The sequence below is a fragment of the Platichthys flesus genome, chromosome 2, assembly GCF_949316205.1.
Source record: "Platichthys flesus chromosome 2, fPlaFle2.1, whole genome shotgun sequence".
Lineage (NCBI taxonomy): Eukaryota > Metazoa > Chordata > Actinopteri > Pleuronectiformes > Pleuronectidae > Platichthys > Platichthys flesus.
Window position 1 is genome coordinate 11,622,160 of NC_084946.1, and position 288,358 is coordinate 11,910,517.

At 41.7% G+C, this 288,358-nt stretch overlaps 8 protein-coding genes across 14 annotated transcripts; 2 read left to right on the plus strand and 6 right to left on the minus strand.

The window, feature by feature from the left end:
* Positions 1-9,201: 9,201 nt before the first annotated feature.
* On the minus strand, positions 9,202-64,283 carry LOC133963064 (MICOS complex subunit mic25a-like). Of its 2 annotated transcripts, XM_062398224.1 has the most exons (8): positions 64,066-64,279; positions 61,771-61,867; positions 60,765-60,819; positions 59,514-59,670; positions 41,585-41,668; positions 33,323-33,393; positions 21,547-21,682; positions 9,202-9,515 (listed from the first exon to the last, which is right to left on the minus strand). In XM_062398224.1, exons 1-8 carry the CDS (start codon positions 64,141-64,143, stop codon positions 9,492-9,494), a joined length of 702 nt encoding a protein of 233 aa, XP_062254208.1. In that variant the 5' UTR covers positions 64,144-64,279; the 3' UTR covers positions 9,202-9,491. The 2 variants fall into 2 exon arrangements, with proteins under 2 accessions (XP_062254208.1, XP_062254209.1); XM_062398225.1 differs by lacking the exon at positions 21,547-21,682 and having other exon boundaries at positions 64,066-64,283.
* A 1,531-nt stretch (positions 64,284-65,814) lies between these two features.
* tpra1 (transmembrane protein, adipocyte asscociated 1) lies at positions 65,815-74,894 on the minus strand. Its single transcript, XM_062398226.1, has 11 exons — positions 74,724-74,894; positions 73,389-73,572; positions 73,148-73,280; positions 72,034-72,120; positions 71,152-71,224; positions 70,950-71,029; positions 70,720-70,830; positions 70,555-70,615; positions 69,150-69,252; positions 68,660-68,740; positions 65,815-67,890 (listed from the first exon to the last, which is right to left on the minus strand). Exons 1-11 carry the CDS (start codon positions 74,725-74,727, stop codon positions 67,620-67,622), a joined length of 1,188 nt encoding a protein of 395 aa, XP_062254210.1. The 5' UTR covers positions 74,728-74,894; the 3' UTR covers positions 65,815-67,619.
* Positions 74,895-76,012: 1,118 nt separating this feature from the next.
* trim107 (tripartite motif containing 107) lies at positions 76,013-78,892 on the minus strand. Of its 2 annotated transcripts, XM_062398229.1 has the most exons (3): positions 78,779-78,877; positions 78,484-78,538; positions 76,013-77,929 (listed from the first exon to the last, which is right to left on the minus strand). In XM_062398229.1, the coding sequence occupies exon 3, from the start codon at positions 77,915-77,917 to the stop codon at positions 76,355-76,357; it is 1,563 nt and encodes a 520-aa protein (XP_062254213.1). In that variant the 5' UTR covers positions 77,918-77,929; positions 78,484-78,538; positions 78,779-78,877; the 3' UTR covers positions 76,013-76,354. The 2 variants fall into 2 exon arrangements, with proteins under 2 accessions (XP_062254213.1, XP_062254212.1); XM_062398228.1 differs by lacking the exon at positions 78,484-78,538 and having other exon boundaries at positions 78,779-78,892.
* Positions 78,893-79,479: 587 nt separating this feature from the next.
* Positions 79,480-93,170, minus strand: LOC133963132 (phosphatidate phosphatase LPIN2-like). Of its 3 annotated transcripts, none has more exons than XM_062398232.1 (20): positions 93,055-93,170; positions 89,292-89,492; positions 89,100-89,195; positions 88,726-88,994; positions 87,612-87,719; positions 87,354-87,459; positions 86,449-87,211; positions 86,247-86,340; positions 85,525-85,712; positions 85,342-85,435; positions 85,170-85,239; positions 84,884-84,976; positions 84,530-84,588; positions 83,717-83,867; positions 83,464-83,612; positions 83,265-83,351; positions 82,639-82,791; positions 82,243-82,357; positions 81,251-81,354; positions 79,480-81,068 (listed from the first exon to the last, which is right to left on the minus strand). In XM_062398232.1, exons 2-20 carry the CDS (start codon positions 89,481-89,483, stop codon positions 80,918-80,920), a joined length of 3,042 nt encoding a protein of 1,013 aa, XP_062254216.1. In that variant the 5' UTR covers positions 89,484-89,492; positions 93,055-93,170; the 3' UTR covers positions 79,480-80,917. The 3 variants fall into 3 exon arrangements, with proteins under 3 accessions (XP_062254216.1, XP_062254214.1, XP_062254215.1); XM_062398230.1 differs by having other exon boundaries at positions 87,354-87,462; XM_062398231.1 differs by having other exon boundaries at positions 87,354-87,462; positions 93,042-93,170.
* Positions 93,171-95,052: 1,882 nt separating this feature from the next.
* Positions 95,053-99,813, plus strand: myl9b (myosin, light chain 9b, regulatory). Its single transcript, XM_062398233.1, has 4 exons — positions 95,053-95,186; positions 97,510-97,713; positions 98,649-98,810; positions 98,899-99,813. Exons 2-4 carry the CDS (start codon positions 97,530-97,532, stop codon positions 99,072-99,074), a joined length of 522 nt encoding a protein of 173 aa, XP_062254217.1. The 5' UTR covers positions 95,053-95,186; positions 97,510-97,529; the 3' UTR covers positions 99,075-99,813.
* A 774-nt stretch (positions 99,814-100,587) lies between these two features.
* On the minus strand, positions 100,588-107,907 carry LOC133963184 (mucin-2). Its single transcript, XM_062398234.1, has 3 exons — positions 107,651-107,907; positions 105,031-105,269; positions 100,588-104,303 (listed from the first exon to the last, which is right to left on the minus strand). Exons 1-3 carry the CDS (start codon positions 107,667-107,669, stop codon positions 102,753-102,755), a joined length of 1,809 nt encoding a protein of 602 aa, XP_062254218.1. The 5' UTR covers positions 107,670-107,907; the 3' UTR covers positions 100,588-102,752.
* A 9,375-nt stretch (positions 107,908-117,282) lies between these two features.
* Positions 117,283-141,627, minus strand: dlgap4b (discs, large (Drosophila) homolog-associated protein 4b). Of its 3 annotated transcripts, XM_062398238.1 has the most exons (12): positions 139,527-141,627; positions 139,150-139,361; positions 137,897-137,998; positions 137,038-137,188; positions 135,273-135,528; positions 134,763-134,915; positions 126,169-126,608; positions 125,649-125,737; positions 124,438-124,922; positions 121,980-122,071; positions 119,079-119,249; positions 117,283-117,648 (listed from the first exon to the last, which is right to left on the minus strand). In XM_062398238.1, exons 1-12 carry the CDS (start codon positions 140,739-140,741, stop codon positions 117,412-117,414), a joined length of 3,603 nt encoding a protein of 1,200 aa, XP_062254222.1. In that variant the 5' UTR covers positions 140,742-141,627; the 3' UTR covers positions 117,283-117,411. The 3 variants fall into 3 exon arrangements, with proteins under 3 accessions (XP_062254222.1, XP_062254219.1, XP_062254221.1); XM_062398235.1 differs by lacking the exon at positions 137,897-137,998 and having other exon boundaries at positions 139,527-141,626; XM_062398237.1 differs by lacking the exons at positions 134,763-134,915; positions 137,897-137,998 and having other exon boundaries at positions 139,527-141,626.
* A 118,381-nt stretch (positions 141,628-260,008) lies between these two features.
* LOC133963237 (uncharacterized protein KIAA1755-like) lies at positions 260,009-288,043 on the plus strand. The gene is made up of 24 exons (XM_062398239.1): positions 260,009-260,287; positions 270,341-270,538; positions 271,003-272,554; positions 274,489-274,692; positions 275,233-275,356; positions 276,075-276,168; positions 276,308-276,394; positions 276,519-276,635; positions 278,904-279,002; positions 279,088-279,236; positions 280,244-280,382; positions 280,544-280,666; positions 280,855-281,052; positions 281,192-282,150; positions 282,364-282,613; positions 283,392-283,481; positions 284,222-284,446; positions 284,951-285,121; positions 285,876-286,053; positions 286,175-286,291; positions 286,396-286,647; positions 286,790-287,067; positions 287,286-287,344; positions 287,460-288,043. Exons 1-23 carry the CDS (start codon positions 260,285-260,287, stop codon positions 287,322-287,324), a joined length of 5,646 nt encoding a protein of 1,881 aa, XP_062254223.1. The 5' UTR covers positions 260,009-260,284; the 3' UTR covers positions 287,325-287,344; positions 287,460-288,043.
* The last annotated feature ends 315 nt before the right edge of the window (positions 288,044-288,358 follow it).

The following is a 288,358-nucleotide window of genomic DNA, read 5'->3' on the forward strand; positions in this document are numbered from 1 at the left end:
ACATTCACTTATTAACGAGTTATAGAGTAATCTATACAAACTGAACTTTAAATCTCACATCATGATTTACGTGTGTGGCAAGAGATCTTTGCCAGGAACAGTGACTTTGGCTAATGATTAAAATCATGATACTAAGAAAAGATAACAAATTGATTGTTCTGGTAAAATGATGCTGTCCAGATGCTTTAATGAGCTGTTTCCTTGTTTTAGCTTAATCACACCTTATCCCCCTCCCAGCTCTGTCAGATTTTTTCTCCAGTATCTCCTGTTGTAGAAACTGTATATCGTATAACATTTGCTGGTCACACAGAATTCATAGAACTGTAGTTACATATGTAACTCTCTTGTTAACAGAATTATTTAAAATGTATATATGTAATGTGTATGTGTTGGGGCTAGGGGAGCATGTCGAGGGTGGTGTTGCATCAACATGGGAGCAGAACACTGTGTAAAATAGGTTTTGTTAAGAAAAAAATTTGATTTTTATATAAGTCTTATGAAGCATTTATTTCTTCTGTTTTTCATGAAACAGAAGAAATGCCTAAGTGCTCTTGAACCAAAGACTGAGACTCAAAGAGGAACCTACAGCTTGTGTTGATGTCCCAATGGAAATCTTTATCTAGGGATCAGGAGAAAATCTGCTGTGCTGCAATGAAACGCTTGTTAGAGGGTGTGACACAGGGACGCAGGAGTATAATGCTGCCATCTATAGGCAGAGGAAGGCTTCACTGACATTCCACAGCCAACACACGCACACAGACACACACACACACACACACGCACGCGCACACACTCCTCTTCCTCTCATACCTGAGCATGTGTCAAAACCTTCTACCGTCACCACAACCTTGTCCTCCTGCTCCCACATGACTCTAATATGCAGCTGCACACACACACATAAAGCTCATTAAAACATTAGAAGAGTTCACACAACAGTTTACCAGCACTCTCTCCAAACAACCGTTGAACACACATGACCTCCAGGCCGCTGCTGATTGGCACTCGGTTGCCCTGTTGGCACTGGTCACAGTGGCTAGAGCCTCACCTGGCAGACTCCCTCCCTGCCAGTCAGTGAAGAGGCAGAGGGCACCATTCAGAGGTCCCTCACCCTGTCACTTAAATGCTCTAACACACACACACACACACACACACTCAAACACACATACACACACACACTCAAACACACATACACACACACAGAGTCCGACACATCATTAAAGCACAAGAAAGCGGCTAAATATTAATTTCCCTCTGCTGTCATAACTAGTGGTGTTTGATGGATGCAGCCCACATGCCTATCAGCAGAGTTAAATTGATCACAGTGTGGCTGATGTGCATCATGTGGTGGGTAGAGGAAGCCTTTCTGCAGAGTGACTGATAGATAAAGTGAAGCCGGCTAATTGGAAGTTTAAGGTAGAATCACACTGTCAGTGGGGGAAGGAAATTGGCTGCGTTTAATTTATGCTCTCGTGAAGATTCCCGGCTGAAGTTACAAGATGAGAGTCAACGCATATGGAGTCTGTTTTAAAGATAATTAATCACAAACAAGGAGCGGAGAAACAAAGCAGCAGGGTTGAAGGGAATATTGGAAATGATTTGATGTACTAGAAATCAAACATTCTTTTAAGAGCGCTTATGCTGTGCCCGTCTGCATCACATAATGTCAAAGTGAAAATTGCTGTTTTAGGAGATATGAAGTCTACTGCCCATCCCTGGTTAATCAAAGCTTCTATTGACATCGGAAGTCTAACAGAGGACGCCATGATGGAACGGCTCAGGGTGTGGGTGTGTGTGTGTTTGTGTGTTTGTGTGTGTGTGTCGAGGGGACTGGGCGATCCACTCATACTCTCATCTCTTTGAGTGACAAACAAAGGTGATAGCAGCGTCTACATGTGGAGATAGGTTAAAGACACTTTATGTAAGTGTGTGAGTGACAGAAAAAGAGAGAGAGTATGGAAATTGAAAAAGTAAGTGTGTGTGTTATAAGCACGTCAGATTGGTGCCTGCAGGTCACACATTAGTTGACTGTTTGGTTCAAATTCAACACAACGAATAGCACATAGTGTGTGGCTTCAACCGTATGATTCCTCAGGTGTTGCAATGCTAAGATCAACTTCTGACTTTGGCTGTGGTCCGACCATTAATGTCAGGTTTAGGAGAATAAAATTACAGAGTGAGCAAAGGTTCATCCTACAAACATCCGCTGTGGTAAAGGGTTCTCATTCATTTAAATCAAATCATCAAGCGGTCAAGATGCTGGTCATTTTTTTGGAAATGCATCAAATTGGCTCTCTCTAGGTGTTTACCTGAAAATAGCCTGGTTTGTATTTTCACATCCTGGCCCTTCATACATAAAATTACATGAATTTGTACAGTCCGTTATTGTAGCAATGTCTCAAAGTGCAACACACTGGTTCTATTATAAATGCTATAAATAAACATAACATTCCCTCGACCCTGAACTCTCAGTTGATACGAGTAATTGTTCAAACAGAAAGAAAAAAAAGAGTTTCCCGAGGAAGTAATGGAGGAATCTTGAAGAGAAAAAATAGATGTACATTTGATGTACATTTAAAAAAAGATAAACTTGAGGCATCTTAGTGCTTTGTGCACTTTTCACTCGATATTTTGAACAAGAACCTGTTCCGGGCAAAGCCGAAAATAAATATGAAATAAGAGTGAATATAGGGTAGAACTCACAGACGGAAACAATAGCTACGGCAAGTGACAGTCAGAGGGAACAGATCAAATGATGAACATGTTTATCTCTAGTGTCTCAATCAGACATTTGATGATATTTGTGAAATTTTTGTTGCTTATCATAATGGCTTTGCTTTCATTACACCATGTTGCAGTCAAAAAAATATATAAATACATTTGGGGCAAATCACCAAAATAAATCTCTGATTGGACACTTACCAGTTGGTTTGATTTCAGAATAAGAGTTGTGCTGAAAAGTAACCTAAAGCAGCTCTAACTTCTTTGTATATCACGTGGGCATCACAGTGGCTGTAAACCAGTCTATGCTGTAAACAGAACAGTGTAATGCAGTATTTTAGGGCCGAAGCCAAAAATCATGCAGAATGTTCACATCAGGTGATGTCAGTAATTATCAGGATAATTACAAGACTTTAAAGTTTAAAGACTGATTTTTTGTTCCCGAGTGAAGGTTGTGTTTTAAACAGAAAAACATTTCACAAATCTGAGGTTGATCAATTATGTGTTACACCTCCTCGCTGTGCTTACACTATGCGTAGGTGTTATATCAATATATATTTAACCTTTGAGTTATTGCTATTGATGAAAATGATATTGCAATAGTTATTACTCTTGTTGAGGGTAAGGGACAGAGGAGGTCGCAACTTGTTAATCCCTCAGTCAAATTGTGATTTGTGAATTTGGGCTACACACATCAAAATTGATTGATTGATTATTGATATTGTTTTATCACCCAGCCCTAATTTATTTCCTCATAAAGCACGTAACATTGAAGTCATGTCAGTGAACACATGAGGAATTAAAGCCCCATTTCTCCCTCTGGCTGTTTTAATCATTACCTCCCGAGGGAAAGAGCGGGATACTCTGGTGCTAAATTCTAACTCTGCCTGATGTAAGGTGTTGAGCCGGTAGCGTTCAGTGGGTTTGTTGGTGGCTTTTTTGGTTTTGGGTTAAGATAGCTGAACGGCTCCTTAGGGCTGAGATCCTGGTGACAAAAGCAAAAGTTGGGTGAGTTGAAAGATGCAGAAACAGACGAAACATTTGTGACTTCCAGCCCATTTTCTTCTTCTCTTTGTTGTTAACTGTAAGACAGAAAACAGGCCATCTGTCTCTAACATGTAAATCAACCCACTCAAACAAAAGAACACCAAGGATTAGAATCACGAGACCTGTTGCTCCATTCTCAAAGGAAGCTGTAGTGACACTTCCTGTGCCTGATATCACGTCTTGGCAGGAGTCGGCAGCGTGATTTGCGGATGGCAGCAAAAAAAAAAAAATCCTTCTTCTCCCAGAAAGCTTCTCTCAAATCCTGTTCACGACCTGGCAATAAAGAACCAAAGAAATGAAGAAGCCATGTTTTCCCCCGTATACTGCTGGCTGGCGCAAGAGAAGATTCCCGGCTAAATACAGAATAATGAGGCATTAAGGTCTGGGGCAGAGGAGGGTAATAATAAGAATGAAGAGGGGGAGGGGGCTGTGGGGTGCGACGGGAGAGGGGACAATAGTTTCCTGAGGAGAGAAAGATTGAGGGAAGGAAGGGGGGGGGGGGGATAAGACTGGTGGCTTATCCTAGTTACTGGGGGAGGATTAAGTGATATGCCACTTTGGTTTGGCCAATGCGAGTGTGCATGCATGCCTACACACACACAAACAGGCCCGTGCAAACCCCTTTCTCCCATTCAGATGCACTGGGAGAGATGCACACACATGCAGGCGTGTGCTGAGAGGGGTTAAGGAGCCGCGTGGCCCTCTGAGCCAGTCTTACTGGGCTGTACTTTAGAGGGTGTCGGATTCTTTTATCCACCCGTCTAAGCAGGAAGGAGGGAGCTATCATCTTCAAGCTGCCTCTACAGGCCCCAGTGGACTCTCCCTTCGCTCACTCCTCTTTTTTCTACCTTCCCAACTTCACCCCCCCCCCCCCCCCCCCCCCTTGTCTTTGCCCTGTTCCTCCCAGATGAAAAACTTAGTCCTTGACAACCTTGACCTATTTCCTCGTTCCCTTTCTGTACCCTGTCTCTCTGTGGCGCTCTGGTTTGTTCAGGCTTCTGCTTTTCTTTTTGTTTCCTCTCCTCCTCCATGACAGTGCAGGGTTCTTGAACCGCTCCACCCTAAGTCTCAGTCAGCTTCACTCCAGACACATGGGTCAGGTCCCCTGCTGCTTCGGGCCCCTCTGGTTATCTTTCCAGCATCCTCTGTGTGCTCTCTCTCGCTGGATGAAACAGAGAGCGTTTCTCCCTGGAGGTCAAATAGAGTCAGAATACTCAGTGCAGCATCAAAGATGAACTGATGAAGGCTGATCTCTCTTCATATAATCAAAGGAAAAGACGCAAAAATGAGATAAAAACTAAGAATATGACCAAAAAACTACTGCAGATGAACCAAGTCAATTATGTGGTTTGGTGGTAGATTAGATAAATCAGTATACACACGGCATAGCCGTTAAATCTGTGTACTTATAATTATATGCGATCTTTCTTCATGTACTCTCTTTACCCAGGATATCTGTCTGTAGTGAAAGGTGTAAATTATATCTCTGTATTTTTAATATTGCATTTCTTTCATTTATATTTTGTTCATATCAGTAGCTCCCTTGTCTCACTCTTTATGACTCTCTGGTGCTGTAACAAGCGAATTTCCCAGGCAATGGATCAATAAAGTTAATATCGTATCACATGTTAGTATCTGCACTGCAGAATGAAAGGGCAGACGCCACTGCTGTATGAGTGCCTGTAAGCTTTGTGCTACATGGAGTCTCTCTCATGTCTTGATAATAAGCCTTGAATCAGTGAACGTTTATATAAAATCCAACTCGTTAGCTCGCTCCACCAGGCTGTCTGCGTCAATTGAAAAAAATGGATCAGCAGTTTTCTACCACGTGATTCTGACAAATCTGCCTCAGAGTTGGAAAACGAGTGATCCCCATGTGATCCGCTGCTGATGAAGTCCGCCTCACACACACACACACACACCTCTTTGTAGAGATGGACGACGTGTCTCCACTTCACCCAGTTATCTAGACATGAACCCTAAATATGTCTAATACCTATACGCGTTTTAAGCAAAGATGTTCCATTAACTCACAAGGAGGAGGCGGGGTTAATGACCTCTACTGCAGCCAGCCACCAGGTGGTGACCAAGAGGCTTTCGCTTTCCAATTTTGGCGATCATTTGCGTTCGAGGTCCCGTTTATGACACACACACGTTTGTTCTTATTTCTTAGTAAGGACACTCATTGACATAATACATCCCCTGCCTAGCCCCTTACCCTAACCATAGCCATCCAAACTAAATGCCTTACCTTAACCCTAAAACCAAGTCTTTACCCTTAAATGAGCCAATTGTCCTCACTCTGGAAGGTACACACACACCCACTTTCCCACTTAATAGTGGGATCTAACCAGTTTTGATCGAGGTCCTGAGATGCAGCATGTGAGAAATAAATTGAGGCTTGTTTTGACGTGCTGTGCAAAATGTGTCTTAGCACTTCACCAGCACCTGTAGATCAGTGACACAGTGTGAAACCGTTGGTAGGAATGCAACAGGCTTCACCCACTCGTGTGTGTGCGTCCTGATGTGTTTGAACAATATGAACGACTCAGGGATCTTCTCACAGAAAAGCTGCTCTGTGGTGCCACTGCTTTGACAAAACCTACATAGAGCAGCTTTACATTCTGAGACATATGTAACGACTCAAGTGCTGATATAAGTTTATAAGTACAGCGAACACTCACCTCTCACGTTCCTGCCCCCCCCCCCGTCCTCCTCCATCCACCCGACTGCTCAGCTGAGCTGCGTGTGTTGCTGTGTTGGCTTGGTGATTGTAGCGGGGGGTCTAACTCAATTCACTCGCAGCCAGTTCCAGTTCACATTAACACAGTTTAATAAAAGACTATTCAATTAGCTAGAGAGCTCCATGTGAGGGTGTGCTGCATGCAGAAACAGAGTGGTGACTGTCAATGATGCAGCCACACACTCCAATGAGGCTCACTGTCGACTTATCACATACAATGCCAAGTTGGCCGAGGAGAAAGAGAAGAAAAGAGGAGAGGGAACCGGCGAGGGACGGAGAAAAGTGCAGGGAAAACACTTCGGCAGCGGGTGAACGCCAATGAGATGCAGGTTGTGCATGTTTGAGAATGTGTGTTTGGATTTTATCAAAAAAGGATATGAATTCTTCAAGTGTGTAAATGGTCTCTAAATTGATCCCCATTAAGTCTTTACAAAGGGCAGCGGGGAGTCAAAGTCCGACACCACACCTCTCACTGGCTGACAGCCCTTTAGCTGCAGAGAGATCAGCTGACAAACAGGGTTTCACGAGCCGAACAAAGGAGACGACTCGTAGCCACAACAAAACACAACGTTAGGCTCCGTGGCCGACTGTCAAACTCGTCTCCAGCTCGAGCTACAGGACGTCTGACGTGTTAAAGCTGCGGCAACAACTCTGGGAATCGCTCTCCAGACAAACACCTGCACTTAAGCAGGTGGAAAAAAGAAAAACGATTACTGTGTGTTGGGCTAGAGAGTGAGAATTACACACACACTCACACACACACACACACACACACACACACACGCACACACACCCTCTGCTTTATGCACATTTTCTGCAAGCCATTGTAGTCAACTCGGCCCAGTAATTGTCAAGGACTGGCAATCAATAGTGGCGCATTGAATGGCGTGAGCAGCCATCTTCTAACCTCGCACCATGCAGCTGTCTCCCTCAGTCAAAGCTGGGCTAGTTACCATGGAAACCTCAATCCCATGTCTTTCACAGTAATAAGGCGGGAACAGAAAGGCATGGCACTGAAGGTGCGGGGCCGACATGGAACCGGAGGAGGAGGAGGGAGTGAAAAATAAATCAAGAGATTCTGTAAAAAAAATAGAAATACGGGCACAGAGAGTTTCAGCTGTGACTCCTGTGCTGTGATGAGACTCGTTCGATCGAACAAACCTCAGCTTCCTAAACAACAACATGAGCCGTCCATCAAGATTGTGTTTATCTCATTTCATCACCAAAGCACATTCAAAACATCTCATAAAGCCCAGTGTCCCTTTCTTCTCTTCTTCACCCATTGTGCTCTCTTAGCCAATATATTTGTGAAATATCCCCGATATTTCTGTAATTCAGCCAATTTAATTAAAGTAGGTGGGTTTCTAATAAAAGCAAAATGGCAGATAGCAGTGCCCAGGCTTTTCAGGAGCTCGTTTAATCAGAGAATTGCTGAATGTTAGGAAGCAATAACAGAGTGAATAGAGGCTGGTATTTGTAAAGAAATGTCACGGAGAGAGAGATGGGATATGAGAGTCACTGGCTGGAACCTCTAATATGGTGTCAGCTTTAATATACGTAATATGTGCCTCAGGTCTGCTGGGTGAGAGCCGGCCTAATCCCTGGTGAGGAAGTGGAGTCCGTGGTCCAAGGTGTTCATTGACTCACACAAGAAACAGGACAGACGGGCTGATGGACGAACGCTCTCCTAGATCCATTCCTTTATCCTTTCATTAGTCTCTGTCTCTGTACTAGAGTTCTACAATAGAGCGAATATTGTATGGATCTGTCAGTAGCACTGCGCAGGTTATGTCCTGATCAATGCCTCGGCAGCACGCGGGAGTCAAACTGTGATCAATAGATCACTCCGCACAGCCATCATTAACAAACACACTCTACTACATTCATATCGACTGCCACTTGTTTGAATGTGGATTTATATCCAGGCGCAAGTACGTGGGCATATTATAAGACCATCAATATTCTCTGTGGGTCTGCTGTGTGTAAGTATGCAGTGTGTGTGTGTGTGTATATCTGTGTGTGTGTGTGGTTGTCCGATAACAAGCCTCCGTCATTTCGAGGGTGGCCAACCATGTCCATATATAAGTGGAAATGCATCTTAACTGAGTCCCACTCTCGTTCAGGCACACACACACGGGGAGGGGGTTAGGAGTGTGTGTGCAGAGCGGTGCTGCGAGCTGGAGCTCTGTGTGCTGACCTTCAGGGTTATCTGGAAGGCTCCTCCACACCTTGCTGCGAGCATCAACCCCTGCTGTCACCATGGAAACACAGCTAGCGGGGACAATATGTGGCCCGTCCGGTGGTGTGTTGCTCACGTGCACGCATTTCGCGCTAGCACCCGTACGTGACGACACACACGTACGTGCATTGGGTTCACTATATAGACAGAGACACACACACACACACGTACGCGCACATATTAATGCATGCACACTTCACTCTTCATCTGTCCTCCACTTCATTTATCCCTCATTTCCGTCACTTTCCTCTGCCGTCGCTCTCACTTGATAAAACCATGAGCACGGCACACAATCAAGCCCCTGGGCCTGCACAGCATGGTGAGGAGGGTGCACACGACCCCATCTTCAGTAGTGGAAGCATTATGAGCGTGCTGTGAGAGACAGCCATACGCCACCGCACCACACAAACACACGCACACACACACACTGGAATAAAAGACACGCAACCTGCAGTCTCATCACCGCCGGATCACTGGGATTTATTTCAGCGGTGGCAGGGATGTGCCGGCGCAACTTGACAATAAATCAACTCATCATACACTCTGGAGTGACAAATCAAGATAATACACTCAGAAAAACAAGAAAGATGGTTGAGTGGGGGAGCGGAGGGGTTTATTCAGTGATGGAGACTAAAGAAATGGATGGATGGATAGGAGAGGAACAGAGGGAGGCGAGAAATGGACGGATTTGACACGCTCCCCCTTTCTTCACTTCTCTTCCTGCTCCTACTTTCTCCGGGTTCCTCAGCCGTGATTCGTCAGCGAGCTCTGGGAAGAGGTGGAGAGAGGCAAGGAGAGGGGGGAGGGGAGAGAAGAGAAGAAGGCATTCAATTATGAATTTACATCCAGAGAACCCAAGGGGAAACTCAGAAAAGTCAGGATGTATTATGGGAAATCTAGTCACGTGAAAACCCACCAGGCAAAGAAATCACACTGTTTATTAAAGAAAATGCAGAGAAAGTTCCACCTTTAAATATCTAAATGTCACTTAAAAAAAAACTCAGCACATATATTAGGATATAATTAAAGGGAGACAAAAATAGCTCCTATAGCACAGACTTGCAGATTTGACGTTTGTGCATCAAAGTAACTGGTCGATGTTGTACCAGCAGATTATAAAGGACGATGGCTCATGTGTGCTGAGGGTTTTTACAAAAGCCAGTCTCCAGAAGGTACAACTTAACATCCCCTGTGTCAATACACACACAAACACACAGGCACACTTAGAGAGAGACACGGGATGACCCAGGGTGAGTGAAGCATTAGCTTGTGGCTGATGGGTGGGCTAGCTGGCACGCTAACTAGCTCGGGCTGGCACGCCGACACACTGGCAGGTTAGCTGTTCACTTGCCAAGTGCATCCGAGGGCAACCAGCCCGTGCCGCTGAATCGGAGATGAGCGGCAAATGTGACAAGGGGATTTAGCTTTGCTGTTCCACTCACGTGTCTTTATACGAGCATGGAAACACACTATCTGTGTGAAAGTGCCTCTGTGAATGTAGCAGTTTGTGCAAGCTTTAATGTGTGTGTGTGTCTGTGTGAGTGCACAGCAGTATGACGGGATGTTTTGTATGCAAAGCGTATGAAGCAGTTATTGAATTCAAACTGACCCCTCGACCCTCCCACAGTACACACAGCTCAGTCCAGTGCCCCACATCCAAATTTGGACTCTCGCCACAACCGACACCTTTTTATGCACGTCACCTTGGGCCGAGAGGGAGGGCGAGTGTTCAAGCTCAAGGTCTGCACATAATTTAGGACGCATCCAGGTTAAAATCGTTGTCTTCTGGACATCCGACTGTTTGACAGATCTCGACACTACAATACGTCATCCAGACATTACGAGGCAATACGATTATTTCGAGGTACAAAAGTAACAACAATGTAACTTCGGGCTCTTTCATTCTTCTTTTGTTTTCTCAATCTATTGACATAGGTTGGAACGGTGCAAAGTTGAACTGCACTTCATTATTACTGACGTCCTGCGAGACGGAAAAGTGTCTGTGGAGAGTAGGTTCAATACACAAAAAAAACCTGGATCACACACACAAATACAGACACACAAACACATGTTTTCTTCCACCTGTCAGTTTTCTTCCAATTAGAGGGCAACACGGCGTACAGAGAGCAGGAGGCAACAGTGTTCACACCCTGGGTATACGCTCCCACAGCCATAGTCATAAGCTAATGGGCAACATACAGGCAGCAGTCCAACATGTGAACACACATCTGCCCCACATGTGATTAGACACTGACTCACTCAGTCTCACACACACACAGACACACACACTCACAGACACACAAACACACACACGCTCACACACACACACACACACACTTTAGACTGACTAAATCTCCTTTTCTATGTGAAAAACAAAAATAATAGAGCAGTAGGAAATCAATAACTGTCTTCTCTGCTCTGTGCTAACTGCACTCACTTCTCTCCCCCTCTCTCCCCCTCTCTCCCCCTCTCTCTCTCTCTCATACTCTCTCTCTCTCTCTGGAGGGACAGAGACAGTTGCCAGGCAGGACTGTCAATCACACGCTCACTCTAGAAGCTTTATAAACACACAAGCATTCACTGATTACACAGTCACTAAGACAGCAAGACAGTCAATTAGTCAGCACGGCTGAGGAAGACTGAGTCAGTCAGTGGTTATGTGCTCAGGACAGAACTAAACTGATCATTTGGTGAGTCTGCAGGTCCGTCGGTCAGTCGGGGGTTTAGTTTAGAAAAGTGGACTGACTGATTGGACCTTAAACGCATCACTCACTGATTCAGTCAGACAGTTGTTAAGTCAGTTAAGCTGCAGAATAGAAGCAATCACGGTGTCAGTCTGTAAATCATCAGCTAACCGGTTCCCTGTTATTTCATTTAAACTCTTAGTTGATGATTAAGTTGGATATAAATGAAGTTGTTCATGGGGGAGCAGATAAATAAAGAGAAGGATTTAATCAGTTGGACAACTTAAATGTACAGTGCTACTGATTTGATCATCCTCACCGACTTGCTGATCATGTTTAGCACCAGCAGCTCTCTGTCAGTTCACCACTTTCCAATGTTCAAACTATTGATAAAAAAAGTCAAATAAGGAGAAGACTCAGGTTTGATGGCTGAAGGAGAAAAGAGCCACCTATTACGTCTACAGGGAACAAGTGTCCTTCTGAACAGGTACATTTTGGGTGGAGTATCCGTTTAAAGTTGAATGGGAACCTTCAAGGACTGTTGTGTTGAGTGGTCTGAAGGACCTTAGCTACATCTCACCCACCCCCCCCCACTCTCTCCATACATTTCCTTTCTGTTTATACCATAGACTGTATATGGAAATGGACAAGATGACGGCGCCCTATACAGTGAGTGAAGCCAAGGGGATGATACTGTGACTCCATCCCCAGATCACTAATGTGCACACTCTAAATGATGTCATCGGTGTAAGATGGCAGTGCTCTTATCCAGGATCTTTTGGCTTCAGTTTTAGATAATGGCACAAGTACGTGGGCATATTATAAAACCATTAATATTCTCTGTGGGTCTGCTGTGTGTAAGTATGCAGTGTGTGTGTGTGTGTATGTGGAAGTGTGTGTTTGTCCGATCACAAGCCTAAAGGCGAAAGTTAAAGGCGAAAGGTTTTGTCACTTTGAGTTAAAGGCGAAAGGTTTTGTCACTTTGATCCCTGCAGTATAATCATTTGTGTTTTCCTCAGCATCTGTTTGTTTGCTTGTTGGTTAACAGGATTACGCAAAAGCTACTGAACCAATATCCATGATATTTTGTGGACGGATGGGGCATGATCCATGATCCATGATCCTTTTTTTAACATAGCAAGTGTTGGCCTTGGCGGAGGTATGCACTCTCAAAGCCCCATTGTAGTTATAATTTGTTTCTATCTTACACTTCTGTACACAGAAACAAAATTCTCTCACTCAGAGTAAACACATACAATAATAATCCTGGGTATTGAAAGAAAAGAAAACAAATCCTTTATCGCAAATCACATCTGTACACATGAAATGAAAAACAAATACACTAACGTCCTACAGACGAAACAGCAGCAGCAACATTATGAGGAAGAAGAAAAGGACATTTCCATCCTCAGAGTAAAAGAACACCTCGGTCTTCACCTAGCGAGACCCTTTGTCACAATTTACCCTGACGGCTTATCTGCAGCCAAATGAAGTAAAACACATGGCAGCTCGAACTGGACGGTGGGAGATACCGATCACATGTAACGAAGATGGTGGTCGGCCAAGTCGTGCTAGATGCTGCTGGGAGTGTTATATAGATTTGAAAGAGAGAGAGAAAAAAATGGCTGTTGGACGACGGGGTAGAGGGACGTGAGAGAGAACAGATCATCTTTATGTGTGCCTTCACAGGGTGGTTGCCTTGGAGATGATGGATGTGAGGTAGAGCTGGGATGGAAGGAGGGGAAGCGAGAGATGTAAATATGTGAGCTAGTATTTGTTTGCGTACCCTACGTAAGAGTACATCTTTTTCCGCATTACTGAAATGGAATGAAAAGTCATATAAATTACAAGAGTGTTTTATAGAATGAAAATAGCAATGAGGAGGAACGCTCCACCCAGTCAGCTCTCTGGGTAAACAGCCGGAAGCATCAATGAGTTAAAATGATAAAAAGAGATCTTGTTTTTCGAGTGAAAACACTGCATAGTGGTGATCACCTTTATATTCACCTCAGAGTAAAAGTACATACATCATGTTCATATTGGTATAATTTGACAGTGAGAAGCTATAATCAGTGCAGGAGTCGAAGTTAGTCTTCTATGAGAGAGATATTAATAACAGGGATATTACAACATGTATAACTGTCTGTCTGTGTGTGTGTGTGTGTGTGTGTGTGTGTGTGTGTGTGTGCGCGCTTCAGGACCAGATTGCTGCTGAGTAGCTCTGTTATCAGATTAGGGTTTGCAGGCAGGCCAAGGCTCACAGTGGGGCCCCCCACCTGCTACTACTGATAGGCGCACACACACATACACACACACACACACACACACACACACACACACACACACACACACACACACACACACACACACACACACACACACACACACACACACACACACACACACACACACACACACACACACACACACACATGCACGCACGTCTCTCTATAGTTGTGAGGACACTCCCTGACATAATGCATTGCCTCGCCCTTAGCCTAACCTTAACCATCACAACTAAATGCCTAACCCTAAACCGGATTCTAACCCTAATCCTAAATCCAGGTCTTAACCCTCAAACAGCCCATTGAGTTTGTGAAGACCAGCCAACTTGTCTTCACAAAGACGGTATTGATCCAAAATTGGCCCTCATAACTTTAGATAGACTCACACACGCACGCGCACACACACACACTCTCCACAAAATGAGTGACACTTCCTCCTCCTATCCTGAATGCTTCCTGAAATTCCTTCATCTCTCCTTTTGACAACCTCTCCACTTGTGTATTCATCCTCTACATTCCTTCCATCCTCCACCCATGCTTACTGTATCTCTCTTACAGTTTTCTATTAACCCTTCCTCACTGACAGGTACTCCTAAGCCTCTTTCCCCCCTGTTTTCTTCTCTTTCATCAGTCTCCATCCATTCCCACAGGCACCTTCTTTTCTCCTTTCATCCCCGCTACAAAGACTCTCACCTCAGCTTCTTCCCCTCTTTTACTTGGAAATGGCAGAATTCATTCTCATCCTATCAATCAACCTCTTCACCTGCTAAAGTTGAACAGGTTTTGAATGAGATGTCTTGAATTTCTGTTGCTGGGATTTTCTATGTCCAGAGAAAAAGCAGAGTGACTGAAGCCATTTCTTTTCATGGGCAGTGGAGGTCTAAACATTTTGTTACGGCTGAATGTTGTCCAGGAGGTGTCCAAGATGCTCCTGGCAATACAAATAGAAATGGATGGCTTTCTGAAAATAAGCCGGTGAATTACTTTGGGGTTTAAACGTTATGAAGAGGAGGGAAAATCTCTATACTGACTGCTGCTCTGATGATGACATATACTTATACTGAACATACACATGGCATGACATCTTAGCCCTAAAAGCAAGTCTTTACCTTTTTCAAAGGATCCTCACTCTGTCAGGTGACGTCCTAATTTATTTTCTGTCAATCAATAGATTAAAAGATTTATCTATCCAACCCAAACTATGACACAGTTCAATGAAAATCCACCAAATCTGCAAATTAGATGAAAACCCAACAACTCAAAGACACGTAGCCTTGTGTCACATCAGTGCACCAATCAACAGTAAGTGTACTTTCTGTGTTCTTATGTTGTTGACATCACATTGCAACTCCAATGTATTCTATATTATTGAGCCAATTCAACTTGCCTAGCTTTTAATGCAGTCGTGATTCCTCTATCCTGATTGTACCAAAATAGTCAAATGCCACACGCAGATAATAAAGCAGGTGTAATGCTATACTTAAAAAATGTGTCCCTACATGTAAATAGAATCAGTTTTGTTGCATTAGTAAAGTAACTAATCAACTCAGGTGGATTATTAGCTGCATTTCTTTCATGGTCCCTTCACTGTATCATTCACACTATACCAGTCATGTCTACACCATCACAAAGTGTGACAGTGACAACAGCTGTTTGACTTTTACTCTGTCCAGCATGGGGATGTGAAATGATACGATTCCCTCTGGATGGCAGAGAAGTGAAGAATCCCTTTGATGGAGTGAGGAGAGTCAGACTATTTTATGACAAACAGAATCATTAACATGCAAATCTTGTACTTCTGAAATCCACTTATCAATATCCACATCAGCCAGGGCTGCAGCTAGTGTTTCAGAGTGGTGTAGATTCGATCTGTGTTCATATTTTCTTACATTTACATTGCACACTATCAGACCGCTACCAGGGACCCAACCACTCTACAGAGTCTATGATTTACCTGTTGCAAATACTGATGCTAGTTCTGATTACTCTTAAAAAATCACTCAACAAATGCACCTGTTGTTATAGCAATGCTCCGTACGCCTGGGTAATCAAGGCAGAAACATAGTGCCACTTAACCAAGCATCTCAGAGGCCAGCTCACACAAACGCTGCCTTCAGAGGACCATCAGGTTCAAGTGGGTTAAGTATGTGGGATACAGTGGCAAGTGTTACACCCCCCCCCCCCCTCGATGGTATTAGATAGCAAAGCTCTAGAATTAGAATTCTGAAAATAGTTGGCGCCGTGGAGCATTGATGAGCAAGTGGTATAAGGTGGTCTCACAAACTCTCTCATAGGTTTACACAAACACAACCTCCCCTGACAGCGACCATATAGTTTGAGATAGTTCCTTTCATCACACCAAAGAGCCACAAAACCACAACACACATTCACCCCCCCCCCCCCACACACACATGTAGACTTAAAGCCCCATATGCATGACAATAGTGCATGACCATGACCAGAGACGGTGACAGGAGAGGTCCAGGACAGTGATAGTGAGGACACATTCTGAAGCAAGTATTTTTTAATTGAGTGGCTGGAGGAAGGATGTGTGAGAAATGTGTGCATGTGTGTGTGTGCATCCATGATACATTGTACATAAAATAACTTTTGAGTGACATATAAGGAAAGCTGTGCCACTGAAGATAGTGAGTTGAGGGGACTTCAAGCGGGAGATAGATACTCCAGTGATGTTCGGATCGGGATGTTGGCTGAAGAAAGACAGATAAGCAACGCGGTGGTTTCATTGGCAGATTGATTGACAAACACAAAAAAGCTGATGGAAAGTAACAGATATATTCGGTGGAGTTTACATGAATGAACTTTTGGAAAGCCATGAAAGCCAGTGGCAGCTGTGAGGAAGTGACAGAGCGGGACAGAAGCTGTTTCTAGAAACGAACTCCGGAAAAAACGCAGCAGGATATTGTGCCATTCAGATGCATTAAGAACAAAAATCAACATTTGCTGAACTTTAAGGCAAGGGAGCCTAAATAGAGCATGTAGGTGGGAGGACATGACGTACAAATTCTGCTGCATAAAGCACAACGTTTTTAATTCAAGTCAAAGTATGTGGGAGAAGAGACAACCCTATGCTTGAACAGAAATAGCTACTACAGGCAACGTAAGCATAATTGTGTGTGCCAACACACTCTCTACATGGTTGTGGTAGCAGGTATCGTGAGTCTACCATTGGCTACTTGCTACCTACAACTCGAGTTGACTCAGCAACAAAATGTCAAAAGCGAAACGGTCTAAAGTGTTGCTGTATTTCATGCAAAAGTATTCTGACACTGGGACGTGCTGCAAATACTTGAAAACAATTCAGTGTAAAGGGAGGAACATGCCAACTTATAAATCACCTGCGACGCACGGGGTACATTTGAAAGCAGAGGAATGCTCCATGCTTGAATGTTTGTGTGACTCTTTGTGAAACACATCAGCCAGTGGGTGAGGGTAAGGGTTAGGAGACAGTTTATGACGAGTTTGGATCTGGAGTATTTCAATGTAATAAGACACTGCTAACACTGCTATTTAGTGTTTAATTATTGTATGTGATTTGTTATGTCAATTTGTGAATATTTAAGGGACTGGTTCCATTTTAATAGTATAGATTTAGCACTGGTATCAGACAAAACCCAAATAACACCAGTCATGTGGGTAATGGTTCCAAACCCCTGGCTGGCATCCCCCAGAAAGAAGAAATACCTACCAAGTAACGTGAAGATGTCACAATACATGTTTGGCATTCCTAAACCTAACCCTGACCCATCCTGAGATACTCGGATTCTTCCAGTTTTACATCTGTTGCATGTTTGGAGAACATCATCAACATGCCCACTCGATTACTGTGAATGTTCTGGAAATGTTCCTGCTGGATTCCCACATGGGAATACTAACACAGGCAGGAACATTTCCTGAAAACATCTGGAGCAACTGATTCAGGCTTTTGCGTTCTCACATACAGCCCCTCCAGGTAATTTCAGGAAGCAGCTCGAGTATAGGCCTGCAAATGTGTAATTTCTCCTTTAACTTCGCTTGAATGGGTATCCTGTGTACATGGGTGTTCTCATGTTGAAACAATGGGCAGCACATGACAGGAGAAAACAGAAACTAGCAGAAAACTAAGGAAAAGAGTTGAGCTTCAAACAAATGGGATTTGATAGGTGTCAAGCTTCAAGTATAGTGAAAGAAAAAAAGAGAGAGATAACTTTATGTTCAAGAAAAGCGTGAACCAAAAGGTATTAACTTCAGACAAAGATGAATTTTTTGGGGGAAAATACGGCATTCTCCCTTTAATCAAAGAGAAGAATAAGGCTGCTTTAGAAAACCCTGACAAGCACATAGAGATAACAAAAGAACAGAGCTTTTAAGCTGTCTGGAGTTTTTCACCAGGCTAAAAGCTTTTTCATCTATTGAGTAGCTGTGTTATTGTTGCACAAAGCTGAGAAATGACTGCATCCAAACATTGTATGTTCTTTTCTTGCTCGCTCGCTAGTTTATCTGCCCATGAGCAGCCATTTACTCAGCTTGTTACTTCACTTTGCTAAACGCACCTCGGTGTGGCTGGGAAGTGCATCTTGAAACATTCTGGTGGATTATTGCTGTCCTTCAATGTGGAAGAAAGTGGTCTCTTCAAATTTACAAAGGTCATGCCCAAACTAAAGAAATGGAACTGAATGTTTTATTACTATATGAGATTTCTAACATTAACTAAATATGATGTTACTCTAAAAATGCCTTTAAATTACTCTCAAAACTCTTTTGGTTATTTGTAATTAAATTATTATCTCTAGAAACAAATTATAATTTTTTTCTAAATGAGTGGTGCTTTGCTATATTTTGCACCAATTTTATCCCCCAATCTATAGAACCCACAGACACATGTATCTGCATTCCTATTTGCTGGTATGCACTGATATGAACACTTCTATTTCACAGAATAAACAATGCAAACATTTTATATGAACTTTTTTTCATTTGTTCTTATATATTTTCTTTACATTCTTATATATTGGCCAGTATATCTGCATCGGTAATGTTTACTCCCTAAATCAATTGGACTCTAGAAATACATATGCTATCTTTCATATAGCATGGATGAGCTCATGTGAGGCGAATGATCAATCATAAATGTTAAAACCCTGTGTTCCACTTTGGAAACAAGCACACAAACACCCCTGTTTGGCGAAAGGTAAAACCTGCATTATTATACAGTCTCAACCGTAACAAGATATTTCCTCGGGGCTCTGCAGAAAATGATATTTCATAATGACATACGATCCACTGCTCTCTCTCTCATGACTAAATCTGTGGAGCATATTGCTCCCTGTTGACCCTTCACAACCTGCAGCAATACTCAAACTTTTCCTAGTTAAACTCTTGTCCAAGTGCTCTGCTCCGCCAAGCTGCTGGCTCTGTCAGATCCATTTATAGACGGGCAGACAGCTGCCTGCGTGTCCAGAGGGGTCCTGGGACTGCCCACTCATTTCTTTTCATTAAGGCTGACTGGGAGCCTCCGGTGGCAGTGCTACTCGTCTCGCCTCTCATTCTGACCCAGTCTCAGACATTTGGGTCGCGTTCCAAAGTGCTATTTGAATATTCACATTTTAGACAGTTTTTGAAAAAAATCAAGAAAGTCTTAAGTTCTACTGCTCATGGACAAAAGTTTTCTAAAGAAGATTTTTAATCTGTATGGTTTTATATGTTCTACATGTATGTCTCTGTCTGTTTATTTATGCCGTTATACCTTTACTGAACACATCTGCATACTCATGTTGCACTACACATGACCCTAAGCAAGTTCACTGTGAATGTGTGAGTTCAACATAGAACTCCAGGCTGTGTGATTGTGCAGATACAGATTGTGAAGGAACATGCGACGGGTAGCGCCTGACATGTCAGCACACCCGAGCCAAGACCTAACGGAGCTGCATGGCCAGCAGTGCAGATCAGAGCTAATGTACTGGTTAATACACTGGTGATCGTGGTTTTAATGTAGGAACAGAGCCCTGTGTAGAGTGAGAACTAGAGGAGGAAGAGATGGATCAACAGTGACAGCAACATGAAAGAACAAAGGATGAGCAGATAAAACACAAGATGGCAGGATAAGTCAGAAAGAAAGTGGTAAAGGAGGGCTAACACAGGGAGGCAGCTTAATACGACATTTAAATGTGAGGTCTTTCCCATTTACAGGGTTATATCTTAAATCTAGGAACATTTATGTGCCTCTTTAAGTCTGAGCCTGGTACAGAGCTCTTTAGAAGTCTTAAAGGTCAACCTGAAAATCCCACCCTCTTCAAAAGAGTCCCGCCGGTCACTCCTCTTTAAAGAAAGGTTAGATAGAAAAAGATTAAGGTGATAAAATGTGTCTGATCACGATTTTCCTTCTCCAACCATCTGAAACTAAAAAAGAGCCACAACTTTAAGAAATATAGGAATTTAAGGAGGAAAAAGAACATCATAGATCTGAATATAGTTCAGAGATATTCAACAGTTTGGTGTGCAGAGCAGTCAATGTCAGACATGAACTCTAGAAAATGTCAGGAAATTGGGTCTAGAATTTTCCTGGATATTGTCTCACAGAAGGAACATTTTCAGGAATATTCATGTGAGGTGTGGTGCTTGCATAGAGCAGACATGAGGCAGGACATGACTTATAACTGTGTTTTTGTTGGCAGCACAGTGACGCCGGCATCTGCCCTCATCACCAAAAGCTCTCATCTTGTTTCCAAATTGACATCTTGGTCAGCGTCATCTATGTGTATGGCTCCTCTCTTCTATCCTGAGATACTTATTCTCCCTCTTAATTCAACCAGAGCAGCAATAACACCACAGTGTGAAAGAGACTGGACCTAATTTTTCAACATCAGTCAAATTCAACTTCTTCCATCAGACTGAACTTGTCACCGGTTTATTTATTTCTAACTAATTTTCATGAATATGCCGCCTTGAATCAATATTAAAGTGCCTCACATTTTATAAGAAGAAATAACAGCCTGTCTCCACTCTGCGCCACTATCTATTCTTTGCACAAAAATAGACAAACTGAATTTATACAAAATGCTCACATAAAAGAGACTCCCTTTACAAAAGCATAGACACTGTTTTTTCCCCCATAGTGCACCATCCCACTGGCAAATGGATCTTTTGAACCAGTTAAAAAAGACTGACTGCTTTTTATTGTGAGCCTTTGCCTTGCTTTTATCAAGTGTTTAAACTGCCAAATTCACCAGTTGTTGTTCTGGGCCTTTTATCTCCTTTGGAGCTGTATCAGTGCATTTTGTCATGATAATAATGTGCAAATTGCTCCATTCATTATTGTTTTTTGATGGAGAAATTGGGTAAAATAAGCACTTTGTAGATAAGCGCAGGGTCTGAGCACTATTTGGAAAAGCATCAACAGAAAGCAGAATCCATTCCAAAACTATGGGATGCCAAAACTGATTTTAATACATTAATAACAGTGTAATCTTCCTATCAGAGACTTCCAAAACATAGTGTGTGCCTGCTGACTTATACATCTGCTCAATAAGCGTAACTCAATGACCCGTGAATCATATTTGAGAGTCGAAGTTTGCGATTACCACAGGTTAAAAGACTTGATGTAAGGAATGAGAGATTTATTTGTCCATTCACCTTTTTGACTCAAATGAAAACTGTATGTTCAAGGAAAGGGAGCTATACACAAAATTATTTCACCGAGTGTATCTCATACAAATATTCACACATTAACTCAGGCCCAAAAACTAGCATTCGCACGTTATCGTCTCAGCCAAAATAACCCTATTTACTCAGTTCTCCCACACATGAACAGTAAAAGCCCTTATGTACCTTCTTAGCTTGCTGGACGCAGGTCATGTACTGTCTGGCCAGGCTGGAGCAGTGCAGGGTCTGCTGTGGACTTTCTCTGTAGCACTGGAACACTTTGGCCTGCAGTTCAGTGCACACAGACACAACCTGCCGGGGCCTAGAAGCAGAGGGTGGAGAGGAGGGTCAGTGCGAGCACAACTCAGCTCTAGTAACTGAAAACACTAGATATACACTACAATCATCCTGTGGTCTTGCTCATTCTGCATTTCTTATATTCTTAACAGCAAGGTGTCCGTATAGTTTCACTTTTGGGAAGCGGTTATGTGGTCCATTATTACAGTGGTTTTGCCCTTCACCTTTAAAGTACCAATCTGCAATGCTGCAATCAGACGTTACAGCCTCTTTAAAGGGACTGTTACAGTAAAGTTATCAGCACTGTTAACATCAAACAGGTTGTGAAGGGCCATGAAACAATGGATTTAGAGTTAGATAAAGCACTGTGAAGATACGGTTATCTCATGTACAACTGTAGTTAAATCAATATAAACTCACAGTTTAATTCATGCCAAATGGCAGTCTTTGTTGTTTTGAGTCAGTAAATAAAGAACTATGGAGCTGACTACAAGACGGATTCTTGGCCAAATTGAAATTTGTAAACCTTAGCAGGCTTCAAAAGACAAATAAAAAAACAACCTAGATTAGAGCTGGCTGCCCTGAATCATGAGACAAGGTACAGGTTAGTAAACATTACTGACCCCTTGAAGTTCAGCTTAGTCAAACTGTAGGAACGGTTTCTGGTTTGTGTCATTAAAGCTTATTACGCGCGAGACAAGAACAAAAACACATGAGATTGTTTGAGGTGGTTTGTTTTTTAGTTGCAGCGGCTCAGATAGTTTCCGAGGCTTCAAGGTGCCGCCAGTGGAGAGCAATGAATTATGCAAAGACAAAGCAGCTTAAGAGTCAAAGTCAAACTTTCTCCTTTCTCCTTTCTTTTTTTCTCTTACTCACACAAACAGTACACACAAACGCGCGCACACACAGGTAGTGAATGCTAATCCTACTTGAGGGTAATCCTTGAGTGCTCTGTTGCTTGTGGTAATTTACCTGGTGCTGTGACAGAACTCGTAACTGGGAGAATTGGGATACGGATATGTACACATACAAATGCACAAGCATACACACAACATCAGACACACAAAACTCAGCAATCACAGTGTGTCAGTGTGTCAGTTGCTTAACAGGCGTCTGAAATAGCCAATGACATACTGAAATAAAATTACACCAGTTAAGTAAATCCTTCAAACTTAAAATGCTAAATCAAATCACATATGTGAACAGTGATAAAGCAAAGTTTTATTTCAGTTTCATTTTATGCAAAAACATTGGATGTCAAATCATTTCAGATAAACCAGGTAAGATAAACAGAAAGTTGAAAAACTTCACTGCACCATTTACATCATGTGTATAAAAAGCTCTAAACACAAACAAGAAACAGTGACAGTATATTGTAGTGTGAGGAGAACTCACTGATGAGAAGTAGTACTCTGAAGTAGGAGCATAAACACAGGAGAGCGTTATTACAGATGTTCAAATTCTACTTTTTCCAGAGCACTTAAATACATTCTAATTCAAGAGTGTTTTTTCAACAGCTGTTCCTAAGCTCATGAATTTAGTTTAAATCCAACATGGCTAACAAAATGTGTTTGTTTCAGAATAGAAAACTCCATCTGATGATGACCATGTGATGTGAATGAAAGCTCCAAAGCTTTTTCAACAAAAGGTAACACTTTATCCATCTGTAGGAAGAGATATTACTTTATGAACTTTAAACATCAACAAGATTAGAATATAATAGGGATCCTCTTTCCCTCTGTCTGCTCCTTCTGTAACAATATATATATTGTAGATATTTATTATCTTGATTTTTATCTTTCACATTTTTATTCGAGAAACAACTTCACTGAAATATACAATGTTTGCTTTTTAAAGGTGCTTTTCAGGACTGAACTGTAAAAGGAGACCCAGACAGAGTAGAAGAGAGAGAATTAGAGTTCAATTTTTTAAGTTGACACATGATTTCACTTGACATGATGGGACATGCCTTTTTATCTTGGGATGCTGACCACCTGAGGGTCACATACGCAACCATGCGCACACGCAGAGAGACAGAGAGACAGAGTGACAGAGTGACAGAGTGAGAGCTGCCCTCATGCCATACCTCCAAGTAATTACGTGTGTGCACATTAAGATAAACTGTACATAAGAAATTCCTCTGCACCGAGTATGTGTCCTTATGTGTGTGCTTGTGTGTGCAGTGGAGGGTAGGGATTAAAGAAATCACTGATGGAGAGAACATTCATGAAGAGAGGAGTTAACCGCAGAGAGAGAAAGAGAGAGAGAGAGAGAGATTGAGAGAGAGAGAGAGAGAGAAAGAGTGAGAGAGAGAGCGTAAGAGAGAGAGAGAGAGAGAGAGAGAGAGTGAGAGAGAGAGAGAGAGAGAGAGAGAGAGAGAATTGGGACACTGGATGATTTGGGACTGAACTGCTCTCATTCATTTATATACAGTTAAAACTCAAAATGGTTTTGTTGTGTTAGTCAATAGTTATGTTTTCACAGGACATGAAAAGAACCCATACTATTTTTATTGGGGAAAGATAGAGATTTGGAGAATTTTCCATCATTACTTTAGGAAACAGTTGGTTCAACTTTCATAACTGTCTTGGGAAATGTGGGAAAAAAAGCTGATTGCCAACTGACATCAAATAAGAAAAAAAGCAGAAGAACATGTTACAGCCAAGCATAAGTAAAACACGGTGCTGTGACATAGATACTATTATACAAACAGGACAAACAAGTAAAGCCAAAGACCACGACAGCAATCAAAGAGTTCAGTGTCCTTTAGAAAAAAAATAAACCATGAGGTGCATCATATATCTAGTAAATCATAACTCATCCCTAATTAAAATAATTTGTCTGGTTGATGTTTGACTTAGAGCTTTGAAAGCTGGCCAGCATTCTGAATTACTCCCAAAAACAAGGAGATAACAGCAACAATAGCCCCAAGGTATTAATCTAAGCTCAAGTAAAAGAAAAAACTAATTATTTTCTCTATTCAACAAGAGAAACTTTCTGATAGCAGGAGAGTTTTAACACTGGAATCTGAAGCAGAAAATTGCCTCTGCTAATCTGCACCAAATGCTTCGTTTGACTGAAATTAAAGGTGAGCTCTTATGAGAAAAAACATTAGCCCCCCCCCTGATAGTTTGACAGCTAAATTCGCAGGGAGAAGAAGGAATACAACCCTGCTTTCATTCTGTGACCAGCAGAGTTGGGAGGGGGTTGATTAGGCTCAGATTGTTAAAGTTTCTCATTTTTTTTGTCTCAACTTGGCATTGTTTTTTTGTTTTGTTTTGTTTTTTATGAAGAGAGCTCGAGTTGCATGACTGCAACGCATGACATTGGGGAATAAAGCAATAAGAAGAAAAAGAGAGATCGGCCATATTATAATTCTTCTTCTAAATTTGCATTATTTGTATTCTGTGCACGTATGTGCATGTGTGTGTGTCTGTATTGGAATCCTTATCAATGGCTTAAAAGCAGCAGCCACGGCATTGTACCTTCGTTTTTTAATATTACACCGAGTGGAGGGGAAGAGAAGCAAGGATCAAAGATGTCACGGCTGGGGTGAGATCAAAAGGAATGACAGAGCATGCATCTCTGTATTATTAGAGTCTTTGTAAAGCCTCAGTGATACTACCTTAAGGATGACATCCACAACAATATATTTCAGCTGACAGAAATCTTTACTTTCAGAGTCATAAAACCAGAGCTACCGATTTAGTTCCTAAAGCCTGTGAAGGACTGACAGAACTCAGTCGCTGTGATTATTCTGGTAGTCATAACCATCACTTGTCCCACCTTTGCTAAGTAGCGGAGCACACTTAGATCCTAAGCCCAAGTCACAATAAGAAAGCACCCAAAACCCTCCAATTTATCTCAACTCCAGGAAACACTTACAAAAGTCTGTGTCTCCAATGGGAATAGCAATCAAGAAAGAACAACAAGCTTTGGGCTGAAGACAGACAGAAATCCGACCGTATCTTCATACGCTGACAGCTGAAGTGCTGAGGGGAGATAGCGGGGTAGGAGAACAATTCACACTCTGTTCTCCTGGCAGATTTGATCCCCACCAAATTCACTTTGTGGGAATACAGAGAGAGATGGGAGGGGATAAGGAGAGTGTTTCATTAAATCAGGTGACGTGCGGGAACAAGATAAGGTGCACATGTGCACATGTGGTTGCGTGCGACATCTCTTCGCTGATAACTTTTCAATCAGGAAAGTGGTTGGACGACTCATTCTAGCCGTGGGGTGAAACATGCCCTTCAGAGCGTTTCGCGGCTATCGCATTCCGTTGCTTGTGTTTTTATCATCTTCAATTTCAATTCCAGTTTTGTGTGTAATTTCATTTAATAAGGTTCTTTTCTTTCGACAACTAAACTTTTCCTGTGGATGTTGTGAAGTGTGGCTTTCAAACTTTAAACACAGTGTAATGAATAGTGATCACATTATTTTAGAGTTAGGGTTCTATAATTTCCGCGGACTAAGATCTACTGTTACTACATTTATCTATAATTTACCAAGAGCAGAATGTATAACACACAGCCTGCTGCATGTTACACAACTGGCTGAAATCATACAGTGCATCAGGTGAGCTGTGTTTGAGGTCCTTTATCCTTCAAGCCTTTGTAAGTTCACATACACTATCCAGACAAAAACACATTTTTGGAATATAGCTGATAGGTTGCCTCAGCTGATCAATTTGAGAATCACACATGAAACATGGATCAATATCAGGGCAGATACTGATCCAGGTCCGATTATGGCAGTGGAAGGAGACCTGATAGAAAAGGCTCTGCAGCTATCAGATGTGTTTGATGGGGACAGACGTGAGCCCTGTAGTCTGAGAACAAATATAAGGTTTAAGGAGTTCAGGTATGAGAGGACAAGTTTATTTTGAATATCTTGTATGCCATTTAAAGCACCTTAAATCCTATCTGACATGGATAGAGAAGAAATAAATTAAGCTAGTATTTGGTATAATTTTTTCACACTTTCTTTCAAGCTGAATTAAAAAATATACAGTATTTTGAACCATTTGAAGATTTTTTGTACTTCTTGATGCAACAAAGTAGTATTTGCCGTAAAAGACCAAAATGATCTATGTCACGGAGGGGAAAAGGTTTGGATGTTTTTTATTTAGTGAAATTATGTGCTGTTTAGTAACCTGAACAACATGGGCACTGGTGTGGTCCTTAAGTGCTCCCAGGATATTAGGTTTAAGCACTGTGTCACAGAACAATCATGTCTGGACTTGATTCAGAATGCGAGTGTGCCGAGTGCACATTACACACCATTGTTGTCCTGTTAGGAGACACTGGTCTACTTCTTCACCTGTCTGTCCCACTGCACAGACCAGTAAGTCTGACCTGCCTGGGATTGTTATCTTTTGCTGGAGTGTGTGTGTTTCTTGATATACTGTAGTTTTAAGAAGCAGTCAGAGAGGCAGCATGTGCAAGTGACTGCAGTGGTCTGTCTTAATGGGAAATCTTTGTTGGACCACAGTGCAGACAGGCCCTGTCTCTGATAATGACTTACAGTCTGCTTCTTTGGGGGGCACAAAGAGCCCCACAGTAAGCTACCTGTCTGTTTCACTAATAGGACACGCTACCCCCATGCACACAAGAATAGAGCAGATATAACAAACCCACATGAAAGTAGGCTTTTAACCACAAACTGTCAGCAGTTACTTCAAGGTGAATCTTCACATAGACATCCACCTGAGGTTCACTGATTTTGTGTCTTTGCTAACACTTTGAGGGTAGCAAGGTTTTTAAGAGGATTAATGGATTTTTTTTATCTTAAAGTAAGCTCCGCTGCAATGTTGTGGGTCTCTTAAGTGAGGTATTTTATTTGGGGAAATCTGAGTAGTCCCATACCCCAAGGCAGGACTAATGGATGAACTGCTCTACAATGCCACATGTAGCTCTAGTGGAAGAAACTTGGACTATGGGCAGAGAAGGTCTCTGGTTCGTCTCTGGTTCAACAAAAGACGAACCTGGATTGAGGAAAATATTTTGGAGATCGTGACCTGTCCAGTCTATGGTTATCAACAACATGTCCTCCTCTGGGGTAAGGGTCAGTTATCAAACTCTAACTATTCAGGGGCTGGTCCTGGAACAGGTAACAACAGCCAAGTGCCAGTTCTGTAATTTTCACTAAACAACAGGAAAGGACTAATAGTTTCCCCTATACAGTTCAAAAATTAGTTTAACATAGTGTGATAAAAGTTATGTTTGCAAGGCTAATGAAATGCCACTGACTCTAAAGAGCTATAAAATTAAGTGGGTGGAGTCCTCAGTGACTCTCAAGCTACTTTAAGACATGCACTGAACTCTACAGATCCTCCGTATTCTCTCTGGACAAGGAGCATATGTGAACGCAAATGCCAGAGTGAGAGGCTCCTGATTTTCTGCGGACTTTTGGCGCTTGTCCCCCTAGTATCAAGTCCTTAGAGAGCCCGGAGAATTCAATGTGTGACCACATCAGGGGATCCTACGCTGGATTCATCCCAAGCAAGTGAAAGGGGAGATGATGCTTCTAACTCGCGACAGAAGCAAAATGGAAAAACAAAAGCAAATAAGCATGCTCAGGTGAAAAAAAGATGACTCACAGAAGACACCGACAAGGATGTCAAGAGAGTGAGTCGTGATAGGAGCTGAGGATTGTGTCGGGGTGCTGTGAACATGTTCACATGATCTCCACAGCAGAACGTTGGGAAGAAAGTATATTAAACTATAAAACTAATAAAAAACAGTCATCAGTGACTAACATTTACATCTGGAGTTTTGGCCACTTAAATTGTAGTGTCATCCAAACTGAATGATGACCTATCTTGGGAGGGCGTTCACCAAGTTTTCACAATATAACAACATACTATATAACCATCATTCACAAACTAGTATTTAGACCTTAATATATCTTGTAGAATATGGAATATAGTACAATAAGAGAGGAACAACTGGAGACATATATAGATACTAAGGCAGAAGAAAAACACATTCAGTAGACAGCACAGACACACACACACACACACACACACACACACACACACACACACACACACACACACACACACACACACACACACACACACACACACACACACACACACACACACACACACACACACACACACAAACACGCACACGCACACGCACACACACACGCACGCACACACACACACACAGCTTCCCCCTCCTTCAGCAGTGGGTAAATAGAATAATTACTGGGTGGTCAGTGTAGTGTGAAATGACAGCATGAACACAGCACAATGAAACACTGCCCAAATGCTGACAGAACATGACGAGCACATGGCTGCCTGAATACAAAGTGTGCCTGTGTGTGTGGCAGAGATAGACCATTAAGCGGGAGTAGAAGTTTGTGTGCATGACTTTGTGTGTGTTTGAGGAATAATGAGCAACACAAGAAAAATGCTCCTCATTTGGCGAAGTTGAACGGAATTGATCTTCTAACCTCTTCCAGCGGTGGACGACGGCAAATCATGGATAATGTTATAACCTGCACAAAATGTTGGACTTGAATTAAATGCTGTTGGACTCAGTGAAGCAGGTGCATGAGGGTGGAAGTGTCTTGGATGAAGTCGCTGTCCATTAGGGCGAAGCAGAAAGACCATGTGTATAGTTTTTCCTCTTGTTGTTCTCAAGTGCACCGGACTGACATCATAATAATGGCATTCATACATTCTTTTTACGTTTTACATAGCTTGTACTTTAGAGAGGAGGATGCCATGCAGTAATGTAGAACTCACACGTATGGATGCATTGATGGTGGATGACGGATGTGCCTGATCCTGGCAATATAATTTGAACAACAACCAATCACACTTTCCTGCTCGGGACGTGCAACATAGGCACGTTCCTTCTGATGTGCCCTGCTAAATGTCAGGCAATGCTAAAGGGAAGTAAATGGAAAATATAATCCCCCAACCAGATGAACACGCACTTGGTTCCCCTGCTGCCTTTGCCTCCTCTCTCCTGTCTCACTCTGACATTTGTTGCATATGCATTAACATTATTTGATTTGGCTAGCACCTGCACTTAACTGCTTGTTTTAACAAGATTTGATTGGCTGCTGCCTGAACTGCAGCTTGAAAAGTTGAGGTATTCTAATCTTCAGTGTGCAGGGCAATCAAAGTGAAGCAACGCAACCACAATGCATTTCAGCAACCCGTGATGTCACCCGGTGCAAATTGAATTAGCAGCTTTTCTGTTGAAGCCCCGAACATGTACTTCTGAGAGCTGTGTAAATGTGCAGGCAGATTTGAAGGTTGCCTCTACATGACAGAACCTGAACTTGCTAATGATGCCAGTAACACACACTGTTCATGAGCTTGTGTCTTTCCCCCCTGTTGCAATGTACACGCTTTAGTGAAGCTGTCAAGAGGTTGTTGGGAATTCTGTCACACCTAAATCACTCTAATCTTACCTAATTTATTAAGTAAATGGAGGATATTGTACAAAATTAAAATTAAAACATACAAATCATGATTATTATTCGTTGTTAATACATTAGATTCTTCATTTTATACCAGTGTTTGTTTTGTTCCAGGTGAATTTAATGTGTCAAATTTTACAACGAAATTCGGCACAGCTGGCAGCACAGGGAGAAAAGATGTCTCATACATCGTGATTTGAACTGGAGATCCCATCATAATGGTTTACAGTGAAACGTAAGAGAGAAGGTAGAAAAGCAAATGCTTTGTGTTCTGTTTTATTCAGCCTGTATGTCAATAACTTACCAGATGTCTGTAGAAATATTAAAATGCAACTATATGCTGACGATACTGTATTATACTGTCATGCCAGCTCAATCAAAGACGCTGCTGCAGTACTCTCAGGAGCCATGGTGCCAGTGTCCCATTGGCTCCAAAACTGTTGTCTACATCTGAATACAAAGAAAACTGTCTGTATGTTGTTCTCCCGACAGTCAACTGCGGGACAGCAACCATCAGTCATGGTTGGTGGTGAGAGACTTGAGGTGGTTGAATATTTTAAGTACCTCGGGGTCATCTTCGATTCTAACCTTAATTTTAAGCAGCATGTTAAGAAAGTTAAAAACACAATTAAATTTAATTGATCAAATTTCAAGTATATAAGACCTTTCCTGACTATGGAGACAGCAAAGACTTATATGCATGCAATGATATTTACTCACATCTCGTACTGTTACACAACATGGTCACATACATCTGAGAGCACTTTAAAACCAATCAAATATTTATTCAAGAGAACTCTTAAAACACTAGACAAAAAACCTATATACTACCATTATTGTAAAATTACAAATAAACACAAAATCATGGACTTCGATAGCTTTCAGCTGTTTTTGGATGTCTGTCTAATCTTTAAGGTTCTGAACGGTCTAGCCCCTCCACCATTACAGAATTTTATAAAGAAGAAATCCCCTACAATAAATACACGAGCACTAACTAGAGGTGACTGCGAAATACAACGCCGCAAGACCAAATTTGGTCAAATGGTGGTGTCCATCAGAGGAACACAGTCCTGGAATATATTACCAACACATGTTAGAGACTGTGCCACTTACACCACCTTTAGAAAAAACCTTAAACAGTGGTTAGTAGCAAGCCAGACCTGCTCTCATATGTAACCTTTGGTCATTCTAATTTTTTAACATGGACTCTTGATATGGGGACTTATTTTGTGTGTAAAAGTGTTTTTTTAATCTATTTTGTATACTGGTATGTTGTTTTTATGTTCTTGACTTGCCTTAGGACAACGGATGAAAATTAGCAATTAAGCTAACTCCGGCATATTTATATTGATGCTCTGGCTGACATATTGGTTAATGTGCACTGTCCTAATCAAATAAATAAATAATAATAATGAAAAAGCAAAAGCTGAGAAATGAGCATGCGAGAATAACATCTGAAAAGAAGATCTGAATTAATTAGCCATTTTTCATCAGTTTTGCGATACTCAATGCCATGTACGTGGGAAAAGGGGAAATGAACGGCTTTCTGATTAAATTGGATTCAGGGAGCGTGCACAGGTTTCTCTCCTTGCAAAAAGGGTGAGAATAGGTGTTGTAGGAGCGCAAATTGACAAAGCACACACACTCTGGTTGTGCCTGTGTGGTACTTGATCAAAGTTTAATGAAACTTACATGCTTTTGGACAGGAGGTGAAGTCTGAACTGGGGTTGAGTATCACCACTGACAATACATTTTGAGCCACAGGGTACATTTGAAGGGTGATTTGGCAAACTCAATGTATGTGATTTATCGGTTTGATTTGACAAATCTGACACTCAACTCACTTATACCAGACACTTGACTTTAGTGAAGTTATATTTCATGTTCTCAGACTGTCCCAGTATCAGCAGCACTAATACCACTGGGAGTCATACACTTCGATTGTCAAACAAAGCTTTTGTTGTTTTCGTTTTGTTTCAAATACAGTGATTAGGATGGACACTAAGAAATACAGTGTGTATTGTGAAGAGACATTTCCAAGTGTCTGTGGTTTGGGAATGCCACTCCACTTAAATCTTCTTGTGTCGTTAAAACTTACATGGGTCTTTTGTAGCCATGAGGGTTCAGAAGCCAATATTTCGAACAAGGCAGTGTGAGAACATATGTTGCATTTAAAAGTTGTGACAGCCTCAGGTAATTTTTGCGCAGGTGGAGAATTGGATGGTAACTTCCACACAAATCCCTCTCACCTGCCTTTAGCCTTGGCATTGCCTTTTCTCTTTTTTCTTTCAGGTAGTCAGATCCGATGTGGGAGTAGACTTACCTCGCAAGACTAACTAGATAAAGCTTTATACAACCACAGAAAAAGGCTATAGACTGTAAAAGGCATATTGAAATGAAATATTGATCTTGGGATTTAATGAATTGGTTCATTCTATTGAAAGAGTAAATGAATTGTGGCATTAAAAAGTAATATAATATAAAGGTGTTTCCTTATTAAAAAAAAGGAAAGGTTAGGATGTTAATGTCCAAATCATAATTTTATAATTATAATATATAACAACTCAAGCTGTCTTTGAGCACTGTTGTGTGTTTTTCAATTTTCATTTTTGTATTGCTATTTATAATTTAGAGATAAAGGAAAAGGAAAAATAATGGACTCAAACAGAAAGAAAAAAGAAACTGAAAAAATAAGCAGTGAGTCTGAGATCTGTTGACTTTATTAAGTCTACACGACTTCATGAAAAAAGTTTAACATTTTGAAGTAGGTCAATACTGCACTTTGTACACAATTAATAATAGTTATGGGGGGGGTCAATGATGGTTTGATGAAGGGTCTATTGTTATGAATCATTTTGAGAAGGGGGCTTATTTGACGTTTTGACGATCCACTGGTCCACTAACACGGTGAAAGAGAGAGTGTAGCAGGTGCAGAGTTCACATCAAACCATGCTCATAATGCAAACAGCCTTCACACTGATCTCTGTCCACATCTTCTCCCTGTTCTCTGGACATCGTCCCAGTCAGAGCTGGTTTCTTTCTGTTATTCAAAGAGTCTTTGCTTCAACTAATTTACAGGTGTATTCCCAAAACTAATTTTGCCTATGATAGTCTCATAAATAGATAGCAGTACCGAGGCAGGAAGGGATTGACGGTGTGATGACTTTGCAGAGTCCTTCGACAGAAAATTATGTTTGTGAAGCTCATTCACAGCACTTACCTTATGTGAGCCTCAGCTTTGGTAGCTGCCTGGTTGTACTGATCAGCCGACTCCTTGTAGATGTCAAAGTTCTGCAGGCGAGGACGACAGAAATGGTGAGAATCAATTCAGCGGTATTTTACAGCTCTGCATGAGTTCCACTTCACTTTATATTTTGAATAGAAAATAGGCTGCTCAGATTTAGGCTGCTTTTATGAAATGGGAGCTTGTAGCCAGGTATTATTTAATTTTTAGATCACAGCTTGCATCTACATTATATCACCAAAATTACGTTTGAGCTTCATCAAGCTGTAATAAGTCAGCACTGATAAGCAAAATGTAAAAATCATCATGTTAAATGTCACATTTGTTAAATTGGCGACCTTTCAATTTTACAGCGCTGCTTACAAATCTAAATGCTGATGGACTGCTGGTACTCCATAACATTTTTTTAATGCAGTGCACAGTGGCATTTAAACACCAATTACTGCTCAGATGGAGCTCATGCCTAGAGGGCCAGGTCACATACAGCACACCTCCACTGGAGTAATCAGTGGTCACAATGTTAACTACATTGCATCATGGTCTGAGCTGCTCAGAAGGTGATGCACTGACGACGAGGAAATCAAGAGAAATCCGGTTCTGCAGCATTTTGGGCCATAGTGCAAAGAATGTGTTCAAAATCATCAGCTCTGTAAGAGGAATGATCATCTCACAGGTTTTGTGTCAATGACCACAATGACCCAAACACAAGCAAATCTCTATTATTGCCCTTTCTTGCACATTCTCTGAGCATTGATCCCCATTTCAAATCAATAACTGCCATACACATGCTCTTGCTTAATATTTCCCTGTATTCCCAATAGATGGGGTGACAGGAAAGGCAGATAACTGAAGTGACTGAGCATGGGATGAAATAGGATCAAACACAAACCTCCTCCACATCCCTACTTCTTCAGTGCCTCCTATTCATTTTCATTTCTCATTACTTATCGTTGATCCAAAGACATACGTTTCCCGATCTTAAATGTCTGGTGCTGGGGAGGACTCAAATCCTTTCATAGACATCTTTTTCCTTAATACCACTTTCTAGTATTGTCTACAATAATAATTTTTCCCTCTATCATTTCATTTTCTTAAAAGAAAAAATTGTAAAACGTGATTATCTATTATTTGCAGTTTAGTTTAGTTTCTAACATCACAAAAACTGCTGCACCTGATAAAATAAATAAACCAGTTTAAGAGTTGTAATTTCTGCATATGACTGTGTTTATCTTGCCTACACATTGATCATTTATGGGGTCATCACTAGTCTATAATGTGAGAAATCTGAAAATGAGCCATAGACAATGTGCATTGAAAGAGAAATCAATTATATGTCCATCCACTATTTACCCCTTCTTATATCTTCTCCTTTTGACTTTCACAGTAATTCACAAAGTCCAAATGCCAAACATCCTTGGGTTAGACTTTATCCCTGCCCGTTCAGGATTAGACTCCTGTTCCCACTAAATCTCTCTATCCCCGATGTGTGGACTAGGCTTAAATACCGAACCTTGACATGGGGGTAATGTATGTAGCTCCAAATCCTGAATGTCAAATTTACTCCATTCCACTTACATGCACCATTTGAATAAAAATTATTTTTAGGCCTCTGAACTGCTGCTAAAATGTGTTCATCTGCAAATTGTTAAAACATTACCAATTAATACTTTAATTTCAAAGTGTGAAAAACATAGTCCCGTATTTATGGACATGCACATTCATGGGGAGTTAGCTCATACTTTGCCTGCAAGTTAGCCACATGTTAGCGACTTATCCTTTAGCCCCGGGTCAAGGCTCAGTGGGTACACTCTTCAGAAGAAAGCTGAGCTGAAACTTGAAAGTCTGTGGTTGCCTTGTGGGACATCCAGTACTCGAGCCAAGATAAAAAAAAAGGCTCCACAGGGGTCTAAGCCCATGGGGGCCTTAGATTATGCAGGACATGGAGAGTATGGCACCAGCAAGGATAGCAGCAAGGAGTCGGTTTAAAGGTAAAATGAGTCTGTCTGACAATTGGTGGCTTCTACTGGATAAGACAATATCCTGAAGGTTTTGAGGGGTCAGGCAGTTTATGATATAATGTTTCCCACTTGGATGAGGATAAACGAAGGAAAACATTTAAGCTGCTTTCAGACATGCGCTGATCTCCGCAGCTACTCTACTATACTCCTATGAAAACCCCCCCCAAAAAATAAAATATCTCCTGGTGAAAAAGTGATGTCATTAAAAAGACACTGACGAAGATGTCTAGAGAGTTTGTGGTGATAAGAGCCGGTGTTGGGATGCTGTAAACATGATCTCTGCAGCGGAGTTAATGTAATTTAAAGCAGCACTTTATCACTTTTACTGAGCGACAGCGCCCTCTACAGGCACATGTGGTGATTAAATCTGCTGAGCTCCGTGTCTGACAAGCTGGTTCTCATGTAGAGCGAAAACCAAGCCTAGCAATCTGTAGACCGGAGCTCTGACTGTATAGTCCCACTCACTGAACCGAAACACAAACTGAACAGTGGATATAAACCATGATCCTAGCTTCCTGAACCAGAAGAGCTGCCACTGTCACAAATACACCAAACTCTGTTTAGAATTCCTGTTATTTTTAAAGTTTCCTCACTGATTTTAAGGGATAAATACGTTTTTAATGACTTCTAAGTATTTTTTTTGACCTACAGTTCAACATTCTGGAGCTTGCTGGTTCTGATGCAATTTTAGCTGCAATCAGTCAGTTACGCACAGATGATCGTTCCCACTCAAAGTAACATAGAAGAGGTATTTAAAGTGAGGAATGGGAATGTAACCATTCTCTCTATTTCAAGTCTGTTAACAAATAAACAGATTTTGAAGCTGCTTTTTAAGTTTAACAAATTGCTTAGTGTTTCTTTAATTCTATGTGTCAGAAACAAATACTTAATTTCCACTGCTTAACAAAAACAATGCCCTTAAAGATTCTGTCTGCTGTGAGTCTAACATAAAAAACAACATATGAAGTAAACCAAGTGCTCTGGAGAGATTCTTGTCTGTCTTTAATGTCTCTTACATAAAACAAACAAATCAGAACAAAAAAAAACAGTTTTATGTAAAACACATGGGTAGTAGTTTGATAGTTATGCGAGGGATTTTGCAGCAGATGTTACTAAACAAACTGTGACGTCTCATGTCTTACAAGTCAAACGAGGGAACATGGGGATAATGAGGACAGCGGATGTGAGAGGGAAGTATTTAGACTGGCAGGTGTAGCTTATCCTGTTCTCGATGGGGGACTGCCGGGCTGTGTGTTGTTTGTGTCAACGTTTTTTTTGTTTCTATTGACAGAAGAGACCCTGAGAAACAACTCTCATGACACCAGAGAGGGGGCAGCACTATCACTGGCACACACACTCTCAGCTCTTCCCAGTCATTTGCACCCGTGGGGACAAAAGCCCAATGTGGAGAGACGGGGGGGGGGGCATGATAACTCTCAATAGGGGAGAGCAAGGTTTTGGGGGTGTTGGAATGGCTCATGCAGGGGATTAGTGTAGGTGCATGTGTTTGTGTGTGTGTGTGTGTGTGTGTGTGTGTAAGATTGCATACACGCAGGTGTGTGACTAAATCTGTGTTTGTATTTGAATGCTTGTCTGAACACCCTCCAGGAGAAGGCCCGATGTCAGGATTTTGAGGGAGGGGTTGCTTCACGCTCCACACTTGGACGAAGGCGGATTAATTTTTTTTCAGAGGCAGTAGTCAACAAAGGGGAGAAGATGGGATTAAAAGAGGTGAATATTAAACTGAGAGTTGTTTACAGAGTCATAGGGTATGTTGCCACAAGAAGACAGATATACTCCACCTGTACACTGCGCAGAGATCAGAGAGGCTTCCACAAATAAACAAGAGAGGGAGAGAGAAGAGAGGGAACAGTACGGAGAGAGAGGAGATGTGGAGGATGCCCTGGATTGTTAGTTTCACTCTTGGGAAGTCTAATGTCGTGTGGAAGAGGGGCAATGCTTAAGTTGCGTTGTAGATTGGCCACTCTATCACAATTACTTCGAAAGTGACAGCATGAGCACAAACCTGTCACATTCACAGCTTTTTGAGTTGTGTCGGTAGTGGACTCAAGCAGCATCCACAGCCTTTAGACAAACACTAAATCTATTATCTTCGTCCATCCCTTTGGCAAACTGGACACCAGAGAGGGTTTTATACAGGTAACACACACAACCCCCCCCCCCCACACACACACACATATTAGTCCATTAAAAGAGGCTGCTACTAAGCCAAGGTAAAATGTTGATTCAGGGGAAGATCACACACCAATTACCACTGGATTCTCCTTCTAATCTGGCCGCTCTTATGTTTGGTTTAAATCACTGCCTCTGATCATCAAGATGCAGCAACAGAATGTGCATGAGTGCTTGTGTTTTTTTCAATACGAAAAATCAATACAGCCTTATGGAAAAAGGCTCTGGCCTCTGAGATTATAAGTGGAATAAAACACAGCCAGCTATTCACAGTCAATTGCAGCCAATTGTTTTGAACACATGCCTATTCATTCCTCTATCCAATCAGTGAGCGATGTGGAAGCAGCCCTATCCATACAATCATGCAAATACAGTTCAGCGGCTTCAGGTAATGTTCACATCAAACATAATCAAACATCAGAATAGAGAACAAGAATTCACATATCAGTGAATTTGACTCTGCTATGATTGTTGGCTCCCGACGGGCTGGTTTGAGTGCTTCTGAAAATACTGTTCTCCAGGGATTTTCACACACAAAAGAGTTCGCTCAGAACATTGTGAAAAAAGAAAAACATCCACTGGACGACACTTGTGCAGAAGGAAAATAGTTTTTGGTGAGGGAGGTCAGAGAAGAATTCACAGGGTGTCGGAGATGACTAGAATAAATCTGAGGCTGCAGTGGGCACAAGCAGAGCAAAACTAGACAGCTTGAGACTGGCAAAGTGTAGCCTGGTCGGATTAATCTTGAAGTCTGCAGATGGTGGGGTAAAATCTGCATGATACAATGTGGGCAGAGACTTAACATGAAGATGGGCGCCATGAATACTCCCGAAAAGTGAAGCCAAAGCTGGTAAAAAACCCCGCCTCCTCTATGTTAGTGGATTAGACATGGGTCTGATTTAAGTTAGCTAATTGTGAAATCCATGCCATTATGATCTGAGCCTGTGGTGAGATTGAGGGGATGATGTTCCTAATAGATCTCTGTGAGTGTAGATCTGATACAATACCGACGGTGAGGAAGGCCCTGATAAAGAAAATGTTCAGGTTTTCTTTACCTGCTCGGATCATTAATAACGGGAGAAGTCAGACAGATAACTGTTTTGATCAGAGTTTTTATTTATGTACATGGTTCTGTCACAATTTGACTTTTAAGTGGCCCTTTATTTTCACCAAACTGGAATTTGCCACAGGTATGAGAGAGGGAAATGAAGAAAGATAAGCAGCGAAAAGGCAAGTGGGAATGAAAGGAGGGCTGGATGAATGGAGTGCTGGATGGTAAAATGAAGAGTAGCAGGAAGATGGACGCCAACTCAGGATGGACTGTTTAATGCTCAGTCCATATAGCCTCTTTATCTCTCGCTCTCAGTCCCCCTCTTTCTTACTCCCTCATCCACATGCAGGTCAGCTACGAGCAAGTGAGGGGTGAAAAAAAGCGATAGTCAAAAAAAAGGGGACTGTGGCGGTGAGCGGAGAAAGATAGAGCATCCTCAACTCTTCTGCCAATCAGTCTCCTCCGTCAAGAATTGCAGTGTGTGCTGCTTGCTGCACGGTGTGCAAGGGACCCTTCCATTTAACTTGGCTGTGTAAAAGATTTTCTCAGAGGCCTAAAGGAGGCGAGTGCAGAGGACTCGATAAGGTCCCCCGTCTGCCTGATGGGCCCCGCTGGAGGAAGGGAGAGCGACAGGGAGAGGGCTGGTGGGGCAGTCAAGTCCCATAATGCGTCTACTGAATACTGGAAGGAGAGTAGTGGGAGTGTGAAAAGACGGAGTGCAGGTTAGGGGAGAGATGTGTGTGAGGATGTATGCGTGTCTACCTGCACCTATTCACCTATCATTCGTTAAGTCAATGTAATGTTAAAAAAAAACTAAATATTTGTCTCATCTTTCTCTATCAGGGATTTCCAACCAAAATTCAAAGAGGTCGAGCTAGAGACAATTTCATCCAACAAACATGCATCGTCCTAATGTCTAGCTAGCGTGTAATCTCAATGTTGTCCACAACTCACTGTCAAGTCAAAGAAAGTATAACGCAATAATGGTATACTGTCAGTTTTCATATTCAACTGGATAGATTATAAATGTGTTCAAAAAAGGCTTAATTAAAACAAAAATAATAAAATAGTGTATTTGTGGTAGTGGGGTTTGATCAGCGTTGGCAGCAGGAGTGAGAGATCAGGGATTTGGTTCAGGCATCGTTGCCAGGGAGGGAGTCTGATTGTGCACTGGTATTCTGCAGTGGTTAATCACTCTCTCCCCTTTATCAGCAGTAGCGTGCTGGGGCTGGGCGGCAGACACATCGGGAGACTCTCCCAGACTGTTTGCAAGACGGCCAGAAGACGGGTCGGAGGAGGAGCAGTGAAAGTGTGTCTGTATGTGCGTAAAGACAGAATATAGGAATCACTATATTGCAACTCACTAGTCCTGGTAGCAGTTCAGTGACAGGGGAACCCACAGTTAGCACTTCACGTCTGTTACAGTTGCTTATTTTTACTAATTAATTTTCACCTAAGTCTCAAGCAATTTTAGAACAATTTCAAAACTCATCATCAAGCTTTTACACCTATATGGGCTGAGGGCCTGACAGGGTCTGTCCACAAGCTGCAGACAGAATTCACAGATTTGATTGGCTGAGTGGTGTCACATGTGGTGATTTACAATGCATTCAGTTAGTCTCTAAATCTCAAAGATTTATAGATTATATGCCAGAGTATGGATGGGGCTGTGTCTGGTTTCAGATCAGGGCCACCTATTAATGAACCCTTCTCTACATTTTTTAAATCTACAGTATTTGTAAACCTTGTCTTGCAAACAATTTCTTTCCTTTATTTCCTTAACTTTCACTGTATCACTTTAATCTCATACACTCATCATTTCATCCAGCCTCTGTAGATATTTACGAAAATGAAATGTCTGACCTGACATTCACACACCAGTTCCAAACTGGTCTCACACAAAGTCCCTTAACAAGTACAGGTTTACTGTGTAAAAATCCAGCAACATTGACCAGACCACTGAACTCTAAAAGGGTGCAAAATATCAACTGTGCATTAGGGCTCCGACGGAATGAACACAGGCCATAATTTCTTAAAAGCACCCAACAAATCGCTTTTTTTATCCTTTTTTTCTGATTCGTGAAAAGAACCAGCGGGATGTTGGCAAAAGGACACAGTGTTAATAAAAAGCACAGTACATTTGATTAGGCAGCTGAAGCTCTCTGAGAGATGGAGCGCTGTGAAACCTCTCCTGAGTGCTGGTCCATCAACAGCAAGTCGTGACTCTCGTCTGTCTGCTGAAACTTTCAATTCATTTACATTTACATTTTGACACTGGTGTGTGGGCTTGACATTTCCAAGATAGGGAAGAGTCTTGTGTCTCAGCAAGATTCTACTCCCCACGGAGAGTGAATACCACACTGCTTTATTTTTACTATTCCTGATGTGTGAAGACTTCCTTTCAGTGAAAGGCTACTGGATGTTTTTATCTCATTAGTTAGGTCTCGTTATTCACAACAAAATTGTAAAGAGCTAGTATCTCAATCTCTAAAGCCCCTAAAATAAATAATCAAAAGAAAAACAAATGAAAAAAATGCTTGTGTCATTTTGATTTATAAAAACTTATGTCAGCTCTTCAATGAATTCAACCGGAATTGTCTCACTTTGAATACTTCAATTTAATGAATGCAATGCAACTAATGGACACATTCGAGGATGCCTCATTAAGCCATAAATAGGAAGACCTTCTGGTGAGGTGTGGTGATTTGATTTTGATTGTATGAATGCTCTTAAGATGAACTAGAATTACCACCTTTGTATGCCTCTGCCAACCAGTGCAGTTTCTGTGTCCATATTTCTATTTTATTTTTCTTCTAATTTGTATGAGGTTACTGTGACCTTTGGACTACAAGGAAACCTACTCACGTTATCTGTGAGTCTAATTCACAACTGATCAAGTGCTGAAGGATGAAGAATATATATCTATATATATAAATATCTATATCTATATATACATATAAATAACACAGTATCTACCTTTTTCTCCAGTGTTTCTAGTTGTTCCTTATAGTAGACAGAGATGCTGGCAAGTTCCTTCTCTTTCCTCTCCAGTTGTCTGGCCTGAATAGGAAAGAGGATGAAGAAGAGAGATTGAAGATTAAAGACACAACATTTCTATGACACAAAGAGTGAAAAACGTGAAAATAAATGGTAGTTAAGTAAGTAATAAAAAAGGAATAAGTACTACAGACAGACTGTCTTTAAGTCAACATTTGGATTTACTAGATATTACACAATAATAGCATGAAAATAAAAGTAAAGAGAAAATGAACAGATCAAAATATTAGTTTTCTCTAAATTATAGAAGGATATGAAGAAATATTACAGTTACAAGTTGTAGAGGTTCTTTATTTTTGACATATGACAATTTAGTACAAAATGACCTGTGTGAAAACTAAATTCACGTTCTTCATTTATCAATGTTTAAGTTGATATAGATACAAAGGGGGTGAATGATGTTTATAGATAATGGACTTCAACATAAACACAAGGGAAGTGAAGAGGAAGGAGGAAACAAGGCAACAGATGCAAAAAGCATGAATATAACACTGGTCTCTAATAAAGTGTATAGTATCAACTCTGGATACACATCTCATCTATGATATGAAATGTAATTTTAAGAACTTGACAACTCTTCTTCATATAACATTAAAAAAAACTTAGGTAAGTTATAAGTTACAGGAAGTGTTGCCACTGCTTTGTAATCATGGTGTAAGAAAGCAATTGAGTACCTGATGAATTTCTACTTTTAGCGACTGCAGACACATCCTTTCTGCAGCCACGTGAGAACACAACATTGAGAAGTTTCCTTGACAAAAGACTAAGTTGGTAGACCATAGCAAAAAATATTATACCCTTCATAAGTGTGCACCTATAGCATCAAATTACAGGTTTGTGTTTTCAGTGCATTATTATTCCAGTAACTCATCTGTGAAGCACCTTATGGTCATATTATGATAATGATATCTATACCTCAAAGTAAAAAATAAAGGAATGGTTATTTGATAGTTGGTTCATCTAATGAAAGAAAACTTACAAAACTACTGAGGTGGCATGAGACCAGCACAGCGGTGGCAGGTGCTGGTATGTCGATGACGCCATTACGATAAGGTGAAACCATTTAAAATGCCCTCTGAGCCAAGCTTTGTAAGACAGCGAGATGGCAGAGTGGCTGAAGGACAACCCATAGTTTGGGCCACCGCGGCGAAGCATCATGCAAGCAGAGGAAGAGACAGGAAGCAGACGTCAAAAAGATGCACTGTGAAAACAAGTTGCCAGTTCAGCTTGAAGTCAGAAATGCACATGCAGTAGATATTCAAATAAATGGAAACATTTACCAAAAGACACAACATGACTTCTGCAATGGAGTATGTGGGCTATGCAGCATTTTTATACTATTACAGTTTCACTAATTGGTACAAATTAAATTATAAATAAAAATGTATCATGTAATAGAAAATAGTCAGGATTTATGGTAAAAAAAGAGACAGAGAGGGATAGTCAAAAAAGATAACTACAATAAAAATTCAGTTCAGCTGAATGGCAACACAGAGCGGTACACTGATCTGAGTCCATCTCATTTCCATCATCCAATCACAAAATAACAATTAGATTTTCTGTTGGAGCATGAAAGGATCTGAAATCATTTTCATGGACAGTTGGAGTAATTTCTCTAGCCATTAAGGTATTGTGCAGTCTTTTTATATAAAAACAGTTAATATATTTGTATCCTTAATATATTAATAAGATTGAACTGATGCACTAAATACCTTGCGGCGTGGTTTAGGATCTGACATGCAACTGTCAGTATTTTTAGTCATGCTGTGGAGAGCGTGCATAAAGAAAGACAGCTGCACAATCTGATCCGCATATGATGGATAAAATGCATAAAATCATAGATAACGTGCACGTGGTGTGTACACTGAGTGTTTGGAGTCTCTCTACAGGGTAAACAGTTGATCTGTAGATGTTCACATGTGTATAACAATCAATCAGGCAATGATACACATTTATACACACTGTTTAAAACAATAAGGGTAATGAGTAGTGTGTGGTGTGGTGTATCAGCACAGTGAAGCTGGCAGGGAGTGAGGGAGCAAAAAGCTGCAATGAGGCACAAATTGAATGTAGTAGTGAAAGTATATTACGACATACTATAACCAAATAACCCTCCCCCCAACCCACACACCCACCCACCCCCACCCCCACCCCCACACACACACACACACACACACACACACACACACACACACACACACACACACACACACACACACACACACACACACACACACACACACACACAGCATAATGGTGACTGATTGCTGTACCTGATTTGTGCATTAGAGGGTGTGATACAGATCAGATGGAGCAATAACAGCATCTTCCCTGCCTGATCCACTGATCTCCTGTGCACTCAGCTGATACGCTGGATACAGGCGTGAAGACGCAAACACAGATTGGTATTACATGTATTGTAATCCAGTCTAATCTTATCCGCATTTAACAGGCCCATGCAACCCCAAACAGCACATCTGCAAATCCCTGCTGTGGCTCACTGCACTTTCTCTTTATATCTTTCTACAGTGGCTGTTTGATGTAAGGGCATTGTGTGTGTGTGTGTGTGTGTGTGTGTGTGTGTGTGTGTGTGTGTATGTGTGTGTGTTTGTGTGTGTGTATGTGTGTGTGTGTATGTAAAATCACATCTGCCAGCAGCACAGATGATGTGTAATTTTCTAGTTGAATACCTCCCAAAGTGTTGTTGTGCGGAATGGTGGCGGCAGCACACTCGCTTTAATGCACAATGAAAACATGACATTTGAATAGAGAAGAGAGAGAGAAAAAGAGAGAGAGAGAGAGAGAGAGAGAGAGAGAGAGAGAGAGAGAGAGAGAGGATGGGATATAGAGAAAAGGCTTAAAAACAGGAGACACCAGCCATAGTAGTGTTGCTTACCCAGGCATCCAAATCTGCAGGCTAGGGCAGAGTGAGGAGACGGTGGTTAGTGAGACAGCAGAGGATATACAGAGGAAGGCACACGGCTGGAAGAGATGGCGAAGGAGACAGAGGGGAAGAAGAGACAGGTATAATGAGGAAAAGAAAAAAGGGTGGAGAAGTTGAAATGAATAAAGGAGCAGATAGGAATGAGGAGAAAATGAGGGCTCAGGCAGAGATAACGGTTCAAAAGGGAACAAGTAGGGCACAGGGTTCGAACAGCCAGTCACAGAATAATCTACAGACTACGTGTTAGGAGAGATCGACTGATCGCTCAGCTGATTGAAAGTATTGATTAGAGCAGTTGGTAGCCTTAATGTTGCCATGACTCTTTAAAGTTAAATGAGGTGAACTCACAAAAGCTGGTGCTACAGTGTGTTGTGTTGAGTGATCTGGGTCAGCCGATTAATAATTGGTCGATAAGGAGAATTGTTTTATATTAATCACCATTAGCTGATGCTTTAGCTAAGAAGGCAGATAAATAGTCACCTACATTTGAACTGATACTAACTTACAGAGTTTTGATTACTTGGGGACGCTGTTTATGTATAAGTGGAGTGTAGTGTGTGTACTTAAGTAATTTAAACCGCCTTCATTCTGCAACTGCAACATGATGATAACTTTTATTTGGGCATGAGAATAATGTGTTTTTGTCCTTTTTTCCTGAACACTGGTCTCTGTATCTATTACTTAATTAGTATTTTTGCGGCATGTTGACATTAGCTTTTTGTTATATTTGTTCATTGATTGTGCCTTGTCCATAATAATCAAATAAACAATAAATAATTAAATAAAAATCCTAATCATTAATCTCCACCCTGGTCATACTGGTGGCACAGGCAGCAAAACTGGTTTCCACACAGTGAAGATGTTGTGACACATGACTCACCGCCTGTCAACCTTATATCCTCACTCCCTGTCCAACCATCTGCTTTGTCTCTCTTCACTGCATCGAATCTAAAGGGCCTTGAATCTTGTTCATAAGTCAGTACTTGTCAAACCTATATATTCAACTGCTTGTATACATGTACTGGGCTGGCATATATGCCAGACTGTATCTTTCCAGAAACCACTGAATATTGATTTCTTATCACAGCCACATTTCAGTCTTTAGTAAAAGTCGAACATAATGTTTTCAGTGTAGTGTTCTTTTTAAGTCAGGTGTGTGTTTATAGCCTATTTTATAGCAGGACTGAGGATTACCATCTCACGATCACTTTTATGTTATAATTTATAGACCTGTAAACGGCTTGAATGTAGCCATTAAATATTTATTGAAATTACAAAATGTTACAATGCATTTATCACAAAATCAAATAACATTCAGTTAAAGCATTATATCGGAGACACACAGGAGACCATATTTGGGTGCGTCTAGCCTTGCCCACTCAAACCAAGTGCTCCCAGTCCAGCATTAGACACGGAACCGAAAAAGGGGTGGATTAGAGCGGTGGGTGCTTCTAATGTTGCCATGCTTCATAAAAACACTATTCAGTTAAATGAGGTGAACTCACAAAGCCAGTTGCTACAGTGTGTGTGTGTGTGTGTGTGTGTAATGGATACAGCCGACACCATCTGTTTAACCTCCCCAGTCTTCTGTGACTGGCCTTAAACTGAATATGTGCCTAAGTCTGACTGTGTGTGTTTGTGTTTGTGAGTGTGTGTGTGTGTGTGTGTGTGTGTGTGTATGTATGTGTGTGTTTGTGTGTGTTGCCTCCCACAGAGTGCTCGCAGGAGTGTGCTGGTCCTATTTCCATAGATGAGCGACTTTAAAAGAGAGGTACAGGGGCTCATCATGATACTGCTGCAGACAAACACACACCCAAGTAGTTTGGTGCAGTCTGTGGGCCGTAGCGGACATTTCAGGTACTTCCCCTCATTGTTTTTGTGCTCCCCAGTGACCAACAGTCAGCAACCTCATTCTGGACATTAAAAGCCTGGATCGACTGAGGTAGCAAAACCACAGCCAGGGAAGAACCAAATAGACTAAGGCTCATAAATTCAGCAAGAGGTTATCCAAAGATAAAGTAGTAATGTTTCATTAAACAAAATAATAGTGACCCCTGAGTTAAAACAAATGACACACGCTGTAAATGTGAAATCAAACAACTGAATACCTTTAAAGGAATTGAGTTCAACGGTGCATGGACATATCAACACATAGCAAGAACATCTGTCTTTCATCCTACATTCAGCCCGGATCATGGTTCCAACAGATTCAAAGACCTTCTTCAAATGATGCAGTCACTCTCTAAAGTGACCCTCCATGTCCCCCACATCGTCGTCTAAGATGAACAATAAGGAGCTGATTCTTCCCTCCTTCTAAAGCTGCTTTATGTTTTGGGTGTTTGGATGTTCAGATAGCTGTTCCACAATTGATTGGGGGGGCAACAATTGCCAAAATTTCAGTTTCTTTACATGCAATCAACTGAGGCCCTTACCATAAAAGCCTGAACATGTGCGATGTTGTCCCCATATTCAAAGAATATTGAATCTCCAGCCTCTCTATAATGGCTGTCTTCTCAGGGGGTAGGAAGAACCACCCTACAATGACCTATGATTACAAAACTGTTGAGCCAGCAGCTTCTCCTACAGCATCAAGACTGGAACGGCACTCAGAGTGCATGCCTCTGCTAAGGCTCAACATCCCCTTGTGAAACTAGATTTAAATTTACTAAATCCAAATTATTGTTTGGATCTGTACCAAATTACAAACTAATAAATATCGTACCCCTAAATATACCTGATTTTATCATCAAGAACCATTCATTATTTACTGAGAAATGAATGAAAATCTTGAAATATGCCCTATCTCACAATTAATTCCTCGATGTCAACCCCTGGTCCAGATCCGCCCCAGGGTTTAATGGTAATCCGTCCAGTGGTGTATGAGTAATCTTGCTTTAAAACAAACAAACCAACACACGTCAACAATGTTTAGACCTATGTTTGTTGGGAGTGTAAACGCTGTTGACGTTTGTTGGTACGGGGTAAAGAAGTGCAGCATCATCCTGGTCTAAAATCTATGCAGATGCACAATCACAGGGGGTGAATCCCACTCATCAGTAGGGATGGGCCCAGCTTCTCCTGGGATTATGTAATGTCATCATTATGTCATGATGACAAATGGAAGCTGAGGTGGTGGTTTGCCTTCAGCTCCTGCCACAAGAACCACAGCATCCCTGCATCTACAAAACTGATTTACAGGTCAAATGGGCAAGTGTTTTACCAACATAGTGGAATAAATTAGGTCCCAATTCTATAAACTCACCAATGTCATGGATCACAATACATTTCATTATCTATGCTTGACTGATTCATGTTTGCTGTGATTGTACCATGAGGGTCAGCAGATGCACCAGCTCGGCAACACTTCATGCTTGATTTACACTTAAGACATCAGTGCTCTGGCAACACACTGTGTGTGTGTGTGTGTTCATGTGTTTGTGTATGTGTGTGTGTGGTTCTCATAGGCTACCTTAGGGGACATATTTTTCCTAAATTGGGAAAAAAGCTTTGATTAGTGGTTCAAGATTAAGGTTATGTAAAGAATTTTGGTTAAGTGAGAAGTAGTTATATTTAGGGTTATGGTGAGTCTCCAGAAAATGACTGCAACAAAATTTGTTTGTCTGTGTGTGCATCTTTATCTGTTTGGGAATGACACAGAATAACAGAAAAAAGAGAGGCGCAGAATGTGTGTTTGTGTATGTGTGTGTGTGTGTGTGTGTGTGTGTGTGTGTGTGTGTGTGTGTGTGTGTGTGTGTGTGTGTGTGTGTGTGTGCGTGTGTGTGACAAAATGAGACCTTTTGGTCTCAAAAATCACCTCACCTGGTGAAGAACGCTTCCTTAAAAATCAATTATGTAAATACAGAATTATGCAAATAGTTAATTTGAATAAATCTACGTGTTTGGGGAGAAGAGATTTTGTTGTTGTGTTCTATGCAGAGTCAGGAGAGGAGGGTGAAAGACAGAGATGAGGAAAAATGGCTAAGATGAGGATTAGGCTGGAGACAAACTGTGTCACTAGCAGACACAGTTCTTGCTGTCAAACTGCCGATTTGGCTTTTTAATTAGATGGAACGAGCCGGAGAGAAAGAAAAATACAGACAGAGAGGAGAAAATGAGAACTAATCTCATGATGAAACGTTATCTCTCTGACCGTTAAACATGGTCAAATTCCCAACGGTCGCTATTAACACTTCAAATTTAAATTATCATTAAAACCATGTCCAATTACTGCAATTCGAAAAACCAAGAGTAAATACTGTCCAGCATCAACCACAGCTACCAACAGTCTCAAAGCTTGCACTGTGGATTTGTTCTGCACTAATGATGACATGGTGATATGCAGTGAAATCACAGAGAATCAAATGTGAAGAGTGGTTGTTGATGACGGTGGTCAACTCATCTTCAGAATAGAAAGAAATCCCTGCAAAAGGGGTTGCTGGTTTATACTACTGCAATAGGTTGACACAAAGTCGTACCCTAGTGTGTACACGTTTGTGCGTGTGAGAGAATAATACTGGTCTAACTACATCAATATTAATAAAAATGACAATAACACAGATGATTCCACTGTATTGAAAGATTTCAATCTTTCAGTGACAGCTTTCTCCATGTCACCTCTCTATGGGAATATGTGTAGTAGGCCCATTTATCATGTTTGCCAATAATAAAAGCTTCTGGTTCAGCTGAGTGCTTTAATCCCTCTTGTTTGGTCGATGCTGGTGCTTTGCTAAAACTGCAGATCCCCAGTGAGGTTCGCATGAAAAAAAAAGTTTAAAAAAACTGTCCAGCTTTGATAATGCACAGATTTATTTTACAGTGACAGACCAAAAGTTCTAATTTAATGTCCCTTGTTAACTGGGCAACTGTTGTTTACATCTCAACAGCTATTTTTTGTTTACATCATATTTATCTTATTTTGCATTTTATGTCAACTATCCCTCATATTTCACTGAATTAAATAACGACAAGAGAGTGTGAACAGAATCCGAGAAAATGATTTTCACTGTTGTAACTTTAATTCACATGTAGGAGATGAGGTTCCTCACAAATGGAGCCAACATGCAACATTGCACACTCTCGCTCACATATATACAGAAAAGAAACTCAATAAAGAGTCACACATACTGGAGGTGTATGATGCAAAATTTCGCACCAATTGTTTTCTATATAAGCCTCCGCTGACTGGCACCTCCAGAAAAACAGTAATCCAGGCTACCTAACCATGACCCTTTCTTCCAGCATAGGGCCCTGTAGGTGTCAGCTGTCAAGTCAAATGATGAACACATACCCCTGTAGACCTGTCCAGACCCAATTTTGGGATTTGTTTGCTTTTCACATGTGAACAACACAGCGGGTGGTTCTCTGCACAGACGCGTGCACAACAGCAACAAATCCTCCGCATTATTCATGGGAGAGGTGGTGCAGCAGGCAGACGCAGGAAGTAACGTAGTAACACATGATTTTTTTGACAACACACAGACACTGGTGTCGTCTCTTATGGCCCTGAACTCTCTGAACATGTTTGGCTGTGTCCTCTACGTGTACTGAGCCAAGACTAAACAAAGACTTCCTTCTGTCTCAGGGAATTGGTTTAGTCTGACACAGATCAGAAAACTATAGTATGTAAATCATGCCCCAGACCAGTTCACACATGATCCTGACCTAAACAAATTTCTGCTATGAACCCCTCCTCCCTTGCCCTTGAGCCATGTAAACCATTTGCCATGGCCACACAGTCCCACCTGATACTCCGGTGCTCCCACTACAATCCTCCCTCCTTTGAAACAGAGGGATAGTTCTGCTTCATCCTCTCATTGGATTTGTGTACATTGACATCCTGATTGACACAATGGGGAAGCTGGGAACACAACTTTTATAGTGAGTGTATAGGCCTAGCACCGATTATCCCCAAATGGCCTGTACACCACTACATGTACACACAGTCATACATTTTTTTTTCTTTTTTTATAAAAAGTGGCTGCTTGGTCCCTCTTTTGTTCAATAAGGAATTTCATCCTGATCACCTGATGATTGTTTGTCAGGACCACACTGCAATTAAGGAGGTTTTACCTCAGTATTACAGGGTTGTTAACACATATACCACCAAGCCTCAATCACGAAAACAGAACAACAGTCCAATACGTATGGATAATCACCACACTGTGGATGACTCACACACCAGCATACACACATGGACTCACGTTTAACATGCGCACCCAGTCCAATAGAAATACTAGAGGCATGAATTGGTAAGTCTAGCTCTTTGCTCATTAAATGTGTGTGCTCATCTCATAGCTTGGGGAGGTGAAATGAATTAACACTTAATCATCAGCCTGCTTTCCCACCCCAGACTGTCACCGAGACAGAGAGAGGAAGACAGACACCGAGAGGAGGATAGAGAGATAGAAAGACTATGGAGAGAGAGAGAGAGAGAGATAAGAGATATTTGAATAAGAGGACAGGTTTTGTTAAGAGGAGAATGAAGGATGGGGGGAAATGAGAGAAGAGAAAATGAGAGAGAGAGAGAGAGAGAGAGAGAGAGAGAGAGAGAGAGAGAGAGAGAGAGAGAGAGAGAGAGAGAGAGAGAGAGAGAGAGAGAGAGAGAGAGCAAGAGAGACCAACAATAACCACAGGCATTTTCTGTCTTCTCCAATCTTTTGCTCCAATTTGCCATTTAGCTAAAAAAAGTGATGTGATGTACTCCAGTTGATATTTTCCCCAATGTGTGTACTCACAAACTAAAAGATTACGGCTACCATCGTTTTGCAGTGGTGGCCCTGTACCTAGTTCTATGCTGCATTACCCTGCCGCATGACCTCCCTCCTCCCTCCCCCACTGTTAACAATAAACAATAACACTAATCAGAAGTTGAAGGACAGTTTACTTTGTGTTTGTTTCATTCGCTCTTGAGTTTAGGGCTGGCATAAGATAATTGTTCATTAATTGTAAACAAAGCAAAAGTTTGAAATAATCGTGACATTGATTTGAATTTGTATCCCCAGTGCAGCTCTAATGTCTCATTCGTTCACAATTCTCTTTAACCCATCTCTTCTAATCAGCTTGCTGTTGGATGTGCATGGTAATTCTATCAGATTCTGCCTTGATCTCAATCTGCCAATCATGTCGGTACTGTCAGACTTAAAAATCGGTTCTCCTCTCTATCACTGTCATCTCAGTGATTCACTGCGACCCTCCTCCTCCCCTGTCACCTCCTGTCTCCATATCCAGATCCCTGGTCAATCCCAACCGAGTCCACTCATGTTATCAGAGCCTCAACATTTTCTAGGTCCCATCAACCACCACCAGTGACTAGACCCCTTGATAAAATCACGAGGTCTACGTGCCGAATAGACTCTTATTTCATCTCTTATTGCACATGGAAATGAATTTAGTCTAGTTCAATTGAAGTCTGATGGAACTGAACACAGAGTTTTGATTTTGCTTCAAGACAAACAATCAATGCCCCACCGCCCCTTAACGACTTTCTGATAAAACCATATACAGGAGGAAACCAGGGTCCAGTACTGCCTTAGTAAATTAAAAACATAAAAAATGCATTCACCTTCTCATCTGTCCATGCATGTAAGATAAAGCAAAACAATATCACAGCGAGCAAACAGATAATAGCACAGAACAACAGTAAAATGTGTTTAATAGAAAGTATTATATGTTTCAGGGGGTTAAATGTTAGGCACCTGCGTCACTTGGTTAAGATGAAACACATGTGATTCAACTTCTGAGAAATAGAACAGATGTTAAAACTTCTAACTTTAACAAATCCCATTCAGTGACGTGATACCTGCCGCCTGTCTGATGCCTTTGTTTTCGACAGCGATGAATGCGACTTCAAGACACTCTGAATTTGCTTCGGAAAACAACAAAATCCTACAAGCTGAGAAATCTGATGTGGGAAGTTCACATCCTTTGACCCGTACTTTGATTGTCCCAACATAAATCATCATCCCCCTATGTGAGAACAGGCATCAGGGAAGCATTATACTTTTCCCGCAGATAATAAGTCTGGTCCAGCTGTCTCATTACATCACAACCCCTCTCTGATGGGAGAGGTATTCCACTCCTACACGTTTGTCCTCTGAAGCAGATTTATGCCCCCCCCCCCCCCCCCCCCCCCCCAACCACCATCCCACCCCCACACTGCTCTGTACTGATCAAAATCTCCTCAGCCGGTGAGCGCTGTGCCCGTCAGCAATTACCGTCGCTTGAGAAGATGGGGGAGAACTGTATGTGTGTGCATGTCTTTGTGTGAGCATGTGTGTGTGTGTGTGAGTGAGCGCGAGCACGCACAAAGGGCTTAGTTGCTTTAACATGCAGAAAAGATGTCAAGTCTGTGATTACACTGGCTGATAACAAGTGGTTTAGTCATGAGTGAATATGTGCGTCTGAACCGCTATTGTATTTTACATTGACAAGGTTTTTGAGAGCGAAATTCAGGGTTTATGACTGAACGTGTGTGTGTGTGTGTGTGTGTGTCTCCTCAGTAACGTCAGACATACAGACTAAAAAGCAGCACGGTGAAGGCTGCCGTTCACCCCGCTCAGTTTCAATGTAAAACTCTCCCTCTACTGTTTCATGTCATTTTCTTTCTTTTTCATTGATCCATCTTTCTCCCCTCTCCTGCTCCTCTGGATTTTTACACCCGTCCTTTCATCCCTCTCTCCCACCCTCTGTTTTCTGACAAACAAGCAGAGTTGGATATCTTACCAGCATACATACGTAAAATACCACGATGGATTAATTGCAGGGTCTTCCAGAAAAGAGTATTTTAATGTCTGTGTTGTTTTCAGTCGATTTCCTGAACATGTGTGTATGTGTGTATGCAACCAATAAACATGGGATGATGATATCAGGGAGGACCATCTTATTGTTGTGTTGTTACAGTCCAACTTGTATTTCATGGGCAATTATGTGTAATCATCTGCTAAAAAACAGCAGATTCCTAGTCTTAATTTAAGATAAACATTGTCGTCTTAGGTCAAATGAAAAGAAAAATCCATCCGGAGATTATTTCGGGGTTGGCTGAATGCAGCTAAACCGACGATGTCCATCTGCTGCTAGAAATCAAACGCTCACCGCAGCTGAGGTGATGTGAATTGACAGACTGATCTAGCCACAGGCTGGTTTAATGTGGACGGACGCAATAATAAGGTAGTGATATTGGATTTGCTATTAAAACCCAACAAATCACAGATCTGGTCGGTGATGAAGTCAAGGAGATGAGTGAAACAGTGGGACAAAAAAAGATTAATACGAGAAAGAATGAGCTCGAAGAACAGCACAAATCTATAGCAGAGACTTTTAATTCATGGTGACGGACAAATGTCCTTTAGACGCAGACAGCAGGGGGCCCTGCTGGTTAGCGAGAACATCTTGTAACTGAAAGGCTGCATATTCAGTGCAAAAACACACCATTTCCACCGTTTCCAGTGACACATCCTTGTATTTCTTCTATGCAGCAGCAGCAGCAGCAACAGCAGGGCCATTCTGTTAATATGTGGGGCCATCATCCGCTGTGGTCTGAGTGTTTGTCATCGCAGGTCTGACTTTAATGAATGTTGGGCTTTTCACTCCAGTTTTCATCATCTTTCTTTTGGACAATGTCAAATGCCTTGCTCTGAGTCATCGCTCACACACATACACACACACACACACACATCATGCTTGCACATTCACATACCAACAGACAGACAGACACACACACACACACACACACACACATTCAAAGGAAAGGGACTGAGGGGTTGAATAGAGAAAGATAAAAAAGGAGAGAGCCGGAGGAGGAGGAATAAATGCTGCAAGAACATGTTGCCCAGGAGCACATGTAGCGGTGAAGAGCAGACGCTTTATCCTGCATCACTAGCAAACCAAACACACTTCAACAATGCCATCTAGTGACTACTTATGGAATGACCTGACCACACCTTCACAAACCTTCTTCATCCAAATACAACAAACTAATTACCCGTTATATCCACCTACATGTGAAATGTGGTTTACAAAATCAAAAGCCAAATGAAACTGCTTAAAACTCGTACTGACACAAACGTTCACCGACAAACAATATTACAGTAGTACGGTTGATTTGCTGTCTAACTGCCCACACTACAATCAGAATGAAGTGTTAAAGGAAAAGACGAGGAGTGAGACAGCAGGGACATCAGAATGAACAAATGGATGCAACAGTTCTTATCACACGTTTGAGCTTAAACGGCATGACTGACAGGATTCTCATAACAAGGTGTCTTTATTTACATTTGAAGATAATTTATCTTAACATATAATCTGCCACAGCCTGCAAGTGCATGAAATCCTTGCAGTGAAATCTCTGCAAAACTTGTGAGTATTTTGTCTAATTTGCATTGCAGGAAATTCTGAACTTGGTGGAAAAAAATTGAGGGCAGTGTCAACTTGATTCCCATGTTCTGTGATCAGTCTAGGGGAGTCAAAGAAATGTCACTTGTGGATTTGAACAGATAGCATAGAATGAAGAAGGAGCAATGCTGTGTGATGCAAGAGGAGTAACCTATTTTCCACATGAAATCGCTGTGAAAATTCCCCCCGGAGTAAATCAACTTCTGGATGAAGTATCAAAATATGTATGAAGCACCACAACATGCATATTTAATATAAAGAAACAGTTTCAATATAAATTGTTTCGTTTGTAAAAAAGGTGAAGTACAAATGCGCATGATTTCCACTAAACTGATTACCTGTAGCCTATGACTCTGTCGTCCTTAACTGTTTTTATTAGAGACAGCAGATAAAAGCTTCTAATATACAAAACAAAAACCAAGAGTAACAACCAACTGGCAGGTTGAAAACACTCAGCCCCCACACACAGGTAGGAAAGTCGATTTTTCTCACCCACCCAGGAAGCTTCTAAGTTCAATAGCTTAAAGCAGATGCTTGTTTTTTTAAAGTGTGTGTGTGTGTGTGTGTGTGTGTGTGTGTGTGTGTGTGTGTGTGTGTGTGTGGTTGTGTGTGTGTTGCTCAGCACTGAATGCTTGTGCATACTAATACCATTTTATTTGCAGCACAAATGTCACCTCTGAGGTAGAGAGACTGGTCCAGGGAGGAAAACAAACACAGGAGGTGCTAATGAGAATAGGAAAGCGATAGGAATAGGCACTAGGTGTTAATGTAACTTTGCCGTCTCTTCCGTGTCTTCAGGGGAGTGTAACTGTTAAGGCCTAAATTTAGTCTCAGAGCAGGTTGCAGAGATGTCAAGTTGTAAAAGAGCACCTTTGTAGGTGGAGTGTGAATTTGGATGATGACACAGGGGAAGAAGCAGAAGAAATTGTTAAAAAATGAAGAACAGTGGTAGAGGTTGGAACCTCCCCTAGAGTGGGTTTAAGTTACTTATTTTGCATTTAAGGGTTTTGTCCATATTTGCTTTTTTTTTTTAAATCAAAGTTAACTTAAGTAGTTTCAGTGTTTTAACCAAAAGTTATTAGGTGTGTATTATGAGTATTTTACATGAGTGAAGGTATGAGCGAGGGGGCGGATAAAACATTAGCTGCCTATGGCGACGCAAATCCACAGCGTAGCTTCATGTGGAGTTCAACTTTGGTGAACTTTGCCGCCTGACATTCACCTGCATTCGAGTATGCGTGACCGTGCCCTGTGCACCTGTCAGAATCTGTTACAAGTGTGCCCTTGCGTGAAAGTGAATTGTGTGCCAAACAAAAGTTTAAATATATCACATGATGAATAAACTCGAAGACATATTAAAAAATGCTTAGAGAATATAATATTCAATGAACTGTAAATGAACCTTACCGGTTGATATCCCCCTAAAACACACACATTCCTCTGCTGTAAACTGACACACAGTCTAATATGCACACGTGCAGATACCTACAAACAAAGACGTACTGTATATAGACACACAAACAGTCCCAGTGGTGTCGATTGGAGCTGAGACAGGAGTAAATGGCTAAAGTGAGTGTTGATGACAGGAGGCCTGAGGCTGTGTGGGGAGCAGCTCCTCTCTCTGACAGGTGTTGCCTCCCCCGCCTCCCCCGCCTCCCTCACCTCCTCGTCAACCAAACCCTTACACACAGGCCGCCTGTTAGGGAGCCAGGAGTGCATGTGGGGAAATAGGTTGGGGGCTTACTTGCTATATATGTGTTTGTGTGTTGTGATAGCATTACAGCAGTGTGTGTCTATGTGTGTGTGTGTGTGTGTGTGTGTGTGTGTGTGTGTGTAATGGTCTACTCCCCTGGGAAATAAGGCAGCTCTCAAACCACTCAAAGTGGAGCGCTTTAAGGTGCAATGGGGAAGGAGATGAGGGGTTGAAGAGACTTTTTCTTTAAGTCTCCAGCTGTGTTTTTGCCAGTAGATGCAACGTTGATGGAAAATGCAAAGAAGAAAGGGAAGCCCACCTGCTAGTCAGAGAGATTTGATATCAGAGGAGCTCTTGCATCAGATTTACACTTCCTTTCAATTTCCTCAAAAGTAGAAGCAACGGCATGGGAAATATATAAATCAAGCCCATCTACCTTTTTAATCTTGTGAGTGAATTCTTCAAAGTTTCAGCAGCAGCAAGGAGTTGTGACATTTAATACAGCAGCTAAATCAAGGTGAGGAACAATGAATGCCTCACACAGTGGAGGTGAGACTGAAGAAGGAGGACAGGTGAGAAAGAAGAAAGGTGGGAAAGGAGCAGTGATGGGGGGGGGGGGGGGGGTCATATAAACACTCAAAGTTGAATGCTGTCTAGACTTCTCACACGTCTACACTTCAACCTGTTTTCACACCTTCATTTACCGTACAGACAAAACAGCTATGCACCGGTATCGAGCTGAACTCCAGCTTCCTTCAATCCAACTGATGACAACACAATGCTCAAACACGTCTCACACTGAAGTAAAAAAAATAGCAAACAAGGAAACAAGGAGCGAGTTGTTAAGTTTCTCATTACAGTGCAACATCATTAAATGTTTGGACCCATATCAATGGAACTGACCAGTGTTTGCTATAGCTGGCTGACATATTGGACAATACGCTGTAGTACAAATCAATTGGAAGAGAGAGGGAGAGAGGGAAAGAGGGAGACAGGGAGAGAAGGAGACAAGGAGAGAAGATACAGACACTTGTTTTCACTTCCCATGATGATCAATTAGTCTACAGAAATCACCCTTTGAAAATCAACCTTTGCACTGACCCTCATTCACCGTGGTGGACGAGCCGAAAACCTTTAATCCTAATCTTAACAATGACAATGACAATTCATACAAAATCTTAACCCTAGCCTAACCACAATATACTTCTTAACTGGTCATGCATTGGCATGGTGCATTCCCTAGCCCCTTACCCTGTAACCTTGACCTAGCCTAAACCTAATTCTAACCCTAACCCTTAACCCACAGTCCATTGAAGGGGGGTTACAAAGTGAGGACCCGTCAAGATGTCCTCACTCCGTTGGATGTGGACTCACAAAGACAGCTGTACAAGAGCACACACACACACACACAAACACTTGAAGCAATCTCAGGGAAAAAGTAATTTCTATCCAGATCCTTGAGAAACTCTCTGTCTGTGACTGGTGCCTCTGCTTCCCTCCCACACACTGCACTGCTGGTTGACTCAGATCTGTCTGATTCTAAATTTGACAAGACTGTCTCAACAAGAACATTTAAAATAAGCAAAAGCAACGCTGTCATCAAGTCAACATAGTGACAAACAATTCAATCCTTGTTCACGTTCACAGACCAGGTTAATCAGACAACAGAAACACATGTTACACCGGTGTGAGTTTAAAATGCAAAGTAGACAGGCAGCATTGTCCATGTCCCTGTTGTCCTCCATTGTTCATTTATGTCCTTATTGACATGGGTGATCATATCTACACACACACAACAGGCTACAAGCATCATGCATGTTCTCTGTTCTGCAGGTGATGAACATCAGACCCATCATATTTATGATTATCAGCATTACACATTACTCACATAATCAAAGTAATTTCATTGGAAAGTTTTGATGTATCGATAATGACAATTGGACGCATTATTTCAATGTTAGACTAAGGTGAAAAAAGAGAAAGTCAAATAACTGACTGTTATTGAAAGTTAAGCTAAATGAATGAAAGAAAAATGCCGCAGTCACAAAAAATGCCTCAACATGATACTGAGCATACAGCATCTCCAGCTCAGTATTACTAGCAATGGAAAATATAGCAGAGATTCATAGTCTAATTATCCTCATTAATTTTACACAAACTTTTAGTAGTCTGCTTTTAAGAAATGCAATTGTTTGTCCTCTGCAATACAGAAACCAGGGTTGTAAATCATGCTGCAGCCTTATCACTTTCATTTCACCAGTGGTTCATTTCAAAGTATTAACAGTAGAGGGTGCTGTTAACTCTCAAAAAAAAAATACGAGGTGTAAAGAAAAATCTAGTACTTTGGTATAGAGAAGGTACTTTTTGTCTTTTTGAAATAATTATTATATTCAAAATTTTGTGTTAAGCTCAAACACAACCAAGACCCTAACATCACCATTCACTCTCAAATCAAAACAAGTAGGAATGAACATGTCTTTGATAAGATAGTTTAAAAAAACTTCCACTCAAGACATAACTGTTATTGATTATGTGAAACTTTACTGCCAAACTTAGATGAAATAATGCTGGTGCCACCTTCTGGTCCATAAATGCTGGATTGTCCTACTAACAGAGGTTTAAAAATCAGCAAAGACATTAAGTTGGAGGTTAAATAAGCTATTTTGTGTTATAACACTTCAGTTGTAAGATGGTGCCATTGTATCTTGTGGTTTACGAAGAACAAGAGGAAAAGAAATGAATACATTTGCACGGGTCCTATTATTTAAGGTACATGGTTACAGCTTGGACGTTTGCAGAGGAATCCACATTATTTCACTCACCAGCATCTTTGCCTTCTCTCTCTCTTCATGTGCTTTCCCTTTCTCAATGATGAGGTTGGGGAGCCGCTCATCAAGGCCGGTGGCTGCAGCCGTCTCTCTCTCCCTCTGAGCCAGACCCGCCAACTGCTCCTGCACCAGAGCCTGCTGTCGCTCGAAGCTGAAGCAGAGGAGGAGGAGAACTGTTTCAACCTTTGCCCTTTCATTTATTCAACAGTTAATCAGTCAGTGGGGTATTGATCAAAACCAATATCCATAATTTTAGGATGAACTCTCCAAAAGTAAAAACGATTATGATATTTATCATAATCTGATAATCAAATGAAGTTATGGTTTAAAGACACACTGTGAATACATGAGGGCTACGCAAAGCAGGAGGTTGAAGGCTGAAGCAGGTCCAACATACCAGGATACTGTTTGCTATCTGGCTTCATGAAGCCTAACATTGGTTTTCCTGAAGTCCGGCTAAGGATATACTGTGAATAAGAACACACTCCTGAGAGAGAATTTTTGCTCTTGTGTCTGAATGTTAGTTTTGAACAGTTTTTGGAAAGTTTTAGTAAGAAACACATCAGAGGGTTTAGTTTTTATTTCATTTTATTATTAGAGTCTTCTCATGTTATTCTGAGCTGCAGTCATAGAACAAGAGTATAAGTATAAACACTGAGAGAAATCAAAATAATCTTTTTAGTTTAAAATGAAGCTATGATCATTGTGCATTATTTATTTAGCGCTTGTCAGAAGCTCTGTTTTAAAACCAGAGTGGACATATGGAAAACCTGGAACAAGTACCAAAAGCTCTCTATTATTTTTCAGATTTTTTAAATTCTGGGCTGAGAAATTACCATAAACAGGATAACATGCCAATAAGCTTAATCTAGTATATGAGCATTCTAGGGGTGGAACGACATGCCTAACCAAGTAAATCAGTTCAGGCAGTGTTGACAGGTCACTCAGCATGTGTATATTCCCCATAAACATTACACATTTGCAGCAAGTGTTTGCTATGTTACACATCTGACACCTGCACTGGTTAGAAATTCTGTGTGAACCCACTAGGATCAACTTTGGATACGTAAAAAAATATATATGGATCTAATTTGCAATAATTAACAGAAATCTTATTCCAAGTTAGTCAATATAAGTGCACTATTATAATACATGATAAATATGTACACAACTTTGCATGGCTAGTCAAATATTGCAGGATACCAAGAGAACAAATTCTGTGACTTTGACAAAATGAGCACCTACTCTTTGCGCAGCTCTTCATGCATTTCTGTGATGGATGGTCCTGTTGGTTTTGGATCTGAAATTCAAAGAAGATTAACATCACAACTATGAAGGAATTAGAATATGGATCAGTTTTGAGTACAGATCAAACTAGGATAGCACTCAGTAGAGCAGATATCTCCACAAAGGCCCAACATTCCCATTACAAAACCTCTATTAAATTCACCAGATCCATGTTTATATTTGGATCTGCACCAATTTTATGTAAATATCAGTCCTGTAGATATATCTGTTTACATCACGATCAATAAATTATCATATATAATATATATATATAAATATATATATTAATATTTATATATATATAGGAATCCAAGGAAAATGTTGAAAAACTGTGTTTCACTTTCTCAATGTTACTGAGTAGCTGAATCGTCCACCTGATCCAGATGTGCACTCAAATGTAATGGGTACCTCCTTGGGTCATGCCCTACCCCTCCACAAAATGTCATTGAAGCAGTCGAGTAGCATTAGCATAATTCTGCTGACTAACAAATAAATAACATAACCACACAGTAAGCAAATATTAATTGCTGTGAATGGTTATGGTCTATGAGCATGACAATTTATCTAACTAATCAGTGTTTAGTTTTACTTTTAAACTTAACCTTAACAAAGTAACAGGAAATGTATTTCAATTATAAATACTATTTACAACGTATCATTTATCCTGACACAATGTCCTTTGTCAATCTAAAAACAGCACCCAGCAGCAGATCTGACCTTTATCCTGATACTGTTCTTATCAGTCAGTGCTTGTGGACATGCACTTGGTTGTCAGGTTTGTAGGTTCAACCAGCACAAACTAATGTTGTCTAATCTGTAACAGTTTTGTAATAAATCCTGCCCTCATAAAAGTTTTAATGTCAGTATTTGATGAAACTTTGTGAGCAAGCTGTTGATTTAATTGGCCCAGTGGGCCTCCCAGTGGGACCTCTGTGAGAGAGGAGAGTCTTTGACTGGGACGTACTCTGTTGTTGTTTGTGACTGTCTGGCGGACACGGTGGCCGCGGGTCGCTGTCAGCCCCCTGAGGCTGCTTCATCCCCCGGAGCACATCCTCTGAGAGCTGGACAGGAATGTGGGGGAAACACAGGCACTTAAATACACATATAAAAGTTCTCTGATGGAGATGTAGGACATTTAAATCAAGGTCATTATTAGGATCCTTATTAGCTGATGTTTTGTCTCGTCCTGGGGTCCACACACCAACCATAATCACCACACTGCGGTTGTATACCTCCGTCACTGTGTCCTTTGACCACTGAAACACAATTACTTTATCTGAAAATTTTAGTCCAAGTGGCCACAGATCAAAAGTTGAAACGATTCCCTCAAGCAGCCTTGAGATACCACATTCAAGAGGCCAAAAATGTTTTTTGAGGCCGACATGACTTTGACCTTTGACCACCAAGCACCAAAATCAAATCAGTCAATAGTCCAAGTGAACGTTTGTACCAAATTTTAAGATATTCACTCAAGCTGATCTTAAGATATCATGTTCAAGAAAAAAAAAACATATTGTGGGAGGCTACCATGTCCTTGACCTTTGACGTTTGACCTTTGACCACCAAAATCGGATCAGTTCATCCTTGATTTCAAGTCAATAATTGTACCAAATTTGAAGAAATCCCATCAAGTCATTCTTGACATATCGCGTTCATGTGAATGGGACGGAAGAACGGACAGGACAAGCGAAACAAATAATGCCTCCAGCCACTGGCTGTTGTCGTCACTGAGACATAAAAAAAACACTTAAATACAAACAATACAACAATTTTTTACTGATAAAGTTAAAAGAAAAGAAGAAAATTTGTGTGTATATCTTCCAACATATTCCTATATGCTTATTTGTCAAAAGCAGCTGCCTGCCAGCTCGATCAGTCAACTCGTTTTGCACTGCTCTACTCGTGTGATGTGCCTCACGTTCTTCAATCCTCTTCATAAACACCCACTCAGTCTGCTTCTCTATTTAAACTGCCACGCTTTCCCATCTCTCCTTTTGCTTGTCGATGCCTCACTCAGCCCCTCCACCGCCCCAGCATCCACCTGCAGGCTCAGACAGAGGGCTAAAAGAGATTTTCCAATTATATCTGCACAATCATACCGAGGGGACAGATGACGTCAGAGACACCAAACTCTAACTTTGTTCTGCTGTTTCATTTAACATTTCAAACATGAGCTGTCTGTCGGAACCAGAAAGCATATATGTCATTGTAACAGCCCTGTAAACAACATTACCAGAAGTGCTGCTCGTCTCAAAAACAAATGAAGAATAAAAAAAAAAAGGCATTTTCCACCACATCCTTATTCCTGAAAGGTCCAACTCATAACCACACTGCAGACAATAAACTTCTCTATATAAATACACATGAAGGCATTTCAAACAAATCAACAGATAAATACATATACATTTATCTACATATAATCCATATTCTCTTATTTATCACATTTAGAACTAGCCCCCTCTTTAGCCTTGGTAAACACCAGATTGAAAGATCAAAGGTAAGCTATGATATCATCCATCTTGCTGATGTGCCCTTGAGCAAGTCACTCTCTTGCTAACCAGCTGCAGATATGCTGCTGCACAGCTGTGTCTGACCTCTGTGATCTTATTCAACAGTTGAAGAGCAGCTATCTACACACCTGGAAGCGCACATGATCACTTCATGTATTCATTTAATACTATACACAGTGCAGATTCACAGGTGGAACACAAATGCAAATTGTGAGTCGACAAATCTGAAATTAACAAATATTTTGTCATGTACGAATTAAATATGAAGAAAAATAATAACTTTACTCTTCCGAGGAGGGAGGTATACGATATTAAAAACTTTATTGTCATTGTGCAAGCACAACAAAATTACGACACTGTCATCCTCAAAAAACATAAGTTGAGGAAACAATAGTAGTAAAGTGATAACAATACTCATGATTAATAATAGTATACAGTGTACTGTACACACATTCACTCACATATTGATGGCGCAGCTGCTTTATAACGCTGTGCGATCATGTCACCTCTACAATATCCTTAGTTAGTTCTTATTGTTATTCCTCAAGCTGTTGAGGTGACCTGCCCGGGCTGCAGGCGGTGGTACGTGTCCCACGAGGGGGGTCTGAGCGCGGGGTCGTCTGAGGACACGGGACCTGTCACTGGACACGTTAGCCTGCTAAGCTAACACCGTTATTAGCGCTTCTGGCTGCGGCTAAGCTAAGTCAAACTTCATCACAGCAGGGCGACACGCGCGGGTATAGATCTACCTTCACCCCCTCGATGACCGTGACCTTCTCGTCCTCGTCCAGACCGAATGACACTCTCCGGCTCCCGGTTCCTCCCATGTTCACCGCCGGATAGCGAAGCGGCCAGGCAGCGACAGAGCCTCCTCAGCGCGGAGGTCACACGGGGACACAGGGAGAGGTGAGGGCGGCAGGAGTCTCCTCCACAGTCACTGCTGGTCCCCCGCAGTCTATGACTGGTCCTCACGCTCCGGTAAAGCGCAACCTCAGTGTTCTCAAAGTTCATTGGCTGCGATAATTAAAGAAATAATTCCAGATCCAATCGTTGATCGTGGTGCATCAGAGTGGACGCAGGGCAGATGGGAGTTGTAGTTGTGGATGCTGACTGAGCGATGACAGTTCTGACTGAGCAGCCCTGGGTCGGATTTAGAACCGTGGCGTACGCACAAAATGGGGTTTGAGGTGGTGAACTGAAGCCAGATTATTGATCCACTTCATCATTTACATTAAAACCAACAGCTCAATTTTGCTCGAACAACATATCTGTTCCACACGAGCCTTTTAATTTTAATAACCGAGGAGTTACGGAGCTGAGTCATTAACAGGTTTTAATAATGTCTTCTAATACTGTGCGTGTATCAATCATTCACTGCAGTGAACGTGACTGAGCGTTCAGGCGCACAGAGCGACCAAGCGCGCACAGAGCCACACAGCGCGCCCAGCGCGCTCAGAGGGCGCAGAGAGCTTAGAGCGCGCAGAGCGCAAAGGAGATCACTTACAAGAAATAAAGAAACTTTCCAAATGATATCCCAGAGTGGAGGCAAGGATCCACTGGTGTGAGGGAATCGGTCCTATGCTCTAAATGGATAAATACTGCCGTGACACTGGTGCGGGGTTCTGTACGATGTGTGCATGCGAATGGAAGGATGAGGATGAAGCGAGGGTTCAGCGATTTCTGGTCTCACACATTGTGTTATCCACAGCAGCAGCGGCAGAGTATACGTGTATTTTCTCTTTAGTGACATCACTGCTGTCCCATAAAGTCGCTCTTCACCTCCACCTCAATAACAAACACCTCGATGTCAGTGTCAGAAAGTTTCACTTCCTTGGAGTTCAGGTTTTGCGTGCACTCGGTTTTCTAAATCGGAATTAGCTTTGGCATACGCCATTTGGGCGTATGCACACTTTCGGTGCATACGCCCACACTTTTTTGTGCATAATTTTTCTATATATACAAAAAACAATATTTGTATATTTTTCATTTAATTGTAGTTTTTTTCACCTCCAACTTTTTCTTACGTTTGCTATGATATAAACAGCGACGGATCAGGGCCGGGCATTTTAATGCATTTTTCTTGAAGCAGAATTATTGTTCATCACCTACGGTTTAAACTCTTAACCTTTGACTCACCGGGCAAGTCAGGAGTCACTACTACTGTTAATTTGCTATGACTTTTCAAACTTTTAAACAGTTGCTGTAGCGCCACCATCAGGACTATTGGCCCACAAAGCCAGTTTATGACTATTGGAATAAGACTGGACCTATGTGCTAAATTTGGTTTATTTTAATATATGGGAGGGTGGATCATAGGATATTAATAACATTAACAAAAACAAGATAATACATGACAAACGATTCTGATTCAGAAATAAATAAATAACTAGTGTGTAGTTGCCACAAGTAACCTCAAGGGGGAGTCCTATCCCACACTTCAATATGTTATATTGCCAAAGCAACCCTTGATGTCCAATCGCCCTAAAACAAACACATGAAAGAGTCCACGTTTTATTTTGATGCTCATGCAATGCTCATCACATTGCATTAATACGAGTTGAATATTATACAATGCAGTTAAATTAAAAAAGGCCATTTAAGTGTCATCTGAAAAATGATTTCATAAACATCTTGTGTATCCACACCAGTGAGCCCACATCATAAAACAGCAAGCTAATTTCCCAATCACTCTTTCAACTCTGAGTAATACAGCAGTGTTCACCAGCACTCAAATATGAATATATAGTATTGTCAAGAGGTTGGTAAATACTGTATTTACTTGGTAATATATCACTTCTTAACAGTTTTTCTTTATCATGGTGAAAAAATAAATGCATCCTACATTTTCTGCCATTATCCATGAACCCATATAGCTTGAATTCAGTAATTCCACCTAACATAATAGTATTTTCAGGGGGAAACCAACATCATAATATCTCCTTGGTAGGCATGAGTACATGTGATGTGGTTTCAAAAGAATCTAGTATGTTACTGTAATAAGACTGCGCATGGCAGGTATGATTTCATACAAAAAAAAATTACCTGGAACAGTGCAGTTACTTTATCCTCAACATAGTCTAAATTATCTATCATCCATCGCTGACTTACCTGCCTGAGCTGTTATTGCTCATTAGAAATGAGGATTATAATCATTTTATTAAATTAAATACCACCACTTGATACTATAAAATAGAGCAATATTTTCTTTTTGGTCAAATTTTACCACTTTTCATAACATATATAAAAACTCTTAAGAGATTAGCAGCAAAATAAAACCTCAACTTTGCATCAGTGTCCTATGAAGCAGCAATGAAAGCTGAATTAGATATGCTGATACAATAGCAGCACAGGTCGGAATTTGAAGCTTTCTGCACATTTGTTTTTAAATCACACACATGACGACACTTCAAGGACCATGACGCGAACAAATGTGCTTTCAGTAGAAGGAATGATTAATCAGGTGCAGGAAATTTAAGGAAAACCAAATTAATAAATAAAGAAGCAAAGACATGAGGAGAGAGCTTATGCCTGAGTTGCTATTTAACTTGTTAGAGAATTATTCTTGTCTCTGCCTCACAGACGACTTGTGGTGTTTAAAATAAATGCAACGGCTGCATTTAAGAGACACCAATTTCTTCATTACATTGCCGTGACACGCATCACGCTAACACGGTTCACATGATAACAGGATGAACCGCACCTATTTCAGAAGACAAAGTACACAGGAGTTGTTGCCCTGGCTAAAGAGGCACGGTAACACGGAGTCACAAGTCTAGAACAAGGCAGCAGAAAACAAAGTCAGTAGAGATGCTGTTATTCAAAGGCTTCAGTGGGAATGTACAGATGCCGAGTTGCCATCAACAGAATGTTAGATAGATTTGAAAGACTTGGGTGCTTAAAACGGGGCTAAATCACCGAAGATACTGGAATGACAGAGAACGTGACGAGATGAGTCTGAAAGTCCCCACATCTGAAAAGCCAGTGGAACACAATCGATATGGAGTCTCTCAGGGGCCACAATCGGGGACAGGGCTCCGAGTGTGGAGCTACAGCAGCAGTGCAATCTGGCAACACTGTTAGAAAAACAGTTGCTTAACTCAGCCCACCATGTAAATGCTTAGCAAAGGTCCCTCCTCAAGTGTCAACTTGTCAACTCATCTTGCCCTCACAGAAAGAACAAGAGCCTTTCCTTGATGTCCAAATACTTTGCTCTGCTCTGCTTTTTTTGGGGCTCCCTGTCAAGCACACATCATGTGCATAACATTTAAATCCATCTGGAAAACCATCGCTCCTCTTCATCCTTTCACGCATTGATAGGTCTCCAGCGGTCAGCTTCAATGCTGTTAATGCTGCTGGAGCCGTAGGGTCCAGAGGCCACATCGTCCAGGTGTGCGCCCACCATGCGAGAGCTGCCGGGACCAGAGCCATCGATCTGTGTAGAGGAGTAGAACAGGCCCTGGTCGGTCAGCTCCTTACGACCAAGAGCTGTGGCCACTGTGGGGGGAAGGTGGACGTCGCTTTCGTCCGGCTCATCTACCTGCGACTTGTAGGAAAACAGGATCTTTGGTTCTGAGCTGGGGGAGAGGAAAAAAATAGGTCACATGCAGGAAGAAACAGGTTCAACTGATAATAGTACTTTTAATAATAAAAGCACTTTTCAAACACAGTTCAAGTGCTTGACGTGGTTGGAATAAGATTAAAACATTACGGGACTAAGGCAAAAATAAGATCAGTTAAATAATACAGAAACTATAATGTCACTCAGTGGAGTGCATAACTTTGCCATGGTCAAATAGTCCCCTTAGCTCCAAACAAGCTGCATCGAATTTCCCACACTAATAAACATCAGTTCCCTGAATGTGCCAGATTTTTTTCATCAAGATCCATTTATCATTCTCCGGGAAAACAGTGAAAATGTTGTAAAACACAATGATCAAGAATGTGGGAAAAAAGGCCCTGGATCGCCCCCTGATCTGGATCCAGAACATAATGAATATGTTCTTCCCTGATTCATCCTTCCACTAAGTTTAGAGGAAATCAGTTCAGTTTTTTTTGTGTAAACTTGCTAAAAACCAACCAACAGGCTAAATGACATAACCTCCTTGGCCGAGGTAATAATACATTAAAATACACCATTAAAACAATAGCAATAAAATAATAAAACCAACACCTCTAGGTGATGAAAATGTGCACTAGGATTAATAAGGTAAGTTAATACATTTTTGTTTTTCATTTTTAAATATAGGTTTTAAGAAGTCACTGATTCTGCAAGCCTCCAAGTTCCTGGTGCTGCATCAAGTGGGTGAATTAGGGTTTTTATTTTGTATGTTTCTATGTACTTACCCAAAGAAGCCTTTGAGGAATGTGACATAGATGAGCGGAGCAAATGTGGAGAAATACAGGAAGGTGGTGACATCCACACAGCTACATCAGGAAAGACAAAAAGCCCAATCAAAAGTTTGCTGCTAAAAGGATAAATGTTTCATGTTCATATCCTCTCACTTGAACTCTAGTAAACATCATGGATCCCATCAAATTCAATATCAATCAATGACGAATAAAGTTTATAAACAACCACTAAGCTCCAGATCCTCAATATTTGTTTTAAAAGATTACCCCACATAATCCCCCCCCCCAAAAGCTGTAGTTGCTCTCATCCGAAAAATAGAACATAGCTTTCATTACTCTTCGTACAACAGTGACATTAGCGGAACAATTTACCCAAAAGTTGGATCATGCAAACACAGAATTTATTTTTATATCCATGTTATGTGATGACTGTTCTGTAAACAAATAAGCTGCTACACACAATGTTCATGAGAAGGATACTGACCAGAGTCCCTCTATGATTTCAGCACAGAGCAGAGCGCTGCCCAGGCCCTGGACCAGGTTCAGTAAGGACAGGATGGCAGCATACACGTAGAAACTCCTCTTAGCTAAACAGAGGAAGCAAGGTGTAATGCACAACAGAGAACAAGTGCTTTCAATTACAGTCCAGACCATAAGTATGTGAACGGCAGCAAATTTTTTGTTTACTTCAGGCTTTCCTGCTTATGTACATTCAATGTGAAGTAGAATATTGGAACCTAAATGAAAGTACCATGTCTCAGCTTCCTTCAATAGTTTAACACATAGCAACAAAGATTCTAACTGGTTACTAAAAGGTTTATTGGCAGATGTGCCTTTCGATATTAGTAATTTACAAAAGAACAGAGATGTGGCTCTATGTTGACTGAGAGTTTAACGTTGCTCTTGAGAAGATAATTAGACTTATAAAAAGTTGGTTTGCACCAAAAAATTTGTTAGGTACTTTCTAAAAATAAAAGCAGATATGTGCATGACGAGGCACACGTGTTGGAGATAAGCAGAAAATCAATGGCATGAAAAAAAGAGAAAAGACCTTGCGTGACTGCACAGCTGGTCAAATATACTCTCCAGGATGCAGTCTTGTTTCCTTGACAACAATCAAGAGAGGAACTATCACTGGTCTTAAAAGGCAACATCACATCACCCTGAGCCTCACTTCTCTCTATTAGCTCCCTATCCGTTTTAGAATTGATTTTATGCTTCTACTGGCCCCAAGCTACATCACAGAAGGTTTGACCCCTTACGTGCCTGCATGGAGCTTTAAATCCTCAGGTGGAGCCCTGCTGGCTGTTCCAAAGTCAGGGTTGAAAGCTAAAGGTGGCCGTGCATTTGCCATCAGGACCCCCTGGCTTTGGTCCTGCCTACCCGATGAGATAAGGCTGGCAGAGTCACTGACTTCTTTTAAATCACCTCTTAAACCCCATTTTTATTGACGTCATGATTTGTATTGTTTTATTCTCCTCTTTTATTGTCATATTACTGCTTTTATATGTTCAAGTTTTTGATGTGACATACTCTATACTTATTCAATTAATTTAATACCTTGTTATCAACCTAAATGTGGTTGTCTGGCATCCTTGTAACATTGCATCCTAATGGTTGTTATTTCTCATATATTTACTTTTCTTGGTTTGCTTTCAAAGCACTTTCTAATCTCTGTTTTAAAAAGTTAATTATTTTCTTCCAAATTGAATGTACCAAGAGTCTAAAGAACCAACGTGTAACTGCTCAAATATTTATGGTCTGTATTGTATAACATCTCACAGGGATATATAACATGTCAGAGAGTACAGTACATTCTTGTTTCCATTCATTATATTCAATATAATAAATACCTTTTAAGATCCAACTTTAGGAAATGTGTAACTTACATGGCAGAGATATCCTCTCCCTTATTGGAGTTTTAGGCAAGATCACAATCAAAGAGTACACCTATAAAGAAAAACATTACATTGTTAAATAAACATTAGTAATTTTGATAATATGATATTTGATATAATATGTTTGCTCATGCTGCAGAGCTACAGGTTACTGACCAGGAAGAAGAAGATGGAACTGGCTAACCAGAAGTGGCGTCCTCCGTGGCCGTAGATGTTGAAGTCCTCAGCTGAGAGGTGACTGTCTGGATAGAGGATCTCTAGTGTGCCCTACATTTTATAATTATTCATTTGAATGCATACATGGGACAATGATAAATACAGAATGTTTTGTGTAATGTTATCTTCATATATCCTTCATCATTTAATCTCTCATCATATGTCGTTACCTGTGTGATGGAGTAGCCCAGAGCGAGCACAGCAGTGATGGCCAGCACACGCTTTATGCTGGAATTGCTCTCCAGGTGACCTGATAACCACACAAAGAAAGAGGCTTGAAAATCATTCTCTGAAGGAAGTACTGGAAATTACCAAGAAACACCACAAAGGTTTAAACATAAATGAGAACTGAAACCAGCATAACAAACCAACCGAAAGCGAGTCCCAAGATCACGACGCTGAGCTCAATAGCCAACAAGAAGAATCGGGTGATTTCCCACAGCACCTACAGAGACAACAAACATGTTCAGAATCCAGTGTGCCAAAGACAACAAGCTGTGCTTTCACACACCACGTGCATGTGCATTACTTTACAGAAGAGATTACACTAAAGACTATTAAATTACACATTTGTTTTTTTTCCTTCCAACAGCGCAGCCATGACAGAGTTCTGCGGGAACATTATGTCCGTCAGTGTGACCCTCATAGGGGCCTGTCTGGTATGTGAGGAATGTCAGCCATGCTTTTGCTTCTAGACATAAAAGCTCTGCAAAGTCATGCCGCAGCTCATATCACGCCCTCTGGCCACTGGATAAAAGAGACATCTGTGACAGGAGATGGTGCCTGCTACCTCAGCGAGGGTGAGGGATTTATGCTGCAATGCTGCATTCCGTCATGAACAAGATGAACAGTAAAGACAGCATGTGATTGGAAACCCTATCAAGTTCTTACATCTAATAAATAACATTACTTAGAAAGGAATGCTTAGGTTTAAACACCATTTGCATGTTCCCACAAATTAAAATCTCTGTCACTGTAGTTTGCAGTTAACATGGACATCTTGTGATGAGTGCAGATATGTTATGTATATACACTCTCATATCTCGTATAACCAAAAGGTTTGACTTCATCTTCATAACTGATGTCAAACTAACTGTTAACACCCTTAAAGACGTGTCTCTCTGTTGAACAGAGCAGGCACCAATACTGGGCTTTGAAATTTGGCAGTGGTGTCGTCACCCATTTGCTTTTTTAACCTACATGAACAGACTTGTAATAGCCAAAGACATGTTTACTTTACTTTTCCATCCTTACTTTGTCTATGATGGTGGCAGCACTGGATGCACTGACGGTCATGGACACTATGGCCCGGGTGATTCCAACTCCTGCTACGACAAAAACCTAAGAAACACAGGACACAACACGTTAGACTTCCTCTATTGTGTTCAACTGAAGCAATATAACCTGTCCTGGATTAGAGTCACAGGTCAAGTTTACATGATAGCAACAATGCACTGTTTTACACTGGTGACAAACAATGAGCAGTGTTCCTCTGTTGCCAGTCACAGCAGACCTGAGGTATCCACCTCTCTAGAGTCTTTGTTTGTTATCACAGGAAAGAAAACATGAGCAGACAGGTGCAGTGCATTTTGGAAACCATAGACACAGTTTACTGAGAAAGAACAGATTATACAGCAGAGCAGCAAAAATAAAGAATCTTTTCAGTACATGGTTCATTTGTCTTTGATGTTAGACAAAACTGAAAGTTAAAGTCACTAACAACTGAATTACCACAAAGAATTTTTTATGGGAAGTCCCCATTTCCTCTGAGTTTCGTTTTGCCATTTCATAGAAAAGAATATACACAATCACTGGTGTGTGCACAATTTCAAGTTTGATTCTATATCTTGAACTGAATCAAAAATACCAATGATATTATGCCTCTTTTACATGCATTCCTCAATAAGATTGTACACTATAGTGAATTTGTACATACTCAATATAGTATTTATTTTACTACAGTGAAATTATATAACAAAGAGCATTTTATAATAATATTCATATTGCCTACATACTTATAGCAGTCAAAGTTTGCACATGTTTATTTCAATATCTCCTTATACATCATGCACAAATACAGTATATATATCCTGATGCAATCATCCTGTACCACTGCACTTCGCTCAATTACATTTCTCTAATAATAATATTTGTGTCTGTAGTGAAAGGTACATATTGTGTACATATTCTCAAAAAAAGTCATATCTATAGATGTTATTCTATTGCATTTTGTACTTTCACGTTTTCTTCTCTCCTTCTTTTTTACTATCTGCTGCTGTAACAATTTCCGGCATGGTACCACTAAAGTCATATCTTATCTCGTTACTCTGAATACTGTATATTGGTGTTTGTGTAGTTTGTATCCTACCAGCAGGTAAAAGGTGACAAAGATGGGGCTAGAGGTGAGTCGAATCTTTGCCCTGGCCGACGGCAGCTTCCATATCAGGAAGACAAAGAAGGCCACATTAGGCACCAGCAGTAAAATGTCCCAGAACCGAACCCTAAGACAGAGAGAGGAGCGTCAGGGGCAGACAGTGTTGTGTAGACTTTTTGATGCATTCAGGTTTTACTGAACAATTCCCATTTCAGTATATTACTCCTCTGGTTACCTGGAGTCCCCGATGTCCTCGTACAGAACTTGCAGACATTTGTGGGGCTTGGTGATGTTCTCTTCAGGAGCGGGTCTCAAGGTGGGGAATGATGAAGTGTTCTCAAAGGGTGTGGGCGTGACACTCCCATTGTATTGAGCAAACCTAACCACAGCTGCCACTGTGGCTAGCATGGTGTCGGAGACTGAGGGAAAATAAAAAATCAGATATTCATTGGAAGGGATTCTTCACAGCAGCTGGGGCAGTCATTTTACTTCACACAAGTCTAAGACTGAGGAGGGCAAGGCTTTTGAAATAAAGAGCTCAGAGACTCTGGAACACCCTGCCTGAGGATATATGGCACTGACTGCCAGTTTCTTATTTAAATCCAAGTTTTAATGTAGTTTTATCCAACCACAGTCCCTGATTTTTACAAAATTCTATGTAATTTCAAAGTTTTTATTTGTTTTCAAGTTCAAGTTAAATTTTATGCAGGTTACTTTAAATTTTCTATGCACTTTGCAGCTTTGATTGGGGGAAGAGTTATACTAATAAACATATAGTTATGATATTTCAACAAGGAAGGGTTTTCTCATTTAGGTGAATACAGGATTGTTGTGACATCCACACAGCTACATCAGAGAAGACAATCATTAAAGCCTGATCAATAGTTTGCTGCAAAAAGGATAAATGTGTTATGTTCAAATCCTCTCACTTTAACACTAGTAAACATCATGGATCCCATCAATGCTTAGCTCCTGAAGTAGGGTTTGAGAACAGAACATCATTCAGGTCTACTCTTCTCTGAATGAAAGGGTAATATAAACTAGATCATATAAGCACAGCACAGAGACATTAACAGACAGGGGGAGTTAAACTATTGTACTGTTGAACCATGGAGGGTTCCTGTCACAGCTTCCACCCCTGGACACACATTATGTAACTGGACGGGCTGCTTTCCGAGCTCTGTGTAGTGTTAACACAGTAAAACGAATCCAACGCCATTAGCATTTACTTACACGTATCCCACATGACTCTACACACATGACCCCTTCACGCGCTGACTGAAAACACTTTCAGTTCGGGATTTACAGATGCTAGCTAACGATGCTACTTCCAGTTTGCTAGCTGTGGTCGGGAAGACATGTTTTCAAATTAAAATCACATCCTTCTCGTGTTTCCGATGGAGGCAAACACAGCAGCGATAGCGTTGCTGACAGTAAACCTGGGTCGGTAAATAACATTAGCTGCCACTGGCTCAACGTTAGCATCAAAACAAACGTGATACTAGTGCAAGTGCAGTGACGCTGAGTGGACGTTACGGAGCCGCGGCTGGTAAACAAGACAACATCTTACCCATTCAGGAGCACCGAGATTCCCGGCAGCGACGTGTCGTGAAATGTTTCTAGAAAGTGTAGAAGTTCAGCGCATGCTCACAGGGTCTGTGACCGATCGACACATCGATCACCGATAGGAAACATGGCTGTTCCGGATAGTTTCGTTCACTCATTTCTCCTGGATCACCTGACACACGCTCCAGACAAGCGCGCCAAGTCTCGCGAGATTACCGTGTGACGTAGGTGTTCTTTCAGAGGCTGTCTCATGGGGTTATATTTTATATTCTTTAGATAAATGTTTTATGTTTCATTTGACTTTTAGTTTACAACCTTTTTGATGTGTTGTCATTTCTGTTTTGAAAAATAAGTCTATAGACCATAGACCTTAAAGTTGCTATTATATGTATTCATTTATCATATCAGATTTGACTTATTTCTCCTCATTTGTTAGGGCCCGAGCACTGACAGGCACTGACAGACAGTGAGGCCCTATTGAAATTGTAAGGATTTTTATAATTATTTATCAGGCAAATGAATTGGCTTCTTGAGGTCTTTAACATGCTTAAATTCTTAACAAAATTTGCAGAAAGTTAGAAACTGTTGAAAATGTATGTATTCTGGAGGAATTTTCAATGGGCCTCGCAAAATGGCTCAACGGTGCCCTCCAAAACTCCCGGAACGTGTTCACATTGACTGATCTTCACAAAAATCGATACACAGGTGTATCATTTAAGCCATATTCCAAATTTTTTACGTTGAGATGCTTGTACCAGGGCTTACATCAGATCAACTTCAAATTGAGACAAGATGGAGATACAAATTAACTCAAAGCTAGATTTTTCGTCACAGTGTGACTGTGGCGTCAAAGTTTGATTACATGCCATTAAATCACGATGTTCGGGGACATACATGGACCATGAATCCTTTGATGCTGAGCCATGTCGTTCATTACATTACATTACATTACATTACATGTCATTTAGCTGACGCTTTTGTCCAAAGCGACTTACATTTTTAGAACACTCAGCATTTATGAGGGGCCATTTTAGGGGTTCAGTATCTTGCCAAGGACACTTAGGCATGCAGATGGGAAAGAGTGAAATTCGTGTTCATCTGTTAGTTAGCAATAAAATGTTTGAGTACATTTTTAAAAGTATTAAAAAAAGACAGACGCTGGATCTACTTCAGTTCGTTTAGATTAGTTCAAATTAAGAAATGTAAAATGCCTATTATGAGTCACATCTCCCAAGGATGCAATAATAGAAACATGATGATAATATATTATAAAAACGCTCAATTTTCTTATAAATCTTTTCATTAATTTATTTGTCTGACAGAAAACACAATATATTTCAGTCTTCCTGCCATTGCACTAGGAGTGCATTAGCAAAACAATTACATTTCTCGACAAATCATGTGAGGCACTGTATTTCATTATCACACAAAACTAAACCAACCTAATAAGCAGGGGTTCCATCAGAATCTATAAATTATTTGAAACAAGTAATCTGAGGAACGAGGAAAGAGTTCTTAAGTATCAAACCGTCATTATACAATTCAAGTTCCAGTTTTGATTTTTAAATATTATTACATTGTTCTTCAATGCAGAACATTTGCTAAGAAGTAAACAGCATAGGTAATAGAAATGTATTAAGAATAAACAGTGACACGTGCTTTTGGGTGCCCTGACATCATCCTGTATGCCAGGTGTACAGGCTCAGTCAGGTTGGCCTTAAACGTGTACACATGAGTCTTCCCGCTGATGGCGCTGATGTTGTAGAAGCTCAGCGTGTGGGTCTTGAAGCTCAGCTTGATCTCCAGCTTGCTTGACACGGAGGTCCTCTTCAGCGGCACGTCGTGACCCTGCTCAAAGGCCGTCAGCAGGTTGTTGAACCACATCAGACACCAGGAGCTCCGGCTGCTTTCCAGGGCAGACGGCAGCCCGGTGCGTGCCAGCTTCCCACTGTAGCACACACCGATGATCCATGGGGAGCCTTCAAGCTCCACCTCCCAGCTGTGGTCCCCTTCAGAGAAACGCTGAGCGCTGAGGACCTGGTAGAAGCTGTTGAACCTCTGAGGGGAGGAGGGGTAGGGCTGTTTGGTAGCGCTGAAAGTTACCGTCTTCAAGTCCTCTGAGAGAAGGAGGTTGGGATGGGCCGTTTCCTGGTCAAATGTCACCTCTGAAGGGTTGAGGGTGCTGCGAAGAGAGCGCTGAATCTCTCCGAGTCTTTCCCGCAGCTCAGCGTTCATGTTTTCCAGCTTGGGACAGACTCGTGCAGGGCTGACTTTGGTCTGCACACAGTCTTCCTCTTCATCCACTGGTTTGGCCATTAACTCCACAATGTGCGGTTGTAGGACTTGGAGCTCGTCATTGAATGCAGACTCATCTCCTTCAGTCAACAGGGACTCAGCTCTGAGCATGGCCCGCCTCAGCTGCTTAGCCAGCTCAGAGGCTTGACTGACTCGACCAACTAACGTGGCCTCACCTGGACCCAGCTCCTCCTCAATGATCTGCGTCACCTCTGCAACATAGCCCTGGGACAAATCCTTTATCTTCTCTAACAGTTTGGATGTTCTCTCCCTCAGGTGGGCATTAGCAGTGGCCACTTCTAACTCCGACTCCTTCTGTTTCTTCAAAACACCCTCTGCCATCTCCAGCTTCAGGTTCAACTCTGTGACCTGAATTGCCAGTCTGAATTTAGGTTCATCCATTTCCATTTTGGCTTTTTCACTGCTTTGTTCTTGGTCCACAGGAAGAGGACACCCTGTGGATCCAGACCCGATTTGAAAGCCATCATGCCCCTTGCCATCATGGCTCCCCCCGGCTCTTGTGGAGTCCTGGTGGTATTTTGTGTTTGATTTGTCTGTATCTGAGGTATCCTGACTCCTGACTGCTACCTGGCCGACGTTAGAAGGGTTTGTAGTGGAGCCAATTTTCACAGCAGTGGCTTTGTAGGTCTCCACCATGCTGCGCATTTTGAAGCTTTTCACGAGGGCTGTGGTTCCCTGATACGCTGACTGGCACTCAGGGCAGCTGTGTTGGTCAACGCCTTCTCCCATGGTCTGGAGGCAAGCAAAGCAGTAGACGTGACCACAGGGAAGAGAAACCGGCACACAGAAGAGCTGCAAGCAGATGGGGCAGGTGAGCTCCAGCTCCAAAGCTTCTAAATGATTCATGTTAGGAGGGGTTGCTTCAGTCTCCCTCACAGACATGGGGGCCAGGTACTGGAAGAAAAGAAAACTCATGGTAAGAAATATTGACTAAATGGTACCATAAAATAATATATATATATATATAAATAAACTCCTCATTACTGCATGACTTCATGCAGTAAGGAAAAAAACTGAGACAAGGGAAATGAAGAGGAAAACAGTAGAGAGGACTTTGTTTTTCAATATATTGTCCGGTTAAATATTATGTAAAAAAAACAAAGGAGCTTACATCTTGTGAATATGTGAATATCGACCTCTGTAAGTTGATTTTAAAATTAGTTAGCAGTACTGCATGACTTCATGCAGTAATGAGGACTTTTTCTGCATCATTTCCACCAGGAAGCACCAACAGCAAGCGTCACAAAGCACATCATGAGGTAACAGTACTGGATTTGCATGCACGGAAAGTAGCACCCAAAACTACATATTTCAAAAAGTGGGTTTCCAGTCCAGAACAAGGTCGCATTCACTTAATATTCTATTCTGCATGAGGAAAACGTCTCTAATGGCTATGACAGGCACAGAGCCTCTATAGGTCAAACCTATTTCTGCATCTGTTTACTTACTGGTTGAGTTTCGTTTTCCTGGATTTCCAACAGGACCTCGAGGCGACTGAGATCTCTGTTAAATCAACCAGATTTACTTTATCAGTCTGGCTCTGCTGCTTTAGGACACAAATCTTATTTCAATCTAACGTGGCGTTGATTCCGTGTAAAAACAGTACGTTTACTTTGTTATTCGTAAACACGTGCGCACAATTCCACGCAAATCGCGGGTGCGTAATTGTTTACGAAAGTCTAAATATAGATTGTCCGTCATGAAAAGAAAAGAATAACACATCAAAGCGCTTCAAAGACGTACCTGAAACAACAGCGCTGTCTCTCGTCAACTCTTCCTGGTCTGATGAGTCAATACAACGCACTGACGCAGGCGAGCGCATTCAAATCATCAACGTCTTTATCAGCAGGACCTCAGTCAGTCCCACTGGGGCTTCAGGCAACTTTAACTCCTCATTACTGCCTGACTTCATTTATGGGAGTTAACGAGACCTTTGTTCACTCTGCTCCATCATCTAGTATAATAATAGTTATAATAAGTACTATTTCACAACGAAATAAATAATATCAAATGACCTAACCAAAGGATAAAACAACCAGATTTAACTTAAAATTAACTAATTTTAAAATCAACTTACAGAGGTCGATATTCACATATTCACAAGATGTAAGCTCCTTTGTTTTTTTTACATAATATTTAACCGGACAATATATTGAAAAACAAAGTCCTCTCTACTGTTTTCCTCTTCATTTCCCTTGTCTCAGTTTTTTTCCTCTCCTTTTTACACTTGTTTTGGCTAAAGGCATTTATAAGCAATAAAGACTAAGGAGTGATTGTCATGCCCTATAAATAACTTAAAAAAAAATCATCATATATGCACAAAATTTGAAGCACTAGTTAATTGAATGTATGCAGTATCAATGAAAATGTGTATTGAATGTAAATATTAACATTATCTCTCGTTTCACCTTTTAACTGGACAATAAAGACAGCAGGCATTGTTTGTGTTTATATTTAATTTATATTTCTTTAAATTGGTTTTAAAATAAAATAATTCGTCTCTAATGCATCCCCACACAGTTTGATGATGAAAGATATGCAAGGACAATAAATAAAACATTGTTGTGGTAGTATAAAGGCACAGTGCCAGGATAAATCACTACTTTAAACCCCACCACTCCCTCGGTGTGTTACACATCTGGAGTAAAAGTCATTGTCAGGCTGACCCACCTCGCCTCATGTAGTGCACAAACATTTCTAAACATGGTGGTGCCGAAGCTCGTAGGAAGAGTTGAAATGTGCTTTGTGTTACTTGACAATGATCAGCTTTGTTAGAACAGTCCTTGTGTTCGGAATCAAAAATAAATCTATTGCACTTTACAAGCAGCTCTAACTCCATATTGAGCTTTGACTCAGTCCTTATTGCTCTTAAAGGGGTCTTCACTCCTGAGGCTACTGCTACTTTAAGACTAAACTAATGATGCTAAACACTGATCAGGACGAATTCCACCTACTGTATCTCACACTCATTCTAGACAAACAAGACTAAAAGAAGAAGAATAAAGAATAAATGAAATTGTTTTAAATACACACACACCATATTTGGTTGCCTGGTACATGCAGCTATAAAAACTCCTCCTCCTCCTCCTCCTCCTCCTCCTCCTCCTCCTCCTCACAACACTAAAACACAAAGACATTCTCTGTTGTCATGAATACACAAACACAATCGAAACAATGTCCATGGAATAAAGGGACAGTTGGTCTTGCAGCTACGTGTGAGTGGGTCTGTTTCACTTAGTCACATTATGGTGATTTATATTAAAGTGAGTATAAGCATTTCATTTCAAGGTCTGTTCGCAGGAATTAAGGCATAGATTAAAATGTTCTAGTCTGATTTCTCTATTTCCCTATAAAAATAATTTGGTCCATGTCAAATGTATGAATGACAGTGTTGAGGTTATAAGACAACAATTCTGCTTGAATTAACGTTTAGGAAAGACTTTGATAGTAATACACACAATAGCAGTCAGTGAAACAGTCTAAAGCCATATTTTTCCATTTAGGTCAGTGTCTAAACAGCCATAGCCGTTATAAGGGCACTGAGATGAACGTAGGATGGTTTGTTTGATTGTACAAATGCAGAATCCATGCGTTTTACCACTTAATCTGCATTTGAGTGCAGTGTAAAAAAGAACAGGTGCCTCTTTATGTCCCAGTTTATCCAGTGGCTCATAATAGAGGCTCAACAGTTGGCAGGTCTATCAAAGGCAACATTCAGGCAGGCTGTGGACGATCCATTGAAATACCTTTCTGGAAAATGAGAGAACTGAGCAAGAGTGGTGATGCTTGTGTGTGTGTGTGTGTGTGTGTGTGTGTGTGTGTGTGTGTGTGCGTGTGTGTGTGTGCGTGTGCGTGTGTGTTTTGCTAGATGTGGGTGTGTTTCTACACTAGTGCATCCAGGTCCAGTTCTGGCAGAGGCTCCTTCCAATAGGAGAAACTGCTGTACTCAGGATAGTCAAAGCCAGAAGACAGGCTGCCCTCAGCAGAGAGCACAGGGAAGAAATGTTCCACCAATTCACTGAGGTGACAGTACCTGCAAAATACACACACACTATTATAATAAACAGACTCTGAATGATCGGAACTTTGATTTAGGAACTAGATTAAATTTAAATGCGGAAAAAAACTGTATTATGTTTGAATATGAATGTATAGAAGTCATCCCATTCATTTCTGATATTATCCCTCCATACCCACATTGTGTTGCGCACTTACGAGGACTTGTTGCCTTTGGTCTTTTCCTGGGTGAGCTCTCCTTTTGGGTTGACAGTAAATATCCTGGTGTCAGGCACTCCAACCTGCTTGTAGGCGTAAGCATCCTGCAATAGAGAGGGCAGCAACGTACAGTGCATTCAGAGAATGTTCAGACCTATTTACTTTTTGCACATTTTCTATGTTGCAACTTTGAGCTAAGATGAAGAAATAATTACCTTGGCACTGTACCAATTAGAGCTATATAGTGGCCTCAGTGAATCCACCTAAGAAACTATGTCTGTGAGACTACAATTTATGGAGCCAGTCTGTAGTAGCAGTGTTGCTTCATGTGTAAATCTACCGCTAACCAGCAAAAAGTAATTTAAGCGAGTAAAAGTACCACAAAACCTAAATGGACCAACAACTTATTAGCTCAATTAGATGATGGGCATTAAACAGTTTTAAAATGAAAATGCAGCCCCGGTGATACAGCGGAGAAGTGCAGGCTATTTCAGAACAGCAAATTGTCACCTTATTCCCACTGGCTGTGTGCGACAGCGAAGAGAGTGAAAAGGTGCTAAAAGGTGCAGAAAGGATTTTTTATGAGTACTGCCACTGGTTTTATCATGGGGGTCTCTGTGCATCTTGGGAACTCACCAGGTCTGTGTCTCTACACAACACTGTGTCTGAGCTCTGCAGAAAACTCCGTCCACCTCATGTGGAAGTTGTTGCTCTGACAGAGTCAGCTGGGAGACCTTATATAGACGGGTGCGTGTGGCTTTACACGTCGTGTTGACTTTACCACCAATGGGCTCCAGTCAGTGTGTAGAAACAGCTAAATCATTCTCAAGATATGTGAAGCACCTGAGCTAATAAATGTCAAGTGTCATGGTCTAAATACTCAATGCATTCAGTTGTATTTGTATAGTGCCAAATCACAAGATGCATTTACTCAAGGGGACTTTACAAAGTAAAAAAAGCTATGTGATATTTCCGGTTTTCATTTTACTCACGTTGGTCCTGTTGCCGAAGGCGGCGTAGAATGGCCGTTTCTGCTGGTTGAACAGGTCCTTGATGTCACTGAGGCAAGCCACTTTAAACACCTCTGGCTTCTTCTCAATCACCTCTCTGCACAGTTTGAGAGGGACAGTGAATCATTCAAATGTTCTTCCTCCTTGAACACATTTATTTGTTTCACAGTGTAGTCACCGAGCATAATCTGTACATCTTCGTCTCAGAGGAGCTCCCCAGAGGGGTAATGAGCAGTGCTAACTATTCTCTACATGGTGATTTCATGAGATATTTAATGACAAAGAAACAGAAGTAAAACTCCACATCCTATATACTAATGTGAATCAGAACACTTAGCACAACATCTGGAATGCATATTAGTGGTATGCATTATTTACCTGTGCAGAGCTGAAAAGAGGCTGCTGGGAGCCAGCAGTACAGGGCCTTTAGGAAGCACAGTGCCTCTGTCATTGACCCACTGCAGGTACTCCTTTGTGATGGCAGCCATACCTATAGCCCTCGCTGAACAATACAGGATTTTATAACCGTTTCTGCAAGGACACAAACAACCACATCTGCATTTTAGTTTCACAAAATGAACAAAACATGTTTTCCAGCTCTTGTGGGTGTAGCTGATGTGGAGCATTAGTCCGCTAAATACTTTCATCATCTCGTTCAACCTCACGCATGTGGCGCATCTCTTTTCTTCGGGAATGTGTGAGAAAATATTAGCAGCCCAAATGGAATTGTGTCTTTTTTCAATTAACTGACAGCTGCGCTCGTTTTAAGAGCTCAACACAAGATGCATGAAAATGAGGAAAACAGGCCAACAGGGTGATGCACATTAGACAAATCAGCTGCATCTAGAATGACATCAGAATGAAATCACCAGCAGGAGGTGTCTCCCATCTGTTTTTACTTGTTATGGTGCGAGTCATGTGAGGGAAAAATCTGTTTAAAACAAACAGTAACGAAGGAACAATAGAACAGGAAACTAAATGAAGACAACTTTATTTTCCCTTACTGGTGTATTTTGTGGTAGAGTTTGGCGATGCCTTTGTGCGTCCAGTCTTTTCCAAACTGAGGTAGAATATGACCGAGAGCATCAGACCTGCAAGACAAAGGAAGTCAAGAATACTCATAACACAGTGACAGTGCATCTTTCAAGTCATTTTTTTTAAATTGTCTGTCGGACTTCTTGTATGCAATCACGATTGTTTTACTTGGTGATGGTGCCGTCTATGTCTGAAATGATGACCCGGTCGTCCCAGTTCCACAGGTAGATGGCAGCCTCACAGCGACAGGTGCCTTGGTATTGTGTAGTCACACTGAACACCACCTTGTTGGCTCCCTCACGCAGGTTTAAGTGTTCCTGGGTGAGACAGCAGAAAAGTGCACAAAACCATAAATACATTCGCAAAACACTGAATGTATATTTGACAGTAGAATGAGTGTGTAGTTGAAAGCATCTTTTACTATCTGTTTAGAGGTCAGGCGGAGTGATTTGCGGTACATCTGGCTGATACACTGAGTCGCAATAAGGGTTTCTGTTGATTGGCTGGATACGAGCGTTGCTTTCCGTCCGAGCCCCGCCACCTCATCACTCTCGATGTCATCAAGTGTGGCTCTGGGGAAACAACACATATGATTGAATATAAGTTATGATTTTTTTTAAATCATTGTTCATTATTAATATTCCTGACAGAAACACTGACAAGGTAAGTTATTGTACATGAAAATAAAATTATGTATTTTCTGTATGAGCTATTATAAGCTTTTAGTTTGTCACATGTTGATGTAGATACTTGTGGTTTATGATCATCAACAGTCATGACAGTTGTTTTTGAGAATATTCATAGAGCAACATCCTTTTATGAATGAAGCTTTGGCGTACCCTGGAGGCCCAAATTTGAACTACAGTATGATGCTTTGAATTGATTCAGAAATATCTTTCTCTATTAAAAACAAAACCATTGAATAATTTCTCTCAATCAATTTCCCCCCAATTAATTAGTTTTAGTATTGTGGTGCCTATGAGGAGCTTCTTCAGATGCATAGATAATTAATCTTAAAAAGAGACATCTTTAAAAAATATAGCATTCAAATACAGGAAATATAGGTTAATACAAAATGTACTGGAGGGTTGTGTCTGTCCAGCCACCAGACTGAATATCTAAGCTCAAACTTAAGAAATCTGTCGAGCATCTGTACATGTGCAGGACCGGCTGAAACAGATCATCCAGGATTTGAAAACTTGAGTTTGATCATTTCTTTTGTGAGGTGCCTTACTTCACTGTGGAAGGAACACTGACCAGCTGCTCCTCTTGTGCCTCCTTAGAGTTGTTCAGCTGTAAAACAATTAAATTATATAATCAGTAACATTACTACCTAATAACCAAAGTGGCAATAGTGTTTTTTTTTTTACAAACACACTTAGAAGTGAAAAGTTGCTTTCAATCTTATCTGTTCATTTCTTTCATCTGTATGCTCTTATTTCCTCTAAAAAACAACCATAGCTAACAAGGCCACTCCTCAAAAAAACAACCCTGTTTAACTTTCTGCTTTGTGGTTATTGTGTTATTATTATTTAGGTCCTAACATGTATCATTTCTTTCAATGAATAACCATAACAGGAGCTCTGACTTGGTTTTTGTCAATGTCTCTTCTCCTCCAGGAAAACCACCAGCGTCCAGACTTCTTGGGCATCTTGTCTTTCACCAACCGCTCTATCGAAGTCTGTAAGACACACATCCACAAAGAGAGCGACGATTAAATTAATCCTTGCATCATAGTCATCATCTAAGTAAGATGTTGATGTCTGTAGTTATATCATGTATAATAATAAAATAGAACTTGATGAAAACATTAATTATAGTTACAGAACTTAATAGGTATGTTAATGTGGTCTGATTTAGAAACCATGAAATACCTTGGGAAGGTTTTTCTGGAAAGTTGTCATTGACAAGACCATTGGGGCAGCGACTGCCCAGTTATAATAGCTGTGGAAGATGAAAACAGCTCATGAACAATCATACAAATTAGCATGTTGACAATTTGAGTCACTTCATTACCTAATTTCATTAAATTTCCTTAATTCTTACTTGGAGTTGATGCAGATGACGAGACTTGGATCCTCAATGATCCCTGGGTTGTTAGAAAAATCCTGGTAGGTCACAATGTGCTCCATAAACTTTTCTGGAGTAAGAGAAAAAGCATCATGGTGACTGATTTAACTCTGTCCCATTTCCTCATGAAGCAGCATAAATAATTAAAAACCCATGTACCTTTGGTGATCTGGCTGGTGCCGCCCTCTCGTCCGCAGAGGGACATGCTGATGTCCATGTTGTAGGAGGTGGAGTCTGACAGGTACTCTGTGCCGCTGTCTATGGCCCCGCTGCCCACTGAGTGAGGGGATTGACTCCCTGAGAGTGAGCCCTGCTCCGCTCCTTGCTGAGACGCTCCCTCTGCTTCACTGCAGGGACGACACACAGTTATATAATTTCAATGAGGAATCATTTTACAGAAACGACAGCACTATCGCCGTATCAATGGAAACCATTCACTGTGGACACTGTGGTCTTACTAAATGTCTTTTAGTGTCTTTCAATTAATTTTGCTATGATTGTTGAAGAAACCATACACATTTAAGTTTTTATTATTTGCACCATATGATTTCAAGGATCACTAAAGATGGTAAATGGTCTAAATAGTCTGTATTGGTTTATTTGCCTTTTTAGTCTTTATGACCACTCAAAGTGATTTACAGTACAGTTTTACACACACACACACATATTCATACAGTGCATCTATGTGCAGCACTTTTCTCTATGAGAAGTGACAATGTGGGGTTCAGTATCCTGCTCAGGGACACATTGGCATTCGGAATGGGGAAGACAGAGATCGAACTGCCAACCTTCCAGTTAGAAGATGACTGCTTTAACCCCTGAGGCACAGCCACCACAGGATGAGTGTAATAAGGGAGGAATATTCATATGTGACTCCTCACCTCTTTGGGAAATAGAGTGCAGCCACATCTGGGTCCAGTGAGGTCAAATCGTCCAAGTAAATATCTGATGGTTCTAGATGGTGATTCCGTTTACCTGTGACCGAATGACACACAAAAACAATTAGTGAACAAAAGGGACATTAAGATATTTCATTAGTCTAAAATGAGACTTGAAATATTTCCTGAATGAGAAAGCAACAACCTCTCTTCTTGCCCTCTTGCTCCACTTTGGAAGACATCTCAGATGGGAATGCTGACCCCTCTGCAGCAGTCGACTCGTCCCTCATGTCTCCAGCTTCATCTTTTGGTGCAGTGCTGTTGGACAGAGTGTCTCCGTTGGACGCCTGCAACACTCCCGGTCTGTTGACCTCTTCCCCTCCATCGGCACAGGGATCTATCCCACTGTCCCCCTCACTGACAGGGGCACTACCGGTTGAACCCCGTTCACTTTGTTCAGAGGAGGCTCCCGGCTGTTGTAGATGTGATGATGCTGTAATATTTTCACTTGTTTCTACGGCCGCCATAACTGTACCAACTGTTTCAGTCAAATTGCTGACGTGCTCAATAGCGACTGGGCTTTCTTTGCTATCAACGGAGTCAGTACCATTATTCAGAGTAGCAGAATAAAGAGATGAGTCTCTGTTCCCTTCTTCTCCTGATGTGGTTTCAAGTGTTTGGCTTGAGTCCACATCCGTCTTCCCTGATGATGAAGACTTAGAGGTGGAGTGGTCACTGTGAGAGTTTGTCTCGATGGATAAAGGAGTGCTGTGCATGGCGTGGCTGAGGTCGAGGGACTGAGTCCTGGGTTGTGGTCTGACCACTGTTACGCTGCCCACTCTTCCACAGCTGATCACAGGCTCCAAGCCCATATCGAAGGAGTCCTGTCTCTCAATTGTGCAGAAATGAGAACTCCCAGAATGGGAGATGGGCTGTAAGTCCACTAGTGTCCTCTCTGACTCACACAGCTGTGAGGGGGGGAGCAAAGAGAGAAATATGAGCGTCTTATATCTACAGTATTCATCACAGCACAGACAGGACATGAAAGCTTCAACTGTGTGTGTGTGTGTGTGTGTGTGTGTGTGTGTGTGTTTGTATTGCCTGGCATACCATGGGAAAACCTCCCCAGTTCCACTGCATCTGAGGTTCATCTTCGGGTTTAAGAAAAAGCTCTGAGTCGCTCTTAGGAGAAGACGGCCGACTATAAAACACGCTGCTGCTAATGAGAGGGAAATACAGAAAACATTTTAAGAACGGAAGTGACACCGCATAAATCAGTGAGCACTGATTTCAAACTGCCTGCCAGTGAAACTGCTAAACACAAACAAATCAATTCACTAATTTATTGTAAAAATGAATCTTCCTCACCTTTCCAAGGGCGACTGTTCTCCGTCCGAGTGCGGGCGAGTGTCTCTGGTCTGCGTGGGACTCAACTCTTCACTTAGCTCTTCAGACAGCGAGTAGTACACTGATTTACTTTACACAAACACAAGAGGATTTTTAGAGGAGAATCAACATAACAGTGTGTAGCTCTGTACATATTTAGCTGCTTTGGGCTGACTCTTTTTCAAGATCAAGATCAAGATTTTTATTTGTCAAATGCACAACAATAACATTAAGCAGTCGCTGGCAGTGAAATGCTTGAGTCTCAGGCTCTCTTCTAACAATGCTCAAGTAATTACACACTATACAATAAAATAAGAAAAATAGTAGTATTTGATTCTGGCAGGGGCTTTTCTTCACAGAGAATTAATAATGACTTAATTTTGATATATTATTGTCATTATATAACAGCTTTACCAAAATAGTATTTAGTAAATTATAGTATTCGGCTTTGCATACATCATTGCTATCTGAATTTGTGGATTAATCAAAGGGGGACAATTACAGCCCCAGATACTGGAGGTTTGGGGATGATAGAGATTTTCGGCAGTAATGAATTCTGATGTTGATATATATCAACCTATATTCTTCTTGTATATATATGTTTATTAACTTGTCTTTCACAAACTAGTTAGCTTGACTCTGTACAACCGTCTGTTCGGCTGTGATGTCTACTCTGCTACTTGTGCAACAAACATGGATATGAGCACTATAAACAAATGCATAAGATTTGACTCTACTGGACAAACTATATGATAACACCATCACTAAATGACCCCAAGTATGTTTTCCTACATTGTGTTCTGTAAAAAGAGTTTTGAATTTCAGCAAATAGATCAGATACATCCGATATATTGGCAAAAAAAGACATTGTAGCCATATGATATGCTACAAATCATTGGAGACAATTCCAAGCAGAATCTCTTTAGTCACAAGATTTGAAGAAGAGAACGCAGACATACAGGACATATGATGAAAGGAGTTCTATGTGGCGACTTCAGCCATAAAGTGTCCGTGGTTACTGGTAGTTCCAGTAGATGTTAAGAAGATAAGACACAGAACATATGATATGATTCACGATAAAAACCCAACTACTGACCTGAGTTGTAACGGTGAGGCGAGATCCTCTTGACCAGGACTCTCCGGTCCACCCTGATCACTTTCTCTCTCCCACTCCTTCTCTCGTTCTCTCTCATCGGAGGACGAGTTCTCTTCTCTCAGGTGAGTATCCGAGCGCATGCGTTTGCGGCGGCGTTTCTTCCTACGAGCACCAGACCCGGCAAAGGAGGATCCCTCGGGTGCCTCCTCTGTCTCCTCAGGGACCTCAGTGGGAATTGGAGAGGTGCAGAGATGCGCTGGGACCTCGGCCTGAGCGGGACCAAAAGAAAGTTATCAAATGTTAAAAAGGAAAATAAGGTTAAAAAAAAAAGGTACAGAGTTTGAACTAATGCCAATTAATGTTGGCTGTCTTACCTCAGTATTTCCATTTTGTTCCACAAAAAAAGCTTCTCCATTGTCTCCCAGCTTCATGTGCAGGTCAACACATTCTCCATTTATTTCAATGTCCACCTAAAAACAAAATGATGAACATAGTGACATACAAGCAAACAGACCACGAAGCAGCAGAAAATGAAGATCTGAGTTCAAAGAATCAAAAAAACTCACAATTTTCTCCTTCGAGCGCAGAACTCCGAGCTTGCCAAAGCGGACGTGGAAGGGGGAACACTGGAACGATCCATCAGGCTGCCGGACCACGATGACATCGATCCCTCCGGTGAGCGTGGCAGGGTTCAGGCCACGGTACAGCTCCTTCACCGTCACAAACACCGTCTCTGCTAACTGGCCCACAATATTCATGGTCTGGGACTGTAAGCAAAAACAACAGAAGAAGTGAGACTAGTGAGGCCCAGTGGCATGAAACAGAAAGAAAAAGTCTTTACATTCAGTACTTTGTGTAGACTGGTGCTTGTTCCTACACTCTTTTTACAATGTCAGCAACAATCAACAGCAATGTCCTCCATTTATGGTGAATAGAACTCAACACGTCACAGTGGTCATTCAATAAAAAACATGAAGTACACTTGAAAATGCTTAACACAGCAAACATTAAACATTTGTAAAATAGAGTACCTGTTTCACACAAAGAAAAGAGACGATTTCAGATTTTAAGGTAAAAGAACCACAGACGTTTCCCTGAATACTGGTAGTGACTGCAAATCGAAGAACTTCTAATGTTTTGACTAAACAATCCTGACCTTTGGAATCAGATCTTGATTCCTGATCATGAATAATGGTCTAAAGGTGATGAGATCTACTAAAGCACTTATCTAGAGGTTTGTCACAGTCAAAAGGAACTACTGAAGTCATTGTTCTGAGTCAGTCATCATGATTATGTGAAAGGATTCACTAAGTGGACTAACATCATACGTTCAAAATGTGACTCATTCAGCCATAAAGGTCCACGAGTAAAGAGTTTATGATGCAACCGTTCAAAAGGTGGTTGATATTTAAAAAGTATGGTCAATAAACTCTCAGGACAGAACATGTCTCAGCGAGTCAAGAAGAGAAACTTGGCCAAAGGTGGCGAAAAACATCACATGGCCTAGTTTGTACCTGCATCAACACGGATAGACCATCACATGAGCTCCTCTGAGCCTTAAGAGCAGTTTGTTACCTCAGGTGGCCTCACGAGTTGCCTGTTGTATCTGTACAGCTTATTTAAAGCAGATACCATCACAGCCTGCGACCTGGAAATACTTTTTATTTCAAAAGTTCTGAGGTGAATATTTTGATTCTGCTAAAACAAATGTCTAAACTGGATGTAACTCTTACTGGAATTTTTGCACTTTTAAACTTTAACTTGAATAGTTGTCAGAGAGTGCAAACCTTAGGCAAGGCCCAACAGTCCCCTATTGAAACCACATTTAAATTTCAATAGATGCATATTTGTATTTGGATCAACAAATAAACACACTCAGAAAAATCTGTCGCTAAACTTGCTGGATTTTTCATCAAGATCCATGAATTAATCTATGAGAAATCAATAAAAAGGTTGAAAAGAAAGTGAAAAAGAAATCCACCATCCACTCCAAAATGTGATGGGTTCCTTCCTTCTAAAAAGTCTCAAGGCAATCCGCCCAGTTGTTTTTACGTAATCTTGCTCACAAACAGACCACACAACAAACCGAAAGGCGTGAAATAATAACCTGCTACACACCTCATAAAACACTGAACTGGGATGTATCACGTTGGACACACCTACACAATGGACACATGGTCTCATGCCTTACCCACAGAGAAGGATGCAGATGTTCCTTCCCAAACCGGCTGTGTTCCCTTGACCTCCTCTCTGCCATACGCCACCAATATAACGTTTTTTCCCGCCACAGGAACTCGGGAACGGTGTCAAGGAACTTTACCTCCATTTCCACCACAGGAACCTGTCAGCTCCATTCCCCACAATCCTCGGCTGCCTCTCAAACCTCAGGCTACTCTACCCCATGACCCACGGGCACTCTTCCACTTTTTTCAGAGGCTGTAAGGCTAAATTTAGTTTGCTCTGGCTTAACAAAACCAGCAAGCCAAGTCATAGATACATAAGTCTGGCTAAATCAGATCAGTGGTTATTAGAAATGACAGCACTTCAGTCCTCTGTGTTCTCAGCTCGGATGCAAAATACAACGAACCATGAGAGAGGCCTAGTATATTCAGTCACACACCAATGCTTCCTCTTGCTCACACAAGTTGACAGGCACACGCTAAACACACTCACACAAACCCCACTGTCACACCGAATTCATACTTCCTCACTTTACGCTGCACATGACAGCCAGACCAGCAGTTTCTGAAAGGCCTGGTCGGTCTATTCAAACACAGTTGGCATGAGAATCCCCTCACACACAGGCCGATGGACCACACTCTTTCTGGGCTTGACCACAGCTCTCTGGGCCATCAAAGTTGAGGGGACTCTCTGGCTGTCACACTCTGTCAACACCGGGAGAAAAAAAAATCCTTCACAGGACCTGGGAGGAAATCAAGCATATAACACGCTAACTTTGATGGATGGCGCTGCCTGTGCTGCCAGACGGGGAGGACATGATAAAAAGGTAGGTCTGATAGGAAAAATGATGTCTAACGTTAGAGTTGATGTAGCTAGTCAGCCCTGTTATGTAGTAAAAAGAAAACACCATTCGGGTCTGTCCTGTAAATTATTCAACGGCTGAGGAACTCGATGTATAACACACATGGACCCTTTCTGTGTCTGTTCCATCTTTTCTAATTGTATATGATTGAAAGTAATACATCAATGAAACTGCCAAGTCAGCACTATTTCAAAAGAAGAAAGAACTAAATCTAAGCGGAGACAATGGTTGTGAAATTGTCGTGTTGTAGACGAATGACAGGAAGGAAAAAGTGTGGCGGTTAATACTGGGGTACATGGCTCAAAAGTAGGATCTGTAGTTGATATTTCTCTCTGTATCACAACAGGTTAAATTAGCATAATTCCAATATTCACATCCTCTAATTTCACTTCTCATCGAGGAATTCAAACTGATGTCGACAACACTAGGGCTGCAAAAGAAAACTAAAAAGTTTTGAAAGTCCAGGGCGACGTCTCCAGACCCAGAACTAAAAAACATTCCGTTTAAATTGATCCAAACTTCTGAGCATCGAATAGGAAGAAAAGTCAATCTGGAATTTTGCTTCATTAAATCATTTAGTGTGTGATCAAGAATTTAAGTTCTTGATCATTCGTTTTCTGTCGAGTTTCATCACGAGACGACAGTGGTTCATCCGTCATAAGTCACTGGTCACACACTGAGCCAAGTGTGTGCTGTGTCAAGGATGTGGAAAGAGATGTCTCGGCTCTGACTGACCTCTGTGTCCAAGCAGACAGGTTACCTCCCTCTAAAGCTAGACAGTCTGTGTCCTCTTCTGTTTATCACCGTTAAAATAAAAAGTCTATAACTTCCGATTGTATGATCATACTGGGGGGGTAGTTTGGTGAGAGAGAAAACACAATCCAACAAAAGAAAATTAATTAAATCCCATAGTATCCAGTGTGGATACGTATTAAACGCACGCAGGTGACTGTTTACCACCAACTCAACTTAACTTCCGCAACAGTTTGAACACGTATGGTTCTCATATCAAAGACTGTGCGTCACGTTCCGGCGTCGGTGACCCAAACTATCAACTATCTTTCTTCTGACAATAAAAAAACTCTCAAAACCAGTAACACCACTGCAGTTAAGAGACAGAGGGGAGAACACCCGAAGTACATTTACACGTCATTAGCAAAGTAGCTTGAGTTGACAGCGAAGTGTTGTAACCTCTCTTCGATGGGTCAGAAAGCTACGTTTAAAGTTACAGCAAGTGAAACGGAATGTTTGACATGTTTAGAACCACACTGACCCGGACTACTCACTGGGCTGGAGGCGCGATGGACGTGTCAGGGAGTTTGTTCCTCTTGTGTTAGTGATGAGAGCAGTTTGCCTTCCGGCAGCTCGTCAGATGGACAAAACAACAGCCATCCCCAACGCTTGCAAGTCCACTGCGCCTGCGCACCTCACCGGTCGATCACTCCGGCAGCCAATGATTACACGGGAAAAGCAAGTAGGCCCCGCCTCCTGCTTTATTACGTAAGCAAAATTACTAAAGGACGCTAAAGTTCTTCGGGTTTTTATTTTTCTCTGTGAAATTCGTCAGCCAGGCAATGAGGTTATGATATTTTGCGATTCATTAAAATCATGAACTTGTTACTGGAAATGTGGATTTAGTTAGGACTGTGTGTGAGGAAAGAGCCTCCCATTTGAACTATAGACGAATTAGTGACAAATCCCCTGAAAATGACAAGTAATGTTTAACCTTAAGTTTATCATACAAACGAAAAACAAGCACAAAATCCACATGATAATGGAAGTCTCTGTTCCTACTGAGTGATGGTTAAATTCAATTTCTGAGGAGCTTAAGTTAATTATCTTTAAATCTGTGTTTATATTTGGCCTCAATACTTGGCCTCGGGTCACTTGAGTCTTTCAATCACCTGATACTTAAAATATGTATATTGTCAATATCTTCATTAGCACATACTTAGTTTTTACAGTGACACCTTTGTGGCAGTTCTAGTGGCTGTAGACCTTCATCTCACTGCAGTCTACTTATTCTTTACTCATTGTGACCTTTTATTATTCTTTTGCTCTTCTGTTTGACTGTTTGACTGTTTTGTTTGCTCCTGGAATGCTGACATCTCTACTCGCTTTTTACGTTATTTTATATTCTAAAGGACAATGGCATATGTGGGTTTGCCTGTATGTATAAATAATTTCATGGGCCGCCAACATTATTATTTTTGTCCTCATCATAATTTATTGAGGGTTTTTTCAGTGTTTCAGAAACAATACTTGGTTTCATCCAGTGGGGGGCATCACTGCACCTGCACGGAGAGCCGTTCATGTTTCTGTTGGTGGAATTCTTTCATTCATCTTCTGTCTTTCTATTATTTAATCGCAGTCATAGAAAGTCACCTTTTACTGCTATATGAAACGAATAAAAACAGACAATGCACTGTTTTAAAGTGAAAAATATATTTTTTTATACATATTGCTGGAAACACTCAATATAAAGGTTAACAGATTGGAGAAATAAACATGGAGATGAAATAGTCAATGTTTTATCCAGTTTATTAAGTATGTAGAAAGCATGTGTGTCAAAATATCAACTCACAGCAACTAGAAAAACCTAAATAGTAGTTGTACTATTAAATACAGAAGTTTACGGATAATGGACAAACTCAAAAATGGAAAGGATTGTTTAAATGAAATGTATTATCTACAATTAAAGATAAACAACCCAAGAGCCGTACACTCCTCCAACAACATACATTCTGCACTGCCCAATTAAGGACATGGAATACATATTATAAACGTGAAAACAAAGCTTTGTCAAAGTAAGCTGCCCAAACAGGAAAACACTTTTTATTAATGTCCAGAAGGTTTCCCCCATTGTGTTTAATGGGAAAACTCTGGGCCACCACAAACCAGATGTGGCCTCCATGACATAAATTAAGGTGTTCCCTGCACCATCAGGCCTCAGGCACAGCCAGACTGCCTATTTAAGGAAAGCCATAGTCTTGCGGCTGCCTTTCAAAACTGCTCTGCATCTGCTCACAACTCTCTCCCCCATGTTTCCACCCTCCAGCCGTACAGAGCGTTCCTCTAAATGTTTAGGCCCTTTTCTCTAAATAAGGCAGCCTTATCGTAGTTCCTGTCATTTCTGCCTTTTCCCAAACATCCCGGGCCGCGTCTGTGGCAGTAGCAGCCTGCAGCCTGCAGCCTGTGCATTCTTTTCCCTTGTATGGAGAAATGGCCTGGCCTGGGTTGTCTTTGTGGGGACCGGCCGGCCTCTCCATTGGCTGGGGTGGAAAGGGGAGTATCCCACCAGGAGTCTGATTCTTTAAACAAACTTTTCAGTAGGACTGGCTGCTTCCCTTCCTCTGCTGTGTGCGACCCAGACAAAAGGAGTTAGAAGGACTCCCAAGTACTTGTACCTGAAGCCAAGGTGAGAAAAGACAGCAGCTTTTTTGAACCACTGGGCTGTATGACTAGATTTTAAATGTGTATGTTTGATGGCTTTCATAGAGTCTGAGAGTGAGATGTCTGTGAGTCCAGGAGTACAATGCTCAGCTGTCAGTGCTTAGGATGAAGGAGCGGACAGAATTACAGGGAGCCTCTGAAGTGCAGCTTTGATGAACAGAACCAGATAAGATACAACAGACCTTTATTCATCTGTGGAGGAAGGCGAAGAGAGACCTGTGGCGCATGTGCACCTAAGATCGACTCTATGCTTAGTTGTTTACCTCCATCTCATCACTATGACACATTAGACAGAGGGATTCCTTAATGCAGCTGTCTCACTGCACATTCTCTTTAACACACATGCATGCACACAGAAAACACACTAACACACACTTTAACACACACTCATCTGATGTCTTTTTATAGAAAGTGAGAGCTTACTTTGCACTCCACTCTGTTTGTTTTTGGAATTCCTGACCCGTCAGCCTTCTAAGTCATCACCACAGTGGTGATGATCTACATGACCTGCATGAGTGAGGGATGATAACATTCTGACTGTTCGGTGACACCAGTGTGTGTGTGCGTGTGTGTGTTTGCAGGACAGAGAAACAGAGAAGCTCTGTCATCAGGGGGATAAGAAGGGGACAGGGGAACTGTGGTGGCCAGGGAACAAATAGAGTTGCTAGTACGAGCCAGGCTGAGGCATGTGAGCTAGATGATTACTCTGCTGGGATCAAAAGTAGTTGGATTTTGTTTTTTTGCACCTTGAAAATGTCAGTTGTCAATTAATCACTCTAGAATGAGAATCCTTCGGAAATCCAACTTATATATTGCTTGCAATAGAACCTCTGATGAAACGTTAAAACGCCCACAGGTCCCAGGAGACAGAGCAGTGCTGCATCACCGGAGCTTAACAAGAATTCATAGTAGAGATAACTAAAATCCAGTTTTTCGAACTGTTTACACTTGAGCCAGTTCATTTGAACAGACTGGAGGAAATCCTCTATTCCTCAAACCTTAAATATGAGCTGTAGAGGCTGTTTGTTTTTCCAGCCTCCTCAGTGACTGTGAGGTGGAGAATGGGAGAGGCTGCGAGCCAGCAGCAAACACCTTCAATGTTTTTCCTTATGTCTGGCACATAGAGAGAGAGAAGCAGTCAAACAGTAGGAGAATGAAATGAAAGACTCCTGCAGCATGTGTGCATAGTGAGAGAAAGGAAGGAGAGAAACCGCTGTTGAAAACCCAAGCAAACATATCTATGTTTTAGGGATTTAAAGTAATCTTGATACAGGGTTAGAATGAATATAATGTATTTTAGAACTCTGGACCCAACCCTGGTCAAACTGCTTTGCATTGACAATAAAAATTAGACTGTTACTTCATTTGCACAGAGATCACACGAGGAAAGTAGGAAGGCAAGATAGGCAAATCTGCCGTGAAGCCTTTGTGAACCATACAGGAAACGGCAGCACATAAACGTTTGCTTATTGACAGATTTAAATAAAGAAGAATTATATTTCCAAATATTAATATTGAAAGGTCTTCAAATTTACCTGAAGCAGCCATACTAACCTGCTCATATCATCACAGTTTAGTTGCTAATTAATAAATAAAATGTATGTCTCATCTCGACAGAGCCCGCTCAAACCCCCTCCCACTGAAGTCTCATTGTAAGTCAAAATACAATAAACCTCTACACCTACTGCCTAAATCCAGATGATAAATTATAGTTCACCTTAGCAATGATGTAATTGTGAGCTGGTAGCTCATACGGTATATTCCCATCACCTCGGTGCTGCTCATGGCATGACGTCACAGCTCTGTGGGATCCATCAGACACATTCACCCCCACCCTCCCTCCTCTCTGTCCAACCTGTCCCCTGTCTGCTATTCCCCACTAGGTATAACACAATCAAAGAGTCACACACACATGCACACACACGACTGACAATACCTTGCAGATGTGAATGACAGGTCTAATTGTGGAAGGAGCCGAAGTTAGCTGCAGTGTGCACCATGGAGACATGTCGTTTTCACACAATCGCTATACCCGACGTTCAGGGAGCATGTGACTTTGTCTCGAGAGAGGAAGCGAGGAAGATTCTCCTGCTTGTGGCAAATACAAGAGAGAAGATAAAAGGGCGTCATGGATACGCTGCTCCAGTTTTTAGACAGTGTAATGCAAAAATATACATAAAATTATGCTCCCCTTCTCAAATGGATGCTGAAAGTCATGCTACCATTGGCAACACAGCCTAAGCACAGTGTTATCTAACCTCTGAATCATATCTCTTGAATGTGCACAGGCCCGGATCCAGCCGCCACCATGTCGAGCAAGCGCGCCAAGGGAAAGACCACCAAGAAGCGCCCCCAGAGGGCCACCTCAAACGTGTTCGCCATGTTCGACCAGTCTCAGATCCAGGAGTTCAAAGAGGCGTTCAACATGATCGACCAGAACAGAGACGGGTTCATTGACAAGGAGGATCTGCACGACATGCTGGCCTCTCTGGGTAAACAGCTTTGTGCTCGGGATGAGTTTTTATGGCTACAAGAGATGACCTGAGGTTCAAAAGCAGAGAAGCACTGCTGTTTTTTAAAGGGGCAAACCACCAATTTTACACTTACACTTTAGTTTACTCATCTTGAGGAGTACAACTGCACCTGTGAGCAGCTGCATGATTTCTGTAGCTCAACCAAGAGCCACTGAGGTATCCTCTAACAATGTCATCAGAGAGTGGAGACCACAAATTCATGACCGCTATCCTGCTTTACAAACTGGAAGGGAGTGTTTGAAAGACACAGGCGTTTATATAGGGGGGAGCTAAGTATAGACCGTATATAAAGATGGACAATGCATCTCCATTTCCACCCACTATCCAGAAATGAAGCCACCATCTTGTGCATGTGGAACCAAAGCTTGTGCAGTAGAGATCCAAGGATGAAGTTGCAGTATCGAGGTTCTGCCAGTACAAATGCTTGACCAATCACAAGTCGATCTCACCTGTCAATCATGACCTTATGATTAAAACCAAACATACGGAAAAAATTAACACTTGAACAAACCCAGATGTGATAAGAACCAGCTAAAAAGATGAAACCATCTTTGAGTTCAACCTGTTTCGCATGTACTTTACCACAGTTCATTACTTTTTGTTCATGTCCCATCTACCTACATGGAGGAGGTGGGGTAGATGATCTATACTGCATTCACCCACCAGGTGGCTATTGGGATGCTTTGGCTTCACATTTGGGAGCTGTCATGTCATCCATCTAGGTCTATGGTGGGGAGTCTGCAAAAGAACCTAGGTGTTGTGGGAAATGTAGGGTCTGCTGCCTCAAATTTGAATTTGAAAAGAACGATGCACAGTGACAACGACAGCATAGAGAATGTATTGCATAGTCCCAACCAAACGTAGGTCGCTGTAACCATGTTGCTCGTCCGCAGGTAAGAACCCCTCTGATGAATACCTGGAGGGGATGATGAGCGAAGCACCAGGACCAATCAACTTCACCATGTTCCTCACCATGTTTGGAGAGAGGCTCAATGGAACCGACCCCGAGGACGTCATCCGCAACGCCTTCGCCTGCTTCGATGAGGAGGGATCTGGTGAGAATATAACCCAAAATGTTATATGCACAGATGACAGCACTGTCAGTGTTTTGTCAACTTCACCGAGGTTATTTGCCTCCGCTAGGGGTGATCCATGAAGACCATCTGAGAGAGCTGCTGACCACCATGGGTGACCGCTTCACAGATGAAGAGGTGGACGAGCTGTTCCGCGAAGCCCCCATCGACAAGAAGGGCAACTTCAACTACGCAGAGTTCACCCGCATCCTGAAACACGGGGCCAAAGACAAGGATGACGAGTAGAGGAGAGGCAACGACTGCCTCCGGCCCCCGCACACAGACACACACACACACACCACAAGCCAATCCCCAGCTCCTACCTTTGACCACCCTGTAGGTTTTAGCGAAATTGAATAGGAAAGCATGTAGGAACATAAATGTCAGAAGTTAAATGTTTACAGGTTTCTCAAAGGTAGGAATGTGGGAATCATATATTTTGCAATACATCACTTTTCAATTTTTAATCGTCATTGAAGGGTTTAACCATGAAGGAGAGGTATATCGCAGCATATGTTACTCGACTGCAGCTTCATCCACTTTGACTGCAGCTCTCCGACCTGTTGGAGGGAGCGTGGTCGGACGGTCAGTGTGTGCGGGGGCTGCTTGGACTGCCGGATTCAGTGCTACATCCAGTACCAGCCATGTTTACCTCTTCCTGCCAATTAGCTACCACACCTGTACAAGCACGGCATCAAAATCTCCTTTTCTGTTACAAGTGTGTCCCTGTATGTTGGAAATGGATAAAGTGATTCTTATATTTGTGTTTATAATTTTTTTTGACAATCAAAAGTGGCAAGTACGACCACTTGAAGAAATGGTTGCTAGAGCTTTTAGTCTAAACTCATATGTCTCTCTCCCATCAGCTGGTTGTGTGTATTGGTTGAAGGATCAGGTATGTCTGTACTGTTAGATGGAATTCAGTCTTAATATTGCTCAGACTAATAAAGTAAGTTTGTTAATGCCATTGACCGCAAAAAGTGAACATATGTGTGTTTGAGTCATTAAAGTCATTTTATTTAATTAATTGGCTTAAAATGCCATTAGCGCATTCATAGTTTTAGCCCTTTGAAATTCAAGGCAGATATACCAGAGCATAAAAGCGCCCACCTGGATAATTTATCTAAAAAGTATTTCTTCTCCGTTACATTACCTCACAATGATGGCTAACCCAACACAAACTAAATATTAATTACTGCAAATTAAAGTAAATTTTTTATATCACTGACAAAAACTGAAAATGTAGGTCTATTTGAAAGAGTAATACTATTATTAATAAATGTTTGCGCCCTGTGTGCAGTAAATAGGCTGAAACCATCAATAAGAAGTTCTGCGTCCAACAACTTGATACATTTCGGATGAGATTACTTACTATAATTTTAAGTCAAACTAATTTTTCCTACTTGCCTTAAAAGCAGCGATTTCAAATCTGTTTCCGCAGGTTTCAACACGTTCAATCTGAGATCATAAAGAACGCAATTTAACATCTCTATGATATAAAGGAATATGATTTACATTTCCCAATAACCCCTAAAAATTAGTATTAATGTCAGAGTAAATGAGGATGCACATTACCAGGAGCAAACTGTGATAAGTCAAAATGTTTCCCATGAATAAACAAGCCTACGGTAAGAGGACAAGAGAGAATTGTTTTTTAAGCCCTCTGACATCCAGTGATGATGCGGTTGGATTATTCTTACAAATTACCTACTTACTAATGCAACAAGAGACAGGATACAGCATTTATGAAAAACTGAACTTTTATTCTTTGAAATGCTGATACAAAACACACATTTAAACTTTAAGGCATATATTGCACGACTATCTTTTATATATATAAAAAAAATGGGGACATGGGGGTTATCCCTCAGTCGTATTAAGGCACAGCAGCCAGTCGGTCCGACTGTCAGTCCTGACTCACCACATGAACTTGAAAAAAGATTTTCGAATGCATCTGGCTGAGAAGACACTACACAGTTTGAGATAAAGATCATGCCAATACATACAAAAAAAAAATATTTACATGCATCAATACATTGTCGGCTCTGATTGGAGCGTCGGTTTGCGCCTAAAACCCCAAATAAACAACAGTATAAAACCTGCCTCCCTAATCTTTAGCCTTTAGCTTTAACTGATAGGTGTCATCAAAGTGGCATTATGTAGAATGAATAACAAAAATATTACTGTAATACTTAGTATCATGACTACTCTTCAACAACATATTACTCATAAGACCCAAACCTGACATGACCTGTGTAAATTGAGGTATAAATGCACATCAGTCTGGTACCTGTAACAATAAAGAAAAACCCCTCCACTGACATGTACTGATGACAACTGGCAGTGAGATGACCAAGTACAAAAAGAAAGTTTCCACATCTGCCAGGAACAAGAAGATGGAGCGATTTGCTGGGGTCAGTGCTCAGCAGTAGAACGACCTCACATTAGATGTTGGGTCCGTGCACATGCTAAATGTAACCGTTTGAACCAAACAAAGGCTCAGAGACTCTGGTAAACATGGTATTTCTGCTACAGTATTATTCCCATGGGAACCTGATTATTCCACACGATGCTACCGCTATTAGACCTACAGCCGGAATACAGTCATATGCTGTGGTTTATGCTAAGACAGTTTCATAGAAACTACAGCTTCAGGAATGATTAGAACAAAGACAACAGAACCCATTTCTAAACAGGCTGGGGAAAAAAGGAATGACAGAAAAGACTACACATATATGCTGCTGAACCTTCCTGGAATAAAGAAGAACATCACATCAGCTACTTTAGTACAACTGCTACATTTGCTTTAGCGCTATTAAGATATCCGAGGTTTGAGTGAAGTTGACCCAATCAATCGACAGGGGAATATGTATAATTTAGCTTTCCTCTGAATGAGAGGATCCAACATTAAGAGATAAAAAGGTGCCACGTCTCACGGCGGGTGTAACATTTCATTTCAGGAGCCGTGAGAGCTCGATGTCATCGGATCACCAGGGCTGCTCACCTCTCTGCTGAAATTGATTTGTGTAACAGATCCGATGTGACCTTCTCCCCTATGACCTACCCCCCCACAATCATTGCAAGGTCACACATGCAAGTGACAGATATGCTTTTAACAGTTAGAGAAAATATTACTGTTTGGCCGAATACACGTGGAGAACTGAAACGACACAGAACGACAGATGTGGGGCTTGTTGAGTGGTTGAGATGAGTGATCATGAGAGTCGATGAACCCCCTCAGCAATTAAAAAAAACAGGAAGATGGAGACGTGGTGACAGACACATTGAGGCGAGTCAGTCAAAGTTGCTGCAGTACAATCAATTTCTGTTTTGCTCATCGCGCCACGAAGAAATAAAAAGGAATATGTAGTGGATTAAGAAAAGACTAAATTTGAATTGCACAGCTACTGAGGAGTTGTTGCTGTTCGTTGAAAAAAACCCAGTAACATCCTCCTTTGTATCCTGGGTGTATAATGGGTGAAAGGCAGCTTAGCCATCAATGTCAGTGCCTTTTGTACATTCATCAAAGTCCAGTACTGTTACTGAAGAGGCCAACTGTGCTGGTGCTGATAATTACACCGATTTCATTTTGTACAATTACTGGATATTTTCCTTCTCGTTCATGAATTGGAACTTGGAAAGTTGTTTTGAAAATGGCATCAAAAAACTTTGCACAATACATTTACTCTGCACTGGGGCACTGGCGTCCTTCAAGAACAGTATATTAAAAACAATAAAAGCTGCTTGAAACAGCACGTCTCTAAAAACACCTCATGTCCGACACTTCCTTTCATTGCTGTGTGTCCTGCAGGCACAGATTCTAATGCAGAAGGACTGGTGATGAAGAAGATACATTCTCATATATACAGTGTTGTGCATCCTCCTCTGCAGAAATACAAAAGGGTTCTTGTCCAGTCCCAGCTCCTAGTTAACAGTTTCACTCACTGTGTGCAGACTGTGCTGTGGGCCCCACGCTGCAGTGATAGGGGTCTTTACCACTTGAAGAGAAGTGGGTTGCCTGGTGTCAGCGTGGACCATGCTCCACACACTGGGTGCCACCGCTGAATTCCTCTGGGTATTACTACTAATGCCGCTTGTGGAAGAGGGCTGAAGAGGAGGAGAGAGCTGGGAGATGAGGCCTGCGAGAGGTGTGATCGTTAGAGAGGCGGGAGACGTCAGGGCTGAAGCTGGGACATGAACTGAAGCCTGGGCAGAGGCAGAGACTGGGGGGGCAGCAGGGGCTGGAGACAATGCTGAGGTTGAGACGGTTGATGGATAGGGAACTGTGACAGGGATTAGAGGGGATTTGTGGAATGGCAGGTAAAGTGGGAATCCTCTGGGGGTTGTGAGAGAGGTAAAGGCCGCGGCAGGAGATGTTGGAACAAGCGCAACAGTTGGATGTGAAGCCACTACAGAGGTGGGACTTCTTGGCACAGAGACTGGGCTTGTAGCTGGCACTGTTGCACTGATAGAAATGGGCAGTGGAGCTGGAGCTGAGCTCGAGACTGGTGCTAATGGAGGAGCAGCCGCTGCTTTCTGAGAATCCAGCTGTCCAAAAACAGAAGCCGACAGTTGCATTAAGGTTGGCAGATGGGCTGGGATGAGCTGAGGCTGGTTTGGACTGGAGGCTCTGGCTGTGTCCTTGTCCAAGGGGCTCCAGATGACTTTATTAATGGGGAGAGGAGACAGCCTGGGGGCTGAGACCAAGACAGAAGCTGGAACTAGTACAGGGGCTGTTTGGGACTGAGCGTCTGGAGACTTGCCCGAAGTTACAGCAGACACCGGAACTGCCATCGCCTTTTCCATCAGACTCTGAGCTCTGGAGGCATCCATCACCTGTTGGCTGTCTTCTGGGGGTGGCGTGGGGCCCATCTCGCTGCTGTAGGCACTGCACTGTGCTTCCACTGGTTCAGTCTTTACAACCTCTGTTGGTTTGCTCTGGCTCTCCTGGAGCCTCTTCAGGTTCTCTTGCTCCGCTGCCCTCTGTAGAGCTGCGTCCACTAGGAGCCTCAAGTCGCTGAAGTCCTGCGTGGGGAACAGCTCAGGGGGAGTTGGGGGAGGCGTGTTGAAGAGGCCGCTGTTGGGGCTAGCTGCCATTGTTGTGCTGGTAAGACAAGCTTGATTAAACCCTTGCTCCTCTGCTTCCCTTAGCAAACTTTGTGTGTCCAGCCTCATGAGCGCCTGCACAGATCCTTCTATACCCGGGTAGCCAGCCCCCGTCAAGATGGCTGTCGCTGTGTTGCCAAGAAGACTGAGGTCCAGTGTGGGGCCGGAGCGGATGACAGACGGGCGCTGTTGAGATGAACGTGGGGAAGAGTTTCTCTCAGGGGAGCTGGCTCCCCCTCCATTAGATGAGTGGCCATCGCTTTTACCACCCACCTTTCTGGAGATGGTGAACTTAGTGGGGTCTTTTCCATCCTTGCGAAGCAGGTCAGGGAGGAGGCGGCGACGTGCGTTGATGAACCAGTTGCATATCTGGGGAAATAGGTAAAATGTTTGGCATGAGCAGAGCTGATTCACTCTTTGATGCTTGATTTATGACAGCCTCAAACTGCTCTCAATTAGCCAGATCCCCAAAAACACATTCAGGATCTTAAAACGACCTGAGCCCCTTGATTTCAGCAACCTACTACAATTTCTTCTTCATCTCCATCTGGAGATGAGACCTTACTTAACACCCTCTAGTGGTACTAGCCCCCCACACAATGGAGAGACAGATGAAAGACATCAGAAATCTGGCAGTAATGAGGGCCTGAGCTCAAATATGCTGAGCCACAGAGAAGGCAGCCAAAGGCATTCCAGTGAACAGACTACAAAACAAGAAAGTGCGCTGCTGCCTCTTGCTGATCTGTAATGCTTTATCTAATGCAGTCTATGTGTTTGTGGGGGCCCGCATGGAAAAAGGAAAAGATTACTAGAGATGCAATGAAGTAAAAGGGAAGCATGGAAGGGTCCTCCAGTTTATTGTGACAATAACATGTGATTACCGTTTTGCTGCCACTTGAGAGCATTAATATGCAGTTTCATGTTAAATTTGTATAATATGTATGATTCAACATAAATAAATGAATATGAGCAAGTTAAACATAAAGATATAATTAACCAGAATGGGATACTTCCTGTGTGCTGCTGGGAAAAAAAATAAAACAAAATAAACAAAAAATGAATAAAAGGAATACAAGACTGAATGAAAGTTCCTCACCTGCAGCACTGAGAGGTTGGTCTGGCCTGACAGGCTGAGCTTCTCCTGCTCCGACGGGTAGGCGTTGAAGCGGTGCTCGTACAGCCAGCTCCGCAGAATCTGCACCGCCTCCTTGGGCAGGTTGCCACGGCGACGGCGCTTCCCTAGGAGCCCCCTTCCTGACAGGTCGAGTGGGGAGCCATCATCGCTGTCCGACATGGCCGAGGAGTGCTCCTGCTCCGGGCGCTCTTCCTCCAGAGCTGAGGGAGAGGAGGGTACGGCCGTTAGTCATGTTCACTGCCACAGCTCTGACTGTCATTTACCAGAACATGGCAGTAGCTTATATTAGATATGCTACTTATTGGAGGTATCCTTTTGTTATATTAAGAGCCGATATAACAATGTACATGAATATATTGTTGAACAGATATGCTCAGGCTGGGTCTCTACAGAAAAGGGGTACAGCCTTATTTTCTCACAGTGGTAGAAGCTGTATGAGCTCAGGCTGGTCAGAAGAATAAACAGTTTGTTTGAACGGCTCCCGCTGTCTCAGTTCACGAGTGTCAGCTACTTTTAACCTCCAGTCCCCCCCGGTCTAGAGTGAGGTACACCGGGGCTTCGTGTTCATGTTCATACAACAGCTCTGGGGTTTGAACTCTGTTGTGAGTCTCCTTTTCAATCCACGTTTGGCCACTGGAGGGAATCTCCCCCTCAAAATGGAGCATGCCTGGTCCCAGGGGTGGGCCACAGAATGCAGTAAATGTCTTTCTCTGGAGCTGGGTGAAACCTGACCCCCCGGGGCAGCGCCTGTCTCCACAAAGGAGATTGTGTGCATATCAACATCACAGTAGCCAGTGGCCCAGGAATCTATTGACCATGCAGGAGGAGGCCGTTTTCACCTCATGCCAGCTCTGACGATGAGACTGCTGGAGCGGTTGACAAAATCTTTTCAGTGCAGCATTCCTCTACGACGAGCCATGTACGAGACTGAGTTGGAGTAGTTAGTGTGTGGTGTGGGGGGGCTCATAACATGCAAATGCTAATTTTAATTGAATGGACCCCCCCCCCCCCCCCCCCCAATTCTGTAAATTAGCAAACCTCCTTTTACTGTGTTAAAGCTGGGCCAGTTTGTCAGATGGATAATAGTGGGACCTCATCATGACATTTACACCACAACTTATAAACTTTCTGTTCCCAATGAATGACTTAAAAACAACAACCACAGATTCTATATATAGTACTGAAGAGATGTTTTTTTTTCCATCATATCAAATTAACTCTGAGTGACATTTTAATACTTGGTGCATTGTACTGCAGAGGGATTTCTGTTAAAATTTGCAAACTATAAATATTATATAAAGCTTTCAAATCTATAATAAATAATGAAACACTGATCTCAGTAGCAGCACTCTGATTTTGAGAGAATGGGGGCTTTATATTTATCATCATACCCTGTTGTTAACTTGCTACTTTCTAATGCTCTTTTAGTTAAGTGTTAGTTTATGGTCTTGTGTAATTCATTTAATTTCCTGTGCTATTTCGATTAGGTACTGGTTCTGCATTTACTCCAAATACACTTCATAGTTTCCTTTTGACTTTTGAATTTATGTTTAGACTTAATCCTCCATGGTTTTAGCCTATTGTGACCCGAGCATTTCACTGCCAGCGACTGCTTAATGTTATTGTTGTGCATTTGATAATACAAATCTTGAATCTATTGTACATTGTGTTATTTGAATGTTGAAGCAAAACTGTCATTTCTTACATAATACAGGAGGACAATAACTCGAGTGGGCCATTTGTTGGACACAGAGTTTGACAGTCGGCTCAGGTCGTCCCTGAGTAGGCCACCACATAGCTGCTCAGCCTCGCCTCCACTGGATTTATATCTGGCGCAATTAAACATCTGCCCCCCATCCAACGTTGGGTGGAAACTGGGTGTGATAGATCTGATCAAAGCAGCAGGGGCAGATTTCAGACAGATGTCACATCCCAGACAGCTCGGAGTCGCTCCACAGAGGCCGAACTGTCAAACTGGACAACTTGTTGTTTACATAAACATCTCGTCTACAAACCCGAGCCACGCTCTCCTGCGGGAGGAAGGGAGCGAGCACATGTTCCTATCAGAGTCTGAAAAGTCGCCCGAGCTCCAGCTGCAGATTTTGAATGCGACCGTTAACAACAACTACACGCTCCACGCATCAGACACCAAACTTTTTTTTTCACAGAGGGAGCGATGCCGTCACGCAAGAAAAAACACGAGGGGCCGCTTCGACAAATAAAACCGAATGTTGCGTTCAAACACGCACGAAACCGAAATTGGCCATCTGGGGCGCACAAAGGAGGCAGACAGGCACCGCACAGCCTCCCGCATGTCGCTCAGCCTCTCTCCACCAGATGGACACCATGCCTCCTCCTCCTCCTCAGATAACTAGCAGGCTAGCTCTCCTCTCCCTCCACATTCAAACACACACGCTGCACACAAAGCCCCCGCACGCCGCGCACAGCCGACAGCAAAGACGCGGCGGTCGGACACTTTTTGTTGTTGAGAGCAGTTACACGAGCGCGGCAGTGATAAAAAAAAAAAACACGACATGTCTGAGTGTGTGTGTGTGTGGTGTGTGTGTACGCGTGTGCTCACCTCGTTTGAATGCTTTCATTCTTTGTTGTGCGCTGGAAACACGCAGCTGTCCAAGTTGCTCCGTACAAAACGTGCCCGAGACGATGGTTGACGCAGCGGCACTTTCAGACGCACGCGGTGTTGCGCTTTTTCTTTTTGTTTGTTTGTTTTCCGCTTCCCGCACAAACACGTTCGTCTTTCTCCCGCAACACAACCAGGCTTCACGTCCCCGCACACTCCGCGTCCATCGCACTACATGAGTGTTTTCGGCTCCTTCTTGTTTTACCTGCAGCAGCAGCGGCAGCAGCTCTTTGCCAATCTTGACAGTCGCAGCTGAAGTGGTCCCGCCTCCTCCGCCGGCCCCGGCCAATCCCTGCCCTCCATTCCGCATCCCTGGGCAGCAGTCAGCCAATCGCCGCGCTCCGCCACACAGGGCAGACAGGAGCCTCGTCTCATTGTGACTGACGGAAAGAAGCGTTTCATTCAAAATATAGTGCGGCCATTGAAAGTAACGTTGTTGTGACAACGACGCACATTCGATTTTTTGAAGTCGTTCCGTCGCGCTTGTGTTTTTCACTCGTCGCGTTCGGGCGCGCGGTTTATTCCTGTGGGCGCCTCAGTGTGTGATCAGGCTTTTACGTAACAAAATGTTCTGGTTACGTAAATCATAAACGTCGACTGGTCGCCACATCTGACTGGTTCCTGAGAGAATCCCCTACATGTTTCACACTGTTATTAGAGTCATCTCTGTAGCGATGCTGCACACGTGAGGAAACTGAAAACTCAGGGGGGGAATGTTGGAAATCCTCAAAAGTCTGGTTTTAAAACAAAATACCGTTCAAATGTAGAACAATGACGTGTCTAAATCTTTCGTATATTTCGATAACACGTTTTACACAAACGTGTAATAATCTTCTAACGTTTCTCAGGTTTCTGCAAGAAAATACAAAGACATTCCCACAAACCAAAGAAGAGTCAAGATTAAAAAATAAAGCCATTATTATATAAAACTGCAATATACAATTAAAATGTAGAACTATAGTTTAATGTAGTATATAAAGTAGTGTGTCTAAATATTGCTTATATTTAGTCACATAATACTTCTTCTAATATTTCTTATGTTTTTCAAAAAATATGTGTGGTGATTCCTAAAAGTCAAAGATCCCCTAAAACCTAATTAATGTGACAAATGATTTAAAATAAAGTCTCTTGAGTGTAGGATAATATGAAACTGTAGTGTACAGTGAGAATGTAGAGCTAGTATGTAATCTAAAGAGAACTGTATACGTATTGACAAATAGACACAATACTCCTAATATTTCATAGGTTCCTTTGTGAAAAATAAATGAGGGATATGGAAAATCTTGACAGCGTCCAGGAGTTTGTCTCAAACCTAATGAGAGTGAATCATGATTTCAAATTGAAGCCACAAAGTATTATGTGTCATGTGTATTGTGTGTACACATAATACTTACTCACACACAATATACACTTTCTTCTATTATTCCTTCAGAGATGTCCTGGAAAGAGTCATGATTTAAAAATGTGAAACCTAAGTATTATGTGTGTATATTGTTCTTATATTTATACTCATAATACTTCTACATGTACACATAATACTTGCTCGTCTGATATTTCTTAAAATAAAAAGAATGAGAGCTTAGTCATTAAAATGTAGCACTAGAGTATAATGTGTCTGAATACATTATCTGTCACTGTGGCAGTCAACAAAAGGAAGAGAAAATACATGTGTGTGACTGAAACACAGATTTACAGTTAAAACGAAATACATACATTTCTGAAGTGTAACTTTTCGATTTCCGTTGAACAAATATTTTTTAAAGGCAATTACAATCAATATGAAGTTTTATCTTTAAAAAAGAAAAAAAATACAATCACGATAACTTATGCAAAAGACAGGAAGCAAGTTTTTTTGAGAAAGTACTGTGTTCATTTTATTGAATGTTGCGCCTCTCTGTTATACATTTGAACAACCTCGAAACAGTATAAATATCTAGAGCATTGTAAAAGAGGAGGATTTTCAGTCTGGGTTTTTTTCTTATTTACAGAAGACAACTTTAAGAAGCAAAGAGCGGGGAAGAAAATGCAAGATTACCAGTTTCATCTTATAATCAAAGAACTCTTTTTTACTCAGTATTGCACATATCTTTTTAAATGTTACCAGAGTATAGTGACGTGAATCTAGAAAGTTTCATTTTATGAAAGATACGCACGCACAAAACTTAGTCTCAAACATAATAACCCTTTTATTCTAAACCCCCACAAACCCTGATTTACACACAGCCTATATAATAATATACAGAACAGACCCTATTCTTTAAAATATGTGCTTGCCTCATAAAATATTTGATCTAGACACTTTTTTGCTACATCATGTATGTGTGATAAACTCTGCCCCTCACCCTTTCCCCAGGTTTATGCCTCTGCAAACAAAAGCAGAGATGCTAATGACCCATTTGTGTTTTTGCAGGCAGGGGTCTGGACGACTGTGTGTGGGAGGGAATTCACTGCTCCACCAGCTGAGGCAAACTCTCTTTTCCGGGTTTGTTTTTGTCTGTCACTCGCGGTGGAGCCAATTCTTGTCTGTCCTGGAATGTAGAAAAGGTGGCAAAGACATGAAACAATCCATTTATGTGATGATGCCAAAACTATTGTGGAGGGAAAAGTAAAGCTATACAAGTGTGACATTTCCCTCCGCTTGTTTAGCAGACTATTGCTTTTTCTTCACATTATAGGGACAATAACATAACCAGAGAACTACTGTTTACTGCGGCTCGAAGAAACTCCTATAAGAGCGTTCAGCTGAACTCAAGTCTTAAATTGTAAATGAAGCTCCGCCAAAACAAACTGCTGCTTAAGCAAATGCTTTTGAAATGGAAGTTTTGACTTTAAAAGGCCAAATCTATCAACTCTATACGGGGGCCATTATCACCCCTCAAATCAATGGCTTTACAGTGAGCAACCCCCCCCCCCCCCCCCCCCTCTCTCCTGATAGTGCAGCTGTTTGGATCATGTATAACCCAACCCAGGAAATAGGCCGAGGTGTGTCCCGGTGATGCGTGTGTGTGTGTGTATTGGAGGGAGAAGTCTTGTCAAAATGTATGAGACGAGCTCGCTTTCATCCTCTTAAGAATGCCACTGACATCTCTTGGCAGTTCGCACATCCCCAAGTTTCAGCAGACTGGAAGAAATAAGAAGAAGCAGCGCTTTTCAGAGTGTGATGCTCGGGTCACAGAGCAGCTTTTTCTGTGTCTTCCTGCCCCCCCCAGCGTATTTCAGAAGCCACACTGCGTTTGATCTGCGTTCCAGTCAGGCACAGGCATACAGATTTGTGTGCGTGTGTATGTGTGTGTGTGTGTGTGTGCGCGAGAAGGGTTGACAGCAGGGTCTGGGCCTGAAAACACAATCAGCAGTCAATGAAGGAGACTTAAAATGGAAAATGATGTGATCCATGCAATGCTTTCAACATATTCTAAAAAATGTAGAGGCTGGATGTAGTGAGGAAACTTCAACTGACAATAAGCTAACCTGTTCACACAAACAAGAGACAACTACACTATGCTTATTTGGGGAAAACGACTTGTCACACACACACATATCGCCCCTTCCTGGCAGTCAGAAATCAAATCAAGCCACTCGGCTGAGTCAAACAAAGGCCTTCAGGTGCTAACGATTACCATCCACCTCCATCAAATGGACGGGCCATTGACAGCAGCCTGGGAGCAGGCTATTGACACCCCTGAGTCATTTTCCCTTGCTGAGAGTCATCCCCTGCAGGCAAACACAACAGGCAAACAAAGAGCCACCATCCAGAGAAAGCTCTGGCCTAAGATAAAGAAAGAATGAGGGTGATCTGGCTTTTTCCAATTCAAAGCCCCAGGCTGCATTTTTTTCCCAGTCACAGTGGGTGAGGAGGCAGCAGTGGAAGCTGTGGAATGACAGTGCTGCAGTTTAACATAAGTAATCCGGAAGAGGAGGCTTGCTTACTATTAAATACTACTGTATTTGGAAGAAACGTTAGCGGAAGACAGGAAAACAAGTGTGGCTGATTTGAGGGGTGTTGGGGCTGTCGTTACTTCCAGTGTGAAATACTACACCTCAAAATGCACCAGGCGATTCTGTAAATATGGGTAAACCAGTGCTGTCAGCAGAATTATGACAGACCTGGTCTGATTCTTAGTCTGATTTTTGGTGAAAAGATGGAACGTGAGCCATGAAAGAACCTGTTACAGTTTGGGGCAGATCCTGGATTTTCTTTTCACTTTGTGAGATAGTGTTTTTGGACATTTTCACTAATTTCCCAGAGAACTTCAATGGCACTCAGCAGTCCCCCAGATTCAATCAAGCTGCCCCAAATATCACACAAGCATAAATATTCCAGATTTCATCAAGATCAATGAATTAATCCTCAGAAAACAGTGAAAATATCAAAATATCTCCCAAAGTTGAAATCAAATAATCCTTGATTCACCCCTGATCTGGATCCGCACCACATTTAATGGGTTCTTCCCTGACACATACACCATCCTTCCATCAAGATTTGTGAAAGTCAGTTTTTTCTTTTAAAAAAAAATCTTGCTCACAAACCAACCACCAAAAAACCCAACAGGACTGAAAACAAAACCTCCACGGTGAAGACCATACTTCATGAATCATAACTTCAGTCATAAATCAGTCATGTTTAGGGAACTGATAATATGAGTGTGCAATCGGGTGTAGCCTGATTGAGTTTAAGGGGACTGTTGGTGGAGATATGCGCTCTGTCTTTCTTTGTTATAACACTCACAGTAAATGCTTTTCATTGTATGGATATGTAACAATGCACTTGAAACTAAGCATTGTTGCTCCTTAGAGGTCAGGGGGTTTCCATGCAGAGGAGGATGACAGCGATGTTGATTGAGACTCAAACTCTGTTCAGTCTTTTCAAGCCTTATTTCATGTTGCACTTAAACTGTGTTGTTCCTGAACTTCCCAGCTCCCTTTGAACCTGAGCTCTCCACAAACAATGTGTCCTTTACTGTTCCAGTTCTGCTCCGGCTCCTGGACATGTGCATATCTAGACGTTGAATCTGGAATACACACTGGGCTACAGTCCTCCACTCCATCTATTTTCACAGCGAGCAGTTACCACCGGGCTCCCTGCTGTTGACATTTAAACACACAAGATGAATTTGAATCAGCGAATTCATCTTTGGCTTGTGCAGTCTTCCATGGGAAAATAAAAGCAAGTAGCGTTCAATAAAAGATGAAAACACAATGGCTAATGTATGTAATGCTTTAATTAAATATTTTCTCTTTCAATAAAAAAGTGCAGATACTTTGAATGATGTTCAATGGAGGGAAAAACAATAATGGTAACAAAAAAAATTAAGATTTTGTTAGGTGATCGTGGCAAAATAAATCAAATGCTTTTGAAACAGTATAAAAAACCGTAGGACTCAAGTTCTACTGTGTGTCCCCACAAACAAAAACACACAGTATCCTTCATACTCAGCCGGCTGCGTTAATTTAGTAAAAGACCTAGATTGATTTGAAATGTTGTCAGTTGAATGCTAAGTGATTTTTATAAAAGCACTTAAAAGAAGCCTTGCAAAGGGTTACAGCACAAACAGGAAGTTAATGGATCAGAGACAAGCAAAAGAATCGGAGAGGGCGTTTTACCTACAGAAGAAAGAATTCAGTAAATGTTGTGACTAAGCTCAATCTCAATCTGAGATCCTAATGATCGGATGTGCTTTCATTTCAACCAATAACAGATCCTCACCAGTGTTCTAAAAAATATTTTGGCATAAAAACACACAAACATAAAAGATTGAATTGCTAGGAACTAGGTAATATCCACTCAAACCTGACTTTCAATTTCGTCATTCCAAAAATATTCACAAAAATTGGATCTAATCAGATTTTTATACAGAACAAAGGATGAGTAAACAAATTAATAAAAGGAAGACGGACGTAGATAGGTGGGGGTTTGTCAAGTGTCGTGCAGTGGATGTAGTATGGGCGGTGTGTGGGACGGCCACAAGGCGGCGCTGTGCAAAGCTACAAGATGGCCCGTGATCTGGGAAGAGAAGACGATGACGTACCTGGAGAGGAGCACGAGCGCTCGTCTCCTGTCCACATTATAGATCTTATAGCCGAGACAGAGGAAAATTTAAAACAGTCTTCATATAGATTCTTTAGGATATAATCGTCATATTAACAATATCTTCATTAACAATTGTATGATATCAAGAGTAGTAACGAGAAAAAGACATGAGTTCGTCGACCGAGGTCTCCTGCTGCCAGGTCTCTCATCTCATTTTCATCCGCTTATCCGGGGTCGGGTCGCGGGGGGAGCAGCTCAAGCAGGGGGCCCCAGACTTCCCTTTCCCGGGCCACATTGACCAACTCTGACGGGGGGATCCCGAGGCGTTCCCAGGCCAGTGTTGAGATATAATCTCTCCACCTAGTCCTGGGTCTTCCCCGAGGTCTCCTCCCCACTGGACGTGCCTGAAACACCTCCCAAGGAAGGCGCCCAGTGGGCATCCTTACCAGATGCCCGAACCACCTCAGCTGACTCCTTTCTAAGTGAAGGAGCAGCGGCTCTAATCCGAGTTCCTCACGGATGGCTGAGCTTCTCACCCTATCCCTAAGGGAGACGCCAGCCACCCTTCTGAGAAAACTCATCTCGGCCGCTTGTACCCGTGATCTCGTCCTTTCGGTCATCACCCAGCCCTCATGACCATAGGTGAGGATAGGAACGAAGATCGACCGGTAGATCGAGAGCTTTGCCTTGCGGCTCAGCTCTCTTTTCGTTACAACGGTGCGGTAAAGCGAACGCAATACCGCCCCCGCTGCTCCGATTCTCCGGCCAATCTCACGCTCCATAGTACCCTCACTCGCGAACAAGACCCCAAGGTACTTGAACTCCTTCACTTGGGCTAAGGACTCATTTCCTACCCGGAGTAAGCAATCCATCGGTTTCCTGCTAAGAGTCATGGCCTCAGATTTAGAGGTGCTGATCCTCATCCCAGCCGCTTCACACTCGGCCACCAGCCGATCCAGTGAGTGCTGAAGGTCACAGGCCGATGATCCAATGAGGACCACGTCATCTGCAAAAAGCAGTGACGAGATCCTCAGACCACCGAACTGCAACCCCTCCCCACCCCGACTACGCCTCGATATCCTGTCCATGTATATCACAAACAGGATTGGTGACAAGGCGCAGCCCTGGCGGAGACCAGCATCCACTGAGAACGAAACTGACTGGCTGCCGAGGACGCGAACACAGCTCTCGCTTTGGGAGTACAGGGATTGGATGGCCCTGAGGATAGACCCCCTTACCCCATACTCCCGCAACACCTCCCACAGTTTCTCCCGGGGGACCCGGTCATACGCCTTCTCCAGATCCACAAAACACATGTAGACCGGATGGGCATACTCCCAGGCCCCCTCCAGGATCCTTGCGAGAGTGAAGAGCTGGTCTGTAGTTCCACGTCCGGGGCGAAAACCGCATTGTTCCTCTTCAATCTGAGGTTCGACGATCGGCCGAACCCTCCTTTCCAGCACCTTGGAGTAGACCTTACCAGGGAGGCTGAGAAGTGTGATGCCCCGGTAATTGGCACACACTCTCTGGTCCCCCTTTTTGAACAGGGGAACCACCACCCCAGTTTGCCACTCCTTTGGCACTGTACCCGACTCCCACGCGATGTTGAATAGGCGTGTCAACCATGACAGCCCCTCAACACCCAGAGCCTTTAGCATTTCTGGCCGGATCTCATCAATCCCTGGGGCCTTGCCACTGCGGAGATGTTTGACCACCTCAGTGACCTCCACCAGGGAAATTGACGATGAAACACCATCAACCTCGAGCTCTGCCTCCAACATAGAGGGCGTGTTATTCGGATTCAGGAGTTCCTCAAAGTGTTCCTTCCAACGTCCGACAACCTCCTCAGTTGAGGTCAACAGAGTCCCATCCTTACTGTACACAGCTTGGATGGTTCCCCGTTTCCCCCTCCTGAGGTGCCGGATAGTCTTCCAGAAACACTTTGGTGCCGACCGAAAGTCCTTCTCCATGACCTCTCCGAACTTCTCCCACACCCGCTGCTTAGCCTCCGACACGGCAGCAGCTGCAGCCCTTCGGGCCTGTCGGTACCCTGCAACCGAGTCAGGAGTCCTCCAGGATATCATATCCCGGAAGGCCTCCTTCTTCAATCGGACGGCTTCCCTGACCACCGGTGTCCACCACGGTGTCCGAGGGTTACCGCCCCTTGAGGAGCCTAAGACCCTGAGGCCACAGCTAGCCGCCGCAGCTTCAGCAATGGAGGCTTTGAACACCGCCCACTCCGGCTCAATGCCCCCAACCTCCACAGGAATGCCAGAAAAACTCCGCCGGAGGTGTGAGTTGAAGATACCTAGGACGGGGGCCTCCTCCAGACGTTCCCAGTTCACCCGCACTACTCGTTTGGGCTTACCAGGTCTATCCGGAAATTTCCCCCACTCCCTGATCCAACTCACAACCAGATGGTGGTCGGTTGACAGTTCCGCCCCTCTCTTTACCCGAGTGTCCAAAACATGCGGCCTCAGATCAGATGACACGATCACAAAATCGATCATTGATCTTCGGCCTAGGGTACTCTGGTACCAGGTACACTTATGAGCACCCTTATGTTCGAACATGGTGTTTGTTATGGACAATCCATGGCTAGCACAGAAGTCCAATAACAAACGACCACTCGGGTTCAGATCAGGGAGGCCGTTCCTCCCCACCACGCCTCTCCAGGTGTCTCCATCGTTGCCCACGTGGGCGTTGAAGTCACCCAGCAGAACTACGGAGTCCCCTACTGGAGCCCCATACAGGACTCCATTCAGGGTCTCCAAGAAGGCCGAGTACTCTGAACTGCTGTTTGGTGCATACGCACAAACAACAGTCAGAGTTTCCCCCCCTACAACCCTTAGGCGCAGGGAGGCGACCCTCTCGTCTACCGGGGTAAACTCCAACACCGCGGCGCTCAGCCGGGGATTTATGAGTATCCCCACACCCGCCCGACGCCTCACGCCCTTGGCAACTCCGGAGAAGAATAAAGTCCAACCCTTATCCAGGAGTATGGTACCAGAGCTGAGACTGTGCGTGGAGGTAAGCCCCACCAGATCTAACTGATAGCGCTCCACCTCCCTCACAAGCTCCGGTTCCTTTCCCCACAGCGAGGTGACGTTCCACGTCCCCAGAGCCAGCTTCTGCCGCCCGGGTCTGGTCCGTCGAGACCCCCTACCTTCGCTGCCACCCATGTGGCTGCGCACCCGACCCCAACGGGTCTTCCCACAGGTGGTGGGCCCATGAGATGAAAAGAGGGGGGGTGCCACGTAGTTTGTTCGGGCTATGCCCGACCGGGCTCCGTGGCAAACCCGGCCACCAGACGCTCGCCATCGAGCCCTCCGTCTGGGCCTAGCTCCAGACGGGGGCCCCGGGCTTCCTCCGGGCTGGGTCCCATCTCCTCTTTCGTCGATACTGCCAGGTCCACGAGATGAAAATGAATCATTAGGTGATAGTGTATGACGTCACCAGGACCAGCCTTTAAACTTCTGAATGAGTCAAAAATGCCCAAACTGCACCCCCCCCCCACCACCCCATCAGTCCTCCCCACCTCCACCCATGTTTACTCTGAGTAGCTCATCTGCATCGCATAGGTCCTCCTCTCCTTTCTGCAGGTACTTCACCGACGCTTCTCCAACTCTCTGAAACGGACCCCCCACATCCTTCCCCGTGTCCCTGTCTCTTCTCAGAGGCGGGTCTGGGCCTCGGGGACGTAGATCTCGATGCTGTCGGAGCTCTCCGTGGCCGAGTTCTGCCGAAACGACGCCGCCTTCTTGGCAGCCAGCAGGCGCTTGCGAGCCTCCTGCCTCTGCTTCTCCGCCGAGGAGGAGGTGGACGAGCTGTCCGCGCTCTTCTCGCGGCCCAGCGAGGGGCGTCCCTTACCAGGCTTCTTTGACGCCGGAGAGGCCACCTTCTCTTCGTCCTGTGGGAGTGAGGACACACGGTTGGACAGAGGGAGAGGGGTGCAGGGGACAGAAAGACAGGTGTAAGGCAATGAGAGAAGGTAACAAGGACACTGTCCTCAACAGGTTCTGTTTGTTTGGGCAGGTTTGGCAGACAGGACTCTGACATAGACATTAGGCCAGTGCTCGTTGTTTCTGCTTTGGTAAAAAGAGAAACACAGAGAACACAGAGCGTATAGACAAAACATCAGGCAAACATTGAGGAAAAAGTTAATTGAATGACAACTTTCAAAGAAAAGAGGAACATGAAAGATGGGTGCATGTGTCAAACATGAAGGCAGTAACAGAATCACAAGACACACATAGTATGCAGCAGGCAGACAGACAGACAGACAGACAGGCAGACAGACAGAAAGACAGACAGACAGACAGACAGACAGGCAGTCCGACCCGGCCTTGACATCTATCCTGACAGATCCGATCTCAAGTTCACGGCCATAAGTTCATCTGTTCCCACCTGACATTAAAAAGTGTCCTAAATGTGTCTCTATGATCACTTGTGACCGGATCTCACTTCTCGGCTCTACAAGCAAATAAACACCTTTGTCATTCCTGCTTGCGAAGACCCAATTATGTTGTTTGTGTTTACCGGTGAGTCTGATGTCACTGTGTACGTGTGTGTTGGCCCGCGCCAGAGAGAAGAAGACGCTGAATCTCGTGCAGCTGTGCTATGATAATACATTTTTCGCAATTTAACGAGAAGTAACACTCATTATGTGTTGGTCAGTGTTGATATTGTGGTGTGGAACAAATACAAATCCACGTATGGACACTGAGAAGCTGAAAGCACGCTGATTAATACTGACATTGTAGCAGGTCAGACACATCAGCTGAGTAGGCGGTCCTTTATATGTGGCCAAGGACGCGTTCACACAGCGGAAAGATTGTGGCCACATCCGTCCCAGACCACCTCAGAATGTGGTCTGAGGCATACACCAGGCCTGAATGGCGTCTTAGACACAGATACGACCACAGTTCAACAAACAGTGACCAACAAAGACACATAAACACAAGCACAGAAATGTAAACAGACCAGGAGCAGAAGCCAGAAGACTGCATTCTGTCCCGGTGCATCTCAGCCATGCTCCACATCAGACCGACCCATGCATGCTCAAAGTGGGGATCACTTCAAAACCACACCGACGACAGCCCACTTTGAGATGAACATTTCCATGCATGCTGAAAGGGATTTCTCTAGCCCCTTTGCGTTGCACAGGGAAGCCCTGTTAGAGTTCATCCCACGCAGGGATGAGGGCAGGAAGTTGAAGGGAGGCGGGGGGGGGGGTAAAAAAGAGTGGGAGCAATGGTTGGTGGTGGTGGGAGGAGAGAGGCCGGTTACGGCGGCTTTCCTACCCCAGCCAGGGCACTGGGCAGCAGGGATGGGAAGTACCTTCCGCTCAGGGGGCGACTGGGCGGCTGCCGACGGCACGGGCTGCCAGTCGCTGGACTTGAGGTGGTAGAGCTCGTCAAACTTGAGGCTGATGTCCTCGATGGAGAGCTGCAGCAGGTCCCAGAAACCAGCCAGGTCTTGGGCTGTGGGTCGTGGATTGGCATTCACATTCTGAGGGAGAGAGGGATGAAATGAATTCTGATGAGAAACGACAAAGTGCATGTGGAAGTGTGGGTTATATGAAATATTTTGAAATAAAAGAGCACCAATATCTTAGGGTGAAAAAGAGGAGCCACACATGTCGGGCGCTGACGAAGGAGTTAACTTTGAAAGACAAGGAGATTAAAGAGCTCTTGGTGATAAGAGCCGACGCCCACTTCACAGCGTGGTAAACAAAAACATGTGATCCCCGAAGTGGAAGTCTAACATCTAAAGAGTGAAAAGTATTGGAACCGAAGGATCATTTTTCTGAATTTCTCTAGCTACTGAGATCAAAACCTAATGATTAAGTTTGACACATCCTGGTATAGGATGCAAACTATATTGATGTACTTAAATTTAATAGAAAAATACAGATCTACAGTGTTTCCTCTGCTCTTTCTTTCTTCTTGGATGGCCGTAGGTTGTCCCTTTGGTCTGGCATTACAAGCAGCCGTCAGAACCCATTACCCCACTGCAGGTCGGGGTCACTTCATGTTATGAGGCTACTTCATGTAGTTAGTTTGTCTTTCAGTGAGTGTTCTGTCATTGTGCGGAGGGGACATTCAAAGCTCAGCAAATTGAGCTTTGGTTTCAGACAAATCAGCCGTGAAATTATTCTTTGGCCTTGACACGACAGGAAAAGGATGAATGAGTCTTCTTTCACTGCACCTATGGTGGTTGGCAGCAGAGATGGATCAGGTGCGCAATACATAATAAAATAAAATATTGACTTAGCAAATAAAGCTGAATAAAGTTTGACTAGTCATTAAAACTAAGATGATCCTTAAAAATAGTAACAGTAGCAGAGTAGCAGTAGATGGGGGATCTGGGTCAGTTGATTTAGGTCACGGCCCCCACCTCAAGTTATGTTTGTCAGCAAGAAAAAAACTACCAGCATATTTAGGGGGTTAGTATCAATGAGTGTGTGTAACTTGACCCAAATCTGGATCTCTTGGATTTAAATGTGGTTTCACAAGTTAGGAGGATTTCTTCAATGACAAAAAACAAGATATTATTCTTATATCCTTTAACTGCTAATAATAGTAATAATAATAATTAATAAAAGCATTCAAATTAAATAATGTCGGTTTTTGTGTTGACTGGTTACTGTTACTCGCTGTTAACTATTAACTATGTTAATTGTGGCCTAATATTATTGTACCTTAAAAAAACCTGCTCCTTTCATATTCACCACTAGAGGGAGCCATGTTCACATCAAGAAAAGGATCACGGTCGGCTTTATCCTCTTCAATGAAGAAAGATTCAGAAAATAAGACATTTTGATTGCTTCATCACTTCCATGTGAACTCATTCTATACATAGAGACAGATGTAAAGTAAATCCTGCTCTGACGTCTCCTCTTGTTTGTGTAGCCTCTACTCTGTTCTTCACAGTTTGTTGTGAGCTATGTCCAGACAATGCAGATCTGTAAAGTGAACAGGAGGATATTACTGTATTCCTTATTTAGTAGAAGTAAAGATAAAGATATGCATCATGTCCCTAATATGAATATAAATCGTCTTCGTCATTGCAAAGCAGTGAAAGACCCGAAGACAGTTGGCTGACAGGCTGTGACACAGTTACATCAACACATATTTAGCACTCATTGCTGATTTCCTTAACTAATGAGGCTGAAATCATTTCTACCGCTAAGTAGAACACTAATAATGAAAGCATTTAGCAGGCTTTAAGAAAATGTCGACATGGCCTTGAAATCCTCTTATGATGTGTGATGTGGGAGTCAGCCTGATGGCATCTTAGTTTGGTTACTTTTATGTCCGTGTTCAATCTTATGCTCACTCTTTAAATCCTATGTTTTGCTCTTACTGAACTGGACTTCCATATTTCAGTCAAAGGGAGAAGGACACATTTTCACTTCTTCCTCCTCCTTTTGGGACATGATTTGTTCACTTGATTGCTTTTTTTCCTACTTGCACATATGGATATTTGTATTGTATTCAACATGTTCCTTATAAAAACCTCTCCTGAGATAAGTTCAGTGAAGCTGGAAAAGAGACCAGGATTTGGCAAGTTGAACATTATATCCACTGACAGAGCTGACTGTTTATTTATAACCTCTGCTGATGTGTTTTTACACGTATTTCTTTGTATTTTAGAAAGATTACAGAAAAACTACTGGAAAGATCGCCACAAAACGTGTTTCACTTTCTTTAACGCTGTGAGGATATTTTAACTTTTTCACTGTCACATGGATTTTGATGTAAAAAAAACAAACATATTTAGAGAATTGATATCTATCTGTCTGTGAGCGAGTGTAATTTGGTGCAGCTTGGTCGAGGACTTTTGGACTTTGGCGGAGGACTGTGCTCACCGAGTGCTGCGCTAGTTTGAGATGTTTGATTGTTGTGGTGTCATGTGCTGGTATTTGTCCGCAATTCGTCTAATGCCATATTCAGTAAAACACGTCACCTGAGAGGAATGGCTTACTGGCTTATCATAAGCTCCCTGTACTGGATGCTGGTGGGACCCTGTGCCACAACATGCTGTGTATCATGGCGTATTGGTCAGTTTTCATTTGTGTGAAAGCCTTCATGTGTATCGAGGCAAGAATATCCTGGAGAATAAAGAAAACCCAAATAAAGCCACGGGTTTAACTTAATGGTACCGTGGATGTGAGTTTCCGTTTCTCGCATGTGCACACCTGTAGAGTGGATGTGTCACAGAAAGGAAAATACACACCACGTTTTGTTCACACAGGCCCCGGAACTGCTGGAACTTCTGGGATATTAGGAGCTGGGCGCTTCCCACTGCACTGCGGACTTTTCCAAGCACTGAAACACAACACAAGGAAAACACATTATAAATTTGTCAGAATTTGTACATGATTGTTCATCTCATAATCATCCGGTTATCTCTGCTATGGATGATACACACAGCTTTTGATAATAAGTGGGCAATGTTGATTTACAGTTTGAAAAAAATAAAAACAGCTGATTTTAAACATCACATCCTGCCTCTTGCATGCTCTACCCTGGCACCTCCATGCACCTGAATGCTCTGGACGTTTTCTGTTATTGTGAAAACATCTGATCCAGACGTTCTGATGTGTTCCTCATAGGTCAGGAAAAGCGTTTATGTCTGAAAAGGGCTTACTGTATGTTGTCTGTTGCTGTGTCAAAACTAGTACAAACATCTGCCCTGACAAAATTGGAAGTCCTCTCTGATCACTGCCCTGCAAAGTTATATTAATGTGATTATTGTGTTGTGGGACCCGGCTCTGGACGTCAGATTTGCATGAGACAACTCATTTCTAAAACTAAAAAAAAAGAGTGAACACATGGATGTTGAGCTTTGTTGATCTATTGATCCGGCACTTCTGAGAAAAAAACTGAGCATCCAAAGCCTTTCCACTGTTTGTTTGTTTGTGTGTACAGTCTGGATTTGTGTGTGTGTGTGTGTGTGTGTGTGTGTGTGTGTGTGTGTGTGTGCATCCACTGCTGTATGCCCTGTCAGGCTGATGTTGAAGCACTAATCTAATCTGGATGTTTAATCAGTTCCAGAGTAGATTTGTGTAATTCTGGGGATTAGAGGCCTTGTGTGTGTTAACCTCAGGTATTACTGGCTCATCCCCTCCATGCTGTGTATGTCTGATGGAGCGATTGTCGGGCCTGAGGCAGAACCTTATCAGGGAGCTGTAGATCATGTGCTGAGGTCAGACAGATGGATCAGACCTCTGGTGGGAGGCTCAAGACTCTGGGTTCATTCAGAGTGCCTCCACTTGTCTGACTGTGGACTGTACATGAAGATAGACCATGCATCTCCACTTCCTCCCACTATCCAGAAATGAAGCTAAAATAACCCGGATATGAACCTGCAGTGTTGAGGTCCCATTGACACCCACTCTTGACCAATTATGAGTCGGTTTCAGCTGTCAATCATGATGTTTCGCCCCATTTTTATAGCATCAAATAACTAATTAAAACAAACTTACCGGATAATAAACAGTTGGACGAGTGAGATAAGAACCACCTAAAACCACCTGGTGGCGTTGGCTCCACTATTGGGAGGCTGTCATGCCCATCTTCACGTACAGTCTATGGTTTGACCTCACAAGTGTCCCCAAAACAAATTAATTAATTTAGGTGTTGGACAATTAGTTTACTTCCCAAAACAATGAACTTTTCAATGTGGCAAATTCCAGTTTCTAATTAGGAGCCTTTATAAGAGAGTCTGCTCCCATTGCAACTTGTGAGCTCCCGCATTTTGCAATTTAATTTGGAGGCAATTAAACAAAAAGAACCAGGGGCCGTATTCACAACAACTCTGAGTTGATTCGATTCCGATTAAATCACACCGTTTCTAGTCAAATATGAATATCGGGGCTTGCGGACACTTGGATGACACCACACGAGCAGTATGGAGCCACTTTTTTTTTACGTCTGAGGAAGGGGCCTCTTTTACTTCAATTGTACTGTATTTGGCTGGAACGCTGTTTAACCCTGAGTCTCCAAAAGTGTTTAGTGGACAAAAAAATACTTGAGCCACCACTCCATCAGCTTGGGGTTGAGTGAATTTCAATTTTTTTGTGAACTAAAGTCATGTGCATGAGTGTTTTCTCTTTTTATTTATGAATTGCCATGCGGGCCGGATCAAACAATCTTGGAGGCTGGACGTTCCCCCGACTCCTGGCCTAGAAGAAGCTGTGTTGGTTGGCATGTAAATCTACCGTTCACCAGCAAGCAGTAAGGGTAGCCAGTTAAAGAACCATAAAACCCAACAATTACCTCAATTAGATGACGAGCTTAAAGACATTTTAAGAGGGAAATTCAGTCCCTGTGTTAGAGTACGGGCCATGAGGCAAGCATGGGAGAGTACAGCTCAGCAAACTGACACCTTGTTCCCTCTGGTTGTGTGCACCAGTGAGGAGAGAGAAAAGCAGTCGAAAAGCGAGAGCAGAGATTGCTGCACACAGACTTTAATTTTAATAATAACTTAATGTCCTTTCTCCTCTGTTCAAGAAACATTTTCTCCTTACACTTTTTCCCCTTGGGATCTCTCTTCAGGGCAGAGATCTATAGACATTTTATACTAGAAACTGTGAGAAAATACTTAAATTTCTGTCATGAGGAGCTGATCTTTGTAGAAGTAGGCTTTGTGAATACAGCTCTAGTTTCTGCGAGTACCGTGCCAGCCTTACCCTCCTCGGAGAGCTGGTTGTCTTTGGTCTCCTGCTCCATCTGCTGGCACCAGCCTTCCATGCGTCCCGTCTCGGCCTGCAGCAGCTTGAGGAACCAGTGGCCGTCTCTCCGACACAGCGTCCCCCCTCCGCCGCTCTGGGGTACGCTGCTGTTACTGCCGTTCCCGCTCTCCAACCAGGGGTCCGGGGGCGGCAGAGACGAGGGGTCGAGTGCTGGGTCCAAACTTTCTGAGAAGGAGGATGAGCTACTTCGTGTGGTGGAGCGTTTGAGGATCTGCCTGGGCGGAGGCGGTGAGGAGATGTCCCCTGTGGTGTCCCCGTTGTCTAAAGATTCCTTTCTAGGAGGGGAGCTTATGGATTGGCTGGCACTACTGACCATGATTTTATTTTCTGAGGGTTTGGTATAATTGATGTGGGAAATAAAATTGTCCTGTGTGCCTGAGACTACTTCTTGTTTTGAGGCCATGCTACTGGAGCGACTGGTCCTGAAACACATAAGGCAAGACTCACTGTTACAAAGCGGCTTTTCAACACAACAAATTTAATCTTTGCCAAACATTTAACACCAAGTCACTTCTACTGGTCAACAGATTTATAAATAAACAGGATGGATCAGAGTCTTGCATATGTGATATATGATGATCTGACGTCACTAAATGCCAGCTTCTTGTTTTTAAATGGATAAACATTTTACATTATTTCCAGTAGTGCTTGATTGAAGAATATTAACCAATATCAAGGGAGGATAAGACTGGAAAGGGAAAGGATAAGGATATTTGATTGAACCTGAGGGATGTCATGTGTGTACAACATCAAGACAATCCAATGTAAGATATTAGCAAATAGTATAAAGTTATATACAAAACTCTAAATGCAGCATGCAAAAAGTTTAAATACAAAAGGAAGTCTTCCTCATAACTTCCTGGAATTCAAATCATCAAACGAACAGAATGTAAACTTCAATGCAACAGCCAAGAAGTAAATACACAAATATACAGTAAGAAGAGAAACGTTTATATGGTACTGTCATTACCAATACCTCACAACACACACACACACACACAGATGGATTTCAGACAAAAAGATGGCATGTGAAAACAAGGTGATTTCACATCTACAGAGCTCCTGCAAAGAGAATGAATAGTCAGAGCAGTGTGTGTGGCTATAATATAAATTCCTCACGTTGTTACAAGGACAGGAAGAGGACTTACTGCCACCCGTCCTCCACCTGTACTCCGATTGACTGAAACCTGGCCAGTGGCGGGGTCTCCTCTCGTGGAACTTCCTGGATACAGTCAACCTTAGGAGAAAAAATAAATAGTGATATGGAGATAAAAAAGGTATAGTCACTAGCTGCTTAAAGCTATAAGCTAAATATTCAGAAAAACATTGTGGCTTATGTGATCTGATAGGTCCCTAACCATTGAGTTCTAGTCATGGCCAAATTGGCTTTTGTGAGGTCACAGTAACCTTGACCATCAAATTCAAATCTGTTCATCATTCAGTTAAATTTAAATAAATGTTCCTTCCAAGATTTGAGCGGATGAATGGATCAACGGACACAGTTTTAGGCTTTAATTGACACACCATAGACTATTGTGTGTCTTAATTTAACTGTACAGGTGGAATAACCCAGACCTCAAAAACACTGCGACAGTGTCAGTTTTTCATATTTAGTGAGAGCTCTGACACAACTGTATCAGCCCTGGCTAGTAGAGTTCCACTGCCTACCTGTATGCCGATGGAGGAGAGTTTCCGTCTGGGTACTGGGGCCACTAAGGGCTCCTCTGCCACTAGATTCCCTTTATTTAGTCCTGATTTCAGGGATTCGATCTGGACTACTGAGTCACTCGTCTCCGTGGAAGCATTGGCCCTACTGGGGACAATTGGGTCTCTCGGGATGGCGATAGGAGTGGGGATGATGTGCGGGGGGCGATGAATACCGCGGGCCAGGCTGTTGGCACGGGTGCTATCAAGGCTGTCGGAGGAGTTGCTGTGAGCGTGGCTTGACTGGCTGTTGACCTCTGACCGCCGGTCGTGCTGGTCCAGGTAGTTGTCCTGGGCTGACTCCGTGCTGCTCTGCACTGTCACAGAGATGTAGGGCTTAGACGTTGTACGGGGCGGAACTGGTGGAGGAGCAATCTTCTTACAGGTGGTTATGCAGGTGGAGACTGAGGGAGGAAAGAGATAATGGAGTGGGGGACAGAGATGAGAGAGAGAGACAAAATAATTACTAATGATAGTGGAAGAGATGTTCGTTTCAGCAAACCTTTGAGGAGCAGTCACGCTCAGGCAGAATGAATAAAAAAGCAAAAGGCCGAACCAATTGCAGAGAATATCTTAGTTGTATCGCATAATTGTATGGATGGAGTCAAGGCTCTTCCTGGCATTCCATTGATTAGTCAGACTCCCCCTTCTGCCTGTATTTAATGTTAACAAAATGTTTACTTTAAGTTGGTTCCAGACTTATTGACACCATCTCAAAGAAGTCATCAGTGTGGCTTAGGCTAATCACTTGACTAATAAGGCTGCCATGTAGAGCGCACTCAATGCGCTGTGGCTGATTTAATTAAACTAGAGACAACGTGTTCCCCTGTGATTCCATGATTGGTTGAAGAGTGACTACAATTTCTGTTTCTAAGGCACCATCCACACCATAGGCCGTATACAAAGATGGATGATATGGCTGCTGCCCAAGCTCAATCGCCACCTGGTGGCTGGCTGCAGCATTGGTCAAAAAGTCCACCTCCTCCATGTTAGCAGAGGGAACGTGGATCAGAGTAAAAAGTCTAAACAAACACATTTTTGATAGTTATTTTCACACTGATGTTTGATTAAGTGCTCCATCCAGATGTTTAAGTACTCTGTCCAGATGAGCGTTTACGTTCCCTTACGTAATCGTTCACACAGGTGACCAATGGAATCACACACTGCCCTTCAAAGCCTTGATCATGAGACGGGTGATAAAATCAGTAAATCAAGTTAGCTGAGCATCTGACTCTGAAGAGCCAATATGGTAGAGAATGTGCCAATCAGATATAAAGGACACAAGAGCCAGGTGCAGTACATTAAACACGAGAGAAAGAAACTGCTCAGATATAAGATGAGCGTTATCTGATACACACAGTATAATAACCACCTTCCATTCTCTTCTATTGTGAATATGGTTGCTGTTTAAGTGGCTTGGTGAGATATAATGTTAAAAATATATCAATAATGATAATTTGACAAACCACAAAACAAGCCACAGAGCTGGTGAAGCTAAAAGCCATAGTGCACACAAACTGCTAAGCTTTATCAGAGCTGGACTGTTACACACTGATTAGTCGCTTGGTCACATGGTAGCATATACACATGGTTAAAAATCTAAAGCTGAGCTTAGAGAGGGAACTTATATGTGGGCTTACATGAAATCCACACAGCATGTGTCCAACACGCAACTTTTAAAAGATGATTTTATTGTGCAAAAAAAAAAAAAAAAAGATCAAGTCAACATGCAACACTCATTGCTTTGCCTTCTGCCAGGACAGCCACTCATCCCTCGGCTCATCCATCGACCACATCTGCCGTGTGTGATGGGGTCTATGGACCCTTTCCCATAGAGACTGCATGTGTATCAGCGAGTGCAGAAATAAATGGCCTGTCTGAGAAGAGGAATTCACGCAGTGACGTAAACAGTGCAACAGAAGAGATCCAGTTAATGGGCTGCACAGTCGTGCCGAGTCTCTGGTGTGTGTAGTTGAGACATAAGTGACACATTCCATAGATTTCATTCACACGAAATGCACATTTCAAAATGCTCACACTGTTAATATGCGTGGAGATCATATAAAAGCTCTGTTGGCTGTACGGAAATTCACTGTAATGAGACCACAGAAATCCCACTCACACTACACACACAGTAAATGTGATGCTGCACCACTAAAGCCTATAATCTAAACAGGGACTTTTACTGTATTATTATGAACCCTGCCGCTTCTACTTAATCTCTCCAACAGATGCTTTATTTCACACCACATTGGAAAAACAGTGGAAAGCTTGTGAAATCCACACATTAGGCTTTCCACTGTACCAACAGTTGTTTTATTTAGAAGAGTCGGCACAGAGACGGTTAACCAGTTGGACAGCACATGAACTTTTCAAATGTGAACAACATGGGTTTTATTTCCTTAAGACCTGCTATAAAAGTGATTTAAGATTTATTGACTTTCTGCCTGTGACTTTTTTTTTTTTACAAGTTCGAGAAAAACATTTGTCGGAAAATGTTTTAGAGAATGTGTTGATTCAAATGACCTGCTGAGATGGTGTGCCAGTTATATAATTTCAAAACGTTTGTCTCGATACCTGACCCCACAAGATGTGCCATGCATCCACACGGTAATTCATAACCTCAATTTGTATACAAGTGACATATATGTGAAGGAAAAATCTATTTTACTGTGGTATTGTAAGTCTGTTGTTGTCTGTTCTATTGGTTTGAAGCAAAGCCATTACACAGTAAAATGCCCACAAGCCTGCGCAGACACAAAACACGCCTAATCATAATACATCAAGGATTTTGAAAAGCCCTGCAGCAAACATGTGGGCAGCTGAGAAAACAGTCAAACAAAAGGCTTGTTGTTCCTTGTAATCCACAGCTTTCACCTCTGATGTGTGTGCAACCTCACCTCACAACAATCTCGTATGACCACATGCATACACATCATTCTCTCACACTGAACTGTGAACTGAGCTGTCAGTCTCTTGTCAGAGAGGTTCTCCAGCCTGAACTAGTGAAACATTACTGGCCTCAAGGTCCCCCTGGTCCTTCTTAAACAGTAGCTAAGGGCACTTTCACACCTATCTTGTTTGTTCTGGACCTGCTGACAAAATTGCAGGTGTGAAAGGTGCATCGGGAAAAACGACCTGAACCAAAACTGTGTCCAACCAAAAGAGGTGGTCTCTGACCCTATCAAACTTAACCAGTGCTTGGTACGTTCTAAGTGTGGAAACACTTTTCATGAAAGTTTGAACAAACAGAATGAGATCCCAGCAACAAGGGTAAAAAATGAGTTTCTTGATGGTCCCATTGGACCAAACAATACAGGCAACTAGTCTATTATCCATTATCCACCAGTCTCTGACCCCTATAGCCTTAGGAAAATCTGCTGAGACAGTTTTTCACTGTCCATGTTCCTGCTCATGACAGGAGAGATGCTGGGCAGAATAAGGTCACCACTGTTGTGGCTGCTAAGCACTGTCAACACTCCTTTGCCCCAGTGTGCAGGATAACTGTCTCTGTGACTGGATGTTTGGACACCTGCCCTGCAGTTCTCCAAGTGTCACACTATGCTCTCATCATTCTGAACAGAATTCCCCCCTAAGTCTTAATATGACTGAATCTGCTTTATCCATGAAAAACAAGCCCCCAAACCATGTCTGACATCTGCCGCTGAGATTAGGAAGGAGATAAAGTAGTTGCTGGACACAATAAGGGCTGATGACTGCCTCTAATAACTCAATCTGTTGGCAAATAAAGTAAAATAAACTGCAGCCTAATGTATCTTTGTGTTAATCTGGACAGTGACGTAATGATGTAGTTTCTCCACCAGGAAGTACTGACAGGACCTCCAGGCCTCTGTAGGCCCAGCAGTGCTGGCCTATTGTTGGTCAGTCGGTCCACTGCTTTGGCCAAGAACACCATACTGTAGCTCTAGTAACAGTAATGTTTGCGTACCTGAGATAATGTTCAAAATTATTTTATAGGCAGACATATTACTGTGAGGTGTTTTCTCATGTTACATGATACAGGGATTCAGTTATTCTGCCATAGATAACATTGCCACCACAAGAGTGATCAGACAGGTTTTCGACATGTCTGGAGTTCATCCACTGTTCACACTGTTCCATGGCTGTGGCCACTGGTATCGCTACAGCACAGACGTCAGCAGTGAAACTTGTAAATAACTGGTGACATAACAATCACCAGAACTACAAATCGATGATTGTAAAAGACAATTTGAAGAGATAACATGATTATAAAGCAGATAATATATCGCAGCTTTGTGAAATGCTGGAAACTGCAGCCATGGCAGAAAGTTCCCACAGACAGATGGATCGCAAGTGGCACAGGCTCTTAATCAGACAGTCTGGTGCTTTGCTTACTCTACAGGACTCCGCCACACAAACATAAGCAGCTGTTTCAGCATGAAACACTTTAAATGTGAACTACTACTGACAAAAGCACAAACACTGACAAGGCCTTTTATGAGCTTCAACACTGGACATACCTCTGCAGCTATACAATGGACTTGAAGCCAAGTCCATTTTCTGCTTGATTAAGCTGAATCTGTGTAGGAGCTGTTCAGCAGAACATATTGGTTGCTCTACAGACAGAACAGTAACAACCACATGCTTTGTGCCAGAATGTTAAAGTGGAATCTGGAGTGGGCACTGAGCGCTGCTGTTTCCGTGCCATCTGGACAGTGGTGTTGTTGTCCACTGCCAGAAATGGTTTAAGATGTGATTTTCAAGGAAGGAAAACAATTAGCCGCGAGAGGCCACATCTGCTGAAAACCCTTTCCAAAAAGCAAGTGACTGCTCTCCACTCAGCAGCGTAAAATGTTGAATTTTTCACCACTTTATGAAATCGTTCCAAGTCACCATCTCAGGAATGAAATGCATTAACCGATTAGATCCTGGCTACATTCTCAAACAGTGAAAGGGCAAAGATGAAAGTAGGAAACTCTAACGTGCTAGAACCCAAACAGTAGTCTCCATCCATCTATTATCCATACAGCTTATCCTTTGAGGACTGCAGTGGGGCCGGAGCCAATCCCAGCCGACAGCCAAGTGGCAAGATACACTTGGACAAGTCGCCGGAGCATCACAGGGCCGACATAGGGACAAATCCCCGATCTCCAACCTAAGAGGCGTGTCTTTCAACTGGCTAATGAGGCCCGAGTACCCGAAGAAAAATCACACACACACACACAACAGGAGAACATGCAAACCCCCCACATGACGTCGTCAGGTTTGAACCCAGAACCATCTTGCTGTGTGGCACCACTGTGCCACCCACAGCAGTTTGCTATCCCTGTTTTACTGTTTTCCCGAGGGAGACTATGGAGACATGATTTATTAACCACAGACCCCGCAACGATGACATCACCACTGGTAGTGCATGTCATTTTAGTTCAGAAGACCCAGGACCCAACAGAGACATCATGATGTCATTTTCTTTACCCAAAGTCGGAAAAACTAAATTGATCTACAAGACACACAGAGCTGATTTGAATGTAGTTTACGTGCATGTATCATAAGATCCTTGAACCAGCATCATACTCGCAATAATTCAGTTCCTTATTTAGAAATGGGTACATAACAGAATGAATCATATCTTGTCTGTGTTAAACCATAGCCTGTATCCCATCTTGCTTCTTCAAGCCACTGTGGAGGCAGAAACTGAGGATAACTAGGAAGAAATGTTTGGGAAAACTGCGCAAATTGGAAGAACTCAGAAAGTCAGCAAAAATGTTGGTACATGAAAATTCATGTGTAGCATTTCAGTTTTTGCATACTTTTTTTTCCATATGGTATTGGGTTGCATTATAGATAGAGTGAACTTATTATTACACTTATTCATTAGCAGTAACTCTGATTAGTTAGTCAGTAAAACAATATTTCAATATTTAAAAAATTGTTTAAATGCTCTGAGCAATAAAATCTCTTTTTATAGCATCCATGTTGTTTTCTACTCACTTTAAATGAACAAACCAGTCAGGAAAACCCTCGGCCAAGTAAGGTAATTAGATCATTGGAAGAGCGCATGAATGCAGCATGAGTGCACAGGCTGGTGTGTGTCTGTGTCGACAAACAGTCCCATCGACTGTGAGACAGATCAAACAATGAAGCTGATGGTTTTCACCCAAGTTTGCAAGTGTTATAAAGCCGGATGATCTATTTCACAAGTATTATGAAGTATAATCTCATTTAATCAAGTGGTGCTGCGCTGCGGTCCGTTGAAACTGGACAACAGGAAACAATGGGAGACAAAAGGTGGATTGTGATGCTCTATTTAACAGTTCAGTGCTGCGGGCCAACTTGTCTGCTGCCTGTCTGTTGACCCATCTGCATTGTTTAATCCAACAACAGCCGTAAAGACAAAGACAAGCTTGCCTGACACCATCACCACTCCCTCGTCACCAAAACCAGTATCACAATGAATTATTACACTCGATGTATTCAACAACAACACTGCGATATGACTGAATAGCCTTCTTCTTGTTTAATAATGTGACCTGAAATTGGGATTTGCAGTCGTCCGAGTGGGACAAAAGCGGGGCAGCCCACAAATAATCCAGCGTGGAGACCAATTTTCCATTTCAGCAACCAGAGAGAAGCAGCTTTACGAAGACGTGCAAATACATTATAAAGTGAAGGCAGCTAAATGCTCCCACAGACAAGTGGATTTAATATATTCTCGATTCGGTTTATCTGCAAATCTCCTCTTTTATCCTGACTCTCACCACAAATGAATGGCTGAAGCATTGTGGGAAGAAAAGTTTCCTGGAGCTTTGCAGATGTTGGAGAATACTCAATGGTTCACAGTACATCACTGAGAGCATGATTTGAAATATTTAAATTATGGCCACAATCAGGGCTGGGCAATAAAACAATCCATAATTAACGCAATATCATTTTAATCAAAAGCAATATGATAACGGTTCAGTAATATCAACGTATAACCCATGCATTGTGCAGCACAGTCAGGAGGTAAAACACATAATTAATCTACAGCCGATCTGTCACCTTTGGCTGTTTATTAAGATTTTGTGATTATATGAGTTTGAATAAGCACAACCTCCACTCAGGAGCAACAATCTGACTTTAAACTTAAATAATAATGGGACATTTATCCTGATAATTATCTTAATCAACTGATATGAACATCTTTATCTTGATAGCATTTCTGTCCATATCCTCCAGTCATGACAGCAAATGTGAAAAAAGTAAGTTAACATGATCTCACAACAAGACACCATATGAACTCATCCCATAAACACTGTTAGCCTCAGTTACATTCACTTTCTACATTGAATAGGTTAGATATCCTCCAAATGAGTTACAGCAGAGCAACACACATTGTTAGGTCTGAGAGTCAACACTAACGAGTAAAGGAATGAGTGACATGCTGAACCAGCAGCTCCATGTTTATTAAGATAATATTGCTGAAATCATCAAATTCTGCTACACTAATATGACGTTGTATTCTGAAAAGGACCAGTGAAATGACTCACCCTGCTGTCAGCCGCAGACAGAGCTGTTGACCAGTGTCCACATGTTCTCACACTGTCTCACTGACTCTCTGTCTTTTGTGTGGACTCTGTTTCTGAGCCTGGGGGGGGGGGGGGGGGGCGTGGAGCCATGTCTGCTGCTGCCTTCACTGAGCCTCGGACAAAGCAGCTCCGCAGAGAAAATGTGACTTTTGGTGCACTTAAAGGGATAGTTCACCAAGAAATTATAATTCACCCATTATCTACAAGGGTGGGTGAAGTTTTTGAGTCCACAAAACTGTTCACAGCAGATATTTAGGCTAAAGCTATGGTGTAAATGACCTTGTTTCGAGTCAACTTTCAATGTTGGAGCCTCCAGATACTTGGCTGACACCACAGGAGCCGTATGGCGGAATTTTACCCCTTAAAAGTGTTTTCGGACTCAAACACTTCGGTATTTTGTTAAACTAATAATTAAATAATTTTTTGACCATTTGACCTGACTTTAACTTTAGCCTCTAAAATCTCTTAAATGCTTTTCTTGCCTTGCGTATGAGTTTGAAGCTACTGAATAGTGGAAATACTACTCTCTTGAAGGCAGCATTTTGAAGAGTGGTGAAAAGCGCCACCATGTGGATGCTCAGTGACATTAACAAGCACATGATATTTCCAGGCTCTCTTTCTAAAATGCGGAGTAATCAGATGTCAACAAACAAAGCTTCTAATGTGTCTCATCTCATACATCCACAGTTCCTCTGGTGAAGCAAACTCAACAAGGTGGAAAGGCAACTGCACAGTGACTGTTTTGAGCTGTAATCTCCTGTCATAATTTGAATTGTAATACATTTATCAGAGGTTTTATGATACTGCCAACCCTCCTGAACCACAGAAAGCTTTATTTGGAGGAGCAGCGTTATGCATATTTATAGTTTTTGTCCCATGAAAAGCCATCATCCAACTACTGTGACCAAGTGTGCAGCCAAATAGGTTTTTGGCTAAGAGAGTGAATTTGCAGTCCATGATAAACATCTTTTTTTTTTAGTAGAGAGTAGCTGGTTTTCAGATTGTTACCTGTGTGTGGGGGTCGGAGGCCTGGTCTGTCTGTCCCAAAACGCTGCAGAAAAAGTGCAAGTTGTTTCTCCTTTGGGGCTTTGTCCAAGCCTGTTGCTATCAGGTAAGAGCCAAACTGCTCTTTCCACGTCTTCCATTGGGTGGAAAGGTCGTCTAGCATGGGCAAAAGAGGCTGCGTTTGAGCTAAGAATACTGGTGTGTGCCTGTTAGAGGACTAGTGTCCACCCAGGACCACTGCTGTGAAGATCATTCAAAGTATTGTAATGGAAAAAATGATTTGTCCTGTGTGTCTGAGTCAGTCTGAAAAAGGGTGAAAACCTCGCAGAAATGATCAAGATTTAATTATCAAAAATAAATAACCATTACATTTACAGTATATTTAATCTATTGTAAATCACGACGATCTCAGCTGGGCAACACATAACAATGCATCATGTTAGAACTCTTCTATTGTCCCTATTTATATGGTTTCTGAGGTCACATATGTGAACAATTCAGCCAGTGACTCACCGGTACTGTTGCTGTAGGTGCGGACGGTGGTGTCAGTCGGAGGGTGTGAGCAGCTTGAGTCTATGGAAGCCGTGTCGTCGTCTTGGGAACAGCCGGCCTGGATGGCTCTCAGGTAGCTGTGGCTGCGTGATCGGAAGCATGTGGGCATGGGCAGGTCTGGAGGCTCTGGGTTGTCCTGAGAATGGGAGCGGGAATCTCTGTATGTGGAGTCGGAGCTGCGGTCCTCATAATTACGACTCATTTCCAGGTCCCGTAGCTGAAAAAAAAAGAATGCATCCCATTTGAAGTTACATCCTTCTGCCTTCTGTAATCAGACCCTGCCCCTCGCCTGAATCCCCAGATTTTCCTGGTGTTGTGAACATGTCTGACTTGGACAATCTCCTGCTACATTCCTCATGTGAAAGGAAAGGTCTGGAGAAAGTTCGGACCCAATTGTTCGGACATTCTCCTGCAACCATTGTCTGAAAAAGGCTACAGTGGTGTGTGTAAAAATAATGAGAGTGAATGGGTTGATTTTGACCACGGTACCTGGAGTTGACCAGCAGCTGCTCAGCTGAGTGTGATTGTTATTGACACTCTCCACCTGGGCGAGAGAGTTTATGGGATCCAGTAAAAATGGCCAAACGATTGTCAAAGGTTTAACTGTTGTGGAATAGTAGTGGAAGCACAGAGTTGTACCAGTGTTGCTCTTAACATTTTCCTCAGGCTGGGTCTGTGGATGATATGTCAGTTCACTATTAAAATGCATTTTCCTCTTTTGTTTGACGTTCCTTACTTGGCCTAGTCTCTAAGAGCTGTCAACTTAAAGAAAATGAAAGAGGTTCCGAGGCAGCAGACATCACTTTGAAAAGTTTTGGTACGGTTGTATGTTTCACGCAGCAACTGCAGGCTCCGAAAGAGTGAGTCATTTCTGAGGCTTCTTTTGTAGAGCAGCCTCTCAGGTGAAGGGTTTTCATATTCTGTCGGTCGACAGAAGCAGCTCGAGAAAGACTGTGAAAATGTGTGTAGCAAAAGTATTTTTGCTGTTCCCTGACTGGTAATAAAAAGATCAGAGGGTGTAAGAGCAGCAAGAGAGGATGTGGGGCTACAGCTACACACATTTTGAAGTCGTTTTATAGTTGTGGCTATGGATGATTGTCAGATTTCTCTCTTTAAATTAATTTAGTTATAAAAACACAAGTTGACCCCAACCGGTTCGAGTGATAATGAATATTAAATGTGCCTGGGATGCCGCTGTGCATGCAAATTAAGGCAATAAATTAGAGCACATTTGTCATAATGCAGAGGCGTGTCAGAGATCGGGTTTAAATCCCTCACTAATAGCTCGCACTGCCTCATTTGACTGGTTCACTGAAAAGGATTCAGGCTGCTCCGCACAGCTGTTCATCATCCCTGTGAACTTGTCAGTGGGAGGCTAATAGCTCTTATGTAAGTCCATGAATTAAACTTAAAACTACCAATGTCACTCATTTGGCTCGCAGGTTTATAACGTTAATGTGTGATACGGTAGCAAAACAGGGTGGCTTTGTTCATATGACGCTGGTTTTATGACCTTCCATCAGGCTGCGTCCGTGGTGATTTGAAAGAAGAACGTTTGCCAGGAACTAAGTGATGCAAATTATAAGCAAGAACAAATGTAACCATAACTCATTAGAAAGAAAATGTATTTGCAAAGCTAGAAAGAAAAGGGGAAATCGTTATTTGGCGCCTGCTGGATCGTGCGCACACAGCATAATGCGATCGGCGTCTCCAGACCAGCACTGACCTGTCCCATGCAGCTGCGCCGGCCCAAGGTGCTGCAGGCCTGGCTTAATTCATCATCGTCCCAGCGTGGCAGAGACAAGCCTGTACCCTCGATGCAGTCCAGGTTGTCAAGGCTGCGGTTATTGGAGAGCTCTTGGAGAGATGGAAGACAGCTGGACAGAGAGTGGGAGGAGAGGACAAACAAGAGAAATGAGATAAAGGAGATGTGTCCAAGATATGAAACATAAGGAGGGAAATTAAAAGCAATGTCAGGAGCGCGTGAGGAAAACAGAAGGTATCTGAGGACATGCAGGGAAACATGAAAGATCAGCAAAGTGGGGAATTGAAAGAGCGATAGGAGCGTAGGGTTGTCATTCAACTCATTCCTTTCATTTCCATTCTCATTTGGAAGCGTTAATGTGCCCAAATATAATCGGAATTACTAATTGTAGCATCTGATCTGCATGCAAAACCAGACACGTGCACAGCTCGCAGTGTTATCATGGTGCCAAAGCCAAAGAACAGGTGCAGGTTTAATTGAATTGTCTCTAAAGTCATGTTTTACATTATTCTTTGTTGGCACACAGTGATTGTGAGATCGCAGTAGACCTCCGGCCAGGTTCTATGCACAAAGACGTCACTTCAGTCCCTCATCTAAATAATATCAGAACCACTTAGCACCTAAAAGCGCCTGGCAGATAGGTACAAGCTTAATGGTAATTGTCAGTTGTTGGAGACATGGCATGAATTTGGCAGCTGGAGTTGCTACATACATCTGAGGGGGGCAGTGCAAAGCCAGCAGTGACAGATCATCCAGATCAGACAGAAGTGTTTTGCACCGCGCCCCTGAGATGTGACTTGAAGACCTATCCACCACTGACCTGCTCATTGACCTGCCCAGCTGGTGCAGAGAGGACACACTGTGGAGCGGAGACCACAGGGCGTCCAGCTCCCCCTGCAACAAGGCGTAATCCAGGGTTCTGCTGCTCACACCAATCAGGGGGCAGCAGACCAGGAAGTGGGGTTGGATGGTCAGGGATTGGCAGCGGGAGGAGGATTAGTCAATAACCCAATGTGTCAGATAAGAATTAATTCTTAAATGTCTAAACACAGACTTAAAATTGTTCTAGAAACTATTTTTTATGCGGGCTTGTGTGTGTATGTGAACAAAATAACTCAACTTCGAATTGGTGGATTTTCACAAAACTCTGTGTGAATATTACTGGGGGGGTTAGGGGGCGGGGTAACTTTTGATTAATAACTTTTTAAGCTGACTCTGGTCAAAATTCAAGGTCAAGCTTATGTTGATCAGAAATTGAATAGCCATCTTATAGCATCACATATGTGGATTGGACATTTTAACATTTCTTATGATTACCTATGTTGATTGTGCTGTATCGACTAGTAGCAGGGGACATAGTCTGTAAAAGCATGAAACCATGTGGCACCAGCCCAAAATACCTTGAATCATTAAGCTTTTTTACATTTTCCCGGAGCCATGGTGATTTCAGATAGAAAATTGGTAACATATTTATCTCAGACAGCAGATGTCAACGCAGTCTGCTCTGTGTGGGAACAGCAGTAAGAAGGCAAGTCATCGCTGAGGTATGTGACATGTGGAGGACAACAGGAGTCTGACACCACTTAATTCCATACATGAGTAAGCACAGCTGGGATTATGTGTGCCCATGTTGAATGCAATTGTATGTTCCTGCTTTCTGTTTGAGTGAGACTGTGGGAGGTGGTTTCCTTTCCCGTCACCACCACAAACGAAAGTGGTTTTATTCTAAATGTTGACAGGTTATACCAATTAGCATTCATTACTGCGTGTTCTTTGAAAATAAACACTTTTTTAGCCCAAGACTTATAGACTCAATCATTTGCTTTTCATTCAGGTGGATTAACATAATTTTCTTTTACCAATCCTTACAGTTTTATGGCTGTCTCCAAAAAATACTTTACATCATTACACATATTTATTCTTATCCATTTTACATTTGACGGCCTGTCCATCATTTTAACACTGATAGCAGGCCACAACCCTGTGAAATGTAATCAGTTTCTCCCTTGACGTTGAGCGTTAATATGTACTGCATGATAAAGCACAGCTCTGTGTTTCGGTCTATTCTCTTACTTGCGTGGGGGCAGCTGGTCGCTCAGAGACTGCTGCGTAGCCCTGAGGTAGCTCTGGCGGCGAGCAGCAGATTTCGGAGAGGGTTTCGGACTTCCCTCCGAGTCGTCGCTGTCTTCTATGTCTCCCATGGCCTTTACGTAGCTACCGCTGCGCATCCGCCGACAAGGGATTTCATTGGCACCCCCGCTGTGGCCTAATGTGCTCCAATCACCCTATAGGCAGCATTAAGAGGCTCAAATTAGTCTTTATCTATCTTTACTCACTGCAGTATAGCATACTTTGAAATTCATATTAACTAACACATTAGAATAGTCTGCAAATATAAATAGAATGTACAGTATACAATGCAACTTTTATCAAGCACTACATTCACTCACCCTTCGTCCAACCTGTAGGTAGTTGCAGGTTAGTTCTTGTTGGCAGGATTTGGACTTGAGCATGGACCTGTCCAGGGTAGCTGAGCCCTTCTGGATCACCGGCCTCGGCTGGCCCATGGTCAACGTGGACCAGGTCCCTCCTTTCATATAGTCATTGTCATTTATCACCATAGCACCTGTTCTACCTTGTCCTCCACCTCCTCCACCTCCTCCACCTCCTCCACCTCCTCCACCCCCAGGCGCAGGAGGTCCCTGATACCTCATCTCATTGCTGCTTTTGGAGGAGCTGATGGTGTTGTAGCCGCTGTGGATGTACCTGCTCTGGCTCTCGTGGCCACTTGGACGCCCTAGAGTCATCATGGCCATGGTGTTGTGGTAGCTGCTCAGATCACTGCTGTCCAAATCATCTGAGCTCCAGTAACCCGACATGTTGGAGCGTGGCCGTCTCTTGGCAGTCGCCTCTGATTTTGTACCCCGATCTTTACTTTTGGATCTGCGACTCTGTTTCCCTCCGTCCTCAGTGCTTGACGAACCTCCACCACTGCCGGTGGAGCGTCCATTGATATTTCCTTTCATGTTTTGGCTTTCCAGTGACTGGGACTTTGCAAAGAGCTTCTGCACTGAGTGCAGCATATAACGAATGCGACCAGGACTGTCTGTGCGCTGCTTTGCGGCAGTACCAGCAGACGACCGATGGAACTGCAATGTGCTGAATCCATCACGCCCTGCAGAGAGCTGCTTGTCAAACTCCAGCAGGCTGGGGGGTGCCTGGCTCTTGGTCATATGATGCGATATAGTTGCTGAACCGCTCGTTATCATGGGTGTTCGTCCACTCAACCCTGCCATGCCCATGCTTGTTCCCATGCCCATAGACATGGATGGCCCCATGGTCCCTGTACCTATCCCCCCAATACTGTCCCCAGGTGGGGAGAAGTCAGACTGGTCGTAGGAGTTGTAATGGATCCTTGGGAAGGTACTGCTGTTTGACAGCTGATTGTTGAGGGGCAGCATGCAGTCTTGTGGAAAAGAGTCTTGGTTGGCTGAAGGGTAGTGGTGGGGGTCCATGGTGCCATAGTGGTCCATTGCAGGGCTCAGCAGGTAAGGGCTGCGTGGCAGGGTGCTTGTTTTGTGAGGGTAGAGGGCCTCTGGGTGGCCTGAGGATGGATCACGAGATTCAGACAGGTGTCTGTTACGGTTGGTCCCCATCCCTTTCATGGTGGTGAGGAGGCCCGACCCTCTAGAAGACCCCCAGGCCAAGAAGAGATGACTGATGACCTTGAGCGTTACTCCTACAAAACAGAGACAAAAACAGGACAGGAAAATACGGCATGAAAAAGAGAGAAAAGGCTCTGAATTCGTAAAAGCAGACACTCAATAGCGCCTCTCAGCTAAGCCACACAATCTCGCCCACTGATGTGCCTGACCAGCCAACAAACCAGCGAGCTGTGGGGCTGTGGGGGAAACACTGTGGACAGTTAATGAGCCAGATTTCCACTGCCTCCCACAGCAAACATCTGTTACGCTGCTGCAAATGAATAGAAAAACAACATGTGGAAGAAAGACTAGCTACAGCTGATGTGAGAGGGCACATATCATGCGTAAAAGAACAACTGCGTTAAAGAACAACTGCTCGCAGTTAACTGTAACTCCAGACACCTCCACAGCAATGTGGATTTCACAGCAGCCAGTCAAGTATCTCATCTTCTAACAGAAGTAGAAGAATCAATCACCGTCCAAACATTTTCATTAATGTGTAAAAAAAATACACTTCTAGCATTTTTTATTGAAATATGTGCCAGCAAAATAATTCAATAAACATACCCGCTGCCTCCCTGCATATTCTACAGGTTAGCTGTCAAACAAAACAGTCACATTTTTTGGGAGATCCCTTTCTTTCAGCCTGTCGCACTCCTTCTCTGCCCAATCATCCATCTGTTTCTGTTTCTCTCCTCATGCTCCTCTGGTTCCCTCTCTCTCCTGTTCCCATCTCCGGTGGGGATCCGCTGGCACTGGTCACTGAGCTCCGGTCCTATCTTTGCATGGCGAGCCAAGGATGCCACGCAGACTGTCACAGTGAGACCAGTGAAAAGGATTTGACCAGCAGGTAGTGGGCGGCGTGAGTTGGCAGCTACAGTTTTCCTTGTCCTCTGTAGTAAAGCTGTGCTAATGCCCTGGCAGACAGGGCTGTGAGGATGGCACGATGGATGACAATGGGAGGGGAATATTATATAAAGGTAAAAAAAGATGGATACAGGCTTTCATGAAATTAATTCATTGAAAAATATATTTGTCTGTGTAAGAAATCAGAGAGAAACAACTGATTCAGGCCTCCAATCAGAGAAGGGAGACATTCACATTTTCAGCAAAACAAACTCTAATTATTATTCATTGTTCTGGTTAGAGAGGTTTACTTTATTTTATATTATCTTATTAAATTTACGATAACTTCTCCTCATTTCTCCTGGACTAAAGGTGTCCCCTCCCCTTCAGAACACACGTCATTGTTGAAAGTCAGACTCATTTTGCTTCTTATTCTTTGCTGGTATAGTTCATTTTAACAGGTTACTATTCTGCTTTGGGAAAAAAGATTATCTGAAACTCCACAAATGAATCTTTTATTTTACTGCAGTAGCTTGTGGACTATGACCAGGGAGAATTTAGAGGATATTAATGATTGTCTTTGCTATTCAAATGTTCCCTGAATCCATATCTTATTAGTTTTGGCAGCTGTTGGAAGCTCGAAGAACCCTGGCAGCTCTCTGACATTATCAGTTTTCGTAATTCAAATATCTAATACAGTTTCATACATATTTAATACAGTACACACTTACCTATATTACATGAGATTCTGATTGGAATGAAAATATATCAATATATCATATCTTGTTGAGATAATTTCTGCAGATTTCCATGAAGTAAATTAAATCTTTTTTGTAGATATCGTTAGACAACTGTGGAAGGACAGCCTTTAGGTGTGATTCACACTTGTGAAAGAGCGAGAGAGAACGGGGAAAGACATGCAGCAAAGTTATAGGTCGGAACTCACGCCTCTCTATGAGGGGCGGCCACTCATCCAAAAGTACATTTTATCTTCATTTTCCAGAGGAAATTAGATGAGTAGGACAACGGATTAATGAAGATTAATACACATGTATTGGAAGCAGCTTCACAGAACCACAGACCAAATTTGCTATGCAAAAACCAAAGCTCCAACTAGGGGACAGTAGAACCAACTAGTTAAGCTTAAGATGCATTTAATAGTCCCAAACACATGCACAGGCATGCACAGGCACACTCATGCAGGTAGGGAAATGTAACCTCTGCTTTATACCCATCTGGTGCAGGACACAGAGCAGTGAGCGACCATGTACGGCGCTAGGAGCACTAGACATGATAAGGAGAATCCTCTTGGATTTTTGAACAGATCAATCCAGGTTTGTCTTTTGTTGTCTCTCCATGGAGTCGAACCAGAAATGAATCAGAGACCTTTTCTGCCCATAGTCCAAGTTTCTGCCACTAGACTACCGCCTGTCACCGCCCCTCTACTTTCGACCACTATCCTAATCTTTAATATAAAAAAAAATAGGAAAACCGGCAGCAGTCCAACACATGCCACGTCTCGGCCTTGTCCTGTCTCAAGGAAAAAAATGTAAATCTGCTTTGCAGTGCAGCAAAAGGGCAATCTGAGTTTATAAACAATATATATATCATCATTTCTTTGTCAAAACTCTGTAGGAAGGATGTTTTCTGAAAAATATATATTTTTTCATTTAGCTAAAACCAGGAAAAGGGGGAAAATGATTACAGTGCGCTGCTCGACAGGAAGCAGCTCACGTTTAAGATTCCATTTATTTTGCAGGCTGGTGTGACCTGATTGTGTTTCGCTGTTTCAGAGGAGGAACTGAACTGTATTGTGTTACCTTGCCTTTACATAATGTCTGCACACATCCCATTACTTTTACACACTTCTAGCAATTAGGTGTAAATAAATAAATAACTCCATATAAATTATAAGCCTGGCTTTCATGTCCCCATCATCAGCATGCTGGAGGCACAGACTCATTTAGTGTCATTAACAGAGCCTCTCTGAGTGCCATCGCCGCTGATAGGGTCAAATCCTCTAAATCCTTTTACACCACATTAGCTAACTGCCTCATATCCTGCCGTGACACGCCACTCAGCTGAGCTTAGCATGCCCTCCTCAACGTGTCAGCCATCGCAACTCGAAATGACAGTGATAGAGGCATTATTAAGGGAGGCGGGATCGTCAACTTTTACGCTGCCAGTCATACATGGAAAACATCTTAACACATTCAGATTTCCCATTTGTAGCACTTATGCAACTACATGTCATCATTTTGATGATCTGTAATTGAATACTGTAAAATGTGAAAACACAAGTAATATATAGTTAGAAGAAATATTATTTTCTTAATGAATAGGACCTAGAAATGGCCATGGTTAAAATAACTTTTTGAAGCTAAATAACAACTTTTTTTGTCTTTTTGAAAATGTTTTAATCGATAATGAAACTCTATTTTACTGTTTCATATTAACAAAAAATATTAAAATATAAAGATGTAAGGTGTTCATTATTTCACTGACATGTAAATGAAAAAAAAGCTTGTTTTGCTCATTGTTTTTTTGATCACTTTGTCAAATAAGGTAAAAATGTCTGAACTCAACGTGTCCACTGGACCCAGCTCCTTTTGGAACATGGTTATGTTCAGTTGTGGTTGAACAACATGGCGACTTGAACACACCAGGATGAGTCAACATGCCTGGAAGTCAGTGCAGGTTAATATGGTTTATGTTACAAAGGGGAAAAGGAGCAGTGTGAAAATACCTCCTACAGCTGCTAATGTTTATGCGTCATGAATAACCACTGGTGTCAGCACCTGCAGTAGTAATCCTCATACAGTAGCACTACAATGTAATGTTAATAGAGGTCGAGAGGCATTGGCCCTCAGGGAGAAGAGAGAGAAAAGGATTTAGGTCAAGCTTCTTCCTTCATTAAAGTAGAAAAGCGTGTGTGTGTCCAGCACTCAGAGATAATACACATTTCAAAATACAAACAAGTGCACACAACTCCCTGAATGTGTCTGCTTGTGTGTGTTTTTACGCCCTGCTTTGATCGTCTGGTGGCTGCATCTCCCTGCCTCGTGCACCGGGGGAGCTGCCATCTGCTCCTTCAGTGGGGAATGGGGCGTTTGGATCCGTGTCCAATTCATGACCTTATACTCATTCCCTCAGCAACCACAAGCTGAGCGCCACAGGCACTTCACAATACCAACCAGAAGAGGGCGATCACGTTCAATAGAAGTTGAAGTGTGTATCTGCCAAGTTCTATAATTTGTTGATGATTTCATACAGAAAGTAGGGAGGTTATGGGAATACTGGGAATACACGTCAGAATTAACAGAATCAATAGTCATAGATCATGTCAGAGCATTGGAGATGTGATAAAGAGGAGTGTGTGAAAGTCAAATAATGTTCATGTCAACCCTGTGACTCTCCTCTATTTCCCTTCAGTAAACTCCCATCTGTCTATTTGACAAGCAGTAAAAACCGATTTCATCCATTCCATTTACACGATTCACATATTTCCAAGCATGACATTTTCCCTAATTGAAACTGAAAGTGAGAATTTCTTTTTTCCAAACTAAGCCACATTGGAAATAGTAAAACTGATTGAAATGTCTCCGTTTGGTCGATGTCATAACTTGTGAGTGGCCAGATTTTTCAACTAGCGTCCAGTTTGTAGATTGACAAGCCCTCGGGCGGCCAGATTTAGATTAGAGGCTGTGCAAAGGACATCACCCTCTCATCTGAGCAACACAGGCGGTTTGTCAGAGCACAGCTCAGTCATTCAGCCCTGAGCCCATCTGCTCCATATAGGCTTACAGCGATGCCCGGGAAGACAGAGGGCAGTTCTGTGTGTGTGTGTGTGTGTGTGTGTGTGTGTGTGTGTGTGTCTGTGTGTATCCACAGGCGTTGTGTGTTACATGTAACAAGACAGACGAGCGCAACCAGGCTGCTGGTGATGAGGAAGGGACAGGAGAAGGTGAGGGAAAAGCTGTAGGGAGAAAGGTGTGGCTTCTGACGGCACTGAAAATGAAAGCAATCTAAAGGGAACGACAAGGTGTGAAAATGAGTAAATGTGCCGTAAACTGGGGAGATGGAGAGGAGGTATAAAGAGGCGAGAGTGAGACGAGGGACGGGGAGCGGCAAGAAAGGCTGCTCGGAGGAGGAAGAATAAAAAGAGTGTTGACACCTTTTTGCATGTGAAAAGGAAACAAGCCAATTTTTGGGGTTGATTCGAGGTAATCAGACATAGCGGAGGAGGAGACGCGTGTCAGTTAGCAGTGTTCTTTGCATGTGTTCATCCCAGAGAGAAGTTTGAGCTATAACTGAGTGTGAACATGTGCGGCGTATGTGTGTGTGTGTGTGTCAGATAATAACTGTCTCGGACTACTTGAGAAATGAGAAATTCCTTTTGCTTGATTCAAGTTATGGTGCTTCGTTTCTTCAAGTGAGAAGTAATTGAATAATTTGTCAGTCACTGAACGTATCTGAGTGTTTGCGAGCAGGCGAGCACACACTCACACATGCCCTTATATGTTTGTGTGTCATGTTATTAATAATAAATGGCGTACGTGTGCACGTATGCGTGTGCATGTGAAGCAGCCTAACCTTGTCCTAATTTCACTCTATCTATTCCATCAGTGCTGTGCCGTGGCCTATTTTCACAGCTATAAATTTACCACTCTCTCCTCTGTAGTGATAGATGACCCACTCATTTTAGCCCATCTCTGAAGACTGCGAGCCAGAAAGAAGTCAGTGGAAGACAGTGGCACCACTTCACTACCTATTATGGCACGGGAACTTTCCATGTCCTCTTAACTATTTATATATATCCTATCCCCCTTCCCCGGAATCCCTTTGCTTTATCACCCGCAGATCCAGGGCCTCTGTGGCCGCACCATGGATTTGGGTTTGTGGATCGCGCACCGGGGGTCGCAGTGTTGGATCCAGTGTGGCTGATGTGGGCTGATCGTGGTGCTGGTGGAAGACCCTGTGTTGCGGCATTGGGCACGGGCGGTGGACCAGGACTGCGGTGGTGGCTCGTGATGGGTCCTGGTGGGCGGTGGTGGACGGTGACTGAGGACTGGAGTGGCGTCCGGTCTGGATGGTGGATCGTGGTCCTGCTGGTTGCTGACCATGGACTGTGATTGCAGCGGGACTGCTTGGCATGTCATGTTGGGGTTGTCCTTTGGGATGTCAAATGCTGAGACTTTGATTATTGCATCTATTGCACTTCTGTCCGTCCTGGGAGAGGGATCCCTCACATGTGGCTCTCTCTGAGGTTTCTACGTATTTTTACCCTGTTAAAAGGGTTTTTAGTAGTTTTTCCTTACTCTTGCTGGATGAGGAAAAGCCTAATATTAGAAATCAGTGAATTAATTTACAGCTGAAGCTAAATGTGCCACCTGGAGATCTTGAGAGTGTTACGAGTGTTTCACATTTAAAAGAGCGGGTCTTTGCTACAATGTAGAGATTATTTATGAATTTGCAGAACTGACTCTCACAAAATGTGTGAGGAAACTTGTGGGATACAAGAATCTTTCCTCTTTAAAAACACTGAACAACTGAGTTTATAGTTATTCTGCTGTCCCTGTTGCTAACCTCTAATAAGCCTGCAGGGGGGACAAGCGAAAAGGCAAGAGGTCAATTAAATGTCACATTTGTATGTAGTTCAGGTCTGTATATACATTGTTGCTAGCAAGTAAAAACGTGTGTAGTTTTTCGACTACATCGTAAATCCATCTTGTACCAATGTAATAATCTAATCTTCCACAACAGGATGTGTTGTTCTTTTAAAACTCTCCTAGTAAAAACTCAGCAGAATGTCTGAAAGATACAAATATTTCAGATTTTTTATATCATAGTCACAAGAGCTTAACTGCTACGCCAGCAGCTGGGTTACCAAAAACTATCCAAGTCCCAATACATAACCCAGAAAATGGTCCAAACAAGCTCAACCTCACATTTATGTGGATAAAGTAACATTTTTCTGAGTGTAATAAAGCACTGTGGTGCTATCTGCAGCTCCTTGATAGGATAACCTATCCTGTTTTGCATGTAAACTAAAGTTGATTTTAATGGTTTCTCCATTGACTTTATAATCCACACAGTCCACAAACACAGAATTGCTCTGTAAATATTTGCTCTATGGTTCAGGTCCAAAGCCCAAAACAATACATTTGTATAAACCACAGCTACTGTGGTCGGCGGCAGTTATGATGGCTATGTTCCAATATAACCATTCCACTCCCTCCACTCTGACCTTGTCCGTGTCCCTTTGTGATTCTGCTGGGACAACCTGCCTGGAAGTGTGAAGATAACTACAAGTAATAATAAACACAGGAAGGGTCACAAAGAAAATAATCGCTTCAAATGAACTAGCGACAGGCACAGCTATTTAAAAAGAGATTGTGATAAAACATGAAAGGATAATTTCAGGTTTGATTGTGCCTGTCTTAATACAACACTCAAGTTTCCATATGTTTATTATCTTTGTGATCATTCCTCAAGTACTTGCTGCTGATCCCTTAATACCATATTGAGCCATTTTCAGACATGGACTCAATGAAACGTCCTTAAAATTAAGTTGGACATTTTGAGATTACCTGTCATATATAAAGAACGCAGCAGGTGATGCCTGGGTCAAACATTAGTAACAACAGAACCATCTCCACAACATTCAGGCCACGGGAGGCATCTCGGTAGAGCATGCAGGAGGCAGGACATGATTTCTAAATCTTGTTGTCTTTACAAGGTGACAACTTCTACGTGTATGACTCCTCTCCTAAATCCTGAGATACCCGTTTTCTTCCAGTTTTTGCGTTCGTCACGTGTTAGAAACCCCATCAACATGCCAATTAACTTGTGGTGAATTTTCCGTACATGTATCTGCTGTATTCTCACATGGGCTCAGTCTGACATTTTCCGGACATTTTACTTGGGGGCTAGCGGTAATATGTCTGGAGTAACTGACTCAGAGATTTGCGTTCTCATATACAGGCCCTCTGACATTTTTTAGGAAAAGATCCAGAGTTCACCGCCTGTCTGAATTCAGTGTAGGAGAGTGGTCACAAAATCCGGTCTTTGTTCTCTGCACCCACACACTGACATGTTGTTCAGTAGAAGCTAATAAATTGCTTCAGCGGTGTAAGATATGGCAAAATCAAGTGGAATTCTTCCAAGATTACTTCTAAGTCTTCTGAGGATGAAATGCCTCTTTGTGTTTCCACAGTTATTTTTTTTTGCTGAGCTGCTGCAGAGATAGAGAGAGAGAGAGAGAGAGAGAGAAACCAAGAAAGAATATAAGAATGTCTTTTAACTTTGGAGGATACCAACTTGATTTGCAGAGAAAAACCCATAGGTACTCAGCAAAGGTGGATCAATAAATAATAAATATGCAGCAGGCAAGAGTAGTGGCTCATCTTATTGAATTAGGGTCACGTTAGAAAGGATCATACACTGAACTATTTACTAATATCAACAGTTTTAAGGTAGAGACATTGTGGGCAGACGTGGTTTAGGGCAACTTAATTTGAGAGTGTTTTTTTTTATAGCTGGGAGTGACACAGGGGTGGGTGTCTCTAGCTGGGTGCAGTGAAGCACAGGGCGAGGGAGGGATGGAGGGAGGGAGAAAGGGAGAGGGTTGTGGGCTACAGCTGTGGCCTCTGTCTCTAGACTTAGGGCAAATCAGAAGGACTAATGCAAACAGACACAGAGACGTGCACATATGCACACACAGACGCTAACCCATTTTTATGAATGCACATACATTAAGAAGCCTGAACGCAAAGGACACCATTCAAACACACTCTTGCAAACACAGCAGGGAGCCACTTTAAAGCCTATATCAATATGACTAAGTTTCCATTTGAAAATTCATCGACTCCGTTGGAGGTACGTCTGGTCTCCACGCTTCTCCTAGAGAAGCTAGGACGTAAACATTTGGAGACGCTGCCGTTTTAGATTAAAAACCCAAGGGCTGCGTTTTAGTCTGGACAATCAGAAACGATGAGCGATTGCTGATTGGCTCTCTTTGTTGGTCACGACGTCACCTTCGCAGATTCATCAGGCTACTCATGAGCTATTATTCAAGCAATCTGCTACAATTCCCTGGTCCAGCAAGACAGGACTCCCTTCACTGACACATGCATGCCCAGTGTATACGAGTAGTCACATGATATGCGTTTTCAGGCGTGTTAGTAAGGACAGGGATTAAATTTGATTTCAGAAGAACACGTAGCAGCATGAACGTTGCCTAAAATTTGATGTGAACCAGAATGCAGGACATAGTTGAAATGAGGGGGAATAAGAGGAGGTTAGATATGTTGAGTGTAAAACTTTGCAAGACCTGAAAGTTTTAATGAAAGCTGGCTCCATGTGTTTGAGCTACGAACAGTCACCCACAGTCTGTCATGATCAACGACAGCACAGCTATAAATCCCACCAGGATAAGCCCTAAACCCTCACCCACTTCAAAATGCCCTTGGCCTGACACACAATAGCCATAGTTAAATCTAACACATCCACGCAGCCTTGATCCCCGCGGAGGAAGATGCGGCGCAATGCGATTTCCGGCTTTGGACGGAAAGGGCGAAAAGTCACTTCCTGTCGAGATGCGCAGGGTGGTCACGTGACGAGAGGGGGACATTTGTCCCCTCTGGATGCCAAGTGGGTCAACGCTGCATCCGTGCCACTCAATCGCCATGTGACATCACAATAATACCCTAATGGCCATCTTTCAACCTATCAACCCGTCAACTGCCCAGGGATGAGCCGTTGTCCTGACAACAGTCATAAAGCCAGCAGGATGGGTAAAGCGGCTCCGTCCTCTCTTTTATATCACACGGAGCTCTGACATTTAGAAGACAGGATCCACAGGCCTCAGAATATGCAATAAAGTCACATGGATGTATCACACAACATGCCCCTGTGTGGGCAGCATGCATTAGAAAAGAATCCTCTTTGTGTCTGAGCACAACACATCCTGGAGAAGGAGAAGGTCCTTTTGGAGCAGGTTGTGATAACGACGTGATTTTCTGGCCCCACACAGGCTGCGGCTGAGTGTCTGTTGGACCGAAGCCACATGAATCCATTTCCAGAAAACGTGCTCTGAGATCTTTTCTGTCCAGCTGAGAGTCAAAGTAAACTGGTGGCTGATGAACAAAGCTGAGTGTCGAGCAAGTCAAAGACACAGAGGCACCACTCGGCTGTTTCTCTGTGCCAGCTGGATACGTAAGTGGGCCGTTGACGGACGACGAGCCTCCATTTCCTCCCGCTGTCCAGAAATGAAGCTCAAATATCCTGGATATGAACGCTGCCATCTTCGGCTGTCAAGCATAACGATTCATCCCGTTTTAGGCATCAGATAACAATTGGCACTTATCTCAGTGTGATTAGAACTACCTAACCTGACAGAAACCATCTTCGAGAAAAACATATTTGATGTATTCTTTGACCTTTCAGTTTGGTCCAAGTCCACTAAGATCAACTGAGCTGTGTCAACCTGTATGTCCTCTCTCCTCGCCCCCCCCCCCCCCCCCCCGACCTGCACTCACTTTACATGTTAACAATACACTCATCACAAGTAATTAGGATCTGAACAGTACTTATGTTTACTTTGAGTTAATTTGACTCGCTCTTGAGCTTATGAGACACATATCTGAACTCATTGAAACAACATTTTGCACGCAGGTAATTCCCCGGCTACACACAACAGGAGATGTGAGGCGCAGAGCCGGGACATCAGGGTTAAACTGACTGGAACAATCCAGATTCATGATCCGACATCATTGATTAATTACTCACTAAATGTGATTGTTTCGCTGTGATCGCCGGCCTGCTAAGAAAAATCCTGAACACTGACGAGGCAAGATTTCAGACCTACCCGGCAGCCTGCCACCAGGTGGGGATCAAGGTGCTTCATATTCAGATTGTCCATCGCATTCTATGTTTGAAATAAGTGCTGAGCTTGAGAAACAATTTCTAAGTTCCTTTACAGTTTTTCTCCATTAATTTGGCTCATTTCACGAAACAGAAATGACATTCTCAAAACAACACGTGCAAACCTCCAAACCACTGGGCACTTGTTCACAACCGATTTGAATATCTCATTCCTTTAATCAAATTCCATTGTATTAGCACATCCTAGCACATGACAAATACAGCTTGCACGAATTTCAAATGATTGAGCACACCTTTGCAAACGGTTAGGTACAATTGCCTTCAGTTAGCCCAATTACCAATTGACATTGGTAATATATATATATATATATTGCTGGTCAAAACTGACTGTTGTTTCTCAGTCAAGTTGTTGTTCTCTGCAGAACATGTTGGCATCATTTCCTTGTGTACATCATCACCTGCACAATAGTTCACTCATAATACCATGAAAGACATCATGGTATAAACTGTAATAAGGATATCTTTGATCATCGGCTTAATTTTCAGGTGCAACTAGAACTTTAGTAATCAAGGTGGAGATTCACACATCTGATCACCAATCACACAGTAAGTTTACAAAATTCTCAATTGCTTTGGCTCACTTCACAAAACAGAAATGACATTCTCAGAGCTCTAAGTGCAATTGGCACAATAGCCCATATGGTTCAGCACAACTACATAAATCACCTTAAAAAGGTCATATCTCACTATGCCAAATTTTTGTCTTGATGTGCTTATTGTTTGACAGTATATTGTGCTGTACACATTTTCTGTTACTGTAAGCACGATGTATGGCAATTACTGTAACAATTTCCATGGCAGTATGAGTTCAATAAAGTATTTTATGTGAAACCTTGAATTAATCTTTTTTCTGTTTGATACACATAGTATTCTGGAGAGAAAACATCTACTGCAACCATTCAGTGTCAAAGGACTGAGCCAAGATTGAAATTTGCACATGAGGGATATTTCTATGGTCCACTGCCATACTGACAAAACATCTAAACATTTTGACCTGTAGTGTTTAAACAATGCCAAAGGGACTTTTCATTTCGGGGGCACTGACTATTTGAATGGAAAAGGATTTGGTTTTGACTGATGAGTTGGCTGTTTTGGGAGAGATATGACCTTTTGCAGGTGTGCTATGGAGTTTTGCTGAACCATCTATGTTATTTTGGCAAATGCATTTAAAGCTTTGAGAATGTAATTTCTGTTTCGTGAAATGAGCCAGCATCGTTGCTCCTTCCAGGTAAACAAAAGACTGCAGTTGAATACTGTCATGGAAGTAAGAGGTGAAGGAGAATAAAAAGGATTATAGGAAGACTTACACTTGGCACTTACACAATGTAAATATTTGATGACAGACAGCATTTTCTCCTATCCTTTTTTAAAAAATGTGGTCCAGGGTCCCTGATGCCACTGGAGACAAGAAAGAAGGCATTCTAGCACATTTCCTTATGCGTCTAGAGAAGTGGAGCAGCTCTTATCATGGCTGTCACTGCCATACACTTCTGGGTCATTTCACAGTGAGGGTTGCAGCGCGTCCTGAGCTCAAGTAGTCTTAATCATCTTTATAAGTTCATCTTTGACTTCTAGAGAATGTCTTGCCCCACTTTCTCTCTCAACTCCTTTCGTAGCACCAAATCAAGCAAAGTACACTGTGTGATGATATAAGACACAAGACCTGTTCCTGTTTTTCGGGAAGGTGAAATGGCTCTAATCATGTTTTAGAACCCATGGACACGTTCCCCGAGAGAAGTTTAACAGTAGGCAGTTAAAAGGGGTTTGAACACTAGAAAAAAAAGGAATATGTAATTAACATTTTAAGCAAAGGAATAACTAACAGTATCTGGGTTTACAAGCCAACAACGAACAGCTGTAAACATGAAATAAAGGTGTGTTACTCTGTGATTTGTACCTTTAGAGGCATTTCCATTACTTTATCAACCGTCTCCTATAAACTTTCCCTCCCACTGTGCTTTGAATATCACCACTGAGGCTCATCTCCTTGTTAAACTGCACTGAAGCAGGTAATCTGCACCTCGCAGTCAGAGACGACGTTGACCTTGACGAAGTAACACAGAGTGACATTAATAAATGCTCTATTATACGTTCTATTCGCGGTGTGAGTGGGCCGTGTGCTAGCAAGCGAGTTTATCCTCACACATATCCAGAACATATCCCTCTAACAAATGTTTTCTCTGCAGTGACTCATCTAAAAATACACAAATTTCAGAGGTAGCAGGCAGCACGTCTCGTCTCTTGGGGAAACCAGCTGTTCATCTATGATTTTTAGGCATCATAAATAACAAAAGGCAAGAGGAATAGGGGGAAACAGGATGGGTCCTGCCTCATAATAAATCTGTTTGTGCAGCGCAGTGTTAATTTCGTTGACGAAAATGATGACGAAATATATTCGTTAACGACCCTTTTCCCATGACTAAGACGATACGAAGACGTAAGGAAAAACGGATCTTTGAAAATAAAAACTATGACTAAATCTATTTGAACTTTCGTTGACGATACGAGACGAGACGAAAATGTTGGTGGTTGACTAAGTCTCAATACTTTTTAAAACATCATCGTATCAGGCCGTCATGAGGTATCAGTAGCGGGCGAGAGAGTGTGTGTGTCCTGGGTGTGTGTGTGAGCAGAGCTCGTTCACGTGAAGGAGCCGCTCAGTGACTGACTGCTTATGGAAACAGTGAAAACACAGAGTTTCTCTGGTCTCAGCTGCTCAGAGATCAGCGCAGCAGCTTGTTGGCATCATTTCCTTGTGTACATCATCACCTGCACAATAGTTCACTCATAATACCATGAAAATCATCATGGTATATACTGTAATAAGGATATCTTTGATCATCGGCTTAATTTTCAGGTGCAACTAGAACTTTAGTAATCAAGGTGGAGTTTCACACATCTGATCACCAATCACACAGTAAGTTTACATTTTTTCTCCATTGCTTTGGCTCACTTCACTATGGAAACAGTGAAAACACAGAGTTTCTCTGGTCTCAGCTGCTCAGAGATCAGCGCAGCAGCTTCTTGATCAGAGCAGAAGCTGCAGTTGGTTTGTACCGAGCTTCAGTATCTGTGTGCCTCCAGTCTGACCTGCTCTCACTTTTTGTTTTCACATTTAAAACTACATATATATTTTTAAGCTATTAGGGTGCAGCAATATGTTTTATTTATTTCAAAATAGGGTACTTCTTATTCAAATAGCCCTACAAAGACCAGTGTTTAATTTATTTCAAATTAGGCCTTCACTTGCCTGTGTATTTTCTTCTCTTCAGAAGTGTTCGGTGTTTTCCTTTGTTGTAACAGGTACAAATAGCAATAAAGTGTCAAGAGTTTTCTTTATTGTCGTTCTATAATTTAGTAAATGCAAAAAACTATAATTTAGTATAGTATAACTTTATATAAAACTTTATTAGCTTTGTTATCAAGACAAATTTTATTTGGGGGAAGAGGAGGCAAAATTACTCTTTTGACAGTAAAGGTTGCCGACCCCTGCTACCCCTATGCTAGGAGGGATATCTAATGGACAACCTAAGTACTGCAAGCTTGGCAGTTGTAGACACAACACAGGGTCCCTGGGCCTGAGAAGGGAAGAAAAGGAATTTAATGTGGCTACTAAATGTGACTAAAACTAGACTAAAAGGGAAATTTAGTTTTCATCGACTAAAACTAGACTAAAACTAAGAAGGATAAAAATGACTAAATGTGACTAAAACTAATATGCCTTTTCGTCAAAAGACTAAATCAAAAATAGCTGTCAAAATTAACACTGGTGCAGCACAAATTAGGCACACCCGATCTGACTCTTATGTGTCATCAAGACACATCTGTCCTATACATATGGGCTATAGGGACCTATTAAACCTACCAGTATGTTCAGGTGGCTGTTATCACCCTTTTATTTGAATGATACATACAGTAGATGAATGGATAGATGGATGTGATGAATGGGAGGACGGACGGACAGACGGACGGATGGACGGATGAATGGATAGATAGATAGATAGATAGATAGATAGATAGTCACACAGACAGATAAATAGATAGATGATAGACAACCAAACAGGAAGAAAGACATACAGAAAGTTTTGTAAAGCCATGAAGTAATAGCAAATAAACTGAATTTAACAATCAACAATCATTTTGGGGGATATATTCAGTGGATACATATTTGTGATCCTATTTTGTAAACCGGGAGAATACTGTGGTGGATTTCTGATTTGTGTCAAGTTGCTGTCAAAATATTTAAAACAACAAAATCTTTACTTTTTGTCGACATAAATCAAATAAAATCCCTGACATTTGATATATTCAGTGGATATACATTTGTAACCAACTTAAAACCTTATTTTGGAAACGTAGTGAGCTACTGCACGACTCCAAACATATTTGAAATAAAACATCTTTACTTAATTAAAGGCAGCAGTAAATGTAAGTGATTCCTAGGATATATTTAATGTGTAGGACAGTAAGAGCTTGTGACACTGTCCTGGTCGTAGGGAGAAAAAATTGGAATGCCTGTTTCTTACTGTCTTCACACACAAAGGCTGCAACTAGCACAGAATGTTCAACCCGAGGAAAATGCACGTGTGTTGAGAGATGAGAGAAGAGACAAAAGAAGTTCTACTCCGTGATTCAGGGAAATTGCCACAGCCTCCGTGTGTTTGTGTTCAGACAGCTAGAGACAGTTATGCATCAATCACTGCTGTCCTTTGCAGCCCCGCTCTGCTCCCGACATTCTCATTCACACCGCGAGCTCAGCTTTGATCATAGTGTTTCAGCAACCCGGTCGAATCCGTTCTGTGTGAAGCTACCTATTGATTTGATCATCCCCTGGCAAACGAGCACGGCTCACCTCCTGAAAGACGAGAGCATGCATCCACCACAGTGAGCGTTGTATGATTATTTTGTTATCCTGTGCACCTTTCGTGCACGGCTTCTGCAACTGCAACCTCCAGATCCAGTCCTTACACCTCGCGCATGGCCTATAGTGAGTGCGATGTCAGCTACACCCTCTCATGCTGCATCCTATGAAGACTCCCATCTGGGGTCTAACGGGAAGGAGTGAGCGGAGACCTGTGATTGGAGCTTTCTGTTATCTTCTAACCACAGCAACACGGCTGGCAGGACCCCCTGTTCCTGCAGAGAACTGGCGATATGTGTGTGTGTGTGTGTGTGGGTCTAATGAGGTGTCTGTGTGTGCATGTGGGTGAATGCCAACAAGAATATGTGTATGCTAATGCATGTATCTCGGAGTGCACGTGTTCTCATGTGATATAGGACGTGTGGCAGCTGTTAATATTTTTGGAAACTACAGAGGACAGTGTGTGTGTGTGTGTGTGTGTGTGTGTGTGTGTGTGTGTGTGTGTGCCTGTGTGTGTGTGTGTGTAGGGATGAAGGACAGTGGCTTTGACACTGTGTGTGAGGTTTGCTCATGTGTGGGTGTAATCCTTACATTGAATCTGGTTCAGGACTAAGTGCACAGGTTTACCACTCCATTCAAATGACAGATCGGAGAAGCAGCCAAATAAAAACCTTCTCCAGCCAAACTGAAGAGGCAGATTCACATGTTCATGATGATGTTGATGGTGTTTGTGCAACTTCACTCCTACGAAGCCCCAGAAAGGTCACAGACACGGATTACTTTAGCTTTACCATGCCATACTTTTGCTTTATGTTGCCCATTCCCATAATGCAACATTTTCGTTTCATTATAGGTGATATTTCATTGCATTATATTGTGCAGACATCTGTATCTTAACCGTTGTCCTGTATTGTAAGTAACACAAGGGGGTGGTAGAAATAATGTATTTTAAAGTAATGCAAGGAAATGCAAAAGTAAGTAAAACCTCACTGTGACCCTTCAGGGATGCCATACACCCTCATAACAAACACATGATCCACACAAGGTGCAATTTGTGATGTTGTTATAATTTCAGTGAGTTGATTTGGTTTTACACCAACAAACTTGTCTTTTGTGGTTCAGTTTCATTAGTGTGTTTCCCGCTGCTGCAGGAAATGATGACGTGTCAGTGATATGTATTTACAGTTCATCAGTGCTGCCTCCATCCTATGGAGGACCATACATGACATAAGTAAAAATAAATAAATAAATAAATGTATAAATAAATACAGAAATAAATAAATAAATGAATAAATAAAAATGGAAATAAATAAATAAATACAGAAATAAATAAATAAATATGTTAATACCAAAAGAAATGTCAAAAGAAATGTCTTAAATATATTTTAACATTTATTTTTTTCCCTGATACATTTCCTTTGCATTTGCAGTGTCCTTATGCTAATGAGAAAGGCGGGCCTAACCGCAGTCTCATGCAGGATTGGTCACAGGAGTGTAATGATCCAGCCCTACTACTTCTGCCTTTCAATGCTGGTGTCCAGTAGCTGTTTGCAGCGTTGAGCCAGTTCACACTTAAAATGAACTAGTTCAAGTTCAGAGGGTTAGTTAAGGTTATTTTTTATTGGGATGATTTAGGTGTCAGAAGTCCTGACTGTGAGCGTCACGTCTCGTGTTGTACTGAGCACAAGGAGCGAGCCGAGAGGAGGAGGAGGAAACAGAAACTCCAGCTCGGTACAAACCACCTGCCGCCTCTGCTCTGATCATGAAGCCGCTGATCTCTGAGCAGATGTGACCAGAGAAGCTCTGTGTTTCCACTGTTTCCACTGTTCCACAGAGTCACTAACTGGCTGTTACACGGTGAAGAGCTCAAGTCTCAGTGACTGCCCGTGTCTCTGAGCGAGTGTGTGACGGAGCGCAGGGGCTGTGTGTGTAGCTCAGTTGACCAATCCTGCTCGAGACTGAGGTTAGGCCCGCCTTTCTCATTAGCATAAGGACTAGCTCCAACAGCCAGTTTCCAGCTGTACAGAGATCCTGGTCCGGCCAGGTTTCTCAACGCAAGCACTGAAGCTTCAGCAAAAAAGAAAAAAAAAAGCTGTAAAGTCATCCATTATTGATAACACCTCAAGCCTTCCTTGTGCGTGGGTTGACAAACTAAAACCCCAAAGTGGCGACTCGGTAGCATGATGCAGAGGGAAGGCTGTGTTTGAAATTTGAATTTGTGACTCATGCTCTGATGTCCCGTCCGTGGGTTTGCAGGAAATAGCATTTAGCTTCTGATAGATGATGTCAGCAGTAAGTCCCCGGGGGGGGGGGGGGGGGTTAAAGGTTCTGCGTTAAAGGCTACAACTCCGTTTATGAGTGTTTGTGTGCTTTTTGCTTTGTTAATTAGTTTAAAAGCAAGTGAGTGCTGAGGTCGAGACTTACATTGGCGGCTCATTTCCCCGAAGGCTTGATCAGAGCGGGATGAGGTTTCCTGAAACAGATAGGAGGAGGAAAACTGTGTCAGCGTTTTATGTCTTCTATGAATCCATACAACCGTGATATGCTTAACTTGAGGAGAAGACAACAGAACCTGAGCATACTTTGCTTCACAAACGCACTCACACACACAGAGCTGAAGATCAGGCTTTACCATGCTGCATTGCGAATCGGGTTAAAATAATCTGATGGAGAGCCAGCGCCTGAGGGCAACTCGTGTGCAGGCTCAGGCCAGCAAAGTATCAGTAAGCAGCTCCACCTTGTTGTCTACTTTACTCTTCTCTGCCCTACTTTCCCTATCTCTCATCTGCCTCTCTCACACACACACACACACACACACCTTGGAGTGCAGCACAAAGGCAATGGCTTTAGTACATTTTAATCACGACAGGATCCCACTCATCCATATTCCAGTCACTTATTTTTTTATTGTAACACCCTGCAGTGGAATGGAAGCTCTGACAATGTTGGATCAGGGCTCTTTTCACCACGGGCCTCTGCAAACAGTCATACACTCTCCATGTATCCTGTCTGATAACACTGCAGAGTCCACACTGAGGAGTTTGATCAGTGCTTGGACACAATATTGTGTGTGTGTGTGTGTGGGGTTGTACCTCTGCACAATTATTTATTTATGTGAGTGCAGCCGTTCTGTGTGGAGTTTACATACATTCCCTGTGTCTTAGTTTTCTCTGGCGTCTCCGTCTTTCTGCCAAAGCCCAAAGACATGCAGATTGGTATAAGGTTAATTGAAGACTCGTGTGAATGTGAACGTGAGTGTGAATGGTTGTTTGTCTCTTTATGTTTGCTGGGATAAGCTCCAGCTCACCCCACGACCCTCAAAGGATAAGCGGTATAGATAATGGATGGATGCATGCTTGAGTATATTTCATTTATCTCTTGTTGTCCCTAATAGGTCTAGATTAAAACCCGTCAAACATTCTCTCTCTTTTCTATTTGTCGTGTCCATTGTTGCCGTCCGATCCCGCTAGTGCAGACTACAAAACACTCGTGCTCTGACAAGTGCCATCTAAAATCTCTGGGAGAACGACTCTTCGAGGCTACACTTCAAACTGCATACTTGAAATCATGTTTTGCATTATGGATTATTTTTTTCCTCGAAAATCGAGTGAGAAGCCGCCTTTGCTCGTCGGTCCCACAAGTTGTCAAATATACAGTGTGTGGAAAGGTAGAACTTTGATATTAAAATTTAAATTCTGCTGCATTCAGTGTTTTATGCTTCACACACACACACACACACAACTCACAGTGTGAAACCGGTTGGATATTCTCTTTGATATTTTGAGCATTCGTCTGTTGTTTATCTGTGAAATAGTTGTTGGTATCACACAAACAACACAAGTATTCACTGTAAAAGCAACATACAGGATCCACATAGAAACATTTTAGTGAATGTAGATGACATCTGCTTAAATAAAGAGTGTTTTTTATTTTGCTTTCTACAGTTCACCATCTCGCAACAGATCAATTAGCAAGGATTTGGCAGAAAAAGCTCCATTCAGGGTCAAATTCTTTAAGGGACCCCATAATTTAATGATAAAGTTATGCTAAAACTAACGTCTATAAACAGATTTTACATGTGAATGTACAAAATTTTTTGGCGAGGGACTAGATTTTGGCCAATCATGTTTGAGCACGTTTTGGTAACCCACAGGTAAACAGTCCTTGTGGAGAGCAACTGAGATGGAGAAGGAGATATACAACATCAGCTTTTTAATTTATCTGCTTTCATCTCTAGAAAGCTTTTAATTGAGATGAGCCAAAATGTCGCCTGGACCCAAAACAACCACAAAAAAAAGTTTGTGTTTTTGTGGAGAAACATTCGGCTTCTGTGATAAAAGAAACCAGTTAGATTGTAAACAGAGCTAAATAAAGAGGAGGAGTCTTGGTCTCAATAGCTGCTGTTGAAACCAGAAGCTGCTTCTTGGACATAAAACCAGGTTTATAACTGTTATTGACTCACTGGAAGGTGGGCTGAGAACCTGACCATCAATAATGCCAGCTGTGGCTCAAGAGATAGAGTGGGTCGTCCACTAACCAGAAGCATGATGGTTTAATCCCCTGGTCATTCTTCGGCTAGATACTTAAACCCCAAAACTGCCTGACAGCGGAGTCGGACTCTGCAGTGTGTGTGAATGGTGTGTTACAGAATAGTACAGTACAGTGGTGACCAACCGTTTCAAGCCCAAGATCACTTTTTAATTCCGACAATATTTTCTGCAGAATAGTTGCTACTGCAGCACAATGTTTTTACATAGGCATTGACTTGAATACGGCCACAAATATGACTAATATTTCTTTGTGTAAAAGTAGTCTTGTGTACTCAAATAAATACCAGTACTACACAAAAAGAGTTGAAACCATTTATGTTTGTGAAATAAATTCAAGAGAGAAACATTCAAACTCAGGTGAAAGATCATTTTCTGTTCATTCTGCAGTGAAACACGATGTTTATCTGTTTATGACACTGAACTGAATCCAATCAAGACGTGGGTGACTGTAGCTCAGGTGGCACAGTGAGTCATTCATTAATCGCAAGGTTTCGGTTTTCAAAGTTTCTTTGAGTCAGATGCTGAACCCAATTTGCAGCCCAGGCAGCTCTGCCACCATCTGCGTGTGTGTTTATGAGTAAATGAGAGTGTTGTTTAAGAGCAGACCATTTCCCAGTAAAAGTGATGAAAGATAAATGATCTCTTCTTTGTGAGGGCAAGCCTGAAGATTCAGAATTGTGTTTCAAAAGGCTGAAAACATTATGACAGAGTTTATAGAGTCTCCTGGTATCTTTATCTTATTCACTCTGTTTGCTCAAGTAATCTGTACTGTCTAAATATTTGGATGCACAAAATTCTGAGCTGCTATTCTGAAGAAAGCACTGTACCATTTTTTTCTGTAAATATTGCTCATCCTACTACAACTGCTTCTATTTTACTGCATCCTGTGGATGTACATTACATTACTTTATATTTACACAAACTATTTTTGCACATTTCCGGTTTGCAATACTCATCCTTTCCATCGTGGGCCTCTTGACTACATTCATGTTATACTATGTACTGACAATTTTTTGAGGACTGGATATGTGGAGACACCACAACATGTCATGTTCCTCAACTACACCATCAGAACGGCCCAGAGACTCATCTTTCTTCACTGAACAGCCACAACCCTTGTCAAATTGAAAGAAAATAGCTTCACCACTGTAGTTACAGTTTAGATCTCTAGAACTCAAAAGTGCTGCGACCTTTTACAATAAAATGTCAAGTTAAATTATACACACACACACATAGGCGTGCCCACACAAACACAAACCTCTTAGAAGTGTTAAAGGTCATCTCATATTGGCTTCGAAGATTTATTCAGAAGAACTTAAATAACAAACAAAAACACGATCCAGGTTACATCAAGAAGCCATTAGGATTCCTCAGACTTCCCTGCAGAGCAAATCCTCACACGTTTTAAAGCTCGTTCATAAAGCTCAGATGAACTTGAACAGAAGACAAATGAAAAGCACTTCATGGAGTTTTGGGGATTGACTCGGGAATGGGACCCCTGCCACTCTTTCCTCGCTTCGTCGCCCACTGCAGCTTTGAAGGACTAATTTCAAATTGCACTTCACGGCACCGCATTTGTTGGGGCAGAGCAAGATAAATTAAAAATGAGATTGGCGAGCAGATTGAGGCATCGGACTGTGGGGATCTGCTGATGGGGCTCTTCATTTGAGGAATGCATTATGAATGTCTGTTCCCTGGCTGTGGAAAATCTCTCTCACTGATGGATGCATGGACTCTAAAGTCCAGCTGGAGACTGGCCTCATTTGAGAAACAGTTACTTTAGATGAGATGTTTCCTAATTTACAGCTAAATTGATTCCGTCAATGAATGAGGGTTAATTTTTTTATACCACTGAGAGGAGGTTTGGTTGTTGGTTTGTTTGTGTGTTTGTAAACAAATAAACTTGCTGAAAGGATGGGTTATGGGTCAGGGAAGAACTGATTACTTTTGGTATGGATCTGGATCAGGGGGCAGGGACAGACATTTTTGTATCACTTTATTTAACATTGCAAGATGGGGCATTCTCGATATTTTCACAATTTTACAAGGAAACATTTCCCGGACATTCATGAAAATGATCAGCCATTTTTAGGGAGCTGATATCTATGAGTTTGGGTAATGTGTTGCAGCTTGATAGAATTTAAGGAGACTGTTTGGCTTTGGCAGAGGTATGTGCCATGATTCTGTTTGTCAGCAGAATTACACAGAAAAGTACAGAGTGGATATCCACTGTAGGATGAATACCTGGTATTGATGGGTGATATGTTTGTTTTCATAGGAGGGTTAGGTTTTTCAGGAACTGTGCCGTAAAACATTTTGTTGCGATTGTCGGCAAATGGGCAGATACAGAATTCTTTGTATTGAGAGGTAGGGCCCTTTAGGTGGAGCTATGATCTCTACTGAGTTCTATTCTAGTTTCCTTTTTTCTATTTAGCATAAATACAGGAAAAGTGCAGATTATAATTGAATAGAAGCTTTAATTTTGATGAAGCAGTATATATTAATAAACTGGGGGAATCACATGAGCCGACATAATCCTATAGCCTAAGTCTTTTTTTCCTCTGTGGACTTTTCAGAAATCACGAACGAGCTAAAGGGCCTGTCCCACAGCTTCAACAGTGTATGAACACTACATGCCTGTATCATACATCATATGTTTCTCATGAGGATGACTTGTCTCTTCAATAGACTTTCTTTATCTTACTCTGGTTGCTAAAGTGATGGCCTCCTTCCTTGTCTAATAAATATTTGTATTCTTTAATAACACAAGTGTGTGTTTTAATGCCGCCTAGTTAGTTATTCAGAAACGCAGGGATGAGAACCACAGTAATGGGCTCGAAGTCAAATCCCTTGTTGTCAGTTCTCGACCAAGAAATCCAATTACTGCCTCACCTAAAGGTCACTGAGTGTACAGGAGCATTATCAAGCCAACCCTGATGGTTCCAAGGCTCTAAGTGCACAGTGTGAAGTGTGCACACAGTTATATAGATGTTGTAGAAACTATATCGAGCTGAAGAGGAGGAAAAAACCAGTGAAAAGGCCAACAGACAGCCAGCTCCTTCAGAAACCCTTCATCGAGAGGATGGACTCCTCCACTTATGCAATTTATAGTATTCAGGGAGCAGATGGGAATGTGACTGAGGATGGATCCCACAAGTGAGGCAGTGTGACAACGCTTTTGGAGAGAATGACACGCTCATCCCCAAAATCTCAGCATGTTATAATTATGCTAATGACCCAGTAGCTGCCAACGGATATGGCAACTGAAACAACTGTGGTCACTGCACTAAAGGGAATAATGTATGTGTGTGTGTGTAAGAGAGAGAGAAAGAGAGAGAGAGAGAGAGAGAGAGAGAGAGAGATGGAGAGAGAGAGAGACAGAGAAAGAGGGAGAAAGAGGGAGAAAGAGGTGTGAGTGCATCATTGTGTTGAATTTATTAATATTAAATTTCAAAATAATCATTTGGTGTCCCTTTGATTTTGAGATACTGACATATTGGTGATATTACTTTGCCATGGATCTGCTGAGGTAACTTTAAAAATAGTTGATGAGGTGATGATTGACAGATGTAACAGAAAATGTCATCAGCATTTACTGAAGAATATGGCGCCAGTACGTCACCTTCCCTTGTCTTCAGCATTTTGCATCTAGAGGAAAACTGCAGAGACTGTCTGAGTCGGACACGTACATGACAACAGGAGCGTTTGTGGAACATTCAATATATGGATTTTTCGTATTTGACCAATTTGTCTTGACCCAATTATTATTTGTCCAGATCTAATCTAAAATTTAGTGTTCTTCAAATCCAACACAGACACATTTTGTGTCCTCAACAACACGTCAATGAAAGCATTGAGCTGCTCCCAGCAGGTCAGACGCTGTTTCAGGACTCACGTCTGTTTTCATTCCCCCCCACCCATGCTCTGAGTGACGGGGTGGAGAATAGAGAGAATGTTGGTGCGCACGTCCTTAGCGCTAAGGAGTCAGAAACAACAATAAGTGGAAAATCAGAGTCTTTCAGTAGAAGCCAAGTTTCTGCTCATATTGCTCTAATATACCATAATGATTCCAGCGATACTGAGTCAGTTACATTAGTCTGCTAACTATTATAATACTAATAACTACGAATAAATAATTCCATTAGGAAATGCAATTTCAAATATATACATATTATATATGTCGATTTCATTTCTGCATTTGGACTATTATTATATACAAAACAGGGAAGAAAGGGACACACACACAAACACACACACACCTACACACACACAGAAGGAAAAATCAAAAGAAATGCAAATAAATGTAATCATATGAGTAACCTCTTCTCAAATTGAAAGGTACTGTATAAATAGCTGTACAGCAAAAGATTATTTTTCTGCATAAATTAACTTTTCTTTCATGGCCATACCTTTATGGTCCATTTCCAGGTGGTTCAGTCTTGCTTCAGGCAGGTTTTTTGAAAGACGTTTATAAAGAGCAAGTTCAGGGAACATTTTGAGACAGTTTTTCACAGCCTCTGTTTCATTTCCCTCTGTTCCCTCCATGTTTGAATGGGATCACCAGAGGTTTCCCCGAGGCAGGATCTTTTTTGAATATGATTGCTTTCACCTGATGTCAAATTTGCCCTCAATCATTTCTGACTCTGCTCTTAATCAGCTGATGTATTTCAAACCACTGTTCAGCTTCCTGATGGATACTATTAGCAGAGAAGTGTGAGCTGCACGTGTAATATTTGTTTTACTTAGTTTTGCTTTGTCTTAATGTTGAAAATCATTGCTCTCATTCCTCCAGAGATGAATCAACTAAATTACTTCAACATTCTCAAACCAGCACAAATCACCGTCTCCAACACATTAACATATTATTTTGGTAGTTTGGAAATCATTTTACATTAAACTAACTTCAAATACATAGTACGTTTTCTGATACAGTTTTTTGTCATTTGAATGTTTGGAATACATTCATGAATTCAACAACTATTGACCTTATCTGAATAAGAAATTATTTAGATTTTGATGTTTAAATGAGTTGCTTTTCCCTTTGGTTGTTACAGAGCATAGTCAGACTACAATTCACTTCATTACCTCGCCTACACCAACCTGACATACTTTAACTTACCATGGTCATTGATTCACAGTGGAATGGTGTTAAGTTAACTACTAACAAGAATAATTCATTCTTTGAAAAATCCTCTAAATTCAAGTGTATTTCTCTTTTCAAAAAATGGAATTGAAATATCTGTTAAATATAAGATAGCACAACTTAAAACTCTTACAGAGCCTGCTCACCTTTCCTGCATCTCCTCAAAGTCACATTGTTCTTTGCCTATTTCATTAATGGATGAAGAAGTTGAAGAACCTCCAAAGGAAACTGGTTAATGACAGTGAATTGGTTTCGAAATTGGTTGCTTTTATTCCCTAGAACTGAAAGGGGACAAGTATATTGGCTGTCCAAATTAATTAGACATGGACCTCTCCGTTAAAAACAAATCTCTTGTCTTGTAAACTCAGTCTCACCTCAAATCGATAGACTATCTTCAGCTCTTATTACCTCGGCCAAGAAGTTAATGTTTTCACCCCATTCCGTTGCTTGTTGATTGGTTTGTTTATTTGTTAATTAGCGATACAACATAAAAAACAAATGAACCAATTTTCATGATATTTTGTGGAGGGCTGGGACCTGACCCACGGAGGAACTCATTACATTTTGTGCAGCTTCAGATCTTGGGGAGGATCCAGGAATCTTTTCAGGGTGTTTTTCAACATTTCATTGATTTATCAGGGACAAATGTATGGCTCTTGATGAATGTGGTTTCATGAGGGGACTGTGGGACACTGGAAGAGGTATAGTCGCGGTGCCATTCTAGTTGTTTATGGAACATATTAAAAGACAGAGTCTGATGTAGTACAAGATAAACTACATACAGCTTATTGGTTTGTCACACATATACTGCAAAATATAGACCAATCAATGTTCAATTCAACCACGTGAGGCTGCTTGTATGGTTTAGCATATCTTTGTTCATATTCTATATTGAACCTTCTGTTTTATGACGTCTTCTCAGAAGTCTGAATATTAAGACTTTACATTAATCTTGCAGGATGCTGCCATCAGCTGTACCTGTCATAAACAAGAGGATCCATTTATGTTTCATCCAAGGACAGTCGAGTGGCAGACGGTGTAAATGGAGACTGCTGGTAAAAACGCAGGCCGACTGTGAACGCTGCACGCTAACTCTGCATGTCCTGGCTCAAGAGAGAGATGCAATGCCTTCAGCTAATACACAAGCACTCACTCTCACACACACACACAAACACACACACACAAGGGACATAGAAGCAGGCACTGGAAGAAGAGACACCTGTCTTCCTCTATGCTCCGTCTGTCTCGCTCTCCAGGGCTGTAGTTATAGCACGCGGTAAAAAAGTCAGGGACATAAAAAAATCAAAGGAACCTTCATCTTCTACCAACGGCCAAAGCCACACTCATACACATACACACACACACACCAATACACACACATGCATACAAACACCCCATGCATATAAACACATGAGCATAATCTGGGCCTCCACTAACAGATGGGAAGAGGGAGCAGTGAGGGACCACATGTCATTTCATCAAACTGCTTTTAAGAGTGATAACAAATGTGTCTCTGCTGCCCCCGTGTATGAGCATGAAGAGGTGAAGGGATGATAATGTACTTGATTGAAATTAACATTGAGGCTCATGAAAGCTCACCTTTCTTTACATTATATTTATATTAAATATGTGCGTTTATGCCTGTGGGTATGGGAATAATACAGTCTGACTTCAGAGTATCATCTTAGACTCAGACGCTTTTCTGGTTTTTGTGCATTTGTCTGTATGTGTGAGTCCTTTTGTGTGTTTATTTGTCTGAGAATTGTTTAATCAGGGATTTATCTTAACTGCTGCCACTGTTCAATGAGGATATCATTCAGTCTCTTATTGATTCATTGATGTATCACACAAACAGCACAGTCTTCTATGGCCTGGGGGTCTCGGCTAAATGGACCCCAGGCTCACTCACATATGCGGAAATAGCAGGTTCCAGTGAGCAGAGAAATGGCAGGAATTTAAAACTGCTTCTTGCTTTACTGCCAGAAGTGTCTGGAGCTGGGCTACATGCATTATTAACTATTTGACAGGCTGGTATGCAAATCCCAGTCTTGTCCTCAAATACAAAGACTCTGCCTTGGGAATTTACTCACAGGAACATTGTTGATCTCTTTCTAATTAACATTTACTTATAACTGCTAACAATAATATTATATATATTCAATTTTTTTCTTAGTCAAGGACAAGATAGAATTTTTTTTTATACAGCCCTTTTTAACGCTTTGTAATGTTCAAGAACAACAGAGAAAGAAAAGAGAAATGTTTGGAAAATATATTAGATATGTATTTAAAATTAAATTCACCATGTCAGAGAATACCCATATATTATTATGATAATTTTAATGAATGAACCTGGAAGCTTTTCAAGGATCCCCTGACAGTATGTGATAGACCCTTAGGGATCTGCAGACCCCCGTTTGGGAACCAATGACCATGATACACCTGCATTACCCACGGAAGCTGCCCCAGCCCTTAACTGGTGCATTTCCAAAGTAACCATGAACACTGCAAAATAATGACATGCCCCTAAAGGTACAAAAATAATCTTTCCAATAATTCCAGAAAACTCTATCTGTCTGTGTTTCACATATCTCGAGAACTTAGCATCTTATCAGCTCCAAACTAGCATGTGTATTGTTAAGGGCCGGATAAAGTGCAGTATTGAATTTGCAGTATAGCGGTATTGGCGGCTGTGATTCATGGACATAAGTGACATTGCCGATCATAACAACAGAGTGCTCACAACAACGGGGATGATAACCGATTCTCTAGTTGTGAGAACTGATCTGGTGCAGCAGCGTACTGCAGCTCACCTTTACAGTTTTAGAAAGAAATCTGCACCCAGCAGCACCACAGGAGAAGCAAGCAGCTGATTCCATGTTTAGAACGCCACTCGAGAGAAATACTAATGACAAAAATCTTTATTTATAGAGCACTCTCTGATAAAAGTATGTCTGAACAACCTCACCTGTGGAAAAACACTAGTTCACTCCTGCAGGAATAAACTTACAGTTGAATTCTTTCCTTACACTTTTCTCTCGTATTTTAGTTTTTTTAAAGAGACACAACCCTTTAATCTCTTCACTAGTAAGTATCGCTCCTCTTAGAACCCAATTAAAGCCAGCTTCAGTTTGTTGACAAATGCAAAGCTTGACAGAGTTGCCATTCCAATTGTCACTGCAGATATTCTAATGAAGTACACATATCTGTACGGTAGCTATAGGAGGTGCAGGCCTGTTCTGGCAGTGTGAAGGATTTAATAGTGCAACAACAGGTTAGAGCCACCAGCAGAGTTCAGCAACCACCCAAGATGAATTAATGTCAGTGAAGCTACCAGAGAACAATGTGGTCATTCTGCCTATGAGCAGTGTTGGTGAATGGCAATGTGGGTAATATGAAGTGAGCCTGAGGTTAACTAGTATCCATATAAGCCGACCACTATATGTGATCGCTGGGTCTAACTGGTAACTTGATTATTTCCCGTGTTGTGATGGGACTGGGCCATAAAAGCTTCACAGAGGAAGATGTGTAAAGATTTTTTTTTTTAACTGGGGAATACAATCGCATCTGTGAGCCATGAAAACAGACGCAAATATGACACCTCAAATTTTTAATTAGGCTGGCAGGTAGCAGCCATTAAGCTGCCATTACTGTGATTACAGCCTCTGTGGTTTTACTGCAGGATGAAACTCAGGAGACACTTTCCAAGCCCCAGTGGAAAACATAGATAGATAGATGTAACACAATAAGTGGCATTCAATTATAGCCCGGTGGGACCCACTGCATTTACCGCTGTCTGGAATATGGCTGACGCCACCGCCAACAACCTGGTTACGGCAATGATTCTCAATTTAACATCCTGTTTATTGGCTTAGAGCAGCTGCTGATGGCAAAAAGTGGAACCTTATCCCTGCCGCTGCGATATTGAACATATCATCGCAGGGACTGGCCATTTGAAAGAGAAAGAGAACAGCACAGAAGAGAGATGGGACTCGGGGGGGTCCACTCTCTTCACAATGAAACCTAACTGGAAAATGATGGGCTCCGAACACATGACCTGACAGCCCAGATTCACTGGGAGCCAGAGATAGGTGAGAGTCTGTGGGGATACTTGTCAGAGAAGAGAGAATCGGACTAAACAGAGGAAAACGCCATGGATGGATGGATGCAGACCAGGTCCCTGTGTCCGAGGCTCGTGGCTTAGCTGCCTGGTGCCTCAGAGAGGTGGGTGGAGGGAGGGCTGGCTCCTCACATTCAACAGACAGCGAGGAGGGAGGACAGGCAGCCACTGCTGGAAAGTAGGACAGAACAGGCTGGCCTACTGTAAAAGGCCATGGGATGGTCATAGACAAAGAGAGACCACTCCGACTGACAGCAGTGCTGCATTTACTGAACCACGACAATGGTCTGTAAAGTCTTCAGCACAGCAGCACTTGGAACAAGAAGCTGGTTAAAGTTGCTATTTGTATTTGACAATGTATTTGTTACCAACTGTATCATATTTTATTTATCTCTCTTCCTTTTCACTATAGCAGTGAATTAGGCTACATTTGCACGTGATTGAAACTGATACAGAGCCAAAACACTTAGAAAGCAGAAATTTAATAATATGGGTATTGAGACCTAAAGCCCGAGCCACACAGTTTGCATAAGCAGCACCTGTGCACCTCTAAACGGCTTACTTTTGATTTCGGTGTCAATGTTAACAGATCAGAGCGTCCACACTGTCTGCGTGAGCCGTGTAGTTTTTCTCTGAAGAGTCGAGAACTCCTCTATTTTCTCAAATGACCTTGACATGCAGCAGAACCGTGGCGAATCCGTCACGCGCTGCTCACCAGGCAGTGTGGCCCAGGCAAAAAGACACCACTGCAGGAAGGTTACAAACTCTGCATATGTTCACGGCCCTTTGCAGAAACTTGACGTGCACCACACTGACATGTCATTAATTTAACAGCCTCAAGGTTGTTACAATTTCAAGTCCCACAAGACAAAAAGTGCCAGAAATTAATTTGTTAATACCAGATTGACCTGGAAAGGAAAGCAAAGATAAGAAAAAGTTCACTTCACGGCATTTAAAATTTGTGTTTTTTCATCCACCACTATTTTATCAACTATGCAAACAATCCAATTATATTTATCCTACCACTTTCACAGAGATAATGCAACAGAATAAGCAGCTGCAGTAAAGCCACTGTAAGTGAAGAAAGCGGGACAGGAGGGCACAAAGAGGAATCTAGGCTAAGCACAGAATGGTCTCAATATGCTTTCCCCCCCCCGAGAATAATAGTCTCTAACTGGTGCATGTTTGCCCTGTAGTGTGCTCTGTGGTTCTCCTCTCTCTCAAAGTGAGCTCGGAGCAGACATCTGGACGGTCTCCGAGTGATGGCATAAACATCTGCTGCGCCTAGGTGGCAACCATTTGTGCGGGCACACCTGTGTGCGTGCTGGAAATTGATATAATCCTTTAATTTGCGTCTCCGATTGGCTGCGAGGGACAAGCAGATGATCAGTAGCTACCATTACTGAGGACAATTGGAGTCATCTGTTACCATCCAGATGAGAGGACTATTGAAGTCATCATGAAATAATTTCTAATACTCTGAGGCAAATAGAAATAATGATATCTCAGTCACACTTAGTGGCACTGTGATTCCAGTCAAATTTGCATCATATTTATGGAAATGCTGGATGGATTTGTCTGAATACCCCTTGTTGTTCCATAAACAAACATCTGTGCAGCAGTATACAGATGTTTGCTGCCCCTGTACTTTGTGTAATTACTGGCGTAACTATAACACATGTGAGGCAGTTAATGTTACAGCTGGTCCACTCACGTTCTTCCATGTGAGCATTAGCTTATCATGTGAGATGTTAAGTGAAGATAGATTCAATCACAGATACATTTAGTGGACGTCCACTTGTGTTTCAGTTAAAACAGAGACAGAGGTCGTCCCAGAAACATGATCATGTTTTGAGCTTGATGACATTTGAAGCCTAAAATGATTCAGTATTAGGCCATTAACACAATATCCCAAATCGTCAGCTCGACAAGAAGCCAGCTCGAACTCAAAGGATTCTCCCTACCCTGTCTAGTGCCCCTGAGCAAGGCACCTTACCAACATCTGCTCCCCGGGTGCCGTACATGGCTGCCCACTGCTCTGTGTGTCCTGCACCAGATGGGTTAAAAGCAGAGAACAAATTTCCCTCAATTACATGAGTGTGCCTGTGCATGTCTGTGCATGTGTTTGGAATAAATAAATGTATCTTAATCCTTATCTTAATCTTAAAACCAGAGATGCTATAGGGCCTTTACAGTTGGAACAGCCTTAACTTGATTATGACTAACATCGTTAATAAAATATTCATTCACTTACATACTGAAATATGATACGACCTGACTGCTACTCAGTGCAATACTTTAACAAGGGAATACGGGAATCAGGTGGAAACATGAGGCTTAAGTTCAACTTTCATAATAATTTTAGTGCATATATCAGATTTATTCATGATAAAATTAATTTTAAAAAGTGTTGCGGGTTCACTGAGGCTATAAAACTGCAGTTCTAATCATCTTTACAAACCAGCAGACATTGCAGTGACTTCCATGATCAATGCTGTAAAGCCTCAGATCTTATTTCAAGGCACATCACAAGGTCCCTGAGCTTCACAAGGTGTCAGCTGCCTGGTATCACTTCATACAGGAGTCCCAGAATCACAATAAGGTTATTGCAATGCAAAAAAAGAGATATGGATTCTACCATTAAAATGCTGCCTTCTGCCTCTTTTGGGTTAGTTAGGATTCAGGAACTCTTTGCTTTTTGATCACACTTAAAACAATGTTCCCTGCTCCCGTCTCTGATCACTGATGTGATCTCTGACAGCCGTTTCCCCTCGAGACACAGAATCCAAAGTAAGTGCCAAAACGTCTGGATTCAGAGACGACCTGTGTGAATCTACTCATCAGTCAACAAACTGTCATACTTTAACACAGGACATTTCATGCTAATTTGGGGGAATTGATGGGGAAGGGTGGGACCAGGTGATGGATGATATGCTGGACCTGTGGAGTTTCAGGAAATGAGAACGGGCTGCGATTGATTTCCTTAGCTGAGAATATGGAGCACTGCGTGATGAGTTTCTCTGTTGTACCAGGTTTTCTTCTTGGAATCCTTGAGAGAATAAAACACAATTCAACACAAAAACAACAGAGGGATTTCCAACTTTCTCTTGGTTGTGATTTACGTGCGAGAAGTTTTGTCTCTTGACAGCTGTGCTTGTAAGTGACAGACGTTTGTAAGTCTATGTTTGACGGACATTTGTCAGAAATATGAACTCCTTCTTCCCAAATCACCAATGATATATTTTTTTTGTAAATCTGGGCTGTAGAAAACACAATATCCTCCAGAACATGTTGTACCCGTTCTCTATGCTTTTATAAAAGGTATTCATCAGTTTTATAGGATGTTACAATAGAAAGATTTGTCTCTAAGGTCTGTAAAGCGGCTTTCAGACATTCTCCAAAGGGGCCGTATGTGAGAGCATAAATGTCCATGTGAGAGTCTCTGGACTTTCTGCAGAGTTTTTCCCGCCAGCCCTCTGGTCATAAAGCTCATGTGAGAAGACAGCAGGAGATCCAGTGCAGGATTCACTGCAATAAACACAACAGACCCGAACCTAACAAAAAGAAAGGAAAACTAATTTCTTGAGATAAAAAAGCACATGGAAGACGCAGACGAAGATGGACAGGGAGCTTTTGGCGATGAGGGAAGACACTGGTGTCGATGGGCTGTGAACAAAAACACTTGATCTCTGCAGCAGAATGAATACGTCTAGCCCTGCCTCACCCTGCTGCACCCCTCCTCACCTGGAAGGAAAATTCCAGTGCTGATGAAAACACGTCGGAGTGAAGACTCTCTTTCTGCGCTGTTCACAAGGGAAAGGCAACTGCCTAGAGAAAGTACGGACCCATTATGCGGACATTCTTCAGAGTTAATGTTTTTTCATTGCTTTTGTATCTTTTTTGACAGCTTAGTTTGTCCTGCAGTTGAGCCTACGAAGACGTATTGTGATTCGTCCAGGAAAATCCCTGTAGCACCCGCCCCTTTGCACTCATTACCTCCCAAGACAGGTTTTATCATTTCACATCATCATCAGAGAACTAATGTTTACTTTATCTGGGTTTAATCATTGTCTCTGCAGTCGAGACAGTCTGAGCTGAATCACAAGGTGTCCCACTTCTCTCTTTTCACATCTGTGACTCAGTCCCAGAGGACCAGAGCGGCAAGGACGTTCTGCAGTGACTCCGTCTGCGCAAGTGTTGACACACTTCTTTCCACTCACTGCACCAGCGACGAGGGGAGTCCCAAACAAAAAACATGATGTGATGCTTTAATAATTCATTGTTGTCTGGAGGTCTATATTTGTTATCCTCTGTTGACATAAGCCGAACCTGTGCTAGTGCTTTTCTGTGATGAACTATATTAAACTCGGACTGCATGTCCGCCCAGAAACAACGAGATACAGAGCAGAGAGAGTTTATCCATCCAGACAGAAAACTCCACAAAACTGGACCCTCCTAAACCTCAACAGTCTCCATCTTGGCTTGGTAGCGGACGATGTGGGATCACTCATGTATTTGTGTCAGAGTAGTTAGCTGAACAGCTACTGTGTGGCTATTCTCATCTGGATAGAAATACACTGCTCCCACTGTAATTTGTCATTGTCTCATTTCCTGCTGTGCCCTGTTGGGTCTATCCGTGATGTGCTGTCAGGGCCAGCAAGGCTAGCAGTGCTTGACCCATTCAAGCTGTTACGGCTATAATTCAATTTGACGTCAATTAGACAACACAGGATTGGACCCAAACTTAAAATTATCATTGGACCGTCGCTTAAATGCCGAACTGATCTGTGAATCAATGTTAGCTGATTTTGCTCTGCTGTGGATGCTTACAAGTCAATGTTCTCACACGGTGAAAGACTAACCCTTGAGAAGAGGAGACAGAGCTGCAAAGAGCCACATTAGCCAGATAATAATTTAAAATCGTATAGAGCTGTGTGCATTGATTCACTTAGCCCCTCCTGGCCCCACTCTCTCACTCATGCCTACACACAGACACATCGGACACATCTGTAAACTGAGATTGGCTAAAAACATAACCTGGTCTTCTGCGAGAAATGACAATTATATTTGCTAATAGAGCTGGGATGTAAGATCGAATCACAAGTCGTCACTAGACACATTCTGGATCCATCTTAGTGTCAGGTGATATCCGATCACTCTGACACTAGATCAGAACAAAGCCTCATTCTCTCTCACCCTGATACTTTCTTATGATTCCCAACAAGGAGTTATTTGGTGTGCCTTTGCAAAATCATGAATGAAACTGCACCTCGTTACTGAAACCAGGTAAAAGGGTATAACATCATTTTTCATTTTCTGTAACACGATACAGGGTTGTAATGTTTCTTAAATCAATCTCATGTCAGTTAAGAGGAAGCCTTCCACCTCTCCTTCATGTAGAAACACAATTAAAGCCGTTCAAAAGTCTTCCTGTGCGCAAAAGACAAAGTCGGAAGATGAATTACAGTCTCAGTCTTATTATTAAAGATCCTTTGACATAATCAATATGATAGATGACAAATTAAAGAAATGGCTGATTTGGGGATTTGATTCTGGCGTTTGTACTCCACTGCAGTTGTTTAACTTGAAAGAGGCCTTTTTGATAAACAGCAGCCTGTGGGCTGAACGTTATTTTAATCAGGTTTGGTTATTGAAACACACTGTGATGTGTTGAGTTTATTCATTTATCAATGTTTGACCTTGATAATGTCAGAGTAGCCTGCAACCTACCACCATTTTAGCCTTGGATGTTTATTTCTATAAAAAATATTTTTAAATATGAAATATTCATTTTTCTCAAAATCATTTACTGTTGCTGATCTGTTAATGTATTTGATATTTCAATAGCAAGGCTGAAGGACATGTTGTACTGAAGCACCATCAACTACAACACTGACAACAGCTGAAGTTGCATTAACACTAAGGCAGTGAGAGGCTGCACAGAATCAACTCATTGAAGTGAGTCCTCACTCTGTTTGGCTGCTATGGCTTTATCTTTGTGGTGGGATTAAGAAAATCCTGAGCATGCTCTGGATTGTATTTAAGCGAATCAACTAAATCGTATTGTCTCAGATTCCTACAGGCATTAAAACATGCATTCCTAATTAAATCTGGAATGATGTTATGAGTTCTGTGTTTTTCACATATGGGAAACTGATGCTACAATAATAAAAATAAGACAGATTACGTGGTCATATGAGGTAGAGCAGAACAAAAAAATCAGCTTATTCCAATTTACAAAGACGGACAAAAATTGAAATAACCCAGCAGTCAGCATATATAACACTATAACAAGACTGTTAATACTTATCATCTTGACATAAACTTACTGTGGCAGACACATTTAATGTATGGAGCCATAAACCTTAAAAAACAACTGAAGAAACTATGGAAATAAAACAGTATCACAGCAGTTTCTATTTTGAGGAAATATGTCGCATTTTTCTTACTCATACATAATTCCTTCAGGAACGCCTTCCTGTTCCTGTGGTTGAAATAAATAGAACTGCTCCTGCTCCTTGAGGCCCTCCTTCAAATGTTCCACTTCATATCCATGTGTCAAGCCGTGTAAATAAGACAAACCCCCATGCCGGCTGGCGCTCCCACCTGCACGCTGTCATTCATGTGCAGGAACCCTCACTTAATGACGACAAGTCAGCCCCGAATCCTCGCCTTTCCTGAAGCGAGTCAGAGAGCCAGAGAGTCATCTCTCGGACGTGAATGGGTGATTCCTGACAGATGTGTCACTGCAATGTGTTTCCCAGGGCTCAGGTTACACATGATTCAGCTGATACACGGAGAGGACAAGGTGGAGATGAGTTGGGTTATTTTTCTGACCTCAGCGTAGGGCTGCTCGATTTTGGAAAAAATCATAATCAAGATTATTTTGGACAATATTAAAATCACGATTATGTAAACAATTATTAACATGTGCCCTTATTCTGAAGTCTATGCTTTATTTTTTGTAACACCGGTGACAGCTGTGTGTCTTATTCCTTCGTTTCAACTCGATTATTAGTAGTTTGGAGATCGTTTGACCCCATAATCGTAATCACGATTCAATTTTGATTAATCGAGCAGCCGTACCTCAGCGGCTGATCAATGAACTGTGTTGTGCTCCTGGGTGTTTGGCTGAGGCTGAAGATTAACAGGTGAGGAGAATGTAATTAGCCTGAATGGAAGGAGCGGTAGGAGCAGCGCAGCGGGAGCCCTGCTCTACTTCTACCTGCATCGCTTTTGTACGCGTGGATGTAGGCCATGTTGAGCTGAGCTGTGCTAAAGGGTGAGCCGTGGCAGCACACTAGCCTTTGCTGTGGGCCGGGCTTTGTGTCAGAGGGAAGCGTCTTGAAGTGCACGCCTCCTCCAAACAAGCAGAACTTCAGAAGCGTCAGGATTCCTCTCTTTTTTTCACCGCCCACCGCGACTTAACGCATCGCATTTAAACTGCTCAGCAGAATTGAATATGTCAACCATAACCACTCAGAGATGTTGGGAGATTCTTTTGAAGAGTGAGAACAGCACTGCGTCACCGCGAGAGGCTTTAGAGGAGCAGGCCCAATCCACAAATACACAGCTCAGTCAGGTGTGTAGTCTGGCATGTGAGAGCACTGATTTCCTCTTCTCTCTCTCTACACCACCCGGGTTATCTGTCGTTCTTCTTTCTCACTGCTAGTCGCTTGAGCCTAATGAGACGTCTTTCCTCCACCTCTCTCATATGTGCTGGAGGGTCTCTGCACTCTAGGTCTGGCGCTTTCTTTATCTCTCCCTCCGGCTCCTCCCTCTCTCTCCCCCCTCGTCTGCCTCCCTGTGCAGCTGATGAAAGCTCTTTAAAGACGCCCGGGGGCTTAACCACTTTGACAATATTACATGAGCCTGTCTCACTCAAACCAATCCCAAGCCAATTGAGAAGCTTACTGTACGTCTTTGCCACAGCAGCTTTGTGAAGAGGAGGGAAGCTCCTACTGTCCACTGACACGACCGACCATGGCAGTCTGCAGACTTCCACACGCACAGCCTGGCTCATCTATGCATTCCTGCTGTTTAAAATGTGTATTCTGCAAATATTAAATCTAATTTACATTCCATACGTTTGTTTTTACCACAGTGCATTTCTATTGAAGAGCAGATACAGCGAAGGGGCCATCTAATATAATCCTCAAGTTCAATATTCCATACGTGCTGTAGATTATATGCTGTGTAATGAGAATCCTAATCGGCTTATGCAAAAGTGGAAATATCTAATATCTGCACATCCTTAGAGGTGCTCAGGAGGAACAGCCCTACTAGTCTTTGTGTGCACTTCATGCATGCTTGGAATACATGACTTCCAGTTTTTAATATAGACCGAAAGATGGAAAGATGGACGACATGCCTGCTCCCCAAAAGAGAAGATAAAACCTCTTGATCGCCACCTGATGTCTGGCTGCCATATAGGTAATTTGTGCCTCCTCCAAGTTAGTGGATGGGACATGGACCAAACATAACAGTCAAAGTACACGTCAAATTCATTTATCTCAAATATGATCTCATTTTAGGTTGCGCCTATCAAAATGATTGCCCAAGTGTTGCTTCAAACGCTATTGCATAAAGTCTGCTTCCAAATGCTTAAGATAAGTCCCACGTGCATAATTTCCCGGGCAACAGCTTTCATGTTGTTATAAATTTCCAGCTGGTGGTGACATCGAGGAGGAAAATAAATGAAAAAACACAAAACATGCAGATGCTTCCATACAGGACCCAAAGGGACACTGAATAATTTAATGAGCCTCCTGTGGCCTGAGCCCAAGTTACCAGATATCAATCATCAGGGACTTTTACAACAATAAATCACAAATGGTGTCAGAAAAAGGAAAAAGAAAAAGTCCTTTATTCTTATAACATGAAGACAATTCCACAGTGATTCTGTATTCGGAGCTCGAATGTCGGCTCGTCTCTCTGCTCCACTGCACCAGTCCCAAATGTACATTACCCTATTCATTACCACAGGGCCTCGATTCCTTATATGGATTTTGATATTAGGTTAATACACACCCATCACTCAAAAACTGTGTAGAGGGCCCCCCCAAGTTTCTGGTCAGTAAAGTTAAATAAAGGAGAGCGAGTCACTTTCCTGGAAGTATCCATATTTGTCAGAGTGCGCTGGGTTCAGTTGACCTGTCAGCCCGATTTGACTCTGCCGTGAACTGGAACACAGAGGAAATGAACGGCGGCAAAAGGAGGAAGATCACAGTTTCACATACACACAAAACAGTATAAAGTAGTGTTGGGTGTTTTTGTGTACTTTATGTCCCTTTCCGAAACAATTAGGGGACCTCATCAGCCTATTCTAGGATCTTTCCCTTTGTTTCTTTCTATTTTTGAATTCTCGATCTTGATGTGATGTCTCTTGCAGACTTTTTAAAACCCGAATCTGAGTCATATTTCCCAGACTGCTATTCCTCTCTCTCACATTTAATACCATTGCATGGCTGTGACACACAGAATGTGATTGCACCGCTTCCTGTGCAAAGTACACAGTGTGTCTTTGCGTGTGGGCGAGGAGGGGATGACTGTGGCATGCAGGAAAGATGTTATGAAATCTATGGATGAACAGCGATTCAAAACACAGTCTGAGTGAGCTATCATCCCTTAATAACTTTGACAGTTCGCTCAAAATAGCAGCAGGTCTGTGGGAGTATTCTGCCCAATAGCCCGTGACAGTTGTAATGAAATGAATGAGATATTTTGCTGCGCCATCTAATAAGACCTATGACTCACATCTTTCTGGCAGGTAACCACATTTTTCTGCAGCAGAGGAATGTTACATAATAAAATGATCCTGTGTCGTCTTGTTGGGAGTGAGCTTTGAAAATAAAATTGAAAACATTGATTTGTCACCAGCCGTCTAATTTGCTAATCAGCTCCTTATGATCTTTAAAAGCCAAAATCAGCTCTATAAAAAACATGATAATTCAGGCTTATATAAACAGCTTATCTCATCGTTCTTATCTTTAAAAAAAAAATTAAAATCTTAAAACCAATTCAAATGTAAGATTTAAAGGAGTACAATAAAATAGGTAAAGAGATTAAGAGAGGTAAAATTAATTAATTTGCGATTTTTGAAACCTGTAAAACGTCCTAGGGCAGATCTATCATTAAAGTGATCTTAATATATTTTTTAATAATTAATCCTTGATTTCAGAAATAGGGAGATAAAAGCAGTTTTCTAATATGCAGCCTTAGAACACCGACATTAATCAAATGACAACAGAAGATTTAGCAGTAATTACCTAGTTAATTTCAACGATTAGCTCCCAGGCTACAAACATGATATGCAGCATGTCCCAAATATCCGCATCCCTACCGACTCATGATCTAGACATAAAAATGAAGGCACAGCTCAGTTTTGCATTGTAAACAGAGTTAGTCTTAATATTGTGAGTATAAGGCTTTTGAGAGGAGGACTAAGGATATGTTTATTTAAAATAAGTATAAGTCTGGTGTTGCTGTGTAAACATCCTGAAATCCATCAAAGAGCATGACAGAACTATTGTTATCCTACACTCTAATAAAATCAGTTCAGCTAATTGTCATTGTTAAAATGACTATCAGCCATTATATTGTAACCATCCCATGTAGACTCACCACAAGCCAAGAGATGTGAAACTGTTCTATGCTCCCGTAGAAGCCATGATCCGTATCTTATCAATTAGGTCCCTGATTGGTGGAGCTCACTCATATGGAAATGTTAATCACAACTGCGAAAATGATGTCGAGTCACGTCTACCGTTACAATACATGATGCAACACAGAGCGACCTCGTCTAACATGCTGCAGTTATTTAGAGATTAAAAAAAACAAAACTAGCTTTAAACTTCGCTTCCATGCAATGCTACATACTGTATACACATACATGACACAAACTCCAATACGTTGCAACACTTAATCAACAACAAGGTTAAATATACGAAGAAGCACTATACATTGGACAGGGATAATTTACAATTGTTTATAGGATGTCAAACTCTTTTTGTAAGGATTTTCTGAAACGGAGATAATGAATGGGAAAATTACCTCCAGAACCAGAGCCTTTCTAAAAGTGGGCGGTCGCTGTTGCGCTCTTTACTGGTGAACATATCGTCTGCCTCAGTGACATCGATGCAAATCCCATTACAATGTAATATTCTCGGTCATGGTTCGCTTGGCAACCTTCAGCGGGAGGTTAACTAAACACAAGTTGCGGCGAGAAGAAGGAGCAGTGATTTATGAGAGGTTATTCAAGAGATGGAGTCAATGTGAATGCAAGTGTGCCTGTGTTTGTGAACAAATGCTATTTTTGCTTCTCTTTTCTTCAGGGCTGGACACCTGCCTAAGGCCAATATGGTGCGTTCTGCATAAGATATGCATGTCATGGGATATGACAGCTGTGTGAGCGGATGCTAAGCTGCAGTAGAAGAATTAGCTTGATGAGACAGTATATGTAGTTAAATTTCCCCAAATTTGGCTGTTTACATTTGTGTTTTTATTTGCCTTTCCAGTGTGTGTGAGGAAGAGAAACAGATGTGAGTTTCTTCTCAGAACTGCACAACACTGCACGCTCCAGGCTTCAGTCCTGTTTTTTTCTTTGCATGGCCAGATGGGATGCTCAACATACACACAATCCACAACAAACACACACACACATACACACACACACACACACAGAAGCAGACGTGTACACACACATCCAAATACCAGATGTGTTCCCCCTGCTCCCTTGGAATAGACCTCTGGGGGTCATGGTCAACTGTGGCTCAGAGACAACAAAAAAATGAGGGAAATAAACAAACAAAAAATGCCACACTCGCATGACTATAACCTCCACCAGTCCCCCTATCATTCTCCACGTCATTATCACTTCTATCCATCCAACACAGCGTTTGAGCAGACAGCAGGTGGTTTCAAATCCTAAACCAGTGACACGCACATGTCTCAGTTTTGGGAAAGACTGGAGCGTACCGTGCTAATGGGCCCAGGAAGGTCACTGTCGCTCACTGAATAGGGTTGGGACACAGTGCTGCAGAGGCAGTTAATGACAGATGGGGGGGGGGGAGTGACACAGGGGTGGACAACAGAGGACAGACGACAGACAGAGGTCGGGGGGATATTGATATTAGTGGGCTTAGCAGGATAGAGATAAAAGGAAAAAAGGTGAGGGATTGAGATTTTAAAAATGGAATGTGACCCAGTGACCTTAGTTTGGTCTTGCTGCCAACCTGATTGGATGTATGTGTGTGTGTGTGTGTGTGTGTGACGCACAAAGAAAGACAGTGCTTTAATAAAGCTGAGCACATGGGCTAACATGTTGACATCCTGTAGTGACGTGTTGATGCCAAAGCTCGAGCTGCAGCCAGTTGACATGGCCTTAATCTCCTCGCAGCACCCCCAGGGTCTATTTACCATTTCAGAGTGTGTTAGCCTTATTGCAAACCACAGCCTCAGATCAGGAGGACACGGCAAACTTCCTGGCGAAAGGTGCTTGTTGATTATAATTTAAAGAAGAGTTCATCCTCTGTGTATTCAGTCTTAATATAGTTCTTGCTGGTGCAAAGGAATGCATTAGCACAGTTTCAGAGAAAAAGTGGTACAAACCGGTCCAGCGTAATACATTTTAAAAAAGCATTGTTGAGGTGACATGTTGATAACGCTAAAGTTAGCAAAGCATGGCAGCTTTGGAGAGGGGATTAAACCTTTATTTCTTCCAGAGGATTAATTGTGCATGGCGTCTTAAAAACGTTTTCTTTGTGCAGATTTGTATTCCCAGACACGGAGCCTGTTCTGTGTTCATCCTCGGAAGGAGAATAAGAGGAAAACAATGTCACAGCCATGCACTGTGTGATTTAGGAGGGAATCTAAAATACATGGTGTCAGTATTATAAAATAAACCAAAATATACAAAGTAATCTTTGCCCTTAAGCGTTAACACAAGTTCTATTTCCTGAAATAGTGGTACAATTTTGGCAAAAAGGGTTTATTGTAGCTTTTTAAAGCTTTCTGATGTCCTCTCTTTTTTTGAGGAGATAAAACAGTTCCTGTTGCCCAGATGTTGTCAGACTAAAATATCACAAAGTTGTTAATCACTTTAGACGTTGATAAGGAGACAATAGTTGACCAAAACAATAACACTGCAAATAAGACGTGCTCCCGTCTTGTTTGAAGCAACCAGCTGAAGCATCGAACACCAGAGGTGGGAAACCTCAAGCCCCCAGGACATATACGACCCACAAGGCAGTTTGATCTGTCACCAGAGGGGCAATTTACAAACCATCTTTTAAGATCTACCAAATTAAAATAATATATAGGTATATATACTCCATGTCAAAGCTTACACTGATCCTATTTTTTTTTGTTCCTAATGTCTGGAAACAAGCAGATGAACCGGATAAGTTCCAGTGTTAAATGCATTTTGATAAAGTAAGGCAGAGTTTGGGTGCTCGTCCAGCCACCTTCATAAGATCGCATTCTGACTGAGACAATGTTATGCAGGCAAGTTTTGTGGGAGAGTTTGGTGAGTGAGATATTAGCAATTAAACTGAAACCACATTCAGAAGGAGCTTGAGAAAGGATCTTGTTGCCCCTGTGGAGCTGCAGCCCTGGACAAAGATAAATTGTTCCGAAGAGTCCGTTTTTCTTGAAGAACTGCCACGGAGCAGATAACTGATACAGCAACAGATAGGGTATTTTCAGTTAATCTCTCCGGTCTGCAGTGAAACAACGGATGTAAAAAATGGCTCCAATTTCAGTACAATTGCCCAACTATGCAAATAGTGCCCAGTTTGTGTATGGGAATAAATTCTTGTTTGAATCTAGTTTCAGCAAGTTGTTCGGGCTAAAGCATGACATCAGATTATTGACACAGAGAAGCATTCTCCAGCCATCACATGATATAAGTGTGATGTATGTGTTCAATGATTAAGGAAGCCATGTGAGGGATGCTATTAAAATTAAAATGCCACTTGATAGGAAACTACTGAAACATTCTTACCCAGAATGAGCGATTTGTCTATTTGTCAATGAGCCTCTCCACTGCTGCATGTATAGTCGGTCAGGCAACCTGTACATTCACATTACAGTTGGAGCCTGACATTTACCAGGGTTAATCACTGCTAAGTCCCTTTATTCTATTCTTCAGAACAAAAGCATTAATATAGCATACTATTTTCCCCACCTATCGATTACTGACGCATAATAAAGGTCCCTGTCTGCACAGTCCCTGTCTCCCAATTAAAAATAAGAAAAGCCTGTAACAAGCTGCCTGTCTGAAGAGTTGAGGAGGTGAGTAGCCTGCTGTTACAGTTTCTCCTGCAGAGCTGTCAAGGTCTGAGTCATAGTACCACAGCACAAAGGGATATGAAATGATATTCATAGATTCACATCTGTTGTTGAATATAATATCAATTCATGTCTTTCTTGTCATCCAAGTCCTTGTCTGCAATAATGCTGCAGTTTCAAGCACATGCAGCAGTTACACAGCCTTATGAATCACTGCATGTCATGCATAGCAGGCAACCAGAACTCAAGGAAATTAACATATTAATGAACTGGAAATACCAAGAAATAGCCGCCATGGCCCTGAGGCCACGACAGTCTTCATCATTATTGTGTTATTACAACAATGGTGCATTTATGGAATGGACATGCTTACATGCTTGTAGAGAAATATCTTCAGTTGACTGGAGTAAACGTGATTTTGCAATTTAACAACGCAACGGATTGTATCCTTCAGTAACGAAAACCCATAATATAGGTAATTTAAGTTATAATAACGGGTAATAAAAAAACTCCTAAGCGATTTAAAAGTTAAATTAAACATGAAAGTCTAGAGATTTATCCCAAATAAAAGGAGCCAGGTTCACGTGCGCAAGCTTTCTCCTCTAGGCGAGATCAAAAGATCAGCGAGAACTATCAACTTCTGAAGCCTGTGCATGTGAAAGCTGCTCCAGGCTTGGAGTACACATTTAAGAAGACATTTATGCTTAATTCATGGTGAAAATGAAGCTGTTTTGAGTCGAATTTCAATGTCGGAGCTTAAGGACACTTGGATGACACCACATGAGCAGTATGGAGGCATTTTTCTGTTCTTTTACTGTTGTTTTTCTTTACTTTTGAAGAAGTGGTGGCCCAGTTACTTTGATTGTATTTGATTTGGATGCAACACTGTTTACCCCTGAAGCTCCAAAAGTGTTCTGCGGACATCCACCCCTCAATCTGCATAGTGGTGAGTATATAATGAGTGAATCTTCATTTTTGGGTGAACTATCCCTTTAAGGTACTAGTGCTACATTTTCTGTCAAAGGCTTCTGTCTCGAGCTCTATATAACATATTTGGTTAAAAATGTTATGTGCCACTGTTATGTTGGGCTTTATAACTCAAGAAATTCTGTACTACAAATTGTCATATAAATAGCGGGAGAAGACCTCTTTTATATCCTAAAACTCACACAGGTTTTAATATTTAAGTATTTAATGATAAATAAAGGCTTCATCTGCAAAAGCAAGAAGTAAAGCAGCTGTGTAACCAGGGACATTCTTTGCCAAACAAAGCTTATGACCCGGAATCATTTCTGTAGCCAAAACAAACGTCACTTAGAAATTATAGTTGGTCCTCACAAGAGAATAAAGACAGTATGTTCACGATGTCTCTCCCTTTGGATTTTCTATATGGTCCAATTATCAATTTAATTGAGGCCACACTCGTTAATTAGCATGCACGATAAATTGGTTTGCTGGAAAAGAAAAATAGAAGTAGAGGGTGAGAAGAGATGAGTGGGAGAAAAAGTGTGATGTAATAAAATAAAAAATATATACTTTATCCTATTTTGGAAATGAAAAACAGGACAAAGAAAGGAACATGTGCAATTTGGATTCACAAGTCAACTCTTGAGCATTGCCAACCACACTGGTGGTGGGACCGCTTATGTCACAGGATGTACTAAGATAATGAACCAAAAGGGGAAAAGGACTACTACACACAATATTTTAATATAAATATTAAGAAGAAAACAAACGTATGGCTTCATCTTAAAATGAGGACTGGCAAAGTGCACATTCACACCGGGTATGTTTACATTAGTATGCTCAAATGAGTATGTTATTCTGCCCTGTGCTTGACTTGTCTTTGTCCTGATTTATTTTGGCTTGAAGTCCTTTGGAAAGATTTATTTAGTTCTGTTTGAAATTATCTCTTTTGTTGTAGAACGATTATTGTAGTTTAACCAAAAAATTATCACAGGGGAATAAACTTTTAAAAAAAAATTTTCAATCAGTTTTTCTTGAAAAAAAACCTCTCATGACTCCTGATGTTCCCGATTATTTAGATTAGTATTTGACAATATAAATGTTTCAAAGACATGACTGTACTTAGCAGTTGATATATTCCATATATTCCACACTGTCCCCATCACATAACGTCACAGCTGATCTCAGACCTGGCAGCAGTATATAATCTGACTACAGTTTATCCTGCCAGCTGAGTTGTTTCAGGCAGTCTGTGACCTCTGCTGACACTGGGAGAAAAAAGCGGTCACTCTTGTTTGCATGACATGCGTCCATATCAAACAAGAAACATCACGATGATGAATCATTTCCCTCTCAGATTAATTCTTATGTTAAATCTGTAGTTTATATTACGATGAATCCTTCTGATTGGCCAGGTGAGCTGCCATTGAGGGAAATAAGAAAAAGAAAAAGCAAAAGCCCGCTCATCTGCCCACAATGAGCACTGAACCCATCCCCTCCCAACGATCCATATCAAAATGAGCAGCTTATATCTGTCTGAGGTTCAGTCTATTAATCTTGTCAAATGGATTCAGAGAGCAAAGATACTGCAGACAGACTGAGGCTGAGGACAGAGGACCAGATGGCCTCGCAGATTGCAGGGGAAAATACAGAGCAGTCACTAGATATAAAGAGAAGAAAGAGAGGGGCACGTTTTATCGCGCGGAGTAAAGAAAGGGTTGTGTGTGAAAGGGAGAGTTCAGAATGGGCAGGGAGAAGTATTTGCAGGAGTGAGACATCATGAAGAGAGATTCTCAGAGGAGAAGGAGTCAGGGAAAGTGACAGGATGTGACTCTAGCTTTCACCGGCTCTCAGATGTGTAGTCGCAATGCTTTCCTCTACAGCTTGCTATTGTTACATGTAGCATCAGGTATAAAATAAAATACATTTTCTCTATCACTGGTTGTTAGTGAATAAAAATAACATATGGTGGGAGGAATGATAAAACTGTTGCAAATGCCTGTAGATAAATGAATTACTCAAGAGAAGAAAAAGCGATTGTTTAATAGATATCGGGCCCTTTCAGACAAACGGGCCAAAAACTCAAGGAAAAGAGGGGTTCCCGTGTTAGATCAAGTGCAGATTTTGGATAGTTCAAACCAGTGGCAGGAAGTTGGAACATCATTTAAAAGTAGAAGAAGAAAAAGAAGTGAATGCTGTATTATGCTGACGACATAGTTAAATTCGTTGAGAAGGAGCAGACACATTTTTTAAGTGTTTACCCTAAATCCATAGAGCAACTTATTTTGTATAACATAACATTGATGATATACACGACAGTAGATCATGGCCTCCCTGTGATGCTTTTAACCTTTGATAAAGCCTTGTCGTAATTACCCCTCTGCTCAAGTTGACATTAAAATATACTTTCTCTCTTCAAATATTATCTGTAATGAAATCATACATGATAAATTACAGCATCTGTCTCTGCCAAGTTAATTAGGTCACACTGTGTGATACTGATATTGAAGAACTCCAGTAATTGGTGCTGAGGCTTTTAAAATAGAATCCCAGGTTAATAATAGGCACATTAACCTGATATTCATTTTCTCTGAGAAACTCTTATGACCGAGTCAGACTTTCAGACTAAAAAAAGAGGAACAGAAGATGATTTAATTTTCTCTTTTCATTGGCCAACATGAATATGAGCAGGAAATAGTCCTCTCACTGTTAAATTATTTTCTATTCCTGTTCCAGTCCCTTCACAGACAGATGAGTGTTTGAGATGAAGGAGCTGTGGAGATTTGTGAAAGTAAACACTTACATTTACTTTTCATGGTGGAAGTAGAAGGCTAATCAGGACACTGTCAGCACCAAACAGTTACACAGACACAGAGAAAATGCTTTGCTGCTTAAGTTCTTTGTCTTTTTCGGGCCGAAGAGAGGTACTTGCTGAGACAAGACCAAATGTATTAGGTTCTGTTTATGTAGATACGCAAATGTAGTAACATCTGGACAAAGGGCTGCAGATGAATAAATTGTAGTTGTGGGCACATGAATTATGGTATTTCATAAAGTTTGGCCAAGTAACAGCACATTGCGATGTAGATATGTGAAATTGGGTTTGTAAAAACTCACTAATGCTTACACAAGAGGGTTTCTACAGACACTGTATCACTGTGTATTACAGAGTGTACTGAGAGTCCTGAGTATTGATTCCTCATTGATGATCAAGCAGCAGTTTCTCTCTGTTAATTGGCAATGAGAAAAGCAACCTCCGGTATGTTGCTTTAGTTGGTTTAGTCACTCTTGTTTCACTCCTTAATTTAAAAACGAAATCCCATCCATGACTGCGAGGTCAAAGACAGTAAGGAAGTAAACAGTAAAAGGCCCGTTTCAAAATAAGAACAAATTATAAAAGATATTGGTTGAAGTCATGAGTATTTGTGAAAATATGTATTTATATATATTTACTATGTGCAAAAAATGACCAGACATCAGGTGATTATAGTGTTATAAATCAGCTTAATCAAAACTGATGGTGTTAAATCGTGCCACAGATTAATATAAAAAAATTACAGGAAGGTAGTTAAACAGTTATTACTTAAGCTCATTGCAATGCTGTGAGTATTTCTGGCAATGCACATTAAACCAGTTAGCACAACAGGGCCTGAAACTAGTATTATCATGGCCAAAATAATAAAATGTCAATCAGGAAATGGCCAACATGTAAAATTACCCAATGAAACCATCATCGGATGTGGTTTGATTATAAAATTGAAGATGTTGTGACATGAGAGAGAGAGAGAGAGAGAGAGATATGAAAAAGAGCTTTTAAAGCTTTGGGAAGGATTTGTATCCAATAAGCCAAGCAGGGGATTAAACCATGTTAATGCAATGCCTACACAAACTGGACTACACACAGACACACACACACAGACACACACAACATAAACACTGAAAAGAGGAAATGAGAGAGAAAGAAAGAGACAGACAGAGAGATGGCATGTCAGCATAATGACAGGAATAAGCCTTTATAGGCAACATTGTATGCCACTTTCCTTTAGTCATGTACATGTACCCTTATCTTGTGCAGGAACAGAAGTCACTTTAATGGATAGGAATGACAATTATTCATCTTGCATTGCTTTCTTTAAGATGTGGGTTGTATGATTATGTTTATGTACATTTGAGTAATTAGTTCCTTAATGGCCTTTTCATTGGATCCTGAATATTGAGGCACTTTGAAGTCTGTTTATATATAGATTAATCATTTATCATCCATGTGACATTTAATAATGATATGTGAGATATTACAGTGATGATGGTTTACTGTTACATGGGATGAATTAGTGGTTCAGGTGCAAAAAATTGCTAAAGCCATATGAAATAGTCAAATACGCTAAGAGGGTGTGTTATGGGTTTGTTTTGACAGATTTATAAAGTCACACATTCTCTTGATTATATTTTATAAATCACAGTCATTGTCGAATCGGCTACATGTGTTCAACAATAGGCTTTTTTCACGGCAGACATTTTGACATGTCATAGTATGAAAAGCACCCAGTAAGACTTGACAGTGTGACAATGAGCTCACAGTAACAATACCAGGTACTTCAGGTCTTCACTAGACTAGAAAAGCGCTATATACAGTAAATACAGACCATTTACCATGCATGTAGGAGATAACCAGAATCAGAATCTGAATTCTTTTTATTGCCATGTATATTTGCACATACAGGAAATTGCCTTGGTGTGGTTGGTGCACTTTACAAACAACAATATAAAAACAACAATATCTAACAATATAAACAACAATATAAAAAAAAAACAATATATACAGTAAAAGAGTTACGTGCGGTTTTAAGGTGCAGAGATTGGTGATAGTGCCAGTAATAAAGAGTTCAAAATTATGTGCGAGGTTGGGTGGGGGGTGGGGAAAGAATGTCTTCTTTCCCCAGTGATGGTCCTGCAAATGAAACAAGAGGATAACCCATGGCACAGAATCCTTTTTAGTGTCTAATAACTCACTGTTCCAGTATAAGGCTCAGTAATGAAGTGCTGCATTTCAGAATCTAATAGACACTTCTTCTTGCACTAGTGTCAGCACTTTTGTTCTTTTGGCTAAAGCAGAAACAAGATATACATATTATGAAAGCTCCTCGCTTGAGGAGTTGCGCTGCACATTCATTAAAACCAAAGCAGAGCCTCTATGCAAATGAACAGAACACAGGGATCTCATGAGATAAAGAATCTACAGGGCTGACTCCAAAAGATTTTTAAAAGACATTTTCTTACACATCCAAGTATAAACATAGGGCCCAGGTTGAGAAAAAATCAGATGTCCCCTTTACTGTGCAAAATGCAGAACTAGAATAGTTTGAAGACAAAATCTTGAGCTCTGGGAAAAATATGGAGATATTTGTTTTCTTCATTCACGATTCTGAAGCCAATTCTCGGAGTTGCAGTGATATAATTACTTATATCATCATTAGAGCAAAAAAATAAATATTTGGATTCCAAATGATTTTTTTTTTCTTCGGTGCTGCAGATGAATTGTACATTCTTCCCTGACATATGAAAGCAAATCATCACATTGACAATGCATCACAGATAAGATGCACCACTGTGACTCTCAGGAGATAGAGGAGCAACTTGATTGTGGGCTGAATGAAAGCAATGCGCTTGGGGGACAGCGTGTCTCTCTGGCATTTAGTGATGGATACCTTTCAGGCTGTGGAGACATTAACCAGATGGACTATGATGCCATATTGTCAGAAACATGGACACTCCCTGTTCTCACTGTTAAACCGTGCACGTTGACAGTTAACTCCCCTTGGTTTCAAAGCACACATACTGGGTGTATTTGTGCTTCATGTACAATAGCTTCTCCTGCATACGTTATAACAAGCACTCCTTTGGCTCTGTCCTTTCCAACTGACATACTGAAATGCTTTACATAAACAATGGGAGATAAATACATGTTATCTAAGACCGACAGAGACTGCATAATTAGCATTTATGTTTTATAACAATAATCATTTGAATTTCAAATCAAATGTTTTGTGCATATGCACACTTAGCATTTAACAGTGAATTCAAATGTCATTAATGAAACTCAAGCCCACTCACAGAAAATATGAAAATATACAAAGTACTTAATATCCATTGTTCACTAACATGGAATATAATGTACACAGATCAGCCACATTGAAACCACTTACCTATTTTATTGTTGGTTGTGGTGTGTATATATAGAGCATATATTGTAAGCTATAATATTTAGCCTAGGCTAGTATTAGATGCCACTTTATAAACAGTCTAATGTCTTTATAAGCTCACTATTTTTATAATCCTACTCTGATCAGCCACAGTCACGACATTAAAACAAGCAAATGGTTCTAATGTTGTGTCTGATTGGTATATGTTGGTGATTCTTATGGCCATTTATTTGTAAAAAGTGAGGTCCAACGGAGAGTTTGTAATAAGATTTGAAGAATTGGTGTGCCTGAGCTTTTGATTAGTTTAAAAAGTGTGAAAAGATTCTTATAAAAGTCTAAAAGTGTTTCAGTGACTGCAAATACCAGTGAAGGCTGATATATCTTTTGCTGCTCACATCGCCAACACAGTTTAAACGATTTTCTTATTTTGAGGAGCTCCTGCCCTCTGCTGCTTTCTATATGATCCCTCCCTACAGTGTAGTTTTTTGAGGTAATATTGATCCAATCAATATGTGCAGAGGTCAGCATTTGCTCAAATGTTATTAAAGGTACTTCTTTTGAATGCCAGACTGTAAAAATAGTTAGGCTTTTAAACTTTTCACCTTTGATGCTTTCAGTGTGCCCGGATGAATGGGTCACTGTTATGTAGGACTTTGTGCAGCGAGCAACACGGTAGAGCAAAAACATCACTAATGCATCAGCTGCAGAAAGGTTATTGATTTGTTTTTAGGAAGCATGAAAAAAGAAAGAAAAAAAACCCAGAGGGATTATCAATGTCACTGGAAATTTAACAAGGTACACGGTCATGACTCCTCCCAGCACTCTCTCCGTTGCCCCTCAGGTCCGTTCCACAAATGTACAGTATTATTTTGAAGCGCAAACAAAGGGCTTGTTTTAATGGGAAGAAGTAAAAGCAGTGGCTCTACTGTAAGTACAGAAGGCTGAGTACCTTCACATAGTTGCCTGCTCAGCAATGTGCTTTCCCATAGATAGTATTACAGAGGAGATATTTGCTCAGATTGAAATTAATCCAGTGTGAAATCAAGAGTTCAGAGTCGGACCTCAGGGAAGCCCACAGAGCACACTCATGATGGCTGAGCACCGCGGCTTTGTTCCATCAGCGCTCACTGCTCTGTAGGCAACATTGTGCATGCGTCTGCATGACAAAACATGCCCTTTCATAGATGCAACCACACGGCAGCGGTGTAGTTACTGTATCTCATGTTACCTTCAAACTGCTTAACATCAAATACACTGACATATCCATTCTGATCAGTTTTTGATCCAAGCAAACAAAAGCCCCCAGAGATTTATTAGCCCGCACAAAGGACGACAAGTTGCCTTCCACAGCTTCGGACTCGTTGTGTGTTTGACGGCCGAGTTCAGCCTTGATGCCCTGAAGACCCATCGTCGTGCAATCTGGACAAGGTCAAGGCGTGCCATCTTTCTGAAGCCTATGAGCTAATTCCACTGGCAGTTAAGGCCTTTCAATATGTCAAGTAACAACATCAAGGCTAACACTGTCTCATTAGCACTAGCTCTATAGTCACACTCACAACTGGGCTGAAGATGTAAACAAAGTCATTAAAAGAAGACATACGATTATCACAGCCCATGGGTTAAATAAAAACAGAGGCTCAAATGTGCCATACCTTGATGTTGGGACTGGAGGGTCTGTCGCTGATGTTGGAGAAGAAACCAGGCTCCAAGAGGAAGAAATCCTACAACACAAAGATGACTCATCAGGTTCACTCATCATTACAATCTGTGCATCTAACACAGAAAATGTCTTCAGGCTCCGTCGATTTAAATTTAGTGCCTACAAAGTCTATCTAGGGATTTTGATCTGCAAATATGGACATTCTTGCAGTCCTTTGATAATATGTTTCATTGTCTCCAAGACTGCTTATTGTCCTGACAACTTTTTGATTTGTTTGGAAAAAATCAATTAGCATTTCGAGATAAGCAACAGGCACATCTTGAGAGATAAAGTATTTCAATTAAAAACCATAGATTAGATAAGGAACATGCTTCCTGAGGCAATAAGTCTCCAGGAAACCACATAATGAATCAGCAGAAACATAAAATAACTTTTGCATATTGTTGATCAACAGTACTTAGGCTAAGCATCACTGTGTACAGTAAACAGATTAAACAGGGTGGTCTCTAAACTCTTGAATTATCTTTTTAATTATGTTTCATCCCTGGGGTTGATATTCAGACAGTGTGACACAACAGACCATCACTAAGATAAAAACTAATTTCTCTATCAACAGATGCTGAAACAAAATACTACAGAGGTCTATACTGCAGTTTCAGGGCAAACATCCCACTGGCAGCAATAAAACAGTCCTTGATTTCAGCCGCCATTGCACTCTGTCATTAAATATTACAGCCTTCATCCATTGCAGCCAAGTGTGACGCAGGCCCAACAGTTAACTACAGTCTGTCTGACACGAGCATTAAATATTGGCCTGTGGTTCATTTGGACCTGCTACACCATAAAGGGTATCCTCTGTTATTTAAGATTTTTCCTGCTCTATTCTGTAGTCATCTTTTCCTGATCTGATTATATCTTAATCCTTCTAGTAACCGGTGTGAATGAGCCGAGTCACAATACGTCAGACGAGAGACACTGTGACTCCTCTACATCAGGACTGAAAAATCTGTATTATTCCAGTATATAGCACCGTTTAATGCAAATTCCCAGTGACCCGTGGGATATTTCATCTACCTAATGTTTTTAAATTATAAACAAACAGGTTTATGCCTGAATTATTGTTTCAGTCAGTACCTGCAACTGATACGATCACTGTAATACGCACAGCTCAATGTGAAAGACAGTTTCCTGTTGTCTCACCACTCACACTTGGGTAAAGCAGACAACCTGCCTCGTTTAATGTGTATCGGTGAAGTAAGCTCACCATTAGAGATGTGGAGCCCCACAACATTTGTAAAGCAGTGGGTCAGGGGCATTCGGTCAGAGAATATGTTGCCTGCAGAGAGAGAGAGAGAGGCAGGAGGAATCTGTTTGGAAGATAATTAATTCATTTTGTTTGCCTTGATCACCCGTTCTCCCACACACACACACATACTGTCTCTTGGTCAGTGCTGTCTGGACGCGAATGAAAAATGAAATGTGTAGCTACTACATGTGAAGTGAAAATAAAATGCTCTAGAGGATTTTGAGCATTGGCAGTAATGTGTGCGAAACCTAATTCAACCTTTGTGTGTCACAGAGCTGCGATTGATCAGCGACCCTCACCTCACCACTAAATGAAACTGCAGCTCCCCAGTGGTTTCTGATGAGGGCTAAATGTCTGACCTCGTTCGCTCCTTAGATCATTTTGTGCTCTACCACTGGGTTGACCTTTTATTAGCCAGAGGTCAGCCGGGTGTCCATATGTATATGTGCATAGACTGCACTTTTCCACTATGACAATATTTGCAAAGGACTGAATGGGTTCATGTATCTACATGACAATGGTATATATATAAAAAAAAAAGTATGATCACAAATACAGTGCACTGGATGACAGAGAGAGAAGTGTTATGACAAGCTCTGCCTGCCTGCCAAGGATTGTAAAACATTTACTGATGTTCTAAAAGTCCAGTGGGCAAAGTTATTTCTCCAGGTGATGCCAATTGCCATTTACAAGCCCCCACCCAGACTGCTAGGAACCTGGGTGTGAGACTCAACAGTCGACTCTCCCTAACTGCCAACATTACTGCAACAACTCGATTGTGTATATACAAGCTGCACAACATCAGGAGAATACGTCCCCTTCTCACTCAGAAGGCGTTGAGGCTCTGGTCCAGGCTCTAGTCATCTCACGCCTAGACTATTGAAACTCCCTCCTGGCTGCTCTACCAGCTAGTGCCATCCGACCTCTGCATTTCATCCAGGATGCAGCAGCTCCACTGGTCTTTAACCAACCTAAATTCACTCACACTACTCTGCTCCTCCGCTCCCTTCACTGGTTACCGCTGCGTACCGTGCTGTGAACGGATCGGGGTCCAGTCTACGTCCAGGACACTTTGTAGTTTGGCTTACTTGAAGGGAATTGTACTGACTTGATTCTTGTGGTTCTGGGTTTGTACCCTCATGGTTAAATGCACTAACTCTAAGCCGCTTTGGATAAAAGTATCAGCTAAATGAACTGTAATTTAGATTTGACTGTGACAAGTCAATGTTATTGTGCGTAAGATTGACAGGGGGGCAATGCTAGGCAATGTTTCTTTTACAAGTTAGTAGAGACATTTAACATGATTGTTAGGCCTTGATGAAATGTACAACACATACTCCACAGATTACCTTAGTATCTAAAGCAATGTGTTGATCTGGTGCATTTTCATTCATTGTAATTTATTCTGATGGAATTGCGCATAGCTTTAAATTTCAAGAAGAGGGTCACCTGAGGCAGAAATAAGAAATAAAAACGTACTACTGAACGAGCAGCGATTAATGACACTGCCTGCAGACCCCCACAGCCGAGTCTGACTGCAGGCTTGGTTTGCCCGTGTGAACGAGCTAAACTCTTCATTGTGGCTCACGCTGTTTTTGATTTCTCAAGGCGTGAATTGTGCTAACAGTAACAGAACCTGGAGGTCTGATTGCAGCAGAGGAAACATTAGCTTTCCTGTGTCTGAGACAGCCAGAACTACAGTAAATGTACATCTCTCTTTTACCACCTTAACTAACTGGTTTCCCATAAACCCTGGGCATCCATTTTGTTTTATCCATCTGATTTTCTTCTGTCCTTCTGCTAACACTGACAGTTGATCACTCTATATACTGCTTTGATTTGACTGTCCAGGTTGCTTTGAAAATCAACACCGAAAAACCTTCATACTCATATTCCAAAAGGCATAAAGCAAACAGTGACTACTTCACTGAGATAACGATACGAAGACGTCTATTTTCAGGAAAACAAATCTGAGATCTTACTCCATTTTCTCGCTCTTTCCTGCATGCCGTCATTCTTTTTTATTTCCCAGTTGGGCCATCTATAAAGGGAGTCTGACTCAGGCAGTGCAGCAAGGGAGTCATGCTCTATAATCTACTTTGGATGTGCAGTATTTACCTACTGTTCCTCTCCTATCTTGTATCAGTGACAAGAGTGGAGCTCAGCTACCCCTCAGCTGGGGTAACCAGTTGACATGAGCCAAATTGGTGGGTCATGGCTAGGTGAAGCGTCTGATAAAACCACCCAGGCACCGGATGAGGACAATTGTGTTTTGGAAAAGCTCTGAGGGAGAAGCTCGAGGGTGAACTCTTTGAGTCAGAGTGTGATTTAATAAAGGGGCAGTCTTGAAGCGACTGCAAAGGACTTAGTCGCTACTTCATATCACTCAACAGATATTTTATCAGCTTCTCTATTTACAGAAGAGTGGCTTCTATTCAACAGCCTCACATATTTTCATACACACACAGGACACTTTAAGGTCACAGGGATGCGGATATACAGGGTCCGCCACGTTCCCACTGTACAACTACCTCGTAATTACAACACTTCCATGTCAGCAAAGCTCATTTCTTCAACACACAGTGCTCAATTTGTTCTGGCAGAGCATGAGCACGGGTCAGAGTTCACCTAGTGTTCCCTCATTCTTTCTGTTGTGAGAGTAGATAATTGGTCTATCATGGTCAAATATCTCACTGGTCACTGTGACAATGTAAGTGAAGCTAACTCCAGGGGGAGTACTCAGAGGGACTCACTTTAGTTCAGCTGTGCTCCGAATGCCACTTTCCTGCTCTACTTCCTGCTCCACTTTGTGTCCCCAGTACAAGTTATGATGTTGTGGCATAGTTTACTTTTTTAACTGGTCCATCACTACTCTTTTTAAGCAAAAAGATGTTTGGTCATCTCAAAATTGGTCAAAACAATTCCAATTATACTGTAATATCAGGATAATATCATGCCATTCTATATATATAAAATGTATTGTTGGTGCATAAAACAGAGGATCATAATCATACATTGAATTTGTATTTGTAGATATGCTAGCAGTGTGGCTCTGGGGATGGAAAAGTCAGTGGGTTGGTTGGAACGTCTGCTTTCGGTTGGACGCTTCACTCCAACGCCACCAAGAGGATGATACTTCTGTTAACATATCTCAGCAACTAACGTTTGCTGTCAAACATCACCATGTTAGCATTATTCTTTTGCGCATGTTGGTATGTCATTTCAAAGCAACGTGTGTCGGTAGAGTGTCAAACAACCTCCGGTATGGCTGTAGACTCTTAAGATGGAGATATGCTTGATGGATTTGTCATTGCAAGTACCAACTGTGAAATTGACGCCTTCCCTGTCACACTCGCAATAGAGGCACAGTGTCTCTGCTGTCTTCTCCTAATGACAAAACGCAATCACACTTGTGCACACTTCTTTGTCTTTGCAAGTGCTATTGTATTTTTTCATGGTTTCCTGCAGAATGCCTTGTCAATGAGCAGTGATCATAAGCGCTTTGGTCCTGATTGAGAAAATACTGCTAAGGCATCTCATCTTTTACCTGTGCACTTAAATCTCACTCAGCAGGAACCATGAAATTTATATTATTTGTTTATATGTATACAATTTATTTGGTTTTATGGCATCTGATATTACACTGATAATATAAAACACTGCAGCGGCAGAGTCAAAGAAGAAACATACAATGCGCACGTTTTATTGGCTCATAGGTCAGTAAAAGATCAAGTTTCATTTCTAACTTGCTACAATGATCTCTTTGACTTTACAGGCTTCCAACAACATGAACCTATCGATCATCACTGAGGGGGCAGCGTGTCTCCTCTGATGGCCCCCGGGAACCTCCTCGCTATGGTAACGACCCCCTAATGACCACCCCTGTGGTAACAGCTGTAGTCGTAGCAACAGTGTTCTTGTGAAGCTCCATCACGCTGACTAAAAGGATGAGAGGGACGGAGCAGGAGGGGGCAGGAAGCTCTCTGTCATCAACCATTTTTTCTGTCTGTTCCGTGGTTCATCAGTCTCTTGCCCACTTCTCCCCTCTGTTCTCCTCTGCCCCTGGATGTGACTGCCTTGTTTTCAAGATAATTAAACACTTAATGTTTGCCTCATGCAAATGGCTTTTCAGAGTCATAAATACGCACATTGTTACCATCATCACCATTATCCTTGTATCTTTCTCTCACTCTTTTCTCCAAGATTTATTCTCTAGTTCATCAAGCACTGACGCAGCTAGATGAACATCCCCGATGAAGTCGACGGCCATTCATCGAAAAACAAAGCGGAATGATTACTCCATCTTTTCACCCTCACGATTCCTCCATTCTCCTTTTCTTCTCTCAGCCATCTTTCCATAATGCACACTATCATTTTCCCCTTTATATCCATTCAACCCTCTCAATGTTTCTTCTTCTTCTCCTTCCTACACTATAATTTACCCTCCCATATCATACCCGCACTGTTCACCTATCAGTCTTCAGCTCTAACCTTCTCCCTCCCACTCTGTCTCTCCATCACCACGTCTCCCCTGGGCTCCAAGTGGCCCATGTAACCCCATGAGCCTAGAGGGCCTGAAATATTGATGTCCCTAGGCGAGGGCCACCTCCAGCACACTCTGCAGGAGGTGCAGACCAGGACTGCAGTCAGGTAGAGTCAGAGCGACTGAACTTTAGTGAGGAGGACGGGTGCGCCATTGCAGATGGAGGCAAGATGGAAAGAAGCAAATGAGGAGAAAAGATGGTGTGCGAATGTGTGTTAAAAACCAAGATATCCCAGCTGCCAGCTGGTCCCTTCACATGCATACTGTGATTTATGTCCAGTTGATCTGAAGCTTCATCCAAAGAGATGCACGTGTGATGGGACTCTTTTTCCATAAAGTGTTCTCCAAACATGTTTCTCCAGGATTAGCCTCAACAAGAGCCTGATGCTTAACAGAGCTGTTAATTTGTTTATGCACCCCTCCCCCTTTCCTGCTCCTCTATCCTGTTGTTTTCCACCATCTACTTCCATCTGTCTTGACATCTCTCTCCCCCACAGTCAAACCCTCCATTTGCATCCCATCTCATTTTCTGCTTGTTAGTCACACTTCATCCCTTTCCTGTTGAAGTTCCCACATTTGTTTCTATATTCTGTGAAGACGGCTGCCTTGCTTCTCCTCTGGCTGACTTTCACTCGCTGGTGAAGGTGACCTTGCCAAAGAGACCCATAAGAATCACCATGGCGACAGCATCCAGATAGGTGATGCTTATGGGGAGAGAGGGGGAAGGGGGTTATAAAGAAAGAGAAAAGGGAAGAGAGAGCAATGGTGCGAAGGCAGCATCACCACAGAGATTCATGGTCTCATCACTCTGGTTTAGATTACTGTTATATTCCCTTCCTCCATATTTCTCTCTCTGTGTGCTTTTTTGTCTTTTTCTCTTCAGGGGCAAACATAAAAACTGTCCAATTAAAAAAGCAATGAAATTAAATCAATGTGAAACAATGTGTTGGTTTTAGTTTAGTTTCTATTCTATCAAAGGTAGTTTATATTGGACAGAAGTTGGATTCTCATCTTTTCAAGTAAAGTTTCAAGGAGAGATGTTCCGACATCAGCATCAGAGATGCATATGATTCTGCTGAAAAATGGAGGTTTGGGCTTTGGTGACTATATTACTCTATGCACTAAACCAGGAGTGCCCACACTTTATAGGCTTGAAATTACAAGCTCAACATGATCCACCAACCAAATAAAACATATTGGCATTGCAGCCAACACAAATATGTTTTCCAAGACGGGTCGGACCCCCCGTTTTTTTTTCATGTTGGCATCCGCCGCCGCGGCTATTTGTTTTTTTCAAAGTCTTTATCTGAGCGTGGCCAAACAACAATGCAATAGTGACTTTGTGTGTATCGCTGCCCCATCACTGATAAAGAGCAGTAGTGGTCGCTCCACAGAATGGGAGCGAGGAGCAGGGACAGCGATAGTGGCAGAGAGGAGAGACTGTGACAGAGCAGCATCATGGAGAGTTTGAAACATGCAGAGGGAAAGTTTTGACATACAGTCAGCAGTTGTTGACTCTTTGCGAGGACGATCGTCCGTTTCACTTCAATCAGTCACAACACTCACACAACATGAGCACGCTGAGCTTTGTATGCTGAGAATGTAAAACTGATAATCAGTGTATGCAGCTGCACTGCATGACTCGCATGTTAACACACAGTGAGAAATTATTCAAAGCTCTTCAGAGCAGGACTACCAATGAAATCTCCCCACAATACAGTTATTAGAGTAAAACCCTTGCGACAAATTACATTCTTAATTAGTCTCATTCAAATTCATAAGGCTGATTAGTGTGATGGTGCTCCGTTGTTGATCCCTGGAACGAGTGTGTGCTTTCAGGATTCACCACGTCAATGTGTACAGCACAAAATGAGACTAAAACAAATAATGTTATTTACAGTTAATATAGGTAAGAATTGTTAATTAGAGGGGTAATAAAGCCAGACACCATTATTATAAACAAACTTCCTCTGCTTATAATAATATAATATATATAATATATTGATAAACATGATTTAAATGAATACTCTTTTCCTGTGACACTATCATTCGTCAATATATAGAACACTCATACTAAAATAGAGTAAATGGAAAAGGGAAATTGAAAAACATTTCTTTTGTTATTGCATGCTCAGATTCATTCATACTCAAAGTTGCCAAAGCTTGTTTAGAGATGTTTTGACTTGAGGCACATGCATATTTTGCCAGGTTTGTTGTGGAGGTGTCAACTATGCAAATACAGAGCAAACAAAATTAGCATGATGAAACACACAAAACTGGGCCTGCGGTGCACAGAATTACAATGATATGGAATTAGCAGCACAGACTCTTACTCTTTGAAAAAGTTCACCTCGGGAGATTAGACACGGCAAACAAGTGCCTGCAAACGCTCCAGCGTGCAAAGTCTCCTCTCAGTCTCCTGCCACTTCATATATCTGATTTGTTAAAGTCACGTGGTTTGATTATGACTGACAAAGAAAATACTTTATCACGCTGTAGAGTTCAGCTCAGGTGATCTGAGCTACAGAGCTAAAGCATCTTAACATAATGTTCTCACGTCGACATTATTCAGGATGAAAAACCACTGATGTCACCGCCTCGTTGCCAACAAAAAGTTCCTCAGCCGTATTTAAATGACAATTTTCCATAAATACATAAAACGTCATTAGTCACCAAGTGAGGTCAGTGCTTGATGCACCGAGGGAAGTTGACTCACAGGTTTTCAACACAGGCCTGCTGCAGTACGGGCACAGTTTCCTAATGAGCTAAATGAGTCTCTGTGTGACCTCTTGTTGACCTCAGATAAGGTTCTGGTCAGCCCGAGTACTGTTGTGGTGAGCGTGGCCGTCCGCTGGTATGTTGCCTTAGCACATCTATGAATAGACAAAGGAGGGTCAATAAGGCCAGGCTAATTACCTCTGCAAAGGAAGTTGTTTCCTTCTCTTTATGTCTGATAGTCACAACATATTTACTTGAAACTTGGTGGAGGGGTGTGTTATGGGCCTGTCCAAAGGTTGGGGTAAGAGCCAAAGAATAACCAATTAACTCAGCAGCAGGTGTGATTATGGGGCTAGAGACAGGAATTCCTCTTTCCAGAATCCAGGATAATTTTTGTGAATGTCTCCCTTTCTTTAAGCTTACAAGATAGGATGTTTTTTTAGGATTTGCACTGATATTAATAGGGAAGAGTTGATGAAAATATAATGAACTAATATTAATGAGAGAGTACAATTTGGTGCAGCTTGATTTAATCCAAGGGGGCTGTTGGGCCTTGGCACATGTATGCTCTCTACTGAGTCCATATAATCTGGCACGTGTAGACTGCATATATCTATGAACAGGGGGAATATTTTGTGGATCTGGATAATGATCTGGGTATGTGTGATCTCATTGAAATTAATTAAATGGTGATAAGAAACCAATGATCCTCTGCAGCGGTACGTGCTCTGCAAGTGTCCTTCTGGCTATAAGCAAATTGATCTTTTCGAGTTTTTTTGTAACTTCAAAAATCTGACGTTTGAGATTATCCTATACAACAATATCTTACGAAAAATCTATATAAATAAACGTGATCCAGCAAAGGACAGAGGCCTCCACAAAACCATGACTGTGCAGAAGTCACACTCTTTATCTGTCACACTCAGACCTGCAGCAAAGCATTTTGCACAACCTCTGCGGCTGAGATGCTTTTGTCACTGAGACAAACAGTCGACACTTGAGTCTCGCAGGAATTTTTGAAAGCCCAATACATTTACAGATCAGATAAGATCTTCAGGCTTCAACAGCTGGTTTCTTCTGAAAGATTACAAAATAGGAAGTTAGCTGTGGTGCAGTCTGAATGAAATGTAAAGTAATGATGCAGGTAAATGATGATATTTATTATTCATCAGGAACTGTGTATATGAGTCTGTGATTGTAATGAGCCATTAGCGAGCTTTGTCTTTGCACATCATCACTACCTGGTGGGTAATGTTCCTGCCAATGATCTCCAGACCCAATTTCTATCTCCTGTTTGCAGTGTCAACTGAAGTGAGCCGTTATCTCAAAGCATCATGTGCAAACCCCTGAGGCTTGAACTGCCAATCCATCTTAAATCTGCCCTCGACGTAAAAACAATGACACACACTGTTGGTGCAGCACAAACATTTGTAATAATACCAACAGGCACTGTCAGGACCCCATCACTATCATCTATCAGCTGCCTCACTTTGCCAGCTAGCCACACCCCAGGGTTCAAATGTCAGACTGTCACAGCGATTTGCTAATCCTGCTGCAGACGCCACGCTGAGAAGCTGAAAGCTGCTGTTGTTCTGTGGAGTTCTGCTTTTTCATGTGACTACTCAGGAGATGAATCTTCTTTTAAACATTCTTAAATTAGAACAAACTGATCTGCTGTAATGGATCAACAAGACAAGACAGAAAAGCTGACTTAAAGCTGAGACTCAGTCGAGAATCTCACAGTGATTTTCGTTCCATGCTAATTTAAAAAATGTCCCCAGGTATGGCAGCGTATGCCAGTTGAGATCTTTCTGTGATGTTCATGCAAACTAGTGCATGAAATCCTGCAGGAGGCAAAAACGGATTTTGGTGGCGTGAGTCATATCAGTGGTAACAGTTTATATATTCTCTTAAGCAAACCGTCACTGTCATGATAACACTCCTGTTGCTGTATTCACAGGCTGGAAGAAATAACTTGAAGATGACAAATTCATCATTTCCAAACTTTACTTTTTAGGAAATGTCTGACTCGGAGAATTTACACAAATAAAGCTTATGTAATAATCAGTAATTTGTGTATAAATAACTTTTTTTTTTTTTTGATTCAGCAATGATGAAACACAGTCGGCGGCAGGGTAGAGCTAAGAGCTGGTGTGAAGACAAAACCTGACAGGTCCTTGTGTTGTCAGGACATGGTGCGTGTTTGGATTGAGTGTGAATGCCTATGTATGTGTTTGTATGTGGTGACCATGTGCTGCAATTTCCACAATAAAGAAAACCTAGACACAGTCCTCCAGCAGACCACACCCCAATTTTGTTATTCTCCCTCAACTGTGGAGTTCTTCATTACTTTTTTTCATCCATCTCTTGTCTCTTTCACCCTCAAGTAACATATTTCCTCCTCTCCTCGTCTCTCTTTGTACTATACTCCAATTTCCACTAAAAGCAGTGCTGACAATTAGGTCAGCATTTGGCCTATTTAAAGCAATGGGGCCAAGAAGTGCTCTGTCACTTAAGATGGCGTAGATCACACATAAACGACATGTACCACAGAGCTTTTAGAGACAAACGCATCCAAATATCCCAAAATTTGAGGAGGATTGTTCTGTCTGTTGTACTTTCGAAGAGGTCGAGTGAGGCTTTGCATCAAATTTGTATCAGCTCATGTAGCTGCCTTCCAGTCCAGGACAAGTGCAAACTGTACACGGCTGTGATGAAGGTCAACCTCCTCTTTCAGTATCATTGACACTCGCAGCAAGTGTCCACGTATTTACTTACAATATCCACTCACGTGACTTCAGAGTATGACCTTGGTGTCGTGATACGACCTGCAAGACGTTAAATAAGTCAGTGGATTGACTGACGCGTTAAGTCTGAAGGGTGATTACCACTTGCATCATCGATCTTCAAACAGTGGAGGGACTTTAGATTTCATCTGACTAAATCGGCACTCAAACAGCACATACCTCCACCATGGCTGATTGGCCACTTTATCACAATAATGCATATAATGTGCATGCAGTGTGCGGAAAACCCAGTGGCAATCGTGGGGTCCCTCCTATCAAGTGCTATAGTGTTATGCTGAATATATAGTTTCCAGAGGTTGCACAGAATTTGGATGTTGAGACTTTCTGGGGGCCTCAACAGCCTCAACAGCCTCAGCCATTTCATAGAAATGAATTGACTAGGTTTTCCATGATCCCGCTAATTAAACAACTAATGGAGACGAAAACATAACCTCCATGGTGGGGGTTAGAAATTAATTAACAGGTTCACTGGGAAGACATTTTTACTAATATTCATTGTCAGTTCATACACATGGGTGCTCATAGGAATATATGAAACACTGGGACTTTATTTGGAGCAGATACTGGGTAGAGACTGGGTAGCGAGCTTCTCTTTGCTCTCATAACAACCTTATTGTTTCTAACACATATTCTAAAAGAAAACATTCTTTCGAATGATTCTGCTCCATGTTGATTTGACTGAATCACATCATTACTGAAGGGCTGTAATTTTCATATTCATGATACAAAGCTCCAGTTCCACCACATCTCCAAGGGGCTCTACGGAAGTTATTGTCATGTTCATTAAACCAGTTTGAGGCCAATTTAGCTCTGGGACATTTGGGTGCACAAACCAAAAATAACTTCCTGTCTTTTTTATTAAGCTGTAAAATTGCCCATAATGGTATCATTAAAAATTACTTAAAATCGCCCTGCACCAGTAACTGCATGGCTCGGTAATTGATAAACTGATTTGGGGGATTTAATGTGATAAACTTATTACACCGCTATTGGGCAATTACAATAATTATTTTACTTGTATTCAGTCAGGTCCCAAAGATTCATCAGAACCTTACATTATACAATGTTCCTACAGTATTACAGCATTTGCTATATATTGCAACCACTTACTTGAGGCAGTGCAGCCTCGGTTGCGAAAGAGTGTAGGGCAAGATTCATGAGCATTACTGGTGGGGATTTCACTTCAGGATAAGCACTTGTCACCACAGGAGGGGGAAGATACACGTCTGACAGTATAAAACAGCCTTAGGGCAACAATAACCAGCTTTTTACAGTCAGTACTTTATTGTAATATGGCTCCACGTGGTACTCCTAGCGCCACTTTATCTGCCAGCAAACTTTATTCAAGATTTATTTCTCATTTGTTCATTTCAGCTCTCGCTGTGTACAGTTACAATTCTCATGGGAACTTCTTCATCTTTACAAAAGCATTGAGTGTGACTTCCTTCACTTCTGGGTGCAGCTCTGCTGGGGCCCTGGTGCAACACAATACAAGTTCGCCTCCAGTGTTTTTGTCACAGAGTCTCTGACAAACAAACCTGATCAAACTCACACATGTTGCTTGACTGCAATAGACCATGAACTAAAACATGCTGGCTTCCCTGATGGATATCACAGGTTGGAAATGCTGTTCCCTCATTTCAGGGGCCTTGGACTGAACTATCTCAATAACTACTGTCATTAATTTGGCACAGACTTTGTATAAAGATGGATGACATGACAGATTGCAAAATGAGGAAATACGGATTTTGATTGCCCACGAGGGCTGGCTACAGTATACCAAACTAAAAAGTCAAAGTACATGTTAAATACATTTTTCTCAAAAATGGTTTCTATCATTTTAGGTAGATCACAAATTTTTCAGGCAAGTTTTGTTTGAATTTGTTAAGTGATGCTAAAAAAGAGGAGTGAGACATGATTGACAGCTAAGACTGACTCGTGACTGGTCGACAAATCCCGCTACTGCGCAGACGAATGCAAAAGATGGCAGAGTTTTGTCCTGGGATATTTTGGAGCCAGAGCTACCAGGCCACTGGTAGCTCTGGCTCGTTGGTGTCAATAATAATGGTCCGCTCACACCGAACGCGGGGCAAATATTCTATGTGTCCAGATTACAACAAGTACAACACAGCAACTGTAGGTCACTGTAAGTCACTTCAGCCGGTCATTCTCCTCTCTTACGAAGAACAGGCAAATACTCCCTAGTCGCTCTTATTTACGCGATTAATGCAAATTTACATAAATGATCCCGACGTGAACGCAGCATTAAACTGTGCAGACCAACTGAGAAGTGAACTGGGCATTTTATTGCATAACTACTGCAAGCGTACAAAGGCTTATCCCTCACTGCCTCTCTGCTCATAAAACAGGTTACTAACATGGATGGAGGTGGCGGTCCTTTTTCTGAAGTTGCAGCGTAAATAAAACTTACAATACAACTGCAACATCTACATCTACTACATTGCACATAATACCCACAACATCATCTTCTTGAAGTGCCACGTCTGGCTCATAATAATAGCTAAGGAGTTGGTTGAGATGTAAGTGTTACACAACACACGAGTGGAACATAGAACGGTCACAAATGTTTGTGTACCTACACCACGCACATGCACAAAAGACGAGACAAGAGGCTCAGTCAGCTTGAGCTGCTGCTGTGGTGCAGTCAGTGCTACTCTCCCACCTGAAATCAGTTGATTTGCTATGCTAGTGATTTAGCATCATTCTCTGAACCAATTTGTCATTCGGTCTTTTTTTGCCTGACACAGCCAGCGAACAAGGTTAGGTGACATTGATGAGACACAGGGCACGACTGCTGGCTAGACACACAGAGACCACAAACCACACATAGCCATAAGCTCACAGGCACGAGCCCTTTATTAATACTGCCCCATTTGAATGTGTTCACAGGAAATGCATTTAGCATCAGTGCCAGTGGTGAGTGAACTGCCCAATGATTCAGCCGAAGCACAGTCATTAATAAAGATTACAGTCCTTTGCTCTGAAAGCCATTTGTCTGTTTTCATTTTATTGTATAAACAATTGCTCATGTTCCACCATGATTTCATTATAATCTGCTCTGTTGTGGCATTAACTTATATGGGCCAAATTCAAGCTGGCTCTGAGCTGCTGGTGCGCCTGCAAAGCCCAACACATACAACTAGCAAAACAGGTCACTGGCACTTAATATGGTTACATGATTTACATGATAGCAGCAAATAATACACTGACATGACTAACAACATCGGACAGTCAGAAAGAACTATTATATTTTAATCCGAGTGATGAATTCATTTTAAATGGGCCTCAGTCAACCAGTTTGAAATCACAGCCTCCAGAGAGCAATGTTATTGTCGCCGTGGAACATAAAGCATAGATCATGCAGCATTTCAAAGGTTAATGACGGGTACAGTAGTAATAATATGTATTATATGCTATTAGGTAGGCAGTACATTGCATGACTGCACATGTAATGGCATAGCGAACTCAAAGGCCATGCATTTTAGTTCATTCTTTCGAATTTTCATATTTTGGATTATTTATGTATCATTATTTTACAAAAGTGACCCAATGACAACTCTCAACGTAGCCTAAAGAAAAAAAACATGACAAAACAAAAATATAAAATTCATTAATTTAGCTTGGATCAAATTTAAAATGAATGTAGTCGTGTATTCTCAGTTTTTTCAAAGCATTTCGGGGATAAATGTTTTCAATGTAGTAACATGAACAAGGCAGGAGAAGGGTTTGACTTTGTAAATCACTGAGTTGTGGTCACCGGCTGGAAAAATGTCCTCTGCTGCTTCAGTGCAGGATGCAGCAGGCAGGATCACATAGCTCTAACACTGGCATCAGTTCACTCGTTATTCATTGTTTGAATTAACTGAACTGCTTGCCTGCTCTCACTGACAATACTCCAGTTATACGTATGGCCTCTTACTCTTTTACTATTATGTCATTAAGCTCTGTTTTTACAAATGACGGTTTTATGCATTGTATTCATGAATATGAGCTCTTTCCCTCCCTGAATGCTTTGGTTTCACTGTCTTTTAAATTAATACATCAATCAGTGTACATACTTCAATCCTATGAATCCCACATTTGAGCTTTTTCATATAGCAAATACAGCAAGGAACACATTTATTACCACAAGGTAGAACTGTAAGTATAGCGAGTAGTAATATTTCACAGTTGCGGTTCATTGCTTCCCGACAGAAACCTGACAATATCTTTTATCCTTATTGCTCACACCTGTCATTGGGGCAGTAACAAAGCTGGTGTAATATGATAAGTGCTCCAGTGCCAACAGAGCTTATTCCTCCCTTCACAACTTCTCAAATGCACTGACAAGTTGTCAGTGACTCAGCCCGACCAGAGTGAATGAGGAGGGTAAGCATGAATTAGCACTCTGCTGCTAAGCAACTATGATGCTGCGAAAAAAAAAAAGATATAATTAGCTGCGCTCTCCTCAGACAAGGGAAGGTCGCTTCAGGCCATTCAGTCAAGACCTGCTTATGAGTTTCACTGGCAGAGATAACCTTGATAATCTTCTTTGACTGGATGAGCACTCACTGACGCAAGGCTAAGGTTACAAAGTAAAAAGTTGAGCTTTTAATGGATGGTTGGTATGGCTGTTAGGGTAACTGAGGAGGTACATTTATAGTTTCAGTCTTTCTTTGATCTCTTGCTATAGCATTTTCTTACATTGTTCTGTAACTCTTGCTATTTCTGTAAAATGGTCAAAAAGGTCTGAAAAATAAACTTAAAGCTGCTCTTGAACCACTTCAGCTGCTTTCAGACTCTGAGAAACTCCAGACACAGTCCGGAGGGGCCGGAAGCTGTAAGATTGACAGCTTCCGGACTTTCCGCAGAATTTCCGAGCCAAACCCCCTAGTCTGCAGAATGAACTATCCCTTTAAGTCTGGCTTATAGTAGAATCAAGTATATATCTGCAGCTTTAGGGTCTTAATGAAAAATCTTCTATCAATCTATATCTATATAAAGGTTACACTTGTGAGATTTCTGCAGCGGTATAAGCATTAGTAGAGAAGCTGCCTCTCCTAAAACCAAGTGAGGTTTCTAATCTCATGGAAATAGTCCTTTAATTTGCAGCCATAAATAAGTCACTATATAAAGAACAAGAAAGAATTGATTGACACTGACATAAAACAATACACCAGAATATCTGTGAAATCGGTTGCATGCTGGGAACAATCTCTTTTTATGGCATTGCCAAAATATACGGAATTTTACACCTTTTGTACGTGCACATATGTGCCCCCGAGTTTCAGCGCTCATCATTGCTCATTTGTTTTCTGGAGCTGGCAGCTTCCTTCTCTGTCTACTTATCTTCACTATCCTCACTTTCCTCCCTTCTACTGTTTTCTCTCTCTGTGATATCCTTTATGAGTCACCTGCAGTTCTGTGCTGCAGAGGAATCCAGTAATTAATCCAAAACAACACACATCAGAAGGCATGGCAGGTTTATTTATATTTCAAACCCAGGGCACATCAAACTGCATCACAAATGTATATAAGCATTCACAACTCCAAATGAACTTAAAGAAAGCAGAGCGATGAATTAATATGAAAAGAGTAAATAAAGAAGAAGAGATAAAGGCTGTAAGAGGGGATATAGGAGTAGAGAGGGAAAACTGCCTTCTTTTAATCAAAATCAGACCTTGCCTATAAAACTGCTGATATCTTCATATCTGTTCTTACATTTTTTTTTACCTTTGTTTCACCGGCATCCATTACAAACGAGCATGCCGGGCCAGTAGGTGGCTCTATATTCTACACTGACCATCTTTCCGACTGAAGAATTTTGTGAGCATGCACAGAGATCTTATACTAAGCTGCAACATCATCATCTCCCAAACGCTCCATTTAACATACCTAAATAGTGGAATCAGAGCTTTTAAAAATCTGCACTTTGTAAAAAAAAAACTACTTTTAGTGATTTAAAACAGTGCTTGAACTCAGGGGAAAGTCCGAACTGAGGGGAAATTGTCTATTTTACTAAAAATGCATAGATGGCCATGGTGTAGGGTTGACAATTGAAGTAACCATACAATTCCCACCATGCCAGAACATGCAATCATGCATTGCTGCTGAGCAAACTGTATGCTCATAAAGTCTTCTATAAACACATTTTATAGTGAACACATTTTGAAAATCACCGTTTCCAACTTCTATTCCCGAAACAAGCACTTGAACATGGATCTGATTTGAGACTAAACATGTCTCAACGCTGCACAAATCAATCAAATCCAAAACAAAGAGCCAGGTGTGATGAAACACGTGCCCCAGTTATGCAGCATCTAATACGGTGTGTGGTGGTGTACCAGCCAACAGCAGAGTGCCAACTCAGTCAGCATCATGCCAGGCAATTAGTGAGGAAAACCAAACTCTGTGTATTCTTCTCTTTTGCAGTCTGGTTCCCTGTGTCTTTTCTTGTCAGTGCTATTACATTGTGCCACACTGTGTAATTTATCCTGTGGTGAATGGTGTATCTGTTAATGTAAAATCAGTGACAAAACAAAACGAGCTTCGCAACTGTGCAATTATGCATCATTATTTGTCACTGTTAATCTGACATTTCATAAGTACATCCTCCAGTTTTACCACTTAATACCACCGTAGAGCTGTTTGCAGACATGAACTCCAGAGTTTACCTTTCTTATGAAGCGCAGGAGGAGATTGTCCCAGTGAGACGCGCTCACAACAATAGAAACATTTTTGGAACATTCAGGTGAGGGTTGGCACCTGAGAAGAACATACTCAGGATATATCTCAACGCCAAAACCTCTCCAATTTCCAAGTTGACATGTTTGTCAGTATCTTCTACATGTAGGGCACTTCTTTTTGCATCGTGAGATATTTATTTTAGGGTCTGTCACATGTAAGAAATGTCATCAACATGCCCAACAGACATTTTCTGGAAAAGATCAAGAAAGGTTCCAAAGCAACAGACTCGGACATTTGGATTCTCACATACAACCTCTCCAGAAAATATCAGGAAAATAGAAAAGTTAAGGGTATCACCCACGTGAAGGAGGAGGGATACATGTGCTTCACAACTCATGGATTTTGCAGCTGCTTAGGAGTGGCAGTGAACTTCTCATTATATTGGATCACTGCCTTATTTAATTTACAGATGCTTCTATTTTCAGTGAATGCAAACATGTGGTTTAGAGAGAGAGAGTGGGTGGGTGGGCGATCAGTTTGTCAGTAAATAACCGTTATAAGTCCTCAAGACCCAAGACACGTCTCACTGCTGTCACATGCCCTGTTCAACAACCCTGCTCTCATGTACCATAGATCCCAGTAATTGCTCTGACATATTCTGGTCCATCATCAACAGCAACTGTCAAATGCAGCAGGATAATAATTTACAGTGTAAAACACTCATTTACTCATTGACTTTTAACCCACAGGAACTCTAATTATGCACAACTGTCATACAGTGTTCTGCTTTACTTCTGTGTGGTTCCCCTGTCAGTTGTTCTTCAGGGCTGCTTAGCTCTGTGTGAAAGTCACACATACACACACACACACACACACACACACACACACACACACACACACACACACACACACAATAGAGGAGAGGGATTAAGAGTGAAAGCGGTGGTTTCTGTGGGCACAGTAGAGCAATGGAGAACCATAAAAGTGTTTAAAAGCATGTTACAAGTCACTGGGGTGTGCTGAGGTCAAGCCCTGGATATAAGAGCAAACAGCAGAATTTTCTACCAGTGTATGTGGAGGCCCGACCACGGTGTGTACATGTTTTAATGCACGTACACACTTTATGTCCATGGCAGTCTCGTGAACTAAACAAAACATACTGTAGCACTGCAGGTATACATATTGACCTTGGCAACACAATGCCTTTCACAGTAATAAGAGTGAATGATCACAATGAGATAGTGACGTATACAGTGAAAGACACAAACTCAAATACATACACATTCATTATATATTCTAGGCCCTAGTTGCCACCCACCTTTTGAGATTCAGAGAAGAGTTTGACTAAGATCTATCTGAGACTGTGTGAAACTGTTCTTACATTTCGATTATTTGGGTAACAACTGTAATCAAAAGTAATTTATCCGACTCTGCCTGCACTTTACAAGCAACACAGATCAGCTTATCGTTCAGCATTCACAAACAATATCGAAGGGTGTCCATTCATCTCAACCCAATGTGCTTGTGTGCGTGCAAGTGTGTGTGAAACAGAGTAGGAGAGATAATTGCAGAGGCACAGTGAGTATATTTAACAAGTAAATTGAACACATCGGTGGGCCTCCTCTCCACTTGTTCTTGTGTCCTCTAATTTAATTGTTTCACCCTGTTCTCTGACAGGGGGAAGTGGCCTCGCCTCTAGCCAAGAGCAATTCCCTCACGCTATTAGGAAACTGGCTGGAAAGAAGGGTGGGGCTTCAGTGGCAAGTATTATCAGGGGAAGTGTGTGGGGGTTTTTCTTTAAAGAGGGATGGAGTGGTGATGGTGTTCGTCAGCTCAGCTAACTGTCTCCTACATAGACTGTTTATATAGACAACACTTCTCCGACTCACCAGAAACGAAGCAAAAAGAACCTAAATACAAACACTGTCATCTTGCATATTTGGAGAAAGTCTGCACGGTGGCTAGCAAGTCTATATATCATCAAAAAACAAACTGACTAGAAAAAGTATTACTTTGACTTACACCAGTGTGATGACAAATACCTAAAATTACAGAAACCATCTTCCTAATAAAATGGTTTCTTATTTAACCTATGTCCCATCTGCTTACATAGGACGGGGGGGTTTATGACCTACACTGCGTCCAGCCACCAGGGGGCGATCAAGATGATTTGGCTCCGCTTTTGGGGAGCAGTCATATCGTCCATGTTATTATACAGTCTATGGTCTCCTGTCTGCAGCTTCATAGTCTTAAAAGATGAAAGGGATCTTGATCGATTCACCAAATTCTTAGCCAAACAAAGGAGCGCAGATTAACTTAATTTTCATGCAACTTAATTTTGTTTTTCTTCTATTTTACAATATTTAAATAATTTATGTCCAAATATTAAATTAATACTAATGCAGATGTATATAAGGATTTCGTTAATTTCCACATTGAGACGGACATTATAGCTATACACAAATGGATCAAAGTTAAGTAATTTCTTTAACATGAATGAATGCATATCTTGCGTAATCAAATTCAAATTCTGGTCTGAAATAAAAACTGAATAAACAACTAACAACCTTTAAGACTCCCAGATCTGCAGAATATCCTGGATTAAAGGATGTTAACCTAAGACAGAGCTAACACACTGTCTGCTGACAGGTACCTTTTCACTTTGCTGGGTTCCCAGGTCCCTGCTCCCTCCGTTATAAGAGAGCAGTTGACAGCTTGACCTCTCCTCACCAAGACACATCTTTTGACTATGGCCATTTCTCACCATTTTGTTTAGCGATGGGACTGTGGCTGCCAGAGATGGGGGTGCCGAGGCTATCATTCAGAGAGGAGGGAAGGATTAGGGCCATTGAGTAGGAGCAGGCGAGATGGGGGTCTGCATCTTAATGCAGGGCCGAGTGTGGAACAGCCTTGTTAGGTGGCTTGGTGGAGAGGGAGGGTGGGTGGGTGAGTGACGACTGGTGGGAGGAAGGAGAAGGGTGAAGGATGGAAAAAGCAGAAATAGAGAGAAAGAACAGTTGAGGAAAAAAATAAAAGACAGTGCAAAAAGAACATAATGTACAAATAAGACCAGCCCCTGGTAAACGAGGATTGTACAATCGTGAAATGGTTTGAATAAATAAATCCCTCTCATCATTTATTTGACTTCCATTCACTCTACTTTGCAAACACTGATGATTCAGAAAGATTCATTACTTTCTTAATAATAATAACCAAAATTATTGTCCCTCATACCTGAGCTGACATGTGACCAATACTAGTGCATCCCAAACACACAGCTACACTAAGCAACACTTACTTTCAAGTTCACAAACATACAACTTACACTGTAAAAGTAGTCACAGAAACTTGACATTGATCCATTGTAACAGTATCTCACAGTTCAGCCTCCTTCAGTCAGGGCTGTTTGCTCTCTCGCTCTGTTCGCTTACAGCCAGCTCATCGCCTAAAGCAAAACAGATCCTCTCTCATCCAAAACAGTGGAAAAAGAAAAGTTAACTAATTACTGTCCAGCTTTACGTCGTAATCTGCAGGAAGAATTTCGGTCTGAGGGTGTGTGTGTCTGTCTGTCTGTCTATGTGAGGGTGTGTGTGTCTGCTCATCTTCGTCCCTCTTCACATGAACTGAAAATCACATGTATTTAGTTATAAATTGATGACGTCGGATCAAGACACCGGATCGTTATGTTCCGTCTCTGCATCGATGCCGAGTCGGCCAAGTCTGCATCGCGATGCATCTTAGAATCGAGAACTTTCCACACCTCATAATTTCATATGGTCATTAGCGAGGCTTTGAGAAGTGCATAATTATCCTGAGGGGGTCCACAGAGTTAAAGCTTTGCAGAATAGAACATTTGGAGTGAGAAGATTTTTCTGTGGATGTTTATTTGTATGCATGACTTGCATTTTAAACAGGCAGCAGATAAATATTTTACATATCAGTATGCAAACTCTGCACACTGTCTTATTACCACATCTGACCGACATACAGACTGAATCTTTAACTGATTTACTGCATCAATGTCATGTACTGATCTTTACCTAACTTTGAAGTGTTTTGGTTGCCCTTAGGCTTCTGCAGACTAGAGGATATTCGGGTCCAATTTTAGACCTGATTTGCCCATTCCGACAATTACGGGTGCGTCCACGAACATAGGTCAATCGGTGCTGATTATCTGCCCAAATAATCCTTTACATGTTTAGTATTTACGATAATCGACCAAGACAGAGGCCCGCAATAGCCAATGAGAGCGAGCTTACCAGGAAGTGTCACCAACCCGATGTTGCGTATTTGTTCAGCTGCGACTAAAAACAGTAATACAGTTCCAACTGAACTCAAGCTCGACTGCAAAATGTGTAAGCCAATTGCCATGGTTTCATCCATTGTTTTTTTTTGCTACAAAACAGACAGCAGATAACTGAAGAAAAATAATATAGATAGATAGATAGATAGATATCACAAGTTTGTGGTTTTACATTCTGGCCAAATTGTCTAGTGTGTGAGTTCTAACGATTATAAGATTTAACATTAGTTAAATCTGTCATTATGTCTGAGTTTTCCCACCTTTTTAAAATCTGTCAAGAGTTGAAAATCCTCTAGTGTGCAGCAATCTCAGTTATCGTCAGACAACAAACTAGCCTCTGGGGGAAACAGCTATTATTTGTGATACTTCTTGGAGCTTTCTTAGGTCCAAACAACATTTTTGGCTAATCTATATTTACAGATATCCGCATATGAATGCAGATAAATCAAGTAGTCGATAGCTGATAAATTTTGGTCAATATGTTTGGCCTCTTTTGCTCTCTACAAGGACTGTAGGAACCAAAGCCTGCTCAAACATGATTGGTCAAATTAGAAAAGGAACCTCAAGGTCTCCGGCTACAAAATCTTGTCCATGCATATTCAAATAAACCGGGTTGTGATTCCTCCCTGTATTCCTGACATGTGGATCCAGGACCAGACTCCTTCTGCATTGTTAAAAGTGTTTCGTAGCATCATATGGAACATCGTAGACATGTTATGTGCAGAATTACAACAGCCTCAGTGATAAAGGTCCCCCTTGCTACTCTGACTCTCACCCTGGTATCCCAGCACAGCACAACACAGCTAGCACCACTATTATCTATAGGCCAGGTGAAATGACAGTTTATCACCCATTACCAAGCCTGCACTCTCCCGGGAAGTCAGACGTAAGGTCTTATTAGAGGATTGTTTTTTTCCTGGACGAGTAGAAGTGGCGGTAATTGATGTCAAAAGTTCTTGTCTTCATATCAGCGATGTCCACACTAAACTGTTTTGATTTCAGGAGAGAAAGTGGAAGATAGAGAGAAAGAGAGGGAGAGGCGTTTGACCTTTTTCCAACTGGTTTTAAAGTGACGGCACTGTTTTGCTGTAACAAAAATATGTGATTTGCACTTGCTCTGCTAAGGCTTAATGTTCTGGACATTTTCCTGCTGTTGTCAACATGTCTGAACTGGACAATATCTTGTCGCGTTCCTCATATTTTAAAGTCGTCATACTCTTTAAAATACTCTGGACTGCGGCCTTTACAGCTCAAAAGTCCTTCTACATGAACAAAAAGCTAAATGACTGACTAGAGGAAGGGTAAAGACCCGAAAAGCATAACACTGGCTCAGTGACGACAGAATCAGCAAGTTGTGTGACAACTGAACTGTGAATGTCTGACAGGTGAGAGCAAGAACAAGTTCAAGAAAAGAGCAACACTGACACTCTGACATGATCATTTTCTTACATTACACACTGTTTTGTGACTGTTCGTGTCATTTTCAGGTAAAAAGCGAATGAATGTTGAAATGTGTCAGAACATAATGTGAATGTCAAATGATGGTTTCATTGACTTCTATTACCTTGCGTGGCATTCACTGCCGTTTCCTAAACAAATTGCATAATGGTGTGCTTCATCCAAAGTCTCCTTGTTGATTTTCATGCACCTCAACTATTTTATGATAACAACAATTCCTTGTTGTCAAATATCCTCCCAGTCAACTGTCAACAAAGGTTTCACATTTTCGCTGTCAATTACTCTGTTTTGACATTCCTGGTTAGACTTGTCAACTGCTACGCATCAAAACAGGCACACACTCTTCATCCAGCACAACCTGTAACAATATTGTAAACATAGTTACAAGATGATGTGATCACATTCAAAAAAGCTCTGCAGAGAACAAGCACTAAAAAAGACACAGGGATAAGAAAGATTTGGTTCCTTCTGCAGACACAGTTTCCAACTGGGAGGGATGACGACATCTTATCTCTCTAGCGAGGCCATTTAAATATAGACTTCTACTACTTTATCTGTTTCTGCAGAATCAGAGTCTGCCGATACGTGATCATAGACTGCTATTTCTGTTTTCATCTTTGAACATCAGGTTTTTGTCTTTAAGATTCTTCTCGAAGACATTACAACTCATAATTACTGCAGTAACATGAAAGAATCCAGTTAAAATCGAATTATCACCGAGCCCCACACACTCCTCCGAACTGTCACAACACCCGGGAAAACTTTCTGCAGAGATATAAGCAGGAGAATATTTTTCTCATCTCCCCCATATTGACTTCATTCCCCTATTGATGCAATATGATGTAACAAGGCCCCCCTCCTGAGCAGTGGAATACACACCCCGACTCTGCAGATATTTAATACAGGACTGCTCTATACATTATACATTATAAATGACCCTTTGCAATATACCATCCTCCTGAAATGAAGCCACTGTGCCAACAGAGAAAATGGATGTGACCTGCTATTGAAATAGGGTTTAGAAGTTCCATTATGCTGTTTTTTCTTTTTACCAATATATACATATATATATAAATATATATGCCATGAGAACGCAGGTATTTATAATACAGTTAAATACACAGAGCCTCTTGTATTGAGTTCAATAAGCTCATAATGCTCAGTTGTAAAGTACAGAATGAAAGCAGAAAAGAAGAAAGGTTCGTTGACAAACGTACCGAAGAATACACAAACTACCAGATTGTGATAGCAGAAAGATGCACATAATTTATCCAATAATATCCAACAAGGCTGTGGGCGTGTTTGCCTCTTTGAATGTGTGCGTGTACACGTGAATGCGCATGCACGTGTGAGGGAGACAAGCAGAGAGGGCAGAGAGCTGCTGAGAGTGATGAGATGCGATGAGACACAGTTTGAGTGAGTGCATACTAGGGGGGGGGGGGGGGGGGGGTGTAGTGTGTGTGACAGTGGATAAGAGAGCTTTTTTTTTTGCAGTTGAAGCAAATTGAGGCCACTAACACAGCAGTTAGGCTGCTTTTCAGGTCACTCAAAAAGCTGTGCTAAAAGGGTAGCTAGACCTAAATCCATTGTTAATTTGATGGCATGAAAGACACTGCAACCTACTAAAGCATGTTGTGCCACATGGAGAGACTACGACATGTCATCTGCGCAGGAGTTGATTTGATTAAACTGTTGGGAGAAACACTATTGATTAATCCTGACTGGTGTCTCCGGCTGAGCACAGCTGTGTCTCGATCAGTTATTAATAAAGTGTCCTTTTTCTCTTACCTCTGGTTATTCATGACAACAACATATTTGCAGAAATCTGTCTTCTTATATCCTCAGCACAGCAAGCCGGTCCTGCTCAGCAGTGCTGTGGGGAAGTGACTGCTGAGTGGACGGAGCTGGACGAGTGATTCATTCCAGTTTGTGGAGTAATTGACCTTGTAAACACGGGACTGAGAGTCTGAGCTAAATCATCATCTGTGGCAGCAGGCAAACTGTTGGGATCCTCCAGAGGTGATTTAGCTTTTTAATCACTTCAAAGAGTCACACATGTATCATTCTTAATGAAAAACGAACTTGTCATTGGATATAATGTTTTCCATTCCATTCTCAGCTGAGTGAGGTAAAAGACTTCTTGATTCAGGACTGTGCAGAGTTCCTGATTTGGAGGGTTTTAAACAGTGAAATGATGCCTTTCTATGTTAAACAAAGAACAGAGTGAGACATAAAAACTCTAAGCTTCCACAAGGCCACCTGATATTGTGGTGGATCTCCTATTTCTCAAATCTTACTGACAGATGAGACTCGCTGGGCAATGTTTAGCACAATGTATTGCTTTGAAATACATTACACTCTGAGTACAGCCTCCTGTCTTATAACAAACTACAGCACACCTAGGGATGGGTTAGATGGATAACAGATACAAATTTTCAGTTTGGTCAATAGATATTAATCAGGATAAATGTCATGTTATTATTTCTTTTTAAAGTTTAAAGACTGATTGTTGCTCTTGAGTGAAGGTTGTCGTTTTGAATTCTTTATGAAAAGAGAATCACAAACACTTGATGAACACCAAAATATTGAACAAATATGAGGTAGATCAATTATAAGTTATTCAACATTACTGTGCTTACACAGTTGTATTGCTATTGATGACAAGTATATTGTTTTTAAGCAAGATTACACAAAAACTGCTGGACGGAATTACCATTAACTTGGTGGAAGGTTTCATGAGTTTCAGAAATCCCTGATGTGAGTCAGAAAAAAAACCACTACATTTTGTTGTGGTTCCAGATCAGAAGGCATCTCCAGGATTATTTGTTTCACTTTCTTTGACAATCTGAGATATTTTCGTTGATTTCTGAGAATAATTCATGAATCTTGATGAAAGAAAATCAGTCATGTTTAGGGGACTGATATTTATCAATGTTCTGGATCTAGTGAATTTGAAAATGTTTGACTCTCTGAGTGTCAGGTCTGAAATTATTACATCATCCAGCCTTAAGTTTGCAAAAAATAACTATGCACTTTCACTTAATAGTAAACATAGGACAATCTTACATATTTGTAAGTGCCAATAGGAATATAACTTGGAAATAGTCTTACATATCTTCAAAGTGTGTGATTAACATGTCTTTAAAGGTTCAGTGTTTAGAGTTTAGTGACATCTAGTGGTGAAGTTTTGTGTTGCAGCTGAATACCCCTCACTCTCACCCTCTCCTTCCAGACATGGAAGAGAACCTGTGGTAGCCTTAATTTGTCATAAAAACTCAGAAGGCGTTTAGTTTGTCTAGTCTGGGCTACTGTAAAAAACATGGCTGCCTCCATAGAGAGGAACCGCTCCCGATGTAAATATTAAGTATTAAAATATAAAGGGAAAATGCTCTGGGAAAATAAACAACAATTCTTACAATTTTAATTAAACACACTTGTGATAACATCACCAGGATTATTTCATATTCGATTTCTGCCATTAGATTCCGTTCACCTAAAGCTAACTGAAAGTGGCAAAACAGCCAATGTCACCGACCACTGCAAAAACTCAATCCCCCACTTCTTCACCTGTCAAACATAATAGAGCTGAGAGGAGCGTGGGGGGGTGCACACTCACACATACACACGAGCACACGTACACACACGCGCACAAACACTAACGCACACACACACACACACAAACACACACACACGTCCTGTGACAGTGACATGTTAAAGAGGAATAGTCTGTCGTGTGTCGGTGTTTAAACCCTACAAAGCCGCAGCGTAAACACTGACTCCTCCGTTTGAGTCAGCATGAGTCACCTTCCTCCCACTTTGGACGAAATGTTCACTCCTCACACATTTGACTTTTCATGTATATAATAAAACAGACACACAACACATCCTGTGCATAACCATCTCGAAGCAATTCACCAGTTCCAGCCTCCCACTGCCTGCTGTTTGTTTGTTTGTTTGTTTTTTACCTTCGGCGGAGCGCGCCGCTTGGAAACACGAGACTTGGAGGATGTATCCGTGTTTGGTGCGTAACTTCCCGAGCAGACGAGGAAGAGGAGGACGAGGAAGGAAGGGAGAGGAGGTGAAGAAAAAGACACCAACGAGCGTCACCGTGGGATCTCCGTTGGAAAGAGGTAAACGCTATATCGTCCTTTAACGCATCATGTGTCCGGCGAGTTGGTGGGTCTCCGGTGGCGGGAGGAAGCGACAGACCCGGTCCACGACAGTCTTCATTACCGAGCTTCGTGCTCCATCACAGACGAGAGACAGATATACGCAGAGGCACACACACTGCCAGACAGACAGACAGGCGGTGAGGCAGAGAGGCAGACAGCCAGAGAGGCAGAGGCAGAGAGGAGGACTGCCTCTGACCGTCAGTCAGGTGAGCCGGGATAGACACTGAGGCACTGCTGCAACCCACCAACTAAGTCCAGAGAGAGGGAGGGAGAGAGAGAACGAGAGAGAGAGAGGGGGGGAGAGATAGAGTCTGAAGGAGAGCGTCAGAGAGAGAGAGAGAGTCAGAGAGGGAGGGAGGGAGAGAAAGAGAGTCAGAAGGAGAGAGTGAGTGGAGAGAGAGGGAGAGGGAGATAGTGGAGAGAGAGAGACAGAGTCAGAGAGGGAGAGAGAGTGGAGGGGGGTTGTTCGAGAGAGATGGTAAATCACAAGTGAAAGGCTTCAGTGTATTTAGGCTACCAGTCATTCACTGTTAGATGTTTGCGTTCACTTGCCTCCTCACATGAGTTCAGTTTGAGCCCAACACACAGTGTGGCTGTGGTTTGAATCTTTGTATTTTAACATTAAAAGAACGTGCATAGTTAAAAAATGAAAATGGAATTACTGATTTAGAATTTCAAATCTGCTACAGTAACAAGAGTGAATAGTAAATAGGATCACGGCTGTGCTCGAGATCAGTCCCACGTTCACTCCTTTGCCACTGCTTTAATCTAGTGAGCAGTAACTTGACATTTTTTACATCTTCACTGACCCTGGTAGAATACATAAGAGAACTAATCAACAACATGGAAGATGATAAATGTTGTATACTCTACTCTATAGTTATTTTGGACATATTTGGTCTCCAGGCTCAAGCTGAGAAAATTACGCTGATGACATAATCATCAAATAACCATCATCAGGGCCTTAAAAAAATATCAAATGCATGAGAATATTACATACTAGATCTTAAAGGGATAATTCACCCACAAAAGAAAGTTCACTCATTATCTAATCACTACTATGCCGATGGAGGGGTGAGTGAAGTGTTTGAGTCAACAAAGCACTTTTCGGGTTTCATGGGTGGAAAGCGTTGCAGCCAATTCCAATACAATAGAAGTAAATGGTTACCAATTTTTCAAACAAAAAAAAAAACAAAAACAGAAAATGCCTTCTGAGTGTCTGAAAGTCCTGACATTCAAATTCGACTCTTAACGAGGACATTTACATTTGTTTTCAGCCTCACTGTCCTCTGATATCCTCCTCTGGAGACATTCGCGCGTGGATCCCACTGAACATTTAGGCTAAAATCATGGCCAATTTAAGAAGTGGTCACTAGTTGCTTCAATTGTATTGGATTTTGCTGCAACACAGTTTACCCCTGAAACTCCAGAAATGTTTTGTGGACTTCACCCACCCCTCCATTGAAACAGTGGTGAGTAGAAGACGAGTGAATTTTCATAATTGGGTGAACTAACCCTTTAAATATATTCAAGTAGACGTTAATTATGTTAACATTCATTTAGCCCAGCTTCCATCAAACTTTGATATTTTTCGAGACATCTTTTGGTGCCGTGGAATGATGGGAATCTGTTGAAGTTGTAGTTCAATTAAATCTGATATTCTTTCATATTTGTTGTCTTTAAGTCTTAAAGTCAACTTGTAGAGACCTGCAGAAACCCTGCACTGAAGCGATAAAACTGTGAGTCATGCATGGAATAAACTGAACAGAGAGAGAGAAAAATGTACTGAGTCCTGGTTTCTACAAGATGTGCTGATATTTGTCTCATGTTCCGGGAAACAGGCAACTGTAATGCAAAATAGCACTGCAGATCTGCCCATCTGTTCTTATCAGACTGCTCTTTCTGGGCACGGAATGTAATTCATTTTGTCACCCTCTGTTTAGATCTGTATGGAGCGTGCACGTCATGTCAACAAAGCTCAGACTGAGGTGAATGGAGGGAGAGGAGTAGACGGAGCTATTAAATGGATTCAGCACCATGGACAGCTCACTGTGTGTCCTAACTAGGCCAAGCACTTTGTTCTTTCTACCTCCTCTTTTACTATGTCACTCTCTCTAAAGTGAACTTGGAAGAAAATGAAAATAAGCTGAGATTAATGTTATAATTAATTCATCACATCCTGAAAACTAGAAGGAAAACAGGAAACATACACCGTTGTCTGTGGACAGAAAAAGACAGAGATGCATGTGAAGTGTGGTGAGACACCAAACAAGATTTGGTCAAGCAAATGCCACAGGACGACTGCAGGGTTATTGCTTTATAATAGGCCTGCTTCCACCTGTCACATCCCATCACTCTCATCGCCAGGAGGTGAAGGCTGAGGGGAAAATATAAGTATTTCTTAAAAGGTCGACATTTACCTATAAAGCTGGGTCAAACTAAAGAGCTCTTTCTCTCTCACACACACTGCTAGTGAGGCCAACCCCATTCCTGATTCTCATTAGCACTGCCGCTACACAATGCTTCCTGTGACAGAATCATTTGAGTCACGGACACTTTGAGTGAACTTTGAATTTGTTCAGTTCTAAACAGATCTCAGACTAAAAAAGCCAAACGAATCGCTGCAGTAAAATATTCAGTATTAGGTTTGAGGGCTGCTACAGCGGGATCTACAGTGCGGATTTATTGCACACTCTCAATCAATTTCTGTAGATGACAGCTACCACCTCTCCCTAAAGCCGGGCAAAGGTGTTGCTCATCGATCACATCAGACGCCTTTAATGTGCTCTGAGTCAAAATATGTGAACTGAACTGCTAACAGGGATTAGGTTCTCAGTCCTTATGACAGAAAACTGGGACAAATTCCCTTTGGGCTGCCATATTGTTTTAAAAATCTATGAAATGTATACTGACCCTTCAGCCTATTTATCAGCACTTGTTATTTGCCTGTCATTCAGGGTGCACATTCGAGCATGCATGATCTGTGACTGGGCTCATGGGCCAATCACAACCTTGTGGATGTAAGTTAACATTCTAGACTACTGCAAAAATAGGATCACACAGTGCAAGCAACATTTTATCATCCAACACCGACCGGATGGTAAAAGCTCTCAAGATTAATGGTTGCAGACACTTCAACGTGTATTCTGATCATGTCCTTTGCAATATGAAACTGCAGATAAGCACAACTCTTGTAATGTGCATTTTAAACAAAGCGGCTCTCTGCTGCTCTCTCCCTCTCTGAGCATGTGTTTCAGCAGCATCTGTGCCGTGTGAGGAGGGAATATAAGATAGGATTACTTGCTTAATTAGAAGGGGAGGTGAGTTTTGGGTGTATGCGAGGGCGTTATGTGCACAGCACACATGAGAGAGAGTGTAATCACAAGTAATCAAACACCTTAATAGGCGTCTATTTCAGCCTTCCCAAAGCATTTGCTTTACAAGATAGTGAGTAATCGCACCATTACACCTTTTTATACATATATAAAATATCTGATCATTTCGATAATTTAGCTTGTGCTAAAATAAATGGTTAATGCATTCATGATGATGATAATATGAATATATTTCATTCCCATAGCACTCAGAAACCCATTGAAACCCTCCTTGTAGGGCATACACAATTTTGAACATGACCAAAAATACATATATATATATATATCAAACTGCATTAAGCCCATACATAGACAATTGGCTGTGCAAGCACAATACAGAAGAATAACAAAAAAAAGAAAGATTTGCAGTTGTGAGACAGGATGGGAATTAAAGAGACACATTTGATCAGGTGTGATGATAGGAGGGCATGTGACTTTTTCTGCATCATAAAAATTCGTCCAATCTTGGAGATGTTTCATAAGTCATAATGACAAGCTTGGGTGATGCATCTGATGTGATGCTCAAAGGTCAAATGTTACCCCAAGGTTCTTTGCCACAGATTTAACCAAAGTAAACAACACTTAACCTCTGCTTGTTTGCTGTTAAATTGAAGGAAATTAGCTGCCAACCAGTCTTTGACGATAGTCTAATAAGAATGCAATGTAGCTAGATTGTGGAGTTCATATGGTTTGAATGAGAGCTATACCTGTGTGTCATCTGCATAACAGTGCGGAGGCACTAAAGTCCCAAAAGAGGATATTCCTTTATCTTATGCGTACAAGATAAATAAGTTGAATATACACAGTTAATATCTGCATGATATGACTGGCCAATGTTCTGAAGTCAACATTAAGTTGCCTTTATAGCTTTTAAGAGTTGCTCATTTCCCTTTCACATTTAAAATGATTCCTGACAATTCAGTGTCTATGTATAAGAAATTAAAACTTGATAAGTTTTAATTTGTCTCCTTTCAATGGAACAAATCTGGTGGCTATATGCATCTGAGTGATTAAAACACAAACACCTTCTTAAAATAAATATCTTGTGTGCAAAAGATAGTAACTTTTTCCCACAAGATAATAACGTGTGCACACATGATGACGAATTTAAGACTTCGGGGAAATGTATGCATGTAGAGTGAGAATTAAATCCATCCCATAATACAATACTTAAAGCAGTCCACAGGTAAAGCTTATTGCCGTTTTAGATTTAAAACCCTGGATGGAGATACAACTTAGTTTTGTTATATGTGGAGAAATTAAAATTAAAATAAAGGATAGCAGTTTCTGTGTGACTTACTAAATCTTTTCTAGAATTTCTCAAACATATTATCGTTCCTGAGTGTCTCTTAAAATGGAGTCAACATGACTGTAATGCTTTACAAATGAAGGATAACTTGGAAATAGACTGAATGTTTTGAATACATATTTGTTTGCAATTCATAAATGGGTTTTAAAATGAAGGACGCAATAAGTGAAGGTCCAACGATGCTCTCTTTCGTATTTCCTCTCTTTTCCTATCTCTCTCTCAGACACACACACAAACACACACACTATAAAATCAGGAGGTTACCACAGCGTGTAAGAATCAGTCGTAGCGTTCCATGAACGCTGGTCCAACTGTGTCCTGGACCAATTAAGGAGATGATCCTGTTGGTGCATCACGTCTGCACCTGCTCATCAAAGACCCTGACAACCCTCATTAAATGTATTCAGGGTAAGACGATGGTTGGCAGCTCTATATCCATAAAAAACAAAGGTTGGAGGGCAGTTATCTTATGCAAATCAGAGCTGTATGTCTCTGTATGTTGAGCGTTGACTCCAGATGAAAAACACTAAGGGGAGCATTATTTACTTCACATTTATTTGTTCAAAAAATGAACAGCTAGTTTACTTTGTCGTACATTTTATGGCACTTGGTGACAAAGACGAAAGGTTACAGGAAGGAGAGATGCCATCATTATTTTATTATGTCCTGAGCCTGGTAGTTGTTTCTATCTGGCTTTAGAGTGTAAGTAGTAGATAATAGGTCGAATCATCTTACTACTCTTAATACTGAAGCTTTTATCTTTGATTTGGTATATCTGAACTAGGGCTGCTTCTGATAATTATCTGTTGCTTATTTTAGTTGTTGTCCGTCTCAGTTTCCCAGAGCCCAAAGTGATGTCTTCAAATGTTTTGTCAAATCAACAGAAAAAAGCACAAGGTTAAATAAAGAAACATATTTAGGACAAGCTAGAGCAAATGCCATTTTGGTGGAAATATTGAATGATTTATTTGTTTTTCATTTTCCCCTGGATTACAGCAACTTTATAGAGGAAAAAAGCTTGATATCATGGAGCTGCCTGTGATGCAGAAAACATAAACAATGTCACATGCCTCCATTTCTAAATGTGTCCTACCAGCCTGCAAGCCAATACCGTTACGACCAACCGCTTATGATCATTTCAGCCTTTCCCCTTTCGATTACTCGTTTTGATGCAGACCCCGCTGAATGAAGGGGTGCCAATTTACAACACACATACGGTACTTGGGCCATCTTAATAGGTGGGAATGAAACCTCCTTCCATTTGATTGGGTTTTGGTGGAAGGACACCAGTGGTAATTCTATAAGAGAGTGCAGCACTATTTATTAGCTTAGCATTAGCCGGGCAAATGTAAGTTTTCTTGTTTCCATTCAAACACAATCTTTTATACTTCACTGACTCCACAGCAAACAGCAGAAAAAACACAAAGACCTCCTCCTGCACACCCAAAGTGGTCTTTCAGAAACATAATCTTGTTAGTGTAATTCTCAGGGCATATATTAAGCATCATTATCGCACAACACAGTTTCACAACACATCTACTGGGGACTTCCGTGCTATATTTTGCCCTGTCAACGCCTCTCAAATGTGATACAAACGAGCTCTCGAAATGTATCCCTGCTTATTTGATTCATTATCACCTGCTGTAGTTGTAGGGTGGCTATTCTGTGACAGAAAATACCCAGGGTGTGAGTGTGTGTGTGTAGTCTTCAATTAGTTTGGAGCAGTTTTAGACTAACATCTTTGCAAACCACAATTTAATATGATTCTATCTTAGTATATGGGTTCAAATCTGTTGCTGACTATCAGAAAGTGTAAGTTCTTATCACCTCATATAACCCCTGCTATAATGAAATGTCTTTATTTGTTTTATATGTTTATTTATTTATCCTCCAGGACTCACTGACTCATACAGTCGCTGCCGACTCCCACACAATGGAGCTGGAGAACATCTTCAGATTTGGGCATTATGAAAATAAAATAGAAATAGCTGTACATTCCTGATGTACCTCATGGCAATGACACAAAATAAGATTATAAAAATAAATGTGAACTGGTGTATTATAGAGCTTATTGCAAATAAATGACCACTCTACAATACAGTGGTGCTTTACTAGCATGCTAATGTTTATTGAACAGTGATAATGACAGGATAAAATGATCATGTTTAGGAGATTATGTTGTGTCCAATTTGCTCATAAACCAAATGATGGGACAAAGCGATATTGCTACTTGAAAAGAGAAAAACCAAAGCTAAAATCCATCCTGTAGAGGCCATGAAAGCCAAAATCATCTTCATGTAAATCAGCCCATGAGTTTAGATATTAAGGCTGACTCACCCACTGATGGACTGAAATACCGGCACCGACATTGTTAGCGCCGAGGCATGCTGTGGCTGAAAACAACACTTCTCAAGAAAACAGGTCTTGGTGCCCTGAAGAGCAGGATGTTTTTTTTTATGCACATAAAGAAACAAACATTGTGATTAATGACTGAACAAGGACAAGATAATCCAGGGAGCAGAGTATTCAAAAGAAATATCTGTATGGTCACTCAGGTGATGATTTGCTGAGCCTTTGTAGCTATTTAACCTCCCGTGCCATCATTCAGGTCTGTTCAAATGGTGCTCATCAAATCCAGTCACTCACACACAGTATATTTTGACAGCATGCATATGAAAGAAAAAAAGATAGTTTAATCATTAATCATACAGATGTTAATACAAGCAGTTGAACCCTTCAATTGATAAAATTACTGCAGTGCCTGTTCTGAATATGTCTGTTTGGAATGTGTTTGCTTGGCCTCTGGTGATGCTGAACGCAGATTTCTTTCTGTAACGTTAAAAGTGACCTTCGGTAATGAAGCCCTGTCAAATAGAGACCTGCTGCTGTTCAAGTGTCTATTCAAAGTTCGGTGAAGCTCAAGTCTGAACCCTGAACTGGACAGTTAGTTGTTGCTGTATGTGTGAAGGCGCTATCGCCATGATCAACTATGTCACTTACATAGTCCCAGCCGCTGCACCTCTAGAGCGCTGGGCGTCTGTTTATTCATTTTATTAACATGGAACGCATCACATGTCCGAATTGCAGTAAAATCAACACTGCACTTCCTTGGGTTACTACCAATACAATTGCAAACTGTGAAGACAATAAGAAGATATCCACAGACAAACAGATTTCAGAGCAGACTTTCAGGGTTCATTGCAGGACTGTGAGGACATTGATTCTAGTTCTGTTTGCACCGACTCTGAACCCTGCACTGAATGTAGACAAATTAGGCTTGAGGCCAGTGACAGGAACACAGCGGAGTTAACAAGGTGCTGGGAGAAGCTGCTGGCTGATGATGTCCAGAGGAGGCTGCTGCCTCAGTCTACACCTTGGCTTTTAGCAATCAGAACTGCATTGTAGTGCAGAAATGTCACATGACAGGGAAACGAGCACAATGTTTTATCTTTTTGCAATCAGATGAAAGCACCTGGGGTATTATGATATGGCATTCATGTCTTAAAAATACATGCATTTGTAGGATTTATGCTTTATATAATAGAAATGATACAATACAATATAATGAATGAAATCCCATGAAGATTACGAATTAAATGAATGAAACTCTCAGCTACTACTGAGCAGCCATTTCCTTTTGGAATCAGAGCAAATGGAGATCATTTGATCTTTTTTTTTTCCATCAAGCTACATTCTCAACCAATTTGATCCCACTCCCCAGATTAATAAATACAATTGTTACAGCGACATATTGCACCATTCATCCTCCTGCTGTATCTGTACTTCTTTAAATTACTCTCCATGCCACCACAATCAGAGAACTCCCTATGTCTTTTGAAATGAAACCAAAGACGTGATGGGACTAAAGTGACCATGTTACAAGCCCATTCTGAGCACCAGACTAATATCTCATGTTGTAAGGCCTTCTTACTTTCACCTGCTGCTCAGACTTACCACCAGCGCCTCGCCCATACTACGCCGCTGAGTGGATTCCACCTGCCTCTCTGACCTTTGCCTCAGTCAGGCTGTAACAATCCGTCTCTGACACAAAAATATAGTTAATTGATCGGAGTTGGACTCCAAGAGGTCGCACCAATTATTTCCTGTGAAAGCCGAGCAAAGGATGACCGGCTTCCACAGTCAGTCAGGAGAAATGGAGCCGAAATGCTGCACTCTTTTGTTTCTATGTTTCCTTTTCTCTTCATTTGCGTTTTTCCTCCATCAGACTGGAAATGTCACCAGAGGAAATGTCAGAGAAATGTCCTGCCTGCGTCTCACTCACTTCAAAGCAAACTGGTTTATTTCAGCTATGGTTCTCAACCTCATGTCTCCATCATAACACTGAAGACGTCAACATCTGCCCAGTCACATAATCTGTGAGTCAAGACCAGAGAGACACTGACATGAACTGGAATGTAAACACTTAACAGGCAAGTTAAAGATCCTGAAACATACACTCTTAGAGTACACCTGCACATGTTGATTCAGGACTTAAATGTGTGGGAGAGAAAGAGCTGGTAAGAGTTAACTCTTACCCATAAAGACCATATTTAAATGTAAAACAATAATCTTATGTGGTAATGTTATTTTATGTTGAAGGTCTTTTTTCCTCTACTGTCCTAGACATCTTCCTGCCCCACATTATTCCTCATACTCTACATGAGCGCTTTAAATGTGGTCATCAAGACAAGAAAAGCACTTTATAAATACAGACCATTTGCAATTACCATTTACATCTTCAGCTCTCTCTCAAACACACACCCTCTATCATGTCAGTATTGTCCCTGTGCTCCACGGGGCATTTCAGTCACTTTCAAAGATCTGTACCTCTCCAAAAAATTTAAGTTTATAAGACTTGCTTCCATGAAAAAACATTAAAATAAATAACAATCATAATCACAACAGACATCTCTTGTTTACACCTGTAATATGGAGCATTATATACATAATCTAATATGAGTTGTCTCACTGGATGAATGATTCCAAATGTGAATTAACACTAATATTTGATATTTCCCCATCAAAATCAGAGCATCAGAGCATCACAAAATCATTATACACCATATCCGTAATATTTTGGATGTCGAGATACAACAAGGAGACTGCAAGGACTGTGGATGTCAGCACATGCTGCCCGTGGTTTCTCCTACAGTGTGCCCCCCCACAGTTGTGATGGAGGTTTGAGGCCATGATTCTCTGCCAAAATTCGGTGGATTACTCTGTTCAGGTTGGGGAAGAGATTCAGCCCTTACTTAAGTGGTTTAAGTTTCTCAGGACCTTTTTGATTATTGAGAGTATATGGAGTGGATTGTTATGGCATTGGCAGTAAAGAAAATGGAGTATTTGCCTAGTGTGGTGAAGAGGGGGGGGGCTGATTGGAAGGCAAAACCCATTATTTATTAGTTTGGCCAGTGGTTAAAGGTGATGGATACCGTATCAGACGGTACTATAGGGTAAGGAGCTAAGGTGCTGGAGGGAGCTGCAGCTCCTTTGCGTTGAAAGGAGTCTGTGCAGGTAGTAAGGTCACCTTCCAGGCAGTGGTGGGAAGCTCTGGTGATTGACCTAGAACATGTTGAGGAAATAATTTATCTCCTGTAGCTTGGGAATGCCTCAGGAGCTCTGAGGAAGAGCAGGAAAAAGGTGATGGGGAAAAGTTCATCTGGATAACTTTGGCTGACCTGCTGCCAGTGCCGCCTGACCCGGCATAAGCAGCATCTTGCAATGTTCTGTCCACGGCAAAACCAAAATCTCCGTTTTCTATCAGATCGAAAGAATGTAAATATATGACCTGCATGGCAAAAGAAATAGAAATGGTTGGATGTATCTCTATATGTATGAATAGACCACCTTGCCTTAAGCTACAATAATAATGCAAATGCCATGACTGTACTGTGGGGTGAACAGATAAAGCATGAAATTAACTGAGCTGTTTGCCGACTTGACTTACATATAGAAAGTTTGTTGTGTTAATTGAGCTGTAATTGGTCCCAAGTGAACCGCTCTTGTTTTTATCACATACTCTTGGAGGACAAATTGCCACACTTTTTATTTTACTTCTTTTTTTTTTTTTTTTTTTGAATATCCGCGCAAACATTTCCAAAGCCTGACTATCCTTGCATTGCTTATATTTAGAAGGCCAAAGCCTTGAGCTGCTGGTCAATGACAAAAAGCCACAGATGGTTCCTTAATGGTATTATGGACCTTTCCAGATTGGCTAGGGTAGTTTGGGGGGGAAGAGAAACAGCTTTACGACAAATGTTGAGACTTGACATATGAGCATAGGTGATAAAGTGCAACAATCGACGGTAATGATTGCTTTTGTCATCCTGTCAAGAAAGTGACGACAAATTAGTAAATTAATAAAAGGCCTTAGCACCATTAACTAACTGTGTCAATGGAAAATATCAAAACAAAGATCAAATGTGAAATGTTTATCCAGTAACAGACTGTGGCCATGTGTTTGTTTTTTGTGATAGAAATTCTGGTCCAAACAGTGAATGACCTTTTCCTGAGGGTCTGGCAACCCTAGAAATGCTCTTCGATAGCAGTTTGCAACTAGATAAAAAAAAAAACTCTACAACACACAATATAAAATCATTAAGAAAGCCTTTTAATTTGGATTGAAATACCTAATATGGAATATACAATCTGACTGTGGGGAAAACCCATATGAATGTGGGATTGCCAAGCAGGATTCAAGCTAGGAAAACCACCACCAGCTGGCAGTTCAATCTCTGAATAGTCTGTTATGTATTATAAATACATAGGCTACTATGCATCTGTTCTGCACTGGTGCATAAATGCATTATTCAGGCCTACAACCCATTGGAGACAATTCATGCTAGTGCTTCTAAGCCTTTGTGGAAATATTAAAGACCTTGTTGGTATCTTTGTCTTCACTGCCTCTTTACGCCTCATAATGTGAACTACTCACACTATAGAGTACAATATATTTATTGTACCTGGCCATTAGAGTCAATGTCTATGCGGTCCTCAGTATGGTATTGCTAATGATTCATTCAAAGGTTAAATGAGTGTCATGGTATGATTTGACATGTTGGTTATCGTGTCACTGATCTTTTGCGTGACCTTGCTTGTGTTAATAAGCTTGGACATATGCCATGTTCAGACATGCTTACTCACCCACTCACACAGGCAAGCTTGTGTTACTGTACTTCAGAGGACATAGTGTTGATTTACAGCACGAGGTGGTCGTTAAATCTATGGTTGATAACTCAACTGTCTCCTCCTGCCTGCGTGTCTTTGTGGTCCGAAGAAACATTGGAGAGGTCAAGGAATCAATTTCCTTGGCCAACAGCATTTGCCAAATAAATCTGGTTTAATTCTTGCCGGAAATCTAAATACTACATTCCTCAACTTTTAACCTACAGCAAACATTACATATAGCGCACTTTCAAGCATAGGTTTTAAGGATTGTCTGAGTAAAATACTAAGTGTACTTTAAAACATGGACTAGGTATAAGCTAGGATGAGGGCTGTATGTAAACTGCACGTGACTCAGGAAAAGGAAAGCACAGATTTCTGTGATACTGAATTATCATTATCATCACAATCTTGTTTTAGAGACTAGTAGATTCTGTCCATTAGATGATAAAATATCAAACTTTGTGAAACGACTTCTTTGAGCCTGTGTGGAATCCTGACAAGTCAAGTTCTAATGCAACATGTCTGTGTTGGATTAGTTTCAAGCGTTTTTGCCAATTCCGTATCTGTTCAGGTCAGTGCAAAGTGGAGTCCGACTCTGGCATAAGTTTTTGTGTATACACCGTGTGTGCATGTGTGTAGATGCATTCATGTAGGCTTGTGTCTTAACCTTCCCATCTCTTCTCAGGAGTCATCCCCCGTGTTTTGACACCATGTTGAAAACAGCTGTATTCATAAGGGACTCCCAACTGTGCATCCAATGCAAAAGGACTGAATACAGATAAATAACACCATTAACAGCAACAACAAAAACAACTCTTTGGAGAGAGTTACTTTGTTGTATTACATTTCTATTCTAAAGTTTCTTCAATGCTAATACCAATAATTCTTTGCAGTCCTTTGGATAAATCTTGATTTTCTATTTCATCAAGGATGTGGCCCCTTAATTGAGACACAGTTAGGGTTTAGGCCGATTCATGGTTCTGCTTCTAGCCGCTACACAGGTAGGTATACGCTTGTGGCTATGCAGGATGCTTACTCCACTGTGAGCATTCATAGTTATGCGTAGGTGTGTGTGGCGCTCTTTGATTACACTGCTGAAACGTGAGTGGTCACGGAGCCGAGACTCTAGTGGCCGCAGAGTTCCTATGCTACTGTGTTGAGTTTCTTCCAGGTCCAGTCCGCTTATTTACAAACTCTCTGGGATCTCTGTTTACTTCAGAACAACGGCTAGTGTTATCATATGGGAGTTAATAGATGTTGAAGAGCAATTACTTTTCTTAAAGAACTGCAACTAAGACAAGAAAAAACATCAGAGAAGATGGCACGTATGACTTTTAAACCAACTGAGGCAAAGCAGGAGATAATGGAAATACTATCTGCCGGAAATGCAATGCTACCAAGCGTTCCAATCACAGCTTCTTCGGTCTGCGTTGCCTCGACAGGTAGCTTAATTTATGGGGGGATGCTAATCAGGGTAGGGGGTAGAGTTCTGCTTAGGGTGAACGTCTACGCGTTTGACAAAGAGGCATGAATATGAAATAAACGTCATAGTCACACCATGCCCATGTAGGGAGTCTCGCTAAATGGCCTTGGACGAGCAAAACACTAAAAACAGGTCAATCTGAGGAGGGCTGCTTTAGACAGGGTAAAAGGGTGCTGCTTTACATGATCCTTGTGGTATTTTGACCAAAATATGTTACAGACATTTCAATAAGACCCCAAGGAACCATATCCACTTGTGGTATTGTCTTCTCTTAAAGGGGCATAATATTACCCCTTTAAGAGAAGACAATTTAGGTAATTCAATTTTTGGCTAGTCATTGTTTGGATTGTCTACTCTAGTCTATTTTGTGAGTGTTAAATAAGCCTCTGTGTTTTGTTTTACGGGATCCTGGCCATTTGATAGTTGTGTTGAGGAGAACAGTCTGGTGTTTACAGCATTCATGAGACACAACATAAATGCTCAATATGAAAATTAAAATTGGTTTTCCAGCATTTACAGCTATGTGTCCATTAACTTAAGGTGTCAGCTCCCATTTGAGACATTTAGAGGAACCTTGTTCATATATTGCTTTACTGGTTTTTGATCACTTTTCAATTTGGACCTGAGCACTGATGAAAACACACTATTTACATTAAAAATGCTAAATTTCAGCTCAAGCGACGTTTATGGACAGTGTGTTCAGTAGGAAGCGATAATTCATCACTTTCCCTCGCCATTATGTGCATATTCAGAGTTTTACACTGTCACCAATCATCCACAGGAGAACGGCATTTAATAATATTTTGCAACACTCATCTGTGTTTGTTTAATCCTGTATGTTTTGGGGGAATTTGTGAGTCCAAATAGATAATACATTCAAATGAAGAAACATTTTGGCAGAGCCGAAATTATGCAGGGTATTCGCATAGTAGGAAATAAATAACTACCTTGGAGGAGCTCTTGAAATGTAGATACAGGAGGTGGGTGTCACAGTCTGTAAAGATTATTTCTGACGATTAACTTGTGACCATCTCTGGTAGAGTTTAAAGAGGCCCACATAGATCGAGAGCACATGGCAACCGTCCAAATCTGCTTTCGCTGCACCATCCGTAGGTTTCAAAGGGTTTTTCTCTTAATTGATTTGCGTGCAGCATGCATTAAACCAATCAAAGTATCAACTTTCATTACTTGTAAAAGCCAGGTTTGCTTGCGATTTGGCATTTAACATTCAACTTTTAAAACCCAACAGGCTTATTGTTTCTCAGATTTGTTTACACAATGTGGACGTAGGACAGTGTTGGCCTGAAATGAGATGTCTGCATTTAGCTGGTAGCTGCCCAGGGATTCAGTATTTGATTATGTCATTCTGTTTGTTTTGTTTTTCCTGTTCATTCAGTGATATCCAGGTCTTCATTTAAAAAATGAATGCAAATTGATGTTACCTAATCTTGTGTGGATGATTTTCTGAATTGATCAGATAGAAAACACATTTATCCATATAATTTACTGGCTGATGTCTTACAAAATAATATTTTGCCTTCTTTGAGTTTGACAAAAGTACATGATTTGTATATAGATGGTTTGCTGCCATAGTGGTGGCCTTGGCACTGTAAAAAAGACATTAAAACTATCTGAGGCAAGGACTTTCCAATCTGAGAGAAGAATCCCAGTGAGAATGAGGTTTTTTTATGGACATTTTTTTATGGACATTTTTTCCCACACAATTTCACCTCTCACTTTGAACTCTGTTACATCTTTGTCAACTGCAAACTGTTCTGCTCTGTCATGATTAGCTTCTCTACATGTATGTGTCTCTTTATTTGTGCATGTTCAGTTTGCCTCGGGCAGATAAGTGGTTGTAATGTGTTGGTTTGTTATTGTTACATTTAAATTAGCACTAGATTATGTTTTATTACAAGTTGCTATGGTTTTTAATGTAAAAAACACTGAGGAGCAATATCATATTAAATTCCCCATATATGTAGAATTGCCTTACCTTTTCAGGCCCCACATCTTCATTTTGTGTCTCCTTTTCTACCTTCCACCTGTCATTTTCAGATGAAAAAAGGAGCAGACGTCTGATAGAAATGAAATCTCAGTGCATCATTCATGTCTCCTCACAGCCTTGCAGCTGGCAGTGTGTAGATGTGCTCATTCAGTACTCCACTGTCTCTGCTGCAGACATATGAGTCACATACATGTGACATACAATAAATTAACAGGTTAACACTTTGGAAGTTGTTAGCGTGCTGAGAGTCGTCTTCTGATGAAACCTCTGACATCTGCATTTGTAAATGTCAGGGACAGCAATTAACACTGCATCTGCTGAGAAGGGCTCATACAAGTTCAATCCCAGAGAAAGTGATGACAGTTCCACATACTGTGCAACCTCACTACTGAATTACTGAGTAGAGTACTGAGTGCAAATGAAATCAAATGCTTTAAAATTTTATACAGACACAAAAACGTAATAGCCTCCACCTCCAGCCGGCACACGTGTGTGTACATGCACATGGTGCGTGGAACCTCATTTCTAGGGTACATTTTGTGAGCTGTGGAGGTTCATTCCCACACTTTTACAGCATATGCATGACGCACACACACGACACACACACACACAAACATACACACACATACACACTTCAACAATACACCAAGTGGCCGCCCACCCACCCAGACCCTGTGATCCACTAGAGGCTGCTATTGCTCATGCATTACACACTTTTGCATTGTCCCAGATTTAACTTGCATCCTCTGTCATTTCCTCAGCACCTACTTTTTCTTTTAGCCTGTGCAGATTTCATAAATCACCTCCCTCAATTCCTCATGACTGGTCTTTCTAAAAACAACATTAAACAGCTCAGCACTTTTTGAGCGAAGCAGCAATTTCCACAAAGTACTGTTTACTGTGGGTAAAGTAACTTAGGCAGCCGTGCAGTTTTTCGAAATAGAGCAAGCTTCCATCAAAAATGTTATGTTATTGTTTGGGTAATGCTAATGAAGTGATGCAGATATAGTGCAGACAGACAGGGTCATTCAGGGTTGTATCAGAGTTAGAGTGGGAAGACAGAATTGTGTGAAGTGTAAGAGTAGGACTTTCATTTATATTTGGAAGCTTTGGATCAACTGTTCCAGGTTGGAAAAGAGTGTGTATTTCAGTTTGCTTAGTTCATAATGCCAAAGCCAAATTAGCTTTTAAATTTGCATACCTTACCCAGCTGACTTAACAACATCCAGAATGAAGAGATTAATTTGGGCAATCAAAACTTGTTTAGAAGATTAAATCAAATGTTTAATGATTGAATCCAAAAAGTATTTCCTAAGAATCATAAAATGGGATCCTTAATTATTTTCCTCTACCAACAAAAAATGATCAAATATTGATCTAGCTTTAGATGAATCTTATCAACTCTATCTTAATTCACCTTTTCCCTACTAGGACTATTTCCTGTGGATGTTCTTTATCTGAATCCACGGTCTTAGAAGAGAGGATATCATTTGGTGTAGGAAAGTCTAAGCAAGCGTCTTTGAGGTGAAGGAGAGAGACTGCAATACTTTCATGAAGCTGAAATTGTTTTAGTGACGCTCACAGGCTGCATGTCACTGCTCTTGTTGTGATCGTTTTTTAGGATAGTGGTAGTGGAAGATGTTTGAGGAAATGCTTCAACTTACATTACTCGTGCAGTGGCCTATGTCAACCTGCTGGTTTGGAATGGCCTGTATTCTTGCTTATGCCAATTAATGGCCTAGGTTAATGCTCAAGAGCTACTTCAGAATTATTCCTTGTCATTGGTGAGTCCTCAGTTCTACAAAATACCTTTTTATTGTTTGTGTGCTGAATGTTGTGTGCAGTGCTTTTTACAAACAGTCTAATTTGCAGAGTGAGGGTAGAAAACTTCATCCTACCTGGTTTATCTACACTTGTTTTTTTGTAAATGTTTTTCATCAAAATTAAATTTCTATTCACCTGTGTAACATGTTTGATCTTAACTGCTATGTTGGCTATTTCAAATTAAATGCTTGATATAAGGCATAACAGCAACAACACAACATTGTGCCTTTACTTTGAAGACAATCAGAAATGCACATATCATGTATGAAATTGATAAGATGAATGGTTTGCGAGATTTGAGTTTCAAACACATACACACAGATGTTTGTGTATTTATTAGGTAGATAATCCTGGTAGTGACTAGGTCTCTTGTTGTAGTTGATGCGAACATCTTACAGCTGAGCTGTGTCAACTTGAGTAATTTGTCGTTGTATGGGTTTGGCACCAGGCAAATCGGTAAGACAACTGAACGGATTGATTACCAAGCAGCAGTTATTGTCCTGCACAGCACGACCGTCTCCATTGATCAGGCCTGTGGTGAGGCTTTTCATAACATGCACGACGGTCGAACTCCATGCAAACACAAACATTTCTCCTGAGATGCTGTTTAAAGGTTAAGATGAAGGTTTGCAGCCTGAAGTGAGCCAACCAAAGGTTTTTTAACCTCGCTTTGCTTTCATGCTGTATATTTAAATGTAATGTAAAACATAGTATCATCAGTATGGTTTTACTACGATGGTCTAGAAGACCCAGGCCTCTTTTTCATTAATACAACACACAAAAGTATTTCTCCCTCAAACAACATCCGTGTTTAAATGCATGCCCTCATGCTGACAGGAAGAAATGAGTCATTTCTGACAGAAATACAGACCTTTGAAGTCAGCGTTAGCCTCTGGATGGGTAGTATTCCTGCAGAGGAGTGCAGTCATGTGTGGGACTGGCACACAGCACATATCTTATCAATAAGATCTGAAAGGCAACATTGAATTTCCTAATATTTTCACTTCAGTCTCAGACCAACAGCTCAAACGACGATGAAAACCCAGCTCATTAGAGTTTCTGTTTGTGTTACATGAAGATTTGAATCTGACTCTCAGCTCTGCACATATATCGAGTGCTTTCATTAGTAGTTTATTTTTATGGAAATCTCTTGAGTGCCTCGAGCTAGTTCCTCCATGTTCATCCAGCTGTTTGCCACTACATTTACACTGTGCTTTAAGTGGAATAAAGGCAAGGCAGTTCTCCCGAAACAGAAAAACAAGTTATTTAGTACTAACCAATGTTTTTACTTGTTTATGGAATTAATATGTCATTGTAGAGGTTGAATATGAGAATAAGAGCCTGTCCCCTGTGTTAACACAAGGAATATGGAGCATCTTAAGTTGTACTTTGCTATAGATCAAATAACGCCATGCTTGAAGTTTCAGTGTTTAGAATTTAGTGACAATTGGTGGTTGAGTTGCATGTTGCAGCTGAATACCCCTCAGTATCCTCTTCCAAACACAAACAAGAACCTGTGGTAGCCTTCAGCCTTCAGGAAACTGACAACACCAAGAGAAAAAAGGTAATGTCGTTCAAAAGATCCACACAGGACGGAGTCATGACTCACACGTATATTTTGTAATTTCACAATTGTTTCAGTTTACTCTCATCTGAAAGAGGGGCCCCTGCTGCTGTTCCTGAGAAGCTCCTTCTTCCAGGGCAGAGGATGTGGGGGGTCATGAAGTCATGTGGGATCGGTAAGCACTAAACCTGGGACTTGAAATAAAATTTCTAATTATAACTTGATAATAAAAACACATTTTTGGGAAGCTGAATATTATTTTAGTTTCTTCACCCTCTCTGTATTATTAACTTGCCACAAAGTGATTTTCATGAAGTTTCATAATCAGTCATTCCAGTTTTTTCTGAATTCCACTCAGACTAACAAAGATAATATCAGACCAATATCATATCAGCATCTCTAAAATAGTTTGTGAAATTATTCTGTTGTTGTTGTGTAAAACGTGCAAACACAAGACAGGGACAAGCTGTTGAAATCATTGTTATTTTACATTTTGGTTGAACAGGTGGTTTTGTAAAGGCACTATATTGGCCTTTTACTTTTTACTGCACTGACGGTAATGAGCTTTCTTGTCGTTAACTTGAGTTATCTGCACCTCAACAGGACACATAGAGCCTGGGTGTGGAGGCTGAGCCCCCTGGGCAGCTCAGTTTAACCCCTGGGTTCATCCTGTGTAAGAGAACATCAGGTCTGTCGCTCTGCCTCTGAACCACTGTCAATAATTAAAGATTTGAAGAGCGAGCGAATGATTAGTGCTCAGACTTAAACCGCAGCCTACATCTCTGCATGAACCACACAGCAGGGAGCTGCTGATAACATCTTCTCTATAGGAGGAGGCACAGTCATGCTGCGACTGACTCAGAGAGTGAACTGCAGCCAATATAGTGTATGGAGTAAACTGACTGGTTCAGCATATGAAGCCAATAAATCCAAATATTTTATAGTCTGAAAACAAACCATCTGTTTCTCAGACCACAGCACTTTAACTGGATGGAGATTGTGAATGTATGAAAGCACATTAATGTGATATTAATAATAGTTTTTTACGGAAAGGAAAACAAAATATACTGCAGTGTGAATTAATTGAAAATTTATAACAAGTTTGGTTTACAATGAGAATTGTGTTGAGGCAAAGTGTCAATTCCAACAATCTCCTTTGTTTACATTTTGTTTAGACAAATGCACTTTAATTGTTGGTATATGATTCCATGTCAGGAGCAGTTGTTGCTTGTATTAGCTGCAGTAACAAAACACTGTGTTCTTCTCTGAGTATCAGTCTGAGTAACATCGTTATCGAAGAAGATGATCACAGAGGTGAAGAGAAGCGTGTTCTCAGGATACATGTTGCAGAAGGCATACTATGATCCATGTAATGATGCTCCAGTCTGAACAAGACAGCCGTGTAACTCTTGGGGCCGTTTGACCCAAATTCAGAGCTCCATTTTGTGAGCTGGGAGGAAAGCAGGCACAGTGGGCGCAGCGAAAATAGGGTCGGGCCGTGTACAAGACAGTACCCAGCTATATTTATTCAAAAGAGGTGACCTTCAGCGACTTGTGCCACCAGCTGAGCTCTTATGAAGGCCAGTGTCATCTCTGTGGAGTCTTCAAAAGAACATTCAGTTCTTTGTTGCACAGATTGAAAAGTGTTTGAGCGTTAACACAGAAGACTTTAAAGAAAAAAACTTTAAAATGGAATTATTATCAGAGCAAAATCTGGTGTTGATCCGTCCTGACCTGCACAGTCTGCCTCATAAATACTCACCACATTATTAATTGTGAATTGTGACATGATACCACCCTCTAGTGACAACAACTGTGCAGTGTGTCCTATTTACAGCTCCACACACAGAATAAAACTTCTACTTCTTAGAGACCAACTGAGGAGGTAATTTGGGGTTTTCTAACCCGGTTTGAATGAACTAGGACAACTTCATTTTGGCCTCCAGGTGTGTAAAACAATAATGTGGGAGTTCCTGAAGGCCAGTCTGCACAAGTAGAATCACACCTTCCTGTGCTTCAGCTGAGAGCAGAGACTTAATATTTGAAGGAACATCTTGGTTGTGAGGTGTCATGGGCACAATAAAGTTTTTGCTAACTGGAAACATACAAGCGGATGAAGCCTTTAACTGTGTCTGTAACATATATAATATGTCATATAATATATATATATTTTTTTTGAGTTTTAGTTTAATTTCAGCCAAAAAGCTGTGTCATAAAATTAACATTAAACACTTGCATTTTCTTCATGTCACGTTTTGACCTTTTACTTTTTAAATCTTTCATTTTACAGAGTAGCTCCAGTTAGAGCATGCCGTCTGTTCGAAGGCTTTAATTATTCTCAGCGTCCCATAAAAGCATTACAGCAAATTTTTCTTGTGTCTACATCCCTGAATGTCCATTAGAACATTTTGAATCATCTAAGTCAAATACTCGCTGATATTGTAGAGGGTTAAAAGTAAGATATTGAATAACTGTCTCTGTTGGACTGTTAGACAAAAGCTAGTCGGACCCAAGTAGATCACATTTCCTACCTGTGAGCCTGTCAACCTACACAAAAACCAAGGGTATGTTTATCTGTTGATCCTCTCTCTGTTATGGAAGTTTTCTTACGCAGAATAGTTTAATGTATACTTGATGCATCAAGGAGACCAGAAGGTGGAACAATATACAAACACTAACAGAGTAACATAAGCAATTGTCACCTCCAAGTCTGAAGATGTCTCCCAAAACATCCCCATATATCTCCCTCTACTTGCGTCACCCATTCCAACAGCACATCCATGAAAGGCTATAATTGCTGTCACTCTCTATGTCTATGTTAGATGTATTATTAGATAGTTAAGCCTTTTACTTAATAGTTAAAAGTCGTGACCTTTTATTAAAATGGGTGTTGAGTCAGCTGCCTCCGCCTGATGCCTAAAGCATTTAATGCCATCTTGAGTGGAAAGTCTCGAAATTCTGCACAAACACAGGAAAAGACAGACAGGTGTGTCAGTTAACCCATCAAAGAAACAACAAAAGGTAAGACAGGCACATGTGTAGTTGTTTGTATCAGTTTTGTGTGTCCGATTTCCGTTTTGCAGACATAAAAAAACCTCGAAGATTGACAGTGTGATGACATATGACAAATAAACTTAAAATCTAAATTATTTCAACTAGGGATGTGACATTTCTTGTACAAAATAAGTAATAAAAAAATCTCTGTGAGAAATGATTCTTCATTAATTTAGTCCCAGTTACACCATCACTAAGGAGGTTCGTCTCTTCCTGTCAGCAGTTGAAATGCTGCTGCCCCAGCAAACTACTCCAAAGAAGATGGCAGATGCCACCACAGAGTCATGTATATGTGTGCCTGCGGCAATCCACCACCAGTTCTTTGGCTTTCCCCGCATTGAGCTTGATGTAGTTCCAATGACACCAGTCCTCATCAGTGTTGAGGCCGACAATCACAGAGACATCAGAGAACTTCTGCATGTGGCAGGCGGCTGAGTGAAGTCTGCAATGTAGAGGGGGAGAGGGAACAGTGCCATTGTCCGACACAAATCAACAATCCTTAATACAGAATAACCACACAAATATATATTCCCTTCTTGAATAAGTTATCTTAATAGAGCTGAGCTCTTTTATCCATTTGTAAATAATAGACCTCATTCCTCAAGTAGTTATTGTCAAGTGGTGTGTCAGATCCTTGCAGATATTCAGCTTTATTTGTTGTTGTATGTTTGTGTCATTTTTCAGGAGCAGGGCTAAACCGGCAGAGGCTGGGGATGTTAATTTGAATCCTGGATTCTTAGAGCGATTGTGTGAAACTGCAGGAGGAATGGCTTTAGGCATCAGATTGTATTGTCTCTCAAATTTATATTCTCTATATCAGTGAGGTACGAACCACTGACTCACCGTAACCAGCTGCATTTAATGCATCATATCAATTTGCTGTGGTATGTTCCATGTTAAAGTCACACCGGATTAACATGGTGCATGTTCTCTGTATCTGCCTATCTGTTCAGCAAACAGCATCCTCTCTAGATGAAGGTCTGTCTCAGGTTGAGTCGCTGGGGCCGTACTCCAGCCTTGAGCTGCTGAACAACAACAATCTAGTTCACCTGTCGACTCAGCTGCACACTACAGAGGTAGGTTGTTCTTGACTTTTGGTTTCAGGCAGGGGTTCTCAAACTTTTGCAAGCTGGGCCCGCCCAAAGCTGGTTAGGGGTAGTTGGGGTAGATGCTTTCTTATTATAATAATCATCATTATTATCACCATCATTACATTATTATTATTATCATAATAATAATAAGTGTTATTATTGCTATCATTAGGATACTGTTATTATTATGGGCCTTTTGTGATCTTTAAAAAAAAATATTGCAGGTCCATCAATGTGAGACATGAGCCTGCTGTGCCTTGCAAAGGTCCTCAAATCTTTGGGCAATGTTTGACAAACATATCCTCAGGTCATCCTCGATCTGTGCATGGTTGCGATATTTAGTTTTGAGCGCAGTCAGTCTTGAAAAGCTTCGCACACATAAGTCAACGTGAAAAGGAGGATAATTTTTAAGGCTATGTCGCAAAGCTGAGGGTATTCCGGCATCAATGCTACCCAGAATACTGAGCAGAGAAATGGATCCCGAACCCAGGCGAATGAACAGTAGTCCTATTTGAAATAGGACCCAAACTGATTCTTCAGCGCTAAAAGGTGATCAGCAGCTGATTGGAGGAGAGAGGAGAAATCAGTGCCACGTGCATCGGCAATGAATTCTGCAAGGCTGGGAAACATGTCGCAGTTTCCAGAACTGATGAGACCATGCCAGAGAGGCAGTTTTGCATGAAGGCATTCACTCTATCAGTGAGGAGCAGAACGTTAGATTCCTGGTGCTTTGCCAGATCTGTTTGACTTTCAGTCAAAAACACCTTTACCTCCTCTCGCTGCTCATACAGCCGTTGTAACACCCGGCCCCTGGAGAGCCAGCGAACTTCAGTGGGCAGCAACAGCTGTTCGTGCTCTGACCCCATCTCCTTGCAGAGGACCCCTAACAAATGGTAGTTAAGTGGACGAGCTTTAATATGGTTAATTATTTTCACGGCCTGGTGAAGCACTGACTCGAAGAGCGGTAGCATTTTCCTGGCAGCAAGTGCCTCTCGATGGACCATGCAGTGTGTCCATTGCACAAGTGGAGCAACTTGCTGGACGTGTGCTACGAGGCCACGCTCACGCCCTGTCATCGACCGCACTCCATCTGTGCAGAGGCCAATACACTTTCCCCAGCCCAAACCACTGTCTTGGATGAATGAGTCAAGGACATCAAAGATTGCCTCCCCTGTTATACGGGTCTGAAGAGGCCGGCAAAACAGGATGTCCTCCTCAATTTCCTTTTCCCGCACATACCTAACGTAAGTGAGAAGCTGGGCCTGTCCAGCGATGTCTGTGGATTCGTCCAGCTGCAGTGCGTAGTAAGGACTGAATTGAATGTAGTGTATTAGTTGCTCTTTGATATCACTAGACATTTCTGATATTCGGCGTGACACAGTGTCATTTGACATAGGTATTGCGCTGAGTTTAGCAGCTGCACTCTCTCCTATCATTATTCTACACATGTCTTGCGCGGCCGGCAAAATCAGTGTTTCAGCAATTGTATGGGGTTTGCCAAGCTTAGCAATTCTATGAGCAACTACATACGATGCCTCCAGACACTGCTTGGAGACAGTGCTATACTTGGAGATGGTGGTTTGTTGTTTCTGGAGGCCATCACGTTTGCATTTAAAGAAGTCCACAGGCTTCTCTTTCAAGTCCGGGTGTTTGGTGTCGAGCTGCCTTTTTAATTTGCATGGCTTCATGCTGTCATTTGCCAGCACCTCGGCACACAAAACACACTGAGGACGTTGCTCAGTCGAGCCAGTGACGGTGAAACCAAACTGCAAATCGTCATATTTGCGAAGCTTTGGCTTCTTCGCAACTGGCGCATCGGTTGCCTGACTTTTACGAATCAGAGGGGGAACCACTGCATTAGAGGAACCTGAAACACATCCAATTCCATTTTTACACATATGGAATGTGTAATGTTTTAAATAGTTGTGCCTGGAACTTGGTTCGCCTTGGTGGAAAAGAGATATTGGACAAAGTGCATGCTCAAACAGTATATGAGCTGCACTACACTGTAATTCCTTAATCGTTCAAAGTTTCATAGTGACTATACCGGCTGCGATGATTTTTTTGCTTGACATCATGGTGTAATAGTTTAATTATTATTATAAATCGGCTAGTTTAAAATTCAGTTTATTAGCAGGGACAATTTGACCATATATAAGCATGGGGGTGGACGTGTAGGCGATCAGTGAAGGAGAAAAAAACGACAAAGACAGGAATTTACTCAAGGGTCAGTAACAAAATAAAAGCGGAAATGACTGAATGTGTAACAGAAAAAAACACAACTTCACTCAAGGTGCAAACAACAGAGACACAAACCCCCAAAATCTAGCACATATATATACAACATAAGATGTATATCTTATGGTGAGTCAAAATGATGACAGTATCAGTCAAACACATGAGACCATGAATTTAATTTTCGCTGACAATGTAAAAAATTCAGTTATATAAATCATAATTATGAAATTTTTCTAAAAATCTTAATTATAATTATCATAAGTATCTAAATCTAAATAGGTGGTGTCTTAGAGGTCCACAACCAGGGTAATAATTTTGACTCAGTGTGTCATATTTTTGACGTAGTTAATTTGATATTGTGTGATTAAATCATATAAACAGATTTTTAATCAGTTTTCAATGTACTTTTCTCATTACCTTTACAATTTCAACTACTGACTGTAATAGGCTTCCACATTATACACACAATAACTCCTGGTATTTATACGTACAGTTGCAATCAGAAATATTCAACCCCCTCACCTCAATAGACATTATAGTGATGTGGATGACAGATAATGACAATAAATGACAAAAAAACCTCATCAAACAACAAAAGATATTTATTGATGCGTATTTTAGTTATTTTGACAACAGAAGTTGACTTAACTTTGAAGTTCAAATGAAAAATGTAACTCTTTCAACACATGTGCATGTGCAGTATTATTCAACCCCCCAGCTTCAGTACTTTGTGGCGCATCCTCTAGCTTTTATAACTTCTAAAAAATGTTTTCGGTAAGTGCGGACAAGCTTCTTACACCTATCGATTGGAATCTTTGCCCATTTTTCAAGTGCAAAAGCCTCTAGATCAGTGATGTTTGATGGCGTCCATGCTGCAACTGCCTTCTTTAAATCCCACCAAAGATTTTCAATCAAATTTGAATCTGGTGACTGTGAATGCAACTCCAGGACGTTCCAGGATCTTTTTCTCAACCAAGCTTTGGTGGACTTGGAGATTTTGCTTTGGATCATTGTCTTGCTGGAAAGTCCAATGATCACCAAGGTTCAATTTGTCAACAGAAGGAATCACATTCCTCTTTAAAATGGCCTGGTATTTCTGTGAATCCATGATGCCATGTACACAATAAAGATTGCTAGTTCCTGCCGCAGAAAAAACGCCCAACATCATCTTTGACCAACCTCCATGCTGGACTATGGGGATGGTATTCTTCTGGTCAAAAGCCTGTCCTTTCACATGCCAGACATACCGCTGGTCCATACGTCCAAACAGTTCCAGTTTGGTTTCATCAGTCCATAGAACTGTCACCCAAAACTCTGTAGGCTTATCCAAATTCCTCCTGGCGTATTCTAGTCGACTTTTGATGTTGCTTGTGGTCAAGAGCTGAGTGCGTCTTGGAGCCGGCCATTAAGTCCTTTATTATTCAGAGCATGTCTTATAGTTGCCACTGCAGCACTTGTACCAGCCTTCATCAGGTTGTTCTGACTAAGTTGCTGAGGGTCCTTGATGAAATGCTGGGCTTTCTTCCATGGCCAGGCATGTTTGAAGCTGCTCCATCAGTTGTAAAAGTCCTTATAATGTTCCCAATTGTGTCTCTTGGAATATCATTTTTTGGGGAATTCTTTTTCTACCCAAGGCGTTTCAGGTGTGATGAAATAATCTCCTCTCTCAGCTTTTGTGTAAGGTCCTTTGTCTTTCCGATGAATTCAACTCACCTTGAATACCTTCATGGGTGGGGTTTACATATGCATCACAGCTGAAGCAAATGAAGGATCACTATAGCTTTCCCAAAGGCTTAATAATGTTTCAACTCAACTTAAGGACAAAAAAAAAAAACTATCAGACAGCTTTAAAAACAACAATATTATATAGGGGTTGAATAATTGTGACATGGCTATCTTAACAAAATATACTGCTACACACAAATACTACATCATGCATTTTCCGTGTTGATTTTCTTTATCACTCAACTCATAAAGAAGGCATCCAAAGCAGAATCTTGATCAAAGAACAAGTTTCTGTCTACTTTAATTGATAAATCCTTAAAATCTTTGGGGGGTTGAATATTTCTGATTGCAACTCCAAGTTACATCACTGACATCTGTGCACCATCTCATCTAATTTAAACCAATCTAATTTAAAATCACAAACAGCAGCGGAAACTCTTGTGACACGTCACCGCGTGTGCAATGTCCAGTTTAAAACACCCAAAGCTTCCTTGTGCTTGGTCAATGTGGTGCAAATTCACAAGAAAACAAATGATTCCATATGTAAAAGAAAGCAAAGTGATGACAAAAGGCATAAAACAGCATCTCTCACTGTGGGTTTTAAGTTAGTTAAGTATGGATTAAATGAGAATTGTTTTGAGGAAAAGTGTCAATTACAATAATCTTCTTTGTTTATATACAAAAGACAGTTAAATGGAATTATTATCAGAGATACAATTCAGTGTGTCCTATATATAGCTCCACACACAGAATAAAAGTCTGTAAATAAATGGATGACGAAAACTTGCTGTAGCATGTCCACAGGCCTCTGCTCTGCCTCCGCCCAAAATAACAGTCCAGCCCTCCTCCTTTTCATCCTCCACCCTTCCTCCGAGGCTACACCTGTTTCACAGGACATCGCGTGTTGTTGCAGCAGATTTCACACAGCACAGGGATGATTCTCCTCTGCTGGTTGGACGTGCAGATGGAAAACAGTATCAAGTGACAGCACAAGGTATGTCCCAACAATGTTTTTAATTCTACTTCTGAGAGACCAACTGAGGAGGTAATTTGGGGTTTTCTAACCCGGTTTGAATGAACTAAGACAACTTCATTTTGGCCTCAAGGTGTGTAAAACAATATTGTGTGAGTTCCTGAAGGCTGCACGACTAGGCTCACACCTTCCTGTGCTTCAGCCGAGAGCAGAGACTTAATATTTAAAGCAAATCTCGTTTGTGACTTGTTATGGGCACAATAAAGTTCTCTAAAGTTCATATAAGATACAAAATGTATAATATACAGTATTTAAAGTAACGCTGATGATATCACACCTCCAGGGAATTCAGCCAAGTGCCATGCAATGGTTTTTCTTTCTAGAATTGAAGTCAGTCAAAACATTATCAGAATTTGTGGCTTTTCCAAGGCTTTGCTTTGAAGCCGTCTGTGTGCAGGCTTTAGTGATTCTCAGCATCCCATGAAATAATTACAGGGAGTTTTTCTTGTGACTACATCCCTGAATGTCCTTTAAAACATTTTACATCATCTTGGAAAATTACATTTAGATATTGTGTGAGAAATAATGTGCTGGAAATGTGATACTCACTGGTATCTTAGCGGCTTAGAAGTAAGATATGACATTGAGCTGTTGCTGTTGGACTGTCAGACAAAGCCAGTCAGACAAAGTAGGGCAGGGTACTTTAAAATCCATTCATTTATCTCGGAGGTCACATTTCCTACCTGTAGGCCTGTCAACCTACACACAAACCAAGCTGTCTCACTGACGTTTGACCGCTGACAGTGATGAGCGTGTGAGTATGTGTAACTGTTGTTTCCTCTCTCCAGCTGTGGGATATGTCGAGCCCTGGAGAGTAAAGGTCGTGACCTTTTAATAGCTTCCCGTGGCCAGTGTAAGGGTCAGCTGCCTCTGCTTGGTGCCTGAGTCCTTACTTAGGTATTCTTTGATGAGCTGTCATTAGTGTTTTACAACCTGAGCAATATGACCCATAAGAACGGTCTTTTGCAATTGAGCTGTTTTGTGTCTCCTAATTATTTACATCTGTGAACTTAATCAGTGAGAGAAACATCATTTACTTACAAAGCCAAACCTTAGCCTGTACCTTGAGTTTATATAACCCTCTGTGTTTGCCTTACTTCTTATGCAAGAACTATATTTATCTTATAGTTTTTTTCTTCATTTCCAGCAGGTGCATGTGTCACATTTCCCGCATAAAAGCATTTAACCGCATCTTGTGTGCATGTGCTCTGCTGAGTGCCAATCGTGTTTACCTATTATTTTATATCAATTTCTTTAACACCTCTCATCAGGTGGCTATCCACTTCCTGACATTTTGAGAATTTGGTTTTCCATCATGTTAGCAGATTAGAAGATCTATGCTGCGAATGCATCTTTGTGTGTGTGTGTGTGTGTGTGTGTGTGTGTGTGTGTGTTTGTGTGTGTGCATGTGTGCGTGCATGCAAGTATGTAATCACATGTTTTAAGACTGGGCTCTTTGCCACTAATGTCTTTCTGTCAGGGCGATTGCTTACACAGCTGCCTACTTGAGTGTCTACACAAACACACGCACACACACACACACACAGCGTATGTGAGACAACTCCTGTGTGTGTGATGTTTTTAAATCTTTAGAGCTTAATCCGTTTGATCTCACTTTTTCCTGGTTTGGTTGAAATACTGTGAAGCTCCAGCACTGTATCACTTTCTTCACAATATGTTCCACCACGTGACACCCTTGGTTCAACTCAACTCCTATCAATACAGGGACATCTTTGTGTGAGGACAGATGTGAAGACCTCAAGGTCAGCCAGATGTTTTCTGGTCTTGTGATGAGGATACCTTAGAAGGAGGCAGGTGAGGAGCAGGTCATGAGGCTGTTAGCTGCTCGTCCACGTCACATCTGGGTCAATTTATCCCGATGGCGGAAATAACTGCCTTCACCTGGCAGCAGGAAAGACACACTTGGCATAAGTCCTTGTTTGGTTTTGTCTTGTTTCAATTCATCGTGTCCTTATTAGGAGAGGTCGCTCATCCACTCGTGTCAGCTGTTTTTCATTTCAGATGCTTTGAAGTCAGGAGATAATATGGATGGTGAACAGAGCACTGGGGGGGATGTAGAGCTCTCTCGTTTGTGGTCTTGTGGAGAAGCAGAGGATTTACAATCTGTGCTTCTCAAGTTACAGTCACAAGTGAGACAGTTGATGAAAGGTGACACCTAGTGGTCTAAAACATACACTGCAGGTTTTCACGGTGAAGGGAGTGCGTACAAGGAGTGGACACAGGCACACTGATGGGATGAAGTGTCCATGTCCACATATCCTGTTGTATATTGTCACCGTTTGCTTTGATAAAATGCTAAATTAAATTAAGGTGTTATTTTCTCCGCCTCAATTTACGGTGGTCTGAAAATGATTCTCTCCCCATGGGGTTCACTTTGAACCCTCCAGAAAAATAATAAACAAACATAACAAAATCATGAATCAGTATTTATGGGGTGCAACTTGTTTTATCATGTACACTGATATGAACACTTGTATCTTAATGGTAGTCTGAAGTTGACATTGTGGATTTACGGCAAGGTGCACGTTTATGACCCACAGTGCAGAGTAAAAGCTGTTTCTTTGATGTGACTGTTTGTGTAATTATATTTATGCTATCCCATGTTTCAAAGGAACTATTTCTGACGGCAACCCTCCCTCCCAGTGATTTTCATACGGTCCCTTAGCTCTGCGTGGCTTTTGTTCCCTGATCTCTATCACAGGAACAGTAAATTATGTTCCTGTGGAGCACTGGGCCGGTCCCTAAGACTGTCAACCCATCACTCTGCGGCTTTAATGGTTTAACCAAAACATCTGCTGCACCAGCAACCACATCTCAAAGAAGGCAAGGGAGGCAGACACAGCTGAGACTTGGAGAAATGGAACACAATTGACGTAAACACCGTGTTTACTACCATAAATACTTCAAAGTTGATGTTATAATGATGTGGAAGTTGGACAAAATAGAAATGATCTTAGGAATCTGAGAAAGGTTGACAAGAAAGAGACCAACAAATTATTTGTATATAAACATACAGTGTGTTTTCTTTTCTTTTTTATCTTTAGAATTTCAAGTAAAGGATTATCAACTTTGTCCAGTTCAAGTTCCAGTTACAAAGAGATAAATCCATCAGATTATCTCCACTCAGACACAGTTACCACCCAACAGCTGCTCCTGGACTCACTGTAGGAAAATGAGTCCCTCAGTGCAACAGGGAGGAGAAGAGCAGGGAGAAGACAGAAAAAAAAACTATGGGTTCAGACAAGATGAGGAGTACACAGAGGGCGAGGAGAGTAGCAGGAGGAATGACTGAACGAAGGCAAGACACATTTAGGGGGGAAAGACAGAGGAAAAGGAAATAGCAGAGAGAGAAGAGGACAGACGGATAAGTGCATCATTTCAAAGCAGGGAGAGGCAGTCAGAACCAAATGGTCCCAGGAGACGCTGCCGAGACATTTGATGACACAGATACTGGGAGTGAGATGAGGGGGAAAGAGGAGTGGGGATAGCTGACAGAACAGATTCACACAGACGTGTGGTGACAGTGGTATTTTAATAAAGCTCACATAATTATTAACTTATTGACTCTGGCTTTCCACAATGAATTAACACTCCTTTGCACTCACATGTGAATCACACCACGAAACTGCTGTGGGTGCTGTTCACTGTGGCCTTGTTAAATGAAGTTTTCACTATCTCTTATTTTCAGTTATGTCTCTTTATTAGTGGATCTAGTGATAATCAATCGTTACAATCTCAATATACTACAGATTATAACTACGTATATAATAATTTGTCACATCAAGTTGTTCTCTACGCTCATCTCTCCCACACACACACACTCCACTTCACCTGAAACAACACAGTGTGTGTGCAGCAGTCTATCTCTGACTCAGCTGCATGTTTGGGTCTCTGTGTTTCCCATGGCCTGCCAGCAGGCATTGTTTTCATATACCACACTTCCCAAAACACCAATGTGTCGACAGCTTTGCTTACACAACCAAGTAGAAATAAGAGTTAACAAATAAAATCTGTCTGAGTGTTGTGTTCATGGGCATCCTAATGATAACTTAAACGTGTCCCCAAGCTGGAACAGTGTTCCCGAAGGTCTACATTTAATAAAAGTTTCAAAAAGTAATCTTGAGACACATCTTTTTGCAATAGCTATCTGCTGATGTTTTTTTACCTTATGGTTTTAACTCATACTGCTTAATTTGAATATGTGTTACCCCGATGGATTTTCCTAAATGTTATATAGTGCTTTTATGTAAGGCACTTTGTGTTGCACTTAATGCATGAATTATTCTATATAGATAAAGTTTATTATTAATATAGTAACTATTCTCAGGGTGAAAGACTATATATGATATATGATTTTACTGTAATATGAGTTGCCTAGAATTTGCACAGGTTGTATGTTTTCATTGTGAATTTTGTTAGATGAAGTTGATATTACACTAGAAATCATGTATTTTCTTCTGTTGGTTCAGCGTAAGCTATATATTATATATATAAAAGATACCTCTATAAACTCTAACTGACTACGTTTTAAAAACATAGAGTAAGATAAAACAAGAATAAAGGAATAGGTAAGACGGGCTACTTTTCGATTGATGCTAACATTGAATGCTAATTAAATGGAGGTAGGGGGGTGTAAATAAAATGGTGACCAAGTGTTTAACCAGATATTTGACAGAAGCTTATTGGTGGAACAAGGGTAAAGCAACCAATGAGATCAGGAGTCCCTCCTCCCTGCCAGCAATTGGTCAGCTGCCACTGCTCTCGCATTCTCATTGGTTAACAGGCCAATTTAGTTTTTACAGCTAAAATCTCATCGAGGTGCAGACTATCAAACATGATTCCTGGGAATACTCCAGGAGGAAGTAAAATATACAAAAAAATACAAAAGGAAAAAAATGTCATTTAATGTGTCATCTTTGCCACAAAAATGTTGTCTGCTTGTGTGTAATGAGCATCACATTGAGGTGTGTGTGTATGAGTCTAGACGTTTACCCTCGTAAGTCACTGGTTAGGGAAAAAGAAAACACAGAAGTTTCTCACACTCGAGAGCCATTTTTTCTTCTGGCTCGTCTGCTGTTGTGAATGTCACACCTGCTCCCTACACTCGACCAGCTGAGGTGAGAGCCTCCCAGCACTGTGGCTCTCAGCAAAACACATCAAGACAAAGAGCAAGTATCCAAAACATGTGGAATCACTCAGTGGGTCGACCATGAGAATTTAACATATGATAATAATCAACATTGCATCTGAGTGGCAACTTCTGCCCGACACATACTCCACAGAGCCAGAAACGTCTTTCATTTAATTCGACAAAACTGTCTCAGGAGAAACGATGACTCTTCAGATCACAGTATAGTCTCCCATTATTACACTGTAAGTTGGTATGATATCTGTAAACTGCTTCACATACGATTATTACCCAGTAGATCGCCAAGTAAAAGCCTACAGGAAAAAAAAAAAACAACACAACTATGCTTTGTTCTTTCCAGTTAGGGTAGATGTTTTCAGTTTGAGATGTGCCTTTAATGCATTAGTCCTCTCCTGCGGAGCGTGCACGTTCCATTATTCCCAGCATATGATCCACTCAGCTCTCACACAGATAGAGACTCAGGCTATATCCTGGATTGTGGCAGAGTGGGGGTCATTGGCAAAGCACATTGTTTTCCACAGGAGATTGAAGATCATATTGTGGATTTGCTATAAACAGGATTTTTAAACATTTAACATTATAATGTGAGGGTTATCTGGGATGTGGAGAGCACAACCAGGAGGATATTTAAGGTTGAGGATTATGAACCCAATATTTACTGCACATACACCACTCAGAGATTGGTAATTGTGTAAATTGTGAATTTTTAAGACCTGGCCTCAAGCCTGACAGCCATGCAAATTGCCAATGAGGAGATTTTTGGGCTGTGACAGTATTAATTAATGAAATTACTATAAAGACTAAATCCTTTTTCAAATAAAATGTCCAGCTCCAAACTCGTCATCAATTATCTCCACTCTGCGGGCTGATGTGCTTGATATGAGATCACACAAGCATTCAGTCACTTCATCCCTCTGCACAATGCATCCCTTGTGTCCGTAACACTGTTTGTCATGTTCTTACTTTTACACAGAACTGTTTTTAGACACTTGCTACTCGTCCTTGGTGTCGTAATCATTTCACGTGAAATACAGCCACGCTTTTAACTGTTTAGCTTCAGGCTTTTTGAGATAAGTAGATAGTGTGAGATTTCAATGTAATTTTAGTTCAAAGCTGAGGCATCAAAATGAGGCACTGAAAATTGCATTGGGATTCGGTCCAGTAGGTAACGGCCACGTGGAACCGCTGCCTGTTGGCCCTGGATTTCAGTACCCAACCCAACTAATGAGTATATAAATAGTCTACATTTATTTAGTGCTTTTTTAGTCTCGATGACCACTCAAGACGTTTTACAGGTTTTGCTATTACCCCATATTCACACACACATTCATGCGATGCATCTATATGCAGAACTTTGAATATGAGAAGGGGCAATACTGGGGTTCAGTATCTGCCCAAGGACATTTCCGCATGTGGATTGGGGAAAACTGGGATTAAACTGTCGGCCTTCTGGTTAGAGGACGACTGCTCAACCCTCTCAGCCACAGCCATGTTATTTTACATTATTTCTAAACCTTAATGATAACCTGTAATAATCTGATCTGTTTTCGTGTTTTAGTCCTCTGAGAGGAAGCAAGACTGAGAGGAGAGTACCCAGCGAGATCTTCTCTCAGTATTAAAACGTGGTGTCTCATTATAAAACCTCAGCGGGAGCAGAGCTGCTAAATTGGGACAGATGGAAAGTAAATTAAAGTGTTGAGGGCGTCTCTATGCCATCTTTTATTAGCAATAAAAATGGAGCACGATACAGAGAACCCAATACACTGATGGATGGACAATTAAAAGCAAGCAACATTTGGGGAACATGCCATGACATGCATCACTCGACAGCACCTGAATGAACAATGAAAGACGAGAACACACATGCACACACATGCACAGATTCCCTCTGACCCTGCTGGAATGTCATCGAGTGTACAGCCTTTCTCCACAGAACCCTACTCCTTTTTTAAGTGCTGCACAGACTGACACGCTACTCAAAACACGCCTCAAACCCTCTCTGTAAAGACAACCAGAAATACCTCACACAAAAACACATCTGTGGTGTAGACAGATACCAACGGGGGAAGAAACCTGGTGTTCTTTGCCTTTTGTTTGTTGAAAGAAACAACCAAGCTTCTGAATCCCAAGCCTGAGGACCCCCTAATCTTGACAGGCCCCGGGCCGGGGCAGGAAATGATGTCACAGTCACAGCAGCAGATCGCCACACGCTGATAAGGTCGCTATCCCTGGGAAAGTGAAAGAAGGGACAGATCACCCCTTTGGCTTCTCTCTCTCGTCCCATCAAGACAGAGGTGATTACAGCAGAAAGCTGTTCAGGCACTCGTCACTGAGACAGCAAACATCAGAATACTGTCAAAGTCGTGCTGTAGGTGTTCGGGTCTGATCCCAGAGCAGCACACACTCAATGAAACCAGCTAACATTGTTCCTCTCCCCTGGCGTTAAATGAAAACAAGCCGCGACACATAAACTTAATGAATATGGGCTCGGGGAGCAAATAGAGTCAGGTAATTGATCCAAGACGTTTAGCAGGGGGTAGATTGCCAAGAGGAGAGTGGGTGCTTTCCAGTTGTGCAACGACAGTTATTGTGAGGACTCACTGTGAGTCATGTTTTATAGACTGGGGGCTGCTGTGTCTAAGTGTTCACGGGAGGTTATGTGGGTGAGTGTTGGTTTGAAGTAAATACTGATGGGGTTCTGTTCACTTGCCGTAGGGGTCTCCCACTCACAAGGAAGGAATTAGACACGGAGCATTCGGGGTCCCATCCTGCTGCGTTTGCGTGCAAGTGTGTGTGAACATGTGTGTTTATGTCTGTATTGAAGAAATTGCAGTAAATGTGCATGTTTATACGGCTGCTTAATGAACCTGTGTGGGTGTGTTCTTTAAACTTCCTGGCTTTGGCAGTGGAACTCTTTCTCTCTATCTCTGTGTACATTCCCCCCCCCCCCCCCCCCCCGTCCAGTTTCGTCTGCTTCCCTGTTCAATGCTTCCTATGCGTGTTTACGTCTGCAATTTTTAGAGGATCGTATCTCCATGTCCACTGAGTCACAGAGCACAGAGCAAACCCCCTCCACCCGCTTCCCCCCCGCTCTTTGTCGGCTTAGAAGCACAGCCCATCTGGTTTTCATGAAGGAGGGAGCTGTGGCGCACTTTCATCCTGGTCGGCCTCGGCTTCACCATCACGTTTTTGCTGGGGAGACAGTACAGACTGGGCCAGACCTTGACAATGAGGGGCAAAAGTAGATTCCTCAGTTTCTCATAAATCAGCTGGGGCCAGAGCAAAAGATATGAAGGTGATACACTGAAGAAAACTGAAATATTGCTGAAAAATGCTGGTCTACAGAGCTAAAAGGAGAAGGACTAATGGAGGTGACTAGATACAGATAAGTCCAAAAAAAACTAAAGTTTATCCATATCACCTCAATGTGTGAAGATACACGTTTTTCTGCAGTTTTCGACAAGATTCTAGACTGTTAAAGAAAAATTCTAAACCATTTAAAACATATTTCTTATCCTTACTGGACATAGTATGGTAAATATTAGTTCAGGTCTCTAAGTTGTTGTGTACACGTACAATGTATCTATGCACTTTGTGTTTGCTATATTTTTTCTGACTCCCCGTTTGACGTTAATGCTTTTATGCCTAAAGGTCTTAATTTGTGTGTTTTCTTGCACAAGGTGCAGCCGACTTCAAGTGTGTTATTTTTAATCATCCTAAAAAAAGCTCTTAATGGACTTAAGTTGTCGAGACAAGTCTTGATGAACTTGTCGGAACTGGCACTTTTCCATATAAGATAAAGTGACGTTAACAATATTAACTGTTTCTTAAAGTAAAAGTTGTTGTTTTTTTTATGAGAGGAGAGGCCATGTTAGTCCAAACACACAACACTGCAACACAATAGTTGCGTGTGTTCTAACAAAATCTGACCCTGCTGCACAGTTTGCATTAGTGGCTTTTTTCGGGGTTTATGTGTTGCAATACAATTTATGTTTTCCCCAAAAACATTTGAAAAGAAATTGAGGCAAATGCAACTTTATAAAAGTTACATTGACTTTTGAGGACCTGCAGAAACCCAGCAAGTCATTTAGAAAGCTGCTTTATACCATGATAATATATCCATGTCTGCACTTCCCCCTATTGTGTATACTGGTGAATTAATGTGAGCTGGCAATTACAGCTTCACGCGCATTCTCTAGTTTGTTTTTGTCATGTTTGAGAATATGTTCATAAGATCCAGAATACTTGCTAGCAGATAATATAATCTCATGAGGAATGAGATTCAGACATGGAATGACGCTGACGTACCTGCTGATTTTCCTCCCGTCCTCTCAGCCCCTTCTAAAAACAGATGTCCACATAAAAAAAAAAAAAAACAAGTTGCAATCCTTTGCCAAGAAACTAAGGAGGAAGGAAAGCAAAGGAAACAATAGAGAATGTGAGTTTGAAACAGAAAGGAGAAATCAGTCACGGCATATGTGTGCCATATTTGAAGAATGTCACCTACATGTTTTTGTGGTTTAGGGTGAAAGACAAATTGGCATGCTTTCCGTGAAAGAAAAACATGTGAGGAATGTTCGAGAGACGGCGTTTTCTGCAGAGCGGGGAAACCGCAGATACTGAGAGAGTTGGAGAGGAAGGCTCACTCTTCATATATCCAGCTGTAACTCTACCTGCTGAACAAAGAGAAGGTTTTAATTAAAATAAAATATATTTTCTTGATGAAGAGATGAAGTTCCAGGAATTTGAACGAACAAACATACGGGTAGAGGTTGAGGCCGCTTGTCTAAACCAGCTTCGCTCACATGATTCTCTGGCCGTCAGCCGGCACAAATAAACGACGGCCTGTCAATCTTTTTCCTCCAGGAATGTCTCAGAGACGAGTCTCGCAGTCTTGGGTTTCATTCTCTATATATCTTCCAACTTCAGATGTAAAATGCAGTCCACAGGGTGTAACCCTCACATTCCTCTGGCCTAATCTTGAGGTATAGTCACTCCACTCTTGACATGCCTGCCGCTTGGCTTGGACCTCTGAAGGGAAGCCCTTCCGCTTTGATACGAGTGAAAGACTGGGCAGTCTGCCGGAAGACAATTGCTGTAGAAAGGAAATGAGAAAGCACAGAGCAGACGATGGACGTCTATGAGGGACAGGAGAGAGGAGAAAGACTGACTAAGCCTTCTGAAAGCTCCCTGTGATTAAAATAGAAAGAAAGGGGCCATGGGAGAGGGGCTGGATCTCCTCAGCTCTCTGATGCTGGGCCAAAGGAGCATGAATGCATCCGTGTGCCTGTGTGTTTACATACAGGACGTAGACATGGGAATGTTTCAGTTCTTACAATAACATATTTAGTGATTGTCTCCACACAGGCTGATATGCTATTGTGTGTCCATTTGAGGGGTAAAGTGTGTGTGGTTACGGTGAGTGTGTGTGAGTTAGTGTGTGATAAAGCCAGCCAGTTTGAAAGTGAAGAAACTCTGAAAAGCCTCAAGGGGGATTTCCTCTCCTCTGAAAGAGAAAGCTTTTCTCCTCCCATTCTGAGACACTCTTGCCTTCCCTCCTCCCTCCCTCTCCCTCTCTCACCCTGAATCACTCAGAGTGGCCAGGGAAGTGAGAGGCGGATCAACAGGCGGCTTGACAATCGGAGCTGCGTTCTGCGCTACGCCTTCAGACGCGTGTAAAAGTCTATGAAGACTGGAGATGACTTTGCCTTCTTATCAGTCAAGACGCCTCACTGTCATGTGGACATTCTTCAGCCACCTCCTTTTGTTGATGCACTAAAGCCAAAACATGGCTCTTCCGTCGGCACTAAGCCCAGGGAGGCTGTCTGCAGAGGAATATCCTGGACAAAGATGAGAACAACTTTTTGCCTACAGAAGAGAAACTCCTGCAAAGATGGTAAAGTATCAGCAGGTTTTACTTTTGGTTTTAGATCATGACTGCTGGTTGAAGAGTTCAGGTGCTCCACTGACCCATTAAACTCAGACCATGACTTTAGTGGTTTTCAGAGAAATGTTTCACAGACTGTAAGTGATGTTCTACTTTAGACACAAAGCAAACAAGATTGAATTTCAAGCCCTTTTCAAACGATTTCTTCTTGGCTGTATGAAACTGTGCACAGCACCGCTGCATCCCCTTTGTTCTCTTTTTATGAAACCTTATCTTTGTGACACACAAAAGGCAAAACAAGTCTAATGTCACTGCACTCTCCGAAACCTTTTTGTCATCCTGTGCACAGTTGGCGGGATTGTCTCACATCCCCGCAGCACCTCAAGCGTTTTAAGAGCCAGTGACGGAGAGACGCACATTGTCTCTTTGTTTTGCTTCTTGAAGTCTTTTCATTAGGGCCTATTTTATGCGGATGGCACACCAGCCTGGAGTGAGTGGAGTGTTTTGTTGTTCTAATTATTCCACTACTTTGCATGTGCACATGATGGGATTCTTCAGATCAGGGTTGAGGCTCTTGTAAAAGTTCAATCACAGGGCTTTGTCCAATCCCAATAACAACAGAGACAAATGAATGGCAGTGAGAAAACCCCAGGATCAGAACATGTGAGACTTTGATGATGGATTTGTGGGGAAATGTGGTTTCTTTGAACTTTTTGGAACTGAAAACAGTCAAATAAGTGCAGATAAAGACCATAATGATGCATAAAGCACAACTAAGAATGTATTTAGTGAATCTCCCCGATGTTCACCTCTTTAAATGGAGTCAAACCCATAATATGTGTCCAAGTGCACCGGATGAGTGATGGTTTTACAGAGAGCGGGAGGGAAGGATAGTTAAAGATGTCCAGACTTGGTTGCTCATCACGAACATCACTGCACTTTGTCCTCCCCTCACATCCTCTGCAGCACTTGTTTGATCAGCTTTTACAGCCTTGGCTGTTTGTTTGTCTTAATAAATGACTGATGCTTTCGTTACCACCCACCGTCTTAAAGTGGTGAGACGGCTGAGTCAAAATTCTTAGATCGCCGTGCTGTTCGTGACCAGGAGTTTCTATCTTAAGTAAACATTCAACAAATAATACAAAACCCAGAGCCCCCTCTTGCTGGTGTGCACTGTATTTGCATAAGTTACTGTGTGACAGGGGCCACCAAGAGTCAATCATTCACCAGCAAGGTCAAGCATCAAGCACATTCTTCTTAAGACCTTACAGCAGCATGTGTACAGTAAACATGGAGGTCTGGTGCAGCACAGACAAAGTGTCTGTTGCAGAATTCAAAGTTTATTCAAAGTTGATGCAAAGCATTAATGCCTGTGTGCTCTTGGGGTTTGTATTCATCTTTACAGCAGACACAGAGCAACATTACTATTCATTTGGCATCATGTCTTCACTCCAGCCAGTCGCAACTTTGAGCTGTTTTTTAAAGTTATTGATTGTTGTTTTGCTGAGCGTTGCAGCCCACTGTTATTAGAAATGTTGTGCTAAAAGCTGTATATACTGGCTGCTTCCAGAAATGTTGTTAATGAAAGCCAAGACTAAACTAAACCAGAAATATTTGGTCTGTGAAACAAAAACAACACTTGAAAGATGTTAAATCTTCCAAACAGTTCTGAGGGAACCTGCAGAATACCTCTCTGTGAGATCATCACTACGTCCACAGTCATCTTATCAGTAATATAACCGGTTTTATATGATCAGGAAGCGTCAGATCATCATCTAATCAGACAAAGTGTCTATTGTTGTTTTTTTATCAACCATATGCATATCACTGAATGTATCAACTGTGTAAAGACACTGTGGACTTGCTGCATGAGAGAATCCAGACAGTCTCAGAGTTCACACACGAGGTCAGCTCTGTGTCTGTGTCTCTCACGGTCATGGGATAGTCATCAGTAGCTCCCTCCCCTGCCTGTAACAAGTCATCACATCTTTCCAACATCCTGCGAGCTCCATTTCTGCCGACTGCTTCTCTCGCTGTGATTCTGCCTGAGCCCTTCAGAGCCAGACCGGCGGAAAATCTAAACACTGAAGCGATGTGATTTATAGAGAGAATATGAATAATTGCAGACATGTGCTTTGAGGAGCCGTGTGAGCCAAATTTTTTCAATTTCTTTTTTGTCAGGAGGTGGAGGGTCTGAGAGTCGTCCTGGCTCTGTGAACGGTGTTTTCACTGTGTTTATTATCTATGTTTCACAAAAGTGGGTCAAAGTCAACAGAGGCTGTGCAGAGTGTTTTCAAAACAGAAGCACTGCCAAGTGTTCGGAGGATTTGTCCGTGCAGCCATAGACACTCAGTCTGTGAGTTTTCGGAGAGCAGTGTCTTAGGAGACCCAGTTACTGCAACATTATCATTTGTGTGAATGTTACTGTTGTCGTGGCCTCCTCCGTGCCTCTTTTTGTGAGAACCGTTGTCTTTTCGCTACTTCGGTGGTTTCGACACACCAGTGTGACATCAAAATAAGCCTCTGCTTGTTTTAATTTAAAACCAGCTGAACAACTTCCGTCAGATTTGTGGAAATGAGCACGGTGTGGCAACCAGCGTGAAAAAGCAATATTCTCACAGTGGGTGCACAAGGATTAAACCTCCCAGCGTCAATATTGTCGACTACAGTTTGTTTTAATGCATCAGGTTAGTGGCTCTGATTTCCGGCCTCTCATTTTGCTCTGGCTTTGTGTGGAGTTGTGCACTTGTTTCTATTCCTATAAAATGTTTATGGATGAATAATGAGGAGCAGAGCAGATGTCAGTGTTGAGTACACTCATTATAAACACACTTACATGCAGACCAACAAACAACTTCCTTGTGTTGTGAATGAATGGATTCCACAGGGCCTTCCTTCACTTTGCCTTTAATGTTCTTCAATCTTGTATTTTAACACCATGAGTCTGTCTATGGGAGCTATTAAGGTGTGCTGCACTTTCCAAAAACAAAGCATTTAGAGTTGTATTGCCTTGCCAGCTTTGTGAATGAACCTGGATCAAAAAAAAAATCAGCTTGAACTTTGTGAACTTTTCTTTTTTATGTGCATTTACACGACATCATTCATTTAAACGTTTTTTTTACGGCTAACCTGCATTGAAGCCTGTACAAGCTCTATCCTTGCCAATCACGTCATCAGGCATTTCGGCATTTCTTTAATGTCACACATTTCTGATCCTATGGTGATTTAAAATCAATACTGAACTGACATAACAGGAAATATGTTTTTTCAAAACTTGCAGCTTTCAAACACCATCCCCAGAATCGAGAACTAAGAAGGAATTGTTTTCAAAAGCTGCTTTTAGACGTTACATGGTTGCCATGAATGACAGCAATGAGTCAGTGTCTGTGATTTCAGAAGAGATGACAGCAGAGATTTATGTTGGATTTACACACACTTGGTTCATTGTTTCATAAAGGCAAATACTTCCAGGATGAGTGTGTACAGCAGTGTGTTTTGAGAGTTTCAGGTGAGATCCCAGATTATTACATGTTATGATGTTGGACCTTCATTGTTCATTCTTCTCAGATTCAGAGTCGTCTAAACACTTTGGATGAAATCAAATCAGTAAATCTTAATGTAATGAGTAAACTGCATCTCATGCAGCATGTAAAAACAAAGGAAATAGCAACCTTACTCCCTACTTATCTGCCCTCTTCACTTTGCAAAGGGCTTAATGTAGGTTTGAGTTGCATTTATTTATACTGTTGTGAATGTTTGTGTTGGTCATTTTTACTGTTTTATCTCTTATTTGGCAAATGTCCTTTAAGTCAACAGCATTGTCTGGTTTTAAATTGTTTGGTTTTTCTTCATGTACAGGACTTTGTAACATTATTGCAATGCCATATAAACAAAGTTTATTTTTATTAAAATTATACTTAATCGACACATCTTAACTGTAATGTTGGTGTACCTCAAGGACCAATGGGTCTTCTTTTGTTCAGCTTATACATTATTATATTATTGATGTAAGTTCTGAACTACAAAATGAGTGAGTAAATGTATCATAGCAGGGACCCTGCTACATTAATTCTCTGTGAGCTTGCACCGATGTTTACTCCTTCAGAAGTGATGTGAAGCAGCGATGTGGGAGTTTTATCTTGGAGGAGCTTTTTTTCTATTGGTTAAAAGGATTTAGAATGGTTCAGCTGAATGAAGTGGCCCTCTGCTGAGTTTAACAAGAGTGGATCTCACAAAGACGCCACTGTCTCATGGCCAAACAGGAGATAGTGAGGGGAGAAGAAGGAGGGGTAAATGAGAGACATTTTTGATTATATGACTAAGACACTGAGTATGATTGTGATAATGATTCATCATCATTTCAACATCTTTCCACCCTTGGGTGCAGTGTTAAACCAGTAATGGTTAAGCAAACACTGCAAATGTATTCGTTGTGGCTTTTTTAAAACCTCAAGTAAGAGAAAGATGAAATCCACATGTGAACTCAACTTACTTGTGACATCTCTCCCTTTCTTTCTCGTGATAATATATCTTGTGGTTAAGCATCATATCCCATCAGCCCTCTGTGTCCACTCTGATTGTGTTTGTATGAGTTGAGTTGGTGTTATCTGAGGCTCTCGGACACGTCTGCACGTTCGGACATGCCAAATGGAGGCACTATTCAGGATTTACTGGAATGACCTAACTCAACTGTCACTTCTGTTTATAGTTGTTGTTTTTTGCCCTGTGGGGGCCCGACAGTCAATTTCATATGAGGATTTCAAGAAAATGTGATGACCAGTCAAGAAAGAGACATTAGCAAAAATCCTTTCAGTGTGTCACATCACGAGCTGCGTCCATTTAGCTGAAGTTAATCATCTCTAAAATCACATTCTCCTCAGCTTATCTTTGCTAATCTTTTGACGCTTTGTGCCTGATGACACATATTCAAATTGGGGGTTACACACCTCAACACTTTGTTTATACTGTGGCTCAAATCGGACTTTTAGCCAAAGCCCCCAGGCAACATAGAAAAAAAGCTGTAATTACCTGCTTTAGAGTCAACTCTGCAAAAACCTCCCAGCCCTCGCTAAATGCTAGACAAGACAAAGAGAGGGTGAGCCTTCAAACAAATGCCTGTTGTCCACACTAGCATGACATTTCAGGTCAAACAATTATCTTCTTACAGACTGAGGTTCTTTCTAGAGTTAAACCACAGACACTGGACAATAGTCAGCAGAGAGGGAATCCCCTTGTCTTGAATGTGTTGAGGAGGCGGTGGTGGAATGAGGCAGTCAGCTGGATACCGACCAAGTCCCACAGTCCCTGCAGACTGAGATAAAGCCTCAGGATTTAAGCTTAATTGAACGCCCCTCATTGAACGCATGGCTGATTGTGGGCGTAAACGCTCGGAAAGAGAAGTAGCAACTCTATGTTTCTGTAAACATAACGAAACATGGGCTAGACTCCACACACTGATGTATAGTGAGAGAAAATGTGTTATCATAGTGATATAGGCATTTGATTGTGTCTGGGTTTTCACATTGGACTGAACAAATTGACCAGCAGTTTATTCTACTTATAAGAAGCTGATGCACTGAACTGCACCGCAGACAATACAGTAGCTACTAAACACTAAAGCCAGAATCTGTAGACAATCATTTGGAGTGTGTGTGAATATTGACTAAGATATTGTTGCACCAATATTTATTAAAACAAAGCAGTTTTTTCTTGACACTTACAGTGCCCATAATTGTGCATACATTTTTCATATAACTTTTCCGAGCCATAATTAGCTTTCTATTGCTGCTATACATTGAGATAACTGTGATACTCAGAGGGAATTATTTTAATTTAATAAATAAATAACTTTAAGATGAATCGACAATAATGCAGAATAACTAGAGAAGTCAAAATAAGTAGGAGAGAAAATTAAGTAACTCAGTTATCGATAAGTTCTTAAATGCCACAAATGCAGAGGCTGAATGCTTTGTCAGTCAGGCGTCCTGTATTGTCTAGAAAGGTTGTGTTCAATGAGGGTTAATGATTTTTTACAGGTCTGACTTTGCTTGCTTACTGAGTTGTGCAAGTACTTAGCTAACATGTTTTAACCAGTATAATCTGGTCTGAAGCCAGAAGGCCTACTATCAGTTTTCCATGATTATAATTATGACTGTAATTTATGACTTTCTATCTGATTGTGGTTATGATTAAAGTCAAATGTTTCTACTGTCAAACAAAAAGTAACTTTTCAGGAAGAAGTTTGTCTTAAAATAATTCATAAAGAGTTATCTGGCAGCTTGTCAGACGTAATGAGATACAGGAGAGCGAGCTTCGCCGGCAGGCCACCCTCCTCCCTGCCCTTACTTCATTTGGCTGCCTACCCTGTCTGAGCCGGGTCCAGCTGAGTGGTGCTCAGTAAAATCTCAAGAGGGTTTCACTCATATGAATATCACTCGCCAAACCACCCACAGAGAGGACCACCACTCAGGGGGGGAAATGTCTTGTGCTTTTTCAACTACTTTGTGTTGAGAATACAGACATTTTAGCCGGAGTGTTAACAACAAGAGGCTTAAATATCAAATGAGGTTGGAGTAATGTTATGATAGTCGGTCACTACAGTTTTAGTCTAAGCAAATGCAGTAATTAAAGGACCGGTTAGTCTATAAAAGGGTTGACATGCTCTAATAAATCTGTGGAATCAGCAACCTAATCCACACCTCTGCGTCACAGCACACATGCAGGGCTGCACTGGTCTTAATAAAGCTTTAATGCTGGGAAACTATATACTAAGGCAAGTACAGAAACTCTGGCCCTGTCAAATAAAGTAAAGTAAAGAAGCTTCACAGTGTTGTGTCTAATTAGATATGACCTCATGTTAACATTTAGCTACGAGACGTACAGTAGAACCCAAAGCTGAATGGCTGCAGTCAGTCGACAAACAGCTGTGATGCATTACCATTCACGAAGCAGCCTCAAAGGTATTCTGTTGTCCATTTCCTAATCTATTGTGACAGATGTGCAAATCAAAAAAAGAAGCATTCCTTTCTACTGAGGACATGCAAGAGATACACAGAATACTGCAAGTGGTCAAATTCTGATATCAGTGTTATTTAAGTTTGCAGACATTAAAGACTAGATGCACAATACCAAACAAAAACGTATACAAATACAAAGTCTGGATGATTTTGTGAAACATTCAGTGAATCATGAGCTGTGGAAATTTTATGACCTTTGTTATCGAAGCTGCTCACATTAGTATTTGTTCAGTCCCAGTGCTAACCAGTGCGGGTTCTTTGAAGCTGCAGCACTTGTGTTTACACTGGGCCAGTCTCTGGTCTCAGTCAGGCCATCAAGCTAAATGGGGAAGGGGCTAAAAACAGAACCCTTTGTGGAGCTGGGAGATTTACACAGCGGGGTACTGTGAACCGCTTGTATGAATAGCTTAACCTGCTGTGATTGGCCACCAAGACCTGTCCAGATGTAAATTATGTGTCAAGTCCTTATTTTCACCCGACTCAACATATTATTCCTTTTCTTCTCAAAGAGGCTTTTATTTGACTACAGTGTGAGTCAATGAAGGAACAATTGTACATTTCGGTATACAGTACTCTAAATGAGGAAAATTAAAAACTAATCATATGTAGAAAGAGTTTATCCATAACCCACATCATACTTGACAGTGAAATCAAACATGATACTGTTGATTATTTGAGTTCCAGAGAGATTAACCAGGCATCCTCTTTATTTAGAAAAGTGGACCACATCGGTGACTTTCAGGCATCTCGGGCGTGGCCGCAACCATGACTTGATATTTTTTTTATACTAATGTAATGTTTTGACCACTGTTAGGTCGATTTTAATTTAATATCGTATTAATTCCATAACTCATGGAGTCTCATCATTTAGTCAAAATACCTAAAGCATATTTTTATACCAAATATCAGCAATAAGGGTATGTTTAAAGAAATTTGGCTTAATTTTTCGGCTTTTTCGCAAAAAAATATTAGCATGGTAAACATTACACGTGCTAATGTTAGAATGCTCATGTTGCTGGAATGAGGCCGAGAGGTACCTGTAGTCTGTTGCTTCATCTGTCAGCTCAGGAAACAAGGATCAGGATCCCAGGGTTCTGGGATGATTGACCCTGGGAACGTAAATGTGGCTGCGTGGAGTATTACACTCGACATACATGTTTGGAGAAACACATGCAGAAATCTTGACTCTCTATTTAGGTTTTAGCTTCCTACAAAGTTTCATACGCCATCTAGTGACCTGTTTTAGTATTGTATGAACACAGTAAAGCTCAGTGAAACTACCTCAGACACAACACAAATAAAAACTATAAATCAGTGTTTGTTTTTAAAAACACTTGACTTATTCTTTTAGAAAATCAACTGTTCCACCATGAGCTCTTAATGTCTTTAAATAAAGTATTTGTGTCCTGTATGTACATATTTTAACCCTGAACACTGACATACACATGTGGCTCAGTGCAAATCTGCGCAGTCTCATGTTTCTATTTACATGTTTGTAGACACGTTAATGATAGCAGGAATGTGCCATACTTTTTTATACTAAAATCTTATAATACTTGAAAATTATAAATATGCAAAGGAAAAGTTGTAATGCTACATATAGCAGAACTTCACTCATACCTAGTGTCAGCAGCTCATTCAACACAGACACGTAACCAAAAGCAGATTTGCACTTAACACCAGCTGCAAGCGTGCCTCTTGAAAGAAAATCGTGTTGTCTTACACAGTTGCATCTTTATGGCCATTTGAGCTGGAACCATAAGCCCCTGCATCTGCTTTGATGCCTTTGTGACACTCTGGACCGGTTCAGACGTTGACCCTGGGCTGCTAGAAATACACCATCGCAAATGAAGTGTGTCGTGGCCCGACGTGAGACAGGTTGCACACACTCGGTCAGTCAGGACAGACTTAATCATCTCCAGGTACAGTGGAAAGAGTTTTGAGAAGGATCAGACCTTGTCCTCTTGAAACTGTTTCTAATTTGTTTATTTAATTCCTATGTGCAGTCGATCATGATGTCTGTGAATCTGATGTTGTGAGTCATCCAAAAATTGTTCTCAAGCTGCAAAGCATATCAGTTTCTTTCTGATGCTTTTTCTTAAACAGAAAACTCTGTAGGGGGAATCAGTAGGTCTATAGTCCGGCATAAAAGGCTTATAAAAATATCTGTGCTGTCATTTTGCATTTGCAGAGAATAGGTTTTTGACATATCTTGGCCAAGTGAACTTTCTGCAAATAAATCCATGTTACGGAAAGTCCAATCCAAACAGACATCGAAATTTGCTCTCCACATTCCACACAGTGCAGATTTTCGCCCCTACTCGCACACAACACTAAGAGAAGCACATTTCTTTGCATTAACCACAAACTATCCAAAGTGTAGGTACTAAGTAATGATAACAAGCAGACCATTACGGATCAACTCCGGAACGTGATGTTATTCTTTAATCACTTTTTGAAATTTGTCAAACTGATTTAGGGGCATTTCATGTACTTTTCTTTATTCCGCCAGCTGTGACTAAATGTATTTAACATGAGTCTTCCAGTAATAATAGTCAGGAACCGTTTGTAATTAAACCCTAATCACTACCTTGCGGCTGTATGCCTCAGCCAGCCAGTCAAATTACAGGAAATCTCCCATTCAGTTCCTGAGTCATGCTGTTCAATAATTGACGGTGAAGTGTTTTTGCAGATTATGATGTCACAGGAACATTGACCTTTAACATTTCAGATATAAAATGTCATAACTTCATGATTTCATTTATTTGATTAGAAATTTGTTATAATTAGAGTCAGGATTATGGCCAAAAACGTATTTTGTTAAATAACAGTGGCCATGACTTTTGAAACCAAATTCTAAATAATGTGTAAGTCAATGTTTCTGCCAAATGTGAAGAAATTACCTCAAGGCATTCCTGAGATATAACATTCTCTATGGAATCAGACTGGCAGAGAACTCAACAACCCATTGACACATGTAGTTTCCGTGACTTGTTTGGAAACACAAACCTCATGTCACTGACCTCCATCTGTTCTTGTTCTCCAGAATCCAGAATCTCTGGACTCGTCCATCCAGAGCGCCCTCTCGGCCCTTTTCCCGCCTTTCGAGGCCACGGCGCCCGTCGTCCTCAGCCAGCTGTTTCGCACCATTGAGGAGCGTTACCACGGAGATGCATTGCAGTGCATGCTAGATTTCCTCATCCCCTCCAAACACTTGTTGGAAAGTGTCCAACAGGCAGCTTGTGTACGTATCATACGTCATCCTCTTCCTTGTAATATGCTGAATGTGCACACATTTCTTTAATTGATGTACCTCAACAGCAGGTTTTACAGAGGCACTTAATATATGAATGCAGTTAGTTGTTCAGTTTGGTGGGAAAAGCTCTGCTCTTAGAGGCAGTCTAAAAACAGCAGGTGGGTTTTAACAGTGACATCTGTTAGATTTAGTATTTTAAACAGATTAGACTATGTTGAGGTTTTAAGAAATCCCATATCCCCTCGGTCCAGGGGGAAAACGTGTTCTGCAAAGATACTGCCTGCTGCAATTTGTTAGAGACATAACTCATCTTAACACAGATATGGAAGAAATATATATTTAAATTTCTAATAAAATACAGACCATCACTTACTAAGTCTATTGGGAATGAACTCTCTATAAAGACAATTTGATGTTGCACAAATTTGAAACAAAATTGTATTATTTCCTAGGCTGGATACTCTGATGTGGTTTTTCGCTGTGAGGGATGGCCTCTGTGTCTCCATGACAAAACCATCCTTCAGTTAGCGCCTGTAAACCCTCTGCTTCTGCGTCCTGGAGACTTCTATCTCCAAGTGGAACCTTTCGGGGACCAAGCGGCTCGCATCGTCCTCAAAAGCCTTCTGGAGGGTGGCGGCCGGGAGGTGGAGGAGACCCCCGTGCCTGAAACGTCCTACCCCTGTATCTTCACCCTGGACTGGCTGCAGGACATCAATGAAGGACGCCATGGGACTCCTCTGTCACGTTGTTTGCTTTGCACAGACCAAGGAGTAATCAAGTTGCCCTGGGCCCAGATAGCTATCCCAGAGTTTTTGGATAAGCCTAAGATCATGCCCACGTATCAGGAAGCCCCTCCTGAGCCAAAGCAGATCTCAGTCACCACCCATTTCAATTCCTCCACCCTCCCGATGGCAGCCATGTTTCTTCCTGCAAAAGACAGGATGTCGGGCTCTATGAGAACTGTGCACTGTTCTTCTAAACTTGTCAAAATGGAGCATGAAAGACACACACCAAAATCTTGCTCCAAACCTTTAATCAAACCAGTGGGTTGGGTTTCTCCTAATACGTGGGACAGTCGTAACTATGGAGAGATCGAGGGGGATTATGTGGACTTGGTGGATATCGCTAAAGGGAAGGCGTCGGTGGATAAGCAGAGAGACAGCCACCCGAATCCACCCCATTCAGCTTTGTTCAAACCTGTGAGACCACCTCCACCTGTACCACTTGGGCATGGTGTCCCCTGCGGACGCACCCTTCAGCATGCAGAGGAGCCGTGTACGCCATGCAGCCAGAGGAAGCTGGGACAGGAGCTGACCGATCACGACTTGAAGTGTCGGTATAGAGACTCGTACCTGGCAGCACTGAGGAACCCAGTCCCTTTCGAGAGAGGGAGCAGGGACCTACTCTCTGCCCTGGAGGAGGCCAGCCTTTGTGCAGAGGGGGAGTTAAGATCCAAAGGATTTGAAGCTCCGATAAATGAACTTGAAACCATTTATAACCACTCTAAAGAGGCCGTGATACGTCATGACCTCTGTCAATACAAACCTAGCTGTGAACCAACAACAGAACACTTTGTGTCTAACCTCAAATACCTTCCTACAAGCCCTGAGCCTGAAAACCTTATGAAGGAATCACCCACGGTTTTGAAATCAACCCCTGGTTTGAGCCAGAGTCAGAGAGTTCAGACGAAACTGATTTCCCACCAGTTAGGACAAAACACTAGCGAGCCCCCGGCATCCGAAGTGTTCTCGGAGACGGGTGATGGTGACGTAAGACCACAGCAGAAGGTAGAGCGTCTGAAACCATCAGGGAAACACAAAGTTAAGCTGAGGTCTCTGTCCACAGTGTCAGAGACACCCAAAGGAAGTCCGCTCCTCTATAAACTCAACAACCGGAGCCAAAGTGATGTTTGCCCTGAAACAATCTCCAGTGTAATCCTGTGTAAGAAAGCTGAACTGTTGGATCAGGTGACCATGAAGCTGGAGAGACTGTCTCAGAAAAAAGGTAAAGCAGAGCCAGCAAATTAAGATTCTTTTCATTAAATATTTAGATTTGTAATTGTCATTTAAAGTGTAACTTTACACACACACACACACACACACCAAACCAAACCCTCAAACAGTCCTTTGAGAAAGTGAGGAGCGGTCAAAATGTCCTCACTTTCCAAAAATATCTTCACTCTGGACTGTCTATGCTTAAAATGGTCCCCACAAAGATATATGTACACACACATTCACACTCACACACAACACACCAAATTAGCGACACCTACTGTGTGTGTGTGTATGTGTGGGTGTGAATGTCTGTGTATGTGGGTGTGTGTGTCTGTGTGTGCGTGTGTGTGTGAATGGTAGACATTGTAGTGGTTTAGATATTTGAGCACAGCTTTCCAGATTCTCACTCGAGAGCAGTCGCTGGTGGCGGGGGGGCAGTCCCCCTTTGATTAGGAGAGTTAACTATTTTCAAATACAAATACACACCATGAGGTGGAAAGGTTGACTGTATGTAAACTTTGGTCCTGCAAGGGCCGAGACAGTTTGAACACTAGGTGGCACCATGATCAACCCATAAATGTAGATCTTTTAAACATTTAGTAAATCGATATTAAATCCAGCATTAATGTATGTCTTATTGTTAGTGCAGTGTCTCTTAAAACACTCGCCCACACACAGTTTGTACATTGTTTTTATTTCACACAAAGACATCTTTTGTGTTGCTGAATGATTGAACTACCACTGAACAGACTGAGCAGATTGAAACTCGACCTTGACCTTGCATGCTCATAAGGGAATGTACAACACTGAGGGTCACAGTTCAGAAGGACTCTTTAGAAAGAATGGTTGAAAGGTCAAAGGTCAGGACCGAGTATGATCTTCCTCCAGGGATCCTCCCATTGACTTTGGCTCTCCGGCAGAACAGCTGCATTGTCGTCAATCCCATTTCTGAGGGAGTGAGCGGAAATAGCACGCTTGCACCCCATTGACAGAAAGGGCCTGATACCAGCGGGTAAAAAGAAAGAGCAGAGCATTCCTCTGATGTAGAGAGACAGTATAACATGCAAGAAGAGGGTTTCTGTGTCCCCTGCCCCCGCTGGCACGCACCCGCCTGCCCCCAGAGGGCCATGTTGAGATCCTGACTGGAGACATGCTTGTCATTAACTATTAAAGTAGCAAAGAGAGCGAGCACAGGCAAGGCTTTGTTGGCTCTGACAAGAGTCCAGTTAGGATGTTTGTAATCAAAGCCAGGCTTACTAGCCAGGCCACCACAGTGTTTTGTTACTGAGTTACCACGTCCAATGTTTAAGTTGTGTCTGCACACGGCTGAGCAGCTGTGTGGAGCAGGTCCGTGTTGAAAGAGGGCTGTTAAAAGTTACAGCTGAAGAAATGAATGATTGCCGTTAGTATGAGAGAGAAGGTGCCACTGGACTGAATGTAAAGATGCTGCTTGATAAAACCTCTTATAAGAAAGCCCCCAAGAAAATCTACAACTAACATTACACATGCAACTTTTTCCTGCAACGTTTATATCACTTTTTTTTTTTTTTTTTTTACTAGGACTTGAGTCGTATGGATTTTTGTGAGCCAATGCTGATACTGATATTAGCTACTAAACCATTTCAGATACCCATATATCAAATGCTAGATATTAAAAGACATTATTCCTAAAATGTCATAATTGAATCCTTAAGACAAACACATGTATGCAGTTAACCATAAACCTTAAATGGCTGAAAATATATATTTTTTAAATATAATGTAACTTTCAATCCACATCTTATCAAGTTTTTATATTGGGGCATATGAGCAAATATATACATATACCTGTGAAAGACTCATATCAGCCAATATCACCAGTAAACCAATAAATCAGTCGGGCTCCAATTCTTTGCTTTTCATTGTCCATTGTCAGGAATCCTGTACTTTTGTGTCCACTGACAGACTCCCACTCAAGCAGGAGTGAAACTTCCTCCACCGCAGAAGGAGGCGACTCCCGATTCTTCAACTCAAAGACAGAAAAAACATCTTCTCCTCAAACTGCGATTCCACCTGCAAGTCCAGACTCTCCTCAGTCTCCGCACACAGGAGAATCGACTTTCAGAAGCATCAGCGGTCTGATCGAATTGGGCATCATTTGTTTACCGGGTACCTTTGACACTTTGGCACTAATGCGTTAGCCATCGCTTCGAGCATATTAAGTGTGGTTGGCTATGGAAAACAAGTATTTAGGACTTCTGCATCTTAAAACCTCACTGGTACGTCAGTGCACGAGAATGTTGCACTGCGACGGCACTTTTCATTACTTTTCATGACTTTGACTCAAATGAGTCTCTCTTGACCACTTTGTGACTTTAAGAACCCACCTGTGACCCCAGAAGCTCTCGTGTAACATCAGGGTGTGACTGAGCAGATGTTCAAATGACTGCGAGTCCCAGCCAGTCACTAGAGCACCTTACTTTTCTTATATGAGCGTCAAGACGTCTTTAAGACAAAATATCAAATAATGTGATATGGCTACTGAATCATTTTGAAGATTCACAACCCTCAAAGTATCTATGAGCAAATTAACGTTCCATAATTCCACAAATCTTTTGTTAAAGATTAGAATTGTATTATAGGATAATACAATTGTATAATAGGATTGTATGTTCATTCCTAACGTTTCGCTGGTGCGGTTGTTTGCAGGCAGCAGGGACAGGACCTGCAGAGCAGTTGTGGAGGTTCATGGTGACCGGAAGGAGTGGACGTCGCCCCTTGTATCAGCTCACTCTGTGTGCCAGATGCTGCTCTACCTACACTCCATACCAAGGTTAGCACAATTCTGACGTGTGTATTTTGTTTAAACAGATTGAAAAGCAGAAATTTGATTTAGTTGATATCTGGATTTACCCGTCAGCGCCCATGGTGCCATGTGATACAATTGACCATAAGAGGGCAGCAGAGCATCATTTAAACAGTTTTTTCAGCAGTCACAGCAGAATTTGAATACAGCACATACTCACACAGTGAGATTCCTTATGGCATCCCATTAATCGTTACTGTTTTAAAATAATAAATATGCAGAATCACAACTTTATGAATAAGTCTGCCTGTTCACCTGTGCTGTCCCTCTGCCCAAAGTTCTCTACAACTTTGGCAATGATTTTTGCATGAGTTTGATGAAGTATTTAAACATCAAAGTGCCATTCCCTAGAGAGTTTGTTTTTCCTCTCTCCACAGTAAATAGCTCCACTCTGACAGGCAGCCGGCCAACTGTCTGGCACGCAGCGACTTGCTAGAATTAGCAGCCAATATGATATCGGATCATTCAGCGGTTACCCGAGGAGGAGAGGGCATTGAAAGGGTGTTAAAGAAATGTGACATGTGAAGAATTGGTGATTGTGTGGATGACAGGGGGAAATAACATAGATTATTACAGATCTGGGAAGTTAATTGTTAGTTAACGTGAGATTATTTGAATGTTGCATCACATAAAGACCCCTGAGGTGAAATGATAATGGTCTGACACGAATGAGGGTTTTTCACAGGAAAGAGGTTCGAGAGCTTGGAATGACTTTGGTCATCAATGCCAGGAAGAAGCCTCCCCCTCTCCACGTCTACAAAGCTCTGCTGATGGCCCAGGTTACAACACAGACACACACACACACACACACACGTCATAGTGAATAATAAACCACAGACCACTAACAATAACATTATCAGTAATAAAGTCAATAGGCATTACAGTGTTTTTTAACCTTTAATGGGTTTATATCTGCAGGAACAAGCTCTTAATGCTGTGCACAGTATTGTCCTACTGATGGATAAAGACACTTGTCCACGACCTGAAAAACAGCCCGGGCTGCAGGTGAGAAATAAAACACCTCCCATGTCCCTTTTCTGTGTATTTTATTTTTATTTTAGTCAGATCTGACACCAGAGACGACTGTTTTTCCTTCCTTCCATAAAACCCCATTGTCTTTCCCTGTAAGATGGACATAGTGACGTCTATGAAAGCCCTCAACAAGACAGTGGAAGCCTCCCAGCTGACATCTGACCTTGGCGGTACCTTTGCTTACAGCCACACAGACTGGGTGCAGTTTCACCAGGTACTGACTGTTCAATATGTGTCTGCAGAACAGTTGCAGCTGTGGTAACACATCCCACAGCAATCATTTGATAGAGAGTTTCCTGTGGATTCAGAAGAGATTGCTGTAAAACACAACTCACCCACTGGAAATGACTTCACTATCCACACACCCACACCGAGCATCCATCATCTCTATTATTGTTTAATGCCCCTTGGAGCTTTGGCTTTTGAGAGGAGGGAGGATATGGTTACAGCGATAAAGTGCAGAGTCCTATCTAAGTGATAAATTTGATTAAATATTAGAGTATAAATTACAGACAGTCAAATGGGGTTGGACAGTGGTTATGCAGCCCTGATGAGTACAGGATGGAAAGTCTTTGATGTTTGGGAGACCCAGATTTCCTTACATTGTAGAACCCAAGTACCCCTGACCAACTCAGAGACACTAATACAGCTGCTTCCAGACATGCACTGAGCTCCTTAGCGCCTCCGTATTTTCTCAGATCAAGGTACTTGTGTGAACGAAAATGTCAGAGTGAGACGCTCTGCAGTATCTACGCACTTTATCCGCAGAGCCTCCTAATACAATGTCCGTAGAAATCTAGGAGAAGTCGATGCGTGACCAGAGCAGGAGATCCCCCGCTGGATTCACCATGAAGATGTCAAGAGAGTGTGTGTCGATAGGAGCTTATGCCGGTGTTGTGGCGCTGTAAACATGATCACGTGATCTCTGCAGTGGAGTTAATATGTCACTTCCTGTCTCTGCCTGCTGCACCTGTCTGAATCATGCAGGGGATTTGTCACTGCTGTAAACATGTCTGTGCAGGAAACCTCTCGCTGTGTGTAAGGCAAAGTCTGAGTAAACTCTGCAGCCAATGCTTCGGTTTTTACCCAGAGTTCATGTGTGAAAACGGCTTGACTGACCATGACGCACAGAGACACTAACTGTTTTCCTGGATTGTCACTGAGGTCACAACTATCCTTGAAAGTGACAAGAACTATTTATTGTCGTAAATTAAATGAGTGTGACTGTGCACAGAAGAATAGTTGGGTCTTTTTAGTTGGTTGTAATATGTAACTTCACCTTTAGATGTCACAGCCTCCTACAAACAGAACCTTTAAACATTCCTTTATCCTACAGTGTTAATAAAGTTCAAGCTTTTTGCACAGCAGGGCATTAAACTGCAGGTCAGAGCCAAGCAGCTGAAGTTTAGAAGCTGTTTGCAGGATAAATTGGATTAATCTGTGAATACATAACATTTTCTCGCAACAGAAAACAGAACTACGTTTTCCATCTCTTTTCTTATATATTGTGTTGGTGAATTAGAGAATCATTTTGCATCTTCAAGCCCCCAAATGAAAACGGAGAGGGAAATTATTCTTTGTTTCAACTATAACGTGTATATAGTAAAACAGGGGTGGGGAACCCTTTACCTCCTTCCATTGGCTTCCATCTAATTTCCCATTGCATACTTCCATTGGACATAATACCTTAGCAGATAAGCAGTGGCAACCAGGCTCCCTCACTTCTGAATAGGGGTTTCAGCTTCTTAGCCACCACAAAACCTGAGCATGAAATTGTCCCTGTTAGAGTGCGGTCATGTGAAAGCTGCTTGTTGGACAGCCAGGAGCATTAACTTTATCCAAGAGCATTTCTCCTTGTAACCCAGCTCAGCTATATGTTTCCAGCAGTAATGAAGCTAACTATAGACACACTGTGTGTTCCTTAATTCAACAACAGCTAAATGTTTAATTTCTCCAGCATTCTGAATATAACTTTGTTGACCGTTGCTGTGGTGCTTGGTGGTGATAACGCGTAATATAGGTACATATGGGTTTATTTCACCCTGACCATGAATTGTCTCTGAGGCACTCACCCTGTTAATCCTCTGGAAGGGGTCTCAGTCTACAAAGCCTGGGAAAGAACCCTACTAATCCACAGGATGGAAACAGACTTAGGAACAGCTGTATGCAGTAGCTGTGTCGACTACAAAAACATAGAGAAGGGTGATGGAGAAGTTCTCAATAATACAGGATGTCAATGTAAAGGTCAGATTGAAAAAACTCCTGTGGCATTGTTCAGTATTTCTGGTGTGTTATTCTGCCATAGCTCGCTGCACACTGAGGGCAGTCTCCTGTGTTTCTCAGTGCATGGCCTCAGGATAATCCTGATTGTAGTGCTTTCTGCAGCTGACAAAGGATATATATATATATATGTATACAGATAGCTTTCAAATGTCTTTGTTTATCTCCACCAATCTTCGATTTTGAACCTAAATCATTTCAGAAACTGGTTTCCTTCATGGCTGAATTGCGAGGGGCTGACTTCCTGTTGCAGAAGGCCATCAGGAAAGTGGATGGCAGCAAAAAGACAGACACTGCCGAGGTAAAACGCACACATTCATACACTGATCTATGATATAATTATTTGAGGAAATTGGCCTTCATTTGGATTTTTGTATGTGCTGCAGGATGTGCAGCAGTGTATTCAGGAACAGAGGGCTTCGATGAAAGAGGTTCTGGAGGACACTCGACTGGTGACCCTGCAGAGAGAAGGAGGGGCTGCACTGGCCAGGATGAGGAAAGAGGAGTTCAGATTTCCACAGTCTGAAGATTACAGGTATCACAATATATGGACATGTTGTTTAATCAGCATTATCTGATCAATTGTTTACCTTTACTCAAGCTCTGTACCTATTGTAGGTATGTAGGTATTTGTACCTTACTTACTAATGTAGCTTTTTACTTGACTACATTCATTTTACAGCTAATGCTACTTATTACTTTACAAAATAAAAGCCCTGCAGACCCACATAGGTGTTCTTTTGTTTATTTATTTCATTTGCCAGGATGAACACCAAATGTCAACAACTTTTATGCATAGTACAAATGTAGAGTTAGATATTCCAGTTCCAACATAGTTAAAAAAAAAAAAAAGATAAGTGAGGGAGTTAGAAATCACTATAGATAGCATGTGTGTGCAGATATATCACATTTGACCAAATCATGTATAGTAATAAATCCGTAATATTTGATAATAAATCCCTATCAGGGGCCATTCTGCATAATTAAACACTTTTACCTGATATCATTCACATACTTTTGCTCAGGTTATAAATGAATCTGTGTATGATTTTTATTCATATTTTTCCCAGTGGTATAATCTGAATATTTATTCTACCACTGCATAAAACAGTGTTTTAAATTATAATATTAATATTTACACAGCAGCAAGTGGACAGAAGTTAATCTTAGATTAATGTGCCAACTGAAATTCACCAGCTAACTGATGCATATATGAAAGCTGAAAAAGAATTTCATTCAATCTATTTATTTGTTTGAAAGAATTGGGAAAAGTACAATATATTGTACATACAGCAGTTTAACAGGGCAGCAAGAACATGAAGGGAGCGTGCAGAATTATATTGGACTCCATCCAAAAGCCTTTTGTTACTTATTGCTCAACAACTTGGCAAACTAAGATCCTAATGCCAATTATAATTCCTGATGTCATTCTATTTGAAGGGTAGGGTACTTCCAAGAACTATAATTCAGAAATCCTATCTGAGAGTGCATGGTGGTATTTGTGAGTTGTTCTTTATAGTATGTGTCTCTTCCTGCCTGCAGAGATGGTCTGGAATCGGTAACAAGTCTGTACAACCAGGTGGAGGAGAAGCTCCACATGCTGGTGATGAGATCCAACGAGTCCCTGCAGCACCTGGAGTTTCTCTTCAGTCTCAGAGACATGGAAGCCAAAATCAGCACGGTACCACCAGTCTCTATTAACAGGGTGCTTTAGACAGGGCTGTGAATTTTTGGTGTCATGAGTTTCATGAGTTTGACTGTTAGAATAATAAATGTAATCATAACATCTCAGTTTGCCAAATTATAAATCAACGTTGCATAACTCTACATTACATCTTGCAGACAGGGGCCTGGTTCGCTATAGAGGGGGAACAGAGACTGGTGGACTCTTACACAACAGACGATACTCTGGTGTCTACTGAAACGGCTCTGCAGCACTTTGAACAGTTTCTCACTCAATCCAAGGTATTTCTCTAAAAGGGGTTTAAAAGACATTATCCTTATATGGCTCTCTGTTTCTCTGTTCGCTTGCCCACATTTCTGCTGAATCTCCCATTGCAGAAATATTTAAATGACTCCGCTGATAACAGTAAACGGTAGATTAAGACATTTCAGACAGGGAGTTCCACTTGACTTCTCATTGTTTATCTCAGGAGAAACATCACTACGCCTTGACCCTTGTGACGGAGGCCCAGGGAATTGTCGCTGCCAGCGTCTCCAGCCCTGCCACAGATGTTTTTCTTACCCTGATAAGTTCTTCAAAATCCAATGTGGATGGTTTTATGTTGCGGGCGGAGAAGAGATTTAAGGACCTGGACTCACTGGTGCACATTCACCGCTTCTGTTTTCAGGTTTGTGGGTGTTTTATTGCTCCATTTTTTTTTCACTTGTAATTTAAATCTCTACTTTTTCTGCTTCCACTTGCCCTTTCTCCGCATATAGAAATCTAAAATGCTGAATTCACTTTTCTCTGTCTCTCTCTCTCTCTAGGCGTCTGCCCTGGCCAAGGAATGCAGTCATTTTTTGGAGCAGGTAGAGCAGGGGTGTTACTCAGCTCAGACCCTAAGCACACTCCAGATGTATGAAAGGAGATTAGGTGGGGAATTCTCCACCCTGCACTTCCAGGCGCTGAAAGCTAATGCCTGTGCACTGGGATCTGGCGTGTTAAAGGTGTGGAATGCATCCTGCGTCCAGTGCCAAGAAGTCAGGACGCGTCTTGAGGAGATGCAGAAGAAGAAAGGAGCAGATAAGAAGCAGACCAAGCAGACCACAGCTGCAGCTTCTCAAATGGAACATGGGGGGACGGAGATGGATGGGAAAAGGAGTGAGATGGGGGAGGATGAACGTCCTCTGATAATGCAGCCAACCTCTCCGAAAAAGGCCGTCAATATTTCAGAAAATAAAAGAGAAAGCACCAGTGCTGCATTTTCCAAACACCATTCAAAACCTGACTTGGAAGAAATAGAGAAAGGACCTGATGCAACAGTTACAAATATAAAAATTACTCCAGTTTTTCCACAAAAAAGTGACAATCATCCAGAGACCAAATGGAGGCCAAGAGAGCACCGCAGCCAGGTAGATCTGAGGAGCTGGGAGTCTACTGAAGTGTGCCATGATTCCCCACCGCACAAAGGTCTTGGTCGGTCCCTGAGCGATGGATCATGTGTCAGCTCTCCCTTGATGAGCATCTCAGGCTTTTCACCTCTGAATGTGAGACACAAACACTGTCAGGGCAAGATGCAGCCACTCCGACAAAATCTGCAGCCTTTCCAAAATCTGCCCATTTCCCATAATGGGACTTTACAGACAGGGAACGTAAGCTGCAAATCGGTCAGAAACAGTCACGAAGTGGAGCGAGAAGGATGCACAACCTCCACCCAGAGCCCTGAAGATTCCACAACCCGACAGACATTACTCCCACCACCAGAAAACAATGGCAGCAGTGTTTTGTAAGTGATGCCACCCTCTCTCAGCTCAGCAATAGAAATGATATTCTTAGCTTCATGAAAGAGAAAATGATTCACCAGTTAAACAATAACATCTTACTCTGTTTTAATCATTTAACATAAAACTAAGTTATGATACCAATATCACCTGGCTTTACTTGAGAGCTTGAATAAAATCTGTGATTTTACATTTTTCATTTCCTACATGTGAAACAGGAAACTGCAGCGGATAATGGAGGAGCTGCTGTCCACAGAGAGGGAGTATGTGAAGGCTCTGGGTTACGTTCGAGAACACTACTTCCCCGAGCTGGAGAGGGCCGACGTCCCTCAGGACCTCAGGGGCCAGAGGGGGAGCATTTTTGGTAACTTAGAAAAACTCCACGACTTCCACCAACATCATTTCCTGGACGAGCTGCAGAGCTGCGTGAAGGAACCCATCAGAGTGGGACGCTGCTTCCTGCGACACGTAGGTGCTGCTGGGTGGTCCACTGTGATGCTTTTGAAAATGTATTAGCTTGCTCTGAGAGAGTGATGCAGCTCGTTCATAACAAAACAAGCTACATGTTAAACAGAAATGGAAAGTGAGTTATCTGAGACTGATACTTACACCAGTGCCCCACAGCTCCGTTATCGAGCCCCATTTAATGTCATTAGACACAGATTTTTATCGCAGACGCTAATAAATACCAGTCCCCTAAACATGCCTGGTATTTCCCTTCAAGATCCATACTATTTATTTAATCAACGAAAATTTCAAAAAATCCCCTAATCCCCGAAAATTAATTTTTCAAAAAATGGTTCTTCCCTGACACATACCGCAAGTTTCATGATAATCCATTCAGTAGTTTTTACATTTCCTGCTAATTAAAAACAAACACAGAAGAAAACATAATCTCCTAAATAGAATCTTAAAGATAAATACACATACGGCTTCATAAATCGATGTGGCTGCATTATTTCCATGACACAATCATGTATTGACAGATGAGCCTCTGTTTAGTGGTCCTGTGTTTCCTTTTTAAACCCGATAGTTCAGTTTAATTAATTGGCTACAAAAGTTCTTCCAGATGTGTCCCGACTGTAAACAGATTTACCCTCTTTTGCTTTCAAGAATCTTTACTTTCAAAACCTTACATGTTGATTTCATTAAACATTTATTGGAATAACAAAATGCCGCATTTTACAGTGTGGCCACTTTTACTGGTGATGATGAATGATGATGGTCTTTATTCCTTTTGTTTCAGAGAGAGAGCTTTGCTTTGTATGCCCTTTACAGCAAGAACAAACCACAGTCTGATAGTCTTCTCATCAATCATGGGCAGGTTTTCTTTAAGGTAAGAACCACTTCCGCTTTACCTTTGCTCTTCATGCGCTCATCTCTCTGCCAAAATTATACATCAGCATCTCTAAAAAGAGAAGATAGTAGTTTTTTTATTTAAATTTAAATTAAACATGTCACAACATGTTATGTCATGTGTTCTACAAGAGGGAGCATGCATATGGACTCTTTACATACATACAACCCCATTTGTAGACAGCAGCTGGCCCAGCTGTGCTTTGCACTAAATGCTACCAGCATGCCCAGCATGGTCACAACCCATCCATCAACCCATCTGTCCATCTATCCTTCCATCCATCTATTGTCTACTTATCCTTTGATGGTCACGGCAAAGTGACAACGTGAGGTACACTTTGACTGGTTCCCAGCATATCGCGAGGAAAAATATAAGACAGAATGCTAACATGCAACACAAAATAGTATTGTCATGTTGACACTAGAGCAGATGTCAAGAGATCAGCAAAGTCATTAGGTTGATCCTCTGGGGAACAGGAATAAATGTATGACATTTCATGGCAATCCATATATATTATATAACAATTTTAATGTGTTTTTCTGTGTTTTATCCCTTACAAAATGTTCTGTCCATATTTGATCCATGTTAAGTCCCACTCACTCTACATTATGCAGTTTTCCAACTCAGCCTCTATCATTATCACAATGCAGTTCTACCAGAACATCTGTAGCACCGCTGCAGGTTCACTGACTGCTCTGTCTCTTCTCTTTGACCACCAGCAAAAACAGCTGATGCTGGGAGATAAAATGGACCTGTGTTCATACCTGCTGAAGCCTGTTCAGCGAATCAGTAAATACAGTCTGCTGCTGCAGGACATGATGAGAGAGTGTGGTCCAGGACAAACCAGAGATATGTCTGAGGTCCAAGCTGCCCTGGAGGTCATCCACTTCCAGCTTCGCCATGGCAACAACCTGCTGGCCATGGACGCCATCCACAACTGTGACGTAGGTCCTGTGTAATTTTGTAAATGCAGAACTTAGACAATGGGTTAGTTGGAATATGACTGATATCATTGAGCAACTTCAGTGGAAACAAGGGATTGAGAAACACAGTACAGGTACTGGCAAGACTACGTAATCCGTCATGGATAATTTGTAGTGAAGGTGAAATGAAGTGAATTTTGGCTTTATGGCTGTGTCATCGAGTAATCATGATAAATCTGGCATTGGATGGGAAGAGCTGGATGAAAAACAGCAGAGCAAACAGTAGTTTTATAATCTCTCCCCTGGAATGTAAAGGGAGATGTGTGGGGGGATGATGGCCTGGAGTTTCCAGTATCTGGAGTGTAGAAATACAGGAAGAGTTGGATTCATGACAAGTTTTTCTGTTCATTTTATGGTCTTTCTCACATTCCAATATAATATTGAAGTTCATGTGCTGCAGTTTCCTGTATCTGCTGTGAACAAAATCTGAACATTAAGCACATGTCTCCTTTTTGTGTGCTGCAGGTTAATCTGAAGGAGCAGGGCCAGCTGAGACGCCAGGATGAGTTCCTCGTAACATTCAGGAAAAAAAAGTGTTTCCGCCACATCTTCCTCTTTCAAGAACTCATCCTCTTTAGCAAGACTCGAAAGACGGACGTAGGAAATGACACATATATCTACAAACAGTCTTTCAAGGTTCATATAGCATACACACACATTCACACACATGCTCACACACACGCTCACACACACGCTTACACACACACACACACACACACACGCTCTTGTACTTCTATCTTTCCTCACTCATTGTCATAGTGACCTTACCCCAACCTTGCTGCATTGCTGCACAAGCCTGGAAAATAGGAAGATACAAGGAATTTGTGATTAAAACTCCACTCACTTCCACCTTTACACAACCAGAACACTCAGCTCTACAGTTGAGTCTGCTTCAGTACTGAACTCATTGAAACACTCCTCAACAGAGAGTTACATGTCAACAGAGCCAGCAACTTAAATTCATGCATATCCTAATGAACAAAACCAAATTACAGGATAATAGGTGTTTGGCTCCCCATCTCTTTACAGTTTGAGTTTGTTGGGGTTTTGTTAACTCTACATTTCTCTGAAACTGATCAGGTCGGTGTTGACGGATGCTGATCTGAAAACTTTAATGACTCAAGCCTGACTGACACAACGCAAAGTTGTATTTTTGAAAGATAACACAGATTTTGTGTTCAAACACCCAACCACTTCCACCATGTACAATTTCCTGTGCTTTACAGTCCAGATGACTGGATACACTCTTTATCAACCACCTACACAACCTCCTCTCCAGCAGTTCACTGGACCCTCTGACACACTGCATTACCCTTTACAAACAATTTGAGTCTTTTCTGTGTTTAAAGCAACCATTTTACAGCTTCAGTTTCTCCTTGTTTGTATTTAGACATCAGACATAGGCATGACCCAGAACAGCGGCGACAGCGGCCTGTGTTTCGAGATCTGGTTCAGGAAGAGAAAAACGCAAGACACCTACGTACTCCAGGCAGTTAGCCGAGAGGTGAAGGAGGCTTGGACCAAGGACCTGGAGCGCATCCTCTGGGAGCAGGCGGTGCACAACAGAGGTAACATCATGCACCGAAGACAGTGAATAAATCAGAGTATTGAATTTTACATCCTCAAAAAACATACCTTATAATTTTAAAAGCATTTTTAAACAAATGTTTAATTTTACGTGTTTGTTAGAGGTCCGTATGCAGGAGAGAGTGTTCATGGGTATTGGAAACAAGCCTTTCATGGACATTCAACCCAGTGAAGCAGCTATCAGTGACAGAGCTGTCAACTATGTACTGATGGGAAGAGGTACGAAAAACACAACCATTAACTCCGATTTCAGTTGTATCTGTAGTATGGGGATAGTTTTCTCTGACCTTTTAAATCCCATCACACTTCTTATTCTCATCTAGTCTCTGCAGAAAACAAGGCGCTGTCCTCTGTGGGATCATGTGTGGCAAAGGATGGGCGGCCAAAATCTGTCGGCTCAGGCACCAGTTCTTCTTCCTCCTCTTCCTCTGGAGGCAGTTCCATGTCCCCTATGGGATACCGGTGTAGACCAAAGGGCAGGTCGATGGATGGGGTGCTTGCAGGATACATACCGCCCCCTGGAGCGCTGGAGGAGGACGATCTGGACCATGACAGTGGGAGTCAGACCTTACTATGTGAGTTTGGACAGTGTACAAGTGGGTTGGTTGAGGTTGTAAGTGTTTGTGATTGATTGACTGGATTTTTCCTCCATCACTCTATCCATCCGCTCACCCCTCCATTTGTCCCATGATTAATCAAGTCTTCTCTACCTTCCAGTGGACAGCTCGGAGTCATCAGGAGAGAGTGTCAGCGGCTTCAGCAGCTGCAGTCATGGCTACCACTCAGCCGTTGGAGGGGAGGCGGAGGACTCCTCTTCTGTGTGTGCCTCTGTAAGCTCTGTTAAAGAGGCTGCGGTCGGTCACCGAGCTGAAGCTTCTGCACAATACCACAAACCAAATGCTTTGGCGGGATCCCCAGACAAGGCTCAACCACCAGTTGCGCCAAAGCCCAAACCCAAACCACAGTGCCAGGCCAAGGATCTCCCCTGTGGCAAGGTACGGCACAAATCTCCTCCATCCAGTATTTAGCTTATTGACATGATTCAAAGCATCAGAAAACACCCAATTAACCCTGAAAGTAAATTACACACAGTAATTAGTTATTACCTTTAGCTGCCATGGTTCCTTTTTTCTGCTTCCCAGATATAATTTGTCGATACTCTGTTGTGATTGTGAATTATCTTAAACTAAGAATGTTTTTATGACTCTATCAGGTTCCGAACACTAACGTTGGAAAATCCACTGAGGTTTGACTCGTTAGAGGTGGTATATGGTGAGTTTCTTAAAGTGTAATTTCATTCCATTGACAACATTATTCAACTACCCTATTATACACATATTTATTAATTTGTGATAATAAACTGTGACCCCCCCCCCCCCCCCCGCAGATCTGGAGTCAAACAAAGAAAAAGAAGCGAGAAGTCGACCATTGTCTGCGTAGAAGAGAGAGAGACTCTTGGAACAGAAACCCTTTAATACAATGTGTTACTGTAATCCATTACCACTCTGTAAATACAGCTTTCAAATCCCACCACTTAACGAAAAGGTCAGAAATGTACTGTACTATGAGCATGAACAGCAACACGTTTAGAAATACACACCGTACCTGACCTGGGTCTGCATAGTGTCTTTTAAATCAGTGTCATAGTTTATTCAGAATATCATAGAGTTGCTATAAGTCTTTGTCTCTGTGCTTAACGCTAAACTACGAAAATGTGGCTAATTCACTGTGGTGAAATAATAAAGCAGCACATAATGTCATCTTTTATATCTACTGCCTTTTGTACAGTTATCAAACTTATTATAAACACTTTCTTTGTTCTTAATTAACAGTTTTGTATAAACGTGTGTGTTACTGCTATGAAGATATTGTTCCATGTAACAGTTGTATTTGAATACAAAACATTTGCAGTAATGGGGTTTGCTTGATTTTATGAGTTTTTATTTGATCCTCAGCATTTTTTTTTTTTCAACAATCCTAACAACAGCAGTGAGCCGGGCACTCTTATTTTTCATTAGACACAGTGTTGTGCCTTCATTATTTGATATACTGCATTTAAAAAGGTCTGCTGAGATTTTACACTTGATTAGTTTTTTTTTACACAAAGCGTTGTGTTGGGTTTCTTTGTTCCATCGCTGTCATTATTCCTCTGACATTGAGGCGCTGACACCAACATTCTCTCTCACAATTTCTCTTTTTTATCATTAATTCTGGAAGTCAGTGCAGGCGATAAATTGCATAAGTAACCAAGTCTCCTTTGGCAAAGTCTCTTAAGTCATTTCCAGG

Excerpts from the sequence above, each read along its gene's own strand:
- LOC133963064 (XM_062398224.1), bottom strand. The coding sequence starts at position 64,143 with ATGGGAGGAACCGGGAGCCGGAGAGTGTCATTCGGTCTGGACGAGGAC. Across the intron at positions 59,671-60,764 it reads CATGAAGAGCTGCGCAAAGA|CTTCGAGCGACAGCAGGCTC; the intron begins GTAGGTGCTCAT and ends CCTCTGCTTCAG. Across the intron at positions 33,394-41,584 it reads TAGAAACACTGGAGAAAAAG|AACTTTGACATCTACAAGGA; the intron begins GTAGATACTGTG and ends CCTCGCCTGCAG.
- tpra1 (XM_062398226.1), bottom strand. Across the intron at positions 71,225-72,033 it reads CTGCCACCATCATAGACAAA|GTGCTGTGGGAAATCACCCG; the intron begins GTAAGGATGGAA and ends TTGTCTCTGTAG. Across the intron at positions 70,616-70,719 it reads GTTCCATCTTCTTCTTCCTG|GTGTACTCTTTGATTGTGAT; the intron begins GTCAGTAACCTG and ends TTTTCTTTATAG.
- trim107 (XM_062398228.1), bottom strand. The coding sequence starts at position 77,917 with ATGTCTGTGAGGGAGACTGAAGCAACCCCTCCTAACATGAATCATTTA.
- LOC133963132 (XM_062398230.1), bottom strand. The coding sequence starts at position 89,483 with ATGAATATTGTGGGCCAGTTAGCAGAGACGGTGTTTGTGACGGTGAAG. Across the intron at positions 83,613-83,716 it reads GCCTGACCTCTAAACAGATA|GAACACTTAAACCTGCGTGA; the intron begins GTAAAAGATGCT and ends TGTCTCACCCAG. Across the intron at positions 81,355-82,242 it reads CCTTCGGCAACAGGACCAAC|GATGCTTACGCCTACAAGCA; the intron begins GTGAGTAAAATG and ends TCTCTATTGCAG.
- myl9b (XM_062398233.1), top strand. The coding sequence starts at position 97,530 with ATGTCGAGCAAGCGCGCCAAGGGAAAGACCACCAAGAAGCGCCCCCAG. Across the intron at positions 97,714-98,648 it reads CGACATGCTGGCCTCTCTGG|GTAAGAACCCCTCTGATGAA; the intron begins GTAAACAGCTTT and ends GCTCGTCCGCAG. Across the intron at positions 98,811-98,898 it reads CTTCGATGAGGAGGGATCTG|GGGTGATCCATGAAGACCAT; the intron begins GTGAGAATATAA and ends TGCCTCCGCTAG.
- LOC133963184 (XM_062398234.1), bottom strand. Across the intron at positions 104,304-105,030 it reads CCAACCTCTCAGTGCTGCAG|ATATGCAACTGGTTCATCAA; the intron begins GTGAGGAACTTT and ends CTATTTCCCCAG.
- dlgap4b (XM_062398238.1), bottom strand. The coding sequence starts at position 140,741 with ATGAAAGGGATGGGGACCAACCGTAACAGACACCTGTCTGAATCTCGT. Across the intron at positions 137,999-139,149 it reads GACCAGCTGCCCCCACGCAA|CAGAACCCTGGATTACGCCT; the intron begins GTAAGAGAATAG and ends TGGTGTGAGCAG. Across the intron at positions 126,609-134,762 it reads CCTCCGACCCCCACACACAG|TCTCCACCTGCATAACCACC; the intron begins GTAACAATCTGA and ends TTCCTCCCTCAG.
- LOC133963237 (XM_062398239.1), top strand. Across the intron at positions 276,395-276,518 it reads AAAAACAGCCCGGGCTGCAG|ATGGACATAGTGACGTCTAT; the intron begins GTGAGAAATAAA and ends TTTCCCTGTAAG. Across the intron at positions 276,636-278,903 it reads ACTGGGTGCAGTTTCACCAG|AAACTGGTTTCCTTCATGGC; the intron begins GTACTGACTGTT and ends AAATCATTTCAG.